The sequence below is a fragment of the Panicum virgatum genome, chromosome 6K (assembly GCF_016808335.1).
Source record: "Panicum virgatum strain AP13 chromosome 6K, P.virgatum_v5, whole genome shotgun sequence".
In the NCBI taxonomy this organism is placed as follows: Eukaryota; Viridiplantae; Streptophyta; class Magnoliopsida; order Poales; family Poaceae; genus Panicum; species Panicum virgatum.
Window position 1 is genome coordinate 43,981,097 of NC_053141.1, and position 225,917 is coordinate 44,207,013.

Here is a 225,917-nt window from a genome sequence, read left to right on the forward strand (position 1 = left end):
GTTCCTTTTACTCTGCCCGGACATATTGCGATGAGCCGGGTTGTCGTTGATGGTTGTGAACAATATGGCGTGCAATGTAAAGTACTTACACTCAAACTCATCCCAAACCTCCTCCACACCAGGCCTCCAAAGTGTCTGCAAGTCATCAACCAATGGCATCAAGTACACATCAATACGGTCACCAGGTTGCTTTGGCCCGGAGACCAAGATTGACAACATCAAGTATTTTCATTTCTTGCATAGCCAGGGTGGAAGGTTCAACACTGAAAGGACGACAGGCCAAGTGCTATGCGTTGAACTCTGGTTACCGAATGGGTTCATGCCGTCTGTGCTCATAGCGAACTGAATATTCCTACAATCATCTTCAAACCAAGGAAAGTGGGCATCAATGTTACCCCACTGCGCTGCATCTGCGGGGTACCTAAGCTTGCCATCATCTGTCTTCTTTCGGCATTCCTTATGCCAACACAAGAGTTGGGCCTCCTTTCGTGTGGCAAACATGCGTTTCAAGTGGGGAATGATGGAAAAATACGGAATGATGGAAAAATACCATGCCACCCTTACAGGACCCCTTCTGTTACCCTTTCTGCCTCTGATCTCTTCGGGCTCGTTCCCGTCCTCAGCATTATTATCTTCGCCATCTTTGGCCCTCTTGAAATGATCGAACCCACACTTAGAGCAATTGTCAAGGTCCTCATACTCTCCACGAAATAACACACAGCTGTTCTTACATGCATGGATTCTTTCAACCTCTAAGCCCAAAGGATAGATTATCTTCTTAGCCTCATAGACAGTTTCTGGGATTTTCTATAATTTAAAATCTTAAAATAGGTTTATAAATGTCTAAAATTATATACTAGTGGAAAAAATACCAAAAATTTATGAAAAATTCCTTCATGTTATTGTTTTTCTGGTTAAAAAATCTAAACTGATGCGTTTGAATGTAATAAGATTGCGTTTGAATGTAATAAGATTGTAGACCTAACTGCATGGGATGGGAGGGCCAAGAAACTAAACGAAATTTGTTTTGGAGGCTAAATAGCTAAGTTCAGGAGAAAAAAAGCTAAAAAAAATTAAGCACAGTTGTTTTTAGGGTCAAGAAAAGAGCCCGAAACAAGCTTGAGTACCTTGTAAACAAGTAAGGGGATATCTCGGACCGCACCGGAGCGGTCAATCGCCTGGGCTCTCCCGGGATTGAGCCTAATAGTACGAAGCGAGCAAATTGGCCAGGCGGTGGCCTGGTTGCACGAAGCTGGGCCCGATGACGGTACGGTGCGAGAGGCCCGCTCACAGCCCAGCTCTTGCTCACGTGTGCCACTGATTGAATACCTTAACTTTACGTCCTTGACCTCTTTATTTATTTATTTGTTTGCGAAACCTGAGCCTTTATTTATATAATGCGCTCCAAGACTATTCATGGTCACGCCTCGGCCATGCATGCGCAACCCAACAACAACCGCTCCATCGAATTCTTATTCACCAATCAATTGCGTGCGCGGTTCCAGCTTCCTTTTCCGGGGGGCCCTCACATGCATGATCGATGTGTCGATGGTTACTCCTCTTTTCTTTTTCTTTTTCTTTTTTGAAAAGCTATCGATGGTTACTCCCTAATAAATAGTAGTTAGTACCGACGATGGCGACGACGACGACACTCGCGTGCAGGATCACTAGCTCATCGATCGGCTGCCCCCTCCTGCTCGTAACCACCACCGGCCGGAGAAAGAAACCGACGGATCCGATGGACAGCCGGAGACGACGCTGCCGGCTCTCGGCTGCCGCCGCGTCCCCGCGTCCCGGCGTCGTCTAGCGCTCCCGTGACCCGGCGATGGCAACAACACTCCAGTGTGCCCACCACCCGGCGATGGCAGTATCCTACTGGGCTCCTGCCTCATTCTACTTGGTGTTGGTCGCTCACGGGGAGCACATGAACAGCTCGGTCAGCGTGCCGGCTCCACTGCTCCACCGCTCCGGCGGCTACCGATCGATCGCCCAGCCGCGGCCCGCCGCGCTGTAAAGCGTCGGCAGGCAGGTCCAGCACTCCGGCCGCGCGCGTCGGCAGCCGGCAGGTGGATGCCGCCCGCGGCGGTCGACGTCGACCCCACTCGCCGTGGCGGATTTTTGCTGTAAAAAGACCCGGGTTTTATCGCCGGATCGCGGACGCGGACGCGGACACGGCTCGGCTTTCTTCTTTCTCCTGTGCATCCGGGGGGGCCTTCCTTTGGACGCGTCGATGGCGCCCCAGCTCGTCGTCCTCTTTGGACTCTTGGGCTGCCTCCTTTACCTGACGCCACCAGTGGCTGCTGGCTTTCGAGCGCGTCTCGCCCGTCCGCGTCCATCGGCGTCGGCTCTGCCTCTGCGGGACCCGACCAGCAATAGCATCCCCATCCGTCCCTCTCACGCCGATCTCAGTCTGCCCCGCCCCGGCCCAATCATTCCTCACCTCACCTGCCGTTCTGTTCGTCATCCCCATTCTATTTTCCGACCCAGATCGCTGCGAATGACGCCGCCGGTTTCCTGATTGATTCTCCCCGTCTAAAAAACCCCCCATTCAACTGCACCACGCACTTTCAGTACACCAAATTGCAACGCATCGGTCGCTGAATCGCTGATCGATCACAAGATACTAGATACATAATGCATGCGAAGTGGATAAGCTGGAGCGGCAGGCGGACGGAGACGACCGGCGATCGACGGCACGGTGGTTGCGGCGGCTCCCTTTACCCCGACGACCAACAAGAAAGAAACGGGGGAAGGTGCATCGCGGTGGCAGCAGGCCAGCAGCTCGATCGCGACCTAATCCCCGTCAGTTCCGACCCCGGCCGTCACCTAATGTCTAATGACACCCATCCATCCATCAGCTTATCGTCTTCTGCAAAACGGGTACGGACGAAGCGCGCCATTACTGAGATCCGGTACGGGTCGCCGTCGCCGGCCGGCGCCCCCCACCCCCGGGCGTTCCGCCTGGCACGCACCGGCACTAACCCCACATCATCGTCATCATCATCGCCGCCATGTTGAGCTTGGCCGTTGGCAAGCTCACCTCCCTCTCCCTGTTCGATCTATTAATGGAGAGGGATCAGCATTCAGCAGGGACATCGTGATGATTGAGGGTACCTCCGCTCCTCTTTTCTTTCGTTTTGCCTCCTTTTAACCTTGGCTACTTTCCTCCTTTCTTTATTCTTTCCATCTTTTTTTTTATGCCCTGACCGTATCTTCCTGCAGGTTTCATCCGCTTTCTTTAGCTCTCTGTGGCGTCCTTTGGCCTTGCCCTTGCGTGCGGGCCAGCAGCTAGCTCCTACTACTAATCCTACTACCTCTCCACAAATACCAGCTCCTAATCCTCCTCCTAGCCACTGTTAGTTGTCAGCCTATGTTGTAGGCTAGTAGTTGTGCTGGCGTTAGGACCTCTCTTGTTCATCGTTTTTGTTGTGCTCAGTTGCTCTTCTTGTCCTTTTGCACCTCACCTTTCATTCCTTTGCATGGCAAGGGGTATAAGCTCTGTCTGGTTGAGTGAGTGAGTGGAATTTACCAAGCTGAATCACCATCGCCCTCCTGTTCTTCCGTTCTCCTCATCAGTGTCAGCTCATGGTACGCAGCAAGAACTTGTGATAAGCGATTTCTGCCGGCTCATCAGTGTGAGGGTTTGCCTGAGCAAGTGAGCAGAGCTTTGTCCTTCTTGGAAGCTTGGCATGGAGAAGAGTGTTGCTTTCAGTAGTACATGCTCAGTCGTTGATAGTTTTTGCAGGTTCTTGGTGACTGAAGGCACCTAGCCGAGCAGCCATGGAGGACCCAGGACTAGAGGCGCTCAAGGAAGGAGGACTCTGCGCAGAAACAGCATCTTCTTATCAGCAACACCGACACTCAAGAAGGTTAGCATGCAGTAGTTTTTTTTTTCTTCCCCGCGTGATGTGCATAGGTTCATCTAGCAGTGTGACCATATATTCCTTTTTTTTTTACCAAACAAAAACTGAGCATATGTTCTATAAAAAGGCCATCCTAGTGGTTTCCATCGGCGTCTTTTTTTTATCGATAGTACCGTTTCATTCTTATTTGGTTGCATTAGCAGAATTTTCTGCACAATCCTATTTGAAGTGTTTGTGTGTTACTGTGCTATGTCTCTGTCTTGAGGAGATCACTTTAATAGACTCTCAGGTCATATGTACTGCAAGTAATGTTGGAAGTTTCTGTTCTAGCAACGCAGAGTGCTCGTTCCTTTTCTGTGAACTGGAACAGGAACAGGAACAGCATTATATACAGTTGTACTTGAAAAATCATTTTTTAACACCGTATCTTTATGTTATTATGTTCCTTGTCTTCTTTGACTGAAAAAGCATACATCTTTGACTGCAAAATTATTCAGTTTTCAACATCCTGAGCTGCCAAGCTTTCAGTTACACCTCAAGTGTCTGATTACATTTCTTTCTAACCTTGATCAATTATTACATTTTTCAGTGCTATAAGCACATGTGCAAGTGTCCCTGAAATGTCTCCGCGACTCTCCGATCACATACCTGTGGGTAATCTAATTTGTTTTTCGTTTTGCTTGTACTCCACTCCTGAATAATTAATGCAATTATTCTTTACCCACTACTTTTACTTTTACTGAATTTTGCTTGTTCCGCAACATTTCCTTACTGGCAGACAACCAATCGCAATAAGATGCTCCATAAAAGATATTCGCTTAACCTCCCGGACCAGTTGCCGGAGCATCGCATCATCACAACTGCAGAGAGAACTGAAAGAACTATTTCAAAGGTTAGTTCAAACCCTAACAAATTGGTTCATGATCCTAATCTCGAGGGTCTTTTTGTTTCTGAAAGCTGAAGAAAAGCTGTCGAAATGCAGGCCTTCCATCCATTCTTTATGAATCATGTTCCTTCCCTTAATAACTTAGTATATCATGATGCCAACAGAATGATGCTTTGTCATATCTAGGGAGAAGTGATTAAAGTCAATGGTCATGATTACACTCCTTTTTTTTCTTAATGATGTGTGTATGTGTTATAGTCAGGAATCAGGAACTGTGTTCCATGTCCAAATTTTGGACTACATGATGTAAGAATTCTCAGAGAGAATAGTTCAGATGTACATATGTGCTGTTTACGCCTTCTAATCTTTGATTCCTGAATTTGTTTGAATGCAGTCTGTTGCAGACTTGGCATGGGAGATTGCAGTGCTTGAGGAGGAAGTTGTTCGGAAGGAACTGCACCTGCTGTCCCTGTACAGAGCAGCATTTGATCAATATCTCGGCGTCTCTCCTCGTGCTTCTGCCCAGGTAGAAACCTTGCCACCTGGAATGGATCAATGGTCAGGGGTTATGCTGCATCCTAAGGTAACAGATGATTATCAGGTGGATCAAGAATTGCAACGTCAACGCAGCAGCAGAACTGCTGACGAGGGCACGCTTCGCCTCAGAAATATCAAGGAATCAGCAGCATATAACCTGCCAACACTTTCAGATTCTAAACGCGTATGAATAGCTTCACTTCCATTCATCCTACTTACCAATCTACCAGGAAAAAAAAGTCTGGAAAAAGATACCGCTGTTAATCTGTTTTAGTAGTTTATTCTTCCCAAATGAAAGTGTCTGACGTGGCTTTGATGTTGCTGAAGCATACGCTGGAGCTATCAAGATCATCTTCAGGGCGGTCTAGCCTTGCAAACTTCTTGAGTGCTTCTATAACTGAATATGTGCCCAAGATCTCCTGCAAACTTTCAGAGGACATACTTAGGTGCATTTCTGCTGTCTACTGCAAACTTGCAAGCAGGCCATTGAAAGAGGCAAATTCTGAGACATTGTCCACTCCTTCTTTATCATCTGCATCGAGTTCCTTTTCTCTGAAGTACCCTGTCGATAGTTGGAGCCCTCGGTGCCATTACAATGCTGAGACAACCTCTGATACACATGGTTCATTTGATGGGAGTAATGGGCAATACACTGGGATGATAATTTTTCCAAGGATACATATAGATGAAGACAAATTTGAATATGCCTCTAAAATGCTGGATACAATCAGGTAAGCGACTGTGTAAAAGATTAGAATATATGAAGGAAAAAAAACTTGATTTACAGATGGTCACTTTGTATCCCAGAACACTGATAAAACGTCTGGAGAAGATTGATCCTACAAAGATGGCGCATGAAGAGCAACTCTGTTTTTGGATTAACATCCACAATGCTTTGGTTATGCATGTATGTTCAATATTTTTAGCTATTGCAACCTTAAATAATATTCACTTTTAGTCTCATGATACACAACTAACATCCCTTCTGAAATATTACAGGCTTTCATGGCTTATGGGCTACAGGAAAAACGCATGAAAAGCACTGACATGATTCTGAAGGTATAATACATCATACTTTTAACAGTTAGTCAAATAAACAAACTCAATGGAATCACATACGAATTTCTGACAGTGTTGAACAATCTGTTCCAGGCTGCTTATAATGTGGGCGGACATTCAGTAAACTCTCAAATTATTCAGAACTCAATTCTTGGATGTCAATCTCACCGCCCTTCACTGGTATGGCATTCATCAATACAGCAATCAGCTGTCAAGATTTAAAACAAAAAAAAAATCGCACCATAATCACTAACATACTATGCCATGCAATTACAGTGGGTTCGCACGCTATTTACGCCAATGAAAAAATCAGGGAACTCCATACATCCATATGCACTTCGTCATCTAGAGCCAATCGCTCACTTTGCTCTTTCCACAGGGGCATTTTCAGATCCACCAGTAAGCATCACTTTGCTTACTAATTTTTCGCAATCCCAGCCTTATGGTACTAAGTTATAATTACTGTGATTGGCTTCTGCAGGTAAGGCTGTACACAGCCAAAAAATTATACCACCAATTGGAGCAAGCCAGGACTGAGTTCATTGAAGCAAATGTTATGGTCAGGAAGCAGACCATCTTCCTACCCAAAGTTCTCCACTTTTATGCAAAGGATGCTGCGCTAGAGTTGCCTGACCTGATTGACATGGTATGTGAGAGCATGCCTGAACTACAGCAAAAAGAGATCAAACAATATCTTAGGAGGAGAGTTGACAAGTGTGTTGAGTGGTTACCCTGCAAATCTTCTTTCAGATACACTGTACATAGGAGTTTGGCTGAGTAGAAACTATTTTCCTCTATATATGTGTGTGCTTGTAAGTAATGAACTAAGGAAAATTGATTTGTGCGAGTGTATATAGGTGACTGTGACAAAGTTTCAAAGAGAGGAAAGTTATAGCTTAAAAGAAAACTTATTAGTGTTTACCACAGTATCACAAATTTGCGGATATCAATCGAGTATTTGGTGACAGAAGGAAAACCCATATGACGTGCCCTCTCTTGCTCTCAAATAAAATAGATATTCTCACGATCAACTAATCAAGATAATAGTAGAAACTTGAATGAGAGATTTGTATTCTCAATACCCAGATGTTCAAGAACCATACAACCCAAAGGTACAAACCAAAACATCACCTGAAAAATAAAACATACTACATTAAAACTAGAGACAAGATGAGTACCTAAACTGCTGCAACCAAACCAAATTTCATGGCAAACTTCTTCTGATTACAGTCTAGCATCTCGCTGAGGCTGCAACTCGAGTTATTCTGCTTGAGCACCTTGTGACGGTACTCCAGGCTCCTCTTGAGCCCATGGCGAAAGAACTGGGGGTAATGTACCACCTCACCCATGTCCCGTCCCATTTCTTCAACCAGGAACTTTATCCTTGGCTCCAAGCAGTGTTTGACGCTCTTGATGAGAACAGGAGGGTATCCAGCCACCAATGCCATAACCTGACCCTTGCTGAAACTGCAGCTCTGCAAGAACGCTAAATTGGGCCGCAGAATCTTATCCACATCTCGTGATAATATATCAGGGAAGCTCATGATCACCCTTTTGAGATCTGACCCCTGTAACCCGATCTCCGACTTGAGGAACTCGGCAGTGGGACGCAGCCGTTTGTCGACACTATACCCCATGATGTAAGGCTCCTTGGTCAGGATCTTTCCGATCATGCCTTCCTTGTCAATGCCTAAGCCGACAAGGAAGTCCACCGTCTGCGAGAACTTGGCCTCGATGCTGTAGCTGATGAGGCGCGGGTTGACCATGAGCAGCTTGGCGAGCTGCTTCTCAGAGACGCCGAGCGTCTGGAAGAAGGCGAGGAGCGGGCAGAGCTTCTCCTCCACGCTGTGGAAGAGTATCTGCGGGAACTTGGCGATGGCCTGCGCCACCTCCCCGGGCTTGGCCTGCAGCGTGGCGAGGCACTGCACCGTGGGCACGAGCTTGCCGTCCACGGGCAGGGTGAGCACCTTGGGGCACTTGGCCACCACGTGCCGCAGCCTCCGCCGCTCGATCTTGACGCCGGTGAGGAGGTAGTCCCAGACGCCAGAGGCCTCGCCGGCGTCGAGGCTGTGCAGGTTCTTGCACCTCCTCGACATGCGCGCGACGGTCTCCTCGTCGAACCCGTTCTCCCTCAGCCACTGCGCCAGGCTCTTGGAACCGCTGACACTGCTTGCCATCGGCACCTGCCCTGTCCAACATGAATGTTGAGAAGTCAGCGAGGCAAATCGTCGAACACGAAGCGCGCATCACCGCCGCCGCCACCAGCCTCCCCAGGGAGGAGAGGAAGAAGGTGCCGTGGATTTGTACACGCATGTCGGCACTGCTGATTGCGAGATCGCGGTAGTAATCACCTTGTTCTTCCTTTCCTTACGGTGGATGCGGTCGCGTAACCAAGAACGCGAGAGGAGCGGAGAGGAGAGGATAAGAGAAGATGGCGCTGCCGATCTCTCTGACAGTCTGACTGTATCAACTGGAAGCTGCAGCCATCTGAAAGGCCCAAAAGCCCATAGGCCGGATAGACTAAATCCAGTAGGCCCATGGGCCGAATGAACTGGGAAGAACGTTTTTTTTGTCGTGTATACAGGTTTTTTTTTTTGAGGAAACCGTGTATAGGGCCGGGTCTTGTGGATGTAAAGGGCTCTGTAATATACTTCTCGAAAGTTTAATTTTCTCAAAAAAAAAATTCTAGAAAGTTTAATGCCCTACCTTCTTGCTGGGTACTCCGTAATTGTTAATAAAGTTTTTGCGGGCAAAAAGATTTGCATTCTGACAATATCGTACTTTGCAGCGGGTCCTGAGTAGTTCTTGAACAATGTGAGATGGAAGGGCATGAGATTTCTCAACGGCGAGTGTGTGTCCGTTACGAGTATCGAAGCTATACTGTATAAAAAGTTGTTTTTTTGCGGCTACAAGATCCTAATCTGCTGCCACTGTCAGTCCAAAGACCAGTTGCGTAGAAATTAGTAGAAAATATATAATCCAAAAGTCTTTGCGCTAGCTAGGGCGACGAGTCGAGTGACGAACTCTCTTCGTACATGCGACTGGGAACAACGCATGAGCTCGAAAAATTCAGAGGAGAGAGCTCGTGCTCGCTCTCGCGCTCTCCGGCGGGAGGTGGCCGTGGCCGACGAGCGACTCCACGGCGTCGTCGAACATCTCCTCGACGCCCTTGAGCTCCCGCAGGCCCAGCGCGCGGGCCTTGGCCGTGTCGTAGCCGTACGTCTGCTCGCCGTAGACGCTGGGCAGGCTCCTGGGCACGGGGTACGGCGGGAACCGCCGCGCCAGCAGGGCGGCGAGGTCGCCGCAGCCCAGCACCGCCGCGTTGCAGATGTACCGCCCCCGGGCGCCGGCGGCCTCGTAGGCCAGGATGTGGCAGCTCGCCACGTCGTCGATGTGGACGTACCCCATGCGCCCGTACGCCGTGAACTTCCCCGTCTCTCCTGCGACATGGCTTCCACCGGCATTCATCAGAATTCAGAAACTAGAACTTGTGTCTGCAGGGTGTGCTTCTTCCCGGAGCAGGAAAGCATCTTGATGTGTGTCCATGGCGACAATGAGTCTGATGGACCGGCAATTACGGCTTACGGAACCTGATGAACAGTGTGATCAGATCAGATAATCTGGTTCACGCACCTTGGAATAAGCCGAGGACATCTGAAGACGTGGGGCCGAGCTCAGGAGACAGATTAGGTCCGATGACAAAGGTGGGGAGAACAGTGACGAGGTCGATCTTGTGCTCCTTGGCGAACTCCCAGGCTGCCTTCTCGGCCAGGATCTTCGCCACGGCGTACCATATCTACGGGATCACATCAGAAAGGGACCGAACACTCTTCAGAGAAAATGTTTGCACTGGCACAAGATCAGAGCGTGAAGTTGGAATGGATTATCCTACGCTGTACGCTCACCTGGAGGCTCTCGCAGTACTCGATGGAGCTCCATGATGTTTCATCCAGCAACACGTTAGGGGGGAGATCAGCTTCGTCCTTGATCCTCACAGTTGACGATGAAGATGTCAGGACAACCCTCTTGAGGAAGGGATTCTTCTTGCATGACCGTAGCACGTTCAGAGTGCCGTTTATTGCTGAATTAAGCATTACCTCCTGCAAAGTTGCATCATCATATTTCTTGTTCAAGACTTAAAAGTCTATAAATAGGGGTGCAAATGGTGACACAATTAGCTAGTAGTGGGTCAGCTAGCTAGTTTTTTTTTTTATCCCACCTCAATTGCTTCGAAATCTGGATTGCAATAAAACGAGTTTTGGGCCGATCCTAACCATGGAAAATATTCAATTTCCAACAAGTGGTCAGAGCTAGTGTTTAACATACCTTGGAGTCAGATTTGGTGATGATTGGAGACGCAGTGTGGAAGACACCCTCACAAGCCATCACAGCATCATCAAAGCTCCCTTCTTCCAAGAGGTCAGCTCTCACAAGCTCCAGCCTTTCCTTTGCACCTTCCAAATCCCAGAGATGTCCTACTTTCTTCTGATTCCCTATCAAGTCATCAAAAAAGTGACTGCACTTTCAGTAATTGTTCATATGACAAGAAGTAATATGAAAGGGCGTAAAATAGTACCAATGATTAATTCTATATTCACTCAGATCATCAGAACAAGATGAAGCAAACCTGGGTCTCTGACTGTTCCCAGAACATGGTACCCAGACTCAAGAAGCCGCTTGACGAGCCAGGAGGCAATGAAGCCAGATGCTCCGGTGACGCACACTTTGCCCTTGGCCGTGTTCGCCATTCTCTCTGACTGCAGGTGCTGCTGCCATTTGATCCAAGGTCTTTATATGCTCTAAGAAGTCAGTATGGCTAGGGTGTCATCCCTTTCTGGTGACTCATCTGGGTAGGTAGAGAGTTGGCTTGGTCATGTGCTGATTCCACAACGGCTTAGGAGGTTCACAGCTTCTTCATTCCACATTTTCCACTAGATCAAACTACTTCCATCCTGTACAAGATCACAGCTTAGAAAAGCATGAATTACCTAGTTGCATGAACCATCTTCCTACTGATATGCTGCCTTATTAGACAACGGTCTTACTCAGGTATTGTTTCATCAATTTGAATCGACTGTTACTGGTCGGTTTAATCCGTCGACAATAGGATTCAGTTATGCAAAAGAAAAACTATTCCTGAACATCTTATTCCAATTACATCCCTTTTCTCAAAAAGAATTCTGATTACATAGTGATTGATACATGTTACTGTAATTCAATGGAGACAGGCACAAGAAAAGAACTACAGTTTAATGTACACAAAAATGCATAGGGAAACAAAATTCCTAAAGAGTATGCAAATGGATGTTGTACACTTGATCCCCCTAGGACCCCTACTCCAGTTCAGGGTATTTCAAATGGAGTTAAAGAGGGGGCATTGAGGAAGACAGCCTGGAAGAGGGAGAGAGTTCACTCCACAGGATGTTCCAGCCAACATGTGCAGGTGCTGACAGAAACTTGTACGCCGCATATTAGACAGCCCTGGTACTATGCAAGTCTGCTGTCCAATTCACTTTTAGGGAGACAAGCCAAATGAAGAAGCAATTTCTACCAAGTGCTGCCCCGTTGAATTTGTTATGAATGCTATAGGGACAACAGGCTGAAACATGAATTCATCATCCTTTAGTTGGAGGTCATAGTATACTTTGAGTTCCATTGCTTTAGATTCCGCAGCTTCAGCTTCTTTGCGTAGTATCTCAACTTCTTCATTATCATCCGTTTCAGTTGCAGCAGTCAATTCTGCTCTAGCAGCAGCAGAATCTAACCGGAGTCTTTTGTAACTGGTCATAGCAGAGTCCTTTTCCTTTTGTACAATAAGCCCTTCACATTCCTGTATCTTGTCAGTAGTTGCTATAATATCCTTTTCTATTACCTCCAGATCAGTAGCAGCTTTGTCCAACTTAGTGTGCAGTTCATCCTTTTCAGAATTAAGAGCTTTTGCCTCAGCAGCTATCCTTCCTGCTTCCTTAAAGTTTCTTGCAGCAGCCGCAACTTTCTTTTCAGCCTCCAGTTCAGGGCCCCTTTTGTCAATGAAACTCAACTTCTGCTTAAATGAATCCATCTCTTGCTGTATGCTTGTTCTCCTTGAAGATATCTCCTGTAAGCCATTAAATTCAGTAAACTATTAATATCTTACATCCAAAACAAAAAATAACCTCAGTATTTTATCAATAAAATACTATAAAAAAAGTTAAAAGAAGAGCTGATGTACCTGAAGACTAGTTCTTGCATCTGTAATTATTTGCCTAAGCATTTGAATGTCTTGCAAAATTTCCTCCTCCATTTTTAGCAAGCCAATTCTATCCTCCCTTGACTTCAAAATTGATGATGCAAGCTTTCTTCTTATTTCAACTGATTGCTGGCAAGTTTTAGCTTCAGAGGAACAAGCACCAATAATTTCCCTCAACTCTGAATCTTTCTGTTCTGTTACAGAGATGAACCTATCAATTTCATTCTTTTTCAACATAAGTGCTTCAGTCTCTAAATCCACTTTACTTTGGGCTTCCTTCAAGGAATTGAGCTTCAAGTCAATATCAGACTGAGAGCCATGGAATCTGGAGACCACGTCACTGATTCTTTCTTGAACCTCATGGATCCGGGCATTGTTTTCAGCTATCTCTGCTTCTTTCAACCTCACCAATTCTAGAAGCCCAGCTAACTCCTCAGCAAGGATTTCTCCTTTCTTGCTAAGTGTATCTTTCTCTAATTTGTCTTCCACAACCAAATGCTCTATTGAGCCTTCCAATCCTGAACGTGCTTCTAAAACCAATTGTGTTTCAACCTCCATCTCCAACTTCTTTGTTTCTAGCAACTCCATTGATGTTTGCCACCCTTCTATTTCTTTTGAGGATATTTCTTCTGCTTGCTTGCTCTCTGAATCAGCATGGTCAGTGGCATCCTAAGAAAGGTAGAGATTTTACGTATTAATAATCAAATAAAGAGCAGAAGCCCAAATGCAGTTACCCAATTGCAATTATTATAGCATAAATAGCAATTGCTTGTTTAGTTTTGTACTCCATATCGCTGTATGTTACACCTAATTTTTAACAGTGGTTTTATTAAGTTGGCTACTGGATGATTGCAGTAAGTTCCATAACTGGAAGAGAAGATCAAATGGGCAAAGCTATGTGATGCAGCACAACAATCTAATTCACAAACTTCACCAACCAGTCCCATGTAAAATAATTGCCTTTTTCAATCATAGTTGCTCTCTTCTATAACCTGGAGCAGAAAACTTGGAAATATTGTCTTGTTAGAAACTTAAGTAGCATTGACATAATAAATATAGTGGACGACTACAACTTGAAGCACCAGTGCATCACAATAACCAAAGGAAAAAGAAAAAAAATGTTTTGACCATTCAAGCTTGCGACATATTTTACAGTGACACTATACACACAATATGATATGACATTACAGAATTTACACGTTCTGTCTTATCTGAAAAATAGTCCCTTGTTAGATCATGCCCCTGAATGTTCATTTCAAAATCAAGATTACTTTTAGATTATGCTGTCTGGTTTAACATGATATATGTTTAGCGAGAACAAATATTTGAGAGTGGAAATTCTGATGCCTATTTGCTTCTAACTTTAATTTTTGAAAAAAAATTGTTTCAAGCCACAGTTCTATGCAAGGTCAAAGAATACTGATATATGTTTAGCAAGTTACCTTTGCAAACTGCTCCAGAAGAATGGCAGCTTCCTCCTCTGCTGCAATGCGCGCCTCGAGCACACCCTGCAGCTCTGAATCCACTGAATCATAGTCGAGCTCCGCATCACGCAGTGCTGTCAGAAGCCGATCCTTCTCCTTCTCAAGCGCAGCTAGGGAGTCGCTGATCCTCTCCGCCCTCTCAAAGTCCTCGGCCTCGCAGGCCTCCTCCAGCTCCCTCTCCAAATCCTTGTGCCTGGATGCCACTGAAGTCGCCTCCTCTGCCACCTTCCTCCGCCGACCTGCCAGCTGCCTCTTCCTGGCAACCACAGCAGCAGCCCTCTGCTGGATGGAGTCGAGCTTGCTGGAGATTTGGGATCTGAGAAGAGCCAACCTCTCCTCGATCCCGACCGCTGCTGCGACTCCAGCCACTTCATCCTCTTTCTGATCATCTTCCTCCTTCGCCTCCTCCTCTACCTCACGAGGAGGATTGGTATCCGGATCCACCACCACCTCTGCGTCTACCTCATCGCCGTTAGCATAGGCGTCAACTTGCTGCTCCGGGAACTGGTCAGGCGTAGGAGGAGCGGCAGGTTGCGGCGAAGCATCCAGGAAGGCAATACTACTAGCGGAGAACGTAGCAGCGGTAGAGGAACGAACTGTGGCGGGAGGCGAAGGCGGCGCGGGCTGGGGCGAGCGGCCGTACCCGATGCGCACGGCCCTCTTCTTCTTCCGGAGCGACGAGGAGGACGGCTGCCGGGAGAGAGCAGCAGCGGGGGCGGGGGCAGGCGACGGCGACGGCGCCAGGGCGAGCGCGGCCGGCGCCGCGTGGCCCCGATCCTCGCCCTGCGGGAGCGGCGGCTGCTCGAGCGTGAGCGGCTCCTGCGGGGCGAGGAGGGTGAGATCGGAGAAGAGGTCCTCGTCGAGCGGCGGCGGCGCGGAGGAGGAGGCGGCTGCGCCGGCGTCGGCATCGGCGTCGGGGCGCGGCGCGGGATCGGGTTCGGGAACAGGGGCGGGGGCGGGGGCGGGGGCCGCCTCCTCGGCGGCGGCCGGCTCGGGCGCGAAGAGGACCATGCCCTCGAAGAGCGAGCTGCCGTCGTCCCCGCCGCCCCACGCGTCGGCGCCGCCGTCCTGGGACGCCATCGCCGCCGACGCACTCCTGACCAACAACCTGTTGCAACCTTGTGACGGATCCGGGACGACGAGGGCGGAGTGGACTCAGCAATGGATGGGCGGCGCCGCCGCTGCGTACTAGTAGATGATTATTAGGATCATGGAGTGATTCGGGTGGCAATCGCGCGGCCTCCGACTCCGAGTCTGTTAACTTTGTCGCGTACCACGAAACTGGATCGGATTGGGGAGGACGATGAGCTGCTCGCGCTGCGTCTTCTCGGCAAAACTGTGGGCACGACGATGCCTTGCGTGGAAGCAGCAAAGCAAGAGTTCAGAACCACTTAACTCCATATCTATCCGAATTCTCGCAGCAATCAAAGAACTTTCCAACGAAGCCCTAATTCCGAACTTGAACAAGAAAAGATCCGGAAGCAATCCTCGCTTTCCAACGAAGCCCCAATGATGATTGAATGCCTGTTTCTTATATATTAAAGACGCACCGTTCCTCGCAATGCTATTCGTCCACGACAGTAAAAAAAAATATCAACCATTGGATATACGTGGTGCGGTCCGCATCGTCCGACCAGCACTGCCTTCCGCGCATAGCTTCTGAGCACGCTGCGATTCGATTTGTGGGAACTTTCTAGGCTATGTTTAGATAGGGGAAAAGTTGGGCGAAAAAGTCACATTGGTCACTGTAGTATAATGTAGTATTTTTTGTTTGTTTGTGGTAAATATTATTCTACCATGACCTAACTAGGCTCAAAAGATTCGTCTCGCAACGTACATCAAAACTATTGCAATTAGTTTTTTATTTAACTACATTTAGTACTCCATGCATGTGTCATTTACTATATTTAATGTTTCGATGTGATAGAGGATGTGATGGAAAGTTTGGAAATTTTGTGGGATCTAAACACACCCCTAGTGTTCTATTACTGTACCTTGTAGCTAGGAAAAATCTTCCCTGGTAAAGGATCCAAGCATTGCCATCCCTCGATGCTTCCTTACGCTTGAATTCCTAGCGGATGCCGAAAGTGGCGGCAGCGGCGGCGCGGCGGACCGATAGCTCCACAGTCAGGAGGAGGCTCGCTACCTTCGACCATAGCACCTGATCCTCCTTCCCTTCCTCACACTCTTCGGGCGCCGAGCAGAGCAAGATGGCCAGGTGCGCCTCCATCGAACCCTCCCGTTCCCAACCTCCCTTCCCCTCTCCTCCAACGCCCCGAAGGCCCAAGAGCCTTGCCACCGGCCGGCCGCACAGGACTGCTCGTCCAATGCTCCAGCATGCGGCTAGGGGTCGCGAGGAGCATGGGCCCGGCGTGGCTCTGGCCACGGGGAGAGGCTAGGGGTCGCGAGGAGCATGGGCCCGGCGTGGCTCTGGCCACGGGGAGAGGCGCGGCTCCGGCTGCTCGAGCCATCACGGCTCGGAGCGCGAACCCCCCCAGGCCACAGCGTCCCCGCCGGCCGCCGCTTTGACAAGCCATGGTACTAGCGTTCTCCATCCTCCATCGTAAGATTCCCCACTTCATTCTTCCCCTTCCCACAAATCTAGCAATCTCCTTCCTTTTCTTGATCCACGGAAATTCCTAGATTTGGCGTGGCTGCCTCCGTGCCTGTCACGTTGCAATCGAGGCTGTCTCCCTGTCCAAGTAGGTCCGGCGGATCTCCCGCACCGTCCGCCTGACCATCGCTCTCCGCCGCCGTCTCGCCGCGCGGGCTCCTCCTGCCTGCCTTCGCGCTCCCCGCATCTTTTGAGGCCTATGCTTGATTTGGTTCCTCTGTTCTGTATTTTCATTTTTTCTATGATTTATAATGCATGCTGTATGCGTATTGACTGGAGAGCTATTGGTAGCAGGTATTAGCAACTTTCTTTCCTTTTATTAATCTAGCTGTCCTTTGTTCCCATACATGTTCTGGTCGCACCAAATCCAGGTTTATAAATGTGAAATTGCAGGTTATCTAACACACACTGTATTTATGACTTATGTTAAGAAGTCCTGTTAGTTTAGAGATTAGTTTGCTATTACTCTCAAGGGTTGGAGTCCTATGTTTGATTGATTCTACTTCACATAAACCTGTCACATTATGTTCAGTTAATTACTTCTTTGATACTATGAAAAAGATATAGCATACCATTGTAGATGCTGCTTGTGCTTCTTTCTGCTATAGCTGATGCTGATATAAATGCTCCTAGATACATACCCTTGCATATTTTTGCTGGCAGTTCTTGTCATGTGCTTGTGATGATGTGATTTAAGGATCTGATTATGAAAGCTCTAATTCTTAACATTTATATGGTTAAGACATATTGCTTTCTGCATAAAAGTATCCATCTTCTTTCTAATCTAATTTTTGACTGAATATTTACTGTCCATATACTGTTTGTTGGATACTCCTAGAATGAATATTTCAATTAATGTAATGGCTATATGCAGAGTCTATGGCCCTCCTAACCTTCTCTTGGAAATGAAGCTGCTGGGCCAAGGTATTTCCTTGTTTCACTCGAAACATTGATGGAACTGCCTAATGAGATATATCAGTTATAGGATTGTTGCACTCACTCTTTCTATTATAATATAAACCTTCTTTCTGCTATAGCTAATGCTAATATAAATGCTCCTAGCTTGCATATTTCTGCTGGCAGTTTTTGCCATTTGCTCATGATGATGTGATTTAAGGAACTGATTCTGAAAGCTCTGATTCTTAACACTTATATGGTTAAGACATATTGCTTTCTGCATAACAGCATCCACCTTCTTTCTAATCTAATTTTTGACTGAATATTTACTGTTCCTATACAGTTTGTACGATACTCCTAGAATGAATATTTCAATTTCAGGGTGTAATGGCTACATGCAGAGTCCATGTCCCTCCTGACCTTTTCTGGGAAATGAAGCTGCTAGGCCAAAGTATTTCCTTGCTTCACTCGAAACATTGATGGAACTGCCTAATGAGATATATCAGTTATAGGATTGCTGTACTCACCCTTTCTATTATAATGTAAATCCTACCAGCAAGATTGTATTTAGTTCCTGCTCATTTTTTTCTTCCTTTCTTTTTTTGCCCACCACTTCATTCATTCTTATTTACTTCAGTTAGCATAATCTGTACCTCCATGATGCACTACGATACGAGTAGTGTTTTCAGATATGTATATTGTACCAAAACAATAGCCGATTGCAAGCTGACAGTTATGAAACTACTCTTGTAGTGTTCAGGTTTTGCAGCATCTCACCTTAGACTAGGAGAAGAACCCTTTTTTAGGAAATTTTTTCCCCCTGATTCTATTACCAATTCATCTCTAACCGTGTGCCACCTATACGACGGCTTATGCTTCTATGATTTACTTTCTGGTTTAATCAATTCTGATGTATTATTTAATATAAAACAGTATAGAAAATACATATACCATTTCTTCCTGAAAACAATTACTGCTTTCATCTGACATTTATTTGATGGATCTATTGCTTCTTGCAATTTTTACTACCTCCACAACTGTATGAGTTATGTACTCTAAATTTTGTACATATGTATGCAACTTTTATATTAATTTACACCTTGATTGATTGATTTGGTTTTTGCAGGTTGCGTGGCTTATCTTGAAGAATTTAGTCCATTAAACTACATATACAAGGTATGTTGCCAATCGACAGAATTCTTACATACCTCTGCTGCTCTTACGATCTTTATAGTCCAGTGTTTTAAAGTCAATGGGCATCAGAAGGGACTCTTTCAAGGTAAGTTTAGGCTCAGCTAATTTAAGTGCTCTTCGATAAAGATTCTTTACAGCTCTCAAGCTTTTCATGGCACCTCGGCAATAGTGATATCAAATGTTCTGAAAAATGTGTTTACCTAGAAGAGTAAATTCACCAGTCTTGACTCATGTGCTACAAAGTTTCAGCTATTTCTGTTAACCTTCAGAGAATAGTAAGTAGGTTCATCGATTGATTAGGTATGTAAATTTCTCACATGTACGAACAATGCTCACAGCTTGTTTGGTCAATTGACCAAGAAAGCTGCCATTTATTTCAAAATAGAGCAAAGGCTGCGTCATCTTCATAATATAATACTTATTCTTTCAAAAATTTATGTTCACTCAGTTATTCTGATTTCCAAAGTGAAATAAGTGCAGCACCTCATATTTCCACTCTAGTGTGTGCAGGTCAGCTGGTACATGTGTTCAGACACAAGCATGGATTATCTCCAATAAAGAGGTCAATCCTCTCTGTATGAAATTATTGTACAACAAAATATCCTTGAATTATTAATATGGTTTCCTTATTGTTATTACAAATCACCAAAGTCAATTGGGTTTGATATATATGTCATTTTTCCCCTATACAAATGCAGAGGTTGCCATTTGAAAAGGATCTACATCACTACATGGTGGTGCAAGAAGTGATCCTGTCCAGTCCAGCAATGAGAAGGTGAAAGTGTCAACCTGTGTAATTTTTTTTTTTAAAAAAAAGACTCGATCAAGGGGAGAGACATCCCCTTGACATAGCCCTTAAGGTAGGGACCCCCCCTAACCTCAATAGCTGACAGGAACCTCACGCGCACAGGCTTCGTGGCGGTCGCGGACTCATCTGCGCGGTTACTATATTTTTGGAGGGGGGCAACAACAACCATGCAGCTCGCAGGCTCCGAGCCTGGGCGGGAAGGCGCCGCAGCGGGCGGCCTCAACCATCGCGCCACAGACGCGTCTGCTATGTAAAATTAATATTGTTTTGTATTTAAAATATATTATGTTAAACCTATATATCCTAGCTAATAAATTGCAAATTATTCAAAATGTGCCTACACCGACCTCTTTTGATCTGTCCACAGCTGCTGACATGCTGCTCTCATCTGGTACATAAAAAAGGGCATTGGGAAAAAAACAGTTAATTATTATCTACATTGCTCTTTTCATATAGCTCAAATAAATAATTCGTTGATTTCATCCTGATCCAGTGACCATGTCACATTTTATTGCTGGAATGTTGCTTATCACTCTGTCAATCTTGCAATTTTGCAAAGTATATGTCATCGATGTGTTTGTGTTCGGATTTTAGAATATCAGGGCAACTGCTGATTTCCAAGATGAATCTGCTACTTATGATTCTGCCGTTGTACTACTTTACTCGAGAATTGTGAACGACTATTTTTCCCCGTGATGGCTGGTGCATGCACTCCAACTGGTTCGTCAACAGAACATCATGTGCATGTTAATTCTTTGTTGTGCAAGGGAGGAAAAGAGGTAAGCTGATGTGCATCTCACCCTTTCTAAAAACATAGATGCTACCTGGATGCTAGCTTGAGTGCTATTGTTGATAATTGAGCCAGTGTATTTGGATTCTATTATAGTAAATTATTATTAATAAATAATAACCTAGTAGATTTAATGTATATGCATGCATATTTGGACCACCACAAAAAGTTCATACTACTACAACTTAAGATGCTTATTACGTATAAATGGTCATAATCTTTGCTTATCTTATTACAAAAATGAGGGCGCGCCAAGGCGCGCGCAAAGTACTCGTATATCTTATAGGACTCGCAAGAACTTTACAGCATGGTATTAGTGCAGAATCACCACGTTTCATCAAAATGTAAATTGTGCACAGCAAACTCTCTGGAGAAACTTCACTTGATCCTGACTGTTTACTGAAAGCAAAACAATCACCAGAACTTCATTTTCCATAGATGCAAGGTAGCAACTGTATGTGCTAAAATGGAACGAACGGGCAACAGAATATAACACCATAACATGTACACCGATGCCGACCTACAGCTGCAACAACGGCAGCACAACACCCCTGTACACAGCGCTAGCATCAGTCTACGCAAACAACCGAAATAATGGGGGGCCTGGCAACTCCTCTGTTTCCTCTACTACAGGTATAAATGGCACACCATGCAAATGATCTAGTATTACAGGCAATGTTACATGGAAATAATGGTACAGGCAGACTTAATCTGGACTCATGGCCTTGGATCCCTTTGTGCGCCAGGAGGAGCTGTAGGCATTGGGAAGTTGAACGAGCAATAGGTTCCATTAACCTGGGGCGCCTCCACATACGGGCTCTAGTAAACAGATGAAGAAATCAAATCAGTGGCTAGCATGAAAAAGAGCAGACACAGCTTTTCCAAGATATCAATCACTTGATAGTGAGTAATGGCAAAACAATCGTGTTGACAATAAGGAGCAGTTACCGGGACATGAGGCTGATTAGGAGTGAACTGCGGCTCCCTCCGTGGTGAGGAATCAGGGGAGCTGCCATCATCCTCATCCATGTTGTCTATATTCCTCATTTGTGATGCTTCCCCCTCGCTAGGGTTGAGTTTAACCAGCTATGTGGAGGAACAATATTACTCAGATATTGGAAACGTCAACAGCTATGTAGCTATATAAACGGAATTTGAGTGAGCAATACCTGGAATATCTTTCCTAAAGTTTTTAAACCTTTAGCACGAAGGCGCAATTCCTCCTTCCTAACACTACTGTCTTGAAGCACCTGGTATCGATAGTGTTAGAGATCCACAAATACACTAGCCATGTTAAAGTACTGAAGAATGCAAAGCACGTGAAAGGTGCAGTTGCTGGGACATACCATTTGACAGACACGGGATAGGGTGGCTTCTATGTCAGCAACGTTAAGCTTCCACAATGAATCAACCATGACTTTCTTGTGGTTCTCCATGTACATTTCAAGTTCTTCCTCTGTGTACTGGCCCTCAGCACTCATATACTTCCTTAAGTCCTCTTGCAGCTGCATAAGAGCTATTGCACCTGCCAAATAATAGGACAGCAATATTCATGAACAACATAGCACATCAACATAGATGATGCCAAAAGCTGCATTATATGCTTCCAGGACTTCCAGACAAAATTCTGAATAAATAGTGATTATCCATATTTTACCTGTGGCAGCTGTTACTTGAGATTTGATAAAATGACCTTTGTCTCTAAACCATTCAGCTACAAAGGGAACCCCCAAAAATATCGCTTTCTTTCCTAATTCTTTTGCAGCTTGCCTTGAATATACATAGCCAATAGTGTTCAACATAACAGCTCCATATGCTGCCATATAAGCAAAAAAGACAAAAGAGGGAAAGTTTCAGTTAACAGAGTAAAACTGGTTACCTGTAAAGAACAGATGAAAGAATAGCCTGAAGTGAAAAAAAAAAGCATTTTGTGAATATCTGATAACACCAAAGAACAGGTTTGGCAAAAATATTTCCCATACGACTATGACTCTATCATATACTTCAGGAACGAGGGAGAATTGCGTATCTGCCAGCTCCAATCTTTTCTACATCTTTTACTTCAGGAAAGAGATCAGTTTCAAACTTTACTTTCAGTTAGTAGTTATGAGGGCATTAAGAAAGTTGAATGTGCTTCTTGTGCTTGTACTTTCTGCAGCATTTAGGCAAAAACTCAATAAGTGGTTGTAAAAGAAATCAGATATACAGTTATGCTTCAACTAAAGTAAATTATTTTAATTTTTAAGAGTGATGTCAAATGCAGTAATACTCATCAATATGTTCAACAATATATTGAACAGCTCATTTAATACTGTACGCCAACTAAGACCACAAGCAACATGGGATTAAACGGAAAAAATATCTAGAGTTGAGGGACAGAGGGGGTAACTAGTAATGGCAAAGACCTGCATTGCTAAGTTTGGACACCTCAGCTTCAGCAAGATGGACGAATTCCTCCTTATTTCCTTGAACATATAAGTGTAGCCGGTTTTTCAGGATCTCCGCAAGTTTTTCTTCCCGTTCCTTTTGAACAGTCTGCAGTAGTAGTTTTCCATTCAGCAGGGTATTGTTGAGAAAGAGTATGAAATGCTAGAACATGGATAGGATAGCGGCCAACCATGATGATGTTAGTTATTTAAGTTATATAAAACAATCCTGCTAAAAGAGCATACCTGCATTTTCTCTTGCAGCTTCCTTGCATCAATATGTTCATCTTCACCAAAATTATCAAGTGAAGCCATTGATGCCATTGCCAGTTGCCCAATGTAATCCTCAAAAAGCTCACTACCAAATAGCATCGCGAAAATTGCTGCTGGATCAATTATTCCTTCCCTGTCAACCATGCAAGTGAGGATTGTGTTCTCTTATAAGATTCTTTGCAGCATGAGGTGAATCACTAGTTATCCCAAGAAAGTCCCATCTTGGGTGGAAGAAAATTATTTGCTCTAAAAAACCTTCCAAATATGATACTCATGATGCTATGTCATGAGCCCATGAAACTATAAGCTTCACCCCCACCCCTTTGGAACAGCTTGTCAGCTTCTGCTTGCTACTCATAAGCGGCAGCAGAATCATGTCATTTGGTAGCACTTCAGGGCTTTTTTTTCAGCAGAGAGCAGAACTTATGCCAAGAGGGCCTTGGGCTAGTTTGGAATGACAGGAACTAGTTCTAGTCCCATAAGAATTGGAAGCTTTTTCCATGTTCCAACAAGCCCTAGTTTCTTTCACAAGCAGCAGAAAGTAATTTATTTGTGATTGGACATACGTTGAGATGCCGGATTTCCCATGCAAGTCATAAGCCTGGCGCTGTGTGGGGTCACTGAGCACTTGGTATGCTTCTCCTAGTGCCTGTTATGAAAATTTTCTGAGTACAAAAATAGTATACAAATAAAACTATGGAAAGAGCATCACAACCTTCCATGAAGTCATGCCACATAATGGTATCAAATCTTATTTTAAAACCAATCACTGAGGAATCATATAAGGCATAGCCATTTAGTAGCAATGTAAAACATATTCATTACTGATGTAGAATCTATGTAACCATGCATTTATGCACAAATCTATGAAAAGGAGAAAGAGAAAGGGAGATTTGATGTAAAAAACACATATCACAGTATGCTGTATATCATATCATCACAATCACCAAGTACAATGTCATCATTAGACACCAACCTGGTTCTTGATATGATTCATCTTAATCTGCATGCTTAAGATAAATGGCCTAGCGCAACATAGTCATACTAGCAAAGAGCACTCGCTCCACTCAGCCTACAATCTGGAGTCAGGATGTTACCCCTGGCAAATGAGTTTGTTGCGGAATTGAGAAGTTTACAAGTTCCACGCGTCAGAGCAATCTTATTTCTAAAAATGACACAATTATCAGATCTCAAAGAAACTTTACTTTTAGAAATGATACACATAACCATTCTTAAAGCAGCAGCCATATTTTTTTTTTGTAGGCTGCAAAGAATATGGCTATCTTAATGTGCATTACAAGATGATAAGGATTCACCTCAGGTGTCATGTGGGGGCGGCAGTATCAGCGCCGCACCCGTGCGCGCAACATCGCAAGGAGCGCGCAATCAAGTGGTTAGAGGGTTTAGGAAGGAGAGATTTGGTTGTTTATTTCTATTTAATTCGGAGGCCAAGTGACTATGTAAACACTTGTACTCGGAGCCCTAAAGAAGCAAGGATTATCAATCTCCTATTTTACCTCTTCCTCTCAATCTCACCCCCTTCAACATTGGGCGGCCGGGAAAGAACTCCAGCACCATTACCGGCCAAGGCTACGAGCTCCGTAGCCAAAGGCCTGCTGTCTTGGGTGCTGATGCCCTTGACATGGCCTCATGTTTGTCACACGTTTTCAGTATAAACAGAGTATGCATCATATGTCTTATGTAAATTTTGTTCACTTCTCCAAATTGTTGCTTGTGGAATAGATTCATACTCCCTCCATATTGTAAAGGAAGTCGTTCAACAACATTAAGGTAATCAGATATCCTTGAAGTGAACAGTCATTCAACAGCGAAGTACTACACCTAGCCAGCTAACAAACCCATTTAAAGCAGGCAGAAGGCATTGCCTAAACTCTAAGCATTTTGGGATCATGTAATAAGCCCCTAATCTGATTTAATCGAGGATTGTACACTATTAGGCAGAGTTGCGGGCAGCAGCGTCTGTTTGCTGAGCAAAGTATAGATACCAGTATACCACGAGCTAAGCAATGGTGAAACCACTTATACCTGGAACTTCTCGGCCGCCTTCGGATCGTTCGGGTTCTTATCCGGGTGGACCTGCCTCGCCTGCGCAACCACAAGCAGAAGGAATCAGATCAAATCATCAAAAGCCCGCAGCAAAGCAAGCACGAGCAAGGAGGGCGAGGAGCCGGCCGCTTACCTTGATGTAGTACGCCTTCTTGATCTCGGACTCGGTGGCGGACGGGTCGACGCCCAGCACGTCGTAGTAGCCCGTGTCCTTCACCATTCTGGCTCCCTCTACTCAAGCTCCGATCTCCCCTTCCGCTCCCCCACGAATCGGACACCAGGTGGGGGCGGATCCGCCCGCGTATCCGGCTGGTGGAGAGGTGACGGGATGCGCCGGCCGGTGGGAGGCGGCGGCGGCGGTGGGGCGCCGGGGTCGGGGGAGAAGGCGGCTTTCGGGTCCGGCCACGCACACAAGCGCGTCGACTCTGCCTTTTCTAAATTTTTCGGGTGGAGGATTTAGCGATTACCACGCCCACAAGCCGTTGGACAAGTTGGACCGGGCCCCACCCGGTGGGCTGTAGTCCAAACGACGAAATCCTATATCTTCCGATTTCTGCCATTGCATTTCTGCGAAATAATTCAAATTACAGCTCAAAAGAAACTGTATTATTAAACAAACAGCTCAAAAGTCAAAAGCACTTTAGAGTTGCAAATATATGCGATGTTATAAGGTTATTATCGTGGAATATTAATTACTTATGTAAAATGAGCAACAACCTAGCGTGTTTATGCTATTTCTATTTATGCAAAAGGGTCTAGTTCCCTTTTAGACCCCTTGCACAAAGATGCCCAATTTGACAATTGAATTTCTTTTAGTGATAATAGTTGCTTTGAAAATTCTACATACACGATTATGGCATCTTATTTTTTCTAGGTATGTGCAAGGTAACTATGTGTTAGTCGTGTAAATTGATCTTTATAATAAAAACATTTAGCGGTTTTCAACATCCCATATTGATATAATCCAAAATGTGGAACAACTATTATATTGGCAAATGTGAAGTTTGTCTAAAAAAAGAGCAACTTTTCTTCTCAAGAGCCTCTTGTTCTTAACCCAACGTTGTTCTTACCCTGTTCTTAAGTAGGGATGACAACGGGTATGAAATATCCGCGTACCCGCGGATAGCAAACCCGACAGACGCGGATACGGGTTTGAGTTTGTGCCCGCGGGCACGGGCGGGTACAACTCTAAACCCAACGGATATCCTCTAACGGGTTTGAAAAATTGATACCCGAATTCGCAAACCCGCAAAAAATGACTCTTGTGATGTATTATGTATGAGACTAGTTCATTTATTTGCTAAAATTTATTTGTTTCCTCAAATAAATGGTGTTGACATGTTGTTTGTTAGGTTATAATTTATTAGTGTTGAGACATATAGGTGCATTTACTGATCTATTAATATTTACATGCTATTAAAATGTGCTTGTGTGCTTGATTTTCTAAAACTTGCAGATATACGGGCGTGCCCGCGGGTATCCGCATATCCGCGGATAGCGAGTATGGGCACAATTTCCTACCCGTTGCGGGCGCGGATGCGGGCACAGATTTTAGTATGCGGGTACGGGTTTGAGAAGTTGATATCCGAGCGAATTTTACTCGTTGCCATTTTTATTCTTAAGTAAAGATTCGAGTTTTACAAAACTTTTCTCTTGAGAACAGAATAGAAACATGCAAATGAAACTCAAATGACCATTATCTTATCTTTTTATCTTAGTTGGGGAGTGAATAAGCTACAGATACCATCTATTTTTAAATATATAGTGCGCTTATTGATGCCATGTAGTAGCCTTTTATAAATGCCATGTATATTAAAAAAACAAGGGAAGTATTTGATGACATCTTTAAAGCGCACAACTAAAACTTGGTTTGGGAGGGGCAAGCCACCCCCGAACATTAATGTAAAAAAAACCCTCTCTCGCAGGTCGAGAAAATCTCTAAATTCTTGCCCAATTCTTACACAGAAGCGTCATAACTCATACCGTAACCGTGTGAGAGCTGACCGGAGTGTGCCGAGACCTATTTTTCATATACTTTGGCCCCCCGAGTATTAATGTAAGAAGAAAACCTCTCACGCAGGTCGAAAAAACCCCCGAACCCCTACCCAACTCTTACACAAGGGCGCCGTAACGTATACTGTAACCCGTGTGAGAGCGGGTCGGAATGAGTCGGGACCTATTTCCCATATGCTTTGGCGTGTAGGCAGGTGAGGATTTTTTTTTAATCTTAACCTGAAATTCAGTTGCTACCGAAGCCACCTAACCAATTTAGCTAGGCACCATTTCGCTTTAAAGCGTACAGCTGGGAAATGCGATTTCAGAAACCGAATGATAGGAATTGACGATAATACCCTCGGAACAGAAATAGCTCGTCCTCGGCCACCAAACATTCCAGACGACCAGACCCGTTTCCGAATCATCGGCGCCTCGCTTCGCCTCAGCAGCCAGTGAGTTGCTTCGTTGGGAAGGCAAGAGCCAAGAGGGACCTGCAGCCGCGAGCCCGCGATGGCCCGACGGGCGGCATTGCTTCTGTTTCTGCTTGCCGCGTCGGCGGCGGCGGCGGCGGCGGCGGGGAGGAAGGAGAAGGCCGGCGAGAAGGTGTGCGACAAGGGGTGGGAGTGCAGCGGCAGCCGGTTCTGCTGCAACGAGACCATCGGCGACTTCTTCAAGGCGTACCAGTTCGAGGAGCTCTTCGCCCACCGCAACGATGCCCAGGCCCACGCCCCCGGCTTCTGGGACTACCAGGCCTTCATCGCCGCCGCCGCCCTCTTCGAGCCCCGCGGGTTCGGCACCACCGGAGGCAAGGAGATGGGGATGATGGAGGTCGCCGCCTTCCTAGGACATGTCGGCGCGAAGACGTCCTGTAAGCTTCGCTCCTCCTCTCCACTCCTTACTCCGATCGAGCAATCCGATGCGCCGGGATTGAGTGCTAGACTAGTTCTGATTGTGTATTTCACCTGAATACCTGATCACTTACACTCTAGATGTTCAACTATGTTGAATCCACGCTCTACATGTTCAACTATGTCTTGTAGGCTTAGATCTGCATCTAGATTATATTGCAGGATTGTCGGACAAGGAGAGGTGATGCTGAATTGGGGATCAAAATATATTTGGGATTTGGCCAGTGAATTTCAGAGAATATTGATAGCAATAGGCTCCATGAACACAGGAAATGGGAATACAGTGTGGTTTTTATTTTCAGTTTACTAATTGTCGAATGCAGTTAGATGTGGGTCAAAACAGTATGGTTCATCCAAAATTCCGAATAATTTGGTATCTATGTTAATCTGGAAATAACAACACTACAATAGACTTCGTAGGAGCAAATTAGCTAAGGTTAGGTTATATATTGTAGTTCTATTTGGCTGATTTGAAATATTCTGCACATTAATCTGAATTTTTGCCAAGTAGCTTCTGACAAGTACTGTAACTGTGTGTTCTATCAGGTGGATATGGTGAAGCACCTGCTGGTGAAACGGCTTGGGGGCTTTGCTACAACCATGAATTGAGCCCCAGTCAGAACTACTGTGATGATAGCAACGAATTGTACCCTTGTGTTGAAGGAGTTGAGTACTATGGCAGAGGCGCTATTCCTGTTTACTGGTCAGGCTGATATGTCATTTCTTTATTGATATTTATTAGGAGCTGAGTAGGCTACGTTATTGATGATTTTGGATCTGCTTGTTGATGTTCACCAGGAACTACAACTATGGTATTGTTGGCAATGGTATCAAGCAGGATCTGTTGAATCACCCAGAGCTATTGGAACAGAATGCCACCCTAGCATTTGAAGCAGCTGTTTGGAGGTGGATGACTCCAATGAAGCGGAAGCAGCCATCTGCCCATGATGTGTTTGTTGGTAACTGGAAACCGACCAAGAACGACACATTGTCCAAGAGGTATCCTGGCTTTGGTGCTACCATGAACATCCTGTATGGTGATGGTATCTGTGGTCAAGGGTCCACTGATAAGATGAACACCATTATATCCCATTACCAACATTATCTCGACTTGATGGGAGTTGGCCGTGAGCACTCTGGAGATAACTTGGATTGTGGTGACCAGGTGGCTTTCAATCCAACATCAGAGAGTTCCAACTTCTAAGAAACTGTTTCAAAAATCTGTGTGTCTGGGCTGTGGGCCCACTAACTGGCTTCCCCAAGCTACAGCGATCATGTCTGTGAAACAACAGTTGTTTGCCATATGGCATATGTACTTGACGATAATTAAAATCCAGTCATGATTTACCTGTACTGTAAATTAAGCCGTTTCTGTCATTGAATCTGCTTTCCTTGATATCGTTTGAGAAAAAAAACTTTTTTCTGCTAGTCCCTTATATGGTAATTTATTGTGCTGAATGGTGTAGTATATATTGCCATCACTTCTAGTTAATTGGGGATGTTAGGTTGCTTTATTTTGTGAATTCTATCGATTGGCAGTGTGTCTTGGATCATTTTGTATTTTACTATTACTATTTTTGAGGCACAATTCAGGTCAGAGTCCATTTTTGTTAAACCATAAACAAACAAATAAGGCAAATGTTTGTGTCACAATGAAAGAGACATTACAGACAGTCAAATTTCACGGTGAATTTAAAGGGATAAGCAAGGGTCTTCAGTGGCATATTCCTGCAGGAGTAAAAACGAATGGATAAATATCTTTGGAACACAGCTTATCCAAGTGATTTCGTGGGGACCAGAAGTTGGGAACCATACAGCTTATCACTTGGAACAAGCATGTGGTAGGCTGATGGGTGTTGTTCCAAACTCAGAGAAAGGCAAGCAGGCAGGGATGGAGCTCACCAACATCCCCTATCTTGCATCATCTTCCTCCTCCAGCTTCTTCTACTCCAGCTGCAGTCGCTGTACCTGCAGGTGATGCTAGCAACTTCGCTCATTTCTTATGTAAATGATTCAGTTATGTGTGCGTGGAAGCAAATGACTTGAGAAATCATGACTTGCAGGGGCAAAAGGGCTGGGAACCTGGTAATAACAGCTTCTGCAGCTGGTGGTAGGTGTGCTGCTGATTTGGCATGTTCACAGCTTGTCGAGCAGGAAAATGAAGATGCCCTTTCAGGTACACCGCGGTTGTTATGTTTTGTATTTCAGTTAGAACGGCATATATCTCCTGGTTCCAAAACATTTTCAATGAACTCATTCTGTAAGTGTCTGATTGATGTCAGTTACATTTTTTGTTGCTTAGGGAGAATCCACACAACAAAACTCAGTATGGTCAACTAAAATTTTCTTTGTATGGTGGCCCCAGGTCCTAGATCTTCCTGGCATTATAGAAGGAGAGAGTTTGCTTCTGCCATTTTGCTCCCTTTTCTGCTTCCTCATGTTGACGTCTCAAGTGCGTAAGTGCATTATATAACTACCTTGCTATTTGTATTTTATCACTGAGTTTCCATAGCTATTCAGTTCATAAAGTTATTATCAGAAATTCATAAGAGCATATTATTGATGTTTCAAATGGTAAACACTGTGCAAACACAAATTTAGAAAAAAAAATTATGTTGAATAGCATACAGTGATCTGTAAGAAAAGGAAAAATCCTCAAAGCTGTTTCTTGCTCCTAAAATGATAGTGTGATATCTGTAAGAGAAGTTGATCGTGGTTGATTTCACAGAGCTGAGACATACAATGAATCAATCATTCGAAGTGGCGTGAGGAATGTTTTAACCAAGGGCAAGGCTGCTGGCGTGCTTCGTTTGGTTTTCCATGATGCAGGGACTTTTGATGTTAGTGACAAATCAGGTTAGCTTTCTTGATATTTTCACTGATTTAAGGCTGACATAGCGCACAATCAAATTCTTTTTGGATTGAAAGATAGATAAAATTGTTGAGATTAAAATATTAGCTTCTGAGCAAGGCTATAATATATGTAAAAGAAAATGCTAGAAAATGTACGTGGAATATGATGTGTATATTAATAAAGTAAAGAAAAACTACACTTTAACATCTGCCAAACTATTAATATCAGTATCTTTCAGGTGGCATGAATGGCTCTATAATATATGAAGTTGACAGACCTGAAAATACTGGGCTAAATAGATCCATAAAGGTTTAACCCCTTGAGAGTCTTTTTTCAGACAAGCATTATCTTTTTTGTGTGTTTAATGTCTTAAATACTGTTATATCTATTGAGGAATACTATGTTGTCATCTTATGGCTGTTTAATTGCTTCATAACCGAACAGATATTAGGAAAAGCAAAAGCAGGAATCGATGATATTCAGAAAGGTATTTAAATTCACATCATTTGCAGTTTTGCACTTTCTTTATGGAACTTCAGTTTTCACTTTGAGTAAAATTTACTGATGCACTTGCCGATAGTGTCATGGGCGGACTTGATCGCTGTGGCTGGTGCTGAGGCAGTTGCACTCTGTGGTGGGCCTGAAATTCCAGTAAGGCTAGGACGATTAGATTCCAGGTGCAACATCACAAATTATACAATTCTTTGCAACTCGCAATGTTAAGAAAGCTTTTTAAGTCATTTCAGATTGTGTTTCTATATTTTTTATCCTTATTTTTCTGAAAGAGCATATTTCTTTATGAAGTACTGCTGATCCAGCTGGTAAGCTCCCTGGAGAGACATTGGATGCAGCTGCCCTAAAAACATTATTCAGCAGAAAGGGTTTTTCGTGAGTTCTCATTTTCTTATATTGTGCATACTTCATGTGTTTCAGTTCTTCATTTGGAATCAAATCAGTATACCTCATCACCCCACACTTTGTGATATTTCGGCAGATTTTTAATTTATTCTTGTTTCACTAAGTAAGCTAGTGTTAGATCCATGCCTGAAGTTATATTTGACATTTAACAGGTCGCAGGAGATGGTTGTTTTATCTGGTGCACACACAATTGGAGGCAAAGGATTCGGGAGTCCAATCGTTTTTGACAACACCTACTTCAAAGTGCTCCTTGAGAAGAAGCCACAAACATCTTCATGTAAGTGCATGCTTATCCTCATGCCTTTGTCCAGTGACCACATTTTGTTGACACATAAATTGTTCCCTTCTTCCTTGGAATCTCAAGAGACGACTTATCCACTGAAACTCATCTGAAGTTTAAGCTGTGTTGACTATTTTGCTCCTTTGTGAAGCTGGCATGGAAGCAATGGTGGGGCTGCGCACGGATTGGGCACTCACTGAAGATGACGAGTGCTTAAGGTTAGCCCTGAACTAGATCTGCGTTCATTGACATTGCATCTCTTTTTCATGGCAAAGTTCGCTTATCTGTTTTCTTCAAAAAAAAAAGTTCGCTTATCTTTGTTATCTTGTACGATGTGAGCTAATAAATCTAGCTTACATAAACCAAATAAGATGGGTTAAGGGCTAATGCTTGGGAAATGTCAAATGCTCTATCATCTTATTAATATTGCACATTTGCATCTGCAGATGGATTAGGATGTATGCAGAGGACCAAGCTAAATTTTTCGACGACTTCAGGGATGCATACATCAAGCTGGTAGATAGTGGAGCCACGTGGAGAACAGCTTAATTAGAATTTCATGGCTGTAAAATGTAATGAATTTTTTTTCTATATAGGCATAGGCTCGTTTGAAACATACGTGTTTCATAGAATTTTTTACCAAAAGCAGAGCAGTTTTTTCCAGGCAAAATGCCAATTGAACACAAAAGACTCGTGTAGACACATCCGACCTTCATTCTCCATAACAATGAATCAACAGTTAAGCTACAGCCTTTTTTTAAAAAAATGAAGAATTAAGCTGCAGCCGATGTTTCCAATTCTCCAACCAGATAGATGATCTACAAGTATACAAAAATTAGTTCAGTCTGTTCGGAGTCTCAAGACACATGCAACACCTGCTGCACAACCCGTACGAGAAGACAGAAGCGAGCCGAGTCAGGCCTCGACAGCAATGCATGCCAGGCCCAGCAACCACACATGATCTGTGTCGATGTGTAGAGCTGAGCGGCCTGGACAACGCGAGCAAACAGCACGAACACGATAACTCGATAAGCCCCGGCCAGTGGTTGGCTCGCTCCTCTCTCCTCGCCTCAGCTCCGATCAGTTGCTTGCCCGGTGTTCCATGCGCAGCTGAAGCTGTAGCAGGCGATGGAATGAGGCTCGCCGCCACCAAGCCTGCGGCCATCCTCATCACCAAACGGCAGCCAATCCCCGCACCACGGGCGAGAGTAGCGACGGCGACAGCTGCTGGTCCATGCAGCGAGGCAGCCAAGAAGAGCCGCAGCGACGGGGCATCATGGAGGATCGCGGTGGCTAGCAGCGACGCCGAGGCTGACGGCGGTGAGGGCGATGCCGCCGAGGCGGGCCAGGTCGCGCCGCGAGGACGGCGGGCGCGGCTGTCGGCGAGGCGGCGGGAGAGGGTCCGGCTCCCGGCCGGCGTCTCCGGCGGCGACGTCGGCGAGTTCCTGCGGCACCCCGACGGCGTGGCGTCCCTCCTCAACACCGGCGCGCTCGAGAGCTTCGCGCCGGCGGGGGCCGGGCCCGGCACGTTCACGTTCACGTGCACGCTCCGCCGCATCAGGTTCCTGGGATTCGAGGTCGCGCCGGTGCTCGAGCTCCGCGTCACCCCGACGAGCACCGACTGCACCGTCGAGATGCTGTCGTGCAGGGTACGCGCGTGCGATCGTCGCCTGGTCCATCGATTGATCTTGCCAGAGGAGAGTTCTGTGAACTCTGTCTGACTCCCGCTCTTCCTTTCCTCCTGTGTTTGCAGTTTGAGGGTTCAGAATCCGTTGAGCGGCAGAACGAACTCTTTTCAGGTATGTTCAGGCCTGCTTTGTTCAAACATTTCTTCCTAGGTTCCTTGTCTCTGCGCAACAATGCCCTCGATTAGCCATTCTACAGAATCTATGATGTGCTTGTTGTTCTGCCATCGCTCGAATTTCTGAATCTACTGAATTCTGGCAGCCTTTATGAGTAACCGTATAACGTGGAGCGACGATGGCGAGGAGCCCTGCTTGGACATCGATGTCACTTTGGAGGTCACTCTGGAGGTGTACTCTGCTTATTGCATTCAGCACTCGGCGTTACATTATATTATATGGCATGACATCTGAATGAACAATCGTTGGATTCTGGCTATAAAGTTCATCCTTTTTTTATCAAGTTAAGTGAACAGTTAGCTGATTGGTATGTTGATTGCAATTTACAGGTCTACACTAAGCCGTTCAGCATGCTTCCATTGTCAGCAGTGGAGAAACCAGGCAACCTGTATGTAGGCCTTTTTACTTCATCGTTCAGATTTCCAAAAGTCCAGAAAGAACAAACTCTGAAAGATCCTTTCAAAAAAAAAAAAACTCTGAAAGAGAACACCAGCGCCCACTTGAATCGTAGTATCTTATTAAAACTAGCTCTGAAAGACCCTGCCTAGACGCTTTACCAAGTGGAATACATAATGCATCTCAAATTATGCTGGCTTACTCGATCTGACACTTGCACTGAATTTTATTTCAGATTGATGCAAGGCCTGCTGGACAGGCTTGTTCCCGTGCTGGGAGAGCAGCTGCTGAGGGACTACCATTCCTGGGTCCAGCAGCAGCCAGAAGCTTCTTCATGACGGGGAGTCAGCGAACGATCCTCCGATGCCTTGAGCATTTCATAGAGAGTTGGATGGCATTACAAATTCAGAGCTCTGGGAATCCATGTGAGGATGGCAGTACAATTGTTGAAGGATTAGACAAATTCAAATATATGAAAGTTTCTGAGCCAAGATCCTTTGATTCGTGCACCAAGTGCTCATTAGTTTGTGCTTCTGTCCCGTACTCTGGTTACTCTTCTGCAGCTACTTTTATAACAAAAAAAAAGCAACAGAAGCGCAATAGGAGAACTGATTCAATCAAGTCGACAGCAACAAAACCAAATAGCAAAAAATTTCCGTTGCCGGGACTCGAACCCGGGTCTCTCGGGTGAGAGCCGAGTATCCTAACCAGCTAGACTACAACGGAGTTGTTGTCTGGGTTGAGTCTGAAGGTTTAAAACATAAGTATAGAACAGGCAAAGAAGTGTTACCTCGGAAATTCCACTCTTCGACCTGTTCCATCACGCGCACATTCGCAAGGACTCGCTGCAGCCTACTAGACGTGTGGTAGTTGGCAGGCGTTGACGCGTTGTAAACTTTACACACACAAAAAAGTTCAAAACCGAATACCTCACCACGTCTCTAACATTAAATTTGTAGGATCCTTTGGCCCGTGGCTCAAACAGTAACGGCAAGCTGGTGGTTGTTACGGCCATCTGTTTTGAGGAAGTACATGGAAAACAATAGCGCTAGTAGGGGCAAGAAACATGGAAGACAGGAAAAACATTGTTGCAAGAATCACAAAAGAATGAACATTTTTTGGAACTATGAAAGAACTTGATTTCACTTATCATCAGTAGACAGCCAGTCGATACTACATTTCGTAGTGTATCTAGCTAAGCAATTTTTCTTTATCAGAGTACTATATGTTATATATGCAAAGACAAAATAGACACGTGAGGAGATAGATGGGACAAAAAAAATTACATATTTTGTCTATCTTTGGAGCAAAACAACAAGAGAGGAACGGAGATGGTATGTAAGAGAGCACACGACAGAGAGGATAAAAAGGAAAGGTAGTTATGAAATAGAAGACCTTAATCAAAATAAAATAAAATAAGATAAAAGCAATAATATCACAAAATCCTCTGTCTAATCCTCCTGTAATTCCAAAAATGAACAAAGACCAATGAGTCCATCATATCATATATGTAGTAGCCATTCCTAGATTTCAAATCAAATTCCACACCTACGGTCGGTTTTCGCGCCTTTTCCTTTTTGCTTTCATTTCCTACTTTCATGTCCACCCCTACAAAATCACCTTCAAATCTCCAAGAACACTTGCTGCAATTGATGCATAAAACAGTTCCCAATGATTTCAGAACTTGCTTGTTACATGCATCTTACATTACCAACACTCACTACAAACTTGTAGTGACATGATGATTTACTGCATATATATATATATATATATATATATATATATATATATATATATAGTTTATTCACCAGACGATCTAGATCTTATTGAGACCCACATAGACGAGGCAGCGCCATGGGTATGGCTCGGCAGTTCACACAGGCACAGCTTTCCAGGAGAGGTCGATCAGGTCAGTACTCGCCGGGCACAAGGCCCATCAAACCGGCGATCACGTCGGGGTCGAAGGAGAATTGGTCGTCTTCAACAGCACTTGCCACGACGAGGTTGTTGTCAGCCATGGCGGTCGGGGCGCCATGGTATAAAGCAGTAGTAGCGCCGGCAGGAGGACCAGCCGCGGCCGCCGCCGCCGCCAGAGCTGCGGCCGCGTCGCACACCGGCGGGAGGAGGGCGTCGACGGTGCGGGCATGATACTCGGCGATCGACTTCACGCTGGCAACGCTGAGATGGCCGCGCAGGATCTTGGGGACGTCGGGGCGCGGCGCGACGGGGAAGTTGAACCTGCGCGTCTTGGGCAGGTCCTCGCCGTAGAAGCAGAAGACGGCGGCGTCGTAGGCGAGCGCCGCCAGCCGGTCGCTCCCGAACGTGCCGATCCACAGCTTCTCGCGGGTGGTGGGCACGCGGATCTCCGCCGCCCACCGGCCGGACTTCCGGGGCCGCACGCCCGTCCACTCCGACTGCTTCTGCCTCCCGAACGCCACACCCGGCTGCCCGCCGCCGCCGCCGCTCCAGGCCGCCCCGCCGCCGTTCGGCGCCAGCGCCGCCATGGCAATGGCACCGCACCTGCAAGCCTGCAAGAACCAAGAAACACGCAAGAGCGAGGTAGAAGAGGAGCCCCGAGCGGTGCGAGAGGCGAGTGAGAACGGGGGGCGGAGGATTTATAGGCGGCCATGAGTCGACACGCGGCGGAGCTTGCTCACTGACGAGTGTGGTGAAGGAGCCGGCGAGTGTCTGCATCCCGCTGGGAGGTTAGCTTTGCAAGGATTTCTTTCTTGTTTCATCTGATTTTTTTATTTTGACTCCTTTTCCACCGAATAAAAACGGCAGCTGCTGCTGATGCAATTCTATCTCTAAGATATGAAGAGTATAGCGCCTGCATTGATGCATACGCGTCGTGTAGGTCGAGATGGAGATGCGGCTTGTTGGATTTTGTAGGTTCGATTTTTTTTTAGAAAAAATCTAAGCATAGCCTGCGAAGATAAAAGTGCAAGTTTAAAACAAACAAAGTGATCTCCTCACTATTTTTTCAAGACCAAATAGATAGATATACTCTAGAGCTTGCAGTCCTGGTCAACTTGACATGAGGACCCGTTTCCGTATTTCATGGCTAAAAGGCTCTGCGTATTATTCTAATGCTTTTATGTTCTAGCAACATTGAAGGTAACCTTCCGCGCTGCTTCACTTGGTTTATACATCTTTAGTTAAGTTAGTTTTATGTTGATCTTTAGTTATTTACTAGGGAAAATAACCCGCACATATAATAAATAAGTTTGGTCTTGTGATGTAACAAAAAAAAATCAAAAGCTGATATTATTCATAATTTTGGATATTTTGTTACTTGAGAGCGGCCATGTTTTGATATTTGTACTACCAGGATCACCTATATATATCAGCAAATAGTTTTCATGATAATATTTCACAGTGTAGTGCAGCACAAAAACCACAAGTTGAATCTTATTAGTCAAGATGGTAGCACACGATGCCAGTGTAACTTTAATAGAGCTGTTATTAGATGATATGTAAGCCATCACAAAGAACCTACTTAAGTCTAGCCCATATGCATGGTTCCCGTATCATTAGAATTTCTTGTCGTTTCTTGAAAGAAGTATACATAGTTTAGCGTATATGGTTCACTCCCATATCATTAGAATTTCTTGTCGTTTTCCGAAATAAGGGTATATGAAGACTAACTTATCGTTTCTTGAAGAGTAGCATGTTGCTTCTATGTTAGATGCACGTGGCTCCTAGCTATTTGTCTTTCGATCGAATAAAACGCTCACATACATCTCGTGCGTCATCATTCTGGCTGAGCGCATGGCTCTCGTTACTTACTTTTTTTCAAAAGAATAATATATTTTCCTTCTACATGATAGCTATGTGTAATGGGGCTGGCTAATTGGCGCGCGCCAGGAGAGCAGCTGGCGCACGATCTCCCACAACTGTTGTTTTTCCTTTTTCTAGAAAGTTTGTTTCTCCGCAGCTTTCTATTTTTGAAAAATTATAATTTGTAAACATAATTTGTACATCCAAATTTTTACACGCCTTCTGTGAGATAAGTTCTCATCATGAATTTTATGATACACACAAATTTTACGTATAACTCATTTCTAACAACTTGATGAATAAGTTTTTAGCACAACTTTTACGATACATATAAATTTAATGCATCTTTTTTTTCAAAATAAGTTATAGAGGATAACTTTTTAGCATGTTATCTAGAAGATTTCTCACACAACTTATAAGTACAATCCTCAGTATAATTTTTTAGTGCAATTTCCACATAAAAGTTGTCAAGAAAACTTCAGATATAATAGAAGGTCAAAAGGAAACATGTAAAAGAAAAAAAGGTATGCTAAAACATAGTAGCACGGAATGTAAAAGAAATGAAAATCAGAAAATAAAGAAATACCTGGGCTGTCAGATTGGTGGGCGCAGAATGCAGCTCCATTCGTGGCTGACATCCTGTGTGTGCCGTCGCATCGCGCGCTATGAAGCGATGTAGCGCGCGACTGTTGAATTGGATTTCCCATGTGTAATCCTCGTTACTTGTCGTTTCTTGAAAGAATAGTATGTTCCTTTTATGTTAGGTGCACGTGGATCCTTCTTATTTGTCTTTTGATGAAAAGACCAATTCTATTATTAAATATCATGCGATCAATAAAAAAGCTCGCGTATGGCTCCTACGTCATCAATCATGCCTTGACTGAGCGCATGACTCCTGTTGCTTATCATTTCTCAAAAAAAAATAATTCACGTCTCACGTGTGAATACTTCCAACTTGTCGATTCTCGAAAGAATAGTGTGTTCCTTTTATGGTAGGTGCACGTTAGTCCTTGCTATTTTTGTACTTTGATGAAAAGACCTATGTCGTTAGTAAGTGCAATAGTAAAAGAGTCAATATAGCTCCAACGCCATTAGTCATGCTTTCTTTGAGCACATAGCTTGCATTACTTAACAATTCTTGAAAGAACAATATATTTTTTATAGTATCTATGTGTAACTCCGGTTACTTTTTGCTTCTCGAAAGAATGTGTTACTTATATGGTAGGTGCACAGACCTTCCGAACAAACAAATGCTATTTTTAAATACCACACAATCAACCATAAAGGTCCTACATATGGCTTCCAATGTCCCCACATCATTGGTCGTGTCTTAGCTGAGTGGATGGCCATGTTCCTTATCATTTCTGAAAAAAAATTCCTTCTATATATGTGGACTGTGGTAGCTCTGTGCAACTCCATTAATTGTCATTTTCCGAAAAAATAGTATATTTGTTCCAAGGTATGTGCACATAACTCCTTACTAGGAGTACTTATCGTTTAGTGAAAAGATCAATGCCATTATTAGAGGACATGCAAACAATAACAAATAGAGTACCCTAGCTAGTTCATGATGACAAAAATCATCAAGAAAGTCATAATATAACTATGAATAGTACAGTTCCTGAATAGCTAACCATGAGGAGATAGATTTTGCCCCTTGAGTAACCGGTGGCCTAAGGTTGATTGGTGAGGTACAGCTTATGCCCTCAACAACTTTCATGAAAAGCGATCAGACATGAATGGTCTCCCTTGCATACCATAGAATCCCCTCCCCCCACAAATGTTCAATCAGGCCATTAGGAATATAATTAAGTTAATTGCACAAGTAATCTATCAAGATCATACATGTAATCATTAATAAATTAAATGTCATCTCAATCCAAATGACAAAATCAACTATATTATGAGTTTTGATCAAGCATGTCGACCATATTGAAGAAAATGACTCCAATATTTGCAGTTTACATAGCGTACAGATTTGGCTATACAAATAATTTTCCAGTGACTAGATACCAACTCGGCCATGATTTTTTCATGATTAGTGCAGTGTCCTTTACTACTTCAAATTTCAACCCTAGGAGGCTGAAATTCTGTACACGCCCATTCTTAAATTTCAAAATAACGCGCCTTTTCTTTAATTTCTCTCTTTTTTATTTCCTCCTTTCACATTCCACCCTACAAAATAATAACCAAATATCAAAATACCTGCTGCACTTGACCATTGTTTACCGTAACATGGCCATCGGCATCAATATTGGACAAATGAAACAATTTCCATTTCTAGAACTTGTTACATCTTACACACTGAAACACACAACAAATTTGCTGAAGTGATTTAGTTTGTTGCACAGACTACACATTTATAACCGGACAGTCCAGAAATGTTATTGAGACCCCGCAGACATGGATGCAGGATGCTTCAGTGATTGCAGGACACAAGCACAAGCACAAGCGCCATCACAGGCACAGCCGCAAGGTAGTTTCTACCTCGGCGTTTGGGTTGCGCCCATGGTAACCAGCAGCAGGTGCATCCGCGCCGGCAGAAGGACCAGCCGCCGCCGCCGCCTGCTGCAGGGGTTCGGCTGCGGTGCACGCCGGCGGCGCAATAGCGAGGCCCAGCTGGAGGCCGCGAGCGTGCTTGTTGGCGATGTCCTTGACGGCGGCGACGCTGAGCCCGGCGCGCACGTCCTCGTCGATGTCGGGGCGCGGCGCGGCGGGGAAGTTGAACCCGCGCTTCTTTGGCAGGTCCTCGCCGTAGAAGCAGAACAAGGCGGCGTCGTAGGCGAGCGCCGCCTGCCTGTCGGTCTCGAACGCGCCGACCCAGAGCCTCTGGCGGGAGAGCGGCACGCGGATCTCCACCGCCCACCCGCCCCACAGCCGGGCCCGCACGCCGGTCCACGCCGAGCGCTTCTTCAGCTGCCTCGCCGCCGCTGCAGCCCGCCGCCAACGCTCTGGGCCTGCGCCGCCTTCCTCGCCATCCAGCAAGCTGCAAGAAACTGCAGACGAGGGCGAGAGGTAGTAGAGAGACTGCGATGGTGCGAGGACGGGGCGGCGGAGGGGGAAGGGTTCGGTTTTGTAGGCGCCATGAGTTGACATGTTGCTGCAAGTGTTCACTGACGAGGATTGCCTGCTGGCAGGTTAACTTTGCAAAGATTTTTTTTCTCACCTGATTGATGATTAATGACGATGAAGCCTTTGCCACCGAATACGGATGCGAATCTATATCTCTATGAGTTAAGAGAGTGGTGCCGCCTACATCGATGCATACGCGTGTTGGTTACTTGGTTGAGAAGAAGTCGAGACGAAGATATGGTTTTGTTCGTATAGATAGTATAACGTGGCATTTAATTAGCATACGTTGGATGTTGTTGATGGAGAGACTGCCAGACTGGTTGGTGGTAGGATGAAGGTACATTTTTTTTAAATCCAAAGCATGGCATGCGAAATAAATCGTGCACTCTATTAACAAAAAAAAAGGGTGCGCGTCCTATATATGATTTGTATGACAAATTTATGAGAGATTGGAAATGGCACATGCACCACTCGATAATGCAGTGTCTAGGATTAAATTGTAGAAAAAAGTGTTAGTTATTGCAATTTTTAGTTACTAATCCAACTTATCGAGATAATTAACCTCCCATGTCATTGGTCGATCATACCACCATTGAGCACATATGACTTCAATTACTTGCCAATTCTCGAAATAGCTGTATGTTCCATGTATAGATATATAGATGTGTGTAGCTCCAGTTTTACTTGTCGCTTCTTGAAAGAATAGTATATTCCTTTTACGGTATACTGTGATGAAATTACCAACACACGGGTAATGATGGAAAATAATTCATGTATAGCTCCCACATCACCGATCATGCTCTCGCTAAGTGCATATACATAACTCCCATTACTTATATCGTTTTTTTATAAAAAGAACGACTGAACAGTATATACATCATGTTGTCATTTCTCGAATAAACAGTACATTTATATGCTAGGTGCACGCGACTTCTTGCTACTTAGACCAACTCCGCTATTAAATGACGTAGACATAACTAAAAAGAGCTCATGTATTGCTTCCACGTCATAGACCATGCCTTCGCTAACCGCATACTTGTCGTTTCTTGAAATAACTGTAATTTCCTCCTACGTAGAGCATGTGACTCTTTGCTACTTGTCTTTTTGGTGGAAAGACTTACTAAATGACACGCACACAATGTAAAAAGCCCCGGTATGTCTCCCGTATTACCGGTCACATTTCAATTCGCTAGGAGAATGACTCTCGCTCATTACTTGTCGTTTCTTGAAAAGCAATATATTTGTTCTGTATACTAGCAATTCGTAACGTATGGTGCCACGACATTGGTCATGCGTTATGTGTTTGTTTTCAAGCTGAGCAATAATCCATTTAAGAAATCGGCGCAAGTTTAACGATGTGCCATGCATTTTACTCTCACATTTTCAATCACTAAACTTGTTTATAATAAATCTTCAAAGCGTGCACACCATGGGAATTGGAAACGGGCAGATATCGTGACCACAGTGTTTTCCCCCCTTGTTGCCCGTATTCCAGTCCGTTGCATTTGGGTGGGTGGTAAGAATTTGTGTTTCTGGGACGACTGAAACCACGGGCGGGATCGGAGTAGCCGATCCGGCGCCGCTTGGCGATGAGTCTGGCCGGCGGCCTCTGACGCGAGCGCGCAAGGCCGCTTGGCCATGGCTCGCTGGCGCGTGCGTCGCGACGACGACGACGACATGCGTGGGGCATGCAGAGCCTCTGACTTCCTTTCCCCAAAACAGAAACGGAAGAAGAAGAAAAAAAAGAGGCCTCTGACTTGGGCAGGAGACCAATAAGCCGAAGCACAGCGTCAGCGCGGCACCGCTGGGGCGCTGGTCCGCACCCGCCGTCTAGACTGGCCCGCGTGGGATCGACACGGCCGGTGGCGGCGGCGCCATGGAGACGTACATCTGCTCGTGCGCAACACGAGATATGATGCAGGAAGTGCTGTGATCTTGAGAAACGATCGAAGCACGGCGAAATCGGCAAGGGGAGCACACCATGCGGGTAAACGTGGAGAGAAAAATCGGGGATTTACAGTTCAGTGCCTGTGATCTTGAGAAATTACCGGTAGTAGCAAAAAAAATGGCACTGAAAAGTGACAAAAAGTTTCCGTTGCCGGGACTCGAACCCGGGTCTCTCGGGTGAGAGCCGAGTATCCTGACCAGCTAGACTACAACGGAGTTATGAGAGCGAGAAAGAAGACACTTTAAAAACAAGGAGAAAGGTACAGGAAGACGTAGGTGTGGAAGATTTGCTGAGGCTCGCAAAAAAACGAATGTTCAGGGCATCTTCGTGGATGTCACTGCATTACTGTGTATCTCTATCTCCAATCTGTAAGAGCGTCATCTCGATTATTGGCAATAATATATAGCAACTACAATCCATGTTAGTGGTTGTTGGAGTATATATATGCCATATGGTTAACACTGCGATATTTTTTCATTGGAAAAACTAACATTTACTTATCAGGATACTTATAATTATTCCTCAAATAATTAAGCCATATTATGAACGCTGTGATTTGGTTACGAAGCTCCATTAATCATGCTTAACTGGTGGCTTGGGAAGAGAAGATGTTGATTTTTTTTTTTGATAGAAGTATGGTAAGTTAAGAGCACACATGCATATATAGTGATTCCTTCATATACTTGCATGAGATGAGCATCAATAGTAACTAAAACTCAAGCCTGCTCCAAATCGTTTTGAAGAATTCTATAATCGTTCTATAATCGTCCTTCTCCCACAGTTGCTCCATTTCTTCATGTTTTAATTCTGGGAGATTATACAGTGAACTAATAATAGTTAACCCATTTCTTTAAGTTTTAATTCTAGGAGATTATACAGTGAACTACTGATAGTTAAACTACTCTCACGTCTCAAATATAAAATTCCATGCCATAGGACGGTTTTCGCGCCTTAGATTTCACAAATCAAATTTCACGCCACCGATCAGTTTTCGCGCCTTTTCTTTTTCTTCTATTTTTGCTTCCTCCTTTTCCATAAAACAAATTGCATCCAGGATCTAGCCAAATGAATAATTACTGCAACTGAACATCTGTGTGCCATAATAACACTGATGACGCATAAAACAGTTCCCAACAACAACACCGGCACCAGATACTACAAAGTTGTAGTACTGAATTATTGACTTAATTATTGTATATGCATATGTTGTATAGCAGACGAACCGTATAGATATATAGCTTGACACGGTGACACAGCAGGTAGCAATTGCAGGACCTGCAATTGCTACCTGCTGTGAATGCAGGATCGATCATGGATAGATCAGATCTCGTTAAAGATCAGGTCCATGTCCACGTCCAGCAACCCGATGAAATCATCGTCCGGGTAGCTGGGGAACTGGCAGTCAGCAGCGGTCAAGATCTCAGCATCTATGTAGACCTCGTCGTCGCCATGCCTATCACCGGCGACGGCGGTCGCTCCTGCGCCGACGACGGGGGTAGCATCAACAGCAACCCCTCCTTCGCCGGCAGCCGGCGGCACCTGCAGGGGTGCAGCAAGCCCTGCGCCGGCAGCAGCAGCAGCAGCAGCAGCAGCAGCCTCCGCCATCTGCGGCGGTGCCGCAGCTGGTGCCGCGGCCGGGATCACGGGCGGCGGTGGAAGCGGAAAGAAGCGGCCGAAGCTCCGGGCGTGCTTCTCCGCGATCGCCTTGACGTTGGCGACGGTGAGCCCTTTGCGCACGACCTCGGGGACGTTCGGGCGCGGCGTCGCCGGGAAGTTGTACCTGCGCAGCTTGGGCAGCTTCTGGCCGTAGAACAGGAACATGGCGGCGTCGTAGGCGAGCGCCGCCTGCAGGGCGTGGTCAAACCGGCCGATCCACACCCTGGAGCGGCTGCTCGGGATGCGGATCTCCGCCGCGTACCCGCCCCAGAGCCGCTCCCGCACGCCCACCCACCCCAGGTCCCTGTGCAACCCGCCGCCAGCCCTCGGCACCGGCGCCGGAGGACGCACGGCGGCGGCGCGCCCGCTGCCGGCCCGCCGTGCCGCCTTCCTCGCCGCCCCGCTGCTCATCCCGCTCGTCGGCGCCGAGGATGCCATGGCCGCGCGTCACCTGCAAGCTGCAAGACACCACACGAGCGAGTGCAAGACGACGACGAGACGAGAGCGTTGTGCTTGTGGTGTGTGGGGAAACTAGGGGTGCCAGGGCGAGGGGTTTTAAAGGCCGCTGCGGGTGGACACGCGGCCGCGTGCGGTGGCTGAGGAGGATACCTGGGAGGCGGCAGTGACAGTGAGACTGTGAGAGACCACAGTCAACCTGGCCACTGGGAGGTCAATATGGGAATATCCATATCCATATCCTTCTAGAAAAAGTGTTGCTGGGTTCTCTCTAGTTGACTTTTTTGTGGATGCCTCGCACCTAAATACCTAATCCAATCTCTAACATCTGAGTACGTATACGTGTATGTATACGTATACGGGGAGGATGGGCGCACACAGGGACATGGAGAGGCTGTACGTGGTTTAGTACTTGCTAGCAAGGATGTGGTGCATTTATTTTTGGTATGGATTGGATGTGAACAGATTAGGCAGAGGATGTGCGTTTCGTCACTTAATATTTTCCTTAGGGACCTTTTGGGAAGAAAAAAAACTCCTCTAGGGAAGCGTGCTAGGAGCTTTGTTTAATTTAAGGAATGTTTGTGGGTACAGGAGAAATACCTACATTGTGCAAGGAAAATCTTTATAGGTGCAAGGGAAATATTTGTTTATATATATGTATATGGTGTTAATGGTAAGAGATATGCCTAGCCGAAGTAGAGCTTTTGGATATAGCAAGGATATTGTGCATTAAGTATGTGCATGTATGAGGCTTGCATCATCTGATATAGAGATTAGATGGAGAAATATAGGAGGGAAATATTTGACTCTTAATGTCTCCCTAATATAGTATTTATAACAAGAAAATTTTATTATAGCCATATGAAAGTGCTTTTGATCACCAATCCAATATATTTTTTTGTAAGATGAAATTTTCATCATGAACTTTGTTACAATGATTGTAAAGTACTAATCCACCGCGACAGTCGGCCTCGGTCCACCAATCCCAACTGCTGCCCGGCCGATCGATCCGTGCTCCTTCCTCCAGGCTCCTGCAGCTTAAGCAAGTGCACGCCTCCGTCGCAGAAGGCTGGTAGCTAGATGTGATCCGGCGCGTCCATGGGCACCCCAAGGTGCGTGCCGGCGAACAGCTCGGTCAGGGTCAGGTGTCCAGTAGGGTCTTGATTCAGCGCTGCACCTTGATCGTGTCCAGCCGGCGCGCTCGCCGGCGGCTGATCGGCAGGGTTCGGAGCGGCCATGGCGACGGCGCCGCCCCACCAGTTGACGATTCCGTTAGGAATTTAGGAGTCTCTCACGATCCGGTTAATCCGTGCTTGAATTATTAGTTTGGTTTAGATGCTGCTGATGGTGAAAGGGTGCACGTATACGTGTCTCACGTCTCCGTCACCTCGGACTCCGGCCGGGAATCAAGCCAAAGCGTGGCGGCGTGCTCCGGTGCCCCCGCGCCGCCGTGTCCTCGAGACTGGAGAGTCTGCATCCAGCGGCGCCCCTGGTGGCGCGGCGTCTGCCAATTACCACACCCTAGATAGCTAGGCGGCGGTGGGCATGCGCCGCCGGCGAGCCGAGCGGCCGCCGACGTCGATCGGAGGGTGCGCCGCGGCCGTCGAGGTGCCGCGGCCCGAGTGCCTGACCAACCCCGCCGTGGCGACTCGTCTTCCTTCTTCCGCGACCGCGGGTCAACGCGAGAGGAAGGCGGAAGGATGTGGACGCGTGGTAGCCTTGGGGTCGATCCGGGCCGCACGAGTCCGATCCAACGGACTGGAGAGACCCGGGGGCGGACGGTATTTCAATTGCCGTCCACCCCGGACGGTAAACGCAACGACGTCCACGGTCCACCCCTGAGCTCGGGCTGGCGGGCGCCATCGACGGCGACCACGCCGCGCTGAGCTCCACCGCCGGCGTTCCCGGACTCCGCGCGGGGCATGGAGGTCCTAGGGGCCGTTGGGCTGCTGCCCAATCCGCCGCAGCTGGGCCACGCGCGCACCGGCGTGCGCGATTGCGACACGGGGCTCTGCAGAATCTCTGACACTGTCAGCATCAGATGAACTTCTCCTTTGTATCCAACCTACCAATCTCGATGTTGTCTGAAGATGTTCGGGCAATGTTGCTGAAATTGCATCCCGTAGAGAGAAGGGATCGAATCGGGCTACCCCAATCTCAATTTTCTTGCGTGGAACAAGTAAGAACTGGCAATCTGACCGGGGCTGTCGCCGGCGAGCACGGCGTTCTGATCGACCTGCTGCACTCCACTCCACTGCGGAATCCATAGCTGCCGCGTTTGCCAGCCCCGCAGCGTGTACTCGGAGATGGCACCGGCGATCGGAAACGTACGGACGGACGCTCGTTGGCGTGCCCCGTCCGGGAACTAAGCCGACACTGCGCCGCCGTGCCATCGCTGACGGCTGACGCCGACGTCGGGGGGTGCGGCGCGGAGCGAAGATGGTCGGAAGTCTAGCAGGCCTGCGGCTGCTGCCTTATCGGGCGGGGGGGCCTCGGCTCACCTCGCCGGAGTCGCCGGACCTCAACACAGGAGGAGCAGGACCGTCAAGTAGGGGTGTGCCGGGGACCGGCGCCGCTGCTGGAAGGAGGGTCACGTCTCTGGGTTCGGGAGATGCCTGGCGGCCCAACTGGTGGGCGGTCGCAGTCGCCGGCGCCGGCGCAGCCTCACTGGCTGCCGTGCTTGAAGCCGGCACAATTTGCAAAATGCCCTCTCAATCGTCATTATTAATTGCGGTCCGAATATTTGTATATAAATCTCTCTATAATTTAGAGATAACACTCATTTGGGGAGTGCGTTTTGCATAATCTTTTGGGCCAAAAGTTTTGGCATTTCAAACTTTACATCTTGGTGTGATGCATAGCAAAATTATACTGATTTGCCCTCATTTAATGCATGATTTGGTTCATTAACTGGTACCCATGGAAAGTCATGTATGCGTGGGTGTGGGTAGGGGTGGTAAAGGGCCCAACATTTTGAACTAGAAAATTTAAAGATCGGGCCCTAAAAGAACCGAGCTCTAAACATATGTATTTTTGAACTAAAAATTTTAAGGGTTTTATTGGGCTGTGAAGAGGCCATTAGGGTCATAGCCCATTACCACCCCTAGGTGTGGGGGTAGTGGCTGCCCGGCTCGGGGCCGACGCGTTTTTGCCCTCTTTTGGACCTCTTGGGTCCCAAATGCCAAAACTTTACAAGCTCAAATTTTGCCAAAAAGTAGGCCAAAACAGCAAAACTTTTGACAAAATTGTCAAACTAAACAGGCCCTTTGGATCACAAATAACATCATAGCTTTACGAATGCTGATTTCAAAAACCTAGTTGTTACGTATTTTGACACGTGGACATATCAACATGTCTCCTTGACTGATATTGAAGACGTGGAAATTGAACGCTTGAATGTAACAGATGAATCATGATCTTGATTTCTTGAAGCTTCTATCCATATCTGCACCGGAAGGCAGTGGCGGAGCTAGCCTAGAAATTTAGGTGGGGCATACTATAAATACAATTTTTTAATGACATCGTATAGATATACATGAATATTTACTCTGTAATAAATCTAAATATTAAATCACTATAAGCACATTTTTTAATGACATTGCATAAGACATACATGAATATCTACTATGTAATAAATCAAAAGATTGATTTAAGAGGGTATATCTCATTAGAGGATAGCAGAAAATACCACCTTAATATAATCCATTAATTCAATCAATATCAACTTGTAAATTTGAAGAACAAATGAGTTAGTGTAATATATGATTATATGTGACTATGTGTAATAAATCTAAGAGGATATATCTCATTAGAGAATAGAAAAAAAATACTAGTGTAATATATTATATATAATTATATATTACATTGATTTGAAAATAACACTCAAAAATAAGGAAACAGGAGGGAACCAGCCGGAGGAAAGCGAGGGAACTAAGCAAGCACGAGGAAATGAGCCTGGTGTGGAGAAAATAGGGAAAAAATAGTGCAAAACAGTCGCGGAAAGGATTCGAACTTGCCACCTGCTCCTCAAGATAAGCACCTCTTACCACCAGACCATGCGCAGTTTTGTGTTACTATTGACTACTTGTTCTGGAGTTAGCTGGGGCAACTGCCCCACCCTACGTGATGGGGTAGCTCCGCCTCTGCCGGAAGGTAGCGCAAATTAAAACTTTGTAGACGTTTCGCTAAGTGATCAGGGATTCAAGGAATTGTGCAGCATAATTAATCACATGCTTCCGTGAAATCACTTGTCGATGGAAGATTTGAGGACCCTGAGGAAAAATCCTTCCGTCATCTCAACCGCCTACCCCTTGCCTAGGTTGCTCCGACTTGGTATTGTTTCACTTCGAGCTCATTCAATACAACTCGCAGTGTCCGTGTGTATACCACATTAACACCAAGTCGGATGGTTTGAATACTAGCCGAGGGTACCGAACCGGTATAAACAGCTCGCGCAACTCTTGGCCTCTAGCTTCCATTGTACCACTCATCAAATGTTACAAAAATCCTCGACCTGTAAAAACAAAAAGTTCACGCCCTTCGTCTGCCACCTTTTCTTTTGATAAGGCGTCTGCCACTTTAAAATTCTCCTTCTCATGTGTGCTTCAAACAACTTTTTTGGTGGAAATATTTGAGGATTTCAGTAACACATGGCATGGGGGAATTATCTCTCGTACAATTTAGAAACGCGAAGAACTTACATTAGGAGTACGGAACAATAGTAGCGTGCTCAAGCTTCAGCAGAAAGAATAAATAAATAAATAATAGGATAAAAAGGAAACAAGACACTCCAAACAGAAACTGAAATGATTACATCAAGATACTGGCCCCTGACCATCATAATGCTTACCATATCGAACTTCCTATAGCGCTGCCACGCTCACTATAGAAGCATATCCACGTGGTGCAAATTTCTCACCTTTGTTTCACAATATGAAACGGTAGCAAATCAGTTTGTAAGACTGTTCTGCAACTCACTGAGTGCTGCCATCCGCAACACGTGAGAACTCATCGGTGCTCCAGCCACATCACCAGGAAGATCCATCTGTGTCTGCTCACTGTTGTCTTGAGATTCATGCAGAAGTCGCAGCTTTGATAAAAGCTTCGTAATGTTACATGAAAAAAACTAATTCCAATGGCACTGTGTCAGTGAAAAAGTCACAATCGAGACAAGCATGCAAGGTGATGGTCTACCACCGCACAATGTGATGATGCACATCACTTTCACCAAGCAGCACTTCTTCTAACCAAGCACATGAGAATGGTGAAACTTGAACGCGGTAATCCCCGGAGGACATGGAAGATGATAACAGTAACATATGCAGTCATGCAACTGAAATGTCGACCATTGACTTGTTTCAGACCTAACAGTTACTACAAGCAGAATTAACTACCAAGTGCTCCCCTAAGTATCTTAGTAGATCATCATGCTAAGTTGCTAACATCGCTAATAACATTATTTTGGAAGGTAAAAAAGGTTGCCATCGCCAACCATTCAGAAAAAACACCTGTAAAATACCAAACCATGAATTGAAAAGAAAAACGACCACAAACACAGCATTAACAAAACCAAAAAAAATGGTGAACAGTAGTGATAATTCATAGCAGAGGAGTGACAATCTATGACAGACAACAAGAGAAATTTCATATGAAGATGGCAATTTACCCAGAGTACCAGTAACAAAGACAAGTAACCACGTTCAGCCAGGAAAGGCAAGATGACCAATTCACATGACAAATGGATGTTCGTGACCAAAATCTGTAGTGATTAGAAAAGGCGAGACTCCATTGCCAACTCCAACGTGTTTACCATTAGGACCCCGACTCAGCTAAGGTATCAAGGGGAAGAAACTTGTAACAACAGCAGCGACTACTGACACAGATGGACCCCACATTCAGACTGAACCTTGACGATGACGCTGAACCTTCTTGACCCCCATTACTGTTCTAGGACTCACTGTAACAGTAAGGACACGATATATCAAGCTATGCGCAAGCAAACATGAGGCAAGAAAATGATTAGCAATAACTTCAATATGCAACTTAATGTTCAAAATAAAGGTGTGCCAAATGTCCTGATCATACTGAAGGTCATGAAACACAGACCTGATTGTCCTGATCTGTTGCTGAATCATTTGTATTGTTTGTCTGCAGTGGCTTCTCTGCTCCACATTGAGGACGATTGCATTTTGTTCTGAACGGATAGTTTATGTTATTGCACTGCTCGCACTTCCAACTGCCCTCTGGCATCTTTGGTTCTATCAATGAGAGGTTGGGTGTGAAAATAAATAGAGTTGATTGAATAAATAACAAAAACCTATGATAAAGATAAACTAGTCCATAGGTTATGCGTATAAAACTCCAAAGAAAACAAACTAATCGCCTGTGAAGAATGTCTAGTGATAACAAAGTTTTCTAAAATTACTAAATTAAAGGCATTTGAAATACACAAAAAAAAATCTGGCGATATAAGCAGCAGGAAGCATTTATCGTATGGAAACTTACTTGAGCCTCTTGAACCATCAGGCTTAGATCCCTGCAGAAAGAGTTGATATGCAAGCAATCAGTAAAGTATACTTAGATCTATAAAGGACATACAGAAGCCCAAGCATTAGAAATGTAGACCGAAGTTTAGATGAAAGAGAACTACTCTTAGATTAAAAAGATAGCCAAAACTTGTTTGCTAAAAGTTCACAAAAGTGTTTTGGTTTAGCTTATTACATATCACACCAACAGTAATGACTAAAGAACATCAAGCAGGTGCAATAGCAAGTTAGCAAAAAAACATCAGTTAAATGAGCAATTTCTTTGATAAGGTTCATGAACACTCAACAACAAGAGAAAGTTGTATTGACTTTTTTTTACTACAGAAAAGGTGATCAACAAAAGTACTGAGATTATGATGTCCAATAAATGAACAATCATACAAATGCAATGGTGAGCTACTGCATACCAGAGATATTCAGGCATACATAAGCAGACCATTTAGACCAATAGTATACAATGAAGACATGTACACTCCAAACACATGACTAATCTTGTGGTGGCAAAATCAACTTCAAGCACACATGCAAATTTACAGTACTAACTGAATATCGATAATTGCAGAAAAAACTGAAATGATTTTAGTTCCAAAACATGAAACTGAAAGTAGTTATATCGAATCGCTCATCTTTCTCAGACCTGGTTTTCAGGTCTTGGTGTGTTGCACTTTCTCATATTACAGACTGTGCGAAAGGCGAAGTTGATGTTGTGGCAATTTGGACACTCCCAATCATTATCACGCCCAGCTCCTGCAGTGGCAGAGATTAACCAAGTAGTAATGATTTAAAATGAGTAAGAACTAAAAATTCAATAATTTATACCTGCAGGCTTCTTCTGGGAACCTTCATCAGAATATGAGCCAGCCCTTGTGCCCTTTCAAGTTCAAGAAGAAATGAATACATTGAGAAATGGAGTAGACAAATTATGACTATCACACATTGAGAAATGTAGTAGATACAAATTATTATTATTATTATCATAAAAGAGGGAATGCAAAGTAAAGCAACCAATGTGTAGATAATTCTTCACGTAAGATAACAGTAGTTAACTCAAATTAGCATGAGTGGCATGTACTTAGAGCATACCATTGCACCAGGACTATGAGGAATTAAGCCATATCTGTCCATGGGCATTCCATAGATTCCACCTATTCATGAGACAGTAAATGAGATAAGTCTTGTCACTTGCGAGTGAACGCATGGAGAACTTTGGATTGGAAAACATGCATCGTGACCCCCAAGCAAGGAAGTGTCATTAAGAACACGTGGCAGAATGCAGAAGTAAACAGCCCCCAAAGAGGCAGTGCTGGTCTGCTGGACAAGCTAAGTATCTGTGATAAATGAGGATCAAGTGAAAAGAAATGGTGTTCTTATGTTCTGTAAAATCCAGTTGTTTACACACTATGGTTTGCATAAAAGGAAGGATTGAAACCATTGCATTTTGCCGACTTAATGTGATAGGTAGATCAAGTAATGCAAGGCAATATCAAAATTTGGCATGCATATCATAGCCGAAGACCTTGTTACCTGCTCCCATCATAGATCCACCAGAATATGGAGGTGGCCCGGCCATTTGCATCGGCCCATAGGGGCTCCCCATCGGTATGCGACCACCATATCCATATGGATACGCCGAACTCCCAGGGAACTGAGGAATGCCATAGCGCGGCGGCATTACAGGTCCATTAAACATGGAGGTGCCATACGGGGGAGCACTCCCACCAAGGTACATCGATGGAGGCGTCCCTGGGCTCATGTAACCCCCTGATGTGGTGTAGTGGGGCGGAGTCTGCATAGGCTTTTGCATGGCCTTCTGAACAGCAAAGCAACAGCAACACGTGGTAAATGCAAAAGCGCTAGCGACAAGCGGAAGTACTCGCAGGTACACTATACTCAGTCGAAAACATGGATAACGCGAGGCAAAAACCGTTATGTACCGTGTGATCTGCTGGCCTGGACTGGTTGCAGTTGCGCATGTTGCAAGTGGTGCGGAAGGCGAAGTTGACATTCTTGCAGCTGGGGCAAACCCAGTCGTCCTCACGCCGGCTGCCTGAGACACGTATTTTTGTCCCCCGGGAAGGGGAAACCCACTCAGCCGCAGCTTAGGTATCAGACGTGACAGAAAACGAGGAGGCGGCGGGGTAACCTACCGTCGGTGCGCGCGCGCTTCCCAGCGGATTGGCTGCGGCTATCGACCTGCAAACCCACATACGAATTCGTTAGACCTGGCGGATGTCTGGGATTCACAAGGGAGATCGACGAGCACAGCACAGAGAGTCCAAATCCAGCAACGCTAGCAAGCTTCTAGCCGCGACTAATGGAGTAATTTGCGCGAGACCTGCTCGAACCCTAATCGACCAGCGGAGTCGAGGAGGAGGGGTTGAGCGGGGCGGTACCTGAGAAGACATGGCTGGCGGCGACCCGGCGGTGGCGGACGGCGGCCGGCGCGGCGGGAGGCCTTGCGCTCCTCGGAGCGGGGAGGGAGAGCCGCGGACGCCGCGGAGAGGAGCGGCGCGCGAGGGAGGAGGAAGGAGGAGGTGAATCCGGCGGAGCAGCGGGGCTAGGGTTTTGCGCTCGCGTGCTCCCTCCCCTTCCTGTTGCGATTTCGGCTCGGGAAATTTCCGGGGTGCAGATTGGCTTCTGCACGGATGGGACGGGGGGCACCCGGACGACGAGCTGGTGGAAGTGGTGGTTGGTTGCTCCGCCGTGCGGGCCAGATGAGGGTGACATTTAGGCCCAGCTCTGGTTGGTGGGCCCTTTTATCTCACGTAGTCACGTGGCAGTATGCTCTGGCCCATGTCTACATTTTCTTCTTCTCTTCAAAAAAAAAAGTACATTTTCTTCTTCTTTTAGATTTAATAAGAATTTATACTTTTGTGGTAGAGAATGAATTTAAAATGCATTTGTTAAACTAAGTGTTAAATTTTTAATCAAAAATAAGCATGCCTTCTCTTTGAAAACAGAAACTGAAAGTGTGTTACTAAACCAAAGGCTAAAACACAAGATTAGGCATGTAATTGGCCATCAGATGGTCAGTTCTGAGCTACCATCTTACTGGTTCATTTCTACCGTATTCTCTACGACCAAAATAGTTCCATAGTTGAGTTGACAACCTCTGACGAAAAGCAAAACAAGTGCATGAGCAAGGTGCATCGAAGACCTGCAGCAAAGGCAACCAAGAAGATCAATCACTCTGTTCGCTTCAATCAGCCAACAGTGTTTTTTCTCACATTAAACCAGCACCAGCCACCAGGCACCAGCTACCAGCCAGTCAGCAGTATTTTTCTCCCACAACAAATAAACACCGGCCACCAGCCATAACCAGCCGAACAGAGTGAATTCTGCTCTATTCTTTTCTTGCTTTCAGCCACTGCATCCCCCGGGCATCTGCGTGCCTAGTCCCCGTCTTGGCTCGCTTTTGTTGCATCACACATGTACACGATCGAGCTGCAGGCCTGCAGTGAGCCTTCAGCGCTTCGACGACCTCGCTCGCCGCCCCTGTGAACGGTCACGGGCCTCCCCTCTCGCGCCTCTCCTTTCCCCTCCCGCCTCCTCAGTCCTCACGCACACTTGCGCGCCATGGATGGCACCTCGCCGCTCATCGATCGCCACATGTTCGGCTATATATTGTATGCACTCCGATCCCGCGACTCGACGGCTTCATTCTCAACTGTGTCGAAGCATCTACTGGCTAGCTGCTAGCGCAATGGAGTTCTCTGACGAGGAGGAGCAGGGCCCGTCGCCGGGGCCGGAGTCGGAGTCGGAGCCGGAGTGCTCACCGCTGATGGCGCCGCCGCCGCTACCGCCGCCGTCGCAGCGGCCGCTGCTGCTGAACCCGGCGTACGCGCGGTGCAAGTCGGTGATCCACGACGAGCTGCGCAGCTTCCGCGTGTTCCTGCAGTGGTGCGCGCTCGACCACTCCACCCGCGCCGGGCGCGCCGCCTCGTACGCGGCGTTCCTGGCGCTGGCGCTCCTAGTGCCCGCCGCCGTCTCGGTCTCGCTCCGCGCCGACCCCGCGCTGTCCCCGGCCTCCGCGTCCGCCATCACCTTCAACCGCGTCGCCCAGGTGCCCGCCACGGGGCTCGCCGCCATCTCCTTCGCCACGCTGGCCGTCTTCTTCCGCCGCCTCGGCGGGCTCCGGCAGCTCCTGTTCCTCGACGGCGCGCTCCGCGACGACACCCCCTACGTCCGCCGCGGGTACGCGCGGGAGCTGGACCGCGCGTTCCGCCTCCTGGCGGCGCTCCTCCTCCCGTCCCTCTGCGTCGAGGCCGCGCACAAGGCCGTCTTCTTCTTCTGCACCGTCCGGGTGGAGCCCCCCGCGGCGCTGCTGGGCGTGGCGTTCCCCTTCCCGCCGTGGCGGGTCCCCTGGCGCGCGGTGGCGCTGGTCGCCACGGTGGCGTCGTGGGTGTACCGCACGGGGGTGTTCCTGCTGGTGTGCGTGCTGTTCCGCCTCACCTGCGAGCTCCAGATCCTGCGCTTCGAGGGCATCCACCACATGTTCGACGTCGAGGCGCGCGCCGCCGCCGCCGCCGAGATGTTCGCCGAGCACCGCCGCATCCGGACGCAGCTGCTGGCCACCAGCCACCGGTACCGGGCGTTCATCATCTGCTGCCTCGTCACCATCACCGTCAGCCAGCTCGGCGCGCTGCTCGTCGTCCTCTCCTCGGGGGACGCCAAGAGCTTCTCCAACACCGGCGACCTCCTGGTCGGCTCGGCGGTGCAGCTGAGCGGCTTCTTCATGTGCCTGTTCGGCGCGGCGAGGATCACGCACAGGGCGCAGAGGATCGTGTCCATCGCCAGCCAGTGGCACATGAGCATGGTGGCCGCCACGCACCACGGCAACAAGTCGCCGCCGGACAGCACGTCGGCGAGCGACGTCGACGCGTCCCGCGTCTCCGGCTCGTCGGCGGCCGTATCCCAGGCGGAGCCCGGCGCTGCGTGCTCGTACAAGAGCAGACATGCACTCGGTAATAATTAGATTAACCCACGCAGCTGATTTTTTACCATTGATTTGCTGGCATCAAGTGAGGCTAATTTTTGGTTGCGGTGCCCGGCAGTGACGTACCTGCGCCACAACGGCGGCGGGATCACCCTGTTCGGCTTCACGCTCGACAGGGGTCTCCTCCACACCATCTTCGTCTTCGAGATGACTCTGGTGCTATGGATCCTCAGCAAAGCTGTGGTCCTCCAGTAGGACCCTGTGTACAAGTGTCAAGACAGTCTTCTATACATGGTAGTGCTATTATTTTTCGCTCACCAATGTACGTATTCGTCTAAAAAAAATGTGTGGCATAAATGATCCTTAATACAATTATATAGCTAGTATAGTTTCTACATTCGTAAAACGTACGATAGTTTAACATGCTACTTTGACCTGTGCAGTTTGTATTAAGAAAAAAGAAATTAAAGAAATGGGAACTTGTTCTATCCCAAATCAAGAGCCCTTCTTGGGTGGAACATTTTTAATTTTCTCCATAATAGTACGGCATATCAGTGGAACATTTTTCTCACCAATCCCCCTTATTCTTCCGTCTATCTTTATCTTTTGTACCACAAATCTTGATACGAAATGAATGGCCAAAAAAGCCTTTGTGGCCTCACGCGTGCAAGTGGAAAATCCACGTTCTTGCTGACGCCTTGCCGCGTTTAGTAGCAGCTCAGAGCAGAGGCGCTGCAACGATGACTTGACAACCTCATCGGAGCGCGGCCCACGGCCGCAGCAACAAGGCACATTGCTATTCTTGGGCACGACCACGAACCGGCAGCCGCATGCCATGCGCGCGCCTCACCTCTCTCGCCACCATCCTCGCCACGCGCGCGTGCGCGGGCGGTGGCTCCTGAATCCACTCTCCTCCCCCTTCTCCGCCTCCCTTCCGCGTCGACCTCCCGCTTCCCCCCTGCCCGGAAAGCTGCGGCCGGCCTCCCACTCGCGCGCGCCCGACGAGACCAGGGCCGCAGCGTTGCCGCCGGCCGCATCACCCGCCGTCGTCAAGCGCGGGCGCCGGCGGGCTGGCTCCCCGTCCCCGCCGCCCCGGACATGGCCGCAGCGCCGCCGTCGCCAGCGCGCCACCTCCTGCTGCCGGCCGACGGGCGCCTCCTCCTGCTTCTCCTCCTCCTCCTCCCGCTGGCCGCTGACGCCGCGCGCCTCCCGCTGGCCCTCGCGCCCGACGACGCTGACGCGCTCCTCAAGCTCAAGTCCGGGATCAAGGACGACGCCGGCGCGCTCAGCAGCTGGGCCCCCGGCACCAGCCCCTGCGACGGCAGCGAGTCCAAATGGGTCGGCGTCATGTGCAACCAGAACGGCGTGCACGGCCTGCAGCTCGAGGGGATGAGCCTCTCCGGCAAGCTCGACCTGGGCGCCCTCAAGAGCCTGCCCGGCCTCCGCACGCTGAGCTTCATGGACAACGAGTTCGCCGGCCCGATGCCCGACGTCAAGGAGCTCGGCGGCCTCCGTGCCATCTTCCTGTCCGGCAACGAGTTCTCCGGGACGATCCCCGCCGACGCGTTCGCCGGGATGGGCTGGCTCAAGAAGATCGTCCTCTCCAGCAACAACTTCTCCGGCCCCATCCCGGCGTCGCTCGCCGACGTGCCCAAGCTCGTCGCTCTGCAGCTCAACGACAACAAGTTCCAGGGCAAGATCCCTGACCTGAAACAGAAGGAGTTGAAGGATGTCAATCTCGCAAACAATGAGCTCGAGGGGGAGATCCCGGCGAGCCTCAAGAACATCAAGCCCGACATGTTCGCCGGTGAGCACCGACATGGATTTCTAGAAGACTGGAAAATAACAAAAGGCCACGTTGTTCCTTGGACGTCCGTGCACCGCATGTGATTTATTTGTTGTACAAATACGTGCAGGAAACAAGAAGCTTTGCGGTGCGCCGCTTGGTGCCAAATGCGAGGCCGGTACTCCAACGCCGGCAGGAAAGGCGCCCGCCGTGCCGACCTCCGACAAAGCAGGGAGCGCGCCAGACGCCGCGGCGTCCACGGGCGCGTCCGCTGATGGCGCCGTGAAGCAAGAAGCTCAGAAGCCCGCCGAGGGCGTCACGTCCTACGGCGTCCTCGCCGCGGTCCTCGGCACGGTGGCGATCGCCGGCGTGGCGTTCGTCGCGCTGCGCAAGCGGCGGGACACGACCAAGAACTTCGGCCCGGCCGCGTCGACGAAGCCCTCGGGGCCGAGGGTCGAGCCGCAGCCGGCAGCGAAGGTCCAATCCAGCGCGGCGCGCGGCGCTGCCCCGGCTGCGGCGGCCGCAGCCGCCTCCGCCTCCGCCGGCGGCGAGGAGCGCAGCAGCCGCGCCGGCGGCAGCACGGCGCGGAAGGTGGAGCAGGGGCGGCTGACCTTCGTGCGCGACGACCGCGGGCGGTTCTTCGAGCTGCAGGACCTGCTCAAGGCGACGGCGGAGGTGCTCGGCACCGCCAACCTCGGCGTGTGCTACCGCGCGACGCTCACGAGCGGGCACGCCGTCGTGGTGAAGCGGTTCAAGGAGATGAACCGGGTGGGGCGGGAGGACTTCGAGGAGCACATGCGGCGGCTCGGGCGGCTCAGCCACCCCAACCTCCTCCCGCTCGTCGCCTACTACTACCGCAAGGAGGAGAAGCTCCTCATCCACGACTTCGTCCCCAACCGGAGCTTGGCCAACCTCCTCCACGGCGAGGGCCGGGGGTTGAAGAAGGCGGTGCTGCACTGGAGCGCGCGGCTGAGGATCGTCAAGGGCGTTGCGCGGGCGCTGAGCTACCTCTACGACGAGCTGTGCATGCTCACCGTGCCGCACGGCCACCTCAAGTCCTCCAACATCCTGCTCGACGCCCAGTACGAGCCGCTGCTCACCGACTACGCGCTGGTGCCGGTGATGAACCAGTCGCACGCCGCGCAGCTCATGGTGGCCTTTAAGTCCCCCGAGCGCAAGCAGTTCGGCCGCTCCTCCAAGAAGAGCGACGTCTGGTGCCTCGGCCTGCTCATCCTCGAGATCCTCGCGGGGAGGCCGCCCAGCTACGACCTGCCCAAGGTGGGCGCCGAGCCGGCGGCGGGCGGCGGCGGCGGCGACCTGGTTTCCGTCGTGGGCTCGACGCCGGAGGGCGAGTGGCTGCGCGCCGTGGTGGACCCGGACCTCAAGGTCGAGGACGACGAGGACAGGGCGGAGGTGGTGAAGCTGATCAGGATCAGCATGGCGTGCTGCGAGACCAACGTGGACAGCCGGTGGGAGCTCAAGACCGCCGTGGACAGGATCGAGGAGCTCAAGGCGGCGGACCGCGCCAGCGAGGACCAGTCCTTCTACTCGTCGGTGAACGACGAGGAGGACCTCAATGATGTCGCCATCAACTGATGGATCGACATGGACCGGCATGGGGATCAATTTGGGATCGTGCTGCCGTGTGTGTGCATCGTACTGAGCACGCCGGCACGATGAAACGTGAACTAGTAATGTGTACGTCGCTAATCTTTCTTGCCGGTGGTAGAAAAGAGGTATCTTCCTATCTATATATATATAACACGAATCTTAGTTTGGATTTCTCAGGGCAGTGCTCTCAGATAAATTTTCAGCAAATTCAACATACACAGAAGTTCGTTTTTTATTCAAATTGTCAAGAGTACCCAATTGACTTCAAACTCGCTTTCTTCATGCCGACAACTATTAGGAAATCGCACAGATTATTTTATTAGAAAAGGGTAGTAAATCGGTTAGCTTCAAGATTAGGCTTGCTTATAAGCGAGACTGTAAATATTTTAGGACGGAGGTAGTAGTAAAGAATGTAAGAGTATAAACAATGTGACCCGTGTTCACCTGGTTCCTTCTTAGTCTAGGTGTGGTGCTATATATATGATCTGTCTTTCCCCCTCCTCTTGATAAAATACATGCTCCAGCACTTTTCTTTTTAAAAAAATAGGCAAATAGGAATAAGTTTGCGAAATTATTGTCACATCCACTCCATTGGAGAAAGAATCCATGGCATATGGTGAGGTAGTGAGATAAAAATGTTTTCCTTTTTTAAGGAGAAGAAAAGAAGAAAGATCCTCCTGAATCAAGAAGGAATAATTGCCTTCTTGTGACATGGAACGGCGCGCTACCAGCTGACTGAATCAATCAAGCAGCGTGGTGCACTTGAGAGCTAAAGCATTACTGCATTGTCGTGTCAATATGATGCCATGGATTTTCCTTGCAGATACAATAAAAAACATAACCAACCCAACCCACTAGCCAGTTGCTAGAGCACAAACTAGTTAGTTGCCAGTGAAGCCTAGCTAGCTTGCACAAATGCATCAGGCACCAATATAAATAAAGCATATTCCATGGTGATGCTTCTTGCTTGAATTTCTGCCTGTCTTACTTGCAATCACAGGCGGACCGCTTTGGCGGCGAAACTGGGCTCCGCCCCCCCCCCCTTGCCCAAAAGAAATTTTCAAACTATATCTCTGCAGCCCATAAAACTTAAACCCAGTAGCCCACGAACGGGTCAACGCTGAAACAAAGAAGCTAGCGAAGCCCATAAAACGAAACTATATATCATATATATATATATAATGTCATTTCTGACGTAAGCTATATGTCACTTGGATTTTTTTTTAAAATTGGCCCCCCTACATTTTGCTTCACGGTCCGCCACTGCTTGCAATCGTCATCATCTCATCAGACTTCAATGCTCTGATCACTCTCGGTATCCCCCATGTCCACCCTCGCATTGACCTCGCCATTGCTGCTCCCTTTCTGGACGTACTCGACCATGTCGATGTTGTAGAGTATCGGGAGCATGGCCATGGAGCAGAGGCACGGCAGGACGGGCCCGAAGATCCATAGCAGGAGCGGCGCGCCGGCGAAGAAGAGGCGGTTGCCGGCGAGGTTGAGCAGGAACCCCCTCTCCATGACGTCGGCGACGTAGTCCCTGGTGAGCGGGAGGTGGAGCGCCGGCGACGGGGAGAGCGCGTTGACGAGGAAGGAGGCCTGGTTGAGCGTGCAGATGGCGAGGCTGTGGCAGAGGAAGGCGAGGAGGAAGACGAGGAGGAGGACGACGTACTTGAGCGCCATCATGTACTCGCCGTGCGCGCCGAAGACGGCGTCGCTGAGCGGCTTCTTGACGGCGTAGGTGCTGCTGAGCACGGCGGCGACGCCGGTGCAGAAGAGGATGGCCGTCGTGGCCACCAGCGTGGAGCCCATGAGCACGTTCCGCACCGACTGCACCACCAGGATCGCCTGCTTCTCGTTGTTCTGCGCGCATCCACCGCGATCGGTCGAGCAGTAGGCAAGATGACCAGTCATCAGATCACTGCTTGCGGCGGCCATGGCGATCGATGAGCTACGGCTAGTATACCTTCATCATGGAGAAGACCCAGAGGCGGCGCGCGGCGGCGCTGATGCCGACGGTGGAGCTGAGCGGGCTGCGGCGGACGGCGCGCCAGAGCCAGACGTGGTACACCGCGGGGAAGAGGACGGCGAGTGGGATCAGCACCACGTCCAAGTAGCTCTCCCTCCACGCCATGGCCGACGACGATGGAGAGATCGATCGATCTCTCTGCAACAATCTCTTTCCCTTTGCCTCTCGATCGACCGGAATAATGCGCGCTCGTCGTAGACAATCGACGATGTCGCACCACCGTGACGAGGCCTCCGCTGCTGCCCGCTCCGGCGTGGGATATATAGGCATAGGCAGGCGGGCGGGGAGCCGCCGGCCGGCCGGTCGAGCTGACCACAGGCCACTTTCTCGGTGGGAGCGCGCAGAGACGAGGAGACCACATCGCCGCGAGTGTGAAGATTTTTTTTATTTTAATCCTTTTTAATCTAATATTTTAATAATAACTCAAACTAGTCCTATTGGTCCCGTCAAGCTTCGTGGCGCGACTCCCTGAATACACATGCTTTGGCGCGACCAAGCTGCCACGCTGGAGCGCCCGCGGCCAGGCAGCTGACGTGGCAAGGCTGAGTCGCGCCACGCCCTGTGGCGCGACTCAGCTGAATATAGGCCCACCCGCTGGACGGCCTCTTCCTCCACCTCCCTTTCTTTTTTCCTTCACTCCCCACCCGACCTGAGCTCCATGGCGCCGCCCGTCGCTGTCCCCCTCTAGATCTACTCGATTCAAAGGGGAAACGAAGGGAAATCGATCCCTGAAGGTAGCTCCTCCACTCTATCCCATTGGTTTTCCTCCATTTCTTGGTTTTGTTAGGGTTTGAGTTGGCTAGAGTTTAGGTAGGATTTGAGTTGAAATGGGGGATTGCGTACGAATCAGGTAGGATTAGTTGTGGTGTATCGTGCAATTGAACGATGGTAACACTTTTGTATCATGTAATAATTGCTGTATGTATCAATTTGGAGGTGGTAGTGTTGTTTAGATTTTTTTAGTACAAAGAGCTATAAAGTGTGAATAATCGTCATAGTAGCAAATCTATTTTATGTGTATTTTAGTAAAAATTCTTATGTTATGCTATATATAGTTATATTATCTTAATCATGTATGAAGTAATGAAGTGTGTTGTACTTATAATGAAGTAATGCCATATATAGTTATATTATCTTCTTCATTTTGTGTATATGCATATGTATATGTGTAGATGGATCGTTTAGTTCGTTTATTTTCGGGTGGGACGGTTAAAGAAAATGGAGAGTTTGCAAGAATGAGGCAAGAAATAGCAAGATTTGATGTGGCACATTCATTCGATGATATAATGTGTCGAGTAAATTTATTATTCAAAGTAGAAAATAAGCGTATGGAGTTAAGACTTTGTGGTAGGTTTGATGATGGAAAGGAAAGGTCACACTATGTGATGATGCCAATTGTTTGTGAGAATGATTTGTTGTTTTACAAAGAGTTGGTCAGAGGTTCGCAAGTGGGTTGTGCAGAGATAGTGGTTGATGTGTGCAATCGTAGTATGGATGCCCCTGCTGAAGATGGTGATGATTACCCCATTGAACATATAACTCAAGAAGCCATTTCACTGGATCATGATTTCGATGCACCCGAGAAGGAAGATAAAAGTTATGGTGATGATCTTTCTCATGACTCAGATGATGATGACAGTGGTGATGAAATTGGATTTGACACATATCGTGTAAACAATAATTTCAATGAAGACGACTTTGACAATGAGGAGGTCGATGATGATGACATATCTCAGGACTCGGAAGAAAATGAGGGTGGTGAAGACGACAATGATATGGTACTTCCAGAAACAAATGGGACACATATTGGGCAACAAACACATGGCCTGTCGTCGGTTAGGGTGTCCCAAGCATCTGCATTCATTCCAAGAAGAACCGAAGCAACTCCGTTCATGGCACGAACACCAATGGGAGATGAAATGGAAGAAGAGACAGTTAGAGAACATAGATCAACAATATTTGGAAGACGTATACCCCAATTGACTACAGTTGAGTTGAGGCAGTTGAAGGCTGTGCATGTTGATGTTCCAGAGGTCCCTATTTTTCATTCTATACCAAAAGGGGGGTTTTGTGATTCGGATCTGCGTCATGCATGTATTGAGCCCGATAGTGGCGAGCAGTTGATAGAGAAGGAAATGATATTTGATAGCCTTGAGGATCTTAAATTTTTCTTGAGGGACTACTCTGTGCGACACTATAGACCGTACGATGTGGTGCATTCGTCGGCTAAATTGAGGTACACGGTTCGTTGCCAGTAGGGGTGTCCTTGGAAGGTTTGGGCACGTGCTATCACTGATGATAGGGTGAAATGGAGGATCAGTAATATTAAACAACCTCACACATGTGGGACATCTGAGGTTTCTCAAGAGCACTCCCAATGTACCACACGTTACATTGGGTGACACATTGCCGCAATGGTTCATGATGACCCAGATGTTTCTGTGACAGCTATTATTGAAGCTATTCATGGTTTTACAAATTATCGGGTAAAATATGGAAAGGCTTGGAGGGCCAAACAGCATGCTATAGCAATGTTATGGGGCGATTGGAAGGAAGCTTATGGAAGAGTTCCAAGAATATTAAGTGCAATTGCACACTTCAACCCGGGGACAAAGTGGTGCTCTCATACCACTGGCAGGCAAGAGATGCACAAAGGTTCCATGAAGCCTGTAATGAAACGTGCATATTGGTGCTTCCCGCAATGTGTACAGGCATTCAGGCATTGCAAACCTGTTGTAAGTGTGGATGGCACGTTTCTTACCGGGAAGTACCGAGGGGCATTGTTGATTGCAACAGGCATGGACGGCGAGGATCGTTTGATCCCCCTGGCATTTTCGTTGGTTGAGGGTGAAAACAACGACAGCTGGTCATGGTTCTTGCATTTGGTCCGTATAGATGTTGTTGGACCGGACCGTAAGGTGTGCATTTTTTCGGACCGGTATCAAGGAATTCTTAATGCAGTTGAGGACCACATGGAAGCGTACCAACCAGTCGTGCATAGGTGGTGTATGAGACACTTTGCTGCTAATATATGACAAAGACAGAAGAGTAAAAAGGTCATAAAGCAGCTAAAGTTAGTATGTGCATCAAAGGCGGAGAAGACATTTGAAACTAAGCTTGCAAAACTAAGGGGTATGATGAACGAACCGGCAACAATGTGGTTGGAGGACCAAATAAAAAATAAGTTTAAGTGGGCTCTTGCCTATGATGATGGTTCTAGATATGGTGTATGTAACACAAATATCTCAGAAGTGTTGAATAAGGTTCTTAAAGGGGTACGTGCTATGCCCGTTTCTGCTATTGTGGAGTACACCTTCTACAAGGTCAATTCATACTTTGTGCATAGATGGGAGAAAGCAAGGCAACAAATAGCTTCTAGGCACAACCAAGATCTATGGGGAAAAGTGCCAAGAAGCTCCTAACCAAAGCAGGTAAGGCAGCTGCAAGCATGTCAGCTGAGCTGTTTGATCCGACAACATATGTGTATTCAGTTAGGACAGCAACCGCATTGACTGTAGGAGGAGAGATGACTGGTGGCTGCATGTACAAAGTGGACCTTACAAGCGTCACTTGCACCTGTTGTGTTCCACAGCTGGTGCATGTACCATGCTCGCATATGATTGCAGCATGCCGCGTTAGAGGTGTGTCCCACCTATCACCAGTATACATGTCACTATTATATTCTAAGAATACTATCTGGAAGACATGGGAATCTAGATTTGAACCGATTCTTGATCCGGCACATTGGCCCGAGGATAATGGTGCTGAGTACATTCCAGATTGTAGATTGCTCAAAGATAAGGTTGGAAGGAGGAAGAAAAAGCGGCTCCATAATGAGATAGATCAAATTAGTGGTTACGATGATGATATATATGGTTATGGTGATTTCAACAAAGAAAGTTCGAAGGTTCGGTGTAGCATCTGCCATAAAGAGGGTCACCGAATGGAGAAGCACAAGGAGAGCCCAAAAAATTTGCCCAAAAACCAAAGAAATATAGTGTCGAGAAATAGTTCGGCCGTGGTAAGAAAATAGTTGTACATAATAAGGTGTTTTGATTTTTTTGAAACTTTGATTAATGCTTCATACCATGTGAACCACTGTAATTTTATATTGTTTATGTTCAAATAGTAGTATTCTGATTATTTCCTACCTTTTTGCAGGATGTTGCCTTCACAGAAGCGTAAAATTGTGTACTCCGAATATGATGAGAATGCCCTCGTGCCTTCCTCGTTGCCAATCCCGAATTGTGAATGTGGAATTCCAACAGAGGTGAAGCAATCAAGGCATCCGAAAACAGTTGCAAGAGCTTACTACACGTGCTCTCGGGAGTGGAGTGTGACCATGTGTTTTGGGTGTCCGATCACGTGTAACCCATGCGACTTCTTTCAATGGATTGACGGACCTGAGAAGTTGGACCCTAGAATTTGTTTATTTCCTTATCATGACAATGAAACTAAGCCATACCATGAGTTCAAGCGATGGGTGCCTCCTCCACCAAATCCTCCTTCGATGACGCCGGAAGAGAAGGCCGAGGCTGCAAGCATCCGTGTTACAAATCGGCCACTGTGCCACTGTGGAGTCCCTTGCAAGCTTCAAAGACCTAACCTTGAACTACCTATTAAGTTCACACCATTCTTCCGTTGCAAACTAACAACACATGTAAGATTTGTCTGCTACCTGTGTCATTACCATGCTGTCCTATTTCTTCACAAATTTGCATTACTAATATTAACTCTGCTCTAGGACAGGTGGCCACTCTGTGATTTCGAAGAGTACATCTACGGTCCGAAAAGTCATTGGCCAACCGAAGAGGAAGTGCAAGCATTCGAGAGTGGGAAAGAGAAATGGCCATGCGAAAGGACTCCTCGGCCTCAGTGCAAGTGTGGCATCTTGGCTTGTAGGGGTGTGGTCCCGACGGAGCTTGGCTATGGCTGGTTTTGTGGAAACTCATACGGAGACTATTGGGTAAGCAACTTGCACTATTCGCATTGTTATTTTTCGGGAAAAACTTTGATATTGTGTATACTTTTGGTTGAACATCATGTTCATGTTGCAGGAGGGGAGGACATGTGATTGGGAGACCTTTCCGGGTAGAGAAGAGCTGAGGATACAATTGGCCCGGTGCTCGGAGTCATTGAAGATAGAAGAAACAATCAAGAAAAAAGAGACTATAAGGTCCAAGTACGATGTTCCAATTCCAAACCATAACACTTTGTGGGGCCCCCATATTTGCAGATATAGTCTCCCAATATGGATCGCGCAGGTTCGACAAAACAGGCATGGCATTTGAGGAAGAACTCATTTCCTATTGGAGGAAGAATCGAAGCAAGTATCCTAAACCTCTCACAAAGCAGGAGAGGCAACAAGAGCGAAAGAAGGAGGAGGAGCGGAGGAAGCAAGAGGCAGAAAGATTGAGGTCCATGGAAGTTCATCAGCCTTATCAATTTGATCCTATGAAGGTATATCGTAGAGGCTCATGGGAGGAATACTTCCAGTTGACGGAGGCCAGAGAAAGGGGGATTGATTTGGAAAGTGCTCGTAGAATGGCAAAAGAAGCACAAATGAAAGCAATGCATGCAGTAGTTGCTGACTTGCCTGATGATATATGTCATGCTGCAGCCACAAAGTTAGGCTTTTTTCAAGCTAACTTCAGTCCAAAATTGGCGAGTGATGAGATGGCAATTGAGATTCAGCCGGTCAAAGTGGAAATAAAAGGTAGCGAAGTGCCTACGGATGAAAAAGGAAAGGGGGTCGCCATTGACATCAGCACTGATGATGATGATGATGACGAGTTGCTTTATGACGACATTTCCGACTAAGTGATGACAACGTCTTTTGGTGCACGTGAATAATGGGTGCAATATTGTAATATTAACTACTTGTACCTAATGTGCATTTTCAAGGCATGTAATGTTACTACTACTATTAGACATTTGGACGATGTTGTAATGCACTATGAACTTCTTTGTGATGCATTATCAACTATTCTGCGATGTCCTACCAATTATGTTGTTGTATCTTTCAAACTATGTACTATGCTTGCCATGACTAGTTGGCCAATATTTGGCCTCAGGCAAGTCTGGTCTGCAACATAATCTGGCGTGACTCTGTGAAGAGTCGCGCCATGTGTCTTGGCGTGACTCTTCATTGAGTCGCGCCAAAACAGTCGGCGCGACTCTATGAAGAGTCACGCCAACCTGCCAGCCAAATCAGATTTGCCGGGGGTAAAATGTGACTGAAGTAGTCACACCATTTGTCTTGGCATGACTCTTTGTTGAGTCGCGCCAAAACAGTCGGCGTGACTCTATGAAGAGTCACGCCAACCTGCCAGCCAAACCAGATTTGCTGGGGGTAAAATGTGATTGAAGTAGTCGCGCCAAGGGTCCTAGCGTGACTCAGTAGGGAGTCTCCCTGGGCCAAATCTGGTGCAAATGGTCGCACAGCATAAAATACGATTACAAGATCTCAGCACACAGACCAGTTTGCGCTCCTCTCCACAACAAGCCACAACAAAACCACAACACACAGCATAAAATACGATTACAAGATCTCAGAAGATCATACAAGATATAAATTGTCCACAATTACTAGTGCAATACTAATAGAACGACTACAGTGCACACGAAGATCCCATTACATATCCTGAGAACCTTTACATGTGCAGACTTGATGAAATGAAACTACTTCTAGACTATGTCTTGGCATGGGAGGAATGGGGGGTGTAAGGTTTGTTTTTACGACGGGGACGGCCCGGCTTAGTGGGCAGGACGTTCACGCTCCCGATATCGGTGCGATCACGTGCCCGCGCGTGCCTCTTTGCTGGTGGAGAACGTTGCGAGGATGTTGGAGTGCCCGGAAGCTGTGAGTGTCCAATCTCATCAGGACCGTAGGGTGGATCGCTATCATATGATCTTGATGTCTCCTCGGACTCGTCGATGACGTTCTCCTCAGACTCCTCGCTGCCAGTTTCCCGAGGTGGTGCCTCCTTGCCCCTCCTACGAGGTATTGACATATTGACAGCCCCTAGTTGGCTGCGACGTCCTCCTACAAAATAGTATGTATTCAACATTTGTATAACTACTCACAAAACAAGAAGTAGCACAAATGGAAATCATTTTAGAAATACGGAACGGAACATGTAGATGATGTGCCCAAATCTGGTGTTAAACTCATGCTCCTTCCACCATGTTGGCGCGATCCGGAAGGTTTTTCATGATCCGCCGGTCCTTGTCCTTGTGCTGATAAGCAGTTTAGTTTGAAGGCCATTTTCCGGCATCCCCGTCTAAACCTCTACATTACATTAGGCAACAAAATCCGTAAGAGGAAATAAATTTGCATTACAATAGGCAAGAAAAACCGTTTAAGAGTACTATTTCTCCACCAAAGACTAATTGCCAGTTCAGAGCGAAATCTAGATATTTACCTGCAAAAATGTCCTAAGCACGGTGGCCTCATCCGGAGAGCCTATTGGCACGCTCAACGCTTGTCCCGCCTCATTAGCAAAACGACCAATTTGATGACCCTGCTGGTGCATATGTCATATACACAATATGTCACAATCTATTGCATGATTTGTTGTATTCAAGTAATGTAAATTATAACTTACAATGTAATCTTCAAAGGCTCCTCTCTCGGGCTGCCTACCCATTCTCGTGTGAGCATCATACTCGTCGAAGACATCTTCGGGGTCCGAAGGCAAATCCTCGATGTTGGTAGTGTCCATTTCAACCTTTAGCTTCAGCCTTGTTTGTTGCTTCAACCACTCCAAGTATGTCTTGAACTGGGAGTCACGATGAATAGGTCCGCCAAAAACAATGTTGTTTGCCTGGAGATTCCAAGCATTGACATGCGCAATGTGCTTCTCCTCCCAGTTTTTCATACCCCTTTGCTTGCGACGATCGATTCTACATGTAAATATTGCAAGCATTAATGCAATTCCAATTTATAGCAAAACATGCAAATAATTTTCATAACATGATATTGCATAAAAAAAACTTACGCATGCAGCTCTTGGCTAGTACTGAGATGCTTGGGAGGACATGTCTGAAGTATTCCAAACTGGCGCATCACGCGATTTGGAAGGTGAAACTCCACAATATAGTAGCAAATAAGAGAACAGACGGAGCGCCAATATTGAGTATCCATGGTGCATTGCGGACTAAGCTCCATATTTTGCACCTCTTCGCGATTATATGGTTGCCATTCAACCTAAGACAACATATTCAATATGATTACAACAATGATATGGCTACATTACATGATTTGCGGTAGGGAAGTTGTAGTAGACTTACGTGTGCAGCACTGAGGCAGTCAAGAGCATTGCTGTAGTCTACGTACCGCCTTCCTGGATTCCCGTGCATAGTTTCACTATTGTTCCACAACCAACCCATAGTACCCACCGCCTCTTCCTCGTATGATGGAACAACCTTATTGAAGACAATAAGTAATGAGGTTATCCAATATTCAAGAATATATGAAGCAGACAACAATAGTGCCAAACAACAGCACAAATCAGGTCCTTACCCCAATACTATGCCTCTCGGGCCTGCCAATAGGAATGCGCTCCCACATCCACAATTGCAAAAGGTAAGCACAACCCCCAAGGTTTGCATTATCTCCGCTCCGCCTACACGCATCACACATCTGACGGTACAACCATCCAAGTGCTGCATTTCCCCAGCTGAAACTGCCAATGTTATCCCATTCCTGACCAATTAGTTCTATCCACATCCACGAGATTGTGTTCCCGCTCGAATCCGGGAATAGAAACCCTGCGACCAATTGCCATAGCCACGCTCGGGCGAACCTAGCAACCACCCCTTCCGGAGCATGAGCTGGAGGTGGCGTACCAAAATGATCGGACAACCATGCTGACGTCACTCCTGTAGGCTTCTTGTCCTTCGTGTCTTCTGGTGGTTCAGGTGGGTGCACTCCAAACAACAACTCCACTCTATCTCTCCATCCATTTGGACATATGCTCCCGGTCACAGCTCTTCCATCTATATGAAGTCCAAAGAGCATAGCCACATCTTGTAGTGTAATGGTCATCTCACCGGTAAGAAGGTGGAATGTGTGTGTCTCAGGCCTCCATCGGTCAACAAGTGCTGTCAGAGCTGCATTATCCATCCTGGGGAGCCCATCCTTGACCAACCACGCCAACGGGAGGAATCCAGCCCGTTTAAGGTACGGTGCGTACCTATCGTCCCAAGTGTGAGTCTTGTGAAGGCGGGAACGTAGAGGCCTCAAAACCTACAAACATATCAGTCAACATTGTAATCAACTAAAGTCGAATTAGTAATTTCCCACAAAAAAAATTCAATCACAAGTTCGCCTCCGTACGCTCCTCTAGTATCTTGCCACGGTGCCGCTCATCATAAACCATTTGTAGGAGGGGATACCGCGGGTGCTGTGCCATCTACATTCAAAAACCGAGAAATCAAGAACAACCAAGTGATAAATCACTATAAGGTCATATTTCATATGCAGTCATTAAATATTTCATTTGTAGCTTTGTTGGTACCTTAGTGTGTTAGTCAGTCTAATTCAGTAATGCTGATCCAGGTTACCACTAGACATATTTACGTTGCACTTTCGTTTCAAAAAAAAACAAACCCTAATCATTGGCTATAGTCAACTACTGCAAGTCCATCTTCTAAGTTCTGAGCTTATAGTTCACAGCTTATAATTTTCCAGCTTTCAACTTCAATTTTCGTTAACAATATTCACAACAACGAGCCTGCACATGTTTTTTTCCTAAACCAAGAACAGAGATACAATTAGCGCACATGACAAATTTCTTATCGCACTAGTATCAGTGAAAATGCTAATCAATTAACTAGTTCACATGTTTGTTAGTGAGTAACACCCAATTCCAATTGTTATTTACTATTCACAAATGATATTATGAAAGGAACAATCATGGCTGAAACAAATCATACCCACCAACTACTATACATACACAGTACGAATATTGATTTCTAAATTTCTTCATGAATACCTCAATCGAAAAATCAGAGGAGGAAAGGAAGAAATGTACCTGCTCACTGAAAGGAGGGGTCAGGGAGGAGGTCAGGCGCTGGTGGGGGAGGGGCGGATGGCGGCGGGCAAGGCCGGGCCGCCACTGGCGGCAGCGCCTGGGACCGGCGGCCTCTGCGGCGGACAAGGCCGGCCTCCGCGGGAGGCAAGGCCGGCCCCCCGCTCGTGGCAGGCCAGGGACCGGTGCCCTCCGCGGACTCCACAGGCGGCGGGACCGGTGGCCGGCGCCGCGCCCTTCCTTCCTCGCTCCGCGGCGATAGACCGAAGACCGGATGGCGGCGGCCCAGTGGAGGCGCGGGTGGTGGTGCCACCAGGCGCCGCGCGGGTAGTGGTGCCTTGGCGTGGGGTATCTCCACTCCGCGATGCAAAAAAAATGGCGGCGGCCACTGCCTGGAAGAGGATGGAAGAGAAGGAAGAAAGAGAAAGGTGGGCTAGGGTTACTTGCTGGGCCGCCCATGTAGCGCGACTCAGCCTTGGCACGTCAGCTGCCTGACCTCGGGCGTTCTAGCGTGGCAGCTTGGTCGCGCCAAAGCATATGGCGCGACTGTCAGGGAGTCGCGCCACGGAGCTTGGCGCGACCAAAAGGGTTAGTTTTTGGAAATTTAGATATGCATAGGTTATTATTAAAATATTAGATGAAAAAAGATTAAAATAAAAAAATTCGAGTGTGAAGCACATGCACGTACGCCGGCCGCTTGCCCGGCCCTCTCCCATGGTGGACACTACTCCAAGGCCACGACGGGCATAGAAAAACCCACTGACCTAAAAGTGGTTAAACTAAAGGAGAGCAATAGCGGCGACCAAACCTCACCATGTCCCGGCCAGCATGACGAAGCGGGCAGGAGCTCCTCCTTTTCTGCCCTTTTTGTTCGCTTTTCGTGGACATTTTTTAGAGGGGTGAAAAGTACTAGCCAGCAGGTTTGCATGCATTGATGATGTTTTTTTTTTGACAAGGTGCTAGCCAGTGCCCTTTTTCTTTAGATAATCCCACTTATGGCATATGCTAGGTAAAGCTGGAGAGAGCTAGTCCTTTCGTCGGTTTGCTTGTGTTCTGAAGGATTCTAAAAGTTGTCTATTTTTTTTTAAAAAAAGGTTGTCTATCATTTTATTAGTTGTTTCATGAAAATGATTTTGGTACTTTTTCTATAAGAGGCAATCATCTAGAATTGTCTATATATTGTAGTAGAAAAGGTTTGTATATATAGTTGGATTTACAGCTCCAGTTAAATCTAACTTTGTACTAGCAAAAGATGTGTTTACGCCATCATCATTACTAAAAAGTTACACTCAAAGAGTGATGCCCATCATTACTAGCATTGACTAGAGTACAAAAAAAATCAGGTGTTATTAGGAGGCTGTAAAATATTTAAATTATTCTCATCTTATATGCCTATAATGCTAGAGCACAAACTGTTGGGGATTGGTCCTTCGGGAATACGCCCGGAGGATATTCCCAGCCTTAAAAACATCTCCTAACCTGTCTGTAGGACCCCGTCGCTGGGTAACGAATGCGCCCGAAGGGTGGCCAGCGGTTACCAGGGCGCGGAGGACCGGAGAACTGACCTTCGGACGAAGATTGGGGCGGTTGTCCGCTCAGAAGCACAAGCCTGAAGATCAAGACCTGCGAAGGACCAGGGAGCTCGCCTTCGGAAGATCGAAGGGGACTCCTGATCACCCGAAGGCAGAACCCTCAGGACCAGGACCTTTGTCGGTGCGCCCACCGAAGGTTATCAAGCACGAAGTACAGTCCAGCCGAAGGACTCTAAGACCTTCGTCGGTAATAGGCATGCGTGTAAAACGTGAATATGTGAGAAGGTTGGATTTGTGCACCCCTCGCCTTGTAATATTACCTATAAACCGGCCGTAAGTGAGCTGTACGTGAGTTGGAGAGGGATAATTTAGGGATGTCTGGCCGAGAGCCAGCGGTATAAATAGCCCCTCCTCTCCACAGTGTAGAAGGTGGAATTTTCTAGTTATTTACTAGAGAATTAAGTGCCCACTTTTATTGCCATTTTCATATTGTTCATGCTCTCTGTCTGGGCATCTACGAAGCAAAGATCCCAACACAAACATAGTCCAAAGTTCATTTGTTAAGGCTCTCCTAAAACCGCTGGTCATGGTTTAGTTTTTTTCCTTTAATTAGAAAACCATGGCAATGAAAACTATATTTTATAAATAAGGTGGGCGGGGGTGCAAAATCAAATACAACAAATACATGTAAAGAAAATCTTTAGAATGTTTTTGCTATGATTCGTAAATACCAGATCGGACATACTTAGTTTACCCAACTCGCCTGTCATAAGATACGAACTCCAAGTCCCCAACAAATACAAAGTGCAGAAACCTGTGTATTCATAAATAAAAAAGGCTCTTTGCATTGGTTTTCTTTTGACGCAAAAAAGATTCTCAGTTGAAAACAGTACTTAAAAATAATCAAACAAGGAAACATGCTTTCGTCTAAACACGCTTCGAATCCTGCTAAATTAACAATGAAAAAGCATGAAGCAGCGTGCAACCGGCTGGCAAGTAAGTTAAATTACGCGCCAGTTCATCATCTTTTTTATTCCCCTCAAGTAACAGCTTTGTTGTGCAAAGTGCGTGGACCTATCGATCGAGCTCGGCGCCGCGTGCTGACTATTTATCACTTAATTAATTTGAGTGAGACGCGTGATCACCGTTCACCGATATGATGATGAACGTGGATCGTTATTTATACAGAGGTGCCTGAAAATGCGCGTACTGTGCGTTTGTGCGTTTACATTTACTATCTCCGAGCTAAGGCTAAATGTGAATTATCCCTTTTTTTCCAAGGATGAAAAAGGCGAGATGGAAGTATGTTGCGAATTCTGGGCGTGTATCTTTAACAAAAGCTGACCGATTTAAGTAAGGGGGTGTTTTGGAATAGGAACTTAAAAAAAGTCCCAGGGACTTTTTAGTATTTAGAAGTATTAAATAAATGTTAATTATAAAACTAACTGCAGAACCCTGGGGCTAAACTGCGAGACGAATCTAATGAGGTATCTTAATCCATGATTAGCGAATGGTTACTGTAGCATCACCGTAGCAAATTATGAATTAATTAGGCTCATTAGATTCGTCTCGCGAAAAAGCACTCAGCTGTCAAAAAACATTTATAAACAGATTTTATTTAGTACTATAAAATAGTAAGATTCCTTTTGATGTGATAGGGACTTCTGAAAAAAGTTTGGAACCAAACATGACCTAAATCAGCAAAAAAACAGACAGACAAAACCATATAGCTGACCATCAAAAGAAGAAGAAGAAAAACTATATAGCTGACAGACAATTCAGAAAGTGTGGTGCTTTCATAGCTGAGACTGGCACCTTATGCTTCAGATTGATCGAGCAGCCTGCTTCCTGCTTCCTGCTTCTGGTACCAGAGTGTGCTCTAGCTAGCCACAGTATGGATGGTCACAAATACGGAGCACTGATTATTTGGTTCAGACTTACTCAGGACGCGTATGTACATTGGAACCCTTTCGAGGGTCGTTGTTTGCCCAATCTCAATCTTCTTCGTTGTTAATATAATCGGCGGATCTCCTACTTGATTTGTTAAAAAAATTAATGAAAGCCTCTTATCTAAACATGGGTCTGATCTGAGCGAAGGTTCCTTTGCCTCCTTGGTTTTAAGCTCGCGAGTCAGAATAGCCACCTGCTGCGCTCCCGTGTTTTGGAGAATGGGAGTATGATACTCCGAGTATCATATCTCCATGCTGACCATGCATGCCTCCAGCAGCATCCACCATCCATGACCAAGCATGCGGGTTGGGAAATTGGGTTGTTGGCTTGCCTCTCGCTGAGATGCTGCGCGACTACCAGTTTAATTTGCTAGCAGTAAACAAAGTGCATGTCTTGACCGTCTCTGTAAACAAGACGGCACGCTTCTGTGTCGTCCTTCCTTTTCTTTAACCTTTTTGCTGTCATTACAGCATTATGTAAACCAGTTAGAGAAAGTGCTCATCTCCTAAGGCCACTGCAAGGGCAAAAGCAAAACAGCATATCTAAGCACAATCAAGTTAGATTAGTGACTTTTTTTCCTGGCAAAGCAAAAGTAGATGAATTAGGCAGCGTATCTTGCTAATATAACTCTTGGGCCAGATTAAAATAACAAGAGCCCAGATGCACGAACTAATAAAAAGCAGGAACAAATAAAACCAGTGCATTACCATTGCATTACACAACCAGTACTACGACAGTATGAACCTTCTTATTGGTAGCTGATAGTCCACATTCAGCAAGTAATAATAAAGGAAAGAGAGAAAAGAAAAGGTGAGCTTGTTAGTTCAGTGATGAGGAGTCTAGTAGGCAGGCAGCAGCCATTTGGTGATCCCAAATGGGGTGCTCTGGAAAGGGCCAACAAAAAAAAATGATGCTTGACATTTGTGGCTAGTGTAAACATCAGTGCGTTCCATTTGCAGCCTGCCTTAGCTCCAACAACATTCCTAAATCTCTTGAAAAGAATGTATATATGCGTGGATGCTTACACGATTGCAGATTAGTAGGAGTTTTTCAGGTCGGTTCCCCACTAAATGTGGCGATTTGCCTATGACGTTGACGACCACACGGGATAACACTATAATATCGCAATTGGTTCTCTTACTTGTACATTTTTTTCATTTGCTTGAATTACGGTCCTATGACTCCTTTCTAGTAAGAGCGAGTACATTGGTATTGTCTAATATACGGTCTCATACATTGCCATGTAATTTTAAGATGACCTAACAGACAACCTCTAGTCCTCTACAGTAGATTGTCTGTTTAGTTTGTCTCATGATAATCCATGAGTCCTAAATTTATGCATGACCCAAATCAAGTGATCTTTTAGCAATAAAGTATATATTACTTCTGGTTCCAATAATCATAGGCAAATTAGTCACAACAATACTAAGTACTTGGTGGTACAAAAATATGGGACCAAGTACCCAAAAAAATGGGACCAAGTACCGAGACTATCATACCCTTAACACTATTATTTAGATTTTTGAAAATACATTTCATAGATCAACGATCAGAAAAAATTTAAAGAAAAAGTACCTGAAAATACCCTCTAGTACTTTACAATCATTGTAACAGAGCTCTGCATTGTATACTACTTGGTAAAAAGATGATCACACTGCCATCCGCTTTCCAGACTGTCAAGGACAGGGCCTCTTAGGAGGTGCTGTCAAGTGGACCAGGCTGTGGAAACGGAGAAGGCTACAAAGGGCAAATGACTCGGACCGGTAAGGGGTATCGAACAGAACGGCAACACAATCGTCTTCCTCCTCCGGACTCTATCCTCTTGTATCTCTGGCTGTTCTTGCTTCTCTAACCCTAGTTCTTGCTATTCCCTACCTATTTTCTCTCCAAGATTGTATCCATAAACTCAAATATTTTTGCTATTGTGATTTGGAGGTCTAGGACCATAACACAGACCTACTTCCTCCATCATCTTTTTTTTTGGGAATGTGCTTTGACTGCCTCCATTATCATCAATGTTATCAACGTAGCGGTCTGCGAGCCAGGCACTGAACATGCATGGTCTTGGTCGGAGGTGACGGTGATGGCTTCATTTGGGCTATCCTTGCCGGGGCACCGGTATCCAAATAATTATTTAATATTTTTTATAACCGTATTTGAGCATATTTTTCACTAAGAGGCTAATTACTTGACATTGGGGTTTTACATTTTTTACCACTATTACAAGCACCACTCATTCGAATACCGCTCTATGGTTGTCCTTACAAAATTGCCACTGAAGAGAGAAGAAAACTTACAAGTTTACTAGAAACGGATGTTTTTACGTGCGTGACATGCCAGGTCACGGTGTCAGCATGGAGACATTGCGAAAAAGATGAAGCTACCCCTGCCCTGATCCCCTCTCTCTCCCGCTCCGCAGCTGGATCCCGTAGCTCCTCTCGTTGTTGGATGGGCTCTACACTTCTGCTTCGTCTCCCACCTTCGGTAAGAGGGCCCATGGACGGTAAGCTGGATCCCTATTCCCTGTATTATCTAGAGGTGTTCCTAAAAAAAATCTAGAGGTTTCATATCTTGTTTGCTGGAAAAGAAGCAACGATGTCAAGGTCCTCGTGCTGCTGCTGCAAAGAATTTTTTTTGTCAATAAAAAAAATGCTGCTGCAAAGAAAGGAAGGAACGGCCGGCGACGACGCTGACGAGGCCCAGGTCCAAGGACAAACAGATCCCGGCCCATTATTGCTGACCCAAAGAAGCAACTCCAAAGAACAATTCGGCCCATTTACCCTTCCGGAGTCTCTCTCGTCGTCGACCCAGTAGCCCAGTAGGCCACACAGGCACCCACCGTGCTATCGCCGCGACGCCGCCGGTCCGGTGGCCTCGTGCTCGCGAGTCGCGAGCGCCCTTCGCCGCCGGTGCGGCCGGCGACGACAAGGAGAAGGAGCTAGCGTGCATCGTCACCCGCTCACCCCGTCCGTTGGTTGCTGCCTTCGCCGAAAGCTGGCCGTGTCCGCCGTCCTCCCGCGCTGCTGGCGCTCGCTCCTCGGACCTGCAGTGGAGACGAAGTCCGGGGCGCCGCCCTCTGATGCGCGCGCGCGCACAGCGCTACGTACTCACCGCCCGCGCTACGTACATTTGCATATCGTCATCAGGCCCCCTTTTTTCCATGTTCTTTGCTGCACCAAACGCAGGATCATGACGTGCTGCCTTTGTGTGAAGCTAGATTCCAACGGTACTAACTGAATGCCAACACACAGTGACTTGCACGCCATCAACAAAAACAAAAGTTAAAGGGACTTTTAGTTCATCCACCCATATACACTACCATGCCCGTGCAACAAACTTGTGTTACTGTCTCCATTGCTCCTTTTTTTTTAAAGAAAAACAACACCGTTTAATTAGCTTCATTGCATCTAGCTAGTGTTTGTGTTTATCTCCACTGCTCCTTTTTGTCTTAACAAAAAAGATACAAGAGAGGCTTTTAGCCCACCCAACCATATGCATACTACCATGCCCGTGCAACAAACTTTGTGTTAGTATCTGCATTGCTACTCTTTTTTAGAAAAACAAGACACAATTTCGTGTAGTACAACATAAAGGCTTGTGCACACTCTGTGTGTTACAGTAAAAGGATCATTCCCTCCCTTTTTTTTCCTAATAAACGAATAAAACAAATATTGTTTGCCAGCAAGCGGCCCCCACGAAAAGCCCATATACGCCGGGGCCCACACCTTCGACGCGGGCCGGGTGCGGACGATATGCAAATGTATGTAGCGCGCCGGCCCCCACAAAATTTCAAAAATATATGTCGAATAGGGGAATTTTAAAAAATGGGTGCATGTCGCCCCTTTAATGGGCAACAGGGTGCCTGTCGCCCTTCCAGTTGGCGACATGATCTAAATGTAAAAAAAATTACATTTAGGTCCTAGCGCCCAGGGCGCATTAAACAGTGAACTTGTAAAATCGATATAAAATCATAGAAAAATCGGAAAAAATACAAACTTAACTGTTCTTGATTCTATGAAATAATATCTACAAATTTTGTTACATAAATTTTTTCATTTGATCAATGTATCTAAATCAAGAAAAATAGTTCTTGTACCTAGAAAAATCTGAAATAATTCATTTGGTCTAGTTGTGCTTATCTAAAATTTACCAAACTTTTTTTTATAGCTCTTAGGAAATAAAATAATGGGACTGTAAAAGTTATGGCTTCTAATACTCAGTATAGCAGCATGGATAAATAACTCATTTAAACTAGACATATTGTAAGATCTAATTTAAAAACTTGTTCTAGAAATGTTTTCTGGGCCTACCAATTTTGTACAAGGCTATGCTCACCATATGCAACACTCTGGCCAAAGATGACATGCATCTAAAGGATGGATCTTGAGATTTAAATAAAAGTGCATTAAACTGGTATTTAAAATAGAGCAAGATACATTGATCAAATGAAAAACTTTATGTAACAAAAATTGTAGATCTTGTTTCATAGAATCCAGATCAGTTGAGTTTGTATTTTTTTTATTTTTATACGATTTTATATCGATTTTACAAGTTCACTGTTTAATGCGCCCTGGGCGCGAGGACCTAAATATAATTTTTTTTACATTTAGGTCCTGTCGCCAACTGGACGGGCGACAGGAGGGCGACAGTCACCCATTTTTGAAAATTTCCCTATTCGACATATATTTTTGAAATTTATTTTTTAAAAAATATAAAAATGAAAAAAAACGCCCGGGAGGGTCTGTCGCCGGGCGGCTGGGCCAGACGGAGACGCCTCCGACTGCAAAGTGCAGGCGCACCCAGGCCAGCCCCACCTGTCAGCGAGCGCGCGCGACGTGACCCCCTCCCTCGCCCACACCCCACCCCACCGCGCACGCACGGCACGGCGCCTCACGCGTAGGGATGAAAACGGTCGGGAACGGTCGGGAAAACCCCTCAACCGTTCCCGCAACTGTATTTTTTGGTCGGGAACAGAAACGGGAACGGGAAAATCGGACGGGAAAACGAAATCGGTATTACGGGATATCGGGAACAGAATCAATCGGTCGGGAGTATGCCGATTACGATCGGGAATCGATAACTCAAAACGGGAAAATACATACAACCACTTTAAATATTTAACTCAGTAAAATAATTACAACTATGCATAAATAACATGGAAACAAGACTCGTATAACTAAGAAACACAGGTAAAGTGAATCACGAATTCACAATTCACGTTGAAACACATGCAAACAACAATTCACGTTTCCAACATAGGTAACACAGCCGACTACGACAAATACGGGAATTCCCGCGGGAATTTTCCCGGCTGAAAACGGGAACCGTGAAAACGGTCGGGAAAATACCCCAACCGTTCCCGTTCCCGCCCGTTTTTCCGTTTTGTTTTCCTATTTTCCCATTTTTTTTACGGAAACAATTTTCGATCGGTTTAAATGGTAAACGGAGCCGGTCAGGACGGGATTTTCCCGTCCCATTTTCAACCCTACTCACGCGCCCCCCGCACGGGAGCCGAGACGAGCGCGAGCCCCTTCCCTTCCCTTCCCTTCCCTCCTAGTACAAATCACTCCGCCCAGTCACTCGCTTCTCCAATTCCGCCCGACTTGATCGGCGAGGAGGGATTCGGAGCTCGGCGGTATGGCGCAGCTCCCCTTCGTCTCCGCCGCGCGCCCGCTGCTCGCCGCGCCCGCGGGGCGGGCCAATGTGGCGGGGGCCGCGGGGCGAGGAGGGGCGGGAGCGCGGGTCCGCGCCGCCCCCGCGCGCCGCGCGGCTCCCGCGGCGGTGGAGGCGGTGGCCGACGAGGAGGAGGCGGTGGCCGAGGAGAGGTACGCGCTGGGCGGCGCGTGCAGGGTGCTCGCGGGAGTGCCCGCGCCGCTGGGGGCCACCGCGCTCGACGGCGGGGTCAACTTCGCCGTCTACTCCGGCGGCGCCTCCGCCGCGTCGCTGTGCCTCTTCACCCCCGGCGATCTCGAGGCGGTGAGCTTCCCGCTCCGCGCCGAGTAGAAATTTTGCAACGCGTGGCTACAATCCTTCTCTGTCACTTCGTGCGTTGTGTGATGTTGAAATTGAGTTTTGTGTCGCTGGACTGGAATGATGCAGGATACGGTGACTGAGGAGGTCCCCCTTGATCCCCTGCTCAATCGGACTGGGAACGTGTGGCACGTGTTTATTGAAGGGAAGAGGGTGCACGACATGCTCTACGGCTACAGGTTTGATGGCGTGTTTGCCCCTGAGCGCGGACAGTACTATGATGTCGCCAATGTCGTGGTGGATCCATACGCTAAGGTGATGAGTTAGCTTAACATTGCTACGCATGTGAGTTGTGATACACTCATAAATTGATTGGAAGGTGCTTGCTCAAGTTTTATGTTTTTTCTTTAAATTTTCTTCAGGCTGTGGTAAGCCGAGGTAAATATGGTGTGCCAGCGCCTGATGGTGATTGCTGGCCTCAAATGGCTGGCACGGTCCCTCTTCCATATAGTACGGTATGCTGGAATTACTGTATGGTGGGATCTTTCCACATTAGTTTCCTTGGCTCTCGTTTTTACCCCCATCACAATCATTATTAATACATAGGAATATACTTGGTTGTTGCTTGTGAAAAGTCTGACTAACTGACTGCAAGCACTGTAACTGTCTAATGTAGGTTAGGATTATTGATTTTATTATTTTGTTTCTTGTTGCAAGTAGAAATGAGGTGAAATTACATTTACTGCTTCTTAATGTTGTCTTTTTTTGTTCCAATTCACAAGATAATTGTTTGCATTTGCAGTTTGATTGGCAAGGCGACCTACCCCCGAAGTATCATCAAAAGGACATTGTTATCTATGAAATGCATTTGCGTGGATTCACAAAGCATGATTCAAGCAAGACAAAACACCCAGGAACTTACGCTGGTGCTGTGTCGAAGCTTGACTATCTAAAGGTAGGGTTGCTAGCAGACTAGCTGTATGCTTGATAAAGTGTTTGCATAATATTTGTTTAGATTTTGCATTTTAGTCAAGTAATGCTACTCTATGTCTATTTGTTCACCATAGGCATAACCATGCATTTTCATTTCAAAGACCAATACTGTTTATTCTGTCAATCTTTACATTTTGCTGTACAATTATACATTACTGAACTGATATAGTACCTGCATTACATAAACATTTTGCTCAGTAAATTGCTGAACTCGGTATTGGCCATTTTAGACCTTTTGCCTGGTATGTGTTTATGACTTAGTTCTTAGTTTGACCTTGGAAAAATTGTCTGCAGGAACTTGGAGTCAATTGTGTAGAGTTAATACCCTGTCACGAGTTCAACGAGCTGGAGTACTTCAGCTCCTCTTCCAAGTATGTGGACTTGTATCCAGTATATAGATGATACAAGTTTTATTGGACTTGATACAAATTTTGTGCTTGCAGAATTGATAACCTTTCAGTTCCATCCCGCATACTTTCCCTAACACCCCCACCCCCACCCCTCCTCCTAATTGTGCCTTACTATTATTCTACTTTTAGCATTATCACAGATGGCTTATATTCTCAGAAACATAACCAAGTTTGTTACCTTATTTCGTAGTAACTGCTCATCATTGTGCCAGGATGAACTTCTGGGGATATTCTACGATAAATTTTTTCTCACCAATGGCAAGATATTCGTCAGGTGGCACAAGAAACTATGGACGCGATGCCATAAATGAATTTAAACTTTTTGTAAGAGAGGCCCACAAACGGGGAATTGAGGTAACCAAGCTTATTTGAGTTAGGCTTAATGCTTACCTAGTAGAGCTTCCTTTTGTCATATCATTTTTGACACAAAGATATGTCGCTGTTAGGTGATCATGGATGTTGTCTTCAATCATACAGCTGAGGGTAATGAGAAAGGCCCAATATTATCCTTTAGGGGGATAGATAATAGTACGTACTACATGCTTGCACCTAAGGTGAGATACATTGCTCATCATGCACTCTTTCTTTCCTGGTTCATACAGTAAAATTTTATCATGTAATTCGTTCATAGATTCATGTCCTTGTAACTAATTTAAGGGCACTTATTTGTGCAGGGGGAGTTTTATAACTATTCTGGCTGTGGAAATACTTTCAATTGTAATCATCTAGTAGTCCGTGAATTTATCGTGGATTGCTTGAGGTACATATATGTATATAAATTTAATTAAATTGTTTTTAATTTCTTCTTGTGCTTGCCATTCTATTGGAAGATGCATGTTTTCGAGGGATAATTAGCAATGCTGATGCTTTTGTGCCTGAAAATATAAGCATTTTGAATTTCTCAATATTCTGATAAAATATGAAACATATTGTATCATTTCACTTTTTTGTATATGAATAAATAAATAGTCACTTTGAAGATATACGTGGTCACTGCATGTCAGTGTTTAAGTTATCTACTTTCTAATTTATGCACCATTGAGTTTGATGTTGCAGATACTGGGTAACAGAAATGCATGTTGATGGTTTTCGTTTTGACCTTGCATCTATAATGACCAGAGCATGCAGGTAAAAATGCTATTCAGACTGATTGTATTTTTCTTTTTGAGAAATTTATTAGAGTTAAAATTTTCTTTTACCAGCTTATGGGATCCAGTTAATGTGTATGGAGGTCCAATGGAAGGTAACATGATTACAACAGGGACACCTCTTTCTACCCCACCACTTGTTGACATGATTAGCAATGACCCGATTCTTGGAGGTGTCAAGGTAGCTGTTATATTTTAATGTGTTATCTATCTACACTCACTATGATTATAATCCATTTCGCTGTTTTAAAGATGGGTACATTATCTATGTAACAAAATGAAGTTAGCTTCCGTTTGAAACTGACTGACTGATAGATATACGGAGTAGTATATAATAGTTGACAGCCTTGACATATTATTGTTTCCTTGGGTGTTCGGTGTTCCCCTCACTACTTCCTCAATTGTAATTATAGCTCATTGCTGAAGCATGGGATGCAGGAGGCCTCTATCAAGTAGGTCAATTTCCTCACTGGAACATTTGGTCAGAGTGGAATGGGAAGGTAAGAACTGTAATACTTTCAGCAGCTTAAAAGTATATTTGTCAAATACTGAATATAGGTTTAAACTGGGACATTTAAATAAAGAAGTGCTTCTATGCTGCCCCACCAAACATTGCAGGGATGTAAAAACACATAAGTGTTAGTTTCTTCTGGGGGGATTTGTATTTTGGGAAATTTGTATATAGCACACTTTGAAAGAGTGGTTTTGTGTAGAGCACACCATAAAAGCTGATTTTGTCTTCAACACATTGTGAAATTGTAATTTTGTCTCCAACACACCACGCCAAATATAATAATTATTTTTAGCTGAATGAAGGTGTAAAAGACTATTTTACCCTCAGGCCCACTTGTCATCTTCTTCCTTCCTCCTCCGGCAGGTGGCAGGCCGCCGCCACCTCTGCCTCGCGCCTGGTCCCACGCGCCGACCGCCACCACTCCCCCGCGTCTGCACCCTCCCAGCGGCTGCTATCGCTCCCCACGCAAGGACGTTGTGGTGCGAGAGGTGAGGAGACAGGAGCGCTCGTGGAGAGGGAGCTCACCCCAGTGGCGAGCATGGGGCGGTGGTCGGCGTCCTCGTCATCTGCGCGGGTGTCCTCGCGCGGCCTGCCGCTGTGCTCGACATCGGCAACGGCGTGGTACAACTTGATTTGGAGAGGCATCAAATCGATGGAGCAAGATTGATGGCCTGCAACTTAGGTACTACTAATTTATTACTTTGATTCGTTGGGGGCAAAGCACGGACGAGGGGCGTGCTGCACAGCGATGGGCAGTGGTGAATTGTAGACGCTCTCGAGGATCTTGGACAGCTTGTTTGCGGAGGCATTCAGAGTGAGAGCTTCGGTCTGGTTGAGGAACTGGAGCCCCCCTAAGCGTGCTGGCGGCGCCGGTGGTGCTCCAGTCGAGCCTGGTAGGCCTGTCCCCGTGGAGCAGCGCCAAGAGCGGCGCCGCGGCCGCTTGCGCCAGAGGGCCCAGAGCTTGGATGACAGCCCACCGGGAGTGGGCGCCGGAGCCGGGCCGTCCAGGAGCTCCGCCTTCTAAGTGTCCGGGAACGACGCTCTTGACGCTGCAGACGGCGACGCCCTCGCCGTCACCCCAGACGTCGAGGGTGCCATTGGAGCGGAGCACAAACACACACAGAGCGGGCAAGGGAAGAAAGGAAGAAGGGCATAAATGCCATTTAATAAATCTCTCCCACTTAACTAGATTAAAAATGAATTTTTTAGTCGGCTCGGTGTGCTGCAGACCAAACACTGATTTTGTAGTGTTTGAGAGACAAATTCAACTTTGAGAATGTGCGAGAGGCAAAATCACATTTTCGCGGTGTCCTACGCACTAAAAACCCTTGTATTTTAGGATGATAATTGGGTACAGTATGGATGCAACCAAAATCCACGTTCAGACCCATGTAGTAAAACATACTTTAAGTTTAAGGGCCTGCCGAGCTCCAGCTTCAGTTTTTAAGCTCCTGAAGCAGCCCTAAACCCACAGTTGATTATACTCTAGAGAAGTTGGCTCATAAGAGGCTGAGCCTTAAACACTTAGGACTTCAGAGCCCAAAGTGTTAGACCATTTTTACCTGGCTCTGCATGAGTCCAGCTAGCCAATAAAAAAAGAGGAACCATTCAACATTTGTTTGACAAAAATTTCGTGGGAAAAGAGTGTTAAATGCATAAGAAAGATAACACTACATGATTACTGAAATGCATGTTACAAACAACAGCCTTACTGACAATATTATTAAGTGTGCATTTGTTTTTTATCAGGGCATGATGCTGATGAAATTTTGAGAATGTTCATGTGATCTTTTGGCTTTTGCATTCATCTTCAGCTAATCCAACATCTGCCGAATTTCTCACTCTTTCTCTATAGTATTCTCACCAAAGTACTGACTTGTGTTGTTATATTTTCTCAGTATCGTGACACTGTGCGTCAGTTCATCAAAGGCACAGATGGATTTGCTGGTGCTTTTGCTGAATGTCTATGTGGAAGTCCACAATTATACCAGGTATGTAGCTTGAGTACCCATCAGTGAGAACAGTGCTACATGGCCTGAACAGAATCTTTTGAAAATTCTGGGTGGTGAAACAGGTATATACATAAATAACAAAATATGACAATAGTATATATTTCAACCTAGAATCATTACAGAAGCTCCACATTCCTTGCATTAGTATATCCTTTAAGATCCAACCTGCAAGTGATGATGCCAGACCTTTCTTTGGGTGACTATTGGACCTTTGCGAGCCAAGCCATATATTTATTTTTTTCCTAGATGAGAAGAAGTCATATTGAATGATGTAATACTAGCTTCATGTATACTTGAGGCAAAACAGTAATTGTAAAGTGCTGAATACTTCGCTTCTTTACAAGAAGAGATGGCATAGAGTTTGTCTACAAGTAATAGTGAAATACACAAGAGCTTGCTTTTTATTATCAGGCTGGCGGGAGGAAGCCTTGGCACAGTGTCAACTTTGTATGTGCCCATGATGGGTTTACACTGGCTGATTTGGTGACATACAATAACAAGTTCAACTTGTCAAATGGTGAGGACAACAGAGATGGGGAAAATCATAATCTTAGCTGGAATTGTGGGGAGGTAATTCTGAAATCTCATGCTTCTGTGTCTCTTGTAACTTGTTTGTCTAGTCAAATTTCTGGCAAAAGACCTTGTGATGGTTTTCTCCATGGCTAAGCCATCAGTATCGTAATGGTTTCCTCCAAATGTTATGGTTTGTAGAGACAATTCACCTTGTATATTGCATAAGCAGTAAATGTGTTCAAGCTAGGCTGTTCATAAATCATTAGAATTTGATGAACTAGCCTCTGCCTTAGTGCATAGTTAGAGATCTATGCTATGCAAATTATTTCAAACAATGTATTTCACTTCCAGCTAAATTCATGTGGCAAATGTATACGGAATAGTCTCTTTATAGGGCATCACACATTTACAATTTCATCATTACAATGCAGGAAGGAGAATTTGCAAGCCTGTCAGTCAGGAGATTGAGGAAGAGGCAAATGCGTAATTTCTTTGTTTGCCTTATGGTTTCTCAAGTAAGAATTATTGTCTGATCTTTAAGTGCTCTAATGGCTTGTGTTTGCAAGTGCTATTATTCAGTGTAAAACTCGAGATTGCGTTTGCATCAGTGGTTTACTGGAAAGTGTGTCTCAATGGTTCAATCCTTGTGGTGCTTAGCCAACTAATATGGGTTACTAAGTTATGTGACTGATTACGATAAAAGTTGTGTTTTTCAGAAGAATATGCCCTTCTGTATTGAGCATCCAATCACAGATATCTAAATATCTTCATACACTGGAAAATTAAGTTAAACATAAAGATATGATTATGTTGGATCAGTAAATAATTGGTCACCATCTACATCATTTGTCTTACCAAGTTTCAGTTTTTATTTGTAGATGCTACATGGTAATCTAGGAGTAAAGTTGAAGTGGTGACATTTTTGAATTTTTGAATCCTCTTTTTGGCCTCCTTCTAAATTTTTTTCATTTTCCAAATTTTAGGGAGTTCCAATGTTGTGATGAATATGGTCATACGAAGGGAGGGAACAACAATACATACTGCCATGACCATTATGTCAGTGCAATGAGATCCTATATTATTCTGTTTATTTTCCTTGACATTCTTGCAATTCTTCATCTTGTTATTGTTGTTATGTAGGTCAATTATTTCCGTTGGGATAAGAAGGAAGAACAATCCTCTGACTTGTACAGATTCTGCCGCCTCATGACCAAATTCCGCGGGTTAATACTTTCCACTGAATGTTCTGTGTGGAAATAATGATGATGCCTCTGATTTTTTTTTATTCTCTACGCCACTCATATTGCCTATGCATTTCTCTTGATGTGCACTACAGGGAATGTGAATCTCTTGGACTTGCGGACTTCCCAACTTCAGAACAGTTGCATTGGCATGGTCATCAGCCTGGAAAGCCTGACTGGTCGGAGGGGAGCCGATTCGTTGCCTTCTCCATGGTGCGGATATAACACACCACGCATCACCACATTTATTTCAAAAATTATTTCTACCGTCAAGTAGATCGAATAGATGTTTTCAAAATGCAACTGATCTCTCATGTACAGTGGCGGAGCCAGGATTTTAGAGTAGGGTATTCCCATCTCCAAACAAATAAAAAAGTCCACATAAACAGTAAAAGGCATAATATGTGTTCGATCAAACAAAGGTACAAAGCTGTTCAACTCTAACATGTCCATGAAACAAAGGGAATTAGGGAAGTTCTTACAAAATACATAAAAAAATTACAAATTAACTCTAACTTTATGTTTCTGTTCCTTCATGGCTTGAAAGAGTAGCTCCATGGTTCATTATCTGAGTTATCACCATCTCTGATTGGGAACCAAGATAAAGGTTCTCCATGGTGCTCTGTCATTGTTGTGCTTGCTATTGTAGGGTCATTGCTAGCAATATCTAGTTCTGTTACCTCTCTTTCTATCTCATTGGTTGCTATGTCAGGCTCAACAGAAGGAGTACTTCGATTTCGAATCTGAACATGACTTTCAATTGTGACTGCCTCAACAACAGGAGCATCTGGATTATGAGCTTCACTCTCATTCGTAACTGGCTGTGGTGTTGATGTCGAGCCCACCTTCTGTGCCTTTGCCTTTCTTTCCCACAAAGTTCTCAAATCAATCGGCTTCTTCTTCTTCATTTTGCAATTTGCAAAGCTCTATGATCTAGACTTAAAGACATAAACACTAATTAACAAAATGGCATATCAATTGGAATTCAAAATTTTCTAATTGTAAATCTATGCTACTATGCTAGTCTGCTTGCTCACCTCCTGTATATGGCTCTGTGCCTCTGTCGCTCCCCTGCCTACCTCCCTGGGCCTGCCGGCCTTGGCCCTTGGCCCCTGACCCCGTGCGGCCGTGCGCACTGCACAGGCGGGCAGCACGGCAGCGCCCAGCGGCGAGCGCTCGAGCGGCCTGCGGCCTGCGGCCTGCCGCAATGGCGCGGCGTCGCCGCCGCCGGCCGGCCGCCCAGCGCCCCCGTGCCTCCTAGCCGCCTGGCCGCGTGCCGCGACGGTGCCGGCGCTCGCGGTCGCCGGACGCACGACGCAGCTCCCGGTTCCGGCCTCCGCCACCTGCCGATCTAGGTTTTCATCACGAGATTTTGGGGAATGGGGAACAATCAACGGACGGGAGAGAGAGGGACTCGGGTCAGAGCAGGCCGGTGGGCGTGGGTCGTTGCTGTGGGCCGTGTTTCGTGGGCCGAAGCTGGTTGTTTGTGGGTTGGATCATTTATTTGGGCTAAATTTGAGCTCAGGAGTATATAGTATAGTCAATATAGTATGTATATATGTATTATGGATGTATATACTTATTCACTTTTAAAAATAGTTGGGTGTTCCTGGGAATACCCAGGAATCCAGCTGCCTCCGCCAATGCTCATGTATCTCTCACCGCAGAAGGATGAAACCAAAGGTGAGATCTACGTGGCCCTCAACACCAGCCACCTGCCGGTGGTCGTGGGACTTCCGCCGCGCCCAGGCTTCCGGTGGGAGCCGGTGGTGGACACAGGCAAGGCGGCACCGTACGACTTCCTCACTGATGACCTGCTGGACCGTGCTCTCATCGTCAACCAGTTCTCCCATTTCCTCAACTCCAATCTCTACCCTATGCTCAGCTACTCATCCATCATCCTTGTCCTGCACCCAGATGTTTGAGAGAAGCTTGGTGCGGTAAAGAGTATATAGGGTATAGTTCTCTAGCATGCCATGGTAAATGTTGGGTTTTGCTGTTGGTGGTAGTTTATTATGCGTATATGTAAAGCTGGTGGTTCTCAGATATGTTCGTCGGACTTGATCTAGGAAAGCAGTGCCTAGTAATTAAATAATGGTGAATGTACAGGGTATGCTGCCCTGAGGGAAAAAAAAATCCTCTGGCTCTCGCTCTTTTTACACCATCATATGTAAATCCTCGGATCGTCATAGAACCTTGTGACAGCACGGCCAGTGAGACTCCAAGCCTCACGCGGGGCCGAAAAATCTAGGTTCGTGCTATAGTGTTAAGGGATAATTATAATTTTGATGCATACCATTACTTCTGTATCTATATATAGTCGTGTCACAGAAGTCAAAATATGATAGAAGCTGAGGTATTCATTTCGATAATGAGTGATTGATAACGTTGAGTGAATTTGATGTATCTCTTAATGTTATAGAGTCTTAGCTTGTGATGTTTAGGTGTAGGATGCGACATGGCGGTTGACGGCAAGTGGTGAAGGACGAGCTCAAGGTTGGGTGCGATGGACCATGCGGTGATGATGATGGGCAAGCAAGAGTCTTGGCGTTGATGAATCATGCGATGGTGGAGGACAAGTGGAGGTTTGGTGCCGAGGGACCCGAGTAGTCCAGGCGGAGACATGGACGATCCACATGGTGCATGATCGGAGCAAGAGTACATGGAGGGCGAAATGGTGATGAAGACTGTTGGTCAAATTAAGAAGGAAGGCGATGGCAAGCTCGATTAGGTTGTCCGTGCGCTGGGAGTGCGAAAGACTTAGGTGTCAAATTGGCGGAAGCCAGATATGCATGTGTCTAGTTTGGGCCTCAAAACCAAGGCGCGTCCGGTGTGGCTGGATGACAGTTATGTAGTGCACGTGGCATCATCACAAAGTTTACATGGAAGAGAAGCTCGTGCAGGCAGCGTGCCTATCCGGTTGTCCGTTAAGAAAGTTAAAGAGTATTTAGGTTGTGCCCTTCATGTAAGTGTGATTTAGTCTTTTGGCCAGTCGTCCGATTAAAAGTTAAGAGTACTCTTTTATAGTGATTAGTTCTAATCTTTTTCTTGAGACTTTTTATCGGCTTGATGGTTAAGCTTTTGCTTCCACTTGATTTAGAGATGTGCTAATCTTTATTGAACCATCGCATGCTTGGTCAAGTGAAGTTTTCGTGGTAGCTTTTGCTTGAGTTGTTTACTTTTCACTTGCTTCAGCTTAGTGTTGAGCTTTCTGCGTTTTGGTCCTACAGGCCATGGGTCGTAGCTAGGGATGGCAACGGGTCGGGTATGGTGTAGGTAGAGCAAATACCTGTTGGCGGTCGTTTTCAATGATTTCTACCACCAACATTCCTTCGGATTTCAGGCTCTCAGGACAATAATACATCAATTTTCACTAACATTAATGAGTTCCACGAGTTTTGGTGATTATTTGATTTCAGGAACACAACATACGAATCTGAGCCAAAATGGGAGAAAACCCAGGCCGGCCGGCCTACCCCTGTGCCATTTCGTCATGCAACTCAGAAGTGGTCCTGAGCATATTATCAATCAAAGCTCAAGTGCTTGACACAAGAACAATCAATCAAGATCGAAAGACATGCACCAAGTCCAATTGGGTCCACATTTCAGTGACAAACCACTCAACCATGACCCAAACCGACTTGTGGAGCATCACAAGACCCTGGATCAACGTGACACGACAACGGAGGGCCGAGATGTGCCAGAGCCAGGCCGACCGGCCTAGGTGAGGCCGGCCGGCCTAGGAAACACGTGGAAAATGCCGAGCAGCTTACAACCGACTCCAGGGAAGAATCCAAGCCACTCAGAGAAAGTCGGCGCCAGATGGCGCAATCACAAAAAATTGCTATAGTAAATTTCGACCAAAATTTTAGATCTAAACACACCCTCAGTGCCTCAAGGGATGTGAGGGCATCCATCCCATCAGGCAGTGCTCAGATCTGATCGCAATCTAGCACATAGAGCTCCTTCAGCTTTGCAAGATTTCCAAGGTCCGAGGTAGTGCCACCGTACTTCTGCAGCGCGAAATGTCTAGCTGCTCGAGGGACGCGGGCAGCATGGGGATCCTTGTCAAGCTGTCACAAGATTGTATCGACAACCTTTCAAGCTGGAGCAAGCATGGGGATCCTTGTCAAGTTGTCACAAGACTGTATCGACAACCTTTCAAGCTGGAGCAGGGGAAGGTTTTCCTCGAACGATGAGCCCTCCAAGACCTCCTGTCCTGTGTCCTGTCCTAGGTTGGTGCAGTGCGAAATGTGCAGAGATCGAAGGCGAGCGAAGCTCCGCCTCACCAGAGCTCGACCTGTGGCCAGCGGACAAGGTTGGAGCAATTTGAGATAACCAATTCTTTTACAGCAGTAAAGCAGTCGAGATGTGCTGGCAAACTGAATGTTGATATGAAGCCATAGTCACCTTTCACCTCTAAACTTCGAAGGGTCTCCAAAGGTCTTGGGCTTTGGCTTTGCTGGTCCTCTTCAGGGAACACCATGTTTGCCAGCAAACCAACTTTCAAGCTAGCAAGCGATGGCCAAGAGTACAAGGGCATGCTCATAGAAACTAGGCGATCTTCAGTGTACTGATGCATACTAGATGTGTGAGAACTGGGCTCTCGGGGAGAGATGCAAGTTCAAAGCAATCGCAGATTATGAGCTCTTCAAGCTAGGGAAAAACAATGGAGCCATTCAGCTCCCCTGAACTGTTTCCTGCCCATCTCTCTAGCTCTGGTAAATAAGATAACTCCATCCTCTATTACTTCGGGAAAATGAGCAAAGAGTTACTGCATCCTTCAGCTTCTACATCGATGTTATGGCATATCGTGGTCAGGTTGACCATGTTGGACAAAGACAAATGTTCTGCATACTGATAATTTCGAAAGACCCCGCTAGGCGAACAGCACTTGCCTGACATTCAGATTCAGAGCATGTGACTGTACAGACTACAGAGTGTGCTGTATCTGTATGGTTGAAAGATGATCCACAACGCAGTCATCAGAATTCAGAAGGAAAGAAAACGTAATGCAGTAAACTTGTTCAAGGTGATCAAATATTCAGATAGTCAGGGCCCGTCATGAATCGTTGCTCTCCGGGTAGGTGACGCACTTGTACACCCTGCATCTCGGGCACAGGATGAAGCCCGCCTGCGACGACGCAGATATGTTCATCATCAGAATTCAGAAACAGAAAGAAAGAAAGAAAGAAAGAAAGAAAGAAAGAAAGAAAGAAAGAAAGAAAGAAAGAAAGAAGACGATGGATGTAGTTGTCAGAATTGAGTTCAGAAAAACAGTCACGCACTGCTTTGCAGGTCGGGCAGCGGCGGTACACCCGGCTGCCCTCGGACTTGACGTTGTTCTTCTTCCCCTCGCAGAAGTCGCAGAGCAGCCACCCCGCGCCGCCGCACGCTTCGCACGCTACACCTTCTTCCTTGGAACAAGCCACAAACATACATGGAGAAACGTCAAAGGTAAATGGCAGGCAGCGCGAACGGCAAGCTGGAGACGCCGCGCGCGGTCACTGACCTCATTGTCGTCGACGACCACCGGCGGCGCGGTCTGCTCCGCCTCCGCGGCCGCGGCGAGCTCCCTTGGCACGGAGGCGCAGCCGATCCTGCCCATGCTCCTCGCCCGCCGCCGCGGCGGTGGCACGGCCGGCGCCGGCAGCGGCGAGCTGCGGCGCCAGGGGCCAATCCACCGGTCCAGCCTCGCCGCGGTGCTCCATTGCGCCGCCATCCGAGCAGGAGCTCCGAGCTCGCGCCTCCCCCACCCACCGCTCCTGCCCTTGTGGATAAAATTTGCGAGGGAAAGGATCCCCCGGTCTGACGTCCGGGAGACCGGGAGCCACAGAAATCCACCTCGGATCGCTACCTCCGGGCCCACCGCCAGTCCAGCATGGACAACGAGTCAACTGCTAGGCCTGCGGCCGGGCCCACACAGGATCTGCTCCGCGTGTCACTTGGGGTCGGTCAACTCGCCTGAGCTGAAGCTTCCTGCGCCGCGCCACCAGATCTCGCCGCCGCGTCACCGTCCATGCCGCCGCGGCGCTCGCGCCACTTCCTACGAGTCCTCTTCCTCCTCCTTGTTTCTCTTGCAGGCGCGGGCGTGGCCCACGGTGGCGCGGTGGAGGATGCCGCCTGCGCCGCGGCGAACCGCACCGACGCGGCGACGCTCCGGCCGGACCGCCTCACGATGCTCCTGAGCGGCTACTCGGAGCGTCGCCTCCCGCTGCTCCGCGCCATCGCGGGGGCCTACGCCGCGCACCCGCTGGTCCTCTCCGTGGTCGTGCTCTGGTGCAACCCCTCCACGCCGGGCCGCGTCCTCCTCCGTGGCGGCGGGTTCCCGCCCCGCGTCACGGTCCGCCGCGCCGTCTCCGCCTCCCTCAACTCCCGCTTCCTCCCGCGCCCCTCCGACATCCGCACCGCGGCCGTCGCCGTGGCCGACGACGACGTGCTGCCCGACGCTGCGGCCCTCTCCTTCGCGTTCGCCGCCTGGCAGCAGCAGCAGCAGCAGCCAGCGGCGGCGGCCGGCCCCCTCGTCGGCTTCTTCCCGCGGTCGCACCACCTCGACCTCGCCCGCGGGAGGTGGGCGTACACGGCGGCGCAGCCGGGGCGGTACTCCATGGTGCTCACCAAGTTCATGGTCCTCGGGGCCGACCTCCTCTACAGGTACTCGTGCTCGCCGGAGCTCGCGGCGGCGCGCGCCGTGGTGGACCGCGAGCGCAACTGCGAGGACATCCTCATGAACTTCGTCGCCGCCGAGGAGTCCGGCGCGGGGCCCGTGCTCGTGGAGGCCGGCGGCATCCGGGACTGGGGCGACCCGAGGAACGACGTGAACGTCGGTGGCGCGGGCGAGGACGGCGGCGGGATGAAGGATGTCGGGCTGAGCGCCACAGGCGGGTTGGGGCACTGGGAGAAGAGAGGGGCGTGCATCACCGAGTTCCACCGCCTGCTGGGGAGAATGCCGCTGCGTTACAGCTACGGGAAGTTGGTGGAGGCCGCCGCCGGCGAGCAGGGGCTCTGCAGCAAAGGCGGACGCCTCGTCCGGTGCGACCAGCAGGAGTAGCTGAAGGTCTGTGATTTTCTTCGCGGTGGTGTCAAGTTCAAATCCATGTGGCCGTTGAATCAGATTGCTGAAAGGTGGTTGAAGAGTTGAAGAACAGTGGCTGTGACAGATTGGAAATCAGCTTCATCATCCCTGCTGATAAATCCATGAAGGAAGATGGCGCTTGTAATCCCTGCTGACATAACCGATAGCTTGTTTTCCTGTCAATTTGGCGTGTGGTGTATGTAGTTAGCACCGTATTCGATTCAGTTCTTGCTCTAAATTTTGGTTGTTAACAAGATTGCTCATTGTCAGTGCTTCTTGTTAGCTCTTCTGCAGAACTACAAACAAAGTTCAGGTACTGCAATGCTTTGCAATTTCGCCTGCATGTACTGAATGTTTGCTGCAAACTTGGTGATGGACTGAAAGTTGGAAGCATGCTTTGCTTACCCAGCAAGTGAATTTCTGAAGAAAAGGCACTGCACCCCCATCGACAAGTGAACTTCGTTTGAAAAAAAAAACTCTTTGTCGATGAGTAGTGTCGTTGGTCGTGAGGGGGGTCGGACCAGCGGTTACAGTGTCCCGTTGGGCGCGCTAGGACAGAGAGGAGAGGAACGGAACGGACATTCTCAAGTTCGGAATGGCCCTCTGATCACGATCCGACGGGTGGCAACAGCGCTGGCCTCCGGGCCCACGCAGGAAATCTTTGCCCACTACTCCCTAAACCGTCGGGCGAGTGGGCGCTCGTGGCATCGGCCTTGAGCCTTCGTGCCCATTCGAACGCGGCAAGGAGCGGGAGAGAACTGGGCACGGCGAGGAGGGGGAGCGAGCGAGAGCCCCACCACCACTGGGCACTGGCATGGTCGTGGCGGCCGGCGGTGGCGGGCGAGGATGAAGCCGCGCGGTGGCCGTGGTGGCGGCGGCGAGCAGCCGGCGGTGAGGAAGGGGCCGTGGAAGGCGGAGGAGGACGAGGTGCTGCGGCGGCACGTCCGGGAGCACGGCCCCCGGGAGTGGAGCTCCATTCGATCCAAAGGCCTCCTGCCGCGCACCGGCAAGTCCTGCCGCCTCCGCTGGGTCAACAAGCTCCGGCCGGACCTCAAGACGTACGTGATGCTCGTCCTTCTTCTTGGTTTTCATCGTCTTCGTTGAGAACTTTGTTGGTGCTGTTGCTCTTCTTCGCTCTTGCATATGTGTGTGAGCTCTTCCATTACGTACTTCTGTTTTCTCTGAAGTGGATCATCATCATATCGATTGCTTACTCGTGCACCAACAGTTTTGTTATCCCAATCGTAAATTTCTTCTGCACGAATCCACCACAGAACCGTGTGGGAAATTGTTACGTTTTTCTTGAGCAATGTGATGCTGTACAGTTGGGGTTTAATTTGTAGTCCCAACGGAAGCAATAGTAGTCCCTGATGGCCAGTATGATAGTGCGTGCTAATCTCGTGATCTGGAAGACTAGAACTCTATTGACAACACATCAAGGTTCGATGTCATGCATTATTACTTGATGTGTTGTCAGTAAACTGCTGTTCCTGTTCATTTCTGATGGCATACAACGAAGCTGAATGGTGAAGAACTACCTGTTCCCTGCATTAGCCATGCCATCTAGAACTCTAATTCTATTATAATTTCTGATGCCATACATACACGACAGTGAACGTTAATAGTGATTGGTGAAGAAGAATTACTTTATCCACGCAGTGGCCGTGCAAGTTCAAACACTGAAGAATTGCCGAGGCCCGCATCTAACACTGAACAATGCTGTTCAATTTCTTCTACAGGGGGTGCAAGTTCTCGGCGGAGGAGGAGCGCGTGGTGATCGACCTGCAGGCGCAGATCGGGAACAAATGGGCCAGGATCGCGACGTACCTTCCCGGACGGACGGACAACGACGTCAAGAACTTCTGGAGCACGCGGCAGAAGCGGCTGGCCAGGCTCCTGCGGGCGCCCGTGCCCCGCCGGAGGCCCGGCAAGCAGAATTGCAGCGCTGCTTCTTCTCACGCCCATGAGCTGCCCACTAAGCAGGTGACTCACTGTTGCCTGAATCTCATCAGTCATTCTGCACCACTGCATTTCTGGAGCAACATCTCCATCTGAACTTGATAAGAAATTAGTGATCTGAACAATGATCTCCTGCAATTTCGATTTGTATCATATCTTGAAAAGAATTAACTGAAATTTGCCCTGCTTTCAAACATGATTTGTTGTCAGTCTTCAGTCTCAACCATGCTGCACTTATACTGAAACTCTGAACATTGCCGTCTCTCTATCTAGGCCCCGTCCGTTTGGTTGCGCGTTATAAAAATTTTGAAAAGACATTTTTTTATATTTGAAGTACTAAATATAGACTAATCACAAAAATAATTACAGAACTCGTCTGTAAATCGCGAGACGAATCTAATGAGTCTAATCAATCCGTCATTAGAGGTTGTTACTGTAGCATTACTGTAGCAATTTAGCATCTGATTACAGCCTAATTAGGTTTATTAGATTCGTCTCGCCATTTACAGACAGCAGTCACAATGCGTTTTTTATTTCGTCTAGATTTAAGTCTCCATGCAGGTGCCGAATTTTTTTTTTGGAATTTTGAATTTTGTAACTAAACACGGGCCTAGTTGTCAATTTGCAGTACTACGTTTCTGAAGCAACAATTTGCTTCTTCTGAACTTGCCAACAAGTTAGTGGTCTGGAAAAAACTTTCTGCAGTTTCAATTTAGTATCATATCTTGAGACTAAAAAAAAATACTCTGGAATTTTCCATTGAAACATGCTGTCATTCTTCAGTCAACTTGTATTTCGTATCTGAAACTGAAAAGCTATTAACATTTCGTTCTCTCGGTCAGAACCTGTGCTTGGACATGATCCCCTTCCAGGCCACGACGACGCCGGCGCACCACACCGGCGAGAGCAGCAGCCACGATCCGCGCGCGGCGAGCCAGCACCGACCCGGCGACGCGCCGTTCCCCGGAGCGCACGACCTGCCGCCACCTCCCGTCCCGCCACTCACACACGCCGGAGCCGCTCCGACGGCGTCGGCCCCAGCCTTCCTGCCCTACGACGGGGACTACTACGCCGGGGACGCGGTCGCCGGCGTCGACCCCCTGGTGTTCGTCGACCCCGCCGCCTGCCCGGAGCCGCTGGCCGTGGTGCCGCCCGGCACGTTCTTCGGCCTGGACGACGACTACGTGCACGGCGGCCGCGTGCTGCACCCGGCCTCGTCCGGGGTGCGGTTCGACGACCTCCCGCCGGAGACTTTCGACTTCTTCGAGCTCCCGCAACTGTAGGGCCACTCAGCTGAGCAGAGTAGCAGACCAAGCCCCAAGGGGCGAAAAAACATGGCACGACAACATACAAGTGTTCAGCCGTACTCATTCAACGTGTTGAATTGTCAGTTCTAAGCAACGTTTACTAATCTCTTAATCTTTTCATCAGAGAATAAAAAAGACGGCAGCTTAAATTTAAATTTACAAATGCAGATGAAAACATGAACTTGTTCATTTTTGCTGTGTTGGGCGCCTCCCAAAGAGAAGGCATCCTCCGAAAATAAGCGTATGCTGCTTATTGTGGCGTGCACACGGTATTTTTAGTAAAAGACGAAAGAACAGTTCGCTTTGTGCTCACCACGTAGCTGCGTGCCTTCAACCGCTGGACCTCTTCCTCGTTCACTCTGTTCGGCAGCTTTAACAGCCTCCAGCCCAACAGTATTTTCCTCACACACCACTCCAGCACCAGCTTCCAGCCATCAGCCAGTCAACAGTATTTTTCTCTCACACCACTTCAGCCACCAACTCCAGTTCCAGCCCAGCGAACAGAGTAAGTATGTAACCGGCCTCTCCCCAGCCTCCTCCTCCAGCTAGCGGTGTGGTATTATTCTCCCTCCCCGCACCAGCAGCGCCGCGACCGCTCCCCACACGTCTATTCTTCTCGGCCGCGAGTACCGCCTCGGGCTCGGCCCACACCTGCTAGTCTTGGGCCCACATTCTCACTCGCGCAGCACCAGGCGTTGTTGGGCCGAACCGAGCATGCATAGGCAGCGTGGGCCGCTCGTTAACTTTCGTGGCCCACTAGCAGCGTCACGATGGGGAAGAAGACCCCAATGATGGATTTACAGTCACCCGGGACTTTCTGAACTCACGGTCGACGGTGGGGCCCAAGCCCACGTGATACTCTAGCCCCGTTTGGGAGGGCTTCACCGGCGGCTTCACGAGCGGCTTCAGGTGAAGCCCTCCCAAACGTTTGTTTCAGGACCGGCTTCACGTGTGAAGCCGGTTCTGAAGCCGTCGGCGGCTTACACAGGCAAGGTGAAGCCATAAAATCGTGGCTTCACGCGGCTTACACATCAATCTAACAAGTGAAGCTGTTTTACCAAACATTTTCTAAAACGGCTCCAACTCCACCAGAAAAGCCGCTCCATCTGAGGAGTCAGAGCCGGAGCTGTTTTTGGAAGAGCCGAAGCCCTGCCAAACGGGGCCTATGTCTCTCCATCCCTTTTTCTCTCTCCTTGTCTCTTCCTTCCAGCCCACGTGATACTCCCCAGCCGTATGTCCCTTCATTCCCTTTCCTCTCTATCTCTTTCTTCCGGCGGCGGGGAATCTGCAAGCTCTGCACCCGGCGCACGGCGAGCTCCGGCATCTCATGGGGGCAGCGTGGTGGCGAGCTCCGGCATCTCCTGGGGAGTGGCGCGGCGGCGAGCTCCTGAGCAACGCGGCGGGGAGGTGCGGCGGGCCGGCGGCGGCGGAGAGGCGTGGCGGCGGCGGCAAGGCACGCCGGGTGGGGTTGGTGGTAGGGAGGCACGGCGGCGGGCCGGTGGCGAGCTCCTCAATAGGTTTTTTTTCTTTTTGAGTTTTGGTTGCAAATTTTTTTAACAAATTTTTTTCACAAACTTTTTGTAGTTTAGATTTGGATGTGAACGTTTTTCTTCAAATTTTTTCAATTATTTTCAAACTTTCTTGTTTCAAAATTTTTCTCATCAATTTTTTCCTTCTTCTCTTCAAAATATTTTTGTTAAAATTTTTTCCCGAACTTTTTTAGTTTAGATTTGGATGCAAAATTTTTCCTTCAAATTTTTTCTAACTATTTTGAAAATTTTATGTTTCAAACTTTTTCTTAGCAATTTTTCTCTTTTTCTCCCCTCAAAATATTTTTCCTTGAAAATCTTTTGTCACAAAACAACAAAAAACTGCTAAAAAAAGAAAAGAAAAAATTGGTCGGAAATCACCCGGAAATTAGAATCCCCCGAAGACGACTCGCGAGCGAGACCAAATTATGTGGAAATGTCGGGGGGTGTTAAAGTACATATGACGTGCTCAAAGCTAGGGGTATTTTAGTACTTTGACCGGATTGTGGACATCTGTCCTTGTCCGTGTCCGCGAATGGAAATGTGCGGGCTTCGAGACACTTCCAGAGCTGGAACCGAAGCTTCTCCACGCTTCCGTTTGCGCTCCACTCGCCCCGCTCGACTCCCCGAGCAGAGCTCATATATCTCCCCTCCCGCCACTGCGCACCCCTCCACGACAAGTTGAGCTCGAGCACGTAAGAAACCACGAGAAAGGAAAGGAAGCGAAGAGGAAGGGCGGCGACGAGCCGGGGCAATTTGACTGAGGCGACGATGGTGGTGCTCATGGAGGAGTTCCACGGGCTGAAGCTGAAGCGGAAGGGCGCGGATGAGCCGGAGCTGTTCGACGCCGGCGCCGACGACCGCTCCGGGTTCCCGCTCTCCTGCCGCGCGACCAAGATGCGCCGCCTCGCGTGCCCCGCCGGCGGCCCTCAGCACCAGGGCGCGCCGGCGGAGGGCGTGGCAGCGGCGGGGCAGGATGACGTGCCCATGTGCGACGACGACCCGGCGCCGGCCAGCGCCGGGGGCGAGGAGGCGGGTGCCCTGGTGTTGTACGGCGGCGGCGGCGGCCGGTCCGGCTGCGACGCTGCGAGCGCGCCTCGCCTCGCCGCGCGCGGCGGGGCGGACTGGGTCCGCGCCATGCTCCGCGAGGCCGACAGCAGGACGGTGCGGGAGCTGCTCGCGGGCGCCGCCCAGGCGCAGGGCTCGGGCGACCTCGCTCTGGCCGTGGTGCCGTGGGTGCCACCGTCGCCGGGGGGAGAGGAGGCGGAGACGTCGACGGCCTCGGAGGAGGCGGAAGACGACGAGGCGGGCACGGCGGCGATGGACGTCGAGGAAGGCGAGGCGCCTGGCCTTCGCTGGACCGGCCAGGCGTGCGGCAGCGGCGCCGCCAAGGGGTTCGTGTACCGGTGGCCGCAGCACTGCATGGCGCCGCCGCAGATGCCGGCGGTGGCCCAGCCGAGACCGGTGATGTGGTCGTGGTGAACACCATGCGTGGTTGCAGACTAGCAGTAGACAGTATCACAGTAGAAGTGCAGAGGACAATCCACGAGTACACCGATTCCCAGTTGGAATCGACGCCATTGGCGCCTTGGCGATGGCATGGGGTTACCTTTCGCTATGGCGGGTGCATGCAGAGATAGATCAGGATCAGCCTAGGTGTTGCGACATTACCTTACCGTATTCGCATGGCCTGTATATTTTTTCCCCATCCATGTGTAATAAGGAAGACAAAACGAGAGTGTTTTTATTCATATCTCATTCGCATGATCTGCAAATCGTTCATCCTCAGCCGATTCCTTGCTCTGCTGCCGATCCTGATTTGCGAGTGACGTGTGATGATGCTTGATTTCTGCTCACAAATCCCTGTCCTCTGCTCGGTCGGAGACTTGATAATTCAGCGGCGAATTTGGGGACACTCTGTTCTGCCTGTTGTGCATGTTGAATTGAGGTTCAGAAGGACAGGGCAGGGACTGGGCGCGGTCACCTGCAGGGCCAACTCGTTCGGCGGGGTACCCACCGCGGCGCGGCCGCCGGCCACCAGGAATTGCGTGAGGCCCCACGATGGCGCCGAGCCACGATCCCACGAGACGGCGTCGCTCTGGGCATTTCGTCGAGCAGGCGGCGGCCGTTGGCGGCCGTTGGCGGTGTACGCGCGCGCGAGAGAGCTGTTAGGCGAGGAGGCCTGAGGAGCGCGACGTGGCTGGGTGTCCAGTCCGTCGCCAGCGTCACAAGGGAATTTGGGGGGACACGGCCCACACACATCTGAAACGAGCCGTTAATTTGAAAAAAAGGATGGCCGAAGAGCTTTTCCTTAAAATTCAGGGTATTATGTAAATACAAAGTATTTGAATTATATAGAATAATAGAATAACCATGACCTGTGGTAGACGTTTTATGTAATTTTTTGGATCGTGATGAATAATCACAATCTGAGATAGGAGATCTTACGTAAATTTTGGATCATGGAGAATAGTTATGATCCGGAACACTTATTCACGCTCATATACTACTATTGATGTTAAAATTTTGCAAGCGTAATTTGGAAAAGAGGATATGAGATGATGAAGAGTCTCGGGGGAAGACCGATACTCCCTTCGGTCCAAGCAGAAGACTTAATCAAGGTTGACGCGAGCGTGGTCAAAGTAGGGGTGGTAATGAACTATGGCTCTAGTGGTCACTTCACAGTCCAACTAGGCTCTTTAAGTTTTTAGCTCAAAATTGTATAGGATTAGAGCTCGATTCTTTTAAGGCCCGACCCTTAGATTGTCTAGGCCAAATTTCTTTACCACCCCTAGGTCAAAGGCCTGGTCAGAGACGGCGTGACGAGCAGACGATTTTGATATGATATGATTTACTTTTGGAAGGCTTTTGTAAATATAATAGATTTAGTTGTTTTCTTAAGTAACAAGTTTTGTTAAGTCGTGATAAGTTAGGAGTCTTAGTCTTTGAAGTATAAATAGATTATAAATGGCAGACCTCTGGGTTTGTAAAAAGAACAACTGGATAAATCAATATGCTTTTTTCTCAACTTCACGCCAAAACCCTAGGAGCATAGTAGAGTAGTCTCAAGGACTTCTTCGATAAATAGGATTGCATATTCGATTTGCTCGTAAGCATCGTCTTACCCGATTGTCTAAGTTTTAACGACGGATGCATCACTGTAATTTCATTTAGTTAATCAACCAAGTTATCTGATCTCTTTAACTCAAGTAAGGTTGTCATTGCTTCAATATCTTGTTTGTTTTAATTGAGTTCACAAGTATGAGTTCTATTAATTGCTCATAAGACTGCATCATTCGATCTCTTATGAGCAGTATTAGATTTTACAATTTATCTGACGACGATCATAGATCTATCGGCTTCTTCTAACAATTTTCTTGCGATATCTTGATAGCTGATAGCTATTGTGATCCTCGTTCAATCATAGTTAGTCAAGTCTTGTATGATCATGTTATAGTTAATCTTATCGGCTAGTTTGTTTAATTTAATTTCACTTATCTTTAACTGTCACAATTAGATCCGATCTCTAATATTGGTGTTGAGTTAAATCTTATTAGTTTGGTTCTATCTACTGTAACTTGAGTGATCAATCAGCTATCTTAGCCATCACAATGCCGAGTTAAAGTAAATCCTTATAGTACTTAGATCCATCGTCAAATTTCATTTGATTTATCGCCCCATTTCTTAGCATTGTCTCGGTTAAATCCAATCCGACTAATGGTGATGATAAGTTGAATTTAATAAGCAAGATGTGTTTCTTTACACTTAGATTTGCTCTCAATTCCAACTGTTATCCATGAATAGGCTCTATAGCCGATGGCTATATTTACGTATGGGACCGTTTAATTGATATCTTTTTTATGAAACTATATTCAGAATCCCAGCTGATGTGTTCTTTATTATTTTTTTGTCAATTACAGATCAAATTAACTGCACATCTCGAACCTCGAAAATAGGATCCGTACTAGAGATAAGCAAAGCTTCCTGTCCTTAGTGCATCGTGATTTGTATGATTCGCCGCTCTGAATTTTACAGCAACTACTACTACTGCTCCGTAAAGTTTGTTAAATATTATATATTTTAAATTTTTATAAAAATAAATCATGATATACTACTTCCGTTCCAAATTATAAGTCATTTCAAGAATCTTGTCGAATCAAAAATTTTCAAGTTTGGCCAAATTTATATGACAAGATAATAACATTTATGATACCAATTAAGTATCATTAGATTCTTTATTAGCTATATTTTCATAGTGCACCTATTTGATGTCATAAATTTTTATATTTCTCTCCATAATTTTGATCAAACTTTGAGATGGTTTGACTCTCTAAATTTTTTGAAATGACTTATAATTTGAAACGGAGGGAGTATTTTTTTTGGGGAGTCCAGAACTTTCTGAGTAGTTGGCCTGAAACCATAAATGTATTCTCTCTGTAAAATTCAACAAGAAATTTTTTCAATTTTTCAGTCACCACTCGGCTCGTAAACCAAAGAGAGGGCCAGCCAATCGGTCCGCTCCTCTGTACTGCACGGCGCGCGCGTAGGCGCGGGCGCCGAGGTCACCGAAGCTCCCGCGGGCCGCGGCGGCGCCCGCGAGCAAGCCGGAGTACGTCGAGGCGCGCCCACGCGCGCTCCGCCCCCGCCGGACACCACGGCTCGACGCGATCCCCGCCGGGCCGAGCTCTTCCGGCGGCTCGACGCCGCCTGCGACGCACGCCTTGGCGAGCCGCCGTCACCCCCGCATTCCGCCCCGTCTCCGGAGGTTCCCGTGGAGAACGACCAGCCCATCTGGCCGCCCCGCAGCCGCTACTGGGAGCGCTACAAGTACACGCTCCGCTCCCTCCTCGTGTCTGCTGTTGATCACTGTGGTTTTGTTTGCGGTACTCACAGTCTCACACACACCGCATTTCGCTTCGTTTTTTTTGGGTTGTAGATTTCTGCTGGTGGACTTTCGTGTTAGCATCGTATTGTATCGAATGTTAGGTAGAGTTTGTGCTGATGGATGTGTTATTATGCGCCTGTGTTGTTTCTAGTTTCTACCTTCCAGTCGTGTTCCCCTGCTAACAAGGCGGCCAAATAATTGTGCTTGGAGTGTTCACACGCCTAAATCCTGATGGATTTTGGTTTAGGATATTAGGGCTACAGAAGATAGGATTCATGTTTTGCAATCCTGAAAGAGGTGAAAATACAAAATAGAAGTGTGTGTGATTCAGGGTTGGGGGGGGGGCATCATGATTTGTGATGTTGGTTTGATTAGCACTCTACTGTTTGAATACCAGGGGCATGTGTTATTGGTATTGAAATGCTGGTTTTATTTCCCGACCAAGGTAAACTCACCTATGTCGCCTTTTCCAGAAAAGGATGAACAGAAGGTCTGTGAATCATTTATTGTTCACCCTTCCATTTTGCACATAGCTGATGGACGGGTTTAAACATGTTTTGTGTCTGAAAATTCTGAAACACATTCATACAAGTTCAAGTCTAAGAAAGTGGCTCAGAGGCTTGCAAGAAACAAGTAATTTAGCTTCTTAACGTTTCTCTTTAACTTAACGTTATTGGAATGCTGACATAGCTTTGGCAACTTAATGCTGTGTTTCTGTTGCTAATGATGGATTATATCTAACCTAGGGTTATTCGTATGTGCTGCACTAGCTCTACTTAGTGTATAGGAAGTTATGGAGGACCTCATTGTAACTGGATCAGATTGGCAATTTCCTAAGCTTACTAATGAGGAACCATCTTCGTAAATATTTTTATTGCTAGAGATATCTTGGAGTCGAGCTGAGGAATCTTCATAATTATGTTGTGCTAGTTAGTTCAGTACTTCAGTTGTTAAATGCTCAGAATTTATGCCATACCATAGTGAACCTGATGTACAAATTTCCATTTTGATTCAAGAAATACCTTGTTTGGAGAAAAGTAACTTGGTGAACCTGACTGGTTAGGCCCCATTACTAAGGAGGCAGTAATGATTCCTAGTATCTAGCCTACAGATCTTAGGATGTTACACTGCCTCTAGTTAGTTGTAAATGTTGGATATTTCTACAGTATATTAACTAACCTTATACTACCAAAATGAAAAGGATGTGAAAATACTAGTTAATCATGTGTTTATGCAGATGCTTCCTTTAGCACATCATAGAGAACTTATTAGCAGTGACCTCTGTAAATTATGTTTTCTCTGGATCCTTTCTCCAAATTCCAAAGCCCATGGCAGGCTATAGCATCATACTGACATTGCCACTGACCTAAGAGGCTCAGACCTTATTTTTGTGCAACAGTTACAATATGTTAGATCTTGGCTAATGCTATAGTTGAACTGCGTATATTTTGCATATCTACTCATTGTCTTTTCAAGCTAGATTTTAGCTTCTAACATTAATTTTTTTTACTATCACTTTCAATAGGTCCCTAAGAAATATGGAGTCAAACCCAGAAAAACCCATGATCAATCCTCCACCATCTTGGAAGAGACAAAAGACATCTGATAAAGATGGTAACCAGTGTGACAATGCATTGCATCAAATAGTCATTTATAAGAATGACAAAAGTGTTAGGGGACAAGATGAGCAGAGTGGAAACCATTGGTCACTTGAACCATCGAAGCCATCAAAGACATCAAAGCGTGCATCAGTGAATATTGGAGCCTTTGCTGCTCAATGTGCTAAATGCCAGAAATGGAGACTTATTTCAACAAAAGAGAAGTATGAAGAAATTCGAGAGCGAATTCGAGAAGATCCTTTTGTCTGTGAAAAAGCCCGTGAGTGGAAGCCTGATGTGACATGCAATGATCCATCAGATGTATCTCAGGATGGCAGCAAGCTTTGGGCAATTGATAAACCTGACATTGCACAGGCTCCTCAAGGATGGGAAAGGTTAATTAAGATAAGAGGCGAAGGAAGCACAAAATTTGCTGATGTGTGAGTAATATTTTTCTCGTCTAACCTAGTTAAATGCTTTCTAGGCTGACAGCTTATTTCTGAACAAATGGAATCGTAGTTATTACTTACTTCCCAGGATCTTTTGAACTCATATGCATACTTGTGCTGTCTGTTGCATTTCCCCTGGCTGACATAATCTATGATCTAAGTTCCTAGTCCATGGCAACAAACAAATAAAAAAACTAACTTTTAATTGCTTAAAGGAATGGGAGTAATTTGTATTGTAGTTTAATATTACACAAACCAGTTCCCCTTCAATCAATATATTTATACCGGCAGGCTGCAGCCGATGTTGTTTACTGCAGTCAAATCCTCACCCAGATTCATGTTATTACCATGTTTATGTTGTTCTAGCATTGTCATTTTTCTATACTATTTTTCTTCCCCCATCACTTATGTTGAAGATTTGTGTTGGGGATGGAAATACTGGAAAGAGGTAACGTATGTACCCTGCTGCATAATTTGTGTTCCTATGATCTGTAACCAATATATGTGACATTTCGGATACATTGGTAGAGTGCTTATTGATGTTTATTCATGATTTCAGGTACTATAGGTCCCCTACTGGAGTTCAACTGAGATCAACGAATGAAGTTGAGAAGTATGTCAAGTCCTTTTGGTCAACTACTCAACTCTCATTTTAACCTCTTCCCTTAAATATATTAGTGCTCATGTCCAGTTTTATATGCATGTAGATTGTGGACTACATGCAATTAATGGCTATCTACCAGCCTACAATTATTCCCAAAATTGTTGATCAGTGGTAGCAATTTTATACTAGTTCTCTAATTCTTTTAATTCCATGCTTGGATAGGTACCTCGCAGAGCATCCAGAATACGTCGCACAAGGTGTGGAGTTATCTCATTTTTCATTCAAGGCACCGGCACCACTGCAAAAGGACTATGTTAGAAAGCGTTCCCAGACAAGCCAAAGTGGCTTCACCCATACAGGATCAAGTAAACTTCTCCAACTGGAAGAAGGTAATGTGCTAATGTGTATTACATAAATTGGACATCCTACATTCAATGTTTTCTAGTTTGCCTTTTTGGTTGGGGGCATGGGTATGTCTTTGAAACCATCTGTTGAATTCATGACCTCAATATTTGCCAAAATGTAGAAGTAAACGAACGCTTTGCCAGATGGCTTGTTACTATGCTATTGGTTGATGTGTTATAGCTTCAGGACATTTGTTTTCCAACTGCATCCATATGCTATATCCAATCGGTTGTTCATGTACAGATACAGTTGTGCCTGGGACATTCGCTTTCTGACATGGACTAGTATTTCGACATTCACCTGATTGCATGCTCAATATTCTCAACCATCTGATCCCATGTTCTGTTTCTTGGTTCAGGGCAACCCATCTCCTGGGCAGCTCCACTGGAGAACAACAAGCAGCTGGTGATATACAACGAAGATCAGCATGAAGGTGGTACCATCTGAACCGCCGGAGCCGGCGAAGCCTGGGAGCCTGCCGCCTGCGCCGGCCGCCTAGCCCAACAACCCTGCATCCGGCATGCGCAGTGTCTGACATTTGGACGGCGTTCGAGTTCAGTGATGCGAAACTGTAGATGGTGCTTTCACTAGTAGTAGGACTGAAAAATTAATAACTTAGGTCCCCGTAGTAGGCCGTAGCACAGCTAACTGAACGCTGCTCTGGCGATCTGTGCTACCTGAACGCTGCTCCGATCGGCGCTAGTCTCGGTCTGATGATGATGAAAACTGTGGAGAGATTTTGGGACGGCAAGAACGTGTCGTCTAGCTTATTAGTGGGAAGGTTTAAGTTATGCTAATTTCTTCTCTCTCCATTTGAAGCATCACTCTATACCAATATTGTGGAGGGCCTGATAGTGATACCCGTTGTCGCTACTGGTTTGGGAAGTCCCCCACCGTTGTGTATTCTGAAGGCTTGACTCGCTGTTCGGCCAGTCAATGCTCGAGTACATCACATACATAATTTTGCATCTTAGTTGCTGCGTCACACAATCAGTTTGAATTTATGTGCACTTTTTTTATAAAAATAATAAGATTTTTGATATAATGTGTGCAGGCTTTAAGTGTAGATTCTTAGAGTACAATATTAGTGTAACAATACAGTTGCGTTTCGACTAATTAAATTATAATAACGTGTAACTCTGCAAATACTTTCTCCATTTTTATTTACATATCGTATTAGGTTTGTCCTAAAAAACTTAGCAAATTTTAGCCAAGTTTATAGAAAATATAACAACTATACTATCCAACATATGCACTATCAATGTATAGTTTATGGTGGATTCAATAAAATAAATTTGATATTTTAATTATTATTACTTTTTTAGAAATTTAGTCAAAGTTTGTCAAATTTGACTTAAGACAAATTTAATATGATATGTAAATAAAAATAGAAGGAGCAGTGAGAAGAAAATTGACTAATTTTTTATTTCCTGCTAATAAATCCTTTGCTAGCCAGTTCTTAATTTAAGGGATAACATTGATCCCGGCTTTGATTAAACGGATATAAAAAACGGATTTCAGAACATTAAACGGATATAAAATCTTCATAGTTACTGCTAGTATGTGCCACCAGATAAACCCTCCTTTTTTTTTGGCAGAAAACCCACAAGATAAACCCTCTCGGCACCTCCCACCCCGTCGTCCGCGCCCGTCTACTCGTCCGCAACCCATTCGGCGACATGCCGCCGCCGGCGCTGCTCTTCCTCTCGCTCCCCTCGCCTCCCCAACCACTCCTGCTTGTCCAACACCGCAAGGCCCCGCAAGCCCTAATCCTTAATCTACCCCTCACCTCATCCAGGAAACCCGCCCTTCCCGCGCGCCCCGTCGCCTCCCTCGCGCCAGCTGTGGCCACACTCCAATCTGACTGGACGCGCAAGCAGGTATGCTCAAATTGGTTCAGGGTTTGTTTCAAGTTATCTTATTTACTTACCAAATCACCAGAATTTCTGGCTTGTTGTCTTCTGCTGGCGATAAATTGTGTTGGAGTTTAGAAACTCAGTTTTGGAGCTGACTGGGTACTTGCTGGTTTGTAAGCTGGCCCATGGAATGGAAGCATGCATTGGTTTATTGAATAATTATATTGTCACTCTGCGCTCTTTTACGGTTCTTGATGCTTATGTGCTGTAAGTTCTTCGCTTTCTATAAAAGCAGGATGTGTTTTCGTTCAAAAAAAAAGTGCTGTAAGTTCTAAAACTCTAAAAATGTACTGTATGATTTTGTAAATGCCTATGTGAGTGTGTGAGGATTAAATTGAGCTGGACTACGAAAGATCATTTCAATTAATTGTTTCTTTTGGGCAGCATTCCTTTGCTTGGAACAGTCAGATATTGCATTGTTCTGCTCTACACTCACTGTTGCCTATAATGTGCAGTTGGGCACAGAACGCGACACATCGATATTGCTGGTTTAGTTAAGACTCTAAGCTGCTGCTCGACATGCTAGATATTGAGGTTCTGTTTGTGCATGGTGTTTATTGCAGAGAATACGGAGGCAGGGTGGTCTATCTTGTAGATTTTCAAAAATTGTGTCCTATTATGGGCTCACAACTCCGCCATATAAACTGGTATGTACTGTGAGCTTTCTAAACATATTTGGGTGCTGTCATTACGAGAGCGTCAAAATTTTAACATTTAGGTTGCTTTTGTGGTTTGATGTTCAGGAGGCTCTGGAACCTTATATGAGCAGGAGAACAGTTGAACTTCATTGGGGTAAACACCATCGGGATTATGTGGAGTGCTTAAATAAGCAGCTTGCTAGCAGCCCGCTGTATGGATACACTCTGGAGGAGCTGATAAAAGAAGCGTACAACAATGGCAATCCATTACCAGAATATAATAATGCAGCGCAGGTAATTTGTTGATGATTTATTGAAGTTTGTTTTCATACCCCATTTGCTTCGTGTCACTTGTTTTCATTATTGGGGTGTGTGTGTGTTGGGGGGGGGGGGGGGGTAGTGCAAAAATACCGCATGTTGTGCTTTGACCAACAGATGATAGTTTTCAGAGCTTCAACCTTCTGTCTTCTGATTTGCAGGTCTGGAACCATCACTTCTTCTGGGAATCAATGCAACCAGAAGGTGGTGGCTTACCTGAGGGAGGTGTTTTGCAGCAGATTGAAAAGGATTTTGGCTCGTTTACTAATTTCAGGGAAGAGTTTATTTCCTCAGCCTTACAACTATTGGGGTCTGGTTGGGTTTGGCTTCTCTGTAAGTTTCCTTCCATTATCTTTCATGTACAGGCAGTATTGATCAAACTTGCTGATTTTCTGGTGTGCTATTTCTAAAGCTAATTTCTAAGTTTAGGTTATATTCTGCTGAATGTTTGTTGCAGTGAAGAGAAATGAGAGAAAACTTTCAGTGGTCCATACAAGAAATGCCATCTCCCCACTTGCTTTTGGCGATATTGTATGTTTACTAGACTGCTTTTTCTGTTGATGTATACATTGAAATATTTAGAGTAACATTTTTAGTATATACTTCGCAATGACATCCCATATTCTCTTCTTGCAGCCAATTGCCAGCCTAGACTTATGGGAGGTAAGGACATTGACTCCAAGTTTCCAAATCCTACTTTGTGCCAAATGTCAAGGATGTGGAATCCTTGGGTAGCGGGACCCCGACTACGTAGTTCATAGTCGCGATCCGTCTTCTCCGGCGAGGTTTTGCCCCTTAGCCGCAGGCTTTGGTTGGAGATGAGAAAGAGATTAGGGATAACAATCTTGCTTGCCTTTCGAGAGTCTGGTTACAGCATATATATGGCCGGCGGCCCACAAACCATCTGGAGGAAATCCCTCCGTAACCCTAGGAACCAAAACTAATAACAATCCTAGCTTTCCTAACTAGCCACTAGAAGATGGCTCGCCACGTGCACGTTCCGCGCGTTCAGCCATCCGGCGCACGTCGCGAGCATGCCTGCGCCTTGTATATGTGCGACCGTACATGACATCTCTCCCCCCCCTCGAGGTCCATCTCGTCCTCGAGCTGAAATGCCGGATACTTGTCGCGGAAGTCGTCGAGGTCCTCCCATGTAGCCGACTCTGCCATCTCGCCGCGCCAATGGACGAGCACCTGACGAACGCCGCGTGCCAAACGAGTGCACTCGACCCGGAGAGGCTCAGGAACCACCGCACCGTGGTGGATGGCGGGAAGCGCAGGAGGCGAGGCCGGGGGCGTGCCGACGAACTTCTTGAGGACGCCCACGTGGAACACATCATGCAGACGGGCGCCCTGGGGAAGCTCCAGGCGAACAGCAACCTCGTTGATGAGCTCGGTGACGCGATAGGGGCCGACGAAGCGGGGCTTGAGCTTCCCCGTGGTGGTGCACGGAAGGGACGCCGCAGCCCGCTGACGAAGCCGAAGGAGAGCCCACTCGCCGACCTGGTAGGACACCGGCCGGTGTTGGCGGTCGTAGTAGCGCTTCTGCACCGCCTGCTCCTGCTCCTGCTCCAGGCGATAACGCACATTGGCGAGGAAAGCTTCACGTGCTTCCATCTCCTGGGCGACTGCAGCCACATGAGTCTCACCCGGCTCATACGAGCGGATGGTGGGCGGGTCGCGGCCGTAGACCACATGGAACGTCGTCTCGTGGAGCGAGGACTGGTAGGATGTGTTGTAGATATACTCAGCCCACGGCAGCCAGCGCATCCATTGTTGGGGACGATCGCCGGTGAAGCAGCGCAGGTACATCACGATGACTCGGTTGGCGGCTTCCGTCTGGCCGTCGGACTGAGGGTGGAAGGCGGACGTCATGTGCAGCTTCGTGCCCACGAGGCGCATGAGCTCGCGCTAGAATGTCGAAGTGAACACCGGGTCGCGGTCCGAGACGATGGACTGCGGGATGCCGTGGAGGCGCACGACGTCGGCGAAGAAGGTCTGCGCCACAGTCTTGGCAGTGTACGGGTGAGCCAAGGGAACGAAGTGGCAGTACTTGCTGAAGCGGTCCACGACGGAGAGGATGACCGTCTTGCCGTGCACCCGTGGTAGCGCCTCCACGAAGTCGATGCCGATGCCCGCCCAGACGACGGAGGGGGCATTGGGAGCAGCAGTCCCGCCGGGTGCAAATGCTCGGACTTGTACCGCTGACACGTCGTGCACGCCCTCACGAAGTCCTTCACCAAGCGCCGCATGCTGGGGAAGTGAAAGTCGCGTCCGAGGCGGTGCAGCGTGCGGTGGACACCCTCGTGGCCGTCCTCATGCACGGCGGTCATGATCTCCTGCAAAAGGGGTGAGGCCGGCAGTATATAAAGGTGCCCTCTGTAGGCGACCATGTCGTCGATCACCGACCAGGGAGCGGCGCGTGTACCCGCGCGGACCTCGTCGTGGATGGCGACCAGGGCCGGATCCGTGGCCTGGGCGTGTCGAAGGCGTGTGATGAAGTCGAAGCGGGGCGCCGAGATCGCCAGCAGGGCGCCGTCGTCGTCGTCGCGGCGGGAGAGCGTCGGCCACCGTGTTCGACGCGCCCGACCGGTACTCGACGGAGAAATCGAACCCCAGCAGTTTGTCGACCCAATGGTGTTGGGGTATCGTGGCCAGGCGCTAGTCGAAGAGGTATTTGAGGCTGTAGTGGTCCGTCTTGACGATGAAGCGACGACCCCACAAGTATGGCCGCCAGTGCTGAACAGCCTGGACGAGACCGATGAGTTCTCACTCATAGGCTGCAAGGGCGCGGTGACGGGGTGCGACGGGTCGGCTGAAGAAGGCGACCGGGTGGCCGTCCTGGCCGAGCACCGCGCCGAACCCGTGCGACGACGCGTCGCACTCGACGACGAAGGCCTTGGCGAAGTCCGGCATGGCGAGGACCGGGGCGGTGGTGACCGCGATCTTGAGCGCCGCGAACGCCGCGGCTGCCGCGTCGTCCCAGGCGAAGCTGTCCTTGAGGAGGGCTGTCAGCAGTGCGGCAACGGTGCCGTAGTTGTGGACGAACTTGCGGTAGTACCCCGCCAAGCCGAGGAAGCCACGGACCGCACGGACCGAGCGCGGCGCCGGCCAATCGACGATGGCCTGCACCTTGGCCGGATCCATGGCCACACCGGCCTCGGAGATGACGTGCCCGAGGTAGGAGACAAACGGGACGCCGAAAGCGCACTTGTTGCGCTTTACAAAGAGCTGGTGCCGCCTCAGCTCGGAGAAGACGGCGCGGAGATGGCGAAGATGATCCGCCCAAGTCTTGCTATATATCAAAATGTCGTCAAAAAACACAAGAACGAAACGACGGAGGAAGGGGCGAAGTACATCGTTCATGAGAGCCTGGAATGTCGCCGGAGCGTTGCAGAGCCCGAACGCCATCACCAGGAACTCGTAGAGGCCGTCGTGGGTGCGGAACGCGGTCTTGTGAACGTCCTCCGTCCGCATGCGCACCTGGTGGTATCCGGAACGTAGGTCCAGCTTGGTGAAGAACCGTGCCCCATGGAGCTCATCGAGAAGCTCGTCGACCACGGGGATGGGGAACGCGTCCTTGACGGTGAGCGCGTTGAGGGCGCGGTAGTCGATGCAGAATCGCCACGACCCGTCGGGCTTCTTGACGAGGATGACGGGCGAGGAGAACGGCGAGTTGCTGCGTCGGACGATGCCCTGAGCGATCATGGCAGCGCACTGCCGCTCTAGCTCATCCTTGTGGGCCGCAGGGTATCTGTATGGCCGGACGGCCACCGGCTGCGCGCCCGTCTTGAGGGTGATGCGATGGTCGTGTGCGCGCTTGGGGGGCAGCCCCGAGGGCTCAGCGAAGACGTCCCCAAAAGAGTCCAGGAGTTCCACCAGGAGGGAGTCACTGGCTGTCACCGTCCCGAGGCTCAGTTCTCCAGTGCTCGGCCCGCCCGCCCAGCACACTGTGCGCCCGTGTCGTTGGAAGGTCATGGTCTGGGCGCCAAAATCCCAGAGCACCGGCCCCAGCGCCGCCAGCCATTGGGTACCGAGCACCAGATCGTATCCGGCCAGCGGCATCACGAAGAGGTTGGCGCAGAACGTGTCGTCGCCGATGACGACGGGGCGTGCCGAAGAACGCCCGGGCACGTGACGCGCTCACCGTTCGCCACCGTCGTGGTGAGCCATGGACGCCGCTGCATGGGTAGGCCGGAACGAAGAGCCGCTTCCTCGGCGATGAAGTTATGTGTGGAGCCTGAGTCGAGGAGCACGGTGAAGACGGCGGCGCCCACGGACACCCTGATCTGCATGGTGTCGCGGACGGAGACGCCGGCGATCGTGTGGAGGGAGATGTGCGGGGACTCGTTGGTGGCGATCTCCTCATCAGCAACGTCGTCTTCCGGGTCGTCCTCGATGGCGCTATCGAGGAGAAATAGCCGCTTGCAGACCCTGTTGTGGCCGCGGCCGAATTTCTCATCATAGTTATAGCAGAGGCCCAGGCGGCGCCTCTCCTCCTGTTCCGCCTGAGTCAATCTGCGAACTGGCCGGCCCTCCACCGTGACCGTGGCAGGCGCATGCTTGGGCGCCGTATCCGTTGCGGGTGCCGGCAGGGCTAGACGCGGTGCCGGTGTTGGCAAGAGTGGCCGGTCGCGCTGGGGCGCGCGTGGGGCCGGCGCGGCGTAGCTGTTGCGTAGCTCAATCCGGCGAGCGAGGCTCATGGCCGTCGCCAATGACTGTGGGTTGTGTATCTCCACATCATGGCTGAGCGGCGGAAGTAGTCCGGCGGTGAACAGCTTGACGCGCTGTGCCTCGTCCAGACGGCCGGCACGGGGAAGAAGTGCTTGGAACCTTTCCTGGTACTCCGCCACAGACCCGGTGCGGTGGCATGCCGCCAACTCGCCGAGCGGATTGGATCTGAGCGGCGGCCCATAGCGCAGCTGGAGAAGGTCCTTGAAGCGGCGCCACGAGGGAGTGCCCTTGTCTTACTGAACTTGATAGTACCAGAGTTGGGCGCCCTCCTCGAGGTTGTACGACGCCATCCAGACCTTCTCTTCCTCCATGATCTGTTGCTGGTGAAAGTAGGATTCACAGCGGTTGATGAAGATCAGCGGATCGGACTTGCCGTCATAGCATGGGAAGTTGAGTTTTTGGAGACGCGGCGGTCGATCCTGATGATGTTCGCTTGTCCCGGAGGAGAACGACGAGCCGCCTGGCGGAGCACGTGCGGCTTCCAGGCGCTGGATGGCCAGGGCGTTGGCCTCCACGGTCGTCTGGAGGAGCTTGAGAGACTCGGCCAGGGAGTCCAGGGTGGCCTGCAAGGCATCGTTGGCGGCGGCGTCACCTATGGCGGCGCGGCGAGGTGGGAGTGATGGGGCACGACAGGAACTAGATGAAGCGGCGGCTGGCGGTGGTGGCGAGGAGGCGCGGGAAGAGTTGGATCGCCTAGATCGTGATACCAGGTTGTCAAGGACGTGGAATCCTTGGGTAGCGGGACCCCGACTACGTAGTTCGTAGTCGCGATCCGTCTTCTCCGGCGAGGTTTTGCCCCTCAGCCGCAGGCTTTGGTTGGAGATGAGAAAGAGATTAGGGATAACAATCTTGCTTGCCTTTCGAGAGTCTGGTTACAGCATATATATGGCCGGCGGCCCACAAACCAACTGGAGGAAATCCCTCCGTAACCCTAGGAACCAAAACTGATAACAATCCTAGCTTTCCTAACTAGCCACTAGAAGATGGCTCGCCGCGCGCACGTTCCGCGCGTTCAGCCGTCCAGCGCACGTCGCGAGCGCGCCTCCGCCTTGTATATGTGCGACCGTACATGACACCAAATATTGACATCTCTCCTTTTTTTTTTGTTCAGCATGCTTACTACTTAGACTACAAGGTATGCTCCACCTCTCTTTTTTTGTGTACTTAAAAGTTAGTTCTATTTTTATATTTGGCAAGTCAGTTCTAATTTAGCAGAAAACATCTGTGGTGCTTCCTTTTTCAACTTTGCAGGATGATAGACGAACATATATTACAAACTTTATGGACCATCTCATCTCTTGGGACACTGTCACTCTGCGCATGATGCGTGCTGAGTCTTTTGTGAACCTTGGTGAGCCAAATATCCCAGTGGCATGAGATACAGATACACCCTGGTTATTATCAGGTAAGGATTCAGGACTTTGAAGCAAACCTGGTAATATGTGCAGCTTAATCATGTAACTAGACTGAGGGTTGTCATTATTTTCTGCAGTAATGGAAACACTCAATCCAGAACATCCATGGATTATTTAATGCTCTTTCTCATGGAACAACAAGGCTTCATTCAAACATTTGTCTTTCTTTTTCTATTTTTAGTTAATGTTTTGTGGTGAGTTGTTATGGGGCTTAACCTGCAACTGAACTGAGAACTTGGCAGTCTGAGGCTGTCTTTCTCACATGAGAAACACCAGATTGATGCAATATTCTTGCGTCCACTGTATGTCAGCATAAATTATTCAGGCTACAGCCTACTTGAGGATTGCAGAATGCAGATGGTCCAATTATTTTCCCTTTGGCATCTCATATAAAAGAAGCTACTGTATTTAATATCCCCTATCAAGTTGTTTGTTGTTCAGCCGTTTAAAAGTTTGATCCCTTGTTTTCATCCACTGAACAGGTATCCTGCGAAGATGTCAGGTCAAATCCTGCAGGAGCAAGCAGAAAGTTGGAAAAGCTGCATAAGAGTTGCTTATCTCCCTATTGCAGTATACACGATGAACTTAAAAGATAAGCTTCTGGGTTTTCACCATTGCCCTTGGGCCTTGGCTGTTGCTACAAGGAAGTCAGCATCCAATTTCAAGACACGCAACAAAGCAGCTTTAGACACTTGGGAGCATGTAGATTATGGTGTTGGGCAATGTCCAACTTGGGCTATGAAGCCATAGCACTTTCTCTAGGCGGCTATTCTTCAGAACAAGCGCCCAGACTGAAGTTTTAATAGATTCAGCTCTAAGTTTTCAGGACATAGTTGTGCCAGCGACCAGCGTTTTGTTGTAGCGGAATGGAACCATTTTTTTGTTTTATTGGTTGAGGAATCCTAATAATTTTGGATTGTAGGGAAATCTTTTGTGTTTGTTAGACACTGCAAGTGTGATTCTTAGTAGAAAGAAGTTGACTTTGTGGATTGGAATATTTCATTATCCTTGCTACTTCGCACGAGACTGTAAACATTGCAAAACTACATAATTTTTAACAGCACAGTAAGCCAATACAGTAAAAATTCAGTGGGAAATTCCTAACAAATGGGAGCCCAGTAAGAAATGTATCAAAACCATTTGATCTTGAGCAGACATTCTCAACGAATTCGGTACAAATAAACTGTAATTGAGAATTTCCAGCTGACAAAAGCATCGATACTCTTTCCCAGTTGCTCTGTTTCCCTGATGTTAACGTTCATATTGCTCGTCCGGTACCGAACCAATTGGTGGATGTTGTGCTCTCACATTGATCATAAAAAGGTGGGGTCCATTGTTCAAGCTCAGTAGCCTTTCACCAGATTCTCAAACGATGCCTTTGCTAAGTTGCGAAGCTAATTTTTACACTTTAAAGCAGATACGAGTGTGGGCTCGCAGACATGACAGACGGTTCTAATGATAAATTCAGGCTAACGAATGAGATGGGTTCAGAATCTGAATCTGAATCGGATAATACGATGCGGCAGTTCAAACCATGGTTGGTTACAGTACTATAGTAGAATCTTGTTCAGGACACACGAATGCTCATACTGAGTTACTGACAGAACATGCTCTCTTCATCTACTACGACATGCTCTATCACGTTCTTTAAAACCAGACTAAAGGAAGCAGGCTGCCAAATCATCTGCGGCCTAGTTGCAGCAGCGGCAGAGGCAGTCGACAGCACTCGCAGATTAATCTTTATAACCAGGCAAATCACCGATTACTGTCGAGGCAGCACTCGCAGGTCTCGTAGCAGCAGAAGCAGCACAGCGCCGTGAAGATGCTGCGAGTGAAGGGCAGTTGAGCAGACACATGAGAGGGAGCAGAGTTAGTTCAGCACAAAGAAAACTTTCAGAGCAAGATGCTTAACGATTGATCAACGATTTCACGTCCAAATAAATAAAGTCAAATGATATCGTGAGTGAATAACGGTAGTGAATGTTAGATGGTGAAACAAGGTGAAAAGATAAAGAGTGAACGATCAGCCAGCTGAAGTTTCAGGCCATGTAACTGAAACTGGACTCTGAAACTGAATCGGATTCTACCAATGCGTAGATGCATCCCTTCTCTTCATGGCCCCTCTGCACATGGTCCGTGCATGGTGCGCCGCCGCGCATCACCACGGCGTGCTTCCTCGACGTCATTCGAGCGCCGTGTGGAGGCGCACGCGTTCAAGATGACAAGACGACGGGAGGAAGCTACTGCCCGGCGGCGGCGCTCGCGAGGGGATGGCCGCGCCCGCCGCCCGGCGCCACCGGCCTGCCCACGGCGTGGAAGCGAACAGAGTCGCCGGCGCCGCCGCGCAGGTGCCGGTGCCGGCGTGAAGCTCGCGGATGCCGCTGGCCTGGCAGCGCTTCGTCGAAGGGTCGACGGCAGGCAGCACGTCGCGCGGACGGCGTGGGTGCGGGCCTCGCTCCCTATCTGCGGCGATCACAACCGCACGCTTCGGATCCAACGGTCGGGAGAGGCCCAGGGGTGGACGGTATTTCATTTACCGTCCACCCCGGACGCTAGACGAAATACCGTCCACTCTGCGGTCCGACCCAGCCGGCGCCATTGGCGATACGGCCGCCCCGCCACGCCGTCCCGGGTCCAGAATTGTTCGCGACATGTTCCAGCTTGCCGCGGACATGGTGCAGTCGTCGTATCGACGGCGTCGCCGTCGCGGCGGTGCGCGCAGTTCGACGGACGGAAGCTCTGGGCGTGTACTACTGGTGGACGCCTTCGACCGCTGGGTGGGTGGCGGACTAGGTTCGCTGAGGGCGCGGCAGCTGGACGGCCGTGCCAAGTGCGTGCGCGGCGTGGCGGCGTGCGGTGGATCTTGAGAGCGCGGCGGCACGGCACGGCGGCACCAGCAAGCTTGTTGTTGTTGGATTCAGCAAGTCGTCCGCATCGCCGTTCTTTGTTCAGGCCGCGGACGCTTTGCTGGATTCAGAATTCTGATGAACATGTGCTGAACCACTGGCTCTCGATCAGAACCCCTGCAGCTCCCTAGCTCTGAAATCCGGTAGCCAAACTGACTGCACGGCTGAATAAAACGGCGAAAGGAGAAGGGTGTCCTCTAGCTCACGTACCAGGCGTAGAGGCAGCCCTTCTCGTGGTGCTTCTGGCAGTGGTCGTAGTAGGACATGTCCTGCTGCGGTGGCGCGTTGTACATTCTCGCTCGCTCGCTTCTCGTCGTCCTCCTCCTCCCCTCTGCGGCCGCAGGTGAACCTCTGCTGCAACTACTACTTCTACAGTTCTACTTGAGCTCTCTTCTACCTTGTGCAGAGCAATGGATGCAGATGGGCTCGTATTTATAGAACAACAAACGCAGGAGAGGACACAATTTGTCGATGCCAAGGGTGTCACCTAGGAAGCACCCTTGCATCGATCACATGTACTAGACCAGAAAAAATGGTGGAGTTGGTTTAATTTCTATATCTGCATCTGCATGCATCCATGACTTAGTTTCCTTCGCGTCCAAGGTTTGTACCCCACGGCCATTTATTCAACTAGTAGGGTGCGTGCGGCACATATTTAAAAAACAATGTTTCGTAAAAAATAATCACCTTAAAATTTTAGTTGCAACAAACACTTTTAAAAAATTATAAAAGCTATATATGGTGAAAACAAAACAAGATCTCAGTTGTGATAAAAATAGAAAAATATTCAATATATATATATATATGAAAAAATATATAATTAACAAGCTAATGCCTCACCTCGCCGCCGTCCACGAGGAAAGCGCTTGACGGTAAAGTTCATGGGCGGCGGGGTAACTATCACTCTGTTCTGCTGGCAATCATCGGTAGTGTTTTTCTCTCACAACAAACCAGCATCAGCCACAGAATAGAATGTATTTTTACGGAGTCAAAATTTTCTTGTGGTGTTTTACTGAAGTAGCAACCTTTCGATACTATGAAATCAATTTTCCCAAAAGAGCGCTGAAACACCGTGCTTATAAGCTGATAACGCGCATCCTGGGTCCGCAATGTGATACAAATCGCACACACGGGCAGCATACGTGTGCAGCTGCGCGCTACGTTTTCGGCCTAACTAATTCATGTCAGCACTTTCGGCCCAACTACTTCCGCGCACTCTTTTCTTATCATACACAAAGCCGGATCAGAAAGAGGTACCACAATTTTAAATTCTAACCACCATGTCCAAAAATAAATTGCACATGCCAATGATCCAAAGATTCTTTAACGTTTAACTCCAATAAGCTACCAAAACAAATTATGATAGCAACTCCTTGGTGAGCTGTCCACGACCTTTTCCTCCATGAACACCAGTTCCATCCTTTTCTGACGTTGTTGCCACTACCGGTCTAGCCCTAAGCCGAGCATCATAAGAAAAATGATCTAAACATCCCGAACCTATTTCAAATAGAGAAGAAAGGGATATCATCACCAGTATACCAAACTAAGATGAATTCAACAAACTTTTCTCGATACACCTTAATATTGAAATTCAACAAGCAAGTTAAACTCCACTATTTTTCCTTTTATCAAGGATCAATAAAAAACATTTAGTCTTTCCAAATGTACAGATTTAACATCTACAAAGTTAAAACATCCAAGCCAAGCAACTCACTCCATAGTTTTTATGTTCTTCCTCTCTCCAGCACATCTCTTCATCTGTCCCAATAAAACTTACCCTTCCATTTGAAAGCTGTCGATTTTCAGCACAACACACTAAAGCTTTAGGCACACTGGCACAGAACAATTAAAAGGATGCGATTAGAAGCTTTTCAGCTGCCTTGTAATCTTATAAACTCTAGGATCAAATAAACCTATGATTCCCGTAAGACTTTGAAGAAGACTCATAAAATAGAACATTAGCCACATGTACAGCGTATTGAACAAGCAAAAGCAAGCAGGTGCCAAAAACAAGGTAGCAATTTAAACACAAGGGCATCAGATTCTACTATATGTATCTAGACACAACATATATAACATAAAAATTTGTGACAGAGGGAGAACAATACCATCGGAATCCGCATCCATGAAAATTGATAACTCACTGGAAATTGCATGCCGCATGAATACCAGCTAAGCAAAAAGAACTGCTACTGGTATCAAACGATGTGCTGGATGCATTGGCATATGTGACCCCTTTTAATATGTACTTCCAATATAGAGAGACCCTAGGTGCACAAGAGAGCGTACCCAGTGCCGTAGGCTTCCCGCACCCAAAAAGAAAAAAAAGGCAAACAACAGTTTTTACCTTTGCAAAACCACTTTCAGACTCCTGGAGAATGCCGATGTCCTTCCACCAATCTTCAAAAGCCTTGATGAGTTCATCTGTTAGAAATGATCTTAGATGTTGCACATTCATCCATCTAGAAAAGTACAGAAGTTCAGTATGAAAATATACTGGTGAAGCACAAAGAGATTGCACCTTTTAAAGGCAAAATACTGAACAAAAAGATAAAAAAATGTAGCAATAAGTGAAGGCTATGGGTCGATAATAGTGTATAGATCGATGTGTTGTGCCTCAACAAACAACAAAATCTGGTTTGGGCATATCTTTGATCTCGTACTATTCAACGTGCTTATGAATTAACTGGTTCAATACCTTCAAAATGACTCTAAAATTTAGCTGCTCTCTAACTGACCAGTTAAACTCATTAGACATCCAAGTTTCTCGAGGTACTCTCACGCAGCTTATTTAAGAGTCCATGACCTCCAAGCAAGCTTGTCATAATTATAGTTCTCATATAATCGAAGCCTGAGTACTCCCTCTGTCCCAAAAAATAAGTTATTCTTCTAGGATTCAAAATTTGTCCCAAAAAACAAGTCATCTTACCCTAATTGAAAGGTGCATATGCATGTAAATATCAATTACTGTCAAATATGGATAATAAATAGGGGCAAATGTGGTCATTTTAAATTCTTGTTAATCTTTTCTAAAATTCTTAGGATGACTTGTTTTCTGGGACGGAGGAAGTATATGACTTGAAGTTACCAAAGATTAAGTGCATCAAACCCCAAGTTAAATCAGTTCCGCTGAATATATCAAGTAAGCTTAGGATTCTGACAGCTCTGTCACAAAATCTTCAACAAATAGAAACTTGGCAAATAGTATCTTACTTTAATTTCGTTGCATCAAAGAGAGAAATAGCATTCCACATACCTGACATTTGAAATCTCGCTGGTCCTATGATGCTTACCTGCGTAAGCTGATATTTGAATATCCCTGCGGTGGTGGGCTTGCTCCTAAAAATCAGAGAGAGAGAGAGAGAGAGAGAGAGAGAGCCAAGCTGCTGATGCAATTATAATGGTACATAACCTAAAAGCCAATAGGTCCCTGAGTGCTATCGTTGCCACTGCCGAGCAGTCAGCTAGAACAGAGCAGTTAATCAAGGGTGCCTAGATTGAAGATGGAACCAAATTCATGTCAGGACAATGAGTATTGGAAGCATAATTGCACGTCAAACAACATCATATTAGAGTACAATTTGCAGCTCCAAAGCAAGGTTTGGAGGTGAAATAAACATTTTTTTTTCTAATTCTATGTACTTCATATTTAAGCTTATAAGTGCTAATGTATGCTTGAAATGAAAAGTTGAATGAGATGTGTCAGGCTAAGAAAATGTCAGTGATCACAATGAACATAGCATACCTCCTCCCATCTGGTTTAATTCTCCATCTGGTTCTTGCTACTTGCACAGTCGTACCCTCTTTTCTTCCAACGCAGCCAATTCGCTAAAAACAGCTAACTTTTAGTGACATAACACCATTCTTAAATAAGCCATGACTTGTGGGTACTTAATAGTTCTTAAGATTTCTATTCCAGTAAAAACCAGAGTCTTCTTTCTAAAATAAGTGAGCAAACAAATAAGTTCATCAGCAAATTCCCTCATGTTGTGATATTGCATAGAGCCTAATTTAGTCTAATTAAATGGAATAGAAGCCGGATATCATATTGTCAATTACTCAGAGGCCCACAATACAAATAGAAGGGAAAAAATATTAAACTCACTATTCCAGTAATATTAATTATGTATCTTGCCGTCCTTGTTTGGTACGCCAAAAAGTTCCTTCTTGATGTCCTCCACCACTGCCTCGATGGATGTCAACAGAACATAACTGCTAATTCAAGACAAAACAAACAGAAAAATTAAGTGTGGATGAGTACAGAGCACCTCACAATTAACAAGGATTCTGGGAACAGCTAGTTTTCCTAGTTTTGCACCTATTAGTTAGCAACGGCTAATTCAAGATTACTTTCATGTCACTTCAAATCATTGGGAAGGAAAAGCATTTCAACAAATATGTAGCTAGCATATGCTATCTCATCATGCCAGCAGGAACAAAAGATGCTTCCTCATTTCTCTTATTCTCTCCTTCCAAGATGTGCCGACAAAAAATGAATGAGCATAACAATTAAATAATCAATAATTGCAGACATGGATTGAGAAGGAGAAAAAATTGCAGACCTTAGTGTTCAGTGCAGATCGACCTTAGCAGTGCGGCCACGGCCTCCGGGTCCATCTGAAACTGGAACCAGCCGCGCTCGTGTACAACCAGGGGCAGCAGCCGCCCGCCTTGGCCACAAACGGCGAGCGCTGGAGTCCATGGCGAGCGTGGATCCCGTGCCCCAACCACTGCCGCCGTCGAGGACCGGAACGCGTCGCCCCTGCAATAAACGGTGAGCCCTGCAAGGATGCGGACGCCGAGGTCCCCGTGGCTGCAGCCGTGGCCACAGCCACGACTGCCGAGGATGGTGACGTGCCGCCTCGGCCAAGAACAAGAAGGACGCTACCCCCAACCATGGTCGCCAACGAGGAAGGGGAGGCCCGGGACGGCAACGCCGTTGGCAAGAAGGCCGGTGATGTAGCGGGACGTGGATCGGAGCATGGCGACGCCGCCGGGGCGCAGCGCGCGCTCGATCTCGGTGGCGAAGCGGTCTGACCGTCATGGACGGGCCGATGCCGACGACGTCGGCGACCCTAACCTAGTGCAGCGAGGCCACCTCCTGGCCGAGGCTGCGCGCCGACGCAGAGCGTGCGTGAGGCCGAAGGAGTGTAGGAAGCGTTGGCAAGGAGGCCGGCGACGCAGCGCGACGTGGAGCACGGCGACGCTGCCGGAGCGCATCGTGTGCGCTCGATCTCGGCGGCGTTGGAGGATCGGGGCTGCGAGCCTGCGACGGTGACAGGAGTAAAATACGTGGATGATTGCGAATTTCTTAGTTGACGCTCGTTCGCCGGGACTTTAGCAGCGATGGCTCCTTATTAGTCCAGCTTCTGTACCCCCACCTTCCTTTTTTTCATACCCCGTGTCGTATTACTGTTTGTGCCTTTCTGAATTTCGAATTCCGTGGTGTTTCTCCACTCGAAATTGATTACTGAGATCACTTTCCCATTCCCCACCGCACCGCCCCCATCGCAGATTCATGCCAGATATTTTCTCGAGCCCCAAATTTCTCCGCTTCAATCTTGCTGCCGCACCATCACCCTCACCGGGACGGCGAGGGGGATGAACTCAGGGGCGTAGACAGGGGGGCGGGCAGGGGCCTGGCCCTCGCTCCCAAATTTACATTAAAAAATTTAAATTTTGATTAAATTTTTATATAAATTAGTATGGTTGGTCTCCCCTAGTAATAAAAAAACAAATTCCTGGTTCCGCCTCTAGACAAACTCGTCCGCCGATCCCGCCGGCCAGCGATTCATCCTCGCCGAGTAGGAGGTGCGCCGGGAGCGAGGGGTGATCCACACTTGCATCGAGCCTGCCGGCCAGCGATTCATCCTCGCTGAGTGGGAAGCGCGTCGAGAGCGAAGGGGATCCACACGCGCATCGATTTTGTCGCCTGGCGATTCATCCTCGACGAGCGGAGGCACGTCGGGAGCGAAGTGGATCCACATGTGCGCCGATCTCGCCGCCCGGCGATTCGTCCTCTCCGAGGGGTGCGCCAACCCGAGGGCCTACCTGTGCGTCGTTCTCACCGCCCGGTGATTCGTCCTTGACGGCGCCGGAGTGGGGGCGACCCCTTCGTGTCAATCTCGTGATTCATCTTCGACGAGTGGAGGCACGACGATGCAAGGGATGACTCTATGAGGTGGGCTGCACTCCAGTGGCATGTCGAAAGTGCTGCATCATCGCCAAGGATGGAAGGGATTGGAGCTCGCCCCCCTCTCCCGCTCACGTCTTTGGTGAAGAGGTGGAAGCGACCTCCCCGCGTTCGTCTTCCTCTACGCTCACATCGGTGGGCAACTTCAACGACGAGGTGGAAGGTCCAGCACCTGCACCAGAGGTGGAAGGAGAGGGTCCAGAACTCCTCGCACTCATCATCCCATCGTTAGTTGATTGGGTTCGTGTGCCTCTCATAATTTTGTAGCCTGCTAGTAAGATATCCAGTGGCATTATTTTCCAGGTTCTAAGTTTTTGGGAGCTACGGTGATTCAGGAATCTAGGCGCAGGCTATGTGTGCTCAACCTGTGCAGTGTGTTGGGACTATTACCAAATCTCCTTTTTCCGGTTAGATTTTGTGAGTGTTTATTTTTTTAATACTACTACTAGTTGTATGCAAGATACACTTGCCTGTTAGGTGGACACTAGATATCTTTCATTTTGATTTTGATTTTTGTGCAACATTTCTATTACGATATTAGTTTTGCATATATCTATCTAAGCAAGTTATGTATGAGATTCAGCTATGACCATAGTTTTTTCTTCCTTTTGGTTTGACATCTCTATTTTAATGCACCATGGGGTCAATTGATATCAGCACCCCCTCATCGTCATATACATGACATTAAAACTACCTAGATGTTTGTCTCAGATATCAAGATACCACTAGACTATTTTTCACCGCATCATGAGTCAACTTAATAGAATAATGAGTTTCTATACAAATTTCTAGGTCTACAAATACAATGTTTAATATATGCTAGTAGTAAGTTTTAGATATAGCATTAGAAAGTTTTGGTACATGTAATTAAAATGTTCCCAATACCCAATGGTCTAAAATATTTGCAATCTATAATATATAAAGTTTTTACTTATACATTTGTAATTCTTTAAAATCTTTTCGGGTGTATAGAGCTCCCTAACTAGCCAGCATCTCAATGAGTTAATGGGGGGGGGGCAGGCTACTACTAGCTGAAAATGCTCAAATGATCCATTTTTCATTCTTAGATTTTTTTTCAACTTTTTTGCATGAAAGTTGAACCTTCCATCTAACTAGTCATCAAAGAAACTAGCTTGATAAGGTCACATTGTATCCTTCTGTTATTTTGAGATTTCTCTATGAGACTAAATACATTATCCTTTGCCAATCATTGCACCTTAGCACTAGAACTAGTAATATCATTGCCATAATAATTGTTTTATAACATTAATACAATAGAGTATCTTATGAACAACAATATTGACCTATATTGTCTCTTTTTGTACTAAACACAATTTTCTTTTTCCCAATCATGAAGGTAAATTATTTCATTCGCCCATTAGCTGAACATCAATATTTTTAGATTTTCTAGCTTAAATTTGTGTCTGGGCTAAAATTCTTCAGTTTATACCCATAGCTTGAATGCTAGATCAAAGTTCTATATTATAATTTTGTAAGTTTGCAACATTCCAGTACAAAAGTTTTAAAGTGCAATACGAGAGTTGAGATATAGAAAATATTCTATGTATAGGTTAAAATTTTTGTATATAAAAGTAAATTGTTTATAATAGGCTAGTACAAAGTCCCCAACTTCAGAATGCAAAATTTTCAGTTAAAAAGTTCGTGACTTTGGAGCACAAAGTTCTGTATCTAGGAGTAAATTTTTTTATGATGTGCCAACACAAAGTTTTTGAATACTATTTGTTTTTTAAGGTACTACCTTGCGGTGCCTAGCACTCTCCATCAAAAAATAAACTAATACTTTTGAGTTCTAGTATTTTTTGGTAATTTTGCCAAGGCATTTGTGCAGTAGGTTCTTTTTTTGTTTTCACTAAACCATGGATAATTCATTTTTATGAGTTTTGTAACTATGATTTGTCCATTAACAAGAGGCTTACTAAACTCCTATTCTGTACAGCTCAGGCTAAGGCAGCTTTGAAACAAGAGTTTGTTCCACAACACTTCGCAAGCATTCAGGTGAGACCAAGGCACATTGATTGTTGTGGTAAAACTCCATAAGTATGTGTTTCAATATACTTTGGTATGAAGTCCCTTACATTAGATGCTAAATTTGTTTGAATTACAAAATTTTGGAGTTCAGAGTACAAAGTTAGTAATGTTATATTTCTAAAGTTTATATGTTCTAATGTTCAGGACTGTAAATTTTTTCCAGATAAAGGTTTAGAACTGAGAGGTACAAAGTTTATGATAGGCTAGGACAAAGTTCCCAATATGGGAACGCAAATTTTTTTTAATTATGAAGTATTTGATCTAGAAGTACAAATTTTTAAATGTGCTATCACAAAGTTTTAGATTTTTGGAAGAGTAAAGTTGGATTCACAAGAGTACAAAAATTTATAACATGCTACTATAAAGTTTTCTGATTGGGACTACAAAGTTCTGAGTTTATTTTACTAAAATATTTTTGACAAGTGATTTTCAAAGATCTTGAGTTGAAAGTGCAAAGTTATTGAATTTAGTGTTAATTTTTTATGTCAGTATATATTTGTGAAAGGTTTCAAATATTCATGTATAAAATTTTGTATCTAGTAGTATAAATTTTTATATTTAATTGTAGAATGTTCATAAATTTACTGTACAAAGTTTTGGAATTACAAAGCTGGGGAGGTTACATGTATAAGGTTGTATTCATATTTTTGATAATCTTTTCTAGTTCGTATTGATTCCATGCATGTTGATGTAAGGGTTTTTTTGTCTACAGGACACTGCAAAAACACTATTTTGTGCGCTGCACACTCTACTTGTTGAAATAGTCTGTAGCCCACCGTGTGTTGTAAATTTTGTGCGCTGCACATTGGTCCTATTAAACTACTCATTTGCAATCTGGAAGGGGAGAGAACATGCCCTAAAAAGACTAAAATGCCCCTGACTGTCTAAAAGAGCATTCTGAAGCCATTACTCCGTCTTGCAGCCACAATATCCGGTCAACAAATTTGAGGAGACAATATATGTATAATAATTGACTAGCATATCATAATTGTTAACATGTCACAAATTACATCAATTTGGCATGTCAAAAGATGTTCATGATGCAAGTTCCAGTGCCATTACAAGTCCAATTAGGGATCTAATTGCCATTAAAAATTACAAACAAACAACCACATGCATCAGACGTTCATTAGATGGTCCAGTGCCATTGTTCCATGCACCTCAGCCTCCTCCACTGCAATTCTCCTAGCTCGACTGTGAAAGAAAACAAAGATTAGGGAAAAAACATAAGTCTAGATGTTGATATTAGAAAAAGTATAGATGGTCCATTGCAGTGGAGGAGTAGGAGAATAAAGTCTGGATGATTACCTCCTTGCCCTAGGACTACAGTTTAGATCAAATGGGCTAGTTGGTGTTGATGGTGCATGTAGCAGCTTCAATGGTGTACTTGAGCTGGCTCCTACTTTTGTGATCACTTGCTTCTTGGTCCTCTTATTTTTAGGTGTGCTTGTGTTGGCTGCTACTTTTTCCTTTTTGGTCCTCTTATTTTTAAGTGTACTTGTGCTAGCTGGTACTTTCTCCTTCTTGGTTTTGTTACTCTTTGGTTTTGGTTGTGCAGGAGGTGAATCATCTGAGTCATACACTGTCTCATTGCAAGTTTTTTGCATATGTCCTAACTGACCACATCTCTTGCATCTCTTTCTTTTCCTGCTGCCACCCTCAGCAACTAATTTTATTCTCCTACTCCTTGGTCTACCTGCTGCCCTCTTGAGTACTGGAGGTCACAGCTTGAATTCTAGTTGTACTTGAGGCCACATACTCTTGTCTGGTATTGGTTCCATCCAACCTTCATATGCTGATTTGAACTTTGACACAAAGTAGCAGCTGTCGACATAATCCTCCAATTCTACACCCCTATAAGAGCATATCAAACTGATCGCATGATTACATGAGAGTCCAGTGAGCTGCCATCTCTTACATGTGCAAGTTCTTTGTTTCGGATTAACAGTATGTCTCCAAGGTGTCAAATCCCTATAAACACCACTGATCTCTGACATGTGACCAAGACCTTTGTGGATTGAATATCCAACCAGTCCTCTACTCTTTGCATTGAGAGACTTTATTATGTGTGGCAGCACTTTACTAGTCAACTTCATGGCTAGAGTTCTTCTTTGATACAATTTCTCCATGATTTTTTGTCTAATTGTATCCATCAGTTCTATCACAGGCAGTGACTTGTCATGTTTTATCCAGTTATTGAAGGCTTCAGCAATGTTATTGGTCACATAGTCACACTTGCTAGCTGTAGAGAAATAACATCTTGCCCATAAGTGCTTGTGATTGTCCTCAATCTATTTCATTGCTTTTGTGGATGATGCCTTCATGATGTTATAGTGATTGTCAAATATGTCCTTCTTGTAAGCTCTTGCAGCTGGCCAGAGGTTCTTTTCAAAGATCTTTCCACGATATCGCTTCTTAAAATTTTTGTAAAGATGCCTCATGCATTCCCTATGCTCTACACCATTGGTGAAGACTTTTGTCACTGCTATGTCAATACCTTTCCCAGCATCAGTTGAAATGACAAGTCCAGGTGGGGATCCAATTGCCATTGCAAGCTTGTTCATGAACCAGACCCAATTATCTTGTGTCTCTGATCCAAATACACCATATGCCACGGGAAACATCCAGTTATGTCCATCAATGCCTATAGCTGCAGCTAACTGCCCCTTCCACCTTTCAGTAAAAGCAGTGGAGTCAATGCCCAAATATGGTCTGCACCCATTTTTGAATCCATCAATACATGGCCTCAAAGCAACAAACATCTTACTAAATCTCATCTTGGACCCCAACCTTTTCACAATCTATCTCTACTATGCTGCCAGGGGCCTTTCTCTCTATATCTGCCTTGAATGCAAAAGCATAGTCAAAACTATCCTCCCATTTGCCCAAGATCTCATCAAGTGCTAACCCCCTGCCATTGTAGACAATCCAGTATGACAACTTGATCAAGTACTTCTCCTCCAACTTGTTCTTGAAAGCAGAAGCTCCAATTATGGGATCTTGCCTCAACCATTGGATTACTCTATCCCTAACCCAGAATTGATTAGCCATGCAATTGTTCTGTACTTTACTTGTGCTCTTGCAATAATGCTTGTTAGGCATCTTCTTAATCTGCCATGTCCTTTCATCCTGCAGTTGTGATACATGTATTCTCCACTTGCACTTCTTGGCTTTACAATATCCTCTATACCTCCTTGCTTCATTATAACGAGCTACAATTTCAACCTCATTCAGAATAGCATACTGTCTAATAGCTCTCATGAAAGTGTCTCTATCTTCAAATGTCACCCCAACAGCAATTTTGGGGTTTTCTAAGTCAATTATATGCTCAACCACATTACAACTTTCCACATCATCAATAGCACAGTCATCATTATCTTCTTCATCAATGTCAAGAATGTAATCAAAGCCAATGTTAGAAGCAGGTTCAGCACGCTCAACAGGCTCATCATCTACTCCAACATACTCTATTTCATCATTTTCACCCCAAGGATCATTGGTATGAGAATCAGGATCATTAGTCTCATTAGTAACAAGATCAGGTGCACTGTCAACTAGATCTGATTTGATTTCAGTGCTGCATATCAAAAGCTGATTTGATTTCATATCAACAACATCAACTTCACTACATAAACTGCTATTATAATTGGGTTGGTTAATGACTGAAACTACCACAGGAAGCCTTCTAATGTCCCAATACATATCAATTGCAGCAAGCAATGAGGAATCAGAATCAATGTCGCTATACTCACATGCAACCTTGTCCCAAAAGCTCACCGATAAAGTTTGGGCACTGCTTCGCTTTATCTCAGCATCTAAGTCAGCATAGAAATCCATCCATGAAATTGTATCCTTATCACGAACTCAGTTCTTATTGCAGGTGGCATGAATCACATGTGTACCATGCTCCTGATAGCTAGGGATGCGGATGGCAAATCTACAAGCCGTGTTGCGGTCCATCCTACAAAACAAAAAAGAACAGACAAGGATGACCCCAACAGCAATCATGAACGCTACAACCTCAATGACAGCAAGAGTGACCTTAACTTACCCATCTGGAACCCATGATAAATCCAGCGCTTTCGTCGGAGATCCGGTGCTGTGTAGCCACCCCACACCACGTCGGGAAATTGGGGATCGATGCGACGACATCAGATCAGGTGCTCCTCGCGGGCGAACGAACGGAAGCTCGGCGCGCCCAAGCGGACGGTGCTGTCGCGGGCAGACGGGCGGCCGGCGGCCACGTAGACGCGCGCGCGGTGTTGCGGAGGGCGGCTCGGTCGCTGTGTCGCGGAGGGCGGCTCGGTCGCTGTGTCGCGGAGGGCGGCTCGGTCGCGGTGTCGCGGACGGCGCAATCGCGGATAGACGTGCGGCCGGTGGCCCCGCAGACGCGCGCGGGGGCTCCGTGCCAAGGCGCGCGGGCTCCGCGCCATGGTCGGCGCTGTCGCAGTGCCGTCGCGACTTGCGCCAAGGCAGGCAGACCTGCAGGCGGCGGCGGCGGCTGTCCTAGCCACACACCGGCGTGCGCGCTGTGTGGGTGGGGTGGGGGCGGGGGAATCGGCGTGAAGGCAGGCAGGTAGGCCTGCAGGAGGCAGCGGCCGTCCCAGCCCCAACCCCAACCCCAGGTCTCCCTCCTCCACCGTGAATGGATAAGGAAGCGAAGGGATAAGGACCCAGTGGAGGCGAAGGGATAAGGACCCAGTGGAGGAAATACAACCAGGGGCATTTTAGTCTTTTCAGGTCATGTTCTCTCACCACTCAGATTGAAAATGAGTTGTTTAATGGAGTCCATGTGCCACACACAAAATTTTCCACTCAAGGTGTTCTACGGATTAATTCAGGGAGTGGAATGTGCAGCGCACAAAATCACGTTTTGAGAGTGTCCTGTAGACAAAAAAACCCCTTGATGTAATTATCTTCTCACACACATCTTGTTGGTTTGTTATACCATAATATTAGTTTGGGATTCATGTGAAGTTTCTAGAGCTGGAGAAAATTCTTTTTTCTCAATGCAAGGTCACTTATGCGGTGTAGTTCAGGAGCAGGAGCAAAATCATATTTGAGGTGAGCTGCATATTCTCTTATATCCTCCTTCATGTTCATGTGCATTTTTTGTTGATGCTTCCTACATGTATTAGCAAATCCCCTTTCTCTTTGTCTAGACCAGATAGCCCATCCATTTTCACTAGAAAAGTGACATATGTGAGGTTTAAGCCTACCTTTTGTTTGTGAACCATACTTATTATTTGTTTTATTTTTATGTTTTTGGTCTCCATTTTGGAACTGTTCTACAGTTATATGTCAAGCATATGTATCCTATAAAGTTTTGCATATAGTAATCAAAAGTTTGGTTATATTCTATTGTAAAGGGTTATGCATACAAACTGAAAGTCGAGGGTATTAGAGTTTTCAATTACATTACAATTTTTTGAACTACAAGTGTAACATTTTGAACACTTGGTTCATAAATTTTTAAAAATACTAATGTGAAGTTTTTAGTTTAATTATGTTCATTAAAATTTGGGATTCTATAAAATTTTGAATATTTGCATTTATAGGAAGGGATTCTAGATTTTTTTAATATGTGCACTTAAAGTTTTTTCACATTAATTTTACAAACTACTATGTATAGAACTTGAAAGTCAAGAATGTATAAATATTAAAATCATGTAGTTGAAATTAGTTGACCTACATATATGAAGTTTTACACACGTGGCTCATAAGCTTTCAAAGTATCCATATAAAGTTATTAAATATGTACATTTAATGTTCCTGAAATGTGTAAGCAGTAAGCTCCTAAATTTTGAGTGCAAAGTTTTGGCTCTAAGAGTCAATTTTTTGAAATGTAAAAGTAGAAAGTTTCTAGATTCAATTTTATGGTTTGTTCCATTTTGTTTTGCATAGGACCAACTTTCTTATGCATGAATAGGATCATAAAGTTGTACTATAGAGCCATGTACTTATTAGGTTGCTATATTTCTAGAATGCAAGGTTTTGAAATAGGTTTGGATTTAGAAGTCTTCTCATAAAGTTTTGTTAAAAGAAATTTTATAAATTCAGAGGACAAAGTTTGGGGTTTGTTTTAGTAAATAGTTTTTTATAGTGACTTCAAAAATTCTGAATTCAAAGTGCAAAGTTATTAACTTTAGAGTTAAATTTTTATATGTCTAGAAAACTTTCATGTATAGATATAGATTTTTAAATATGTTTGTATAAAGTTTTAGATGTCCATGTACAAAGTTCTTATTTTGCAAGAGTTTTAAACCTCTCAAGGTGCAGGAAAATAATAGTTAGTTAAAATAAAGCCAAATAGTTAAACCTACATTCTATTGACAAGATCATGATGTTTGATATATGCCACTAGCTACTTTTTAACTAGTTGCTTGGTTCAAATATTTTGAAAACTTTAAAGTATCTTAAAATTTAGTCGAATTTAATAGTTTCTTGATTTCTATAATGTTTCCCTCACCTAAGTTTAAACAAAATTATTTTCCGCTATGAGATATTAAAGCTTTCAATTGATAGGGTGTAAAGTTTTTCCTTGCATATGCCTAAAGTTTTTGTACTTGACTTAAAACTAGTGGATATTTGCCTTCAAATGTGGTTTTTACAATGTTTTGAATGTGTGATCTGATAGTTTTTGAATTGTATGTTTAACTTTTTTTAATATATGACTTGAAAGATATGTGTATATAAATTTCTATACAGAGATTTTTAACTTGTGGCTTAAAGTTGGAGATGTAAGAAGTTTAGAATATATGAGTCAAATGTTTTTAATATTTAATTACAAAGCTTCGTACATATATCTTGAAAGTTAAAGGTACTTGATTTTGAGTTTGAAGTCTTTTGATCTATGCAATATGAAAAATCTATGTGTAAAGGATATAAAGCATTCAGTATGTGCATTGGAAGTTTGTCAAAACATGTGATTGAAATATTATTAATCCACTTGAAACAATACTTTCTGACACTCTTTTTTTTGCAGGATGTCATTGAATTTCTTTCGGACATGTCCATTGACGCTTTTCTACCAAATAATGAGCTTTCTCTTATTAAGTTGAAAAACAACTTTTTATGTCGAGAAATGTTTATGAACAATTATTTTTGTTGTATTTATTGTAGTGGCTCATATTCTATTATAGAAGGAACATAATACATATGCGAAAGTATTGTGATGTGTTATTTTTTTTCTTGAAATTTCAGTAGTGAAGTGTCACATTTTTTTCTGCCTGTTCATTTCATTTTTATCCTTTTGGAGTTATTGCATGGACGTAAAAACATTTTGAGCGCTACTTTTACATTCATATGTATATGAAAGTACTCCCCCGCCCATTTCACTGCCCACCCACCCGCTGTCCCGAAAGAGAAGAAAAGGGGAAGAAAAAGCACGCAGAGTATTCTAGAAGTGAGCTAATATCCGAACTGCACAGAAGCTAGACATGGGAATCCTAGTGCTCGTTGCCAGGTGGTCCGGATGCGTGTGAGCCGCTGAAAACTGGCGACGCTCGTTCGTCACAGCGGCTAGCGGCGAACGATCGCCCACTAGCGCCCCCCCGGATGATTGGATTGAGCCAGCAAATATGGAGAGGAGCAGCCGCGTCGCCTGCTGATTAAGAAACAATTCTGCTGATCAAGGTCCGTCACCCGCGCGCGCTGCAATCACGGAAACAATTACGGAAGGACATGGCGTGTGTGCGGGTAGGTCGCGTGGGCGGGTAGGGGTACGCCGCGAGGTGAGAAAAAAAAGGCCGCGAAAGGCGGAAACATCGCGGAAACGTTGTTTTCGCCGCTAGTTAGTTTTCGTCGGGCCTGGTTCAACCAAAAATTTTCTGATTAGTGGGCCTTTTGTGAGAGAGTGGGGATAAATTTTTTGGTGGGAATGACTTTTAATTGTTTTCGTTCCTTATAGTATATATTAATTAATAAAAAATCCTTTAGAGATATGCATTATGGGATTCTAGGGTCGAATATATATACTACTAGTCTAGCAAAAAAGTCTGGAACAACACCCAAAGTAAAGAAATACATCACCACATATTATAAGGGTCTCTTCGGTCCACCAGATAATAATAATTTTAACCTGGATGAGACTCGAATTGAGGATATTCCCCAAGTAACAGATACTGAAAATGAGATCCTCACTTCGGAGTTCACAGAAGCGGAGGTGAGAGAGGCTATTTTTCAGATGGAGCATAATAAAGCCCCAGGGTTTCCCGGCTGAATTCTATCAGGCCTTTTGGGATACAATTAAAGTTGACCTAATGGCATTGTTTCAAAGTTCCATAATGGAGATCTACCTCTCTACAGCCTCAACTTTGGGACAATTTTTTTATTACCAAAGTGTAAAGAAGCTATCAAAATTCAGCAATACAGACCCATCTGTTTGCTTAATGTTAGCTTTAAAATTTTCACAAAAGTGGCTACTAGGATCTTATCGGTAGCACAGAAGGTTATTAGTCCTACACATACTGCTTTTCTTCCTGGTTGGAATATCATGGAGGGAGTCGTTGTTTTACACGAAACCATTCATGAATTACATAGGAAAAAACAAAGTGGAGTCATTTTTAAAATTGATTTTGAGAAAGCATATGATAAAGTCAAATGGAGTTTCATCCAAAAAACAATGAGAATGAAAGGTTTCTCACAGAAATAGTGTGAATGGATCGAAGCTTTCATCCAAGGGGGTCATGTGGGTATCAAAATTAATGATCAGATAGGATAAAATTTTCAAACTTTGAAAGGCCTGAGACAAGGCGATCCGCTTTCACCCATTTTGTTTAATATTGTTGTTGACATGTTAGCTATCCTAATAAATAGAGCTAAGGATGAAGGTCAAGTGACGGGGGTTGTTCCTCACCTTGTAGATGGCGGCTTGTCTATCTTGCAGTATGCTGATGACACCATCCTTTTCATGGACCATGATATTGAAAAAGCAACTAACATGAAGATGTTACTATGTGCTTTTGAGCAATTGTCAGGTCTTAAAATTAACTTCCATAAGAGTGAAATATTTTGTTTTGGACAAGCTAAAGAGATGGAACAACAATATTCGCAACTTTTTGGCTGCCAATCTGGGAAGTATCTTTTTAGATATCTCAGCATTCCAATGCATTTTAGAAAGCTTAGCAATGCAGACTGGCGGATCATTGAGGAGAAGTTTGAGAAAAAACTAAGTACCTGGAAAGGGAAGCACATGTCAGTAGGCGGACGATTAGTTCTAATCAACTCAGTCTTAACTAGTTTAACCATGTTCATGTTATCTTTTTTTGAAGTCCCGAAAGGGGTATTTGAAAAATTGGATTACTATCGATCAAGGTTCTTTTGGCAATCTGACGAACATAAAAAGAAATACCGATTAGTAAAATGGAGTATTCTATGACAGCCAAAAGAAATTGGTGGGTTAGGCATTAAGAACCTTGATATCCAAAATAGGTGCTTGTTAAGTAAATGGATGTTCAAACTTATCAATGAAGAGAGCATTTGGCAAAGTTTATTAAGAAACAAATACCTAATGAATCAGACTATTGCTCAAGTGGGAAAAAAAATCAGGGGACTCTCATTTTTGGGCTGGTCTCATGAAAGTTAAAGACACTTTCCTGAATCATGGGTCCTTTCATTTAAATGATGGTAATCAAATAAGATTCTGGGAGGACAAGTGGATAGGCAATCATACACTTAGAGAGCAATATCCTGACCTTTATAATATTGTGTGCAAAAAGCATGCGACCGTAGCATTAGTTTTTAGTAGAGTACCGCTCAATGTGTCTTTTAGAAGAACTTTGGCAGGTCACTTACTTACATTGTGGCATGATTTGGTTGCTCAAATCAGTCATGTTCGTTTGAATAATAATGCTGATGTTTTTCGATGGAATCTGAATCAGGCTGATGTGTTCACTGTTAGCTCAATGTACAATGCACTTATTAGGAATGGTAATGTACAGTTTGACAAACATCTATGGAAAGTTAAAATACCATATAAAATTAAAAATTTTATGTGGTATCTAAAGAGAGGTGTTATTCTTACTAAAGACAATCTAGCAAAATGGAATTGGAAGGGTAACAAACAATGTTGCTTTTGTTCCAGTAATGAAACTATTCAACACCTCTTTTTTGACTGCCACGTAGCCAAGTTCCTATGGAGAGTCGTACAGTTTGCTTTGGATTTAAATCCACCTCATAGCATTACTCATTTGTTTGGTAATTGGCTTAGGGGGGCTGGAACCAAGTTAAAAAGACTCATTTGTTTGGTAATTGGCTTAGGGGGGCTGGAACCAAGTTAAAAAGACAACTGTTAGTAGGAGCATTCGCTTTATGTTGGGCTATTTGGCTTAGTAGGAATGATGTGGTGTTTGACAAATCTCTAACAAAAACTTATATGCAGGTACTTTATCGAGGCACCCATTGGCTCAGATTTTGGGCACAGCTACAAAGTCGTGATGAAGACAAGAAGGCGTTACAGAAGGCATATCAAACCATGGAGGTTTTGGTCATGCAGTTCTTTGCCAATCATGGATGGAGGTTTAGCAATAGGATTTGATCTTAATAAATATCTTCATCAAAACTTTCGGATTGGTTGTTAGTCTTATCAGTGTTCTAGCAGTCGGATGTTTTGAAAAATTTGTAATAATTGGTTGTAGCCTCTTTTGAGGTCAAGGCTGGATACTCTCTTTCCCATTATCTAAAAAAACACCCAAAGTAAATCAGCAAGTCAGCAAAGAAAGAGATGCACTGCATTTACATATAGTCCAGGTTTTTCAGCTCACATTTTCACCTAACATGTTAGGTACTGTCATCTTATGATGTCATTAATTTGCTTTGTGAAGGTTAGGTGGGTTTCAGTATCGTTGAATCCTCAGTGGTATTTCTTTGGGCTGAAGATCTTCCTGATCAGGTCTACATTCGTCGTATGCAGTCTCCAGCTTTCGGTTCACATTCTGTTTTCACCTAACCTTGTATGCTCATCAAGTCATGATGTCTCTGCTATACTGCCCTGGGCAGGCCATCTATCAGATTACCCTACGGTGATGCGCAACGCCCCTGCAGCAACTGCAAGATTTTAATTTGTGTCATGGAACCTGCCAATGTGCATGTGTTAGGTTGGCAGCTGGCTTGCTCGAAACTGATGGCAAAATGCCAAGCAGGTTACCCCATTGTGTCTTCCATTGATCGAATGGATCGAAGGGCATTCCAGAAAAGAGTGCCTGGTGGACGCCATCGCGGCGTCGCGCGGGCAGGGAGGTGCATTGAGATGGAGCGCGTGCTGATGATAGAGCTAATCGCCCGGGCCGACGTGTTCACCGAAAACATGGATGAGCGCCGCCGCCGGAATGCCGGATCGCCTCGGTGTGCTTCCGCGATGCCATTGGTGCGGCAAGTGGAGATGCGCAGGTTCGAAACGAGGCATGGGAGGAAGCTTACTTCTCGGCGGCGCGGGCGAGGAGACGGCCGCGCCTGGCGCGCCGCCGGCCTGCTCACGTCGTGGAAGCGAGCGAGCGACGTCTCCGGGGCCGATCGTGCAGGTGCCCGTTGCCGGCGCGCTGCTCGCGGATGCTGGCAGCAGCAGCAGCATCCACCGCAGCGCCGCGTCGTCCCTCGTCGCGGCAGGCTGAGAGGGCCTTCGCTCCCTATCCACGCCGATCTCAACCGCACATGCTCAATCCAACGCTCGGGAGAGGGCCCAGGGGTGGACGGTATTTCATTTACCGTCCACCCCCGGACGGTAGACGAAATACCCCGTCCCCCTAGGGGCCAACACCGCCAGCGCCATTGGCGACACGGCCGCGATGCCCCGCCGTCCAGGTCCCCGCCGCCAGGTTTCCCGGGTCCAGAATTGTTCGCGGCGTGTTCCAGCTTGCCAGGGACATGGTGCCGTCATTGGCTGCTTCGTCGTATCTGTTAGAAATAAACCACGTCATGTGCGCGCATGGCGTGTGTCAAGTTGAGTCGTCGATGGCGCGCGTGTTCGAGCTCGTGTTCGTGTCCATCGTCTAGGTCGTGGTCGTGTCGAGTCTGTCGTCGTGCGTGCGACGAGTACGTGGGAGTCCAGGGAGTGTACGTGCTCTCGTGCATGTACATGTTCCAGGTTGAGTTGTTAGCTAGATGAGTCTAGTCTGGGTGGTGACCGAGTAATCAGGAGAAGACGTTGGAGGCATCGCATGGCGCATCCGTGAGCACGGCTCGTGGTCAGTTCGAGCGACCGAGTCCTGCGGAGGAGCAACTTGCGCTGGTGCGTGCAGCAGAGAGAAGCCTGGCCAGTTCGTGCTTTGTGGCATCTGCATGAGAAAAGATCGTGCGTGCGTGCGTGGTAACGACAAGGTCGTGGTTTAGGCTGCAGGGCTATATTAGCCGATGTAATGCGTCTCCTCAAAGTGTTCGAGTCCTTTGAGTTCAATAGACAGCCAACATACAGGCCGCGTGCGCGGGCGGGGCGTTCGGCGCCAAACCCTTGTGTCTACTGTACAATCATCTTCTACCTCCGTCCGTTGCGTGAGCGTGAGAGATCCTAGGACTAGTTCCAACAGTATCGACCAGGGTTTTTAATTCCGGTAGGGGAAAAAAATCGGAACCCACCGATAAAACCGATATATCGGGAATATCGGGATTTTTTATTTTTTATTTTTATTTTTATTTTTTTATTTATTTTTTAATTTACTTTTTAGTATAAAAAATATTTATTAAATCAATTTCGGCCGATAAAAAAAATATCGGACCCCACCGATAAACCCGATATATCGGGCATATCGCGAAATTGCGGCCGATATTTCTAACCCTGGTATCGACGGCGTGGACGCCGTCGCGGCGGCGCGCGCAGTTGGACGGACGGACGACGGCTGCTCTGGGCGTGCACCGCTGTGTTCGGTTGGCAGCTTGCTTGCCTGAAGCTGATGGCAAAAGTCCAAGGTTATTACCATGTTGCAACTTCCATTGAGTTCAAAGGACATTCGACTAAAAACAATGCCCGTTCGCGGCGGCAGCGACGCTGTTTGAAGCCCGCGCGCGGGCGCACGATGCTGAGGTGCGGCCAGCGCGTGCTGGTGTCGCCCAGATCGACTCGACGTGTTCATCGGGGGCACGAAATCATGGATGAGCACCGCCGCCTGATCACCATCACGGTATGCTTCCACGACGGAATCCGAGCGGCGCGTGGAGGCGAACGTTCATGGCGAGGCACGGGAGGAAGCTACTGCTCGGCGCGGACGAGGGAACGGCGGCGCCTGGCGCCCCCGGCCTGCGCACGGCGTGAAATCGAACGAAGCCACCGGATGCTGCGGCGGCGGCGCGCAGATGCCGGTGCCGGCGTGATGCTTGCGGATGTCGCTGGCACCACTTCGTCGAAGAGGACGACGGCAGGCAGCACGTCACGCGACGGCGTGCCGCGTGCGTGCGTCAGTTGCCATAGGTGGACGCGAATAGATCGCGAGGTGTTCCAGCTTTCCAGGGAGATGGTGCGGCCGTCAGTTGCTATAGGTGGACGCTGTCGCGGCGTCGTCGCGCGCAGTTCGACGGAGGGCTGCTCGATCTGGGCGTGTGTACTGGTGGACGCGCGTTCAACCACCGGGCGGCGGGGTGCGGTGCGGTGCGTCCGCGGCGGCGTAGACCTCGAGAGGGCGGCAGCACGGCACGACAGCATTAAGCAACATGGAGGAGGAGCACACACACCGTGTCGCAGCGAGGCCGGCCTTGCGGTGCTCGGCGATCTGTGCTTGGGGACACGCGCGCGAGGACTTTGGGAAGGTGAAGTGGACGAAGTCCCCGGCGGCGTGCAGGTGCCGGTGTCGGCGTGATGCTCGTGTATGGTTGCAGCAGCAGCCGCCTCCGGCGCCCGCCGCCATGCACGCCGCGTCTTCCCTCTGCACGGGCGCCGGCGGCGAGCTTCGTGCAACGCTGGAGCTTCGTTTTGGAGTCTGCAAGTATCCATGGATCGAGCTCGGCGTGTCGCGCGAGGAAAGTGGACGGGGCGGCGCTACCATCCGTGCCGATCTCTACCGTAGAATCCCGATCCAACGACCAGGAGCGGCCCAGGGGTGGACGGTATTTCATTTACCGTCCACCCCAGGACGGTAGACGGAACACCGTCCACCCGGGGGTCCCGACCCGCCCGCCTCGCGGCGCCGTCCAGGTCTCCACCGCCCGGTTTCCTAGTCGGCGACGTGTTCCAGCGGTCGCCGATCACCTTCATCGCATCGACGCCGTGGACGCCAGCAACGCACGCCGCTCGATCTACGGCGGCTGCTCTGGCCGCTGGGCGTGTGTGCTGGTGGGCGCGCATTCGACGGCCGGGCGGCGGGGGTGCGCTGCAGGAGTGGCGGCGTGGTCCTCAAAGAGGGCGGCGGCACGGCAGCCGGCAGCGTTAAGCGCCACTGAGGTCTCCGCGTCGCGGCGAGGCCGGCTGCTCTGGGGGTGCACTGGTGGACGCCTTGCACCGCTGTGTTAGGTAGGCAGCTTGCTTTCCCGAAACTGATGGCAAAAGGCCAAGCTTACCCTCTTGCGTCTGGCGAGGTGCGGCGGCGCGTGCTGGTGGAGCTAATCGCCCAGATCGACGTGTTCATCGGTGGCACCAAATCATGGATGATCGAGCGCCCGGCGCTCGCGAGGGGATGGCCGCGCCCGGCGCCGCCGGCCTGCCCACGGCGTGGAAGCGAACAGAGTCCCGGCGGCGCCGCGAAGGTGCCGGTGCCGGCGTGATGGTGATGCTCGCGGATGCCGCTGGCCTGGCAGCGCTTCGTCGAAGGGGACGACGGCAGGCAGGCAGCACGTCGCGCGGCGATCACAACCGCACACTTCCGATCCAACGGTCTGGATAGGCCCAGGGGTGGACCGTATTTCATTGACCGTCCACCCCGGACGGTAGACAAAGTGCTGTCCTCGCTTGGTGTCCGACCCGGCCGGCGCCATGGGCAGCACGGTCGCCGCGCCGTCCAGGGCTCCGCCGCTCGATTCCCGGGACCAGAATAGATCGCGAGGTGTTCCAGCTTTCCAGGGAGATGGTGCGGCCATCAATTGCCATGGGCGGACGCCGTCGCAGGCTCGCGGCGTCGCGCGCCGTTCGACGGATGGCCGCTGTGGGCGTGTGTACTGGTGGCGCGCGTTCGACCGTCGGGCGGCAGGGTGCGTACGCGGCAGCGGCGTGGACCTCGAGAGGGCGGCGCAACGGTACGGCAGCATTAAGCACCATGGACTGGAGGACACCGCGTCGCAGCGAGGTCGGCCGGCGGCGGCATGCGTGTGCGGTGCGCGGCGATCTGTGCTTGGTGAGAGGCGCGCAAGGACTTTGGGATGGTGAAGTGGACGAAGTCCCCGGCGGCATGCAGGTGCCGGTGTCGGCGTGCTGCTCGGGTATGGTTGCAGCAGCAGCCTCCGCCGCCATGCACGCCGCGTCTTCCCTCTGCACGGGCGCCGGCGGCGAGCTGCTGGCCAGATGGACGGGCACTGGCAAGAGCAATGCAAGATGTCGATTCGAGTGTCCATGACCAATTTTTCAGCGTTGAGGCCCAGATTGTGAGATGGATCAGAGCTCCGTGTTTCGTCGAAGGGAATGGCGGGCAAGCCAGGCAGGGCGTCGGCGTCGTGTGAGGAAAGCGGAGAGGGTCGCTGCTATCCGCGGCAATCACGACCGCACGAAAACCGATCCAACGTCCGGGAGCGGCCCAGGGGTGGACGGTATTTCATTTACCGTCCACCCCCCGGACGGTAGACTGAGTGCCGTCCCCGCCGGGGGTCCTGACCCGGCCGCCCCGCGGCGCCGTCCAGGTTCGGTCGTCGATTAGCTCCATCGCATCGACGTAGTGGACGCCGGCGGCGCACGCCGATCTTTCTACGGACGGCTACTCGGGCCGCCGGCCGTGTGTGCTGGTGGGCGCGCATTCGACGGCCGGGCGGCGGGGGTGCGCCACAGGAGTGGCGGCGTGCCGGCGTGGGCCTCAAGAGGGCGGCGGCACGGTGGACACACGGCAGAGTTAAGCGCCACGGAGGACACCGTGTCGCGGCGAGGCCGGCGGCGCGCGGCGACCGGTGCTTGGTGACGCGCGCGAGACGACTTTAGGGAGGGGTACGGCCGGGGCGGAGCACTATCTGTTGCGCAACCGGAGCTTGGTGCTGCGTCCATGCTCTTCTCCTCTTCAGGCCGAGAGAGTGATGAGCAGCATCGACAAGGAAGGATCTGTGAAATGAGAAATTGTGGCCCCGCCACTCGATGAGGGAGGAGCAACTGGGGATACATCGGATCTTTTCAAGAAAAAAATGATTTGTAGGTTGGGATCAACCTAATTGTTCAAAAAAAAAATTTGTTCAAAAAGGTTGGGACTTGGGATCAACCTAGATTGCAATAAAATAATCTCTTTTTGAGGCCAGATTGCAATGAAATAATCTGAACACGAATGTTTGGACCAATCATGGCCAGTGGAGCGGACCGCAGCCTTCACTGGCTCAGGACATTCTATCAGTATTGAGAATTTGAGAATCAATCACTGGTGTGGTGAGGTGCAGGCAATACTAGCAGTATGGTTGGTTGCAGTTGCAGGAGTGCATCCTGTTGAGGAGGAAGGCGTCAATGGGGGCAGCGCGGGTGGCGCTTTCGCTTGGCGGGAAGCGGAGGAGTCAGGAAGACGCGGCGGTGGTTCAGCCGTGCAATCTATTTTGTGAGACGTTTTTTTTTACCGCCTCGATTAATCAACACCATTAATGGAGGCGGTTGAAATTCCAGCCCGCCTCGGAGGTGTTTTAAAAAGATCGTGGTGAATCATTTTTTTTTGTAGTAGTGTTGGCGACTAATTCATGGTGTCATGCAATACTTTATTTCCCATTCTCCGGCTGGCTGGTGAGGCGAGGAGGCGAGGAGAGGCGGAGAGGGCGCCGGTGCTCTCCTCGGGCGGGATTCACGGGCGGATTGGGGGGCAGGAATTGAGCTGCTGGACCAGTAGGATCGCGGGTACACAGGGACAGAGTGCTGTTGCTCTGAGTTTTCTTCGGATGCCTAAACTTGATGGGTGCAGTGCAATTGAATACCTACTTGAATTGTTGGGAAAGCATATGCTTCCAACTTTCAGTTCACCAAGTTTGCAGGCGATATCGCATAATAGCGGCACCGCCAGCCGCTGCGGCTCCGGTCAGGCGGCAGGGTGCGAACACCGGAGGGTCGACGCCGGCGACCGCGTCCCTGGCGTCGTAGTTCCAGTCGAAAGGCAGAGCCGTCGACGACGGAGCGGCGCTGGTCCACTAGACGAGGACCCGCGTCCGGCTCAAAGCGTTTGTGAAGCGAGTTGTTGCTTCAGAAATGCAGTACTGCATATTGACAACTAGATAGAGACCGGGATGTTCAGAGTTTCAGGCGTAGTAAGACTGAAGTGACAGTATGTTTGAGAGAGTGAAGTCCAGCTAATTATTTTCAAGATATGATACTAAATCGAAATCGCAGCCATCAGATCATTGTTCAGATCACTCTAGTTTCTTAGCAACTTCAGAGGGGAGTAGTTTGCTTCAGAAATGCAGTTCAGCAGCAAGTTCAGGAGGACTAAAATCTGTTGATGCTTGCTCCAAAAATAAATGCCTGCCATTGCTGTCCTGTTCTAGTCTCAGCGTGCCAAATTTTAGTGTGATCCTGCCTCACCATCAAGGTCCTCCTCACTTCGCACATTCACTGGGTGACAGTTGTGGAAGAACCGGGTTGTGGAGATACCTTGTGTTGTTTGCTCCACGAAGAGAAAACGTATATGCTGCATCAAAAATCTATCTAGAAGGATGATTAACGAACTTGCTGATGGAGACATGCAGATGTGTACGATGTTACCTATGTGGTGGAGAATCAAACCAGTACTGTACGTGATTGCCAAGAAGGAATCAGCTATCAGCAATAGTAAGTTGGTAACCGCTGGCAGGGAATGTATGCCCTCGAATCAAACGGCAATATATTCCTGCTTTACTATCTGAAGGATCGTGGCAATATATTCCTGCTTTACTATCTGAAGGATCGCATCTCTCTTTGCAGGGCATCATCATACATTCACAAGCCAGTGGGCGATTTTGCAGGAAAGGACCAGGGGCGCATCCCCAGCCATCGATGAGTGCATGTACACTGACTGGTGCATGCATCCAGTTCTGCATCAGAGCTGAGGCCGTATTTAGATCCATTTAGTTTGAATTTTGAAAGGACATCTTTTTATATTTGAAGTATTAAATATAGACTAATCACAAAACTAAATACAGAACTCGTCTGTAAACTACGAGACGAATCTAATTAATCCATCATTAGAGCATATTTACTGTAGCTTTACTGCAGTAATTTTGTGTCTAATCACGACCTAATTAGGTTCATTAGATTCGTCTCGCGATTTATAGTCCATTTGTGTAATGCGATTTTTTCAACTATATTTAATACACCATACAGGCGATTTATAAAATTTTTGGAATTTTGAAAAATTGATCTAAACACAGCCTGAATGAAATGAAAGGGGTCAGGAGCATTCATGCCTTTATTTCAAAAAAAAGGAGCATTCATGCTGCCCACTAATACAAATTTGACAGTTTTGTTTAATCAAATGAATTTGACGGGGTTTTGGAATGTTTTATTTTTACATGAGAAGGGGTTTAGGAATGATCATCTGAAGTGCAAGGTGCATACTCTGTATATATTTTGATGCCTGCCCTGCCATGCCCCCATGCTATTTTTTTTGTTTGAAAAATAGTCGTACATGCAGAAAAATTCAAAGGAACTTGCAATGGTTTAAAAGGAATCATTTTCAAGATTCAGGTATGGATACCCATCGCCCGGTCTCTTCGCTCACGACGCATCCAATATGCTGTGTATCATGCAAAAAGCACCTTTTTTTGCAAACACATAGAACTAGTCTGCAGCACTCTCGATGAGACTCGAGTGGAGATATGATCTGACACGTCGACGACGCAAGGCTCCTGAACTGAGATGCAGAAATAGATAATGCCTTCCAGGATGAGTAGGACCATGCTAGTAGCCAATCAAGGAATATCTTGGGCCCATCTTGCATTGTCACTGAATGTGCAGAAAGCAATGCAGATTATATTGGGGACATACGCCTATACACTTTCTTTATTTTTAGACAAAATATACACTTTCTTAATATCACGGAAAAGAAATGAAGATACAGAAAGCCTCGAAATTTGGAAAGGAAATCCCCAACCAAAACCATCCATTCGTTGATCCATGATGAGGAGTGGACGCGGTACGTAGCTGGAAGAGTGCCTGTCACTGTCAGCTAGGCACGCAGATAATTCAGCAGGGAGCGAGCTAGCAAGAACATGCAGGGAGCTAGCAAGAACATGTATTGGCCTCTAGCAGCTGGTAGTAGCTTGGTGCAGCGTCACTCGCCGCGAACTGTAGAGCATGGCCGCGGCAGCCTACTGGGAACTGATCCATCGTTGGTTGGTTGCAACTGATGCTTGTGACCTTTGTGTACGTGTATCTCCATAACCTCTGAAAACGTTCCTTCTGAAGCTGGCTTGCCAACAATGGTGTGTAGGGCTAACAGAGATCTATCGGGTACCCACTCGAGATGAAGGAATTGCAGAACTAGCTAGCAGATTTCCCTTTCCTGACTTTCGCTTGATGTTCTGCGATCATGAACAGAACGAAATGAACGATAACCACCGTCGATCAGTGGCGGCGGCATCATGCATGCCTCAAGGCCGACAGCGACAAGGTTACACAAATTTTTTTTTGAGGCCGACAGCGACAAGGTTACAAAAAATTGACAGGACTTTGAAATGATTAGTTTTAGCAGTGAACTTTAATATGCTCTAAAAATTAGTTGTAGCCATCGAGATACCAAAGATTATTAGTTGAGTGTTCAATTGACTGCACAATATCTTTTCAAGAAAATGATAGTACATACGGGCATCCAAAAGTCCGAACTATTGCCCTGAACTATCGCAAAAGTCCGATAATCAACTTTCAACTACAAAACCGAATAACAGAAGCTATCCAACTATCGAAACATGACAAAGTTGGCCCTTAGGGTGGATTTGCATTTTTTGCTTAAAAAATAAAAATTCTAATTAAATTTAAAAAAATAAAAATAATTTATTTCAAATCAGAAAAATATAAAAATAGTAATAAAACTTTTCTAAAAATGTAACATATCTATTAATGCTCTATTTGATTCTTAGTTATTCAAAAATAATAGGCATAACTACAAGCAACCAAACATTATGAACAAACAAAATTGGATCTGAATAATTGACAAATATTGTACCAATAGATAGGCTACATTTTAGAAAAATTTTGATAGTCATTTCATTTTTTTATTTAAAATGAATTACTTATAATTTTTTTAGTTTAAATTTGAAAATTTTAATTCTCACAAAATGTAAAACTACCTTCGTAGCCACTAAAGGGCTAAATTTACCCGGTTTCAACATTTGGATGACCTCAGTTATCTGGTCTTGGTTGAATGATGAAAATTAGACTTTTGTGATAATTCGAGGGTGTAAATCGGATTTTTTCTTTTTAAAATAATCCTGGCTAATTTTAAACAAGATTTCTATAGACACAGAAATGTATAAGTCGATCACTTTCAGATATATATGTAGCCCATCAAACTTTATATCTATAAAAGAAAGTTGAGCAGACATGATGCATGCACCCATGTGCCAAACAAAACCAGAAGAAGATCGATGGGAGCTTTATCCTTGGATAGAGAATGTATCATCAAATTATGATACACATAGCACTTCTCTATTATACACGTTCTGCATTGATGCTCTGAATATCAGACACATCAACGCAAACGATTCATGAACTGAAATAGGAGTGTAGTACAGAAATAAAGCATGGCCAGAGTAGTATGCCACCAATCAAGGAATAGCTTCGGCCCATCATGCCGCTGATGAATGCGCCGAAACAAAGCAATGCAGAGTAAAGCCTTGGAAACTGGAAACAGATCATAGCCGAAATCATGGATCCATTGGTGATGACTGACAGATGAGTGTGATGAGCTAGTGAGAAGCAAGAGGTAGTGGCGTCTCTGTCAGCTGCTAGGGCCGGGGGATGCAGATAAATGAGCTGCGAAGCTTGGCGCCTTTTACAGGCCAACACGCGCGACGCGAGGAGGAGCTTCTTGCAGCACCTCCTGCGTGGAGCGGTCAGAGGGACCGGTCAGACCGGTCGCCGTGCACAACGGCGACGATCCGACGAACGCTCGCCCGGGAGGGACCCCGTCGGGGCAAGCGCGCGTAGGGTTGCCCTAGGCTCGGCAGGCCAGCTATGGCGTCCTCAAACGCCATGGAGACGAGAGAAGAACAGCATGTCGAGGTTGGAAAAGTAGGATAACGAGGAAGAAAGATAAAAACGATAAGGATAAATGTATTTGATTGGTTCGATTGGGTTCTCCTTCAATCGGCCGTTACCCTTTATATTTATAGGGTGGGGAAGACTTACCCCGCAAGAAATTCTGTTTACAGATCTAAATCTATTAAGAACTCTAATTGTACTCGGACCGGTCAGACCGGTCGGACCTACCGGTCAAACTGGTTGGTCATGCCAGACCGTCTACAGACGCCTAGACCGGTCAGACCGCCTGGACATACCGGTCAGACCGGTCTGTTGAGGTTGCTGCCAATTTTAGTCGTCAACGGAAGCTAAGCCACATGCTCAAGAACATGCATGGCCCTCTGGCCCCTCTCTGCTAAGCCTGCTGCAACCTGCAGCGAGATCGCGAGAACGTGAGATCTCAATCCATGGTTGGCTGCGAGTTGCAACCGACAGATACGACAATGTTGCCGACTGTACCTGCATCTGTGAATGTTCATTTCGATCAGGCGGATCCGAATATAGATCATCAGAGCATCGCAATTCAGAAAGCAAATCAAAGAAGAAGAAATCGGGGATTACTGGACGGATAATCGGGGATTACTGCAGGGAAGTACTTCTAAATCTGTGTCATTTGGATTCTTCAGATCCGAAGATAGAGAGCTGTATGCTGGTAGACCACTGCAAACGGAGCATAATTTCAGTTTCAGAAAGCACCAAATTTCCAGACTTTTCTTTGCCTACTACACCTCCCCCACATGCTACCTTCTTTTTTTTAAAACGACCCCACATGCTACCTTCAGACACAAAGAAATTGTTTATTTGGATTACATGCGTCAACACGTTTAAACTTTTGTCCATCAAAAGTCGGTTCAAAAGTTATAAATTATGTTAAATATGTTTCATACTGTTTTTTTACCACTGAAGGAACATTTTTTATTTTGTATGCTTTCTATACTAGTATTAATTTAGTGGTAAACAATCGAAATATTATCTTGATGATGTGCACTGATAAAACTGTTGCATATTTAGTGTTACTCCCACTAGCTTGTAGGATGGGTAGTTTTTTAGGTGACTATACATATAGGGTGATCAATGGGTTCAAAATATGAAAATATCATATGTTTGTTATGTATATATATGTAAACATAAAATTTTTACAATAATTAAAAAAATAAGAGCCGTTCATCTGACAGAATCAATAGTCAAGGTAGAAAGTAACTAGACTAAAGTACCTGGTGGTACAAAAATGTGGGATCAAATACCGAAAAGTGGGACAAGGTAATAATTTAATTTAATTTTTGTAAATACCTTCCATTGATCAAGGGCTAGAAAAATTCAAGGCAAAAGTACTAAAAGTACCCAATTGGTACTTTACAGTCATTGTAACAAAGCTCCAACATAATATGTTGGGTCACCTCTGCTCGCTAATTATCACCGTCGATTATGTATGCTGACAAAGTCAAGCTTGGGTAGACAGGTAGTCAAGAAGGCATTTTTTTTTGAAAAAAAAGAGTTAATGGGTGGTGTTTAATTGTTTATCCTTGACTCGACCCAGAGCTTGGTACATGTCATTCGTCATCAACAGATGTGCTATATGTTTTCCTTCCTGCTCTCTATTGCAAAAGTTATTCTGCTAAAGAGACTGCACTATTAATATGGTTGCATATATGGCAGTGGTTAAGGGCTTGCTTTGCAGCCTTAATTTGGTTTGGTCTCGCCTAACAGTAGTTAAGCTCTCTGATCCTGCGTAGTTCACGTGTTCCATCAGCACCTACGAACCAGCAACTTGATAAAAGCACATGCAAATATATATATGATCGGCAGCCTATTTAATTACCAACCTTATTACTCGAACGACACGTCCAAAGAGTCGTGGGCTTCATGGAAGGAACTAATGTATGCACTTGTAGAAAATAGTACGTGCACTGTCACGAAAACATGAATGGATCAAGAAAGTTTGCTTCGTCTCTGGCCAACTTTTCATTTCTCCCAAACCAAAAGCCATGAAACTAGAAAAAGTGGCAGATCAGAAGAAAAAGGAGGAGAGAAAAAACAAAAGTAAGACATGGGGATGGAGCCGACATTGGTTCGGGTGTCACAAATGCTATAAAGTTACAATTAATGCTGCGAGCCATCTTCTTGATTGCCCAATGATTAAACATCGAACTGCAAAAAGCAAACATTTCCATATAAAAATATCTTAAGTAAATATAAATGATTCTTGGTGGAGTATGGATTTTTTTTCTTAAAATAAGAATGTTAAGTGACTTACTTCAAAATAAAAGGCTGTTTGCTGAGAAATTCTTGTCACTTCAGGTTTTCCTTTCAGTCCGTCGGTTAAAAAAAAAGGGGGGGGGGGGGATGAGCAAAAGTTCACACGCGCAAAGGCGCACGCTTGTCCGTGCGAATCATGCATACAAATTTCTCGTCCGCTCGTGCTCCTGCGTCCAGATGTGCTGATTAATCAATGAACTAATCGGCCTAGGCCAGCAAGTAACCGGCAATTAACAAGTGGATTAGCAGTACGGTAGCCAGTAGTAGGCAGCTCGGCCAAGCATCAGCAGAGCGTCGCTGCGTCGCTAGTGCTTTTTTTTTTTTGGCCTCCTCTCTTTGCGACTGTCGGGTCTTTGCTTTCTCTTCTTGGGAGCTGCTCCTCATCAAACCCGCCCACCCTCCTCGCCGGCGCGCATCCGGCGATGCCTCCCGGGCAGCGGCGGCGGCGGCGGGGCAGGAGGAGGTAGTTCGAGGCCGGTGTGATTGGCCGGGTGGCGGGGGAGGTGGGGATGGCGGCGCCGGGGACGAGCTCCGGCGGGGCCGGAGGCGAGGCGGGCGGCGGGGCCACCAAGGTGAACCAGGAGCTGTGGTATGCGTGCGCGGGGCCGCTCGTCGCGCTGCCGCCGGCGGGGAGTCTTGTCGTCTACTTCCCCCAGGGCCACAGCGAGCAGGTTCCTTTCCCCCTCCCTCCCGGCGATTCTTGATCGAAGCTGCTGATGAGCGAAATTGCTCCTTGTATTCCTTCATTTTATTGTTGCGTTTTTTTGTGAACTTCTTTCGCTTGTATCTTTATTGTCTTGGCCTCGTGTTCTCCGGGGAGATGTGGGTGTGTCGTCTCATGGTTGGTCCGCCGCCTGGCGGCAATTGGTTCAATTGGTTCTTGAGCTTCGCCGCCAAATGCTTAGTTTCCGTTTGTCTCCTGAGTATAGAAAAAAATACGTTTCTTTTCTTTTTTCGGTGGCCTTTTATGCATCGGCGGAGGAAAAAAGAAATTGGGGCTCGGATCTTTTTCCCCTTGTAGCCACAATCAAGACTTAATTTTGCGATCGCTATAGTAATGTTGTACTTCATATAATTCTAGCTTTTCTGGGGCGACGTATCTGAGCACAAAAGTATAATGCTTTTTTGATGCCCTTTTACATGATTTTCGGCGGTTGGTCCTTCCTTCTCTCTCCTTTCAGCTGAACAAAGTGTGGCCTTAGTTTGTTTCAGATTTCTTAATAGGAAGGAACGAATTTCTTAATTTTCGTCGGCTGGGTTTGTCTATTTGATGCTTATAATCATTTGTTTTGTGAAGGCTGATACTTCAATTCACACGATAGTTTTGTGAGCAATTCTCACTCCTTGATACCCATTTTCAGGTAGCAGCATCCATGCGAAAGGATGCAGATGCCAAAATTCCAAGCTATCCAAATCTTCCGTCTAAGCTTATATGCATCCTGATCAGTGTTACCATGCATGTAAGCGATGATTCTAGTATGAAGTGGAAAATAACTGTGACTAAACTACTACCGTGTTAGCAATGATATCTGAACATACTTTGACAGGCTGATCCTGACACAGATGAGGTTTATGCTCGAATGACTCTCCAACCAGTTAGCAATGTAGGTCATACTTCCCTATCTTCAGTTATGTCATTTGTATTATAGGATGTACCTGTACCACCTTAATTTTGGATTTGGGACTGTTAGGTGACACAGTGTGACAAGGAAACATTGCTGGCATCAGAGCTTGCACTGAAACAAACCAGACCACAGACAGAATTCTTCTGTAAAACACTTACTGCAAGTGATACAAGCACTCATGGAGGTTTCTCTGTGCCACGGCGTGCTGCCGAGCGAATTTTCCCCCATCTTGTAAGAACACTTTACATCTTATGATTGGCAACAATTGAATTGTTGGCTGCTTAATCCCTCTAATTTGTTTTTATTGCACTGTATAGGACTTCTCAATGCAGCCTCCTGCTCAGGAACTGCAGGCCAGGGATTTGCATGATTCAATTTGGACATTCCGTCATATATATAGAGGCAAGTCATAAAAATTATTATAACAAAGTTCCTTTCTAGGCTAATGAAAGTTAGTTTAGTTCATATTCAAATATCACTTATCTTCTTTTGCTTTGTAATTTTTAGAATATGTCTTAATAATTAACCGACCTTGCTATTTCATCAACACATCTTTCCAAATTTTATGAATAGTTCTATTCCTCTTCACAGGTCAGCCTAAAAGGCATTTGCTGACTACTGGCTGGAGCCTATTTGTCAGTGGAAAGAGACTTCTTGCTGGTGATTCAGTCTTATTTATTAGGTAAAGTGTTGGAGGTGAAGACCTTATCTTTCCATGGATGTTCAGCTAATTCCTGTCTTGATATTCCTGGAGAGTAGTATAGAAAATTAACCCACACCATCATGTAATAGGTTGAAGTTCCCTCTCTCTACCACTCTATTGGTCACAAATCTTTGTATGCTACACACTTGCATCAATTAATATGTTCAGGCTGGCTATTGCCTGCCATAGGTCCTCTAAAAAAAACTACACAGAGTGTAACTAATGACACTGAACTTCCTACCTTTTTTTTTAATTCCTGGAGAGCAGTATAGAAAATTAACATACACAGAGTGTAACTAATGCCACTGAACTTCCTGCCTTTTTTTATTGTAGGGATGCAAGGCAGCAACTCCTCTTGGGGATAAGGCGAGCAAATAGGCAACCTGTTAACCTCTCATCATCTGTTTTGTCTAGTGACAGTATGCATATTGGTATTCTTGCTGCTGCAGCCCATGCAGCAGCTAACAACAGCCAATTCACGGTATTCTATAACCCAAGGTAAATATCATCTTCTGCAAGGCTTAGTATATAAAGAAGTGATGTACTGCAAGTTTCAGTTGGGCTGCTTTCCCCCCCTGCAGGGCGAGTCCTTCAGAATTTGTGATTCCTTTTGCCAAGTACCAGAAAGCTGTCTATAGCAACCAACTATCTCTTGGCATGCGGTTTAGGATGATGTTTGAAACAGAAGAATCTGGGACAAGAAGGTATAAATTTCCAGCTTCAGCTAACATGTGGACAGTGCATGTGGAATGCATGACCTATCCTCATTGATGTTCAAGTTACTTTAGAAAAATGATTTGTGGATCATCTGGTGCACAACTGGTTGTCTGTAATTCACCAGTGTGGTATCTGGACTTTTGGTGTATCATGTTTTGAACTGCATGCAGTTTTCTCTACCCAGTTTTAAATTCTTTCTAAAAGAAGTAGGAATCTCTGTCAACTGCCTGCAGGTACATGGGAACAATAACAGGTATAAGTGATATGGATCCTGTAAGGTGGAAAAACTCCCAGTGGCGCAATATTCAGGTCTGTTCTGATCAGTTGAACTAAATACGCAAACCTATTCCCCCTTTTGTTTTTATGAAAGAAGTATTTGGTGCAGGTTGCATGGGATGAAGCTGCGCCAAGTGAGAGGCGCACCAGGGTTTCCCTCTGGGAGATTGAACCTGTCATTGCTCCATTCTTCATCTATCCCTCACCATTGTTCACTGCAAAACGTCCAAGACAACCAGGGATAACAGGTACTTCCCTGATCATAACTATAAGTCCATCTAGGTTTGTTAGTCAAACTTTTTGTAACTTTACCATCTATTCTAAAATTTTATATAGATTGATAACACAGGATTAACATTACTAGCTTTATTATGAAAACTACTTTCTAATGTAAAAGTATACTTATTTGAGATAATATATTTCTATAGATATTGTAGGCAAAGTTAGAAAAGAAAGACTTGGGACAACCTTAAATGGACTTACACTTGTGGCTGGAGGAATAGATACAGAATGTCAATTATTTGGCCTAACAACATTTCACTCTATTAATGAATCTATTGGTAGATGTGCCATTGAAGTTTTTAACTGCATATCCTTTCAAATAAATAACAAAGGTTTCCTTTCCTGTATACTTGATTGTTTCTTCTAATAACCTAATCGTTCCTGTAGATGATGAGACCTCTGACATGGAAAATCTTTTTAAGCGGACCATGCCATGGTTTGGTGAGGAGATTTACAAGAAAGATCTGAATACTCAGAATAACTTAGTTCCTGGATTAAGTTTAGTTCAGTGGATGCAACAGAACCCCTCGCTCGCTAGCACAGTTGGGCAGCCGGAATTGCTACACTCATTAGCTGGCAAACCTGTACAAACTCTGGCTGCAGCTGATCTGTCAAGGCAAATCAGCTTCCAGCCCCAGTTCCTGCAACAAAATAACATCCAGTTCAACACTTCACTGCTACCTCCACAAAACCAGCAGACTGAACAGTTAGCAAAAGTGATAGCTACACCAAACCAATCGGAAAGTGTTACAGTATCTCAGAAGGTAGTTCAAGATTGCAATCCCGAACAGAAGCAGCATGCGATAACTCAACCAGTGCAAGGCAACCAACCAACGAAAAGTGTTGCACAGCCTCAATTTGTTGTCCAGAACCAGCTCCAGCAACCTCAAGTCATTCTCCAGGCCCAGCCTCAGCAACCTCAAGTCATTGTCCAGGCTCAAATCCAGCAACAACAACATTTGGTTCAAAATCACACAATTCTTCAAAGTGGTACTCAACGAATCCACCTTCTGCAGCAACAGCAACCACATTTGCAGCAGCAGCCACAACAGGTTCAGCAGTCAGTGCAGGAACAGCAGCAAATAAAGATCCAACCTATTCAGGTACCCAATGATATGAACATGATCACACAGCTATCTGATCATCAAATGAAAATTCAACTATTGAAGGCTCTGCAGCCTCAGCAGCCTTTGATAATGGAGCAGCAGAATATGTTCATGGACTTGCAGCATCAAACTGTAAATTCCAATTCCCAGTCATCTGCTCAGCAATGTGCACAAGTAGCTACCCAAGTGGGTGGTATGCATAACAGCAACACTATTCAGTACCCAACACAGCAAAAGACTCAACCTCACCAACCAATTCAAGATTTTCCTGGGAATGCCGCATCTGTTGCAAACCCAGAAATTGCTACCTCCGTGGGTGCTCGCTCTTTGCATGTGCCAAGTGGAGTGCAGTCATTGAAGACAGAAGATGTTCCCTCTTCGTCAACATCACCACCCGCAAACAATAATCCTGTTCTTTTGCAATCGCTTCCATGTAGCTCGAAGAACCAAAGTTTACTTGCTGTAGCGAAGACACCTCAATCATCTGCTATAGCAGGCCCTACACTTGAACAAGGCATGAAGCCTTATGAGAGTACACAGCAAATGGTGATGATTCCCAAGATGGCTGAACAAAAGCCAGGTACCAGGCAAGACTATGTGAACAACACTCGGATGGATTATCTGGACACATCCTCTTCAGCTACTTCAGTTTGCCTTTCTCAGGCTGATGGATCATTGCATCAAAACTTTCCACCTTCATCCTTCAATCAGCATCAGATGTTAAGAGAAACAGTTCCAGATAGCGAGTTTGAGGTTACAGATCCAGGAAATAACTTTCTATTTGGGGCAAACATTGATGGACATCTGGAGTCTCTTAATGCGGATGCTTTGCTTGCAAATAACTTTGAAACCGAGAAGTACATGGATCAGATGCCAGGAGCCCCAGGACGTGGCATCTCTAATTATATTTCATCAAAGGATTCTCAGCAAGAGTTATCATCTTCAATGATTTCACATTCATTTGGTGTTGCTGAAATTGCATTCAATTCTATAGATTCATCAATCAATGATACTCCATTCTTAAATAGAAATTCCCGGCCTCCACCTCCTGCACATCAACGAATACGAACCTACACAAAGGTCTGTTATTTGTCTTAGCTCCAGCTTGTCATTCCACAACAATATGGAATGTCAACCAAGTTGATTGCTTTACATATCCCACCAGAATTAGTATGGTGATCAACCAAATAGAACGTTATTTATTCTAAATTGCCCAAATATATACTTTACTTTGGAGTTACAATATTCTAGGCCCGACTTCGACACCAAATGATTCTCAAACTAACTTTGGTATCTTCTTGTTGATTAAATCAGTTTGTGCAGGTAAACTTAGGTTATAGCAAAATAAAATTGTGTGCTGTTTGATTTCCACATTATTTAGAAGAGAGATGTGATAAAGGCATCAAGCAGTGTTCATGAAATAATTTGGGGACATAGGCCCACTTTTGCATAAAGCACTGTACTGACCATGGGGTTTATTTTATCTACAGGTGCACAAGCGTGGTGCTGTTGGAAGATCTATAGACATCAATCGATATTCCGGATATGATGAACTGAAACATGATGTTGCTCGGATGTTTGGTATCGAGGGGCAACTCATTGACCAAAATAGAGGTGGCTGGAAGCTAGTTTATGAAGATCACGAGAAGGATGTTCTATTAGTTGGAGATGACCCATGGGAGTAAGTCATTTAAGCCTTTTCTTTTGGCATTTTCCTGCACATGCAAAACTGGGGCGGGGGGGGGGGGGTCATTAACTACCATGGCTTCTTGCATTGGAAAAAGTCTTCTAAGCGAGTTTGGTATTTTGATTGATGCTTCAATCTTTAGGTGTGAACCTTATTTTGGTACTGTGAGTAAACTGATATCTCGAGCCTCAACTAAATACTTACTGGTAAAGAAAAACTGGAGAAATCTTTTTACTCTTTCACCGCCAAATTTTCTGCATTTGTCGCATATGATTGAGAAGTAACTGCAAATTTTTCTGCTGTTGTCTCATCTGATTGAAGAAACTGCAAAATTTTCTACCGTGATCTTATCTGATCAAGAAACTAGACCAAATTGTCACGAACCCTATCCCTTAGTTTCCAATCTAACTCTTCTTTCCACTTTGGTTACTAAAGATTGGCGGCTTTGCATTTGTAGGGACTTCGTGAACTGCGTACGGTGCATCAGAATTCTCTCTCCGCAGGAAGAAATGCAAATGAGATTGGCCAGTGACTTTGGAGACAGCTTTCTACCCAACCAAGCATGCAGCAGCTCAGATGGGGTTCACCCATGGAGGGTTAGCGGTGACTAGAAAGTCGATACTCGCCAACTTAGATTCACTGGTTTGCATGGCCGATAGATACATCTGATGGTGCCACGGGATGGACATTTTTATCTATCAGTCCCACAATGACTCGAAGGATGATACGTGATGCTAATTTAGGCTCCAGGTTTGTTTGTGCAAAAAGTGAGCATTAGAACGAGTTACAATGCAGTGAAGTCCCTCCAGGAAATGTACTTCATGGCCTGTCCCTGTTGTAGTCCTGTAGATGGTGTAGTTACAATCCATATATACCCTTGCATATGCTTTTGTTTACCAAGAGGTTGTCAGGTCCCACGATTCATGATTTGCTACAAGATACAGATCTGATGGAGAAATAAATTCAGTTTACAACTTTACATACGTTTCATTGTTCATGCGTGAACTCTCTGAGCCTTCCTTGCTTCCTTTTGCTCTCTAAGAATGCTACAATCAGATAGCAAAATTTGGATGGTTATTAAAAAGTTTGTAAATTATCCAAAGCCTGCCTTGCTTCCCTTTGCCTCTCTTCCTCCCAAAACCCGAGGAAATCGAAGCCCCCATATGCTAATTTGGATGGCTAAAAAGTTTGTAGTTTGAGATATTTCAATTTATATAGAATGTGTTCCAATTCAAAGCAATTCTGCTGTTCTTATCATTCACTCGCTGATTGGTGGGCCCCACAACATGGTCGCTGGAGGGAGCAAATTGGGTCGGCATCATCCGCACCTGCCCGAGCGCGCCGCCGCGAGCGCTCTCGGCTCGACGCCGGCGGCTTGACGGAGCGTCGTCTTGCGCCTCGCGCTCTATTTCTTCAGGTCACCAGCTCTCTCTCCCCGCCATTAGAGATCACCTCATCGCCTCTCGAACTCAGAGGAGAAACCCTCGGGAAGGGATCGCTCTTGGCTGTGCAGCGCCGCCACCGCCTGGGACCAGCGCGCGATGGTGGTGAGCCCGGAGCTGGAGGGCCTGCGGCGCATCGCGCCTTCCCGCTTCGTCTCCTTCTCCTTCCCCAACCCTTTCCTCGGCCACGCTTCCGATCCTTACGCGGACGGGGGCGGCGGCGCCGGGCACCTCCACCTCCTTCTCTCCATCCAGTTCTCCCGTCTCATACTCGTCGGCCCCGAGCTCTCCGCGCCTTCTCCTCGGGTCGTCCCTTGCGCCGCTCGCCCGGACCCGGACCCCGCTCACGCCCGGCTCCGCCCCCTCCTCCTTGCTCTCTGCCCCGTGGCCGCGTTTCGGGACAATGCCGTGCCTGACGTCCCGTTGCTCACCTTCCAGGATGACCTCCTCCTGCTTGCTCCCGTCAAGTTCGTCACCGGCCCGGTCGTCGGCGAGATGGTCGTCGAGGATGTGGCCATTGACAATGCTCCCGGGCCTGCCGAATTGCACCGCAGGCTGCGGTTCAAGCGCATGCCCTGCCTCGTGCAGACCCAGGTTCGCCTATGTCGGTCTTCTGCTGCTGCTGCTTCGTCGTCGTTGGTGGAAACACTGGAAGGGTCAGGTGGTTTCTTACAGCCGGAGGTGCGTGGTTCCTTGGCCCAGCCTTACCTCCAAGCCATGGTTGCCGGTCTTGCAGTGATCGCGCCTTACATTGAGGAGAGTATTCAGTCAGGTGTTAGGCCTAGGTGCCTCTGTGCTGGTGTTGGAGGTGGATCACTCCCCATGTCGATCAGAGTGGGACTTCAGTTCAATGTGCTCGGTGTAGAGGCCGACGGTGTTGTCCTGGATGTCGCAAGGAATCATTTTGGTCTGGTGGAGGATGAGTTTCTCCATGTCCATGTCGGTGATGCTATACAGATGATAGAGAATTTTTCTCGGCAACAGGAGCCTGGTATGAAATTCAGTGCAGTTATGATGGATCTTGACTCCTCTGATGCTATGTGTGGTGTCAGCGCGCCCCCATTGGAGGTGATTCATGGAAGCGTCCTTCATGCTGCTCGCACAATCCTGGACCAGCATGGAGTGTTGATACTGAATGTCATCCCACCTCCTGCAGATGGATCCGTCTACAAGGGGCTGATTGATGTTCTTCGCCAAGTTTTCTCAGAACTGTATGAGATAGATGTTGGTAATGGCGAGAATTTCGTTCTTACTGCCACAGTCTCACCAATTGACACTGCACTTACTGATAATTCAGGACACTTTCTTACAGAACTGAGGAAATTAGCTGTGGATTTCCTGGAACATATAAGGAAAATTTGACATTTCTAGTCTTTCTATTATCCTCCACAAAGGCTGGTACATATCCTTGCTGCCAACTGTTTTTTCGCGACCGTGCCTGAGCACGTTTTTCATTAAGAGGCTTGCTGCTAACTGTTGGAACTTGAGAGGGCTATATTAGCATTTAAGCACTACAAATGGATTTTGCTGTTGTATACACCTCAGCTTAACAAAAAAACAAATGAGGTGTTTGTTCTATGTTCTTTATCAAAACATGAGACAAGTATGACCTTTTGAGGTAATCAGTGCAAAGTCACTTGTTTTCCAATGAATATTTTCTGTGGTGTACAACAAGATGATCTCGTACCTCATGTGTTCAACAAAATTTTGATGGAAGGATGCAGCTATACATACCAAGGGCCAAAATTTTGATGCAGGCACTGCCAAATACTAAATGATTTCTATAACCTCATTGCCAATGCAATGCAAATGGCACTTTTTTTTAAAGATGCAAATGGAGCTGACTGCCTTCAACTGATCTGGTTTCGGCCAAATCTTCATCAGGAATTCAGGATACAATACTAAAAAAAAAACTTTCACTAAAGTAGGGTTTCATCTCTAGCCTACCCCAACTTGCTTGGGAAAAAAGACTACGTTGTTGTTGTTGTTGTTGTTGTTGTTGTTGTACTAAAGTAGGGTGTCTCCCCAGCAAAAATTATAGTTATTCTACCAAAAACTCATCTCAATCCAAATCAATAGGGGTCTTCCGATCAGGCGGACGTCTGGTGCCTCATTACCACTGGGTCAGGGGTTGACGAATATGAAGCAATCGATCAAGTGAGAAATGCTATAACTTAAATTTAAGCAAGCAATGCAACATTGCTAACTGTTGTTCTAGACAATCGTAAGAGTTATGTTACACAAATGAAGGTTTAACGAAAGGGCGTGTTTGGTTTTTGGACAGGGATGAGAGATGGCCATCTATGTTTTGGATATGTTCAGATCGAGGGCAAGTTGGACGTGAAATGAGCTTGTAGTATAAATCGTCAGGATTGTATTTTGACAATTGACAATGGCTGATACCATAGTTTGAGTGGAATTGTACACCCAGAGGGAAAGTGTAAACTGTTGGAGTTAGTCATTTTCGTCTTTTCAGAATGTTGTTTTTCTTCAGTTTTTAGAATGAAGTGTTGGCACTAGGGGAGGAGGAAACAATTAGAGTAAAATGCACTGGGGGTTTTTAAATTAGTTGACATGTTCTGTTTAGATCCATGAACTTCAAAGATGCATTTATAGGTTCACAATCTATTCAAGTGTGTCACTTGAGGTCCAAAACACATCTGACCAGCATTGACCGCCACGTCCGACGTGGCCGCTGGCCGCCACGCGTGCCTCGCCGGCTCCCCCGCGCGCAGTCCTGCTGCGCTGCTCGCCGCTGCGCCGGCGTCCTGCCGAGCGCGAACCACCTCCGGCGGACCCCCGCTCCCCTCCCTCCTCTCCTCTCTCCCCACGCGGCGCGCAACCCTGCTGCGCCGCTCGCCGCTGTGCCTTGACCTGCTGTCAGCGCGTGGAATATGATGATTTACTTGTTGGAACAATTAAATAGAGAGGCGAAGGTTAGTGTTGGAATATGATGATTTGGTGTTGCAGGTAGTGGAATAAGCATCCACATGTTCACCTTTTGGTAAATGTTGGTATGTGTAACGATCATTTCAAGTTGTATAAAACCGTACAACTCCCTGTACTTATAATTATAAGCATTTCTATTTCTAAGTATGCGTTTGGACAAATAATTGTCTGAATACATAGCCGAAATTACTTAGCTTTTCTACGATAAAGATTAAGAAGGAAAATAGTGTTGATCAAAAATCAACTTTGGACCATTTGAATGAACTTTACTAGAGAACCAACCAATTCAGTTGAAAATAGCCGGTCTTCATTTGTCAGTGCCATGTGGAGCTGTTGATTTAAATGTACTATGATGATTTAGAAGGATTCGGACCAAACAGACACAAAACTGAGCAAAATGCTTATCCAAACTCTGAGCGAGCAGGTGCAGGCAGGGATGACACGGGCCCACCTGCCAGTGAGACAGGGCAGCCACACGGAAAGCTCCACGTCACCTTACCCCGCGTTGCAAAATCCCCATCCTGCCCCTTCCTCTCTAATCTCGATAGGGAGCGCGACGACGAGGAGAAAAACAGAGGAGGAAAAAACCAAGAAAAAAAAATCACGCTCTCTTCCTCCGTTCCCCTGCTCGATTCCCCGCGAGGAATTCGCCCCCAAATCTATCGATCTGCTCTGCCCAGTCCACCAATCCGTGGATCGATCCGCGCGCGTGTCCGGTTTGCCCCGGGGTTCCGATCTGGTCTTCGCCTCGTTAGGGGAGGAGCCGGAGGAGGAGATGAACGGCGCCGGGGGCAGCCACCAGCAACAGCAGCAGAGGCTCCGGCAGCAGCAGCAGCAGCAGCAGGCGCTCCTGATGCAGCAGGCACTGCAGCAGCAGCAGCAGTACCAGTCCGGCGTCCTCGCGGCAGCGACAGCGGCCGCCATGACCCAGGTCGTCCCCCCGGATCCTCGCTTCTTGATCTGTTGCTTTGTGTGCGCATTGGGCGGCATTACTGCACGCCGATCTGCTTATTAGCCCGGGAGATTGTTTTTCGCTTTGCGCATTTTTCTTAGGTTGCCTCCTTGGTTTACTGTACATTCTTGGTGGCTTGCGGTAGCGGAAGTTATGGCTGCATAGATTTTGTTGCTTCAAGTTCCTTGTACGGTGGAATTGGAGCAAGCTGTGTTGATGCTTAGAATTTTCTTGTCGTGCACAAGATGCTTTGATGCCACTGCCTCTATTGTTGCTCCGGCTTCAAAGAAAGTTCCTTTTCTTAAAGTAAGGCGTTTGAACGAGATTGCACAAAAGACGTGAGTTCAGTAACACTATTAATAGGTGAGATCATGGCTAGGCAGGAGTGGGGTCTCACTCCGTTTACATTTTTAGCTAAAGGGATCTCATTCATTTGTATTCCCTTTCTTGTTTTTGTTTGCTCGTACTACTACATTCTCCAGACTTTTTTTCTCCATCTATCATTTATACGCGGACAAGAGGGTGCCACAAAAGCTAAAAGTCAATTTCTATAGGACAGCAATTCATCCGGCGATGTTATACAGTGCTGAATGTTGGCCTACAAAAAGGCGACATGTCCAGCAACTGAGTGTAGCAGAGATGCGGATGTTGCGGTGGTTTTGCGGGCACACAAGGAGGGATAGAGTCCGGAACGAAGTTATTCGGGATAGGGTCGGGGTGGCACCAATTGAGGAGAAACTTACCCAGCATCGGCTGAGATGGTTTGGACATGTCCAACGAAGGCCTCCTGAGGCGCCGGTGCGTAATGGGGTTCTTGAGCGGGTCGATAATGTAAAGAGGGGTAGAGGTAGACCTAAACTGACGTGGGATGAGTCGGTTAAGAGAGACCTTAAGGATTGGAATATCTCTAAAGAGATAGTTTTGGATAGGAGCGCTTGGAGACTAGCTATCAATGTGCCTGAACCTTGAACTTATTTCTTTCGGGTTTCATCTCTAGTCTACCCCAACTTGCTTGGGAAAAAAGGCTATGTTGTTGTTATCATTTATACGCGGCTATGTGTGGGCGGCAATAACATACTTTCATCTGGTTATGAACTTATAATGCTGTCAACGTTGGATTTGAGCATTCTGTTTAGGTTGTACTGTTGCTCTTGTTTATGCATACTGTTTTAGTGCCTTGCTTCTTTCTTTTAGAGCAATATAATGCATTGGCAATTACTACTTTTAGTCTCTAGAGCGTTTTCTATTGTTATCTGCAGACTAGTTTTGTAAAGCTTGTTAATTGCATTCTATATCTAACATTCTTATGTTTTATTCTTTAGTTAAACTAAGGGTCAAAAGCAATGTCATTGCTGCAAAGGCACATAGTTCTAGCTAGGAGTGGATGTTTGGTAGTAGTTGCTGTCAATCACAGATTCTGTGGGCAATGGGATGCAATATGGCTAGAACAACTTGGCTTATACTCCCTCTACATTTTACTTCACATCTCTATTTTCTTTCGCTTTGCTTGTCCATAGCTTGTTTTGCGATCAATATCTTCTTTTTTATTTTCTCTATATTTTTATTTTGCAGATGGAACCTATTTCCAATGGCAATCTTCCACCTGGGTTTGATCCTTCCACTTGTCGCAGTGTGTGAGTGCTTTCAGTGTTCTTTTCTGTTTTTAACTTCATACGTGATTGACAGCTTATCTTTCTTTTTTCCCTTTTATCTGTGTGATTGTTGCTTTTTTTTAATTGAAACACAATGTGGATTTTACAAGGTAACAAAAAAACAAATTTAGGTGATGCACAGTCTCACACTAATGCTGGTGCTAAAATTACAGTTATTCACATAATCTTAGTACAGTTTTTATTTCTACCTTGAAGTTGTATTATTTAGTTATGCCCATTTCCAAAGTATGATTTTAAGTCATGATTATTTGCTGAGTAGGTATGTGGGGAATGTGAACCCAAACGTCACCGAGACCCTTCTGATTGAAGTTTTCCAGAGTGCTGGCCTTGTGGAAAGATGCAAGCTCATCAGGAAAGAGAAGGTGCACTTCTGCAGCTGATGTTTGAGTTTTAGAACATTAGTTATATTGCATCGCAATTCACAAATGTTTTGAATACTTGTTTTAATATTTTTTAAGGCTTAATACTCCGGCATTTCTTATTTACTGGTGATTTAGCACATAGGTCCCCTAGTACCACCGGTCATTAGTTGTAACTTTATTTGTTTCTGGTATGCATTATGCTACTGGCTAAAAATATCATGAGCTTTCGTTTGGTTGATAATTTCATGAATCATGGTATATCTACTGCTGCATTTAGTTGATTTTGTTTATCTGATGACAATTATTTTTTTTCTTTTAGTCTTCCTTTGGGTTTGTGGATTACTATGATCGAAGATCTGCTGCTCTAGCAATAATGACCCTTCATGGTCGTCACATGTAAGTTCCACTAGTAGACTAACTTTGAACGATAAGTTTCAGTGTCTTTTAGTATTCTTCATTATGGAACTTCGTACACAGATATGGACAAGCAATCAAGGTGAACTGGGCGTACGCCAGTACACAGAGGGAGGACACATCTGGTGAGATTTTCTCAAAAGTATTCGTGTTGTTTCATTCTTTTCGTATTATAATACTGGTTTGGTTAACCGTGCCCATTGAATTATTTCCAGGGCATTTCCATATTTTTGTTGGTGATTTAAGTTCTGAAGTGAATGATGCAACTCTTTATGCCTGTTTCTCAGCATATCCTTCTTGTTCGTAAGTCCTTAGTTCTTGTAACATGGTAGCATCTATGATGAATTTGTATCTACGGCCAGTGCTTTGCCATTGCTTAATCATCTCTTGCAATTTGCTATATTAAATCTCCCTCCCTCCCTCATGTTATTAGAATTTAGAACAAGATATTTCAGGCATTTTTACTTCTCTCTTAGTCTCTTAGTTTAAACCCTTTTTGTTTGTCTTTAGTATTTCAGTTTTTTAATTGTTTAATTTATGTGCAGTGATGCTCGAGTCATGTGGGACAACAAAACTGGGCGCTCCAGAGGTTATGGTTTTGTCTCCTTCCGTAATCAACAGGCAAGAACATCTCAGACTTAGCCTCTTTGGATTTTTGCAGAGCTTCTACCATTTTCGTTGCGTGGATCGAACACCATAGTTCATTTTTTACCAATTATTTCGGTACTTAAATTGTTTGGTACTGGTGGATTTCACAGTGCCTGAGTTCTGTTGAAGGCATTGTTATAAATCTAAATTAGCGAATCGTTTGTAAAGTACAGCTAGTAAGACAAAATTTAATGTCAATTTCTTATTTGTTTAGTTTATATTTTGTATAACATGGTCCTTAATCATAAGTTTTCGAGTATGAAACTGGCATTTCCATCTGCCCCACACTTGCTGACTTGTACTATTTTCCTTTTTGGTGCAGGAAGCTGAAACTGCTATAACTGAAATGACTGGTATATCTCTTTATTTATTTCATCCCCATAGCCCTGGGTAGCTGCAGCTTCTTATTTTTTGGGAACTGCTGTATTGCAACAGGAAAATGGCTTGGAAGCAGACAAATAAGGTGCAACTGGGCCACAAAGAACAATTCAGAAGAGAAACCAGAAACTGACAATCATAATGCAGTTGTACTAACAAATGGTGGCTCGAGTAATTCAGGTTAGCTTTTGAAAGATTTCATGACTAAAGCAACAGTATTTTCCTTTTATGGCTGTCAATGATACCATGTTTTGTTGAAAACACGCATGGGATGAAGAACATGCCCATAATTAGTTATCATGCTAATTATGTTTCGACCCAATAAGGTATGGATTCCTTAGTGCTGATTTTGCCAATTGGCCAACTATATTCTGCAGCAACAGATGCAAGCCTGGATGGAGGAAGTAAAGAGAACCCAGAGAACAACCCTGATTGTACTACTGTATATGTTGGCAACCTTGGACATGAGGTAGAAACAAAGTGCCGCATAGCCAGTTTGTGCTCCCCATTTCTTCAAGTTTTACTGAACTTACCTTTTACCTAGCTCTGTAGAGTCAGACTGATTCATCTTTCACTTACTGGCCAGGTTAACCGAGATGAGCTTCACCGCCACTTCTATAACTTAGGGGTCGGGTCAATCGAGGAAATTCGCGTTCAACAGGAGAAAGGATTTGGATTTGTGAGATATAGCACCCATGGTGAAGCAGCATTAGCTATTCAGATGGCCAATGGATTGGTTGTCCGTGGGAAACCTCTTAAGGTAATCTCCAAACCATACTAATGTTCGCCTTTGTTTACTAGATCCTTTATGTTATTGCTTTCATGGTGTTTTAACTGTCATGTTCTCTTGTAGTGCTCATGGGGCAACAAACCAACTCCACCCGGGACTGCATCCAAGCCCCTACCCCCTCCAGTTGCTCCATACCAGCCTGCTGTTGCAATGCCAGGCGTCCCTCAAGGCTTCACAGCAGCTGAGCTTCTGGCTTATCAGAGGCAGCTTGCCTTAAGCCAGGCTGCAGCAGGGCAGATTGCAGGGCAGCATGGTCTCGCGGGTCAGGTATCTGCGGGGCTTCTTGCTGGTTCCCAGGCCCTCTATGATGGCTACCCAAACCAGTCATCTGCCCAGCAGCTTATGTACTACAACTAGGGTTTGAGAGGAAGGCATTTGTAGCGTTCAGCTTGTTTGGTGCAAGCCTGGCCATCCTCTTCCTGTTTTTATTTTCTGGTACATGTACTATTTGTGTGAGAGTTTTTCTCGTTCTCTTGTTGCGGGATTGTGTTACTATCCTCGTACTGTACCATTGACCATTTTCCTTGTCTAATTCCGTTGAGTAGTCCACTTTAACAGAGTTAAGAGATGTATTCTATGTGAATTTGTGATTGATTAATGTAATGCTCCCTAGGATCGGCTTCGGTCTCTGGTATGGTTCATGATCAGTTGTTCTGATCCGGTTGGATATTGAAAGGTTAGACTGTCGTCTAGTTTGCTGTTTGTATGTTTTCATTCCTCTGTCCACCTGTGCTCTTTGGCCCACTGTTGTGAGTCCATCCAACCTGATGAATTGGCTTTTGCAATCTGAGATGCCATGAGCGCCTTTCTCTGCCAATTTGCCATCGAAAATGTTCGCTGTCTGTCTGTCATCACTGGATGTCTCCCTGAAATTCAGATTTGCCTGTGAAAGTTCTATTACCTTGCAATTGAAATTTCTGAAGTGATACAGCAGATATTACATGATTGTCGTCATTGCATCTCTCAAAACGTAATTTCAAGAGGTAAATTTCTTGTTGATTGCATCTCTGAAAACATAGTCATCGTCATTTCTGGTGGACAGCGAGGTTTGATGGCTTTCTACCTGTGCCGCGATGGGGTGTTCCAGCTTGACACGGTAAGATGTGCTCGCTCCTGCTTCCACCATGGCGGCCGCTTCCTCTTGCAGCCTCTCCTTCCCTCCCCTCCACACATCGTCTTCCTCCTTCCTCATCCTCAGCAGGCCAGGTCTCCACGCGCGCGCAGGCTCCGCCTCGGCGTGCCGCTGCCGTGCCCCGTCTAAGAGCCGCCGCTCCTGATGCGGACGACGCGGCGGCCCTCATGGTCGCGCGCGCCGAGGCCGGGGACTTCGCGGAGGCGCGGGCCATCTGGGCGCAGCTCCTGCACAGCTCCGCCGCGCCGTGCCTCCCCGCCGCGGCGCCGCGCCTCCTCCCGGCGTACGCGCGCCTCGGCCGCTTCGACGAGCTCCTCCTCGCCGTGCGCGAGCTCTCCGCGCGGGACCCCGCCGCGGCGCGCGTGCTCTACCCGCTCGCCGTCTCCTGCCTCGGCGCCGCGGGCGAGCTCGCGCGCATGGAGGACGCCGTGCTGGAAATGGGCCGCCGTGGCTTCCGCGTGGACTCCGCCACCGGGGACGCCTTCGTCCGCGCCTACGCGGCCGCCGGCACCGTCCCGCAGATGGAGGCGGCCTACCGCCGGCACAAGAGGACCGGGCTGCTCATCTCCCGCGGCGCCATCCGCGCCATGGCGTCCGCGTACATCTCCCGGCAGAAGTACTACAAGCTCGGCGCGTTCGTCGCCGACGTCGGCCTCGGCCGGCGCGACGCCGGCAACCTGCTCTGGAACCTGTACCTCCTCTCCTTCGCCGCCAACTTCAAGATGAAGTCCCTGCAGCGCGCGTTCCTGGAGATGATCGCCGCTGGCTTCCGGCCGGACCTCACCACCTTCAACATCCGCGCCGCCGCCTTCTCCAAGATGTGCATGTTCTGGGACCTCCACCTCAGCGCCGACCACATGCGCCGCGACGGAGTCGCGCCGGACCTCGTCACGCACGGCTGCTTCGTCGACGCGTACCTGGAGCGCCGCCTCGCGCGGAACCTCACGTTCGCGTTCCACCGGCTCGACGGCAACGCCGAGGCCGTCGTGGCCACGGACGGCATCATCTTCGAGGCATTTGGCAAGGGCGGCTTCCACGCCAGCTCCGAGGCGCTGCTGGAGGCCACCGGCGAGAAGCAGCGGTGGACGTACTACAAGCTGCTCGGCGTCTACCTCAGGAAGCAGCACAGGAGAAACCAAGTCTTTTGGAACTACTGAAGCTGATCAGATCAGATCAGTAATAGGGCACTAGCAACCAAGTCTTCTGGAACTACTGAAGCTGAAGCTGATCAGATCAGATCAGTAATAGGGCACTAGCAGTAGTCTTTGTTGGAATCAACATTGTACATACAGATACAGTTATTAAAATGTGCTTGTAATCAAATTCAAAATGCGAAAAGAGTTTGGTTGGATCATTCGGAGACTGAGATTTACTCTCAAAAATATGGATTTATATTCACATAGATAGTTTTGTGCATTTACTCTGAAATGGTGACTACAATCTCAGAGCAATATAAGAAACTACAATCACACACTACGTGGCTTGGGATTGACAGAAGGGGGTTAACAAAGAAAGCAAGGTACACGATGAATTGATGACACCAGGTGTTTTCCTGTTAGCACAGAGATCACACCAGATATGAAGACATGACATTCCAACTAATTTTCATGTGCGGAGGCATTGGTGCGATGAATCTTAGGAGACTGGGCTTTTCCTTGGCCCATGGTGCGCCATGGTCATGCCATTCTCCAGTGCTGCTTAGGAACTTTGCTATGTTGGGGATGACCATCTCCCGGCAATGCAAGTGCAGCAAAGGCACTTTGGATAAAACACTGCCCTTCTGAACCTCCAGTCCTTCTGGCCGCCTCAGCTTGTATGGCTCTCCAGTGAATGGTTCAAAATCAGGCTGGGGATTCTGCTTCCATCTTTGGTGCACAAACCACCCATATCTGTAGTCCCCAACGATAGGAGTGCCTAGGGCTTCCGCACAATGCACTCGAAGCTGCAATGTGGAGCAAACAGAACACATTGATACTCAAGGTTGAAAATGCTCGTTTCATAAGCAAGACAAATGAAGATATTTTCCATATTTGTTAAACAGCGCGACCAGTTAAGAACAAGTAAAAAACTTGATAGAATATGCTAAATTGTGGAGCATCTTCACACATCTTACAAAAATCTAAGTGTCAAGAAAATCTGAGTTTTAAGATGGTACCTGGTGCTTCCGCCCTGTCAACGGGCGTAGCTCAATCCATGAGCAACCATTAATGGTTGGTCCCATCACCCGATACTCTGTTATTGCTTCTTGTGCACCATCTATGCCAGAAGGATGTGCCAGAATGACCCTCTCAGATTTACCGTCATCAAGAAGTAGCTGAATAAGGAAATCCGATTTGATTTAAGTTAAAAAGATTGGAACCTAAGAAGTTAACCTACAGGGGAACCATTTATAATTTGATGTAACATATACACATACTTGCATGGTTTAAATCTGTAAATGTTAGCTAGCAAATGAATCAGATAATACCTTTGAAATTGGAGCAGATATAACTCCTTCCCTTTCTTTAGGAGTTCCAATGACTAGCGCCCAGTATTTTTGCATGTACGCTTCGCATGCCTTATTCCATGTCTGTATATGCCAATAATGCAAGGTATTAGTATGCAGCTATTAAGAATATAGATGTTAGTCTTGAACGTTAGATGGAACATGGTATACTAAGTCAAAGGCTCGGTAATCAATGAATTGATGCTTACCTGTGAAGTTGTTCTAGCTAATTTTACGCTTGTGAAAAGCCAGTGCAGTCGAGTAAAGCTTTCTTTTGTTCTACCCATCAAAATCAAACCGCTACTTTCTCTGTCTAGTCGATGAACCTGTGCCCACAAGCCGTAGGAACAAATATCCTCAGAGAGCCTAAGATAATGTACTACGACCAAATTTCAAAGAGAAACAACACAATGATCTCACCAATTTTGGACCTTCTTCATTTCCATATGACAGTGCTGCCGCTGCAAGCACATCCATGCTATTATGCACTGGCAGATGTCCTTTCATGGGCACTTTGGGGGGCTTGTTAAGCACCAGTATAGCAGAGTCCTGAAAATCCAAAGCTTTAGCTTACTGTGTTGATCCTTAATCATGTAAAAAGAAAGCAGTAAAATTTGAAACACTGAAATGATGAAAAAAATAACATCTTCATCAAAGGATAAGCTTAACAAATTATGAATAGTCTTTTGGAAGTTAAAAATAAGTAGACAGATCAATCTATTCATTGCATAACATTATGTCAAGTTGGACAATGCTGAAGTATAGAGGCCATTTATCTGGTGAAAAAAAGGATTTCTTTATTGATGCAGGAATCATGTAGGCTACTGACTATAGATCAACTATGGCAATAAAAATTACCCTGTGGATGACAAGCCTCTTCAGGTACTCAATCTCATCTTTATTGGGATGCAATGTGGCAGTCGGAATGGTCTCATAACGCTTTTTTATCTCACCCTCAGCCACTGAAACAGGAAGGTGAATTCTCATTCCAGGCTCCATAACATCATTATGTTTAATCTGCAACAAACTGATGAGCATATTTACTTTATTCACAAAGTACAACTACATCATACAAAAAGGATTACAAAGAAAATCCTTCATTGCTTACCTTTTTCAGATGATGCTTTTGAGTTCGAATGCTTTCATCTGAAACCTCATGCTCAGGGCACTCAGAAAAAACCTGAATAACAGCTAGTTTTATCTCAGATACTGAAACCAAAGGCGAGCACAAGCAGTGCAAACCACTACGACATTAAATCAGTAAAAATGCATATGTTCAACTGATGTTGTGATACTATGAACCTTGCAAAGGCACATTAAAGAAGCTCCATCGTAAGCATACTACACTAAAGAAACAGCTCTGAGCACTAGAGTCCATAACTGAAACAAGCGATTCGCGTTTGATAATTCCAGAACTCGGGATCTTCTTGCAATTTTTTTAGTTACCGCTAACTGGCCAAAGCATGCCAACCTTCAGAAACAGAGCGGCAACGGGTAGGGAGGATGCCAGTACAGAAAGTTACCATTCTCCTGTTGAAGTGCGCCTGCACAGCCTCCTGCGGCACGTCAGCGAAATAGTGCTTCACCCAGCTGACCGCCGTTACGCGCCGCGGCGCCACCTTCCTCCCCGGGAGAGGGTCCGCCCCCGCGGGGAACGGCGGCAGCGAGAGCAGCTGCCGCGGCCGCGGCCCGGGCTTGGGCGCCCCCAGGCGGGCGACGTTGCTGCCGTCCACCCGGACCACAACAGGGTCGGCGGGCGCGGGCGCGGGCGTCGGCGGGGCCAGCCGCGACAGCCGCCGCCGCGCCGCCGCCGGCCACCGCCACGGCCGCGGATGGCGACCGCCGCTGCGCAGCATCCCCCTCGCTCGTCGTCGGTTTGTTTGGGCCGTTCATTCTAGCGCGCTGACAGCAAAAACCACGCTAACCGGCCGACCGAAGCCTGGGCCGATCCAAAGCCCAAATTTAACCCATGTAAATTTAATGGGCCAGCCCAGTAAGACTACTTGGCCCCGATGAAGGAACACGAACAAATTTTTTTCTTCTTATTTTCGTGACTGCAAAACTAAAACTTTCTATACATAACAAAATCCCCTTGAGGTTGATGCATTGGATCATTGAAAAGTTTTTCTTATTTGGCTGCTGGAATGGAACCAACACCTCAAGTTCGCTACGGGAGCTTTTCCTGACCATCCTGGAGGCAGGACGGCCGCCACGACGCGACCTCATCCTCGTCGCTTCACGGGCTGGCCGCTCTCAGCTCGCCGCCGGCCAGCTGCACGGCGGCGCTGCCCTATATGGAAGACCGCGAGTCCGCGACTGGTCCGCGAGCCGAGCTGGGAGCCGGACCTGGTGACAGTGAGGCGGTCAGAATTTCTATACAGCTTCGAAAAGAAATTATTCGACTTGCCTTCCACCGTATAAGATTCGTACAAACTATAGCCAACGGACGAGATGCGAGCGGGTGGAGTGGAGAAGGGACATGTGTCGCCACATGGGTGGGCATAGATGGATATAGATATTCTATTTGGATTCGAAACTTTAATGTTATTTTTCTTCCAAACCATAAATACGTTTTCAAGTTTGTTTGAATTATGATGCAATTTATTATTTATGCAACAAAATAAGATCTCACATGCATGTACTTTTTTATTTAATTTTGTTTATTAAAAAATTCTCCATTCAAAATATACTCTTACAACATTCGGATACACGTGTTCAACATTTTATATGTACAGTTTCAATATTTTTATATAAACATATTGAACTAATTTATTAAAATTATTGTACTAAGTTTGAATAAATGTTGAAACTATTATTTTAAAATGTTAACTATAGTAGTCTAGCAAAAATGACCAATTATCGATACAGGTATAACTAGATGAAAAAAAACAAAAAGAAGAGAAATATGTTTGTTTGATGCCCGCCGGTCTGCCACCACGTGACACCAGTAAGTTATAACCGTTGTCTATGTATATGTTTGTATGCAAGGCGATAGAGCCAGGGGTGGAGCTATGTAGGATCCAGTGGGTGCCTATGCATCCACGCCAAAATGAAACTCAGTGCTAATAGTCTAATTTTCATCTTGTAAATTAGAGGGCTAGCAACAAAATCATAAACGGTGCACCTCCTTTGGTTTAGCTCTAGCCTCGCCCTAGAGCACCACTGCTGCGAGCTTCTTAACGGGCATGGTGGGCACTATGATACTAGTGCTTTCCATCGCACCGAAGATAAAACGATTTTTTTTAAAAATAATGAATAAATAGGAACCCTCACTACCACCCAGGGTTCAAAATTTCGGTGAAATTTCGGCGAAATTTCGGTATTTTTTTCGTTTTCGGTAGTTACCGGGAAGTGGAATTTCGGTAAATTTCGGTAAATTTCGTTTCAAAATTCAAAAATTCAAAAAAATTTGTAAAAAAATATGTAAAAAATATGATAAAAAACTAGGTGTTTTTATAAGCAAATAGGACTAGAACACACTCAAATCTAAGATCATTTGCTAGGCTAAAATTAATATTTGAAACCGTAATTTGAATGACTCGTCATTTCATGTGCAAAAATTTGTTTTCTCCCCTCGACTTCAACTAGACTTTGGTTTATCATGATATTGGTGAGGTACCTATTCAATTTCATATGCATACCTACAACTAGGATGATGATCCATCGGCCGGCCCGGGTGGACTATACTCTCATCAGTAGACTAGTAGATCTGGTTTCCTCGTGCTGTCCAATTAGGCTCGTCGTCAATCTTGCTTCGCTTTTGCCTTTTGCATCTGCTTTTATATTATCATCTAGCAGCTCTTTTCTTTTGTATGTAGCGGTGAGATCGAATGAGATGGCAGCTAAAGCCCTCTGTCTGCTGTAGTCTATTATTCTTAACCAGGCCCTCGATCTGGCTCCTCTTCTAGCTTTGTAGCCGGTAACTGTGGAGACTTGGGAGTTTTTTTTTTTGAAGTTGTGGCCATTGCTGATACGTGTTAAATTCCATTGGTAATTCTTCTCCATTGGCAACTGCAGATTAAGTCAGTTGTGGCCTTTGATCTGCCCCCACTTCGTGGAAGAAAGCTTTGCATTGCAATAGTAGGTCGGTGACTGTAACCTTGATTCCAGTGAATTTCCTCCGACGCCATTCCAGTCCCGAGGATAAGAAGAGAAGGTCAAATTCTTGCATCCACAGCATGCATGTGACCAAAATCTTAGGCCACAAGAGAATTGTCACCATCTATAGAGCAGGGAAAAAATTTCCGTTGGAAAACTGCCGGAAAACACACCTTTCAGAATGCTTTAACAATTCTCTATACAAATTGAATCAAACAAAAAATTCAAACACTGTCACATGAATTGATAACCAATTCAAATCATGTTTGTCTTGGATTTAAAACAACTTTCAATTGGATCAACTAATGTCCCTAAAAATTTATAGGAATATCCGCCATAACAAGAATAATAAAAGTCCAGTTGAGGCCTAAGAGAGAAAATGAAAGTTGTCACATGAAATGACAAGACTTTTAATTGGTAGTTTTTGAAATAATTAAATAACTTTCAAACCATTGCTCAAATGAAAAAGTTCCTGAAACAAAAGTTGTAGATCTCGAAAAACTGAACAAAGTTGGTATTCAAAAGTTTTTCATTTGACCTCGGGAACCATACGAAAATCACAACGGACATCATTTTCCGGTCGAAATCACCGAAATTTCGGTCGAAATCACCGAAATTTCGGTCGGAATTCACCGAAATTTCGTTTTTGAATTTGAATTCTCTTTCCGTTCGAAATTAGCGAAATTCGGCGAAATTTCGGCCGAAATTTCGTTTCCGGCAAACGGCGGGATTCGGAAAAAAAACGAAAAGGTAAACCCTGCTACCACCTGCATGATACATTAGTGGACCCAAAAGTTCATCGATGGGGAAAAGGTCACCTTCTTGCCCATTTCTCATGTCTCCATAGCTGAGATGATAAAACCGCATCCGTCCCTCTCAAGAAAAAGGCCCGGAAGAATCCTAGTGGAAAAAAAAATACGACGCCAGGTTTTTCAAACGTGCCAAAAACACCCGGAAACTCCCAAAATCCAGGGAAATATCATGCATTCGTGTCGAGGTCGAGCAGCATACCAAAATCACGTGAAAAGCAGAACCAAGAACATAACAAGATCGCTAGTAGACGCGTAAATTCTCCCAGTGTTGACAAAAAAAAAACAATTTTTTGAATTTCAGATAATGAAAATAGGAAGAATACGAGATAAATACACCACCATGCTTGATGCTGCTATACCCTCTATACGCATGTACGCTATGCCCGTGAAACCGTAGACGTCTCAGCCTCTCGGGTCTCGGCGCTTTTGCTCAGAGATTCCCTCTTCGGCGCCACCACCCTTTTCTTTCTCCTCCTCCCCTCTCCCTCCTTCGCTTCCCTACAAAAGCCGCGAGAAGCGGCGGAGACGAGGAGGAGGACCACCCCACCCTTTTGCGCCAGGGCCCCTCCCGTTCCGCGCATTCGCGTCCCCCACCCGCTCGAGGAGGAGCCATGGGCGTGGAGGAGGCGGGGCGCGCCCGCGGCGGCGGCGGCAAGAAGCTGGCGCTGGCGAGCATCGGCTTCGCGGACGTCCGCGTGGGCGCCGCCGGGGGTGCCGGCTACAGGGAAGGCCTGCTCGAGGTGGGGCTGCCCCTGCCCGGGCCCAAGGACGACGGGGGCCTCGCCGTCAGGCTGCCGGACGTTGGCGCCGCCGTCAGGGTGAGTAACTTGCAGATCTCAATGTCCCAGCCTGATGCCCGTTATGCTCCGGATGTGTGACGGTATGAGCGGGAAATGGTAGCTTTGATTGAGCATGTGGTTGATGAGATTGGAACGATTTGGGGGATTGGATTAGGGACAAAGGCGGGAGCTTGGCTTTCTCATCGAAAGCGTGGTGCCTGTTTGCTCTTAGAATAGGATTTGCGAGCGGTTTGAATTTTTGGAATCAGTTTTCTGGCAAAAGCAACAGCTTCTTTTATTATTCGAGATTTTTTTTCTGTTGTATATTCTTGGATTGGTTGAGATGGAAAACGGTTTTTATGGCTGTCTATTTTGCTGTGGTTCTAGCTGTTTGATGTACAGGTTTCAAACTACATGTCTAGTCTAATGTTTAATTTGTTCAAATATTGTGCCCATGCTGTTGGTAGCTTGCTATGGATCTTTTTTTTTCGGACGAACATTGCTATGAATCTTTGTCATAGGATCTTCTGATAAAGATAATATTTAATATAGTCACTTTGTTATCCATTTCGATAGCTGATTAGCTGACGTTTAACAGTTGGTAATTGTAGGGATGTTTAATACTTGTTCGTCATCTAGCAGGCATCACAAATTGGTATTGGTGGCTCCAGTTATAAAGTGCACTCTTAATCTGGTACCATAGTATGCATGCTAGTATTTTCTATTTTTTTCCAATAAAAGGTAAAAAAGAGTGCATTGGGTCCCATCACCCATGTGTCCCGTGTCCCATGTTTGCTGAATTCTTTTTGTACTTATCTTAGGAAGATATTTTTTGTTCAGAAGCAGACGTGGAGCTGATCACTTGAAAGCTATAGATGTATACTGTAGCCTGTTCTGATAACTATGAGATACCCATTGAGCCAAACTTTGCCTTCCATCTACAATTCCTTCGCATTTACATTTTTCTTTGGACATGAAAATTGGAAAGATAGATAAGCTTCAACAGGCTGTCATTTATATAGTTAGCTAATTTATTTGATTAGAGAAAATAGTGACATACCTTCTTATATGCCTTGGAGAATAAATTTGATTGTTTAATTCTTATGGCCATCTTGTGTGAATTGTGATATGTTCCTTTAAAAAATATCCTTTTTTTTGGGGGGGGGGGGGGGTGTCTTTACGCATCTACTGCAGGTAGAAAATAGTTGTCTTTTAGTTGTGTTCCTTTGGCATGCTTTTCCCTGTCCACATCCAACTTCCAGGTTGGTCTCAGTATTGTTAAACGACTACGGTACAACCTTCCCAGCTGTTTGTGATGTTACTTCTTCCTAGGAACTTTCATGACAACAGCTAGGGAAATGTAACCCCTTTGAGCTGTTGTGTAGAAATTCCCAGCTTTGGTCAAGGTTACAGACTAAGGATGTTTTCGGAAGAAAAGAAAATGCTGCATAGGCCCCCTAATTCTGCAGTCTGGCATAGGTTTTGAGAAAATGCATAGCAGACTAATAATACCTTTGGAAAAGTTACCTGAACATGCAGGTGCTTATCTAGACTAACAAATGCAACAGAAGGCTTAAAGAAGTAGCCATAATGTAAATTAGATTTTCCCCAGTGCCTCCATTGCAATTTTATGTTAAACACTTGTAAGTGGGAACTTTCTGAAAGAGTTTCTTGCTTATGAGCCTATAGTGTATTTTAAGCCTTTCCAAAGTGCTGATGGACTTATGAGTCACTGATCTCAGACTTGTATCTAAATGCAGACTTTTCTGAGGAATAGAGAAGTTGCAGAATTCGTCAGTGGAGCAATGGCCGGTGCAATGACCAAGGCTGTTCTAGCTCCTCTAGAAACTATCAGGTATTTGCCATACTTTAATCTATACATTTATGTATTGACAGTACTAAGTTTGATATCTTGCTAATCGACAAGTCTTAACATATTAGTTTGCTGGGATGAGTAAATTTGACTCTTGGCACACTAGGCATGCCGCTTATTTCTTGCTTGTATTTATTTGGAATGTGCAGGATTTCTTGTTTGTTTTGTTTCTCAGAATATGCACATCAGGGTATTATGAGTGTTTAAAATGTTTCAATCTGCTGGTCATTGTATGGTGACTGTATATATCTTAGGGTGATATAATATCAGTTGTTCTTTTCAAAGTAATTTACTGCACAAAGCCTATTCACTTTTTTTAGGAAACACCATCAACTTAAATGCAATTGTCATTAATTTGGAGAAACATCCAAAGTGCTCTTTTTGCTATCCTAATCAGAGTATATTCAAGTAAGCTGATATTGTTTGGTTGATTTCAGGACAAGAATGGTTGTTGGGGTAGGATCAAAACATATTTTTGGTAGTTTTGTGGAGATCATTGAACAAAATGGCTGGCAAGGACTCTGGGCAGGTAATACTATAAATATGCTCCGGATTATCCCAACTCAAGCAATTGAGCTTGGGACATTTGAGTGTGTCAAAAGGAGTATGGCATCTGCACAAGAGAAATGGAAAGAGGATGGGTGCCCCAAGATACAACTTGGCAATTTGAAAATCGAGCTGCCATTTCACTTATTATCACCGATTGCCATTGGAGGTGCAGCTGCTGGAATAGCTAGCACTTTAGCATGCCATCCTCTTGAGGTTCTTAAGGTACATCAGAGCTGAATCTACATGTTCAATTTTTGTGGATGCTATTCAATATATATTTTGTGGCAGAACTGTCTGGTTTGTAGTTCTACCATCTGTTCAGATCAGTTGCAGCAATGCCTCTGATCTTAATGATTGTTTTGATGTTTATTGCTTACAAACTATTTGTAATTATACTATTTTTTTTCTGTCACAGGACCGTATGACTGTCAATTGTGCGGCTTATCCTAGTATTGCCATTGCCTTCAACAAGATCTACCGAACTGATGGCATTGGTGGTCTTTATGCTGGTCTCTGCCCAACATTAGTTGGCATGCTTCCTTATAGTACATGTTACTATTTCATGTACGAGACAATCAAGACTTCTTACTGCCGCGCACAGAAAAAGAAATCTTTAAGCCGTCCTGAGCTACTGGTTATTGGGGCTGTTTCAGGTCAGGACTCAGTGCCACCTAAGATCTTACTTTGTTTCATTTTGATAACGAACATACAATTCCTCAAAATTCTTGAACAATATCCAGGAAATGTGATATTCCATTTGCATTAAATTTGGGATTTGAGTAAATTGCTTTTTTTCACTTGCTGTTGAATTTTCTAGGCCTAACTGCAAGCACAATCAGCTTCCCTCTGGAAGTCGCAAGAAAGCGGCTTATGGTGGGAGCCATACAAGGGAAGTGCCCACCCCACATGATTGCGGCATTAGCCGAGGTGGTTCGTGAGGAGGGCTTCAAGGGGCTTTTCCGAGGATGGGCAGCAAGCTCCCTGAAGGTCATGCCAACGTCCGGCGTCACCTGGATGTTTTATGAGGCGTGGAAGGATATCCTTTTGGCTCCACGGCTCCATGTCTAGCAAGAGCACGCAACTCAACAAGGGTATTAGCACTGCTGCAAAATAAATTTGTTCTGCTGTGTGGCCGTGTGGGATTTCCAAATCTTTTCTCTTTTCAAATTCCACATGTGCCAATGATGGAGGCAAAAGAAGGCCATCTTGTGCGGTTTGGCCGATGATCTGAAGCATTAGTTGTTTGTCCTCTGCTAACCTGGATTGTCTAATTAGTAGCAACTGTTAACAGACAGTCTCTGGGCTGGGAATGCATTGCCCCCAACCATTGTTATTGTGAAACTCTCACTAATGAATAAATAAGTTGCCTCTTCTCAGATGTGCCTCGCGAGTATCGCAGAAATGATGGAGTGCTTCGTGAGTCAATGCTCTACACTGCTGTTGCCGGTTGCACAAAACTGAGGTGAATCACAATGGCGGTTGATGCATTGTTTGTCCCCAAATCACAGTTGGGCACTTGTAAAATTCACTGTGTCTTTCTCATAGGTAATGACGAAACAAGATGCAATCTCCAAGGATAGCCATTTGTCCTCGGCTGCTAACTTCCAATGGCAGCTTCGTTCTCTTCCCATTGCAATCTCCACCGTCCATCCTTCATCGCACGGTGACCAGCTTCTCCTAGTCACCGTGCTATGCGTTAAACAAGCGAAGGCGCCAATTGGGGGAGACATCCTACACGGCGAGGGCTCGAACAACAGCCGGCCGCCGGCCATGTGCCCCAACGCGTCAACCACGGCGACTGCCGATGCAGACAGCGAGCTTGCAAAGCTTCAGGCCTCACGAGCCGCCATCGTCTCGGTCCTTTCCGCGGCCGCCGAGGCCGAGATCGACATCGATGCCGTCGGCGATCACCTAGCCGAGCTGCTGTCCCGCGCGTCGCCGTCCTCCTCCCACCTCCAGTCCCAGGCCGTGGCGGCGCGCGCGCTGCGCGCCCGCATCGACCGCGCCGTCGTCCCCGCCGAGCCCCTCCTCGCGGCGTTCCGCCACGTGTCCGCGCTCGCCGAGGAGGCCGCGCCGCCCGCGGACCCGGCCGACGCCGCGAGCGCCGTCGCGTTCGTCGACCGCGTGGACCAGCTCCGCGACGCCATCGAGGAGGTGGTGGCGCGCGGGGACGAGGCCGTCCGGCGGGTGGAGGAGGCCGTCGGGTTCCTTGGCCGGACCAAGGCCGCAGGCCGCGGCCGCGTGCGCAGGCTCACCGAGGCCGCCGCGACGCTGCGCGCCGTGTACGAGACGGAGGCCGAACAGATGCGCTTCGAGGGCCCGCTCGACGAGGCGCTCCTCGGCCTCCAAGACCTCTTCGAGGCGCTGCTCCTCAGGCTCAAGCACCCGGCGGCGCCCGCGGGCGACGACGACGACGACGTCGCCGGCGCCGACGGGGACACGGCGCCGTACGAGCTGGGCACCGACGACGAGGTGGAGGCCGCGACGAGGATGGCCAGAACGCTCGCCGGCAACGACTGCTTGGACATCTGCCTCGACATCTACGTCAAGGTGCTTGTTGTTTCTAGCTAGCTGCGACAGTTGCGGTGTGAGTAACCGAAATAACGGTGGGTGACGTCACGCAGACGAGGTACAGGAGAGCGGCCAAAGCGATGATGCGGCTGAACCCGGCGTACCTCAAGTCGTACACGGTGGAGGCCATCGACGGCATGGAGTGGGAGTCGCTGGAGTCGGCCATGGCGCTGTGGAGCCCGCACTTCCACGTGGCCATAGCCGCCGTGCTCGCGGCGGAGCGCCGGCTCTGCGCGCGCGTGCTCGAGCCCCTGCCGCCGGCGGTCTGGCCCGAGTGCTTCGCCAAGATCGCCGCCCGTATCGTCGCGGCCTTCTTCCGCTTCGCCGACGGCGTGGCCGCCGCGGCGCGCGAGCCCCAGAGGCTGTTCAAGCTGCTCGACATGCTCGACGCCGTGGTCCGGGAGCGGGGGCGCCTCGACGAGCTCTTCTCCAGCGAGTCGGCCACGCTGGTCGCCATCCGCGAGCGCACGCTCGAGGTGGAACGCGCCCTGGCGCGGGCCGCGGCCGGCGTCTTCTTCGAGTTCGGCCTCCGCATCGAGACGCACTACGTCACCGGCGCCGGCGCCGGCGCCGACGTGCCCAAGATCGTGCGGTACGCCGTGAACTACCTCAAGTGCCTCGCGTCCGACGACTACGGCGCGCTCATGGACACCGCGCTGCGGGCGGAGCGGGAGCGCGGCGGCGGCGAGGACGAAGACGGGAGCGAGGGCGGCGGCGGCGGCGGCCGCGCGCCGCTGGCCGAGGCGGCGTCGAACGTGCTGGAGGCGCTGCACCGGCACGTCGAGGCGGCGCGCCGGGTGTGCGCGGACACGGTGGCGTCGCACGTCATGGCCATGAACGCGTACTGGTACATCTACATGCGCGCCCGGGGTTCGGAGCTGGCGAAGCTGGTCGGCGAGGACACCATGCGGCGCCGGTACAAGGCGGCGGCCGAGGAGGCCGCGTGGGAGTACCAGGACGCGGCGTGGACGCCGCTGGTCCGGGTCGTCTGCGGCGGCAGCTCCGGCGCGCCCAAGACCTGGCCGGCCGCCGACGCCCGGGGAAAGGCGGCAGCGTTCGCCGACATGCTCGAGGATCGGGTGAGGCGGCACGGCGCGGAGTACAAGATCCCGGACGGCGACCTCCGGGGGCAGATCAAGACCGCGGCGGCCAAGGCAGTGCGCGGCGCGTACGCCGGCTTCTTGAAGGCCAACGACAAGGCATTGGCCGGCGGCCGGAGGGAGATGCTGCCGCTGGACGTCATCGAGAGAATGGTTGGGCGGGTGTTCGATGAAATGGGCGATGGAGTCGCCGGCAGCGTCGGCCGGGCAAGGAGCAGCCGGAGCCGGCGAGAGTCGAGGGACAGCGGCAATCTGGAGGGCTTTGGCGTCTAAAGAGGCAAACATGGCGCATAGGCGCCAATGCTGGCATGTACTTGCTGCTTGTGTTAGAACCAAGCAGAGAATGTTGTGTACTTGTGTAGACCCCTCAAGCCTTCAAAGAATGTTATGTAATCTATTAAAATCTACATTATTATGCTCATGAAAACTAATAAATTAAAATGAAAACATATTTATGAAATTTGAGGTACTACTTTTCTATAACCAACCAAACTGCGTTTGACATTGTTACCTTGGCTTTTATTGATAGATTGCGCAAAAAAATCACCAAAACACATTAAAAAAATTTGACGGCGGCTGATAGCCATATGCAGAAAATGCAGGTCGATGATCATCTCACCAGCACGCAATCAAGACACAGATAAACAGGGCTTTTATCCCACAACTGCGATGCAAGCAAGCAAATACATTACCGGGCACAGCTGATATGTATCGCATACAAACCATAACGCTAAACTCCTTTTGCACACAGCTAACCGACCACTATTATTCTGTAAATAGGCACACCCTAACATAGATACAGTGATGCACACGCTAAGCTGCTGTTCTAGAACCTGAAAAGACTACCCTGGAGAAAGTCACACCTATACAATCTTCGACGACAGTTTTGTTAGCCCGTCCGAAGGTACCGGAGTTCGACTTGTTTTGCTTTCTTCACAGCTGATGGATAGCAAAGATCAAGTCACCTCTCCTATGATGAATTTGTGGGTTCATTTCAAGAGTCCGAGTCAGTAGGTCCTGAAACATCACAGAATTGAACGAATTACTTATGATAATAATGCATCCAAAATAATCACTGAGAAGCTTAGTCTCAGTACTGAGGGAAGATGGTACTTACCTTCACCACAGAGCTGCTCAACTCGGCTTACAATGTGCTTGCCATAGGTGTACTTCCTCAATGCTTGCAGATGACCCTTTACACGGCTGAGGAGAAGTTCCCGTTGACTCTCATTGCATGTTTCGAGTATCTTCTGAACCACATAATTAGCATACTGGTCCTTCATCATTGCCTAATTGAACATAACAAATGGTTAGCAAATATAACCTAGGATCCAGTCAAGGGAAGACAAAGTTACAGAAGAAAAGAGGCTTGTTCAGTTTTTTCATGATCATAAGGTTCACAGCTCCAAGAAAGTTGGAAGCATGGAACTGAAAGGCAGACACTCATGGCATTATCTGATTTGTATGCTAGCACATGTATGTCATCTTCCTACCTCAGACCAGTTCACTTTAGCATTAGTTTCATAATCTCTCTGGGTCTGGAAAGAAATGGATGATGGAAACATCACGGGATTGAAGCTATTATACATACCAGCAAATTGTCATTGCCCTCTGTCTGCTCCACGATCTGCCTGATCAGAAGATCCCGCTCCACAATATCACCATGCTGAAAAGACTTCTCTATCACATTTGATGCAAATTTATTTTGGCTCATGGTGACAACCTGTCCAGCCAATTTAGTAATAATTTGGCTCCTCTCATGAGATTTTCCTCTTTCTAGAACATGCTGCAAAAGAACCAAAGAGAACAATAAGCTGACAAGCAAGACAGAAATGTATCAAACATTGGTACCTCATAAGAGAAAGGTGTTGAGTATCCACTATATTAAACTAAAAACAAATTTTACCTGTGTAACATAGTTGCCATACTGATCTTGAGCAAGGATGCATGCTGACTGCAAAATCTCATCTATTATGCACTGGCCTTGTGAATTACCACCACAATGCTCCAAAACTCTCTGCCAAGTATGATAAACATTAAAGAGACCACCAGAATCTCTCACCAAATTTGAATAAAATACTACTGTATATTACCTGAATTACACGGCAACCGTATGGGTGCATTGAAAGGCTAGCAACTTGTCCCTGAAAAGCAGATACTATGAAATCAATATGTTCCGTAGGGACACATTCAATGCACTTCTGGATAACATGATTTCCATTTTGATCACGAACACATCGCATAACATGTCCATCGAGCTCACGAACTAGATCTATTTTCTGCTCAAGTTCCATAACTTCAAGAGCCTACATGTTTTCAGAGAGAAGTTAGTGGAAGCAAGAATCAACAATGATAGCTGTTAGTTGCTTACACTAAGCTAGATGATAGCAAGAATCACATGAGAAGCTAAGCTGTAAGGTGCTTACACTGGATCACCAGCCTCAGTTACATTAGTAGATCTAGATTAATCAGTAAATTCTAAATATACAGAGCAAAACCATTTAGAATAGCATAGGTAAGTTCCCCTCTGAACACCGAACTGGTTACAAAAGGATAACCCTCTAACAATGACATGCAGTGGATATGGATGTTGTGATAGAAACCTACTGTGTATTTTTTGCAATAAGGAAAAGAAAAACAAAAGAAAGGAAGGAAGAAAGACTTTATTTATAGAGACAAATACCAGTAAGGAAAAACACTGATTGTTGGTAGAACATAAACTAAAAAGAATTGATCCCACACATACTTGTGGTAGTATATTAGATACCACATGTTTCAAATACATTAAGGCACCGCATGTTTCAAATGCTCACTCCACTACTGCTGCTATGCTCGTGTAAACCTTTTTTTTTTTTGAGGAAATATGCTCATATAAACCTTAGTAGAAACTTTGATCTGAATGTGTTCAAGAAAAGTTTTCATAAGAACTAAAGTAATTAACACTGCATTCTGGATCACACAGTTTTACCAAGACCGAAGCCATCTATCACAGGCACATGTAGTTAGTATCACCCAGGATATCACTTTACTCAGCAGCTAATGTCAAAATCAAGCAGAAGTGGTTTGAGACAAGTATCACAAGTTGATGAAAGAAATGCTATATACGAATAAATTGAGACATGGACTTGGATAAACATTGTATGTATTCCTATTATTGTTACAAAATATTCACATTTAACATAAAACATATTAGGAAAAGATTAAAGAGTACCTTCTGAATTACTCTGCAGCCATACATCTGAAGACTCAAAGGCAAAACATGACCAACAAGCTTAGTGCCAAGATCCCTCCTTTGCTCACGAGTTCCATGTTCAAAGAACTGCAATTGATTACATGTTATTTCTTCTAATACAACTCAAGTTTACTGGTTACTTGTTACAAGGCACGAATATGTGAGATGAAGTGACCAGATATGGCAATCAATAGACAAAAAAAATTACTGAGGCCTAGGAGATTCATCCTTAACAACAGCAGCATACCTTTTGGATCACATAGTTCCCAAAAACGTCAGTCATTAAAGATGCAGCATGAGGAAGAACTTCTGCAAAAACAGATGCCTTCTCTTCAGCAGTGCAGTTTTCCAACTTCTGCTGGATGAATCGGCTACCATGCTGGTCAGCGCTGAGATCAAGAATACCCCAGAATTAGCATACAAACCTTTATTTCTTGGAATGGATCTTAAGACAGGATGTGGGCTAACTCAATAATCAAACTCAATAATCAATACCGGACAACTAACCTGTATTCCACAATACGGCCTGTGATATCAGATAGCTCGACCCTACGTGCTCTGTTGGACTTTAGCTCTTCTAGGAAAGAACAGGCCTTTGGTTCATCAAACTTCTGCCTTTGAGGCTGCCCTTGAGTCCCTGAATTAGCAGTAATATTTCTGGTGGGGGACTGGAATCCAACAGAATCGTTTCTCCTGCCAGGAGGCAATGCTCCAGGCAATGTTTGTCCCTGAAACACCGGACTGGTAGGGTAACTCATCGGTATGTAGGGTGACATGGCTTGATAATTTGGAACAACTCCTCTTCTGGATGTGGGAGAATTAGGAAAACCTCTTGGAAGCTGAAGCGTCTGATCAGATGGGTATGCAGTTTGAGGCATCATCTTTTGTGGATCAAAGCTTTCAGCTGGATTCCCAGCAACAGTAAATCTTGGACCCATTGTATTGTATTGATTTCCACCAGTATACTGAAGTAAAGAGGGGTGCTGAAAGAAATGAATGAAGTTTGGGTCGGGAATGGATGGCTGCATACCAACCCCAAGTTGTCCATACATTTTATATGACTGCATAAAATCTGTTCCCCCAATAGGATTCCCAGTTGAAGGAAAACCAGATGGCCTGCCACTAAAGCTTGGAGTCATAGGACTGTCAAGAGGCGTAGCAAGAGAACCTTGGGGAGCATAACTAGCCATAAAAGGTGGCAAAACTGAACCAGTTACAGGGTACCCTCCAGTTCCAATTGAAGTTGGAAATGCATTAGCAGGGTGCAAATTCTGATAATAAGGGCTTCCAAAAGAATTTGGTGTGAAGAAAGGTGATGTCATTCCAAGCTGCGGTAAAAATTGCTGCATGTCACCAGCAGGTAACTTGAGCTGAGTATGAGACAGGTTATCAGCAAAAGGAACATGGGAAAAATGTGGTCCTTGAGGGGTCATTTGAATAGGATCGCCTTGGGCTGGTAGCAAGGGGCCATACTGCTGCAAGACATTGTCCTGCCACTTCTGGTTAACAGATGAGGATGAATGGCCATCCAAACTTAACTTCAAATTCTTCATATTGGAGTCCACATTATCAAGCTCAGTAACAGCTGTGCCACTGCCAAGCACAACATTTCCAAGTTTGGTGTCTACGGCCGACTTTTCTTGCTGAGAAATTTGCACACCAGTATTACCAGTATATGATGAGCTGGAAATGGGCGATGACGAAATATCATTGCTAATAGTACTTTTCAGTGGGCTATTTGGGGCCCAAGAGTTCAAATCCGATTGCTTGACAGCATCAACTGACAAACTCCTTGACAAATTTATGTCAGAACGTACAGTCATAGCATCACCAGTGTTGCTATTTGAAGGATTAGAAGATGAACTATCAGGCAAAGACGCCACACTCTGCTGAAAGCTTTCCTGAAGAAAATATAAACAGATGATGATAAGGCCATTTGTCACAGTCAACAGAAAATCAAAGCACTAATTCAAACATCATTTGTAAATAGAAAAGGGAAAGACTAAAGTAAGAATTGGGAAGGAACAAGCAAATACAGAAGAATTAATTCCATAAAACACAAATGTTGCACCGCTAGATTTCTTTTAGAACTTGTTAACAGCTTATGAGCAGTAGCAATGGATTTTGGAAAGCAATTATATTTTATTTTTTTTACATATGTTTACCAATTAATAACTGTTATCGTAGAACATAAACCAGCGAAATCTTTTCCACATTTTGTTAACTTTATACTTTATAAAAACTCTAAAGTGATCTAGATAGACTTAAGTGCTGACATTTAGTTTGTCACATGGTAAGATATTGGGAATCATTGGATCAATCACTTTTTCAAGTGACTCAAAAGGAACCTTAGTTTTCAGCTTTTATATATACAAAGATCATTAAACATATTCTAAATGGGGCTGAAATGGACTGTGACATAAGAGCAATAATGTTTATTTCTACCTTGTTAATACAGCAAATTCAGTGGCCTCATAACATAAGATAATCATTGTGTAAGTATGATGAAAAGTTGATATCTTATTTCAAGTTCAGGCAAGTAAAAAAGATCACACCATCCCTGTTCACTCATCCCCCCCCCCCCCCGCCCCACCAAAAAAAAAATCAAATCATAAGTTGGATAAGATATAATATTACAATCAAAAACCAACCCAGCTTTCCATGTCACTACACTAACTAGCATATTTCAGAACAATAATAGACTATTTTTCTTTGGTACATATACCTACAGATTGAATGCATGCAAAAGCCTAAACCAAAAAATTGGCACATATTGTTAAAGGTAGAATTAATGCAACAGCCCAGACAGCAAAAGAGTGTTTAATCCATGTCAAGCACTTACCAGCATAAAATCCTGGCTCTCAAAGTTGGATGCACTGGAGATAATATGGGCATCCTCCACTGAACTTGAATCCAATCTTGGAGATTTATCATCCTCTGGTTCTTCTTTGTGAGTTGATAGAGTAGCTCGAGGAACATATATGGAGCTTTTGCTGCTGTTATCTTGGGAGACCACCCTCCATTCTTTAGCCTTGCCAACCCGGTTCATTAATCGGCGGCTCTCCCTCGAAATAAGTGGTGGAGGGAGCCTTGGGTTCAGATTCACCTTAGACCCATAATACTCAAAATATGCTGGATCAGCACACAGTTGCTCCTCGGACTTGGAACTGTCAGTCATGTTATCCAAGTTTGCCAAACTGGCTTCAAAGCTCCCACTCTGCTGGCCAATGAGATGACCAAGAGCAGCAAGAGATCCTTCCATGCTAGGTGGTGCACTTCCACTGCGATTTGGGACAGATTCCCTCCAACCCCCATAGACCCCAGTGCCATTATCCACAAATCCCAAATCTTCCCCTGAAAGGCCACCCACTGAAGAGTCAAATGCACCAAAGCCCTTACTCCAGTCCCTAGCCCCTGTCCCACCAATTAATCGGACAGCACTCTCAGTAGCCATTAGACTGCAGAGAGAAATTGGTCGTTTAGTGCTAATCAATTGATAAAATATGCAAGGAGCTCAACCTTTTCTAAACCAGATTATGGAAGCCTAAATGTTTGGTACTGCAACAAGTAACAAGAATGGGTGTGTCGAGCAAATACATTCTAGATTTCATTTCTAGGGGGTCCATATTGGATAATGGTAAAGAGACAACCTAACAGAAAAAAACATACATGAAGGGTAACTAAAAATGCTGCTTTAGCCAGATAATACCATATGTGCACAACTTTGATAGCTCAGGGCCTAAATTTAAACACAGAAACATAGCAGGGAGCCACAGTTGATCTAAATGACAAATCAAAAATGGAAAAGTTGCAAAGGTGAGCCAGCTATTTGGTCACACACATCTAGCGCCCCAACTGCAATGGCATCACCAATGGCTCAGATAGGCCTTTGGGATGTAATCGTGCACATATCCATCAAGTTTCAACACAAACCTAGGCCACTTCCTACCTCATCAATCATCTCCCAATCAATCTAATGGGGAAAAAATAAAATTTCCATACGAGATCAGACTTTGTAGCCGCTGGACTAATTCCCCGAGAGAAAGCACTTTTTTCTCACAAACAAGCACACAAGGCACTCCAAAACCAGTCGAAACACTAGAAGAGTGGCCAAATTCAGGAATACCCACAAACCCTTGTTGATAGGCAGAACACACTCCTGCAATTCGAACCCTTGACTCTGATCCCAGAATCACAGAAATGCACAAATTCCCCTCCTCAAAGGTGACTAGCCAACACTCAAGCAGTCAAGCTCCAACCACAGCCCGAAATTGCCCCCAAAAATCCAGCAAGCACAAGCATGCTTAGGATCACACTGCCGCACCAGTCAAAAGGAGAGAACGAAATACAGAGAGGGAAAGGAACAACCTTGTGGCCCCCGATCCAGCCGGCTAGCAGCCGGAAACCCTAAGCCTCAAGCACCAGCGCCGCCACCAGCGGCCCTCCTCCGGAAGCTCGCCGTAACAAGCTTCTCCCTTTCTCCAGAGGAACAAACCACCTCAGCCTTATCCACCCCTTCGAGAACACCCTCTCACGCAGAAGCTTTCCTTTCCTCCTCCACCTCCACCTCCTCCGCTTTACCCTATTTATTTTGCGAATCAGTGGAGAAAACGATGGACAACAGGAGGGTTAAACAGGTGCAGCTGTACTGATGGGTCGCTTCTAAAACCCGCAGACCACCTGGGCCTGGGCGGCTAGGCTGGGTGCCACTGCGGTGGTGTGCTTTGGGAGGCTGTGTGCAGCAGAGATGGGACGGATGGGGTCACAAGGCATCGGTTGCGTAAGGGGAACTAGGGCGGCAGGATTATGCGGTAGCAGCACTACGCATACACGGAGATTGGGGACACGCTTTAAGCTTTTCTCCGGAAATAAAGAGGGTCAGATGTTTTTTGAGGAAGGAATGGACTTTTGAAACGGCAAATGTTTTGCTAAAGTTAAACCTAATCCATAGGTATGATACTAGGAGGTAAGTAAATACTAAATAGATTTCATTTCTATCCTTTCGTCTAGGCATGTTTGTTTAGTACTGTGCGTAATAATATTTGTTAGGAGGCAAATGAAATATGCAATTAAAACACCCTTTATTACTTTCTCAGGCACTTATCGAAGCTTTAGTATTTGGTAGCGCAACAAGTAGCAATAAGTTTGTCAAGCAAATGCATCACAGATTTCATTTCTAGCAGTTTATATCAGATAAAAAATAAGCATACAGAAAAAAAAAACATACACAAAGGGTAATGTTACTTGGACCTGGTAAGTAATATCAAAATAACCAAACTTTGACGGCTCACGGCATCAGAACAAATGAAAAACAGAAACATAGCACACAGCAGTAGAGTCTCAATTGATGTAAATGACAACTGGACAAGTTGCCAAAGTGAGCCAGCCATTTGGTCACGTTTTCTAACATCTAGCGCCCCAGCAGCAGTTACAATTCATATAAGGCGCAAAAAAGACAAGGCTTTTGGAGTGCAATCAAGCAGATATCCATCGCATGCACACCAACCTCGTCCCCTGCCTACCTCAGCAATCTGACACCTCCCATTCCCCCCACAGAATTTAGTGTGGAAAAAACAAGCTTTTCATACGAGATGAAACACGAGCGACGCGACGCTGGACTAATTCCCCAAGCGAAAGCACACTTTTTCCCTCATATACAAGCCCACAACGCATTCCGCTACCTGATCGAACACCGGACGAGTAACCAATTTCAGGAAGCCCAAAAACATTCCTGCGATTCCATCAAAGGAAGTCCTTCACCCGCCCGAACCCCAGCATGACAACAGCGCATGCATTCCCCTAACGCAAAGGCGGACTAGCAAACACTCAAGCAGCCAGGCTAAAGCCACAGCCCAAAGAAAAAACCCCAAAATAAAGCAAACCCCAAGCGCGGTAGCAGCCCGCCGCGACACCAGTCAACAGTGGAGATGACGAGACACGGGGAGGGAAAAGGCGCGACCTTGGGGCCTCCGAGCCGGCTGGACGGCGGGGGCCGAAACCCTAGGCGGCCGAGCGAGCAGCAGCACCAGCGACGCCGCCGCCGCCACCAGCAGCAGCCCTCCTCCCGAAGCTCGCCCCGCGACAAGCCTTGCCCCCCTTTTCTCCGGAGCCAGCAACCACCTCGGTGGCCTTATCCACGGCTTCGGAAAACAGTCTCTCTCCAGAAGCTTTCCTTTCCTCCTCCTCCACCTCCTCCTCCTCCTACGCTTTTCCCCTTTTTTTTCTTTTGCGACTCGGTGGAGACGACGATGAACGGCGAGACGGGACTCAATCCGAATGAATGAACGGGGGGTGCGGCCGTACCGATCGGTCGCTTCTAAAACCCTCGAACCGCCTGCGAGCGGTGCTGGGACGGACGGGGTCACGAGCCGGCGTTCGCGTACGGGGGCCTAGGACGGCAGGCAGCAGGGATTCTGCGGCGGCGTCGCTACGCGTACACGGAGTTTGGATTGGACACGCTCCAGGCTTATCCTTCGATGAGAATGTGAGGAAGGGTTTTGTGTTTACTGTTTTTTAAGGAAGGAATTAGAATCATGAGCATGGAGATGGTGAATCAGGAAATATCTTGCTAAATTTAATACAGCCTAATCCACAATTTCCATATGCGTGTATTAGGAGGTGACCAATGTTATTGTTATTATCTTTTTCATTTGGACAATTTGTTTAGCGTTGTGCACTTTGTTTGTTGTGAAGAAAGATGGGCATTCCTATGAGGGTTTAGATCCTAGAGTTCAACTCCACTTATTTGCATGTCAGATAGTCAGTATAAATATGATCTAATTGTTAATCTAATTGCATAGATGATGACAAATGGGTCATTGGAATCCACTAGCACTTGATTAGCTCTTATCAGGTGATGTTTAGTTCCACTAGCACATCTAGAGCTAAATTTTAACACCATTATTTTAGCACATTCAAACATCCCCTTATTTGTCAGAGACAGTTCTGAAGTAGTACTAGCACATATTTCTTCTCATGATGAGTGCTTGTATTGAATGTTTGTTTGTTAGTATAAATGGTATATATTCCATTTGGATATAATCCTTTCCTTTTTAATGCTTAATACTATATCTATTGTCTCTTTTTGTTTGGGGATGATGTTCCCTCACTAAATGCAAGCCTCTTGAAAAAGATATTATTACCACTCGTTATATAACATGGAACTCGAAAAGGCAGCAATTTTTGTTTCTAGATAGCGCTGAGCTAAGTACTCCTTTGCTGGTATTCTTTTGTGGTGCACTGTGTGTCTCCTTGTAGCAACAGCCGTTATTTTAAGTCTTGTTGACTTGTTCCAGTGCCATTGCTGCCTGCGCTACGGTCTTCGGAGGAAACGTCAAGGGAGCGCGTGCTCCACCATTGCATAGAAAGAGCTCTGGGCTTGGCCTGATCCCATCCAGCGCCAGTTTTTTTTTCATACTATTTGCTTCTGTCAGAGACAGTGTCATTCTTCGCCATAACATTTTTTCGAGAGTGCATTAAGGGCGCGTTTAGTTTCAAAAATTTTCACCCAAAAATTTTCACCTCCCCTTTAAACACATATATGAAGTACTAAATGTAATTAAATAACAAAACTAATTATACAGTTTGGATGTACATGACGAGACGAATCTTTTAAGTCTAATTAGTGCATGATTAGCCATAAGTGCTACAGTAACCCACATGTGCTAATGACGCGGTCAAAGACCTCAAAAGATTTGTCTCGTGGTTTCCAAATGAGTTCTGAAATTAGTTTTTTAATTAGTGTCCGAAAAATCTTCCCGACATCCGGTCAAAGTGCTGATTTGACATCCAAAAATTTTTGGATGGGGAACTAAACGCGCCCGAAGTGCACGTGCACACTGCTTTTTCCTCGTACAACCGAAGAATTTACTGACATTGTCTCAAAAAAATAATTAAAATACCGTAGCGTGATAAATGTAAACCAAAATGATGTGCACACATGCTTCTTCGCAATAACATTTTTTCATACTATCTTGCACGTGATAAATGTAAACCAAAATGATGAGGTTGTATAAAATTAAAAAAAAAATCAATTTTTTTTAAAAAAATTGTTACGCTAGCCCGCAGGGACATGTTTATCACTAAATCGTGCTCCCACATGCTGATTTGCTTTCCTAAAAAAACATGCTGATTTACTTTTTTTTTCCGAGAGGACTGGACGGCGTGGGCCGGGAAGCCCACACGGCAGGCCCGAATGAGGCCCAGTCTGGAAGCCCGTTGTTCCGTTTCCTGCCCAATCCTATCCGTCCATCTGTGGGCCCACTGGCTCGAGGGGACGAGGGCCGGCCGCTTCTCTTGTTCCGGAAGGCCGCCGCCGCCTGCGCCTCCTCCGGCATGCCGGGATCCGGGGCGAAGCCTCCCCCCCATATCCTACATTAATTCCCCACCCCGAGTTCGGATCGATTTCTTGTTGTCGGTAAGCATCGCAGCTCGTATCGATCGTGATCTGGGAGCTGGTTTCGTTTTGTTCCACCATGATTTCTCTCTGATGCTGGTTTGTATGTCGATCGATCCAGAGCTGGAATGGCCGGCCGCTTCGCGTTCCAGAAGTTCGCCTCCGGGATGTCGAGATCGACGGGTCGCCTCAGCGCTCGCGCGTCTGCTTCTGCTAGGGCCGCCGCTCCGGACATCCTCGTCCCCCGTGCCTCGGTACGTACGAGATTCGGTTGCCCGGCCTACGAATTGGGGCGGATTCTTTCTGGAATTTCTCCTGTCTCCGCTGCTCGTAATGGATGAAATTTCAGAAAAAAATTTTGGGGACGAGCATCTTCCCTAATAAACACCGCCCGATATGATAGTATTGGAATTGGAATATCCCAATACCATTTTCATAGATTATTGGGAGATATGCTTTTACAGTTCTTCAAACCTCATCTCAATACAATTAATATATTGGGAGAGCTAAAATTCCCCCTTATTTGAGGGGAGTTGGAGTGAAATATTGGGACAATCCAATAATTATTGTGGAAAGTGAAATATTGGTACCCTTTTTCGCTCCCAGATACTCGATCGCCTTGTTGGTACGGTTTCGCAGGTACCACGCGGAGATCGATCGAGAGCTGGAATGGCCGGCCGCTTCGTCTTCCAGAAGTTGGCCTCCGGGATGTCGAGATCGACAAGCCGCCTCAGCGCTCACACGTCTGCTTCTGCTAGGGCCGCCGCTCTGGTCATCCCCCGTGCCTCGGTACCTACGAATTCCGGTTGCCCTACGAATCGGGGTGGCTCGTACTAGTTCAATTCGACGATGCTTAGAATTCGGAGCTAGCTGTATTTCTTAATTCTATTTTTCCTTGTTGGAATTTGGCCTGTCTCCAGTGCCCGTAATTGATGAAATTTCTGATTTTTTTTAGAGGACGACTGCTAAAGTTCTCACCTTTTTTGTTGCCCAGGAAGCTGGCATCGGAACCATCAGCAATGGAGCTGCAGTTCATCCCGGTGCCGCGGTTGGCTATGTAAATTGCTACCTTTTCTCCACTCTGTAACTGTTCATCATTACTGGATAAAGCAAGTTCTATTCGGCCTCTACATTCATGAAATTTATGAAGTTCATTTATAGGGTTAACCTTAGGCCAGGTTTACTTTTTGTGACAAAACGCCAAGTTTAAACTGTTCTTAACTCGTTTTGTGCTTGCATCTCGAAAATAAATGGACAAGAGATCTCAATGGACAATGTTCCTTAAAATCTTATCTGCGCACCTGAAGTTTTCGGTTGTTATATAGTTTGACAAGATTGCACTATTGCAGCAGGGCTGTAGTACTGCTGGTCACTTTTATCTTGTGAATGAATGAAACATCTGTCGCTAGTTCACATTCTGACTCCTGATCCTGCTGCGTAATGCAGGCTGCTAAAGCAGGCTGGCCAACGACGACTGGGATGCCATCAACTGTCGTCAAGAAGCCAACCTTCCTGGTTTCTGTTGGAGGAATGAAGCGAACTTATTCATCTGGTGCACCCAACAAGCTCGGACTTTGGGGAGCCAAACTGGCAGCTTGTTGGCGAGACAGAGGTTCAGTTTGGAATCATCCGATAGCTAAAAGGCTGGGACTGTAAGTACCTCGATTGTTTCCTCTTAATGACTCCTAGATGAATAAGTCTATTGTGTTTAAACCATGCCTCCTCCTTTATGAATGTTTCTTTCTGCTTTCATTGATTCCTTTATCAAATTTCATTTCATTTGAGCTTACTCTCTGTCATGTTAGCAAGAATTTAGGTTGGTCAATCTTTAGTAATGGTTACTAGCTTTATTAGAACTGGCATGCATGATGCAAAAGGCATGCAAGAACAGATCTCGTCGAGTAAGCAAAGTTAATTGAGACTAATAAGAAGATTTTGGGGCAAGTATATATGGAAGTTGCATATTACTAGGCTAGTTAAAACTGTTTTTTTTTCCTCTCCCTGTAATGAAAAGAAATTGCCTGCGACGATGATGATTGAGTTAGATATAGGTTCATCTGTTCCAGATAACTAATATGCACATCGACTTTTGTTTTCTGACGTGCAGGGATGACGAATTGGATAGAGCATGGATTAAATCAATGTTCATTATTCCTTTTATTATCTATTGTTTGATCACTATGTATTTTGTCCCACGACCAGGGGACTATGGGCATGGCCATAGTGGTTCCCGTGGTTGCTCTGGTTGCTGCCAGTGCCTTGCCGGTGGTTCAGAATCCTCAAACAACAGGCGAGATGAAGCTTGAGGACGGAGGGCGTGATGACCTGTCTTGTTCTTTCTTTTTCGAGGATGTACATACGCTGTGCTTCGGACTTTGTCGTTGCTACCCTTTCATGAATCATGATGCCTGCGTGCAACAAAATGGGGATTTATTTCGTGCCCGGAGTTTCTGAATGGCGTGTCTGGCGAAGCACGGTACTGCTGCGTGCGTGCTTTGCCTGCGTGGTTCGTCATGCATCTCCATCTCCATAGTAGATGTAGATGAATGACAACTAGACATGAGCAATGGACGTGGTCGTTGCCATGGGTTCCGCCTGGAGACAGACGCTCACATGCCCAGCTTGAGGTTCTTGCCTTCTTGGAGACAGACACTCACATGGACGAAGGGTTAAGGAAAAGGAATTTGTGTGCTCCTGACTTGCTGATGACTGATGAATACCGGCACGTGAGAACATCACCGGTTTACTGGACAATTTCATCTTTTTACTTGCTGATGATGAGCCCGGCAATGAACCTACTTGAAAACATACATCAATTTCTAAGAATTCTTCGCCGCACAGCATGTACTTCTAACCTCTCTCTCTCTCTCTCTCTCTCTCTCTCTCTCTCTCTCACACACACACACACACACACACACGTAAAAAAAAAAGCCTACTCTCTGAAACACAAGCATCAAGAACTCCAACATCAATGGCTTTCTCACTGCTGCTAGTGATGAAGCTATAATCAATCATGGCAAGAAGAGAGTTAGTCTTGTAATAGCATTATTATCAATTACAAGACTACACATGTGCAATCGGACGCTTAACTCTTGTGCTACTCATCATTTTGCCACCGTCGGCGCGGTATTTCCTAATGTTAAACTGTCTTCCGCTCCTAGAGGGTCAATGTCTCTCGACCGAGCCATCCGTCCTCGGCGGTTGTCCCGCGCCGTCCTCCCGCGCGCGCTCCGGCGCACGGGCCGCGGCGATCACGGCCGCGACAGCCGCGTCGTAGCTGTCCGCGGACGCCGCGGCGAACTCGGCCATAGCGCCGGTGACCGCGGCCATTCCGGCGCACAGCACGCGCCCGGCCATGCCCTCCATCCCGGTGGCCGCACCAGAGCACACCGACCCGACGCCGGTCACGAAGAAGTCCAGCCCGTCCATCACCCGTGCCTCCGTGGCCGCGTCCACCGCGCGCCCCCACTCCATGCACACCAGGAACGCCGGCGGCAGCGCGGCCACGGCGTGGGTAGGGCACACCTCGCCCCTGATGCCGACGCAGCGGCGCGCCCACGCGGCCAGGGCGCGCGCGTAGGCACGCTGCGCCGACAGCCATGTCTCCAGGGCTCCTCGCCAAGCCTGGATCTCGCTTTCTAGCGCCAAGGCAGCCGGAGGGGGGGTTGCAGCCTCCAACGGGCCAAGGGAGATGGCAGTGGCGGCAGAGGGGTGGTGCTGGAGGAAGAGAAGTTTGGCGTCCTCGATCGTTCGTTTCTGAGCCTTGTGGCGTTCAGCCATGGCACGCCACATCCGCAAGAGCCTGCATAACATGAGGTTAGATCAAAATGGTTCATACAAGAATAAAGAAGTTTGACCATGCATAAAACACAAGACAGTTTGATCAAATACAGCCCTTTAGTTGCCTCCAGTTATGTTTAGAATTCTTGCAATGTCCTGTTACACAATTGAAGAATTTCATTTGCAATGCAAGCCTGTCAGCAACGAGATTATGAGATATTGCCTTGCTTTTGATGTTTGAACCTTATGATCTGTTTCTGATTCAACTTATAATCTCAGCCAGGGTTTTCAACCTTCCATGAAAAAATTGTTCTTGTAAAATGCTAGCCATTAAATGATTATTGCTAGATATATCACCCCCAAATTACTGGATTCATTTATAATGAACCTTAAGATTGTTCTAGCACTTCGCCTGTTTGTCCAATAAGCAGGTGGGCTATTCAATTTTTTCATTCGTTTCTGAAAAGCATACCCCTTCAGATCACAAGCTATTAATCTTACATTAGCTGAAAATGTAAACGGCATCAATATTAAATTTTAAAAGCCTGAAGTTTGTGATCTTTAACTGCTCTCTATTTATGACCACTTTTCAACAGTCAACATTTTATTTTTAACCTATATGGCTCCAAGAAAAAAAGATTGAAACTTTTCATTTGCAGAATCTCTATAGCGAACAGAAGCATACCCGTGGATCAATTCCATAAGCTGAGGATGCAACTCCTCATCCCTCAGAACTTCAATCCTCCTTGATATTGACTGAACAGTGTGTATTGACACCTTCAACCGAGTATGCAAGCTTCTCAATGCTGCACGAGTCTTATCGACAGAGAAAGGTTCTTCACCTTTCACATCCTGGTTCCTCAAATGTGTCAATCTCTTCTCATACTCAATTCTTAGCCGCTCACCCGCCTGCAAGTTACAAAAACAGTTATGGCTTTCCCTTTTTGTGTGTCTAATGGTGCAAGTTCCTGAACCCTGACAAAAATTATACCTTCACTTCTTTGTATAATTTCTTCTCCCATGTATACAATCTATCCAAGGTAGAGTGGTGACTTCCAGACATTGTACTACAAGATTCCTCAGAGTAACAGCTGCTTGTCTCATTGTCAAAGAGATCATCTATTGAGCTAGAAGAAGCAAGAAGGAAACGGGAAGATGATGACCGCGATGATGCAGAGCGCAAAAGTGCAACCGGGTTCAGCATCTTCGCTGCAATATACAATTGACAAGTCAAGTTCAGTGTGTATTAAATCTGAATCTTTGAAGCAATTTCAGTATTGGTCGTAAAAGTGGTACCAGAAAGATCGTTTGAGGTTGAGTACTGAGCTCTACTTGCCTCCAACATCACTGAGACTTCCCGAGCAGCATCACATATCCCCAAGAACTGACAGTCGATATCCTTCATGGCCTCAACCAAGCTTGCTGGCCTTCGATTCAGATATACTGTGAAACCAGGAGTTTCTTCTGCATTTGCTACTTTGTTCCTCATCAGTTCTTTCTTGTGTGCCTTTATCTCAAGTTCTACTATCTTGCGAGGTTGAGGTGGTTCAGTACACTGGACACCTTTGGATTCAAATCCCTTTGTTTCTTGCTTGGTATTGACCTCAAAATTCACAGAGCAAGCACCATCATTAGAAGCCATACACTCATCTGAATGCTCACATTCCTCATCATCATCTTCCTCATCATCTTCATCTTCCTCATCGTCATGCTGTTCTTTTTCCTCTTTTTTGTTCATTGGTACATGATCTTGACACTCATCATCTTCCTCTTCGAGTTCTGGGATTCCTTCCTCCTCTCTTACCCGCTGTAACCGTGCCAGTTCATCATCAGTTACCACATTTTCATAGCTACTCCGAGGGCGAGGATATGCAAAGCTGTCTAGCGACGAGAATGGGTTCCAGAAGAAGTCCCATGGTGATAATTCCTGCTCCTGGGGTGAGGGAGGTGGATAGCTTGGCCTGTCATATGATGTGTGATAAGAATTCCTCACTGTTTCCTGGGGTGATGGTGGTGGGTAGCTTGCCCTGTCATAAGATGCATAATAAGATGTCCTCATTGGCTCCTGGGGTGATGGAGGTGCATAGCTTGGCCTGTCATAAGGCATGTAATAGGAAGAATTCCTCGCTGGTTCCTGGGCAGATGGAGGTGGGTAGTTTGGCCTGTTATAAGGTGGCGGGTAGTATGAAGACGATCTCATCGGTGAGGAATGAGTCTGGAAGAACCTATCCGTGCCATTGTAGTTGTCCATGGGGTAATGTGATTCAACACGGACTGTTTCCACCGGTCGTGGATGCTCCTCAACTGACACTGATGGGTTAGGTCCTGACCTCAAGTACCTTGAGACATGAATGGTTCTCTTCTCATATGAACCATAAGGAAGGCCGAGCATCTCTGGCTTCTGTTGCTTGACAGGAGAGATGAATGTATCGAAGATGAGTTCATGGTGATCATCTCCAGCAACAAACCGCTGGAGAGCCATTGAAACGCGCTTCAGGGACTCAATGTAGGCAATGTGAGATGATGCAAATCGGTTGCGCTGCTCCAGTGCCTGCTTGATGAATTCCCTTCTGTCCCGGCACATCTTGACAGCCTCCTCATCTTCTAACCTGGAAGCAGCACATCCCATCTCTCCAAAGCCTTGTAATGTTCAAGAACCAGTCATGCTTGTATCATGGCTACAGAGCTTTGAACATAAGAAAAGAAACAAACAAACAAAAGGTTACAGAAAAGTTTCAGCTTCAGGAAACCAGACATGGCTTCATCCATCACTGTGGAAATTACCTAAAACTGTAGAAAGATCGATTGTTGACAGGAAGAACACCGCTGCTGAAGCCACCGAATGGGGAGATGACCTGAACCAACCTACAATTTGGCAAGTTTCAGAATTCAGAGAGTTCAGAAACAATAATGACGATACACAATGATTATATGCAGTCATCTTACTACATGTATCAACAGGGAACTCAAGCATAGGCTATCCACGTGCAAGTCGGAAACCATGAGAAGATGAAGTTCATCTCCTTGACTACTTGTCAATCCCTGAAACTATCTTTCCCAAAAATTTAAATGAAAGCTACAGGACATCAGAAAGATGATCCTTTGCAAATGAAATACCCCCACCTGCAAAATGCCCTACACTGCACTACACATTTGTTCGGTAGCAACCACACTCTTTTTTCTCCTAAAAGAGGACCAGGGAAGCAAGAAAGTGAAGAATATCATCCTTGGCCCAGCCAGAAATGAAGGGGCCTACCTTCTGTTCTGCCACTTGCATAATGGTGGTTACAGTAAACGGACTCGACAATTAAACTAAATTCAGTCCAGGACACTGTAAAGATACAGAGTGAGGACAGCGCCTTGAAAACTAGCAGTGCTAGTACAATGCAATACCATGCCACATTTTTTTCAGGCAGATTGGTACAAAATGACACCATCATTAATGTCTTTAAACTATAGACAGGCACAAAAAGGCAATCAAAAGATATCATAGAGGTGATATGAGGGATCAGCCGCTGAAGATTTCAACAGTAAAATGAGAGCACGATTATAAGTCTTGAACATTGTAAAAACTGATGGAGCTGGATGAAGTAATCGTTTCAGGCGTCTAAGCAGTTGGCACAAGTAAAAACGCAGAAGCATACAAAACTGCAGGTAAAGCCGGAAGTTCTGGCGATGGTTGTAGCTAATAATGATTTTGTCTGTTTGCACACCGAGGGAGTGAGAGAAAGAAAGAAACAGGTCTTGGGGGCTCTTGGCAGCACAGAAATTCAGAGAAGCAAAACTGCTTAAGAGAAAGGATCCTGCTACTAATATGAGTGGAACCCAATGCTCAGCTTCTCACGCTAGTATGAGAAAAAAAATGGAGTGGAACGCCTTTGAACAAATCAATTAATCAAGTGCCACTGTATGCGCCGAGATGCGAAACAAGCAGTGAAACCATGAACCCAACTAAAAATGGCAGAGCACACATGTTCTCACCCTGCAACCTTACACGATCCATCCTGAAACAAGAACTGAAATCCTGGAGCAAACACTGGAAACAGGGATGTGCTGCTTCGAATCGATTGCAGCATCTACTGTGAAACTACAGCACAATCCTGACGAACTCCAATGGTAAAGGGGATGCAGGAAAAATCAAAGGAAAAAAAATGAAGAACAGGAACGCTGCTGCGGCAAGAACAGGGGACAATTCCCCTCTTGCCGCATCAAAGATCGAACGGCAACAGCAAAAAGGGGGGAAACGAAGACCGGGTGAACAGGAGCACATCATTCTGAAGTGCGAAGGAAGCAAAGGCCAGGAGCGGGAACATAAACAGAGACGGCGGAGGTCCCGGACTCCCGGGGGCGTACCGAGAAACCAGGGCCGCGACGGCGTACATGTTCTTGAGGCGCTCAAAAGGACGCGTGGAATTCTAAAGATCAAGAGCAGCTAGCTCTACAAACAAGAACCCTCCATTCCTTTCTCTCTCTCTGCTACCCGCTTTGGCCCCCACAGATTTCTCGTCCGGCCTCATCGATTACCAACATTAAACAAAACGAAAGCAGAGGCGAGAACAAAAGCGGCGATTCGCCGGAGCAGGTTGTGTGCATTCGTATTAGAATAAGAATCAGAGGTATACCTGAGGGAGAAATATGGAGACGGGCTTCTCTTTTCCGGGAGGCTGCGTGTGTGTGAACAAGAACGAGCAGTGGAAGACGAAGGCGGCTTTGTGCAGCAGTCTGTGTAGAGAGAGAGAGGAGGGGGAAGGAGTGCGCAGAGAGAGAGAGAGAGGCTACAACGGTCAAGACTCGAAAGGCTTCAGAGGAGAAATCACCGGAGATTAGAGAGACTGAGAGAGAATGTGAGAGGAGAGAGAGAGGGAGGGAGGGAGGGAGGGAGAGAGAGAGAGTAGGGGCAGTCAAGTCAGTCAGATGCTACGCGGAACTGAAATGAGAGGGGTGACCCTACATTTCTCTGTAATTTTCCAATAATACCCCACTCATTTAATTCCTGTGCCATTCCACGGAAATGCGTCTCTGCAGCGGCTCCTCGTGCATTTCAGGCAACCTCTGCGGCTCTGCCTGGGGGTTGGAATTGGAAAATTCTTTTTGCGTCATATTTTAATATTTTATCCATTTCCTGTATTTCACATTCTTTTTTTTTGGGAAAAGGAGCAGACACCTGGTGTTTGTCAGAATTGAATCTCTTTTATTTTTGGTGGTACATGAATGATGCGACGCGACAGTGTCTCTTACGTTAGATACTCCATACCCTAAATTCTTGACGTTTAGGACATGATTGTGGTAACCAAAGTAACCAAAGAATCATTAATTAGGGATAATTTTCCCTGTCTACCCCTATTAAATCTAGTTGCGGTATGCTTGACCTGAGAAATAAACCAAGGGTGGACTGGCTAGTCCAGCGTGGTGGGCGCTGTGACGGGCGTGGTGTAGGTTCAATTCCCCGCGGCCTCAAAATTTTTGCTGCTTGGGTTTTTCATGGGACTGCATGGTAGTACTGTGCAGGGCTGTTGCTGGACGTTCGATTTTTGCCGTTCGCGCTCGCTGGACGTTTTTGCCGCTCCTTGTTTTCGCGATTTTTGCTCGCTGGATGTTTTCGCGCACGTGTTTTCGCTGGAAGTTTTTGGCGCCGCTCCTTGTTTTCGGCTTGGACGATGATTGGGTCCGTATATTTATACGCCCGGCCGGATTGCAACACAAACAAAACACCCGCACAAATGGCCTTCGATCTAAACGTGCCTGTACTGGACCTCAACGAGCCTCTACTGGAGGACATCGGTAAGTTTGCTTCTTTTCTTGCTTCTTTGCTTTCTTGTTTCCTTGCATCCTTGCTTCCTTGCTTTTCGATCGGTAAGTAGAACATGTTGTAGATGACCACGACACCGCATCCTTGCCGGCGCTGGAAGACGACGGCGGCGGCATCGATGAAGTTGACGACGACGGAGTCGGCGACCTCCAAAACGGAGTCCGCGACGAGCTCGACGAAGGCCGGCACCAACTCGACGGAGTCCGCGACCTCCAGGACGGAGTCCGCGACGAGCTCGACGGAGTCCGCGGCGACCTCGACGTCCTCGGTGACCGGCGAACACGTCCTCGGCGAACGTCTCATCTAAGTCTGCGAACACCGACGCCGAGCCGTGATCGAGCTTCCGGCTGGAATCCATGGCGGCGCTTGGCCAAGTGAGATGGAGCGAGGGAGTACTGGCACGATCAATGCACGCGGGAGAGAAACGAGGAGAGCCGCCCCACGCGCGATATCAATGCGACGGCATGCATGCGGGAGTGGAACCGAATGGACAGGGGCAATCGCGTCAAACCAGTCTCCCACGCGGCCAGAACGTCAACTTTTGAGAAAACGCACATGTAGGCTAGAACGTCAAGAATTATGGGTATGGAGGGAGTATGTGATAAGAAGATGAGGTGTGGCCATAACAGCCAAGCTTGGACCCTTCAGATAAAGTCACAAGAGTTTCTGCAAATTTTGACATCTTGCTTACCAAACCAGATTTTTTTTTATATATAATTTGTAATTTGTTTTGCTCCATGCCATTCCATCTTACCCAACCCATCCAGAAAAAGCAGCCATTTTTGCTCACTTTAAGATTTTACCTCACTTTTGCGCAAAATTCTGAATTCTGTTTGGTCATCAGTCAAGCATGGCCTTCATGCGTGCCGCTCAAGACGCCTCACACAAATCTCATGGCCTCTATGGGACAATTTCAGTTGGTTGCACCAAGAAAAGCTTTTTAAAACAGCTGACAGGGAAAACAAAGGAGGAAACCCTTTTAAAACAAACCCAAAACTTTTCCTGCACCCAAAAACATTTCTTTTCTGAACAGGCAGGTCTTGGATCAAGAGAAGAATGTGATAGGCAATCATATGAACCGTCGCTCACTCACCGTGTGTGTGTGTGTTGCACCTGGCTGGCTGCCATGCACAAGGTGTGCCCTGGCGCCCACAAGGGTTTTCTTTTGTATTGCATTAGAACAAGAAGAATGCAAGGGTCCCAAAAAAGGGTATAGGAGAATAGATGCTCCTCCATCTTTTAAGGTCGTGCTCAAATTCAGATGAAGGTTCGTCAGATGCCTTGTTGCACTAAGTGGTGGCTAGGATCGACTTCGGAAGTCCACGTAGCCTTTCCTTCCAACTACCAACCTCTTTAACCTCCTCTTTTAGCTGCAAACGTGTCAATAGTCAGTTTCTAAGTTCTTTACAAAGCAGAGTGATAGGATGAGCTGATTTGGTGCGGCTCTATCGTATGACGTATTCTAGGATCGGTCCTATTTTAAAATTGATGTGGATGCTGGTTCAGAGCGAGATAAACATCCATCAGATGTAGTTCAGACAGTGACAACTTGAAGTAGACGCAGAAAGAAATGGAAATTAGTATGAACACTCAACCTGTAATAACCCCTAGTTTTGATGGTATTGATACAAATTGGGCATCCTTACATCTTTATCGTACAAGAAACAAATGAGAATTTGACGTCAGTTTGACTGATAAAGCCTTAACTTAACAGGCCAACCACTAAGCTCAGGTGGTTGCTAACGTGTGATAATTTTCCTAAAGAGTTTACTAATAAATGTCGGTTTGGTGATACACGCTTCTGAAATGAAATGGTAGGTTATCCTTAGTTCTTGACAGTGAAGAGCACGGCACTTCAAAGCAAGTCTGAAAAGGACCTCCTGTATGGACAGAGAGGGGCATGCATGGGAATTTTCAAAAAGATAAAGCGCAGTTTGTTAACCTGCCTCCCTCTCAGAGATGATAAAAGCAAAAGAGATCGAAAGATTCGGGCATGCTCCTCATTTTTTTTCCCTCCAGACACTTTTTGCTCACGCCTTTATCTCGACTTCTTGAGCTTAGCTGCTTCGTACTCCCTCTCATAGCACGCCTATCTGCGGCGAAACCCCTAGCCTCTTGGTTGAGAAACCAGCAACTCTTTAGGCCCTCTTTATCTGGACAGATAGTGATTTGATTTATTTTCTTTTCCATTTCATTGGGATTGAACCTGATCGTCTTCTACCAGACAAGCCAATCATCCAGTAACTGTTAACATGGTCTTGTACAGGACTACCAATAAAATAAAATAAAAACTTAAGCATTTGCAATTATAAAGTTTCCAAACACATTTTGCCTGTAGAAGGTTTATGTTAATGGCCGTGTTTGGTTAACGCTGAAAAAAATTTCGCGAAAACTTTTTGGTCATTTGACCACTAATTTAGAGTATTAAATGAAGTCTAATTACAAAACCACCTCCACAACTCCATGTAAATCGCGAGACGAATCTAATGAGGCCTTTGATGCGTGATTAGAGGATGGTACTGTAGCATCAATGTAGCAAATCATCAATTAATTACCGTCATTAGATTCATCTCAAAAAGTTACATCCATCCCTGAAAAAGTTTTACAAATAGACTACATTTAGTACTCCATGTGGAAGTTCGTTTTTTTTTGTGAAATCTTGATGTGACCCAAAACCAAACGCGGCCAAGTCAGAACAAAGGCCTTGTTTGCTTTCAAAGCGCTAGCTAGCGCTATAAAAGAATCTCGCATGCATGGTGTGCTAAATGAAGTCTATTTGCAAAATCTTTTCAGAGATGGGTGTAACTTTTCGCGACGAATCTAATGATGGTAATTAATTGATGATTTGCTACAGTGATGCTACAGTAACCATCCTCTAAACGCGCGGTCAAAGACCTCATTAGATTCTTCAGGGTCACTAGCGCGGGGTTCTGGAGTTGGTTTTGTAAACTGGCTTTATTTGACACCGTAATTAACCGTTAAAATGTCACTATTCACTAGCGCGCTACAAAACCAAACGGGCCCAAAGTCTAAAGTTCTGGAACTGAAAACTGCATGAAGTTAAAAAGGCAAGAATGAAGATTCAAGTGCACATGTTAAAACAGGACAAACAAGGTCTTTGCATAAGTCAAGCATTAGCAGCAATTTTTATCCCTGTGCCCATCACCTGCTAGAAACAAAACAAATGCAGGCTCCTGCTTCTTCATCGGATGCCTGCAGGCTGCAGCTGCAAAGGGGGGGTAGACACTCTAAGAGCATGGTCAATAAGAGCGCCGAGCTGAGCGGCTGCTGCACTGTTTATGCGCGGATAAACAGTGAACGAACAGTGAAATAGTACGATGAACAGTGAGATAAACAGCAGATGAACAGTGGACGCGCTCGGCGACGGAAGCGGCGACAAGCTCGGCGCAGACTCCCCTCCAGCTCAGTCAGGCAGCTGACGTGTTCGGCGATTCGCCGATTGCTGTACCTGCCCTAACACGCCCTGTTTTTTCAATGTCCCATCGATCAGTACAAGACACTGCATCAAGGCCGTGTTCAGTTCCATTTTTCCAAATTCCAAATTTTTTTTCCGGCACTTGCATGGAGACTTAAATCTAGACGAAATAAAAAACGCATTGCGACTGCTGTCTGTAAATGGCGAGACGAATCTAATGAACCTAATTAGGCTGTAATCAGATGCTAAATTGCTACAGTAATGCTACAGTAAATAACCTCTAATGATGGATTAATTAGGCTCATTAGATTCGTCTCGCGATTTACAGACGAGTACTGTAATTATTTTTGTGATTAGTCTATGTTTAGTACTTCAAATATAGAAAGATGTCTTTTCAAAAAATTTACAGGCTGCAACCAAACACGGCCCAAGTTAAAAAAAGTCAGAAGAAGACATGAATGATTGGCAAGCATGGTCGTTTTTACTGCTGCCAGTATAGATCCATAGTACAGGGCTAACCTTAATCAACTGCCCAGCTCTTAGGACACAGCAAGAATCTCAGCTTGTTCTTTTCATCAGTGCCATGTGGGCCACCACCAGGAAAAGAGGCAAAGGGGAAATGTCACTATTGTATTTGAGAGTGAACGGCTGCTACGCTGAGCTGAGCTCAGCTGTGAGTCAAAATGGTAATGGGTATCCGAAATCCGAGTACCCGACGGGTTTTACCCGATAAGAAGACGGGTATGGAATGAGTTTTCTACCCGTGGGTATATTATTGGGCAAAATCTTGTACCGTCGGGTATGGCGGGTACGGGTGCGGATGTATACTACCCATACCCGCCTACCCGCGGGTAAGAAATACCCGCACAAAAAATAAGTCATCTTAAGTGTCTAACTCATTTTAGCCCACATGGCCCATGAATTTGGCCCAAATCCAATTAATCCCTCCTAGTATATATATTGTTGAACTCTCCTTCAAATCCTACTCCACACTTACTCTAATTTTAATTTGAAATGAATTATTTTTCATATGAATATGTGATATTTATATGTAATTCTCGAGTATGCTTTTCGGGTACGGGTTACCCGTCGGGTATAAATTACCCGCCGGGTACGGGTATGGAAATATTTTTCTACCCGTGTACGGGTACAGGTAACCCGACGGGTAAAACTTAGTTCTAGCGGGTACGGGTATGGGTGGGCAATACCCGACGGGTATGTACCCATTGTCATCTCTAGCTGTGAGCATTCAGTCTGGTCAAATGCTCATCCATTGAAGTATTAGACTCATTTTTCCCAGCAGCACTTCCCCTGTTTTGTTGTAAATATGAACAATACTACAGCTTTTTTTGAGAAACATTTTCTCTCTCTTTATTTCAGTTGATTCACTTGCACTGCAAACTCTGCAAGAAACCACAAAAGCTGACATGAAAATTTCATTAAATAAAGAAATTGAGTACCTCCTCAGGAACAAGGCTTTGCATTTGCATGCTGCACCTGCATGGGTTTATGATACTGCTGCATTTTCTATGCCTGCAGGACTGCAACTTGCAAGAGCAAAATGCAGGGAACCAGCCAGTAAATTGTTGGATCTACATGCTTCAGCTACTTGCTGTACCGCTGTATAGTAGACAACATCTGCAAGTGCCAAGTGCAAGATGGGGGATATGTTTTGGACACAGCTCAGCTCACGATACGGCTCATGATACGGCTGCAAGAATCAAGATCCCAAGTCTAGGTTCCGGTAGTATTTCTATGTTTCTGTTGCATGATCTGCCTCTGTGTATGCGCACACTTCTTCCAGCCTATGGCTCTATTTAGATCCGACTCCGTAAACCCTGTAAATAAAAAAAACGTCACATCGAATGTTTCGACACATACATAGAGTACTAAATGAAGTCTATTTATAAAACTTTTTACATGAATGGGCTGTAAATCGCGAGACGAATCTAGTGAGCCCACTTAAGCCATGATTTGTAACAGCGATGCTACAGTAACCATCCGCTAATTATTGATTAATCATAGATTAATTAGCATCATTATATTTGTCTCGCGATTTACAACCCATCTGTGCAAAAAGTTTTATAAATAGACTTCATTTAGTACTTCAAATTAGTAAGATTCCTTTGCAAAAATTTTTTGCAACGAAACTAAACACAGCCTATGTTTGGCTGACAGTTTTTCCATGGATGTAGGTACATTAGTGCATGACCTACCTAAACCACCATCTTAAACCGAATGCCTACCTGTTTGTCTGCACTGAAATGAAACTGTTCCTTCTGCAGCTAGTAATCAAAGGACTCAATGCAGATCACTACTGTTTCCAGTCTGCATTGAACGAACCATATGCAGCTGTTGCCTTCATCGCTTCACATGGACTGTGTTACTCTTCCAAACTTTCCATCACATCGAAACATTAAATATAGCAAATGATCCATACATAGAGTACTAAATGTAGGTAAATAAAAAAATTAATTACATAATTTTAATGTACATTGCGAGACGAATCTTTTGAGCCTAGCTAGCCTATGATAAGACAATATTTACCACATACAAACAAAAAGTTCTACAATGATTTTCACAAATATTTTTCGCATATTTTTTGCAATTAAACACAGCCACGATGTGCTGCCACAGAGGCATTCACTCCCCCTTCCTCTCCCTCCTGCATCCAGCCGGCTTGGATGGCAAGGCGTCAGGGTCTTCTCCTGTTCGGGCGCAAATGCCAAGGCTTGTTTTGTTTGCAGGAGAGAGAGAAAGAGCAGTTACCCCTGCGCAGATACCTGCACTGCACCTGCTGCGAGGATGACGGTTCTAGGACAGTAGAAGTCTAGCGCTGTTGGACCAAGGAGTTGGGATTCCAGAATTCCAGCGAGAGGTCGTCGGACGTTGGCAGATGCTATCGCATCGCCGTCAGAAACCTCGTGGATCTCGAGACGTGGGGAGGATGAGAAAAGTCCACACTTCTACTGCATCCGGTCACAGATGACAGACCTACATCCTACAATACGTGTAGCAGCCCAGCCTAAGACCCTGGACATGAGTACACAGAACTTTGACTTGGTCCTATGACAATGGTATCAATAGATTTACCATCAAAAGCGATTCTTTCTCACTGTAATTTACTGATTTTGTCACTCACTCCGTTTCTGAATATAGGGTGTGTTTAGATAAAAACCCCCACAAAATCCAAAATTTCCATCACATCAAAATCACATCAAAACATTAAATTTAGCAAATGACACATACATGAAGTATTAAATGTAGGTAAATAAAAAACTAATTGCATAGTTTTGATGTACGTTGCGAGACAAATCTTTTGAGCCTAGTTAGATCATGGTTGGACAATATTTATCACAAACAAACGAAAAGTGCTACAGTATCCAATGTAACCTTTTCCAGGGATCTAAACACAGCCATACTAGTGAAGGATAACACTTCGTCAGGCATTGAGGCCCTGTTTGGAACCAAACTTTTTTCAGAAGTCCCTATCACATCAAAAGGAATCATACTATTTTATAGTATTAAATAAAATCTGTTTATAAATGTTTTTTTAACAGCTGAGTGTTTTTTCGCGAGACGAATCTAATGAGTCTAATTAATTCATAATTTTCTACAGTACCATTCGCTAATCATAGATTAATATATTTCATTAGATTCGTCTCGCAATTTAGCCCCAGGGTTCTGCAGTTAGTTTTATAATTAACTTTTATTTAATACTTCTAAATAGTAAAAAGTTCCAAAGACTTAAAAAAAATCCCTGGAACCAAACAACCCCTGAGATAACAGGTAATCACATCGAAGACCCTGTATCAATGCCCTAATCTGCTGTAAGAGAGCACTCTGTGTTACTGAGTTCAGCGTTGATGTGGTCCATGGCAAAGATGAAGTGGAATCTGCACAGTGCGGAATTATGGCACATAAATTGCAGGAGCACAGTGAATGATCAGTTTGCCCACACAGACGCACACAGCCCCGCATTGATGAGCTCCCCCCGCATTCATGCCCGCAGCAGCAGCAGCCTCCTTCTGATCCCCATTCGCTGCGTTCATGGACTTCGGCTGACGCTTGCTAGCTATCGATCCACACGCAGGAAGGAGCACGAGCGCCGGGGCCGACCTGGCCCACCTGCCAGAGCCCATGCCGCCGAGGTGGCGACTTGGTGGCCACGGCGTTTCACTCATCATCGAGATGCTATTCCTTCGCGTGAAGAATGTGACGGTAATAAGTGTTAGCAAATGTATTTAATCTGTTTTTAGTTTTATGGTCTTGGTCATTAGCTGACCGTGGGCCCTGTAGATCCGGCCATTAGCTGACCGTGGATCTCTGTTCCTGATCAGGCACAACTCCTTGTTGGTTGTTTTGCCGAGATCTCAGGAATCCTCACGCAGCCCTCCCATGATTCCTCTCCTAGTTTTGTTGCTATAAGCTAGGGAGGCTATCTTGTGGTTTGGGTCACATATGTAATCGTGTGTCCCCTCTGGAATACAACACATATTCTGCGTGACAATTCCTCTATCATGGTATCAAGAGACGTCACGGTCCCGTGACCTCTCGTGTAACGATCCGGCCCGTGATAACGGCTAAGATCTACTCTACACGTTGAGTAAATCACACCTGCTAAATAACTCTCTTGCGCTTTCGTCCTCGCTTCGCGCAAAAAGTTCGAACCGTAGTTATTAGCTTCCCAGGGACCGGCTATTTAAGTTGGTTCGACTCCCTTCCCGTTTTCAGTATGGGACTAAAGCACCACTGTGCCGCGGCGCTACAGTAGCGACACGCTAGAGTAACCCGCGCGGCCCACTGGCCCATGGGCTGTGACAATCACCCCTGTTAGGATTCGACGTCCTCGTCGAACCAGCTTACCCATACGGGACAAAGGAGTAGGATTCACTCTCTTGGGCCACGTCCCATACGTCTAGTGCTAACGATCCCATGTGCCACGTCCGTGGGTTCACTGCCAGCAGCCCATGTGTGTCCGTCCACATTCTGTTGGCATTTGTGTTTCCACACGCCGACATGCTCATGTACGCGCACTTCTGCCCGTACGTGGCGTGAAACCGCGAGAGTATGGCTCTGATACCCCTGTAACGACCCGGCCCAGGATAACGACTAAGATCTACTCTACACGTTGAGTAAACCACACCTACTAAATAACTCTCTTGCGCTTTCGTCCTCGCTTCGCGCTAAAGGATCGATCCGAAGTTATTAGCTTCCCAGGGATCGGCTATTTAAACTGGTTCGACTCCCATCCCGTTTCCAGTATGGGACTAGCACCACTGTGCCGCGGCGCTACAGTAGCGATGCGCTACAGTGACCCGCACGGCCAACTGGCCCATGGGCTGTGACAATCACCCCCGTTAGGATTCGACGTCCTCGTCGAACCGTCGAACCAGCTTAACCATACGGGACAAAGGAGCAGGATCACCTCTCTTGGGCCACGTCCCATACGTCTATTGCTAACAATCCCATGTGCCACGTCCGTGGGTTCACTGCCAGCAGCCCATGTGTGTCCGTCCACATGCTGTTGGCATCTGTGTTTCCACGCGCCGACGTGCTAATGTACGCGCACTTCTGCCCGTACGTGGCGTGAAACCACGAGAGTATGGCTCTGATACCCCTGTAACGACCCGGCCCGAGATAACGGCTAAGATCTACTCTACACTTTGAGTAAACCACACCTGCTAAATAACTCTCTTGCGCTTTCGTCCTCGCTTCGCGCAAAAGGATCGATCCGTAGTTATTAGCTTCCCAGGGACCGGCTATTTAAACTGGTTCGGCTCCCATCCCGTTTCCAGTATGGGACTAAAGCACCACTGTGCCGCGGCGCTACAGTAGCGACACGCTAGAGTAACCCGCGCGGCCCACTGGCCCATGGGCTGTGACATCTCGCTTCCGTTAAACCCTAGCAGCCGCCGTCAATTGCCTTGCGCCCATGGCTACTCCACCTCCGGCCACACAGCCCCCGCTGCATCCCTCTGCCGACGCCAGCGCCGAGGATGCGCAGGCCACCAAGGATCGCGAGGTCGCGAAGAAGATGGAGGAGGAGCGTCAGGCTCTTGCAAACGCTGCTGACGCCGCTGCCAAGGCGGCTGCTGCCGCCCAGGAACGTGTTCGGCAGGCCCTCGCTGCTCTCGAGAACGAGCGCGCCGCAGTCGCCGCCGAACGCGAGGCCGCCGCTGCTCGTCTTCGTGCAGCTCCGTCCCCACCCAAGCCTGACAATGGCAACGCCGATGATCTCCTCGAGGCGGCAACCATCGCCAATCTCCATGCTCAGGCTGCCTCAATCCAGAACATTCGTGCTCTCGTGCCGGTTATTCTTGATCCCCTCTCAACTCACTACAATCGCTGGCGTGATTTGGTGATCCTCGCTCTCAAGCGCTACTCCCTCGACGACCACGTCCTCCTCGACGCTGCCTCCCTGGACGTCCCGGCATGGCGGCGCATGGACGCGGTGGTCCGGTTCTGGCTGTTCGGTACCCTGACGGCCGAACTCATGGAGACTGTCCGTGTTCGGAAGGACACGGCGCGCGTCACCTGGGTTCGCATCGAGGAGCAGTTCCGTGGGAACCGCGAAACCAGGGCACTCCAACTCGACGCTGCGTTTCGACTTTTCGAGCAAGGTGACCTGTCCATTACTGACTATTGCATGCGGATGAAGGCTATGGCAGATGATCTGGGTGATCTTGGCGAGGTCATCCAAGATCGGACTCTGGTGCTTAATGTGCTGCGTGGCCTCAATGAGCGATACTCCCACATGGTGGCTCTCCTGAATCGGTCAAGACCGTTCCCCACCTTCGATGAGGTCCGCAACGATCTCCTTCTCGAGGAGCTTACCATCAACAGCACCCGGGCATCCTCGACGTCTTCTACTGCCTTGGTCGCATCTGCTGCCAAGCCTAGTGCCTCTGCACCGGCCTCCCAACCAAGCAGCAGCACCAGCACCAAGCCTGCCAACCCCAGCGGCAACTCCAAGAACAAGAACAGGCGCAAGAACGGCAACAAGGGCAGCACTCCTTGGCCCTCCTTCTACAACCCGTGGACCGGCACAATCACCATGTGGCCTGGTCCTCAGCAGCAGAAGGGAGGGCCACAACAGCACCAGCAGTTCCATGCACCCCAGCAGGGCTCGTCTACACAGCAGCAAGCCCTGCTGGCTGCGGCTCCCTACAAGCGGCGCCCCCTTCATGCTTCCTGGGTATCCCGGCTACCCGGTTGCGCCACAGCCGTCCCTGTCACAGCAGCCGCAGCATCCACAGCTGCAGTTGCAGCCTGCAGCGCCGATCCAACCCATGCAACAGCAGCAGCATGCGGCACCGGCCTCCTGGAGTCCATGGGGGGCGCCACTTGGGATCAACAGTCCCTCGCCAACTCCTTCAACACTATGACTCTCAGTCAGCCTGGCACTGGCGACTGGGTCATGGATTCAAGAGCCACCAACCATATGTCACCTGACGCCGGTAACATCTCCTTGTTCCGTCCTCCTCGTTCTTCCTATCCTTCATCAATTATTGTTGACAATGGGTCTGTTCTTCCAGTTTCATCCGTTGGTCATGCTGTTCTACCTGGTCCTTTGTATCTTAATAATGTCCTTGTTGCTCCACATATTATTAAGAAACTCATCTCCGTTAGACAGTTCACCACTGATAATCATTGCTCCATCGAATTTGACCCTTTCGGCCTTTCTGTGAAGGATCTTCGTTCCCGGAACATGATCGCCAGGTGCAATAGTTCGGGGGCCCTCTACTACCTGCACGCTTCGGAGTCCACACAGTCGCCCTCTGCACTTGTCGCTGCTGCTCCTGCTGCCTCGTCCGACTTGTGGCATCGTCGACTTGGTCATCCTGGCCATGAGGCGCTCTCTAAGCTCGCCAGTTCCTGTAGCATCTTGTGTAATAGGGCCACTAGCGAGTCTATTTGTCATGCCTGTCAACTGGGCCGCCACATTCGTTTGCCTTTTGCTAGTTCTTCGTCTCGGGCTTCCAAGAATTTCGATTTAATTCATTGTGATCTTTGGACATCTCCTGTCACCAGTGTGTCCGGTTACAAGTATTATCTTGTTATTCTCGATGATTGTTCACATTATTTGTGGACCTTCCCTCTACGCCTTAAGTCTGAGACGTTCTCTACTTTGGCTAACTTTTTCTCCTATGTCTCTACCCAGTTTGGATGCACCATTAAGAGCGTCCAGTGTGACAATGGCCGCGAGTTCAACAACTCCTCCACACGCTCCTTTTTCCTCACCCATGGTGTCCTCTTACGGATGTCATGTCCCTATACTTCTCCTCAGAACGGGAAAGCGGAACGTATGATTCGTTCCACAAATAACGTCATTCGCTGTCTCCTTCTCCAAGCGTCTCTTCCTCCTCAGTACTGGGTCGAAGCCCTCCATGTCGCCACATACCTTCTCAATCGCCTACCCACCAAAACTCTTGCGTCCGGCACTCCCTACCTTGCTCTCTTTGGCACCCCACCAGATTACACACATCTGCGAGTCTTTGGCTGCGCCTGCTACCCAAACCTCTCGGGCACGGTGCCCCATAAGCTGTCTCCTCGCTCTGCTTGCTGTGTTTTCTTGGGGTATTCCGCCAATCACAAAGGTTACCGGTGTCTCGACCTTGCCTCCAACAAAATTCACATATCCCGTCATGTGCTTTTTGATGAGGCATCCTTTCCCTTTGCCGGACGCTCTCCTTCAACTCACACTAATGACTTATGTTTTCTTGATGAGTTTGAGATGCAGGTTTGCCCCATTGGCTCTCCTGTGTTTCCCCCTGTAGGTTCGGCTGTCTCCAGCCCCTTGTGCGGCCCTGGCGCTCTTCGAGAGCTCTCGTCGCACCCTGCCCTAGATCAGCTTCCCGCTGATCCGTGGGCGCCGGAGCCCGAGCTGCGTGCGCCGTCGTCATCCGTCGCGGTGCCACACGCGGCTCAGTCTCCGCCTCCGCCTGTGCCACAGGCGGCCACGCTGACGTCTCCATCTGCACCACCCGCGACTCTGTCTCCTGCATCTGCGCCTACGCAGCAGGCGGCCTCGCCTCCGCCCTCGCCTGTGCCACAGGCGGCAACGACGGCGCCTTCATCCGTGCCACGCACGGCTCCGCCTCCGCCTGTGCCTGCGCAGCAGGCGGCCCTGTCTCCGTCCCCGCCTGTGCCACAGACGGCCACGACCACCCCTGCGCCGCCCTCCCCGCGGGCTGCCTCCGCAAGTCTACCGTCGCCTCGCTGTACACGGTCCGATCACCGCCTCAGGGCGCCGCCCTACTGTGGTGCGCGTCCCGGTGCATGCTCCGGGTCCCGTCGGGCCGCCTCTTCCTGCAGGCGCGACACCTATTCCACCCGTGGTAAATCAACACTCCATGACTACCCGTGGCAAGCTGGGTTTTCGGCAATCGTATATTGGACTTCATAGTGCTCAGCTCTCTCCCATCCCGAAGACCTTTCGCAGTGCTCTCGCTGACCCACACTGGCGCACTGCTATGGAGGCTGAGTATTCTGCTCTTGTCTCCAATCACACCTGGGATCTCGTGCCTCGGCCTCCTGGCGCCAATGTCGTCACAGGCAAATGGGTTTTCAAGCATAAGTTTCTTGAAGATGGAAGTCTGGAACGCTACAAAGCTCGCTGGGTTGCTCGCGGTTTCACACAATGTCCTGGTGTTGATTATGATGAGACATTCAGTTCTGTTGTGAAGCCTGCTACGGTTCGGACAGTTCTCTCTCTGGCGCTCTCTCCGAATTGGCATGTTCATCAGTTGGATGTTAACAATGCTTTTCTTCATGGGAACTTGTCACAGACAGTATATTGCTCTCAGCCCTCCGGGTTTGTGGACTCCACTCATCCTGACTTTGTTTGTCGTCTCAACAAGTCCCTCTATGGTTTGAAACAGGCGCCCAGGGTCTGGTATAGTCGTTTTGCGTTGCACTTATTGAGTCTGGGTTTTGTTGAGGCAAAGCCCGACACTTTCTTGTTCATCTACAGCCAAGGTTCAGACACTGTCTATTTGCTTCTTTACGTTGATGATATTGTGCTTACAGCCTCCAGTCGTGCACTCCTTAGTCGCACCATTACTGCTCTGCAACATGAATTCTCTTTGAAGGATTTTGGCTCCACTTCATCACTTCTTGGGAATCTCAGTACAACAGCGCCAAGGTGGCTTCTTCATGTCTCAACGTCAGTACATTTTGGACATTCTTGAGCGTGCTGGGATGTCAGACTGCAAGCCCTGTAGCACTCCAGTTGATACACAGGCTAAGGTTTCTGCGGATGTTGGTCCTCCGGTCAGTGATGCTACTCACTACAGGAGTCTTGCCGGTGCCCTTCAGTACCTCACCTTTACCCGGCCTGATATATCATATGCTGTTCAGCAAATCTGCCTTCATATGCATGACCCTCGTGAGCAGCACCTTTCTGCAGTCAAGCGCATTCTGCGGTATCTTCGTGGCACTCTTGCTTATGGTCTTCTTCGCCGTGGCGCCATGGCTGAACTGACTGTATACACTGATTCTGATTGGGCGGGCTGTCCGAACACGCGCAAATCTACATTTGGGTATGCTGTGTTTTTTTGTGATAATTTGGTTTCTTGGTCTTCCAAGCGCCAGAATACTGTATCCCGGTCCAGTGCGGAGGCTGAATACAGGGCAGTTGCTAATGGTGTTGTTGAGGCGACTTGGTTACATCAGCTGCTTCATGAGCTCCGTCATCCTCTGCCAAAGAGCACCCTTGTCTATTGTGACAACGTGAGTGCTGTTTATTTGTCCTCCAACCCGGTTCAGCATCAACGTACAAAGCATGTTGAAATTGATCTACACTTTGTCCATGAGCGGGTCTCTACTGGTGCTGTGCGGGTTCATGTGCCTACTACATCTCAGTTTGCTGATATCTTCACCAAAGGTCTGCCTACCTCGGTGTTTGCTGAATTTTCGGTCCAGTCTGAATGTCGTAGCTTCCGACGATTCGACTGCGGGGGGGGGGGGGGGGGGGGGGGGTTAGCAAATGTATTTATTCTGTTTTTTAGCTTTATGGTCTTGGTCATTAGCTGACCGTGGGCCCTGTAGATCCGGTCATTAGCTGACCGTGGATCTCTGTTCGTGATCTGGCACAACTCCTTGTTGGTTGTTTTGCCGAGATCTCAGGAATCCTCACGCAGCCCTCCCATGATTCCTCTCCTAGTTCTGTTGCTATAAGCTAGGGATGCTATCTTGTGATTTGGGTCACATATATATATAATCATGTGTCCCCTCTAGAATACAACACATTCTGGAATACAACACATATTCTGCGTAACAATTCCTCTGTCAATAAGTAGCAACGAATTCACTGAACCTTTCGCCTTCAGAACAAAAGTTTTTTTTTGTTTGTTTTTTTACTGTCCGCAAAGCTTCTGGATGAGGCACTGTCACTGAGGCTCTCACTGGCTGCGTGTCGTGAAAGGAAGGCTTGACGACATGGCAGCAGCCAGCAGCAGCGGTAGCTTCTTCTAAAGGTCCATCATGGCCTCGCAGCAGAGCCGGGCGCACGCTCGCACGAGCTGCACTTAGCATCATCCATGACGGAAAAGCCCACCCAGCAAGTGCTCCGGATCTGCATGCAGGATGCAATCATCGGAGGCAAAAGAGGATGGGAGAGGGTACAGCGGCTACCAAAAAAATTCAGAGATTGCAGTGGTGAAGTGAGCATCAAGCTGCTGCAACCGACGGGGCACGGGATCTTTTCTGTGTGTTGATCGAGAGGAGATTACCAGGTGGCCTTATTTAACAGTTAACATCATGTTAGGCTAAACCAGACATGGTTGACTGTAACATCCCAGGTTTCAGCAAACCTGTTCCCGGGTGAAACGAAGCATGTCGCCCATGTTGCAATGCATTGCATAAGCTCCGACTGAACCACATGTTTAAGCCCTACTTTAGTATGGACATTCCAATTCGACCTAAAGGCATGTACATATTATCATCATAAGGTAGGCGAGCTACGCCGGGCGCCAGCTAACAGGAACTCAGGAAGGGAGGTGCCACGCATGGCGTGCCGGTGGCGTCAGCAGGGGAAGAGGATGGGGGACCCGTCGCGGCGCAGCCGGTTCTCGGAGAGGTCCACCTTGCTCATCTTCTCCTCGCACCACAGCAGCTGCTCCTTGCTCAGCTTCCCCATCCGCAGCACCCGCGACACCACCTTGATGTCGACCAGGGCGAACAGCAGCTGAACCTCCTCCATTGTGGCTGGCCAGGTCTTGCTCTTCCACCCTTTCTTCTTCTTGAACAGCTCCTTCACCTTCGCCTCCTTCTGCAGGGTTTGGAAACTTGCGTTAGCAGGTACTCAAGAAAGAGTATTTAACACAAAGACCTCTTTGGTAATGTCACAACTATGTGGCCTTTGCCAACATCAGATTCTAGGAAAGATGCATTCTACTGCTACCTATTTTTCAGAGCACCACGGAAGACAAAAGATCATATGGAACAAAGTGAATGAAAGGTCATAAAGATCTCAACAGAATAAAATTTACCTTATCGAGTGAAGATTGCACTTGATGAATCGAGCTTCCAGTGTGGCCATGAGCACTATTCTTTTTCTTGTCCTTCTTCAGGAAAAGGCAGAAAGTTAGGATAGACTCCTCTAACAACTTAATGAGATCAGGTGCAAAAATCGATGGTTCCATTTGGTCTTCGGTGTTATCTTTCTTATCTGCAACTGATTTGAGAGGAGAAATGATAAGCAGATAATATATCAGACACAACTGAGCATCATTAGTATGCAATACAAACAAGTGGCCAAACTTGGACCCTAAAAACAGACATATCATGCTGTGAATATAGGAACCTAGTAAAAGAAGGAAGAAATGAATCACGAAAATGAAACAGAGAAACTACTTTGTTTACTGTGCTACTATGACCAATACTTATTACTTTACTGCCGAATAAAGTACATTGTGATGCAAGATTTTGGTACAGGATTATATGTATTTGGCATTAAACATGTTGCTGCAGTAACAGGAAAGAATTCACCAGTAATGTATCCAAGCATTATGGATGCACAAAGCTAAGGTTCAACAAGCCAGCTAGATGCACACGACATTACTAACAAGTTTCAGAATCTAGATCTGTACCAAGTCTTTCCGATAGTACAGGGACTGACAATTTTTTTTAAGAAATTACCTACCATAATAGTTGAGGAAATTCTTGTGCATGCCATACTTATCCATGTTAAATTCACAGATAAAAATATCCAAAAACTAATGTGTAGCTCTTTTAGCCATAGATTCTGTACATGTTATTGGAACTTTATAGTAGAGACAATGAAACATGCAGCTCTTAATCCCAAACATACATACTACTCATGTTACCATCCTTTTGAAAGCAGCACTCGAGTTATGGTACAAAACGTACCACTGCCAACATTTCTTCCCAATGTCTGATGAACATGAAATAGAAAAGAACCAAGTTCCACATAGTACATCACTGCTCATTAAATTGCCAGTGTACGGCAGATTGAATTGGATTGCACCACGTGAAATGTGTAGGTTATTCAGTACCCAAATTTATTTACTGTAGTACTGGGCTAGGACAGGGCACAAAGCATGAATAACCTAAGAAGGTATAATCTGCATTATACTTAACTTAATATGACCTAATGAAAATGTCCCATGTATATGGGTAATATCAGCTCTATATTTTCCCTCAGCAAATGTTCCTCAAACATTTCCACAGCTTATTTGAGTTGTACAGGATTTGAAATCAACATAACACCGTTACCAAACATGTAGAGTTTCTGGGAAAAAAAATTCATATATAGAAACAGCATTGACTGAAGTGCCAAACAAACAGGAATCATCAACACACCTAGAGACAAACAGTACCCATGCGAGAGAAAGTCACAACCCATGACATCTCATAATGGAATAATCTTTATTCCACCATACCTTCTATGATATTTAAGATAAATAATTCTAAAAAGTGAAATCTAGATTGAAAAGTATTAGGCATTTGCTGAACCACACCTGCTGTCATTAAGATCTCAAGTGTAAAAATGTGTTCTCTCACACTAAAGATGTATGCACTGTTTGGATTTAAGTTAAGAACATGACAACATAAGTCTATAAAACCATAACCCACAGGAAAGTTCTACGGCTCAAAGGAACACATTTCAAATGGTACAGGTTACATTTATGTTAGAATTCAGTAGGTACAACCCAAAGAATCTTACCTTGAAAAGTGGGGACCTGAAGCAACTTTGACAACAAGCTCCGGGACCGTGCATATATCTCAACCCGGGTACCATGCTCAAATGGCTCATTTTCAACGAATCTCTGCAACAGAACCTGGAATTGCTGGAATGCTTGAGCAGCAGTGCTGTATGTTGTAGGATTATCAGGTTGCGCTGCAACTATAAGGCTCAGGTGCACATATGTACAATGCAGAGCCTCCCAGCTTAATGAAACATGAGCAACATATGCTGTTTCAAGTGTTTGATATGGATCATCTTCGCTTTGCTGTTGCTGAAGTTGTTCACAATCCTCCTGGAGCTCTTCCCTTCTTTTGAATGAGAGGCTACGCAGGGTAGATGCCAATTTGGATGCAGATCTTGGAGACTTTTTGGACATGTTCAGTGATTCTAGAAAAAGATTTATTTTCCAACCGTTAGAATGGTAAAAGTATGCAGAGGGGCTTATTTAAATATATATAAAATCAATGGCACACTATAAAGCAGCAGTAAAATGAAGCTGTCAAATTTATTAAGCAATAGAAAATACTGAAGGCAACCAGTAACATGTGCTGAAGGGAAACATTAAACAGGAAATATTGGCTGATTCAGTGAGACAAGAAAAGTCACATGGATTTCAGCAGGAAAGGGTGAAATTCCCATGTTGCTCCACGCGACATAGTAGTGTTCCCTGGAATTAGGTGTGTGCAGAGTCTGACTCGGGTACACGTATGGGTGTTTGATGGCAGATACCACTTGAATCCAGCACGAGTGCGTGGGTGTCGGACTCAGACTCAGGTAACCAAGTAGCGCTAGACAGAATATGACAAAAGTTGTTGATTGTGTTTTTCTTGCCTTTTTGAGTGATGTCAGCTGCCTGATGCTGCGGTTTCATTTTATAAAGACGGTTACAAAAAGAATACAAGCAGCAAAAGTGGGCATACCAAATGAGTCATGCAACTACCATATAACACTTGTATTCATTAAGCCTATTTACAGTAAGTAGGGACCATGCTTTAACACTTAGCAGAAGGCTCAACGTTGACTATAATTTATAAGTAGAATAACAAAACTAGCTGAGTGCTGAAGTTAATAAGAGAAAAATGGCCAACTTTGTGGCACCAGACTATATACATGCATAATCACAAAAGGGGGGAAAAAGAAAAGAAAAAGACTTGATACATGCATCGTGTTACAATCAACTGAATGTGAGAAAATAGAACCAAGCATATACTAAGAAGCATCCGCAACTGGCTACATCTATTACCTGGATCCTTCATGAGCTGCGTGATCATCTTATGAAACACCAGCATCCTCTCGCAGTATTTATCATACAGCGAATCGAACCCGCAAAGTGGGAACCCGTTGCCGACATCTGACTCCAACCACTCCCTGGAGCTGCTCCCTTCCTCCTCCCCTTCCTCCCCGCCGTCCTCCTCAACCTCGGCGCATTCCTCCTCGGGGATGAGCACCATGAAGCTGTTCTTCCGCAGCTCCTTGAGCCTCCGCTTCACCTCAGTCGTGATGAAATCATCGTCATCCTCCTCCTCCTCCTCCTCCTCCGTCACTTCCTCCACCGCGCCATTGCCTGCAACTGCACCCTCTGTCTCCTCAGCTTTCTCCCCTAAAATGTCAACCTTCTGTTGCTCCTCGGAGGCCACATTCCCGGCGGCGTGGGCCTCATCATCGGACTCCACTATCTCGCCACCACCCCCGGCGCCCTTCTTGCCCTTCCCGAACTTCTTGATCTTGAAGAAATCCATCGGTCGGAAGCCCCTAAACCCCAAAAGCTCAAACAGTCCCCCCAAAAGATCCCTCCCTTTTCTTTTCGCTGATTCTCGATCCCAAAGACGCCCGCTCCCTTTCGCTTTCCCTGCAAATACCAGAATATAAGGATCGAGGGGAGCCGAAGGTGATCCGAAGGAACACCTAGAGGAAACCCTAACAAATCGCGAGCTCGCGGGCCGTGCTCGACGGCCGAAATACCTCAGGAGACGGCGCCCTCAATCCCGGCGGCCGCAGCTGGAATGCGGGGACAATCCGCCAGAAAACACCAGCGAGACGCTCACCCCCTCAAGATCCGCCGAATCGGAGTCCGCCCCGGGTCCTCGCCGGGCGGGCCTCCCCCTCGCCTTCCCGGTGAATGCCGGGCTCACGGGCGCGAGGCGGCGGCGAGCGGCATCTCCGCGGACCGCGAGTGGTCGGCGCTGCGCAGCTGGTTTCGTCGCCTCGGGGCTGCGGGGCGGGGGGTTTTAGGATGGGGGAGTCGGTCTCCGGCCTGCGCTGGTGGATGGTGCTGGCTCGCGGTGCGGCGGCTCGCTGGGTCTGCAGCAGCCAGCAGGGTTCGCCCCGTCGGTACTCGGGGTGGGGTGCTGGACCTGGGAGGAATCGAATCCGAAATTTTTAACCGCGGCTTCGAGGGTTTAAGCTGTGATTAGCGGCGGCGGCGATCGCGATTAGCGTGTGGTCAAAGACGGAGGAGCAGCCGAGCAGGGCAGCCGGGGGAGTGTGGACTGTGGATGTGGAGTGGAGTGGCGTCGAGTGCATGGGAGACCGCGCGGGGCGTACGACGCCTGTCGCGGTCGCTGGTCTGCGCCCCAGGGTGGGGCCCACCCACGTCCTCGGAGAAGACGAGTTGGGCCGAGCCGGGGGATGAGGGTCGGCCCATGGGAACAAATGAAGCCCGTAAAGCCTCTCGAACCATCATTTCTCAAGGGGAAAAAAAGCCCTTCTAGACTGTCCACAGTGGAAGGAGCAAATGAAGGAGCAGATGCACTGTTTGGCACTATAGATGCACTGTTTGGCACTGTAGACAGAGAGGGCGTGGGAAACGAGGAGGGAGCAAATTTGCTTTTGCTCCCTCCGTTGTGGTCAGCCTAATCAGCCCAGCTAACTACATTGGAGAGGAAGCACAAATATTAGGAGTCGACAGTCAAACTTTCACACAAGGTCCAATAATTATTTTTTATTCTGGAACAATTTTTTTATTTCCGAACAAATTTTTTTGTATTATCAGAATAATTAAAAAAATATTTCGGAACAAAAGAAATTTGTTCTGTAATAAATTTTACTGGATTACACATGTTGGCCGATTTATTAGGCTAGTTTAGACCTAAAATATAAAATCTGAGGTAGATAGAGCTAATGTGACAGGTTTGCTCGAGGGTCACACGGGTAAAAAGGCCTCAGATGGCGCCTGCGGCCCGCCCACCGAGCTGATCGATACCGTGGTCCGGCCCACTTGTTCTTAGTCATCTTTTGGGCCTTGTCTACCTCGACCCAAGAAAGAAAAAGTCCGACAAAACGAGTCAAACTTGCGGGCAGGGGCAACAAATGTCCAAGCTCGCATCAAAAAAAGCGAGCACTAGTGGTAGGAAATTCGGAGGAGAAGAAGGGGAAAAAGGCATCCAAAGTCGTGCCAGGCCCGCCTCATCGAAGTCCAAAAGTCGGTAGGCACTAGTGTGAGGTCCGTTTCAGCTAGCGAACTCTTTTTTTCCGAGAACATGTGTTCCATCTCCCTCGTAATCGTCTCTGATAAGACTCCGAGCATTTGAGATCACTTTGTGATAAAGTCCAAACACGGCATCAAATTTCCCCTCTGACCCCAAGACTTTTTTCTTTAAAAAAACTTTCTCTTCTCTTTTTTTTTCTAATTCAAAACGCT

General features: G+C 46.7%; 34 protein-coding genes, 4 long non-coding RNA genes, 3 other non-coding genes and 1 pseudogene across 114 annotated transcripts; 22 read left to right on the plus strand and 20 right to left on the minus strand.

The window, feature by feature from the left end:
• Positions 1-2,456: 2,456 nt before the first annotated feature.
• On the plus strand, positions 2,457-7,266 carry LOC120712845. 14 transcript variants are annotated; one of them, XM_039998756.1, is made up of 13 exons: positions 2,889-3,110; positions 3,223-3,655; positions 3,746-3,869; positions 4,453-4,517; positions 4,642-4,755; positions 5,144-5,275; positions 5,351-5,470; positions 5,614-6,017; positions 6,094-6,193; positions 6,286-6,345; positions 6,439-6,525; positions 6,622-6,744; positions 6,827-7,233. In XM_039998756.1, exons 5-13 carry the CDS (start codon positions 4,660-4,662, stop codon positions 7,124-7,126), a joined length of 1,422 nt encoding a protein of 473 aa, XP_039854690.1. In that variant the 5' UTR covers positions 2,889-3,110; positions 3,223-3,655; positions 3,746-3,869; positions 4,453-4,517; positions 4,642-4,659; the 3' UTR covers positions 7,127-7,233. The 14 variants fall into 14 exon arrangements, with proteins under 14 accessions (XP_039854677.1, XP_039854681.1, XP_039854690.1 ...); XM_039998749.1 differs by adding an exon at positions 5,008-5,055 and having other exon boundaries at positions 3,100-3,655; positions 4,453-4,513; positions 6,827-7,252; XM_039998753.1 differs by having other exon boundaries at positions 3,100-3,655; positions 4,453-4,513; positions 6,827-7,252.
• A 120-nt stretch (positions 7,267-7,386) lies between these two features.
• LOC120712847 (transcription termination factor MTERF6, chloroplastic/mitochondrial-like) lies at positions 7,387-8,831 on the minus strand. Of its 2 annotated transcripts, none has more exons than XM_039998758.1 (2): positions 8,697-8,831; positions 7,387-8,528 (listed from the first exon to the last, which is right to left on the minus strand). In XM_039998758.1, exon 2 carries the CDS (start codon positions 8,520-8,522, stop codon positions 7,524-7,526), a length of 999 nt encoding a protein of 332 aa, XP_039854692.1. In that variant the 5' UTR covers positions 8,523-8,528; positions 8,697-8,831; the 3' UTR covers positions 7,387-7,523. The 2 variants fall into 2 exon arrangements, with proteins under 2 accessions (XP_039854692.1, XP_039854691.1); XM_039998757.1 differs by having other exon boundaries at positions 7,387-8,533; positions 8,697-8,827.
• Positions 8,832-9,212: 381 nt separating this feature from the next.
• Positions 9,213-11,326, minus strand: LOC120712850 (tetraketide alpha-pyrone reductase 1-like). Its single transcript, XM_039998762.1, has 5 exons — positions 10,973-11,326; positions 10,672-10,838; positions 10,251-10,445; positions 9,979-10,141; positions 9,213-9,785 (listed from the first exon to the last, which is right to left on the minus strand). Exons 1-5 carry the CDS (start codon positions 11,091-11,093, stop codon positions 9,415-9,417), a joined length of 1,017 nt encoding a protein of 338 aa, XP_039854696.1. The 5' UTR covers positions 11,094-11,326; the 3' UTR covers positions 9,213-9,414.
• A 150-nt stretch (positions 11,327-11,476) lies between these two features.
• On the minus strand, positions 11,477-16,550 carry LOC120712848 (coiled-coil domain-containing protein 88B-like). The gene is made up of 3 exons (XM_039998759.1): positions 14,017-16,550; positions 12,557-13,243; positions 11,477-12,442 (listed from the first exon to the last, which is right to left on the minus strand). Exons 1-3 carry the CDS (start codon positions 15,136-15,138, stop codon positions 11,861-11,863), a joined length of 2,391 nt encoding a protein of 796 aa, XP_039854693.1. The 5' UTR covers positions 15,139-16,550; the 3' UTR covers positions 11,477-11,860.
• LOC120712851 lies at positions 14,083-19,911 on the plus strand. 39 transcript variants are annotated; one of them, XR_005691065.1, is made up of 7 exons: positions 16,362-17,596; positions 17,951-18,111; positions 18,696-18,745; positions 18,819-18,848; positions 19,265-19,325; positions 19,462-19,538; positions 19,674-19,909. XR_005691065.1 is itself a non-coding variant. In XM_039998763.1 (6 exons), the coding sequence occupies exons 1-5, from the start codon at positions 16,269-16,271 to the stop codon at positions 19,511-19,513; spliced, it is 324 nt and encodes a 107-aa protein (XP_039854697.1). In that variant the 5' UTR covers positions 16,130-16,268; the 3' UTR covers positions 19,514-19,538; positions 19,674-19,909. The 39 variants fall into 39 exon arrangements, 1 of the variants encoding a protein (XP_039854697.1); XR_005691067.1 differs by having other exon boundaries at positions 19,274-19,325; XR_005691070.1 differs by having other exon boundaries at positions 17,951-18,020.
• An 845-nt stretch (positions 19,912-20,756) lies between these two features.
• LOC120712849 (chaperone protein dnaJ 10-like) lies at positions 20,757-25,558 on the minus strand. Its single transcript, XM_039998761.1, has 10 exons — positions 25,261-25,558; positions 25,107-25,166; positions 23,627-23,709; positions 23,034-23,193; positions 22,767-22,896; positions 22,019-22,177; positions 21,708-21,886; positions 21,531-21,611; positions 21,310-21,447; positions 20,757-21,180 (listed from the first exon to the last, which is right to left on the minus strand). The coding sequence occupies exons 1-10, from the start codon at positions 25,345-25,347 to the stop codon at positions 21,079-21,081; spliced, it is 1,179 nt and encodes a 392-aa protein (XP_039854695.1). The 5' UTR covers positions 25,348-25,558; the 3' UTR covers positions 20,757-21,078.
• A 1,945-nt stretch (positions 25,559-27,503) lies between these two features.
• On the plus strand, positions 27,504-29,458 carry LOC120712854 (chitinase-like protein 1). Its single transcript, XM_039998767.1, has 3 exons — positions 27,504-27,990; positions 28,577-28,733; positions 28,829-29,458. Exons 1-3 carry the CDS (start codon positions 27,633-27,635, stop codon positions 29,232-29,234), a joined length of 921 nt encoding a protein of 306 aa, XP_039854701.1. The 5' UTR covers positions 27,504-27,632; the 3' UTR covers positions 29,235-29,458.
• A 348-nt stretch (positions 29,459-29,806) lies between these two features.
• On the plus strand, positions 29,807-32,831 carry LOC120712855 (putative L-ascorbate peroxidase 6). 2 transcript variants are annotated; one of them, XM_039998768.1, is made up of 11 exons: positions 29,807-30,004; positions 30,094-30,206; positions 30,333-30,486; positions 30,759-30,886; positions 31,123-31,193; positions 31,329-31,371; positions 31,465-31,561; positions 31,689-31,772; positions 31,955-32,079; positions 32,234-32,300; positions 32,529-32,831. In XM_039998768.1, exons 3-11 carry the CDS (start codon positions 30,383-30,385, stop codon positions 32,629-32,631), a joined length of 822 nt encoding a protein of 273 aa, XP_039854702.1. In that variant the 5' UTR covers positions 29,807-30,004; positions 30,094-30,206; positions 30,333-30,382; the 3' UTR covers positions 32,632-32,831. The 2 variants fall into 2 exon arrangements, with proteins under 2 accessions (XP_039854702.1, XP_039854703.1); XM_039998769.1 differs by having other exon boundaries at positions 29,808-30,004; positions 30,396-30,482.
• A 220-nt stretch (positions 32,832-33,051) lies between these two features.
• LOC120712853 lies at positions 33,052-34,853 on the plus strand. Its single transcript, XM_039998766.1, has 5 exons — positions 33,052-33,731; positions 33,836-33,881; positions 34,030-34,115; positions 34,274-34,332; positions 34,576-34,853. The coding sequence occupies exons 1-5, from the start codon at positions 33,216-33,218 to the stop codon at positions 34,676-34,678; spliced, it is 810 nt and encodes a 269-aa protein (XP_039854700.1). The 5' UTR covers positions 33,052-33,215; the 3' UTR covers positions 34,679-34,853.
• A 140-nt stretch (positions 34,854-34,993) lies between these two features.
• TRNAE-CUC lies at positions 34,994-35,066 on the minus strand. Its single transcript has one exon. It is a non-coding gene; the product is annotated as a tRNA-Glu (tRNA).
• A 1,184-nt stretch (positions 35,067-36,250) lies between these two features.
• On the minus strand, positions 36,251-37,034 carry LOC120713530 (ethylene-responsive transcription factor ERF015-like). The gene is made up of 2 exons (XM_039999467.1): positions 36,861-37,034; positions 36,251-36,724 (listed from the first exon to the last, which is right to left on the minus strand). Exons 1-2 carry the CDS (start codon positions 37,032-37,034, stop codon positions 36,251-36,253), a joined length of 648 nt encoding a protein of 215 aa, XP_039855401.1.
• A 3,543-nt stretch (positions 37,035-40,577) lies between these two features.
• LOC120713531 (ethylene-responsive transcription factor RAP2-1-like) lies at positions 40,578-41,216 on the minus strand. Its single transcript, XM_039999468.1, has one exon. The coding sequence runs from the start codon at positions 41,214-41,216 to the stop codon at positions 40,578-40,580; it is 639 nt and encodes a 212-aa protein (XP_039855402.1).
• A 2,066-nt stretch (positions 41,217-43,282) lies between these two features.
• Positions 43,283-43,355, minus strand: TRNAE-CUC. Its single transcript has one exon. It is a non-coding gene; the product is annotated as a tRNA-Glu (tRNA).
• A 1,105-nt stretch (positions 43,356-44,460) lies between these two features.
• Positions 44,461-47,176, minus strand: LOC120713532 (ethylene-responsive transcription factor ABI4-like). Its single transcript, XM_039999469.1, has 2 exons — positions 47,082-47,176; positions 44,461-45,100 (listed from the first exon to the last, which is right to left on the minus strand). Exons 1-2 carry the CDS (start codon positions 47,174-47,176, stop codon positions 44,461-44,463), a joined length of 735 nt encoding a protein of 244 aa, XP_039855403.1.
• A 2,731-nt stretch (positions 47,177-49,907) lies between these two features.
• On the minus strand, positions 49,908-54,486 carry LOC120712856 (ranBP2-type zinc finger protein At1g67325-like). 4 transcript variants are annotated; one of them, XM_039998770.1, is made up of 10 exons: positions 54,191-54,443; positions 53,945-53,990; positions 53,732-53,844; positions 53,322-53,607; positions 52,881-52,942; positions 52,617-52,668; positions 52,435-52,544; positions 51,757-51,787; positions 51,358-51,509; positions 49,908-50,377 (listed from the first exon to the last, which is right to left on the minus strand). In XM_039998770.1, the coding sequence occupies exons 1-10, from the start codon at positions 54,200-54,202 to the stop codon at positions 50,201-50,203; spliced, it is 1,041 nt and encodes a 346-aa protein (XP_039854704.1). In that variant the 5' UTR covers positions 54,203-54,443; the 3' UTR covers positions 49,908-50,200. The 4 variants fall into 4 exon arrangements, with proteins under 4 accessions (XP_039854704.1, XP_039854705.1, XP_039854707.1 ...); XM_039998771.1 differs by having other exon boundaries at positions 49,931-50,377; positions 53,322-53,604; XM_039998773.1 differs by having other exon boundaries at positions 49,988-51,208; positions 53,322-53,604; positions 54,191-54,486.
• Positions 54,487-55,302: 816 nt separating this feature from the next.
• LOC120712859 lies at positions 55,303-57,272 on the plus strand. Its single transcript, XM_039998776.1, has 2 exons — positions 55,303-56,761; positions 56,852-57,272. Exons 1-2 carry the CDS (start codon positions 55,378-55,380, stop codon positions 56,986-56,988), a joined length of 1,521 nt encoding a protein of 506 aa, XP_039854710.1. The 5' UTR covers positions 55,303-55,377; the 3' UTR covers positions 56,989-57,272.
• Positions 57,273-57,421: 149 nt separating this feature from the next.
• On the plus strand, positions 57,422-60,365 carry LOC120712858 (pollen receptor-like kinase 4). Its single transcript, XM_039998774.1, has 2 exons — positions 57,422-58,540; positions 58,650-60,365. The coding sequence occupies exons 1-2, from the start codon at positions 57,832-57,834 to the stop codon at positions 60,113-60,115; spliced, it is 2,175 nt and encodes a 724-aa protein (XP_039854708.1). The 5' UTR covers positions 57,422-57,831; the 3' UTR covers positions 60,116-60,365.
• A 390-nt stretch (positions 60,366-60,755) lies between these two features.
• LOC120712860 lies at positions 60,756-62,452 on the minus strand. The gene is made up of 3 exons (XM_039998777.1): positions 62,097-62,452; positions 61,406-61,993; positions 60,756-61,126 (listed from the first exon to the last, which is right to left on the minus strand). The coding sequence occupies exons 1-2, from the start codon at positions 62,427-62,429 to the stop codon at positions 61,418-61,420; spliced, it is 909 nt and encodes a 302-aa protein (XP_039854711.1). The 5' UTR covers positions 62,430-62,452; the 3' UTR covers positions 60,756-61,126; positions 61,406-61,417.
• A 6,832-nt stretch (positions 62,453-69,284) lies between these two features.
• Positions 69,285-69,880, minus strand: LOC120639257. Its single transcript, XR_005661339.1, has 3 exons — positions 69,767-69,880; positions 69,584-69,682; positions 69,285-69,450 (listed from the first exon to the last, which is right to left on the minus strand). It is a non-coding gene; the product is annotated as an uncharacterized LOC120639257 (long non-coding RNA).
• An 11,334-nt stretch (positions 69,881-81,214) lies between these two features.
• LOC120712861 lies at positions 81,215-90,769 on the plus strand (annotated as a pseudogene).
• On the minus strand, positions 88,845-89,656 carry LOC120712864. The gene is made up of 2 exons (XR_005691077.1): positions 89,514-89,656; positions 88,845-89,409 (listed from the first exon to the last, which is right to left on the minus strand). It is a non-coding gene; the product is annotated as an uncharacterized LOC120712864 (long non-coding RNA).
• Positions 90,770-93,202: 2,433 nt separating the features above from the next.
• On the minus strand, positions 93,203-94,291 carry LOC120712863 (protein PHOTOSYSTEM I ASSEMBLY 2, chloroplastic-like). Its single transcript, XM_039998779.1, has 3 exons — positions 93,989-94,291; positions 93,765-93,893; positions 93,203-93,610 (listed from the first exon to the last, which is right to left on the minus strand). The coding sequence occupies exons 1-3, from the start codon at positions 94,196-94,198 to the stop codon at positions 93,539-93,541; spliced, it is 411 nt and encodes a 136-aa protein (XP_039854713.1). The 5' UTR covers positions 94,199-94,291; the 3' UTR covers positions 93,203-93,538.
• Positions 94,292-94,334: 43 nt separating this feature from the next.
• On the plus strand, positions 94,335-95,955 carry LOC120712862 (glycosyltransferase family protein 64 C3-like). The gene has a single exon (XM_039998778.1). The coding sequence runs from the start codon at positions 94,496-94,498 to the stop codon at positions 95,525-95,527; it is 1,032 nt and encodes a 343-aa protein (XP_039854712.1). The 5' UTR covers positions 94,335-94,495; the 3' UTR covers positions 95,528-95,955.
• A 442-nt stretch (positions 95,956-96,397) lies between these two features.
• Positions 96,398-98,793, plus strand: LOC120713533 (probable transcription factor MYB58). The gene is made up of 3 exons (XM_039999471.1): positions 96,398-96,609; positions 97,291-97,534; positions 98,353-98,793. The coding sequence occupies exons 1-3, from the start codon at positions 96,398-96,400 to the stop codon at positions 98,791-98,793; spliced, it is 897 nt and encodes a 298-aa protein (XP_039855405.1).
• Positions 98,794-99,022: 229 nt separating this feature from the next.
• LOC120639376 lies at positions 99,023-99,139 on the minus strand. The gene has a single exon (XR_005661381.1). It is a non-coding gene; the product is annotated as a U5 spliceosomal RNA (small nuclear RNA).
• Positions 99,140-100,607: 1,468 nt separating this feature from the next.
• On the plus strand, positions 100,608-102,261 carry LOC120712865. The gene has a single exon (XM_039998780.1). The coding sequence runs from the start codon at positions 101,118-101,120 to the stop codon at positions 101,826-101,828; it is 711 nt and encodes a 236-aa protein (XP_039854714.1). The 5' UTR covers positions 100,608-101,117; the 3' UTR covers positions 101,829-102,261.
• A 2,527-nt stretch (positions 102,262-104,788) lies between these two features.
• LOC120712867 (methyl-CpG-binding domain-containing protein 2-like) lies at positions 104,789-109,287 on the plus strand. The gene is made up of 5 exons (XM_039998781.1): positions 104,789-105,173; positions 106,757-107,269; positions 107,838-107,891; positions 108,105-108,271; positions 108,646-109,287. The coding sequence occupies exons 2-5, from the start codon at positions 106,770-106,772 to the stop codon at positions 108,732-108,734; spliced, it is 810 nt and encodes a 269-aa protein (XP_039854715.1). The 5' UTR covers positions 104,789-105,173; positions 106,757-106,769; the 3' UTR covers positions 108,735-109,287.
• A 597-nt stretch (positions 109,288-109,884) lies between these two features.
• On the plus strand, positions 109,885-118,313 carry LOC120712869 (superoxide dismutase [Fe] 2, chloroplastic-like). Of its 4 annotated transcripts, none has more exons than XM_039998785.1 (9): positions 109,885-110,167; positions 110,767-110,850; positions 110,947-111,135; positions 111,321-111,492; positions 111,617-111,690; positions 111,796-111,822; positions 117,005-117,028; positions 117,145-117,298; positions 117,791-118,313. In XM_039998785.1, exons 1-8 carry the CDS (start codon positions 109,967-109,969, stop codon positions 117,268-117,270), a joined length of 897 nt encoding a protein of 298 aa, XP_039854719.1. In that variant the 5' UTR covers positions 109,885-109,966; the 3' UTR covers positions 117,271-117,298; positions 117,791-118,313. The 4 variants fall into 4 exon arrangements, with proteins under 4 accessions (XP_039854719.1, XP_039854717.1, XP_039854721.1 ...); XM_039998783.1 differs by having other exon boundaries at positions 117,386-118,310; XM_039998787.1 differs by lacking the exons at positions 117,005-117,028; positions 117,145-117,298; positions 117,791-118,313 and adding an exon at positions 116,629-116,839 and having other exon boundaries at positions 111,796-111,890.
• On the plus strand, positions 113,518-116,839 carry LOC120712868. Of its 2 annotated transcripts, none has more exons than XR_005691078.1 (2): positions 113,518-114,716; positions 114,930-116,839. XR_005691078.1 is itself a non-coding variant. In XM_039998782.1 (2 exons), the coding sequence occupies exons 1-2, from the start codon at positions 114,691-114,693 to the stop codon at positions 115,624-115,626; spliced, it is 723 nt and encodes a 240-aa protein (XP_039854716.1). In that variant the 5' UTR covers positions 114,583-114,690; the 3' UTR covers positions 115,627-116,839. The 2 variants fall into 2 exon arrangements, 1 of the variants encoding a protein (XP_039854716.1); XM_039998782.1 differs by having other exon boundaries at positions 114,583-114,716.
• A 3,142-nt stretch (positions 118,314-121,455) lies between the features above and the next one.
• On the minus strand, positions 121,456-125,464 carry LOC120712870. Of its 3 annotated transcripts, XR_005691081.1 has the most exons (5): positions 124,777-125,464; positions 124,320-124,426; positions 122,562-124,042; positions 121,929-122,046; positions 121,456-121,711 (listed from the first exon to the last, which is right to left on the minus strand). It is a non-coding gene; the product is annotated as an uncharacterized LOC120712870 (long non-coding RNA). The 3 variants fall into 3 exon arrangements; XR_005691079.1 differs by having other exon boundaries at positions 122,562-124,426; XR_005691080.1 differs by having other exon boundaries at positions 122,562-124,429.
• A 2,154-nt stretch (positions 125,465-127,618) lies between these two features.
• On the plus strand, positions 127,619-135,686 carry LOC120712871. Its single transcript, XR_005691082.1, has 3 exons — positions 127,619-128,423; positions 133,416-133,520; positions 135,442-135,686. It is a non-coding gene; the product is annotated as an uncharacterized LOC120712871 (long non-coding RNA).
• A 16,520-nt stretch (positions 135,687-152,206) lies between these two features.
• On the plus strand, positions 152,207-159,389 carry LOC120712872 (auxin response factor 21-like). Of its 2 annotated transcripts, XM_039998790.1 has the most exons (14): positions 152,211-152,681; positions 153,372-153,470; positions 153,558-153,614; positions 153,702-153,866; positions 153,953-154,037; positions 154,227-154,317; positions 154,672-154,836; positions 154,920-155,042; positions 155,289-155,364; positions 155,441-155,579; positions 156,001-157,271; positions 157,323-157,799; positions 158,210-158,400; positions 158,864-159,389. In XM_039998790.1, exons 1-14 carry the CDS (start codon positions 152,520-152,522, stop codon positions 159,015-159,017), a joined length of 3,255 nt encoding a protein of 1,084 aa, XP_039854724.1. In that variant the 5' UTR covers positions 152,211-152,519; the 3' UTR covers positions 159,018-159,389. The 2 variants fall into 2 exon arrangements, with proteins under 2 accessions (XP_039854723.1, XP_039854724.1); XM_039998789.1 differs by having other exon boundaries at positions 152,207-152,681; positions 156,001-157,799.
• Positions 159,390-159,675: 286 nt separating this feature from the next.
• LOC120712876 (eEF1A lysine and N-terminal methyltransferase-like) lies at positions 159,676-162,416 on the plus strand. The gene is made up of 2 exons (XM_039998793.1): positions 159,676-162,005; positions 162,133-162,416. The coding sequence occupies exon 1, from the start codon at positions 159,948-159,950 to the stop codon at positions 161,208-161,210; it is 1,263 nt and encodes a 420-aa protein (XP_039854727.1). The 5' UTR covers positions 159,676-159,947; the 3' UTR covers positions 161,211-162,005; positions 162,133-162,416.
• A 923-nt stretch (positions 162,417-163,339) lies between these two features.
• On the plus strand, positions 163,340-168,571 carry LOC120712873 (RNA-binding protein 208). The gene is made up of 12 exons (XM_039998791.1): positions 163,340-163,728; positions 165,322-165,383; positions 165,682-165,784; positions 166,104-166,180; positions 166,262-166,323; positions 166,414-166,501; positions 166,744-166,819; positions 167,169-167,199; positions 167,282-167,404; positions 167,602-167,693; positions 167,811-167,984; positions 168,078-168,571. The coding sequence occupies exons 1-12, from the start codon at positions 163,573-163,575 to the stop codon at positions 168,369-168,371; spliced, it is 1,338 nt and encodes a 445-aa protein (XP_039854725.1). The 5' UTR covers positions 163,340-163,572; the 3' UTR covers positions 168,372-168,571.
• A 122-nt stretch (positions 168,572-168,693) lies between these two features.
• LOC120712877 (pentatricopeptide repeat-containing protein At3g42630-like) lies at positions 168,694-170,500 on the plus strand. The gene is made up of 2 exons (XM_039998794.1): positions 168,694-168,997; positions 169,102-170,500. The coding sequence occupies exon 2, from the start codon at positions 169,116-169,118 to the stop codon at positions 170,301-170,303; it is 1,188 nt and encodes a 395-aa protein (XP_039854728.1). The 5' UTR covers positions 168,694-168,997; positions 169,102-169,115; the 3' UTR covers positions 170,304-170,500.
• Positions 170,493-173,510, minus strand: LOC120712875 (RNA pseudouridine synthase 3, mitochondrial). Its single transcript, XM_039998792.1, has 8 exons — positions 173,155-173,510; positions 172,740-172,811; positions 172,490-172,648; positions 172,052-172,180; positions 171,841-171,957; positions 171,614-171,715; positions 171,302-171,460; positions 170,493-171,088 (listed from the first exon to the last, which is right to left on the minus strand). Exons 1-8 carry the CDS (start codon positions 173,485-173,487, stop codon positions 170,714-170,716), a joined length of 1,446 nt encoding a protein of 481 aa, XP_039854726.1. The 5' UTR covers positions 173,488-173,510; the 3' UTR covers positions 170,493-170,713.
• A 3,413-nt stretch (positions 173,511-176,923) lies between these two features.
• LOC120712879 (probable mitochondrial adenine nucleotide transporter BTL1) lies at positions 176,924-181,118 on the plus strand. Its single transcript, XM_039998797.1, has 5 exons — positions 176,924-177,359; positions 179,081-179,175; positions 179,631-179,964; positions 180,158-180,395; positions 180,560-181,118. Exons 1-5 carry the CDS (start codon positions 177,153-177,155, stop codon positions 180,808-180,810), a joined length of 1,125 nt encoding a protein of 374 aa, XP_039854731.1. The 5' UTR covers positions 176,924-177,152; the 3' UTR covers positions 180,811-181,118.
• Positions 181,066-183,862, plus strand: LOC120712878 (exocyst complex component EXO70I-like). Its single transcript, XM_039998796.1, has 3 exons — positions 181,066-181,204; positions 181,288-182,292; positions 182,367-183,862. The coding sequence occupies exons 2-3, from the start codon at positions 181,291-181,293 to the stop codon at positions 183,684-183,686; spliced, it is 2,322 nt and encodes a 773-aa protein (XP_039854730.1). The 5' UTR covers positions 181,066-181,204; positions 181,288-181,290; the 3' UTR covers positions 183,687-183,862.
• A 185-nt stretch (positions 183,863-184,047) lies between these two features.
• On the minus strand, positions 184,048-193,069 carry LOC120712880 (pumilio homolog 5-like). Of its 3 annotated transcripts, XM_039998799.1 has the most exons (11): positions 192,605-192,931; positions 191,014-191,227; positions 189,488-190,103; positions 187,153-188,546; positions 186,893-187,034; positions 186,625-186,732; positions 185,507-185,719; positions 185,320-185,430; positions 185,005-185,199; positions 184,531-184,702; positions 184,048-184,430 (listed from the first exon to the last, which is right to left on the minus strand). In XM_039998799.1, exons 3-11 carry the CDS (start codon positions 190,097-190,099, stop codon positions 184,408-184,410), a joined length of 2,970 nt encoding a protein of 989 aa, XP_039854733.1. In that variant the 5' UTR covers positions 190,100-190,103; positions 191,014-191,227; positions 192,605-192,931; the 3' UTR covers positions 184,048-184,407. The 3 variants fall into 3 exon arrangements, with proteins under 3 accessions (XP_039854733.1, XP_039854734.1, XP_039854732.1); XM_039998800.1 differs by lacking the exons at positions 191,014-191,227; positions 192,605-192,931 and adding an exon at positions 192,949-193,069; XM_039998798.1 differs by lacking the exon at positions 191,014-191,227 and having other exon boundaries at positions 192,605-193,060.
• A 1,833-nt stretch (positions 193,070-194,902) lies between these two features.
• On the plus strand, positions 194,903-197,558 carry LOC120712881. Of its 3 annotated transcripts, XM_039998801.1 has the most exons (5): positions 194,903-195,061; positions 195,162-195,294; positions 196,035-196,097; positions 196,487-196,692; positions 197,148-197,489. In XM_039998801.1, the coding sequence occupies exons 2-5, from the start codon at positions 195,169-195,171 to the stop codon at positions 197,344-197,346; spliced, it is 594 nt and encodes a 197-aa protein (XP_039854735.1). In that variant the 5' UTR covers positions 194,903-195,061; positions 195,162-195,168; the 3' UTR covers positions 197,347-197,489. The 3 variants fall into 3 exon arrangements, with proteins under 3 accessions (XP_039854735.1, XP_039854736.1, XP_039854737.1); XM_039998802.1 differs by lacking the exons at positions 194,903-195,061; positions 195,162-195,294 and adding an exon at positions 195,632-195,829 and having other exon boundaries at positions 197,148-197,558; XM_039998803.1 differs by lacking the exons at positions 194,903-195,061; positions 195,162-195,294 and adding an exon at positions 195,632-195,811 and having other exon boundaries at positions 197,148-197,558.
• Positions 197,559-197,998: 440 nt separating this feature from the next.
• On the minus strand, positions 197,999-203,739 carry LOC120712883 (protein ROLLING AND ERECT LEAF 2-like). Of its 7 annotated transcripts, none has more exons than XM_039998805.1 (7): positions 203,443-203,653; positions 201,770-201,868; positions 201,605-201,685; positions 200,117-201,460; positions 199,812-200,029; positions 199,506-199,729; positions 197,999-198,842 (listed from the first exon to the last, which is right to left on the minus strand). In XM_039998805.1, exons 2-7 carry the CDS (start codon positions 201,792-201,794, stop codon positions 198,206-198,208), a joined length of 2,529 nt encoding a protein of 842 aa, XP_039854739.1. In that variant the 5' UTR covers positions 201,795-201,868; positions 203,443-203,653; the 3' UTR covers positions 197,999-198,205. The 7 variants fall into 7 exon arrangements, with proteins under 7 accessions (XP_039854739.1, XP_039854738.1, XP_039854740.1 ...); XM_039998804.1 differs by having other exon boundaries at positions 201,767-201,868; XM_039998806.1 differs by lacking the exon at positions 201,770-201,868 and having other exon boundaries at positions 200,117-201,506; positions 203,443-203,739.
• A 16,065-nt stretch (positions 203,740-219,804) lies between these two features.
• On the minus strand, positions 219,805-224,665 carry LOC120712884. The gene is made up of 5 exons (XM_039998812.1): positions 224,240-224,665; positions 223,521-224,126; positions 222,257-222,664; positions 220,560-220,744; positions 219,805-220,339 (listed from the first exon to the last, which is right to left on the minus strand). Exons 2-5 carry the CDS (start codon positions 224,014-224,016, stop codon positions 220,094-220,096), a joined length of 1,335 nt encoding a protein of 444 aa, XP_039854746.1. The 5' UTR covers positions 224,017-224,126; positions 224,240-224,665; the 3' UTR covers positions 219,805-220,093.
• Positions 224,666-225,917: the final 1,252 nt, after the last annotated feature.

Excerpts from the sequence above, each read along its gene's own strand:
- LOC120712883 (XM_039998804.1), bottom strand. The coding sequence starts at position 201,794 with ATGCTTGAGTTCCCTGTTGATACATGTA. Across the intron at positions 200,030-200,116 it reads AACCTCAAACGATCTTTCTG|CGAAGATGCTGAACCCGGTT; the intron begins GTACCACTTTTA and ends TGTATATTGCAG. Across the intron at positions 199,730-199,811 it reads AATTATACAAAGAAGTGAAG|GCGGGTGAGCGGCTAAGAAT; the intron begins GTATAATTTTTG and ends TGTAACTTGCAG.
- LOC120712854 (XM_039998767.1), top strand. The coding sequence starts at position 27,633 with ATGGCCCGACGGGCGGCATTGCTTCTGTTTCTGCTTGCCGCGTCGGCG. Across the intron at positions 27,991-28,576 it reads TGTCGGCGCGAAGACGTCCT|GTGGATATGGTGAAGCACCT; the intron begins GTAAGCTTCGCT and ends GTGTTCTATCAG. Across the intron at positions 28,734-28,828 it reads GGCGCTATTCCTGTTTACTG|GAACTACAACTATGGTATTG; the intron begins GTCAGGCTGATA and ends GATGTTCACCAG.
- LOC120712865 (XM_039998780.1), top strand. The coding sequence starts at position 101,118 with ATGGTGGTGCTCATGGAGGAGTTCCACGGGCTGAAGCTGAAGCGGAAG.
- LOC120712845 (XM_039998743.1), top strand. The coding sequence starts at position 3,781 with ATGGAGGACCCAGGACTAGAGGCGCTCAAGGAAGGAGGACTCTGCGCA. Across the intron at positions 4,514-4,641 it reads GACTCTCCGATCACATACCT|ACAACCAATCGCAATAAGAT; the intron begins GTGGGTAATCTA and ends CCTTACTGGCAG. Across the intron at positions 5,471-5,613 it reads CACTTTCAGATTCTAAACGC|CATACGCTGGAGCTATCAAG; the intron begins GTATGAATAGCT and ends ATGTTGCTGAAG.
- LOC120713530 (XM_039999467.1), bottom strand. The coding sequence starts at position 37,034 with ATGCAGACACTCGCCGGCTCCTTCACCACACTCGTCAGTGAGCAAGCT. Across the intron at positions 36,725-36,860 it reads TGGTTCTTGCAGGCTTGCAG|TCCGGCCGGTGGGCGGCGGA; the intron begins GTGCGGTGCCAT and ends CGGCCCCGGAAG.
- LOC120713531 (XM_039999468.1), bottom strand. The coding sequence starts at position 41,216 with ATGTCAACTCATGGCGCCTACAAAACCGAACCCTTCCCCCTCCGCCGC.
- LOC120712860 (XM_039998777.1), bottom strand. The coding sequence starts at position 62,429 with ATGCCTATATATCCCACGCCGGAGCGGGCAGCAGCGGAGGCCTCGTCA. Across the intron at positions 61,994-62,096 it reads GGGTCTTCTCCATGATGAAG|AACAACGAGAAGCAGGCGAT; the intron begins GTATACTAGCCG and ends GGATGCGCGCAG.
- LOC120713532 (XM_039999469.1), bottom strand. The coding sequence starts at position 47,176 with ATGCCCCGCGCGGAGTCCGGGAACGCCGGCGGTGGAGCTCAGCGCGGC. Across the intron at positions 45,101-47,081 it reads CCCGAGCTCAGGGGTGGACC|GGACCTGGGGTGGGTGGGCG; the intron begins GTGGACGTCGTT and ends CGGGTTGCACAG.
- LOC120712863 (XM_039998779.1), bottom strand. The coding sequence starts at position 94,198 with ATGGCGGCGCAATGGAGCACCGCGGCGAGGCTGGACCGGTGGATTGGC. Across the intron at positions 93,894-93,988 it reads TGGTCGTCGACGACAATGAG|GAAGAAGGTGTAGCGTGCGA; the intron begins GTCAGTGACCGC and ends GCTTGTTCCAAG. Across the intron at positions 93,611-93,764 it reads GCTGCCCGACCTGCAAAGCA|GCGGGCTTCATCCTGTGCCC; the intron begins GTGCGTGACTGT and ends GCGTCGTCGCAG.
- LOC120712848 (XM_039998759.1), bottom strand. The coding sequence starts at position 15,138 with ATGGCGTCCCAGGACGGCGGCGCCGACGCGTGGGGCGGCGGGGACGAC. Across the intron at positions 13,244-14,016 it reads TTCTGGAGCAGTTTGCAAAG|GATGCCACTGACCATGCTGA; the intron begins GTAACTTGCTAA and ends TACCTTTCTTAG. Across the intron at positions 12,443-12,556 it reads ATGCAAGAACTAGTCTTCAG|GAGATATCTTCAAGGAGAAC; the intron begins GTACATCAGCTC and ends AATGGCTTACAG.
- LOC120712855 (XM_039998768.1), top strand. The coding sequence starts at position 30,383 with ATGGTGGCCCCAGGTCCTAGATCTTCCTGGCATTATAGAAGGAGAGAG. Across the intron at positions 31,194-31,328 it reads GGCTAAATAGATCCATAAAG|ATATTAGGAAAAGCAAAAGC; the intron begins GTTTAACCCCTT and ends ATAACCGAACAG. Across the intron at positions 31,372-31,464 it reads AATCGATGATATTCAGAAAG|TGTCATGGGCGGACTTGATC; the intron begins GTATTTAAATTC and ends ACTTGCCGATAG.
- LOC120712851 (XM_039998763.1), top strand. Across the intron at positions 17,597-18,695 it reads AATGAAGCTGCTGGGCCAAG|GTTGCGTGGCTTATCTTGAA; the intron begins GTATTTCCTTGT and ends TGGTTTTTGCAG. Across the intron at positions 19,326-19,461 it reads GGATTATCTCCAATAAAGAG|AGGTTGCCATTTGAAAAGGA; the intron begins GTCAATCCTCTC and ends ATACAAATGCAG.
- LOC120712853 (XM_039998766.1), top strand. The coding sequence starts at position 33,216 with ATGAGGCTCGCCGCCACCAAGCCTGCGGCCATCCTCATCACCAAACGG. Across the intron at positions 33,732-33,835 it reads TCGAGATGCTGTCGTGCAGG|TTTGAGGGTTCAGAATCCGT; the intron begins GTACGCGCGTGC and ends CTGTGTTTGCAG. Across the intron at positions 34,333-34,575 it reads GTGGAGAAACCAGGCAACCT|ATTGATGCAAGGCCTGCTGG; the intron begins GTATGTAGGCCT and ends ATTTTATTTCAG.
- LOC120712881 (XM_039998801.1), top strand. The coding sequence starts at position 195,169 with ATGGCCGGCCGCTTCGCGTTCCAGAAGTTCGCCTCCGGGATGTCGAGA. Across the intron at positions 195,295-196,034 it reads TCCTCGTCCCCCGTGCCTCG|GAAGCTGGCATCGGAACCAT; the intron begins GTACGTACGAGA and ends TTTGTTGCCCAG. Across the intron at positions 196,098-196,486 it reads CCGGTGCCGCGGTTGGCTAT|GCTGCTAAAGCAGGCTGGCC; the intron begins GTAAATTGCTAC and ends TGCGTAATGCAG.
- LOC120712868 (XM_039998782.1), top strand. The coding sequence starts at position 114,691 with ATGGAGCTCATCGAGAAGCTCGTCGA. Across the intron at positions 114,717-114,929 it reads CTCATCGAGAAGCTCGTCGA|CCACCGGCTGCGCGCCCGTC; the intron begins CCACGGGGATGG and ends ATGGCCGGACGG.
- LOC120712858 (XM_039998774.1), top strand. The coding sequence starts at position 57,832 with ATGGCCGCAGCGCCGCCGTCGCCAGCGCGCCACCTCCTGCTGCCGGCC. Across the intron at positions 58,541-58,649 it reads CAAGCCCGACATGTTCGCCG|GAAACAAGAAGCTTTGCGGT; the intron begins GTGAGCACCGAC and ends AAATACGTGCAG.
- LOC120712850 (XM_039998762.1), bottom strand. The coding sequence starts at position 11,093 with ATGGCGAACACGGCCAAGGGCAAAGTGTGCGTCACCGGAGCATCTGGC. Across the intron at positions 10,839-10,972 it reads GGGAACAGTCAGAGACCCAG|GGAATCAGAAGAAAGTAGGA; the intron begins GTTTGCTTCATC and ends ATGACTTGATAG. Across the intron at positions 9,786-9,978 it reads TGTCCTCGGCTTATTCCAAG|GAGAGACGGGGAAGTTCACG; the intron begins GTGCGTGAACCA and ends GCCATGTCGCAG.
- LOC120713533 (XM_039999471.1), top strand. The coding sequence starts at position 96,398 with ATGAAGCCGCGCGGTGGCCGTGGTGGCGGCGGCGAGCAGCCGGCGGTG. Across the intron at positions 96,610-97,290 it reads CTCCGGCCGGACCTCAAGAC|GGGGTGCAAGTTCTCGGCGG; the intron begins GTACGTGATGCT and ends TTTCTTCTACAG. Across the intron at positions 97,535-98,352 it reads ATGAGCTGCCCACTAAGCAG|AACCTGTGCTTGGACATGAT; the intron begins GTGACTCACTGT and ends TCTCTCGGTCAG.
- LOC120712849 (XM_039998761.1), bottom strand. The coding sequence starts at position 25,347 with ATGGTGAAGGACACGGGCTACTACGACGTGCTGGGCGTCGACCCGTCC. Across the intron at positions 23,194-23,626 it reads GGGAAATCCGGCATCTCAAC|GGAAGGAATAATTGATCCAG; the intron begins GTATGTCCAATC and ends CATGGTTGACAG. Across the intron at positions 22,897-23,033 it reads AGCTGCAAGAGAAAATGCAG|ACTGTTCAAAAGGAACGGGA; the intron begins GTATGCTCTTTT and ends CTACTACTGCAG.
- LOC120712872 (XM_039998789.1), top strand. The coding sequence starts at position 152,520 with ATGGCGGCGCCGGGGACGAGCTCCGGCGGGGCCGGAGGCGAGGCGGGC. Across the intron at positions 154,837-154,919 it reads ACGGTATTCTATAACCCAAG|GGCGAGTCCTTCAGAATTTG; the intron begins GTAAATATCATC and ends CCCCCCCTGCAG. Across the intron at positions 158,401-158,863 it reads GTTGGAGATGACCCATGGGA|GGACTTCGTGAACTGCGTAC; the intron begins GTAAGTCATTTA and ends TTGCATTTGTAG.
- LOC120712859 (XM_039998776.1), top strand. The coding sequence starts at position 55,378 with ATGGCACCTCGCCGCTCATCGATCGCCACATGTTCGGCTATATATTGT. Across the intron at positions 56,762-56,851 it reads CAAGAGCAGACATGCACTCG|TGACGTACCTGCGCCACAAC; the intron begins GTAATAATTAGA and ends GGTGCCCGGCAG.
- LOC120712877 (XM_039998794.1), top strand. The coding sequence starts at position 169,116 with ATGTGCTCGCTCCTGCTTCCACCATGGCGGCCGCTTCCTCTTGCAGCC.
- LOC120712873 (XM_039998791.1), top strand. The coding sequence starts at position 163,573 with ATGAACGGCGCCGGGGGCAGCCACCAGCAACAGCAGCAGAGGCTCCGG. Across the intron at positions 166,820-167,168 it reads TCTCCTTCCGTAATCAACAG|GAAGCTGAAACTGCTATAAC; the intron begins GCAAGAACATCT and ends TTTTTGGTGCAG. Across the intron at positions 167,200-167,281 it reads TGCTATAACTGAAATGACTG|GAAAATGGCTTGGAAGCAGA; the intron begins GTATATCTCTTT and ends GTATTGCAACAG.
- LOC120712867 (XM_039998781.1), top strand. The coding sequence starts at position 106,770 with ATGGAGTCAAACCCAGAAAAACCCATGATCAATCCTCCACCATCTTGG. Across the intron at positions 107,270-107,837 it reads AGCACAAAATTTGCTGATGT|GTACTATAGGTCCCCTACTG; the intron begins GTGAGTAATATT and ends TCATGATTTCAG. Across the intron at positions 108,272-108,645 it reads ACTTCTCCAACTGGAAGAAG|GGCAACCCATCTCCTGGGCA; the intron begins GTAATGTGCTAA and ends TTCTTGGTTCAG.
- LOC120712880 (XM_039998800.1), bottom strand. The coding sequence starts at position 190,099 with ATGGCTACTGAGAGTGCTGTCCGATTAATTGGTGGGACAGGGGCTAGG. Across the intron at positions 185,431-185,506 it reads ACGGTTGCCGTGTAATTCAG|AGAGTTTTGGAGCATTGTGG; the intron begins GTAATATACAGT and ends CATACTTGGCAG. Across the intron at positions 185,200-185,319 it reads ATGGCAACTATGTTACACAG|CATGTTCTAGAAAGAGGAAA; the intron begins GTAAAATTTGTT and ends GTTCTTTTGCAG.
- LOC120712876 (XM_039998793.1), top strand. The coding sequence starts at position 159,948 with ATGGTGGTGAGCCCGGAGCTGGAGGGCCTGCGGCGCATCGCGCCTTCC.
- LOC120712884 (XM_039998812.1), bottom strand. The coding sequence starts at position 224,016 with ATGGATTTCTTCAAGATCAAGAAGTTCGGGAAGGGCAAGAAGGGCGCC. Across the intron at positions 222,665-223,520 it reads GCAGCTCATGAAGGATCCAG|AATCACTGAACATGTCCAAA; the intron begins GTAATAGATGTA and ends ATCTTTTTCTAG. Across the intron at positions 220,745-222,256 it reads TCAGGTCCCCACTTTTCAAG|TTGCAGATAAGAAAGATAAC; the intron begins GTAAGATTCTTT and ends CTCTCAAATCAG.
- LOC120712862 (XM_039998778.1), top strand. The coding sequence starts at position 94,496 with ATGCCGCCGCGGCGCTCGCGCCACTTCCTACGAGTCCTCTTCCTCCTC.
- LOC120712875 (XM_039998792.1), bottom strand. The coding sequence starts at position 173,487 with ATGCTGCGCAGCGGCGGTCGCCATCCGCGGCCGTGGCGGTGGCCGGCG. Across the intron at positions 171,716-171,840 it reads TAGCTAGAACAACTTCACAG|ACATGGAATAAGGCATGCGA; the intron begins GTAAGCATCAAT and ends TGGCATATACAG. Across the intron at positions 171,461-171,613 it reads TATCTGCTCCAATTTCAAAG|CTACTTCTTGATGACGGTAA; the intron begins GTATTATCTGAT and ends TTCCTTATTCAG.
- LOC120712878 (XM_039998796.1), top strand. The coding sequence starts at position 181,291 with ATGACGAAACAAGATGCAATCTCCAAGGATAGCCATTTGTCCTCGGCT. Across the intron at positions 182,293-182,366 it reads GCCTCGACATCTACGTCAAG|ACGAGGTACAGGAGAGCGGC; the intron begins GTGCTTGTTGTT and ends GACGTCACGCAG.
- LOC120712869 (XM_039998785.1), top strand. The coding sequence starts at position 109,967 with ATGCCGCCGCCGGCGCTGCTCTTCCTCTCGCTCCCCTCGCCTCCCCAA. Across the intron at positions 111,691-111,795 it reads CACTTGCTTTTGGCGATATT|CCAATTGCCAGCCTAGACTT; the intron begins GTATGTTTACTA and ends CTCTTCTTGCAG. Across the intron at positions 111,823-117,004 it reads CCAGCCTAGACTTATGGGAG|CATGCTTACTACTTAGACTA; the intron begins GTAAGGACATTG and ends TTTTTTGTTCAG.
- LOC120712856 (XM_039998770.1), bottom strand. Across the intron at positions 53,608-53,731 it reads CCAGGCCAGCAGATCACACG|AAGGCCATGCAAAAGCCTAT; the intron begins GTACATAACGGT and ends TTTGCTGTTCAG. Across the intron at positions 52,943-53,321 it reads TGGATCTATGATGGGAGCAG|GTGGAATCTATGGAATGCCC; the intron begins GTAACAAGGTCT and ends TCTCATGAATAG.
- LOC120712847 (XM_039998758.1), bottom strand. The coding sequence starts at position 8,522 with ATGGCAAGCAGTGTCAGCGGTTCCAAGAGCCTGGCGCAGTGGCTGAGG.
- LOC120712879 (XM_039998797.1), top strand. The coding sequence starts at position 177,153 with ATGGGCGTGGAGGAGGCGGGGCGCGCCCGCGGCGGCGGCGGCAAGAAG. Across the intron at positions 179,965-180,157 it reads ATCCTCTTGAGGTTCTTAAG|GACCGTATGACTGTCAATTG; the intron begins GTACATCAGAGC and ends TTTCTGTCACAG. Across the intron at positions 180,396-180,559 it reads GGTTATTGGGGCTGTTTCAG|GCCTAACTGCAAGCACAATC; the intron begins GTCAGGACTCAG and ends TGAATTTTCTAG.